This window comes from Artibeus jamaicensis, unplaced genomic scaffold (genome assembly GCF_021234435.1).
Source record: "Artibeus jamaicensis isolate MK-2021 breed Jamaican fruit bat unplaced genomic scaffold, CSHL_Jam_final scaffold_1964, whole genome shotgun sequence".
In the NCBI taxonomy this organism is placed as follows: Eukaryota; Metazoa; Chordata; class Mammalia; order Chiroptera; family Phyllostomidae; genus Artibeus; species Artibeus jamaicensis.
In genome coordinates this window covers 7,668,475-7,947,337 of record NW_026522030.1, presented here as the reverse complement: position 1 = coordinate 7,947,337, position 278,863 = coordinate 7,668,475, and the positions used below count along the sequence as shown (strand labels likewise).

Here is a 278,863-nt window from a genome sequence, read left to right as displayed (position 1 = left end):
CAGTCTATAATCCCAGGACCCTTATTAGGAAGGTTTGCTTAGCTAGGAAAATAGCAGTGAGTTTGCTGACTTGTGGTAGTCAATCTCTGAGCCATTGCCACAACACGTAGTTGAAAACTGCCTGAGCGCCACCTAGTGAGCAGAGATAATGCTCCTTTCCCCGTTCAGCCTTGTTCATTCGTTCTGTTAATCTCACTGTTTAACCCCAGGGGGCAGCATTCACATAGACTATGACTCAGCGGTGCCTGGTGCAGCTGTGTAACGCGGCACCCCTAGCCACCAAGTGTGATTGTTGGGAAGGATGTTAGATGGAGGGAAAGAAGCTATAAATGCGAGGGGAGCACAACAAAAAGAACTTGTGAAAAGGAATTGGCTGAAGAACTAGGATGCAGAGGGCAGTGATGAGTCAAGGTCTCACAGGAACAAGGAGGGGCTGGCCTCTCTGCAGACTGAGGCAGGTCACGGGGAAGAAGGCAAGATGGGCCAGATGAAGATGAGATACTATGTGGGAAGAAGGTATCCATTCTGACTGCTCTCCAATCTCGGGCGGCCCAGAAGCTGCCCTTAGGAATCTAAGAGCAAAGGAGTAGAGGGGAAAGAAAAACCACGTCCCTGAAGTCTGCAGCAGCCTTAACCCTAAGAGAAGGAAGAAGACCTATCTGTGCAACAAACATCAAAATGTTGATTAATAAATTAGAGTGGACCTTGTCGTTTCAGAATGAAGACTGCATTTGTGACTTAAAGTAAGCCCTGGCAGGGGTTACTCTACAGGTGGGTTTGACAGAATGATCCACTCTTAGTGAGGCTGCCCATATGGACAGACAGAAGAGGGAGAGATTTAGTTCTGGTTCTCATCCCCTGGCACATGTTTGACCTCATCTTCCCTGGCCTGCAGCCACGCTGGTCCCTCACATGCTTTTGAGATCCTGGACCACGGGGCTTTGCCCATCAACCAGGAGAGTCCCCCAAGCCTCGTCTGTTTTCAACTCAAACAACGTCCCAAGAGAACCCACTTTACTTGGGAGGAGTACTTCCCTAAAGTAGAAAATACACATTTACCAACATTTAAGCCCCCCCATTACAAGGCCATATAAAAATTTCTCTGCATTTCAATTTGTCGAGCTGTTGTTTACATAGTTAAAATGGCATATAATTTAGAATCTCACAATGTGTTGTGTTATGCACCATGAATTCCATTACATACAAGTGCTTATTTTCTAATCAAATGTTTGAAAAGAATGATTTCTCTATTCACACTTTAATAGGCCAATTAGTATAAAAGTTGTTTTTTTTTTTTAAATTAAAAAACATGACCTGAGTATCAACAGCAAAGTTGCTCAGGTTCAGCGTTTCTGTGCAAGAGTTCCTTATCCTTCTTACTTGGTCATATTTGACCCAGACCTTCAAGGATCCCATCGTTTGGTAAATAAAGGGCAGAGACATACTAATTACTGCATAACACGATGGCATAATGGTAGTGCTCTCAGAACAATTACTTTATAGCCTGCACTACCCATCCTACACTGTTCCCACCAGTGCACATCTACTGATGAACAGGAGGGAAAAGAGACCTGTTTGTCTTTGAGAAACACCCGGACAACTCATCTTTCTCTCACCAAGAGGGGCGGTTTGGGGAAATCTCGGCACAGATGGGCATTCCAAGTCAACGATGCTGAATCATTTCTTGTTTTGTAAAATAACAGAGCTGGCTCAGGTTGGCTGCGGTCCCTTGCGTGAAAGGTATTTGCATATTGTGGTTGATTTGAATCACAAGCTATACTGCTATATTTTCAAGACAAAAGCAAGTTTTTGCCACATGTTACACCAAAAGGTGGTCTGATGCTAGAGTCATGACCCTTTATAATGTTGCTTATAAGTGAAAGGAAGTAAATCCCCACGTTTAAACACCTGATTGGAAGACTATGATTAAGTTGTAGAATCATATAATAAATAGTTACCGCAGAGTTACCTAAAGAAGACAGAACATCCAAGTATGCCTCTGTGTTCTCGAGGCCCTGAGTTTCCTGTAACCTGGAGATTAGGGCTAAGACTTCATGAACGTGTCGCAGGTGATGCCACGCACTGCATATTGCTGCACACATGGAAGGAGACACGATCTCAGGCGGTCCCGTTAGGGATGGGGCTTAATGTAGTCGGCGGGTTAAGATGGTGACCACTAGGTGTCGCTATTGCATGTTTTTCATTCTGCAATTAATAAAGTGATCCGTGCAGCTGCTGGAAAAATATTTTCATTGCTAAATAGTCTGGCTTAGGGCTTTAAGAACCCTCGTATTTTAATGGGCTTTGGGCTGTCTTTGTCACCTTGATGTAATTCATCCATAAGTGACTCAAACATGTAGAAATTAAAAGGCACACAGCGTCGCGTTAGACACCTGACTTTCGGATGGTGATGTGTGTATGGTTAATCCGTTGCAGTCGCCGCTCCCATTTGACTTCCTCAGCAACCTCTGAGTTCTTAAGATCATGGTAGTTTGTTACAAACAAAAGCTGGTAAAGTGTCCGTGCGTGTGACTTTCTTAATGGAACGAGGCATGTCATGATGGAAAACATCATAAATCAGGCAATGGTTTTAGTGAGAGGGAAGTGATTAAAATGTTATGAAGCTAAAATTCAGGAAAAAGAACTGAAAAGGCTTAACAGACCTGTTACCTCCAGTGACTTAAAGGAGATGGGAAAAGAAAACTCTGAAATCCTTTCTACCGGTTCCCAGAGCCTTAGGAAGTATTTCAACTTTAAGTAAAAAGAACGTCCACTTGTTCATCGGTGTTTGTGATGGGTGGTGCAGGGGAAAGGCCCGAAGACCACCAGCAGCTCCTGAGACTGTCTCCCTCCAGCATCACCAGCAGAGCAGGTCGTTAGATGTGGAATTGCTGCCAATGTGATGGGGAAGAACAATTGCATCTCAGTATCGCTTTAATTTGCATTTCTCTTCTGAGTGAAATAGAGCATCTCTTTGTATTTCAGGGCCATTTGCATTTATCCTTCTGTGATCTGTTTATATTTTTCCTTTCCTTGTCATGCCATTGATTTTCTTCTCAAATTTTCAAAGCTCTTTATATTAGTGACACTAATACTCTGTGGTATGTTACTAAGACTTTTTTCTCAGTTGGCCACTAACCCCTTGATTTTTTTTTATATACAGTATCTTTAGCCGTCCAAAAGTCTTGTGGCTTTTGTGTAGTCAAGTTTATCAACACTTTTTATGGGTGTATTTCAATCATAATTAGGAAAGTTTCCCTCACTTCCAGAATGTAAAAGAATTCACTCAGGTTCCCCTACGGTTCTTCTCTGTTTTCCTTTACATATAGCTCTCTGAGCTGTTTGCAGTTTATCCTAGCATTACCTTTTTTCCATGGGCCTAATTTCTTATGATAACCCTACTTATCTTTCAAAGTCTGTCTGTTCCACAACACCTGGACATGCTGCCTTACTGTATGTGAAATTTCCATGTGCACTTGGTTATGTGTCCGGATTTTCTGTTTTTTATATTCCCATTTTGGGGGCAGGTCCACCTGGACTCCAAGACAGCAGGTGATAGTCAGGAACACAGCTGTCCTGCCCCAGGGGCACCTCAGTTCTGCAGTGGCAGCTGGGCTGCTGGAAACCAAGTAAGCGGGCCTTGCTTAGATGCAGAGTCGCTCACCCCCTTCTCATGCCCAGGCCCCTCCCTTCCCCCCTGCCTGCACACCAACCACTTTAAGGAAAAAGGCAAGTATGCTAGGGAACCTTAGGCAGGGGCAGGACAAGGGGTCTGTCAGGTATAGGCACCCAAGTCACCATTCTACTTGGTCTTGTGCAGAAAAGGGTGCCTGGGGAGGGGATCTAGTGAGACAGAGAAATGAACGTGATCTTGTAGATGACGTCCTTTGGGCTGACTCCATGCACTGCTTTTGTTGCATCTACACCTGACAGGATAGCAGGAATATGCTTGCATTTTCCCACCCCAGAAAGGACTGGTCTGATCAGGGAAGAGCTGCATACATAGAAAAGCCAGTGAGACAAACCCCACTGCCATCTGCCACCAGTAGGTGAGTCAAGAGTCAGCATGACAGCCTCCCCCTCTGATGTCTGAAGTTTTCACTATGTAGATGTCTTGTTGGTGGCCACCTCTGAAGTCTCAGCCTCCATCGCCCTGACTATGGTGTCTGCACACCTCTGCCAGCTGGTGTGGCTGATGAACCTGCAAATACTCAGGGGGGCAGATGCCAGATGGAGTCTCTTAGGTCTACATGGGCGGACTCAGGACAGTCAATCTCTCTGGCAGTCAATGAAAACACTGTCTTTGCCCCACCCCCTGCCCCCAATAGGAACCTCAACACCTTGGGTCCTGGAGACAGGATAAGTCTCTGGCTGATTTTTGCCAATTGGAGCTTCTGGAGAAGGGAGACGCACTACCTGGAGGTGCCTGTAGGGTTTTGGACGTGTGGCCCCTCTGACGTGATTCCCAGGTAACTCCTTTTGGAAAGCATCTCTGAGCTTATTGAGCCCCTCTGGAAATGGAGTGCTTGACCCGTGAAGGGCTGTGACTTTGTTTTCAAATTCCCGTTTTGGACTTCAGGACTAACACGATACATTCAGGAACGCTGCTGTCCTGGCCCCAGGGGCATTTTTGGCTTTAGTGGGAAAAGTAGCTGTAATTTCTCCACGAAAACTTTCTCCCTCCCACCCACATCCCTACCCAACCCTCCAAAAAGCCTGGAACAAAGCCGCTGGCCCTGCGATGCCCTGTACTGGGCCTTTGTGGGCCTGGCACGACCAGGGTTTGGGTAAGAAGAGGCCTGGCAGGGTCTATTGGGCTTGTAACAGCCTCAGAGTCAACCCTGCTGGAAGCAGACGTGGGTGCCCCACTCAGTGGGCAGAGCTCAGACTCGAGGTCTGTTACCAATGGCCTGCCTGCTTGGTCTTCCACTTGGAAAAGCGTAGACTGCCAGGTCAAAGGGGACACTCAAGCTGTTGAAACAAACTGAGCTTGCTGATTGGACAGTCTGGGCCATTCAGTTAGATGCCTGCGGCACCAGCTGGTTCTGAGGCTGACCAGACTCAAGCTGCCGACTGAACAGAATGTCTTTGATGTAGAGCTGCAGGTTTAGGCCACACTTGTGACTCCTCCCAAAAGTTAACCCTTTCATTTCATGGTGAGGGAGGCCACCTCACAAGGGTGCTTCCCCTCCCCCTCCCTAGCAGATGGACTCTGTTACCTCTTGGACCCCCTCTGAGGCTGTCAGGGCTGCCTCCCAGCTGATACTTCTTCAGGTGACTGATTGGCTTATACTGGATATTCTTAAGCTTCATAAAAATGCCCTGTCTCTCACCTGGTCTTTCTGGAGGAAAGGTTTGGGTGTGACTGGGATGATTGGATACAAGGTCAAGTTCTACTGAAATGGGACATGAGATTTTACGGAGGTGAAGAAAGAGCAGCAAAGCAGCACCTGGGCATGGGGAAAGAGGGACGTAAACAACCTCTCTGTCCTCCGGAACTGTCCTGGAGCCTTCCGGCAGGAGGAAACCCCGGAGTATGTTTCTCCCAAACTGCTGCAAAAAGTTTAACCAACTGTTGACTCAGCCATCCTCCGCCAGAAGACTCTGACCTGCTCTGTGAGGCACAGGGCTGGGGACTACATGGACTGACTGTCCTCAGGCGGCCCCTCCAAGTGGACAAAACCGGGCACTTGAAGTCTTCTTACCAGCAGCTGGGAGGCTGCGTCAGAGCCAGTGGCAACCTGTGCTTTTTGTCTGATGTGGACCCACTTTGGGGGCCTCCAGAATTGTAAGCTTTTTTCATGGATGTTCTCCTTTGGGACTATAGTGCTTACGGTTTAGCTTTCTTCTAAACACAGTGGCTTGCATCTTAAGAGGTGGTCATAAGAGACCTAGAAGTGCCTGAGGAAACACCACCTTGGTCTTGGGTGGTTATGGATAAAAGGATCACCCTTGACTTCCCCCTATGGGTCAAGGTAGGGCTGTACCATTGCTATTGTATCCTGCTCCACCAAGATTAAAGCTTTGAGTTAGTACAGAAACTTAGAAGAAACCCACTTGGCTTTCCAAGGTAGATACTTATGGTTTGTAGGATTTGTTCAGCTGGAGCTCTGGGGGACATAACCAAGGTCAATATTGCAGGTTGGTCTAACTCAGGTTCTTAGAGTACACACTGAGTAGTTCTAGTCTTAGCTCCTGTTGGCGATGATAATCGTAGTGGCTGACTGAAGGGTGTGTTCACAGGAAAGATTTCTAGAAGCCAAGACAGAATAGAAATGACGGGGTGGGCATTGCCTGGTGGGGGGCCCCCTTCCATACCATTCCTTCCCGTGTTGTGACGCGTTATGTCCTGGGCTGTGTCTTCACAGATGCTTGCTTGGAAACACTCTGGGACCATAGAGATGATGCCCCTGTCTGGAGAAGAGAGCATGTCTGATTCTTGACCAGGACGGCAGAGGTGGTGGCTCAGCTCTGCCACACAGATGTTTCAGCCTGCATCTGTCTATGTCTGAGCTCCTGACCTTCACTTCTAAGCCTGTAACTCCTACAGTGTTCTTTTCGACTAATGTCAACGCCACTTTTCCTCTTGCTTGGGTCAGAAACCCAAGATGTCATTCTTTCCCCTCTTCTCATGCTACATATACTCCATGCATCATGAAAGCGTGTTGGCTGTCTAGAAACTCACCACTTCTCTCTGCCTCTCCCCCTCCCACCCTGCTACTAGGCTGGACCATCTGGGCTTGCTGCAGAGGGGAGCTGAAGTGCCTTTCTGACCCATCCTTGCAGAGATTCCCTTTGCCTCCCTCCCTCCTGGGCTGGCACCTCTCCTGAGTGCTGCCTGGGGATCTGAGCTCTTCTTGCCTTTCCTTCCCCTACAGGGGCCACTTGTCCAGCTTTCTCTGGTTCACTGACTCAGCCCTAGCAGAGCATCTGCTAACTCCCCAGTGCGTGTCCATCCTCTTCTGCTATTGCTTCCTCTTTTATTCTTTTGGTCTTTGACAGATTCTGCAGACACCTCCCTCTTTTCATCCCCCAAACCTTTCCATTCATTTGAGTGGGGCTTCAGGAGGGGCACAGTTAATCATATGCCTAATATACCATGTTTACTAGGAGGCCTAGCAGTGATTTCTTAAATAGAAGCAGCCTTACAGACCATGTAGTTCACTGTCCTATTTCCTCAACACATTCTCCAGATACGTTAAAGATAGACATACTCATAAGCTATGCCTTCAAGAACTAAGGACATTGCTAGAACCTTAAGCATAAAACTAATGTGAAATACCTCTGGAGAGTGGCCTGAGGAGGTTGGAGTATTTTGAAGATGGAGGTGATGTTTCTAATGCAGGGAATGTGTAAGAATCATCTGGGTACAGAACCCTACCAGTCAGTTTGTGCTTTGTTCTGTTGGTGCATGTCCTACCCAATAACAGTGTGTACTCTGTGCCTTTATTCCACAAATTTTAACATGTGTTATGTTCTGGTGTTTGATATGACTTCCTACTATACATGCAACACTGGAGTCTCTCTCTCTTTCACACACACACACACACACACACACACACACACACACAGGATTTTTCCTCCCCTTCAGAAGTTCACTGTAATGTAGTTTTGTGTGTGTGAATGGGAAATGTATCTTTTTAATACAGTGCCTTGTGTCTCATCTTAGACTCTCCAAGTTATAGGAGGCAAGTACAGTAAAGAGAGAAACCGATTTTGCTTGAGAACAAGGCGATAACAGTAGAATTCACGACGTCTGAACTGCTAATTTAACAAGAAGGGGGACATGCGGTCCGATTGATCGCTCCTCCTCTTTCCAAACAGTCTGTTGGCGCGGATTAACGAGGCTAGCTGAGTGTCTTTACGGTGACTGAATAAAAGGCAAAGAGATTAAAGAGAAATAAAAACAAAACAAGGGGGCAATGTTATTATACAGAGAGGAAGTTAAAGAAGGTTGCTATTGTGAAAGCATTAATAGGACAAACGGGAACTTACTTACTTGAAGCTTAAATAGGAAATAGAGTAGGAAAACTTGGCCTGCATTTAGCCTAAGCCATTCTCTGGAACCCCTCTTAACCCCCTGGCCAATCTGCAGTCCTCCCCCCACCACCCCAACTACAGAGCACCGTTTGGGGCAACTCCAGGCACCCCCTCACTGCTCTCCAGTTCTGGAGACTCTACATTACAGATGAGTGGTGAAACCAATGCATCCCATCCTTACATGCATGTGTTTCAACTTTGGCTGCACTTTTGAGCCACCTGGAGAGCTTTAAAACATCCTGGTGCATGTGACATGGCCACCTTCTACTCCCATGTCACTGGTCACACAAGTCACAAGCTTTCCCTGTGTAGGTCAGGAAAGGCCTCTGATGAAGCCAAGGCACCTGGTGAGCCTGCGTTGATGGGGCTAAGCGCCGGTTCAGGTGTTGGTTATTGAGGGAACAAAATCAACTCCTTGGCTTCATTGCACTTACATTCAGGAAAGTGGGTCCAGGCTGTAACACATAAAGGTGAGAGGCCAAGGAAGGTGGGGAAACAGCACTGCCTAATTCTTGGGGTTCAGAGGAGTCCTCTGTGTGAGGTTGACAGGGGAACTCAAGAGTTAAAGGTTTTAGCCTTAGCCGATAGGCTTAAGTGATTACTGCAGGTGGAAAGCTGTTGTTCCAGGAGCTGGAATGCATGACCTATGTGACTCCAGGAGGTTCACAAGCAACTCAGCCTCCCGACCCCAGGGGTCTGCCAGCGTAGGAGACAGTATCTGAGTTGCTGACCAACAGAAAAAGAAGCACTAGAAAAACTGCAGCCAGACTTCAACTCTTACCTGATTCACTTTGTCTCCGAACCCCTTACCTGCCCTTTCTTCTCTTTATAAAAAGGTCGGCCTGAGATGAAATGTTAAGACAGATTTTGCAGGTACAGAACCTGCTCTCCTCTCAGGTCACCGGCATCTGAATAAAACACCCATGAAGATTCAATCCTTGTCTCTACTTATTGTTTCTGGTAGTAAAGGCAGCACAAACTCCAGCTTTTCTTGTTTCAAGGTGACACACAGGGACCGGAATGCTGTGAGGGTGCAGACCCCAGATACCTGGGTCTGAGTATTCCACACAGAGTCCAGAGATGGCAGTGCTCACGGGGGTCTGAGGAACACTGTGTGCATAAGGATGCGCAGACACGTGGGAAACTGAAGGTGGCTGTGGGGAACCGGGCAGCCGGTCCATCACTGTCGGTGCTGCTGACCAGGTCTTCTCCCCGGCCGGGCTCTCCTCAACTGGCTTGCATGACATCCTCCCTCTTTCTTTACCAAGGGGTCAGCCAGCAACCATCTATTCTTCCAGGAGCCAATCAGAGCCTTCATCAAGGGTTTGTGAACAGCAGAACGGTGTTTCAGAAAAGCTCAGGAAACTTGATGGGCCTGCTTCCAGGAGCAGACAGTTTCAACTCAAGTGTGTCCCGGGACCAGAGACTCAGCTGGCAGAGTGTGCGAAGCCGGGAAGGAGATCTGGAGTGTCCCTTCTTGCTCTTGAAATGCCAGATGACCTCAGGGTGTCCTGGATTGACATTTACACTGGAAATTTATTTGACATTTATCTATGTTTCCTTGGTTCAGCTTGAAGTCATTCCAGGGGAGCTATAAGCAGACAATTTAAAAACATCTCCTTAATCCCACAGTTAGAAAATTTAAAGCCCATTTTATGGAAGATGCTCTAAGGGGCTCAGTTAAAAAAATCATGTGTATTTGAGGGACAGTGCAGCACAAATCACCAGAGCAAAGAGCGGTCAGGGCAAAGGCCAAGGTACAGGGAAGGGGCCAGCAAATGCTGTCTCTAAAGAGATGGTTGGGAAATATTTTATGTCTTGCAGGACAAGAGGCAAAATCAAAAATATTACATAGGTACTCAATGGCATATTTCACAGACATAGAACAAACACTTCAAAAATTTATATGGAACCATAAACGAGCCCGAATAGCAGCTGCACTTTTGAGAAAAAAGAACAAAGTAGGAGGGATCACAATACCTGATATCAAACTGTATTACAAGGCCACTGTAATCAAAACAGCCTGGTACTGGCATAAAAACAGGCACATAGACCAATGGAACAGAACAGAGAGCCCAGAAATAAACCCAACTCTCTACAGTCAATTAATATTTGACAAAGGGGGCAGTAACATAAAATGGAGTAAAGATACCCTCTTCAATAAATGGTGTTGGGAGAACTGGACAGCTACATGCAAAAAAAAAATGAAACTTGAGCACAAACTTACACCATACACCAAAATAAATTCAAAGTGGATAAAAGACTTAAATATAAGCCGTGACACTATTAAAGTTCTAGAGGAAAACATCGGCAAGAAAATCTCAGATATTTCACGCAGCAACTTTTTTACTGATATGTCCCCTAGAGCAAGGAATATAAAGGAAAGAATAAACAAATGGGATCTCATCAAAATAAAAAGCTTCTGTGTGGCTAAAGAAAACAGTATTAAATGAAAAAGACAACCAACTGTATGGGAAAACATATTTGCCAATGATACCTCAGACAAAGGTTTAATCTCCAAAATATATAAAGAACTTACATGACTCCACTCTAAAAAGACATCTAACCCAATTAAAAAGTGGGAAAAGGACTTGAACAGACACCTCTCCAAGGAGGACATACAGAATATTCAGAGACACATGAAGAGATGCTCAATATCGTTAGCTATCAGAGAGATGCAAATTAAAACCACAGTGAGATACCACTTTACACCAGTCAGGATGGCTATCATAAACAAAGCAACAAACAACAAATGTTGGAGAGGTTGTGGGGAAAAGGGGTCCTTAGTTCACTGTTGGTGGGATTATAGACTGGTACAGCCATTATGGAAAATAATATGGATTTTTCTCAGAAAAATAAAAATCGACCTGCCTTTTGACTCAGCGATTCCACTGCTAGGATTATATCCTAAGAATCCTAAAACATCAATTTCAAAGAACCTATGCACCACAATGGTCATAGCAGCACAATTTATAATAGCCAAAAGCTGGAAGCAACCTAGGTGTCTGTCAGTAAATGAATGGATCAAAAAACTATGGTACATATACACAATGGAATTCTATGCAGCAGAGAGAAAGAAGGAACTACTACCCTTTGCAACAACATGGATGGAACTGGAAAGCATTATGCTGAGTGAAATAAGCCAGGGGTTGAAAGACAAATACCATATGATCTCACCTTTAACAGGAAGCTAAACAACAAAACGAACAAGCAAGCAGAATAAAAACAAAGACACTGAAATAGAGAACAAGTGGACAGTGACCAGAGGGGAGAGGGAAGGAAATTTAAGGGGGAAAAGGGGAGGGATTTTGGGGAACAAATGAGAGGGACACAGGTAGGAGGGCTGGAGAGGTGGGGGAGGGGGGAGGGAGGAGCGCGGGACAGGGGGGTGGGCTTGGATGGGAGAAATAGACAAAAAACTGTACTTGAAAAATAACTAAATAAAAAAAATGTGAAAAACATATTACATAGGTACTAACAAAATAATAGAGAAAATACACGTCCACATTTTTTGATGAAATTCAAAATTGAATATTCAGTACAATGTTTTGGAAATATATATCTATTAGTAAGAGGGATGGTATCTCTTTTTTGAAACTTGCATTATTGGAGATGAAAATAGTGTTCCTGATATTGCACTTGCAGCAAATGCCTTGGCTTACAGGCAATACAAAAATAGGCAGTGGGCTGGATTTGGCCAATGGTCCATAGTTCTATACCAACTGGTGTAAAAAACATGGTTTCAATATCTAAGTACCCATGGAGGTTCTGACTAAAGTTACAAGGACAGGAGGAAAAAAAAAGAGAGAGAGGCATAAGTATTGGGAGAGATACTTTGACACTGTTTGCAATCATATGACTATAGAGCTATAAAGCCAACAGAATGCACAACGTACTGAACTGATTTCATTACAATTCTAAAAATTCATCAAGGTTGTTAAAGTTTATCAACTAACAAAAATCAATAACATTTCTCTATACCAGAAAAAATGATAATAACAGTTGGTGGTTAAAAAAAAACAAATGGCCATTTCATGAAGACGGTGCCGAAAGCGAGAAAGGGAGACCCTGCAACTCTCAAATCGAAAGCAAAGCCATGAAGGCACAGAAAGAACTACTGAAAGTCGTCCATGACATGCAAAAAAACAAGGACTGTGCTTCAACCACCTTTTGATGGCCAAAGACACTGTGTCTCCCGAGGCAACCTAAGTATTCACCCTCTGGAGACACAGGCTTGGCCATTCCACCACTATCGTGTCCCCTGTCCACAGAGGGAGCCGTGAAGAAGAGGGAAGAAACGGCACACTTGTGTTCACCGTGGGTGTCAAGGCCAACGAGCACCAGGCCAAACAGGCTGTGAGGAAGCTCTAGGACACGGATGTGGCCAAGTCCCACAACCTGCTCAGGCCTCATGGAGAGAACAAGGCACATGTTCACCTGCCTTCCCCATGGGATCATTTGGATGTTGCCAACAAAATTGGGGTCCTCTCAACTGAGTCCTGCTGGCTAAATCTAAACATAAATATTCTACACCATGAAACAAACAAACTGGTAAAAGTACATAGTAATTAAAAACCAAGAATACACAAGAAAACCACCAAGGGGAAAATTGTGAAACTCTGAGAAAGGACACGGAAGATGATCTGAGTACGCAGACGGACACGGGGCTCACTGGTTTGGGTCCAGGGACTGCGAGCCAGACCTCTGACCTTCAGAACTGCAGGACAATAAACTCGCTGTTTGGCCTCTAAGTTTCTGGTGACTGGTTCCAGTGCAGTGAAGAAACTAATGCAGGACCCGTCTCTCCCATCCAGCTGAAGGCCAAGACCAGAGCTTCCTCACTGTATTTCTGATGCCCAGGCAGAGTGAACTCCTGGATGGAACTGAGCATGTGTGACCAGGTGAGGAATCCCATTCATGCTGGCCTGCCTCTGGGATTTAACCTGTGATGCTCTTTGCAACCAGTTTGTTTCTCTTTCTTTAACCAACTCAATTTATTTCCAATTCTCAGAATGTGTTGATGGACAGTGAGGTGATAGTAGGGTGATATAGAAATAAAAACAAAAGACTTAGCGTTTAAATGTCATGGTGGAAAAGGCCCAATGTGAGCTTGGCCCTCTAGTCCCTTAGCAATGTGCACCAAGAAGCAGTAGCATCACTCCCAATGAAGGCTGATTTCACCATAACTTTCATTCGATAACTGGTTTTGTTCGATATCCTAGAAAATCAAAATACAGGTTTAAAAATAAGTGTCTTTCTACATGTTTGTCTTTAGAAGAAATAATCACTGATTTGGGTTGACAGGAACAAGACAGCGAAAAAAGAGATGCCAGCCCTCATGTCTCCATGGAAACACCTATTTTAACAACCACCTGTAGGTGAGAATATCTTACAGTTTATGAGAATCCAGGACACAACAGAGAGGCCCCACCACCCAGGGGAAGCAAGACAATTCAAGGCACTGATGCACAGAAAAATGTAAGAAGGACAGTTTCCCTTCACCAAAGTCACCCCTCCCAAGGTAACACAGCACTGGCATCTCTGGCAGCCTGTTACAAAGCAGAGTCTCAGACGCCACCAAGACCTGCTAACTCAGAGCTCCCAGTTCATCAAGGTCCCAGGGGATTTCTGTGCCTGTTCTGAGAAGCACAACAGACTGCATGACAGGAACCCATAAGTGACATTTCCCGTTGTTCTCTGTGTTATTTACCATTTATGCAAATGGGTCATGCTGCATCTGTTCCTCAACAATTGTTCTGAGATCAAGCCATGCCAATATAGATCTAGGACATTCCCTTTAACTTGTTCAGGAAACTCACATTTATGTTAATGATAATGAAATCTGTCAGGAAATAAATGTATCAATGGCATTGACGTAGTGAAATCATGTACAAATGACCCTTGGGCTGAGGGTGGGGGGGAATGTTTTCACCATGGGAATCAATCACGGTTTATGACTTTAAGACTAAATGTTACATAACAGGACAAAACAATGTTTTCCAGTCCTGTGTCTCCCATGTCACTGAGAACACTCAAAGTAGCCTAGCACAGCAAGGATATTGTTACATGAACACGGAATCTGTACAGAATGGGAAGGGTCCTTCACCCCAACTTCAACTGAACTGCATATTCTTAATGCATTTAGGGACACTAGCAGCTCACCAGACATGTGCACAGTAGACACCAGCGGTAGAAAGGGAGGTTTTCCAAACCCACTCCCTCCCAGCACGGGAGTGTGGAGAAGCCACAAGAGGAGGCTGGGCCCTGACCCCTGACACACAGAGTCAGCCTCTGAGCATCTATCTCTCAGTGCCACCCCGAGAAGGCCAATTCTGGGGTGAATTCTCCCCCCGAATTGGGGAGAATTCCCCAATTGCTCTCATGGAGAAAACTGTGGGGCAGCTCACAGTAGCTTTCTTGGGTCACTAAGAAACAGGCCAGTCAAAGGGCAGGCAGTGCTCACAGGGATGGAGAACGACAGCAGAGGTGGGAGAATCCTGAAACCCAGGAAGCTTCTGAGAGGCTAGAGGACCATATGGGGAAAGGGCCAAGGAGCCCCTCATGGGCCTGCTGGCAGCTCTTACTCTCTCACATACACAAAACAGTCACACAACTAACTGTGAGACACATGATTTATTGACCAGGGAGAAGAAAGCGTTATTATTCACGGTGGACTACTCCTGGGTATGCCTTAGGGAGGTGGAAATTTTGAGACAACTGTTGATTCTTGGTGAGTTGATGAGTCTTTTCTAGACACATAGAGAAGGTGCTGAAGATTCAGAAAAAAATGCCTTCCTGGATGACAGTGCTGGAAATCAGGTCACAGAACTTGTCATACGATGTCATGGGGACCATGGAAGGAAGCACTCACTCTGCACTAAATGAGCACATGAGAGAGAGCACCCAGAAACTCATTAGCACTTCCTGGATTGAACTGGGGACAAACAGAGGTGCCAGGACAGAGAATAATGGTGAAGATGGAGCTAACAGCCTGCCCTCTAACCCAAGCTACTTGCCAGAACAGAGGGAAAGGGGGCACTGGGACACTGATTTTTCTCTTTCTATTGCTATTGCATCTTACCCTTCCCTACACTGAGTCTGTGAAACACAGAGAGGACTCAGTGGAGGACCCCAGGCTGGTTTCTGCCATCCTCAGCAGGTTTTCCAGAAGTTTTGTTGAGCAAGAAAGAACGGCAACAACCATAGTTTCCGTTATTAAATGCTGGCTATTTGCAAGCCATATGGCTGAGACTTTCCCAAATGTTAGGTGAATAAAGCCCCACAATATGGCTCAGGGAGGAAACACATGAGGAAATTCAGGGCCTATATTCCAGGTGCAGGACAAAGGGAAGGTCAGACAGCTGGCCTTCCAGGTCAGAAGTTAAGGGTGTGTAGAGATCAAAGGAAGACAATATTCCCAGATATTAGAGGGTGAGACCAAAAATTCTGGCACTGGAAGATGGACAAAATCCAGAAGTGTATTTGAGTTTCACACTCACAGCCTGCTACTCTTGCCTATTTCGCATGTTAAGTGTTAATGCTTTTAGGACACTATCAATTCCTGAGGCCTTTTTAGCAGCAGGATATGCACACAGTGGCCCTGTGAGGTGTCCATCATTGTTTCTTCCTTTCCATCCTGAGGTCATTTGCTCTAAAGTTCATAAATGTGTGGCTCCTGAACCAGAACCCCCAACTGCAAATTTCAAGCTCAGCCCACAAGCTTCCTTATCAAATGTGTCATTGTAAATATTGAGCCCCACGCCCTGCTGGGTTTGGAGGGCAGTGACATCTGGGCCACCCCCGCTCCTCAGACAGCACCCACCTGGAGCTCTGGGATCCATGGTTCCCTGGGGCCTGGGAACAGGGGTCTGCAGAGGCAGAACAGAACACAGTCAACAAGCATCCTCTTATTGCCCAGAGAGAAACCGAATGAGTTTCTAGGGTAGGACAGAGGGGACCCATTCAAGGTGTTATCTGCTTTTGCTTTTTTCCAGTCAGTAGTAACACAGAAACTTAGGAAGAGAAAACCACAGAGAGGTAAACTTACCAGCATTGCTCACATCCACTACATTTTCTGTTGGGATTCCATACTTGTTGGCAATGTTCCTCAATCCTTTTCTTGGGTTGTGGACTCACATCTGGGTTTCTGGCTGGGGGAAGAGTGACAGTAATGGGTGTGACATGTGTTGATCATGGAGACCCTTGGGACATGGGGGACAGATGATGAGGATGGATGGCACTGAGTGCTGCTTAGCCAGAAGTGAGGGAGGGGCTGTTGCCTGTCTTGACTTTGACATTTTAGGATGTCCTTCTGCAGGATGAGAGATTTCATCACCTTCCGATCACTTCTTAGCCTGGGGGATGCTCACAGTCAGCACCTCTCTTTGGGGAGGACAAATGGACCAGCAGAAGATTGGGAGAAACTTTTATCTGCATCCCACTCCAAGGTGAGTATCAGCATGAGAATACTTTACCATCGAGCTCGATAATCTTGGTTATTTTCTCATGATCAATATTCAAGGTATAAGAAATAAGATATTCATTGTAGACTGCTTCGGCTATTTGTACCCAATTGTATCCATCATCTGTGGAGGAAACAGAACACAGGTCAGAAATTCTTAGGTCCATGGAAAGCAAGTGAAACTCTCTACCTATTCTCTTTTACAAAACAAATTCAAGTGCATATCCTGGAAGAGGTAAAAGTGATATCTAAACCTTTTGTTTGCTCCCAGGGCTTTCTCTGGTGACTTCCAAGGGTGGAAATGACAATCCCTGGTACCTGGATTCTTAGTGGTAGGAAATCCAGCCACAGCTGCGACTGTCCTACTATTACTTTCTCCGAGGCTCACCAACCTCCCTCAGCCCTGTCTGCCATGTATGTGTCTCTGTTCTGTCTGGGAACCCCCCTGGTATTACATACTGGCACCCTGTCCAGCCAAGGGTGTGTAGCAATGGCCACCAGAAGCCGTCACAGTGGATGTGGAATGAGAAGCTCTCCAACAATTTAATTTTTGTGGGCCAGTTTTCTTTTGTTACAGGTGGTACACATTCCCGCAGTGTCATTTTGTTTCCATGATCTTATGTGCCAGGCCTTGGCTTTACAAACCAGGTTCCTTAAATATTAGAAAGCTTTGGCTATTACATGCCTCATGTGGAGGACCTAAACAGCATGAGCCAGAAATGGATCGATCCTAAAGACTTTGGGATTTAGTACATTTCTTGCAGTTGGAAGTAGAATTTACAAAGACGTTTTTAAATGTGTACTTACAGGGAACATCATATACACCCTCCTCTTCTGTCTCATCAGCAACAAAAGGAAGTTCAGTGCACTCTCCGTTGATCCTGTGAAACACAATGAGCTGAGTGGTGCCCGTGAGATACAGCGTGGCTGGCTCCCCTCCACTCCACCTATAACCTGAGTGTCCCATTTCAATGAACTATTGAAAATCTTTTGTAAACCTTTGAGTGACCTTCTATTTTCCTCTTTCACTTTATTTGCTACTGTAAGAATGAGTCAACCACTACTATCTCCATTCCTCTACCACCACTTCCCACTATCCCTACTCCTCCAGCTACCTGTCTAGATACTTGACTGAGGGCTCAGATGAGCCAGCATCTCAAATAAATGCTGTACAAACATTGCCTCACTCAACCCTCACACAAACAAAAAAAACCCTCAGAGGTGAGTATTATGATCATCTTTCTTTACCCAAAGATAATTGGGGTGGAAACAGATCAAATTTCTTGGTTACACAACTAATAAGAGATAGATTCACTAGAGAGCCAGGCTCTTCATCCCCATGCTACCCTCTTACCTAAACTACATTGTCCCACTGCTTCTGACTTGTACTCCTCTGCCCCTACCTCCGCTATTCCCATCTAAATCATTCCTGTCAGCATTCTTACCTCTGAATCTAGATAATCTTCAGGTTTATCAAGTGGAGGATCAGTGCCTGATAAGGGCTGCTGTTTGGGACGAAGGCCCACAATGTAAGTGGGCACAGAAATGTCCATGATTGTGTGTTTGTGTTGTGTTTGGGTTCAAAGCTCCAAGACCATATTCAGCTTCTTTCCCCAAGTAAAAAGGCCATACTTACTCCTTATGATACTTGAGTAACAGAGAAGAGTTATCCAAGGCCTGGATGTATTCCATAAACATTCTGAAGCTACCATTTTCTTCTATCTTTTCCATCGAGTCTGCAGCCAAGAGAACAGTATACCACTCCCCGGAAATCTGCAAATAATCAGTAAAATGTTTGGGAGAGAAAAGAAGAGATGGGACACTGTATGCACCCTGTTTCCTTGAGCTCTGGCCCCTGGGACAGGCCTCACAGTGGTAATGTGAGGAGGTAATTAGAACTCAGGTCAATTGGCACCCCAAGTAGGGCTCTTTCCACTGTCCCTGTGCTGAGAACAGAGGTCCCAGAGTGTTGTCATCTTTCCACATGCTATAACTGCTCTGGGTCCAAGGACAGAAATCAACCTTTTTGTCTAACATCAAAACCTCTAGCCCTGTGGCAGGGCCACCTCCCCTCAGATCTCCCCAAACTCCCCTAAATTCTAAACTTCCTATGCTACCCTGACTCTACCTTTGCCATATCGAAGTTGCTGGTCACCACGTCACGCTTCTCTTGACCATGGACACAGAGCAGGGTCAGCCCCAGGCACAGTAGCAGCAGCTTCATCTTGGGAGGGATGACACTCACTCAGTGATGGTCACTGGGAGTGAGTCTTTTCATGAATGTAGCTCTGCGATCCAGCATCTCTGCCTTTATATTCTTTCTGGGTCCAGTGTTCTGTCCATGGGGCCCCACCTTTCCCCTCCCCTCCTACTCCCCAGATGCTCTGTGTCACTGATGGAAGGCCAAGACTGTTCCTGCACATCTCATCTCTTCTGGATTTACTTAGTGACCTGAAATTACTCAAAACACACACTCAAAAAAAATGATATAGATGCCATGAAAGACTGCCATTTGGAACCAGATTTAACCTTGAAATCAGAAAGTTAATTATGTGTGGCGAGAATGGACAGCACTAGGAACTGGGGTGTGTGGACAACCCAGCTCCCACAGCTCACGTGCTGGGAGGCCGTGGGTGAGTCACTCCATCATAACCAGCGTCAGAAACAAAGAAACTGTGTGTACCAAAGATGACAGTACCTGTCAAGAATCATTCTAACAGTGCCAATTAGAATAGGCATGGGTAAAATAATGTATGGAAGGTACAGTGTTTGGTATTCAGTACATTTTAACTCCTTTTCCTCTATGTCTGAATTTAAGCACAATGAAGGAACTAATGTTTAGTCACTACTTACACCTCATCATATTCCATAGGTCTCTGGGAGAAGTGGAGAGATGGAAGAAATCGTCCATACCCCACTTCTGTCTACAAGCTGATGCCGCACCCCAACTGGGTGGGACCAAGTCAGGACCACTGTGGGTCAGAAAAGAAGGTGCTGTCTGGGAGGCAGCATCACATACCCAGTGTTTACAAACACAGGCTTTGGATTCACATAGACCTGGGCTTCATTCCTATCTCTATCCCTTGTATGCCATGACATCAATTTAACCACTCAGAGCCTTAGTGTCCTATTAATTGGGATAACCATACCTGTATATAAATGGATATAGGGACACAATGGGACAGTGTGTGTGTACAATCTTCAGACTAATTTCCGCCACTGATGGGCTGGTGGGATCTGTCCCGGGAGAAAATTACTCCTGGGGAGGTGGTACTTGGGGACAGGTGGGGTCTTCAAATACAGGCAGGGTGTGCAGATGTGGAAAACATGTGGGGAGGGGCTTCCTAGTGAGAAGAATGCTGTGATTAAGGCTCCTGTGGCCATAGCTGAGGCTTCTTAAAAGCTAGGGCTCATTTCTGCCTTGTGCTAATGGTTTTCTTTGACACCCCCAACTCACAAAGAGGCCTGTGTCACAGGAGGAGATGGGTACACAGCAGTGAACCTAGAAATTGTGCCATCCCTATCTGCAGCCGGCTTTCAAAAGTCCTCCAAACCCGTTGTGTGATCCTGCCTAGTTCATGCTCAACAGATACATGGTCACTGGTATTTTGAGGTCCATATAACCTGAGACAACATGGACAGGACAGAGGTTGTCTGACCTCTGAGATAGAGGAACTGAGCTTGAAAAATGGTGCCAAAGCATACGCACTGCACTGTGTCTTGTTGATTGTGTCCAAGAACAGATGGCACACTATGAGCAACCAGGTTCGCAAGATGAACTGGGTTGTGATGGTGAGGGGTTGGCCATGTGCCGCTGTTGCCCACATGGTCTCTGTCCCATCCCACATCCCTCCTGACTCTGCACTCATATCAGAGGGCCATATTGCAACTTTCTGCTTCCGGGCACTCCCACTGTGTGCTCAACAAAACAATGAAAAATATGCTGGTAGCGCCAGGACAGTAGGACCCAGAAAGACAAGTGCAACTACCTATTCACAGTGTTGCTCATCAGAAATGCTTGTGTGGGGAAGAGCAACCTGCTGAACCACTTCAGACAGCGAGTTCAACCTAGAGAGTGAGAGCACTATTGGCGTGGAGTTTGCCACCTGAGCATCCAGGAAAATGGCAAGACCATCAAGGCCAGACCTGGGAAAGAGCTGCCCACAAGCACAATAGCACCATCACTCCTGCATACCACTGGGGTGCAGTGGGTGTGCTGCTGGTATATGACACCCCAGCACGTGACAGGCAAGCATGAGGGGTGCTGGCTGAAGGAGCTGGGGTACCACACTGAGAACAACATTGTAATCATGCTGGTGGGCAACAAGAGTGACCTGTGTCATCTGTGGGCCATGCCCACTGACTAGGCTTGTTCCTTATTAGAGAACAACTTGTCCTTCATCCAGACCTCAGCCTTGGAGTCCTACACTGTAGAGGAAGCTTCCAAGAACATTCTCATAGACATCTACAACATCAGGTCACAGAAGATTGCACACCTCGCGGCCCATGACAAGTGCCCTGTCAAGAACGAGGTGCACATCAGCATGCCACCCTCTACCCATACACAGACATCTAACCAAATGCTGTGCTAGCAGTACCTGTTAACTCACTGGGCCTTGTCTGAATGTGTGTGCACCTCCTCACCCTTCACCCATCTCTTGCCATGATGTTTCCCCTGATCTGCCCCTCTGCCCCTCTGACTGACTGCCACCAACCCACTGAGCTCTGCAGAGTCAGCTGGGGCTTAGGAACAAGAGAAGTCAAGAAGCACCTCCTGTCCTTTTCCTCTCCTCCCAGACAAACTTGAAGCCCAGATGCTGCATCTATTTTGGGGGGACCCAGTCTGCCTCAGAGAAGGGCCAGGAGAGTGATAGGATGGACAGGGCCAGCCAGAAGAAAGAAGATGTGTGCACTGAGTACGCTTCTTCAGAATCCCACAGCAGACTCTAAGAAGTGATTACCTCCCTCCTTCCCTGGCAACTTGTTCTAAGTGGCTCTGGGCCCCACCTAGATCACCAGCCTTGGCTGAAGACTGAAAGGCAAGTGAACATGGAGGGAGGCTCAGGCAGGCAGAAACAGACTCTTGGCATCTCACTCCTTACACAGGCAGCACCAGCATATGCCTCCGACCTCGGCTAGTCCACAGCATGTGTGAATTCAGCTCAGCTTCTGCCTGTAGATTTCTGCTGGGGGAAGACCTCCTTTCCTTTATGCACATAGAACATTCCCCACCCATTGCCAGGCCCTTCCCACTGTTTGGTCTCCTTCTGTGGTCAGGAATCTGTTTGCAAGAGAAGCAATATTTCAATGTGTTTTATACACACACAAAAAGAGAGAGAGAGAAAAAATAGGAGAAATGAAGGCGTGTGCCACAGAATGTTCACCCACCCAGTTTTCATTCTTAATGCCCAAATATTCATCGAATATTTTTTTGTATCTCTCAGTGTAAGGTTTTTGGCAGTTGTTTGGAAAAACATTTATGTTGACCTTCAACAAAAGTAATGCAGCATTTCTAAACATCTGTGGGGAAAACTTGATTTATATTCCAAACACAAGTATGGGACTTTGGAATCGTCAGCCAAAGATTTGTGTCTCCAACATTCTAATTAACCATCACAGGCTGATGGAACACAAAGCAACAAGTCTGGTGATTGGTGATGAAGAAGCAAAGTGTGAAGCTTTCCATGGAAGACATTACAGTTTATTGTTTTCATGCAGGCACTCAATGTGTTCCATTTGGATTCTAGGAAAGTGTTGGGAAGTTTGGGATTTCTATAACACATTATAATTTTTCCTACTTAAATGAGTAAGCGTTGGGGAGGAAATGGAGACATGGAAGTCTCCCCCACTGTGGATGGAAATGTAAAATGGTACCATCGCTCTAGAGAAGCTGCTCAGCTTCTTACAAGAATTAAACCCAGACCTATTACATGATCCAGCCATTCCACTCCTAGCTTTAACCCTAGAGAAAGGTAAACACATACCCATGCAGAGACTTGTATGTGAGTGTTCAAAGGCACTTTATTTGGAATAGCCAAAAACCGGGACCAAGAAAATGTCCATCAACAGAAATGGGTAAATAATTGGTGGTATGCCCATCCAAGGGAACATGATGCAACAATAAGAAAGGAACACGCTGTTCATAAATACAACAGAAAAGCATCTCACGGTAATTATGCTGAATGAAAATAGCCAGACCAAGAACAAAGTACATACTGATAACTGCATTTATATAATGTCTGGAAAATGCAAGCTCTGGACACAGAAAGTGGATTGGGGTTGCCTGGGCTTTGGGTGACACAGTGGAAGGGAGGCAGTGATTAAAAAGGCACAGAGGAAACTACAGAGAATGATGGGAAAATTGACTGTGCAGACTGTGGTGATGGTTTCATGGGTATCTCCCTGTACAAAATTATCCAATTTTATACCTTACCTTTTTTTAAGATTCATTTATTTAGTTTTAGGGACAGGAAGAGATACTGAGAGTTGAACAGGCAAGCTTTTTCTTCATGGAGCAACCCCCAACCCACTGAGCCACACTGGTCAGGGTGAGTTATATACCTCAAATATGTGCAGTGGAATGTCTATTATACCTCAGAAAAGCTACGGTTAAAAATAGGAAACAACTTTGCAGTTAACATTTGTACATACAACCTCTGATTTTTATGAAGGGAATTCTTCATTTCTGACATTACTCAGGAAAATGCCTTCTTTGGGACACAGAGCTCAGGACTTCCCAGCCCTGCACTGACACACACCCCACAGAGGAGGCTGGGATAGGCCCTGGGCCATTATGGGGGGTTCTGCTTCCTAAGTTCCTATAGGCAGGGGATTCAACTGGGTCTAAATGAGGACTCCAAAAGCATCCACTCCCATCCAGCTGGATCTTAGTTGACACCAGACCCTGGTTCAGATTCCAGACTTACCCAGATGGGCCCTGAGTTGTGATAGGAAATCCTCCTTGTTCCCAGACTATTTTGGGGACTACTTCTAACAAACCATTCACTGGCTGTAGTCCTGTCAACACAGGGCCCCTCCAAGCCCTAGTCCTAACCTTTGCAACTCCAGCGACTGTCCCAAGACTCTCATGTGCTAAAAGCATCCCCTTGAGGAGGCCCATAGGAGCTTCATACTTCCCCATTTTTCCAAAGTGTCCTTGGGCTGCCTTTTCATTGCTCCACACTGACCCCACTTCTCTTGCCAGCAGTAAGTATGTAGAAGCCAACACAAGTCCCAGGTTTTCTGAAAGAGCGCTCCCAATGTGTCCCATGGTCTCTTAGTGCCAACTCAGTCTCAGCTTCAGGACACCTGGCTCTTTCTTACAGCAGGTGCTGTAAGACAGCAGAAGAAGCAGAAGAAGCAGAAGAAGGCAGTTGCCATACACATGTTGGGCCAGCAAGAGACCACAGGCCTCCCACAGATGTCCTGGAAGCATGAATTCAGTCTCCAGGTAACAACCATTCCAGGCACCTGCCCAAATACATTGAAGAGAAACCTGAGCCCAGGGCATTGGAGAGGTCACCTGTGAGGGCCCCTAAGCCATATCCTGGAGTCTTTCTGAGTACCTGGGCCAATCTGTGATCATCCACCTACAACCACCCACCTCCACAGCACTGTTTGGGGCAGCTCCAGACACCCCGACACCATGTTTCCAGTTCTTTGATTCTCTTTTAGACAGAAGTAGCGAAACCAACACATCCCATCTTTACATGGATGTGTTTCAACTTTGGCTGCACTTTTGAAGCACCTGGAGAGCTTTTAAACAACCTCGTACATGTGGCAAGGCCATCTTCCTCTCCCATGTCACTGGTCACACAAGTCACAACCTTTTCTGTGTAGGTCAGGGAAGGCCCCTGATGAAGACAACGCACGTGGTGAGCCTGTGTTGATGGGGCTAAGCACCATTTCAGGTGTTGGCTGTGAGGGAACAAAATAAACTCCTTGGCTTCATCGCACTTACATTCAGGACAGTGGTTCCAGGCTGCAAACATATAAAGGTGGGAAATCAAGAGGTGGGGAAACACCACTGTCTGATGCTTGGGGTTCAGAGGAGTCCTCTGTGTGAGGTGACAGACACACAGAAACCAGAATGTCATGAGGGGGCATGACATGCAGATATTTCAGTCTGAGTATTTCACCGAGGCCACAGGCCGCAGTGCTCACAGGGGTCTAACGAAACACCACGTGCATAACAACACAGGTGTAACACACCAGTGGGAAACCGATGGCAGCTTGGGGAGCCAGGCAGCAGGGCCATCACTGTCAGTGCTGTTGAACAGGTTTTCTCCTCAGGCAGGGCTCTCCTCAATGGCTGGCATGACATCCTCTGTCTTTCTTTACCAAGGGGTCAGCCACCAACTGTCTACTCTTTGAGGAGCCAATCAGAGCAATCATAAAGGGTTTGTTAGCAGCAGAACAATGTTTCAGGATAGCTAACTTTCAAGAACAGTAGCTGGTATATTCTGGGTGGGAGACACTCATTTAACAAGGCACAACATTTTACAGGCACATGGCAGATTTATAAAACAAATACACTCCGACTTCTGGCCAAGATGGAGGCATAGGTGGATACACTGTGCCCTCCTCACAAACAAAAGAAAAAAACAAGAAATTTAAAAACAAATCAACCACAAGTGGTTCATTTAGAACTGTATGGAAATCTAACAACCAAGGAGTTAGAGAAACATTCATACAGACAAATAGAGGGGCAGAGACAGGTAGCTAGGCAGATAGGACTCAAGGCAAAGCAGTGGCTGGCAGACCAGGTGAGGTGTCTGCTGGAGCAGTGCATGGTTCCACAGTTGGGAATGAACCGAAAAAAACAGCTGAGGAGTGAGACAGACCATGCAACCCAGGGTTCCAGTATGGGGAAACATAACCTCCAAGCCTCTCAATGAGAAAATCTGTGGGGGTTAAGCAGCAGCAGGAGAAAGTTCCAGCCTCACAGGAGAGTTTGTTGGAGAGATCCAAAGGGTTCTGAAATGTACACAAGCCCACCAACCCAGCAATGACTTCCAGAAGGACCCAATTTGCATATGGATAGAGGGGGAAGTGACAGAAAACCAGCCCAGAGCTGAGGGCTCCATATTTTTACCTCCTGAAACCCTCACCCACATACAGCTCACAGGACGGTGATGTGGTTGCCCCACCCTGGTTAACACCTAAGGCTCTGCCCCTTACTCTTAGCAGGCATGCTGCAACAAAATTATATGGCCAAATGAAAGAACATATCAAAGCTCCAGAAATAAATGCAACAAAGCAACCAAGAGTAGCCAACCTATCAGATGCACAGTTCAAAGCAATGGTAATCAGGATGCTCACAGAAATGGTTGACTTTGGTCGCAAAATACAGGTAAAAGTGAAGGCTATGCAAAGCCAAATACACGAAACCAACAGTGAATGAAGGAAACCATGTCTCAAATCAACAGTTTGGACCAGAAGGGAACAATAAACATGGAACCAGAACAGAATGAAGGAACAAGAATTCAAAAAATGAGAGGCTTAGGAACATCTAGGCCAACTATAAACATTCCAACTTCCACATCATAGCGGTGCCAGAAAGAGAACAGAAACAGCAAGAAACTGGAAACTTATTTGAGAAGATAGTGAAGGAGAATTGCCCAATCTGGCAAAGGAAATAGACTTCTAGGAAGTCCGGGATGCTAGAGAGTCCCAAAGAACTTGGCCCAAAGGAAGCACATGCAAAGGTACATCATGATTACATTACCCAAGACTAAAGAGAAGGAAAGAATCTTAAAAAGCAACAAGGGAAAAGGAGACAATTACCTACAAAGGAGTTTTCACAAGCCTAACAGCTGATTTCTCAAAAGACACCTAACAGGCAAGAAGGGGCTGGAAAGAAATATTCAATAGTCATGAAAGGCAAGGATCTACATCCAACATTGTTCAATGCAACAAAGCCACGTTTCATAATAGAAGAAGAGATAAGATGCTTCCCACATAAGCTGAACTTAAAGGAGTTCATCATTACCAAGCCTTTATTATATAAAATGTTAAAGGGACTTATTTAAGAAAAAGAACAAGTTCAAAACTATGAACATTAAAATGACAACAAGCTCACAACTATCAACAAACAAACCTAAAAAACCAACTAAGCAAACAACTAGATTAGGAACAGAATCATAGGTATACAGATCACATGGAGAATTATCAGAGAAAAAGAGGAAGAGGGAATAGGAAGGAAGTATGTGGAATAAGTGGCATAAATGCTAGGTAGAAAACAGACAGGGGGAGTTTAAGAATACTATAAAAAAATGGAGAAGCCAAACAACTTAAACGTACACCCATGGACATAAACTAAAGAGGAAGGGAATGTGGGTGGTAGGGAGTGTGGAGGGCAGAGGGGAAGAAACAAGGGTAATGGGAAACTAAATTAGCACAATCAATAAAATATGTTTCTTTTTTTTTTTTTTTTTTTAAGGAGAACAGCTGGTAACTTCTGATAGGCCTGCTTGCAGGAGCAGACACTTTCAAGTCAAAGTGTGTCCTGGGACCAGAGATTCAGCTGGCAGAGTGTGCGAAACTGGGAAGGAGATTGGCAGTGTACCTTGTTGCCCTTGAAATGCCAGATGACATCAGGGTGTCCTGGTTTGACATTTACACTGGAAGTTTATTTGACATTAATCTATGGTTCCTCCATTCACATGGAAGTCATTCAAGGAGAGCAGCAAGACGGACACTTAAGAACATTTCCTGAGCCCTGACCAGTGTGGCTCTGTTGCTTGGGTGTCACACTGCAAAGGTCACTGGTTTGATTCCCAGTCAGGGCACGTGCCTGGGTTGCAGGATCCTTTCCCAGTCAGGATGCATATGAGAGTCAACCTATCCAAGTTTTCCTCTCACATCGATGAGTCTCTCCCTCACCTTCTCCCTCTCTTCTGCTTTATCTAAATATAAATTAATACAATCTTTAAAAACAATATCTCCTGAATCTCACACTTATATACTTTCATGGTCATTATATGGAAGGCATTTGGAGGGGCTCAATTTGACAAAATAATTTATTTGGCGGACAGTGCACCCCAAATCATCAGAGCAAACATCGGTCAGGAGAGAGGCCATGGTACAGAGAAGGGGCCACTGTAGTCCTTCTCTGTAGGGCTAGGTTTGAAATAACAGCGTTGTAGGTCTCAAAGGACAAAAAGCAAAATTAAGGTATCGTGCAGGTACTAACACAGTAATAGAGACAAAAACATTTCCACGTTTTTGGATAAAGTTCCAATTGAACATTGACTACAGTTTTGGGGGGAAAAACAAATGTATTGCTAAGGGGAATGGATTCTTTTCTTGAATAAAATTCTTGTAAATTTACTTCACTGGGGTACAGAATAGTGTTCCTCAATTTGTGCTGATAGGAAATGTCTTGGCTCACAGGCAATACGAAAACAGTCGGTGGGGTGGGCCTTGGGTCTATACCAGTTTCAGATACACAAAGCATGGTTTCAATATTTAAGCATCCCTGGAGCTTCTTGCTAAAGTTGCAGAAGAGAAAACAGAGAGAGAGAAGCCTTACATTTGGAACAGGTACTTTTGCACTCTTTGCATTCTTATGACCATATATGTATAAAGCCAAGAGTCCACAAAGTATTGGAATGAATTACTGTACAATCACTGAGAAATTCCTCAATTTTGCCAAAATAATTCAACTTACAAAAACCACCAGTATTTATCTGTACCAGCAAAGACTCATGATAATAGCTACTTGTTAATAAAACCAACACCCTTTTCATGCAGATGGTGCCCACATGGAAAAGGAAGCTCCTGCCTCTTCCAAAGCCAAAGCCAAAGCCAAAGCCAAAGCAAAGGATTTGATCTCAAGATAGCAGGGTTGAAAGGCACAAAAAGCCACACACAAAAAAGGTATGCAAGACACCAACCTTTCCATGGTCAAACACTATGGCTCAGGGGCAGCCTTATGTCCACCTCAGGAGACACAAGTTTGACCACTCTGCTATCGTCCTGTCCCCCTGTCCACCAAGGGAGGCATGAAGAAGAGGGAAGAAACGGCACACTTGTGTTCACTGTGGGTGTCAAGGCCAACAAGCACCAGGCCAAACAGCCTGTGAGGAAGCTCTAGGACATGGATGTGGCCAAGTCCCACAACCTCCTCAGGCCTCATGGAGCGAACAAGGCACATGTTCACCTGCCTTCCCCATGGGATCATTTGGAAGTAGCCAACAAAATTGGAATCCTCTCAACTGAGTCTAGCTGGCCAATTCTAAACATAAATATTCTACACCGTGAAACCAACATACTGCTGAAAGTACATAGTAATTAAAAACCAAGAATACACAAGAAAACCACCAAGGGGAAAATTGTGAAACTCTGAGAAAGGAGACAGAAGATGATCTGAGTACGCAGACAGATACCGGGCTCATTGGTTTTGGTCCAGGGACTGCAAGTCAGACCTCTGACCTTGAGAATTGCAAGATAATAAACTCGCTGTTGTGGCCTCTAGGTTTCAGGTTACTGGTTCCAGTGCAATGAAGAAATTAATGCAGGGCCCATTTCTCCCATCCAGCTGAAGGCCAAGACCAGAGCTTCCTCACTGTATTTTGGATGCACAAGCAAAGTGAACACTCAGATGGAACTGAGCACATGTGACCAGGTGAGGAATCCTGTTCACAGTGGCCTGCCTTTGAGATTTATCCTGGCATGCTCTTTATAACAGGTTTGTTTCTCTTTCTTCAACCAGCTACACTTATTCCAATCTCAGAATGTTTTGATGCAAAGCTAGGAAATAGTAGGGTGATACAGAATTTAAAAAAAGAAAAGACTTAGCATTTAATTGTCATAGTGAGAAAGGCGAAATGGGACTTGACTGTGAACTTGGCCCCCCAACCCTGAGCAAGGTACACCAAAAAGTGGTAACATCACTCCCATTGAAGGTTGTTTTCACCATAACTTTCATTTGATACCTGGTTTTATTCTATATCGTACAAAATCAAAATGCAGGTTTGAAATTCCATGTCTTTCTCCATGTTTGTCTCTTTTTTATCTTTTTTTTTTTTATCGCCCACTCCCTCGCTTGTCTATCCACACACGGATGCGAGACCACAGTCAACCCGCAGCCCTGCTCCCTTGCTGTTTCCCCGCGGTCACTCGCTGAGTTGCCCACCAGGTACAACCCTGCGCCTGGATTCCGCGCACGTGGGTTCGTCTGACGGAGTTTTCCTGTGCAACCCCGCTCCTCCAGCTCCTGGTTTCGCCCCTCTTACCGGTCAGGCTGAAGAATTTGTTGTTATCAGACTTCCGAAAAGTTCAATTTTCTGTGTTCTGGCTGTGTTTTCTGTTGCTAATATTTAGTTGTCTCTAAACTTGGTTGTGTGAGGAAGCACTGCGTCACCACCTATGCTTCCATCTTGGTGGAAGTCCCCTCCATGTTTGTCTTTACATGAAATAATCACTGACATGGGTTGATTGGAAGAAGACAGGGGAATAAGGGGTGCCAGCCCTCATGTCTCCATGGAAACACCTATTTAACAACCACTCGTGGGTGAGAATACCTCACAGTGTTGGGGAGTATGGGATACAACTGAGAGGCCCCACCACCCAGGTGAAGCTAAACAGTCCAAGGCATTGATGCACTGAAGAAGGTGAGAACAAGCCCTGCTGGTGTGGCTCAATGGACTGAGTGGCAGCCTATGAACCAAAGGTCTGCCAGTTTGATACCCAGTCAGTGCACATGACTGGTTGCAAGCCAGCTCCCCAGTGGAGTACATAAGGCGCTATCACGCATTCATGTTTCTCTTCCTCTCTTTTTCCCTCCCTTACTCTCTTCCAAAATAAAAACAAAATCTTTTTTAAAAGCAAGAAGGTTAGGAAGGACAGTTTCCCTTCACCAAAGTCACCCCTCCCAAGGTAACACAGCACTGGCATCTCTGGCAGCCTGTTACAAAGCAGAGTCTCAGACACCGCTAAGACCTGCTAACTCAGAGCTCCCAGTTCATCAGGTCCCAGGGGATTTCTGTACCTGTTCTGAGAAGCACAACAGACTGCATGACAGGAATCCATAAGTGATATTTCCCATTTCTCTGTATTAATTACCATTCATGTAAATGCAGTCATACTGCATGTATCGGTTCCTCAACAATTGTTCTGAGATCAAGCCATGCCAATATAGATCTAGGACACCCCCTTTAACTTGTTCAGGGAAACTCACATTCATGTTACTGATAATAAAATCTGTCAGGAAATAAATGTATCAATGGCATTGACATAGTGAAATCATGTACAAATGACCCTTGGGCTGAGGGTGGGGGGGAATGTCTTCACCATGGGAATCAATCACCATTTCTGGCTTTAAGACTAAATGTTACATAACAGGACAAAACAATGTTTTTCAGTCCTGTGTCTCCCATGTCACTGAGAACACTCAAAGTAGCCTAGCCCAGCAAGGATACTGTTACATGAACAGGGAATCTGTACAGAATGGGAAGGGTCCTTCACCCCAACTTCAACTGAACTGCATATTCTTAATGCATTTAGGGACACTAGCAGCTCACCAGACATGTGCACAGTAGACACCAGCAGTAGAAAGGGAGGTTTTCCGACACCCACTCCCTCCCAGCACGGGAGTGTGGAGAAGCCACAAGAGGAGGCTGGGCCCTGACCCCTGACACACAGAGTCAGCCTCTGAGCATCTATCTCTCAGTGCCACCCAGAGAAGGCCAATTCTGGGGTGAATTCTCCCCTCGAATTGGGGAGAATTCCCCAAAAGCTCTCATGGAGGAAACTGTGGGGAAGCTCACAGTAGCTTTCTTGGGTCACAAAGAAACAGGCCAGTCAAAGGGCAGGCAGTGCTCACAGGGATGGAGAACGACAGCAGAGGTGGGAGAATCCTGAAACCCAGGAAGCTTCTGAGAGGCTAGAGGACCATATGGGGAAAGGGCCAAGGAGCCCCTCATGGGCCTGCTGGCAGCTCTTACTCTCTCACATACACAAACACAGTCACACAGCTAACTGCAAGATACATGATTTATTGACCAGGGAGAAGAAAGCATTATTATTCATGGTGGACTACTCCTGGGTATGCCTTAGGGGGGTGGAAATTTTGAGACAACTGTTGATTCTTGGTGAGTTGATGAGTCTTTTCTAGACACATAGAGAAGGTGCTGAAGATTGAGAGAAAACGCCTTCCTGGATGACAGTGCTGGAAATCAGGTCACAAAACTTGTCACACGATGGCATGGGGACCATGGAAGGAAGCACTCACTCTGCACTAAATGAGCACATGAGAGAAAGCACCCAGAAACTCATTAGCACTTCCTGGATTGAACTGGGGACAAACAGAGGTGCCAGGACAGAGAATAATGGTGAAGATGGAGCTAACAGCTTGCCCTCTAACCCAGGCTACTTGCCAGAACAGAGGGAAAGGGGGCACTGGGACACTGATTTTTCTCTTTCTATTGCTGTTGCATCTTACCCTTCCCTACACTGAGTATGTGAAAAACAGAGAGGACTCAGTGGAGGACCCCAGGCTGGTTTCTGCCATCCTCAGCATGAAAGGTTTTGCAGAAGTTTCCATAAGTTGAGAAAGAACAGCAACAACCATAGTTTTCATTATTAAATGCTGGCTTAATGCTGAGACTTTCCCAAATGTTAGCTGAATAAAGCCCCACAATATGGCTCAGGGAGGAAACACTTCAAGAAATTCAGAGCTATATTTCAGGTGCAGGACAAAGGGAAGGTCAGACAGCTGGACTTACAGGTCAGAGTTAAGGATGTGCAGATATCAAAGGAAGACAATAGTGCCAGAAATTGGAGGGTGAGACCAAAGATTCTGGCCTTGGAAGATGGACAAAACCCAGAAGTGTATTTGAGTTTCACACTCACAGCCTGCTACTCTTGCCCTATTTCACATGCTAAGTGTTAATGATTTTAGGACACTATCAATTCCTGAGGCCTTTTTAGCAGCAGGATATGCACACAGTGACCCTGTGAGGTGCCCATGGTTGTCTCTTCCTCTCAATCCTGAGGTCATTTGCTCTAAAGCTCATGAAGGGGTGGCTCCTGAACCAGAACCCCCAACTCCAAATTTCAAGCTCAGCCCACAAGCTTCCTCATCAAATGTGTCATTGTAAATATTGGGCACCACACCCTGCTGGTTTTGGAGGGCAGTGACATCTGGGCCACCCCTGCTCTTCAGACAGCACCCACCTGGAGCTCTGGGATCCATGGTTCCCTCGGGTCTGGATACAGGGGTCTGCAGAGGCAGAACAGGACACAGTCAACCAGCAGCCTCTTATTGCCCAGAGAGAAACCAAATAAGTTTCTAAGGTAGGACAGAGGGGATCCATTGGAGGTATTCCCTGCTTTTGCTTTTCTCCAATCAGTAACACTAGGACTTAGGTAGAGAGAACCACAGAGAGGTAAACTTACCAGCATTGCTCACATCCACTATATTTTCTGTTGGGATTCCATACTTTTCACAATTTTTCTCAAATGCTTTCCTGAGTCGTGGAGTCACATCCAGGTTTCTGGCTGTGCGAAGATTGACAATGAGTTCTGTGAATTTGTGTTGGTCATGGAGGCTCTTGGGACATGTGGGACAGATGATGGGGATGGATGGCACTGAGTCCTGCTTAGGCAGAAGTGAGGGAGGGGCTGTCAACTATCCTAATTTTGAGATTTTTAGGAAGTCCTTATGCATGGTGAGAGATTTTGTCACCTTCCCATCACTGCCAAACCTGTGGGTTACCCATGGTAAGTACTTCTCTTCCAGGGAGGACAAATGGTTGAGAAGAAGATTGGGAGAAATTTTTATCTGCATCCCACTCCAAGGTGAGTATCAGCATGAGAATACTTTACCGTTCAGCACGATAATATTGGTTGTTTTCTCATGATCAAAATTCAAGACATAAAGAATAAGATATTCATCGTAAACTGCTTCAGCTATTTGTATGCTATTCTGTCCATCATCTGTGGAGGAAACAGAACACAGGTAAGAACTTCTTAGGTCCATGGGAAGCAAGTGAAACTCTCTACCTATTCTCTTTTACAAAACAAATTCAAGTGCATATTCTGGAAGAGATAAAAGTGATATCTAAGCCTTCCATTTGCTCCCTGGGCTTTCTCTGGTGACTTCCAAGGATGGAAATAACAACCCATTGTACCCTGATTCCTAGTAGTAGGATTCAGGCAGAGCTGCAACTGTCCTACTATTACTTCTTCTGAAGCTCACCAATCTCCCTCAGCCATTTCTGCCATGTATGTGTCTCTGTTGTGTCTGGGAACCCCCCTGGAATTACATACTAGCGCCCTGTCTGGCTCAGGTGCTGTAGCAATGGCCACCAGGAGCCGTCACAGTGGATGTGGAATCAGAAGCTCTCCAGCAATTTAATTTTTGTGGGCCAGTTTTCTTTTGTTACAGGTGGTACACATGACCTCACTGTCATCTTGTTTTCATGATCTTATGTGCCAGGCCTTGGCTTTACAAACCAGGTTCCTTAAATATTAGAAAGCTTTGGCTATTACATGCCTCATGTGGAGGACCTAAACAGCATGAGCCAGAAATGGATTGATCCTAAAGACTTTGGGATTTAGTACATTTCTTGCAGTTGGAAGTAGAATTTACAAAGACGTTTTTAAATGTGTACTTACAGGGAACATCATATACACCCTTCTCTTCTTTTTCATCAGGAACAAAAAAAAGTGCAGTGCACTCTCCGTTGATCCTGTGAAACACAATGAGCTGAGTGGTGCCTGTGAGATACAGAGTGGCTGGCTCCCCTCCACTCCACCTATAACCTGAGTGTCCCATTTCAATGAACTATTGAAAATCTTTTGTAAACCTTTGAATGAACCTCTATTTTCCTCATTCACTTTACTTGCTACTGTAAGAATGAGTCAATCACTACTATCTCTATTCCTCTACCACCACTTCCCACTATCCCTACTCCTCCAGCTACCTGTCTAGATACTTGACTGAGGGCTCAGATGAGCCAGCATCTCAAATAAATGCTGTACAAACATTGCCTCACTCAGCCCTCACACAGAAAACAAACAAACAAACTCTCAGAGGTGAGTATTATGATCATCTTTCTTTACCCAAGAGATAATTGGTGTGGCAAGAGATTAAATTTCTTTGTCACACAACTAGTAAGAGGTAGTTTCACTACAGAGCCAAGCTTTTCATCCCCATGCTACCCTCTTACTGAAACTACATTGTCCCACTGCTTCTGACTCAGACCCCTCTGCCCCTACCTCCGCTACTCCCATCTAAACCATTCCTGTCAGCATTCTTACCTCTGAATCAAGACAACCTTCAGGTTCCTCAAGTGGAGGATCTGTGTCTGATAAGGGCTGCTGTTTGGGACACAGACCCACAATGTAAGTGGGCACAGAAATGTTCATGAATGTGTGTTTGTGTTGTGTTTGTGTTCAAAGCTCCAAGACCATATTCAGCTTCTTTCCCCAAGTAAAAAGGCCACACTTACTTCTTATTATACTTAAGTAACAGAGAAGAGTTATCAAAGACCCAGATGTATTCGATAAACGATCTGAAGCTACCATTTTCTTCTATCTTTTCCATCGAGTCTGCAGCCAAGAGAACAGTATACCACTCCCCGGAAATCTGCAAATAATCAGTAAAATGTTTGGGAGAGAAAAGAAGAGACGGGACACTGTATGCACCCTGTTTCCTTGAGCTCTGGCTCAGGTCAATTGGCACCCCATGTAGGGCTCTTTCCACTGTCCCTGTGCTGAGAACAGAAGTCCCAGAGTGTTGTTATCTTTCCACGTGCTACAACTGCTCTGGGTCCAAGGACAGAAATCAACCTTTTGGTCTAACATCAAAACCTCTGGCCCTGTGGCAGGGCCACCTCCCCTCAGATCCCCCAAAATGCCCCTAAATTCTAAACTCCCTATGCTACCCTGACTCTACCTTTGCCATATCAAAGTTGCTTGTCACCACATCATGCTTCTCTTGACCATGGGCACAGAGCAGGGTCAGCCCCAGGCACAGTAGCAGCAGCTTCATCTTGGGAGGGATGACACTGACTCAGTGATGGTCACTGGGAGTGAGTCTTTTCATGAATGTAGCTCTGCAATCCAGCGTCTCTGCCTTTATATTCATTCTGGGTCCAGTGTTCTGTCCATGGGGCCCCACCTTTCCCCTCCCCTCCTACTCCCCAGATGCTCTGTGTCACTGATGGAAGGCCAACACTGTTCCTGCACATCTCATCTCTTCTGGATTTACTTAGTGACCCGAAATTACTCAAAACACACACTCAAAAAAATGATATAGGTGCCATGAAAGGCTGCCATTTGGAACCAGATTTAACCTTGAAATCAGAAAGTTAATTATGTGTGGCAAGAATGGACAGTACTAGGAACTGGGGTGTGTGGACAACCCAGCTCCCACAGCTCACGTGCTGGGAGGCCGTGGGTGAGTCACTCCATCATAACCAGCGTCAGAAACAAAGAAACTGTGTGTACCAAAGATGACAGTACCTGTCAAGAATCATTCTAACAGTGCCAATTAGAATAGGCATGGGTAAAATAATATATGGAAGGTACAGTGTATTCTATTGAGCACATTTTAACTCCTTTTCCTCTTTGTCTGAATTTAAGAACAATGAAGGAACTAATGTTTAGTCACTACCTACACCTCATCATATTCCATAGGTCTCTGAAAGAAGTGGAGAGGTGGAAGATGTTGTCCATACATACACTTCTGTCTACAAGCTGATGCAGGAACCCACCTGGTTGGGACCAAATCTGGATCACTTTGGGTAAGAAAAGAAGGTGCTGTCTGGGAGGTGACATCACATAGAATGTACTTACAAACACAGGCATTGGATTCACATAGACCTGGACTTCATTTCTATCTCTGTCCCTTGTATGCCATGAGGTCAAATTTAACCTCTCAGAGCTTTAGTGTCCTATTAATTGGGACAACCATACCTGTATATAAATCAATATAAGGACACGATGGGACAGTGTGTGTACAACCTTCAAACCAATTTCTGGCACTGCTGGGCTGGTAGGGTGTATTCCAGGAGAGAATTACTCTTGGGAAGGTCAGTCTTGGGGACAGGCAGGGGTCTTGAAGTATAGGCTGTGAGTGTGGTTGTGGAGAACATGTGGGGAGGGGCTTCCTAGTGAGAAGAATGTTGTGATTGAGGCTCCTCTGCCCATAGCTGAGGCTTCTTAAAAGCTAGGGCTCATTTCTGCCTTGCGCTGATAGGTTTTTTTGACACCCCCAACTCACAAAGAGGCCTGCGTCACAGGAGGAAATGGGCACACAGCTGTGAACCTAGAAATTGTGAAATCCCATCTGTGGCCTGCTTTCAAAGTCCTCCAAACCCCTTGTGTGATCCTGCCTAGTTCATGCTCAACAGATACATGGTCACTGGTATTTTGAGGTCCATATAACCTGAGACAACATGGACAGGACAGAGGTTGTCTGACCTCTGAGATAGAGGAACTGAGCTTGAAAAATTCTGGCAAAGCATATGCACGGCACTGTGTCATGTTGATTGTGTCCAAGAACAGATGGCACACTATGAGCAACCAGGGTTGCAAGATGAACTGGGCTATGATGCTGAGGGGTTGGCCATGTGCTGTTTTTGCCCTCATGGTCTCTGTCCCATTCTATATTCCTCCTGACTCTGCACCCATATCAGAGGGCCATATTGCAACATTCTGCTTCCAGGCAGTCCCACTGTGTGCTCAATGAAACAATGAGAAATATGCTGGTAGCTCCAGGACCATGGACCCAAGAAGACAAGTAAAACTAGCAATTCAAAGTGTTGTTCATCAGGTACGCTGGTGTGGGGAAGAGTAATATGCTTGACTACTTTGCGCACAACGAGTTCAACCTAGAGAACCAGAACACTATTGGCGTGGAGTTTGCCTCCTGAGCATCCAAGTAAATGGCAAGACCATCAAGGCCCAGACCTGGGAAAGAGCTGCCCACAACCACAACAGCACCTTCACCTCTGCATACCACTGGGGGGCAGTGGGTGTGCTGCTGGTATATGACATCCCCAGCACCTGACAGACAAGAATGAGGGGTGCTGGCTGAAGGAGCTGGGGGACCACACTGAGAACAACATTGTAATCATGCTGGTGGGCAACAAGAGTGACCTGTGTCTTCTGTGGGCCGAGCCCACTGACTAGGCTTCTTCCTTAGCAGAGAACAACTTAACGTGCATCCAGACCTCAGGCTTGAAGTTCAACACTGTAGAGGAAGCTACAAACATCAAGAAAGACACAAACAAATGGAAAACTATACCGTGTTCATGGATCGGAAGAATTAACATCATCAAAATGTCCATACTACCTAAAGCAATTTACAGATTCAATGCAATACCTACTAAAGTACCAATGACATACTTCACAGACATAGAACAAACACTTCAAAAATTTATATGGAACCATAAACGACCCCAAATAGCAACTGCAAATTTGAGAAAGAAGAACAAAGTAGGAGGGATCACAATACCTGATATCAAACTGTATTACAAGGCCACTGTATTCAAAACAGCCTGGTACTAGCATAAAAACAGGCACATAGACCAATGGAAAGAAACAGAGAGCCCAGAAATCAACCCAACTCTCTATGGCCAGTTAATATTTGACAAAGAAGGCAGCAACATAAAATGGAGTAAAGATAGCCTCTTCAATAAATGGTGTTAGGAGAACTGGACAGCTACATGCAAAAAAATAAACTTGAGCACCAACTTACACCATACACCAAAATAAATTCAAGGTGGATAAAAGACTTAAATATAAGCCGTGACACCATTATAGTCCCTGAGGAGAACATTGGCAGGAAAATGTCATATATTTCACGCAGCAACTTTTTTACTGATATGGCCCCTAGAGCAAGAAACATAAAGGAAAGAATAAACAAATGGAATCGCATCAAAATTAAAAGCTTTTGCACAGCTAAAGAAAATAGTATTAAAATAAAAAGACAACCAACTGTATGGGAAAACATATTTGCCAATGATACCTTAGACAAAGGTTTAATCTCCAATATATACAAAGAACTTATATGACTTCACTCCAAGGAGACAAGTGACCTAATTAAAAAGTGGGCAAAGGACTTGAACAGACATTTCTCCAAGGAGGTCATACAGAAGATCCAGAGACACATGAAAAGATGCTCGATATCACTAGCTACCAGAGAGATGCAAATTAAAACCACAATGAGATACCACTTTACACCACTCAGAATGGCCAACATAAACAAAGCAACAAAAACAAGTGTTGGAGAACTTGAGGAGAAGAAGGGACCCTAATCCATTGTTGGTGGCATTGCACACTTGTACAACCACTGTGGAAAAGAGTATGGAATTTTCTCAAAAAACTAAAAATGGACCTGCGCTTTGACCCAGCAATTCCACTGCTGGGATTATATCCTAAGAACCCTAAAACATCAGTCCAATAGAACCTATGCACCCCAATATTCATAACAGCACAATTTACAATAGCCAAGAGCTGGAAGCAACCTAGGTGCCTGTCAGTAAATGAATAGATCAAAAAATTATGGTAAATATACACAATGAAATTCTATGCAGCAGAAAGAAAGAAGGAACTCCTACCCTTTGCAACAGCATGGATGGAACTGGAAAGCATTATGCTGAGTGAAATAAGCCAGGTGTTGAAAGACAAATACCATATGATCTCACCTTTAACAAGAAGCTAAACAACAAAACAAACACGCAAGCAAAATAAAAACAAAGATACTGAAATAGAGAACAGGGGGACAGTGAGTAGAGGGGAGAGGGGAGGAAATTTTAGGAGGAAAAAAGAAGGATTTACAGGTACTAGTATATATAGGACACATGTACAACAACTAAGAAGGGTAAAAATGGAGGGAGGTGGGGAGCACTGGGAAGGGGGTGGGCTGAGATAGGAGTAAAAAACAGAAAACTGTACTTGATCCATTAGAACAGGGGGACAGTGACCAGAGGGGAGAGAGAAGGGAATTTAAGGGTGAAAAATGGGAGGGATTTGGAGGAACAAGTATGAAGGACACAAGGATGAGGGCTGGAGGGGGGGGGAGGAAATGAAAGGGTGGTGGGGAGCACGGGGCCAGGGGGGCTGGGATGGGAGAAATAGACAAAAAACTGTACTTGAAAAATAACTAAATAAAATTTTTTAAAAAAGAAAACTGTACCTGAACAATAACTAAATAAAAAAAATAAGGAGAGGCTAAGGAACATATAGGACATCCATAAACATTCTGACCTCATAATAATACCAGTGCCACAAAAAGAAAAGGAAGAGCAAGAATCAAAAACTTATTTGAGAAAATAATCAAGGAGAAATTGCCCAATCTGGTAAAGGAAATAGACTTCCAGGAAGTCCAAGATGTGGGAGAGTCCCCAAAAACTTGGACCCAAGGAAACACACATCAAGGCAATCATAATTACATTCCCCAAGATTAAAGAGAAGGAGAGAGTCTTAAAAAGCAGCAAGGGAAAAGGAGACAGTTACCCACAAAGGAGTTCCCACAAGCCTAACAGCTGATTTCTCAAAAGACACCTAACAGGCAAGAAGGGGCTGGAAAGAAATATTCAATAGTCATGAAAGGCAAGGATCTACATCCAACATTGTGCTATCCAACAAAGCCATGCTTCATAATAGAAGAAGAGATAAGATGCTTCCCACATAAGCTGAACTTAAAGGAGTTCATCATTACCAAGCCTTTATTATATGAAATGTTAAAGGGACCTATTTAAGAAAAAGAACAAGTTCAAAACTATGAACATTAAAATGACAACAAGCTCACAACTATCAATAAACAAACCTAAAAAAAAAAACCCGAACTAAGCAAAAACCTAGATTAGCAACAGAATCATAGCTATAGAGATCACATGGAGGATTATCAGAGAAAAAGAGGAAAAGGCGATAGGAAGGAAGTACAGGGAATAAGTAGCATAAGTGGTAGGTAGAAAACAGACAAGGGGGAGTTTAAGAATACTATAAAAAATGGAGAAGCCAAACAACTTAAATGTACAACCCATGGACATAAACTAAAGAGGAAGGGAATGTGGGTGGTAGGGAGTGTGGAGGGCAGAGGGGAAGAAAGAGGGGTAATGGGAAAAATAAATTAGTACAGCAATAAAATGTATTTCTTTAAAAAAAAAAACAACAGCTGGTATTTTCATGATTGGCCTGCTTCCAGGAGCAAACATGTTCATGTCAAGTGCATCTGGGATCAGAGACTAGGCAGGCAGAGTGTGTGAAGCTGGGAAGGGAGATCTGGAGTGTCCCTTGTTGCCCTTAAAATGCCAAATGACATCAGGGTGTCCTGGTTTGACATTTACACTGGAAGTTTATTTGGCATTAATCTATGTTTCCTCCATTCACATGGAAGTCATTCAAGGAGAGCAGCAAGATGGACACTTCAAAACACTTCCTGAGCCCTGACCAGTGTGGCTCTGTTGCTTGGTTGTCACACAGCAAAGGTCACTGGATTGATTCCCAGTCAGGGCACGTGCTTGGGTTGCAGGATCCTTTCCAAGTCAGGATGCATATGAGAGTCAACTGATCCATGTTTCTCCCTCACATCGATGGGTCTCTCTCTCACCTTCTCCCTCTCTTCTGCTTTATCTAAATATAAATTAATACAGTCATTAAAAAACAGTGTCGCCTGAATCTCACACTTACATACTTTCATGGTCATTTTATGGAGGGCATTCTGAGGGGCTCAATTTGACAAAATCACATATTTGGCGGACAGTGCACCCCAAATCATCAGAGCAAACATTGGTCAGGAGAGAGGCCATGGTACAGAGAAGGGGCCACTGTAGTCCTTCTCTGTAGGGCTAGGTTTGAAATAACAGCGTTGTAGGTCTCAAAGGACAAAAAGCAAAATTAAGGTATCGTGCAGGTACTAACACAGTAATACAGACAAAAACATTTCCACGTTTTTGGATAAAGTTCCAATTTGACATTGACTACAATTTGGGGGGGAAATACAAATGTATTGCTAAGAGGAATGGATTCTGTTCTTGAATAAAATTCTTGTAAATTTACTTCACTGGGGCGCAGAATAGTGTTCCTCAATTCGTATTGATAGCAAATGTCTTGGCAAACAGGCAATACAAAAATAGTCAGTGGGGTGGACCTCGGTTCTATACCAATTTCAGGTACACAAAGCATGGTTTCAATATTTAAGCATCCCTGGAGCTTCTTGCTAAAGTTGCAGAAGAGAAAACAGAGAGAGAGAAGCCTTACATTTGGAACAGGTACTTTTGCACTCTTTGCATTCTTATGACCATATATGTATAAAGCCTAGAGTCCACAAAGTATTGGAATGAATTACTGTACTATCACTGAGAAATTCCTCAATTTTGCCAAAATAATTCAACTGACAAAAATCACTAGCATTTCTCTATACCAGCAAAGACTCATGATAATAACTACTTGTTAATAAAACCAACACCCTTTTCATGCAGATGGTGCCCACATGGAAAAGGAAGCTCCTGCCTCTTCCAAAGCCAAAGCCAAAGCCAAAACCAGAGCAAAGGCTTTGATCTCAAAGATAGCAGGGTTGAAAGGCACAAAAAGCCACACACAAAAAAGATATGCAAGACACCAACCTTTCCATGGTCAAACACTATGGCTCAGGGGCAGCCTTATGTCCACCCCAGGAGACACAAGTTTGACCACTCTGCCATCATCCTGTCCCCCTGTCCACCAAGGGAGGCATGAAGAAGAGGGAAGAAACGGCACACTTGTGTTCACCGTGGGTGTCAAGGCCAACAAGCAGCAGGCCAAACAGGCTGTGAGGAAGCTCTAGGACATGGATGTGGCCAAGTCCCAAAACCTGCTCAGGTTTCATGGAGAGAACACGGCACATGTTCACCTGCCTTCCCCATGGGATCATTTGGATGTTGCCAACAAAATTGGAATCCTCTCAACTGAGTCCAGCTGGCTAATTCTAAATATAAATATTCTATACCATGAGACAAACAAACTGCTGAAAGTACATATAGTAATTAAAAACCTAGAATACACCAGAAAACCACCAAGGGGAAATTGTGAAACTCTGAGAAAGGAGACAGAAGATGATCTGAGTACGCAGACAGACACCGGGCTCACTGGTTTTGGTCCAGGGACTGCAAGTCAGACCTCTGACCTTGAGAATTGCAAGATAATAAACTCGCTGTTGTGGCCTCTAGGTTTCAGTTTACTGGTTCCAGTGCCATGAAGAAAGTAATGCGGGACCCATTTCTCCCATCCAGCTGAAGGCCAAGACCAGAGCTTCCTCACTGTATTTTGGATGCACAAGCAAAGTGAACTCTCAGATCGAACTGAGCACATGTGAACAGGTGAGGGATCACATTCACAGTGGCCTGCCTTTGAGATTTATCCTGGCATGCTCTTTACAACAGGTTTGTTTCTCTTTCTTCAACCAGCTCCACTTATTCCAATCCTCCGAATGTTTTGATGCAAAGCTAGGAGATAGTAGCGTGATACAGAACTAAAAAAATATAGGAAAGAAAAAGACTTAGCATTTAATTGTCATAGTGGGAAAGGCCAAATGGGACTTGACTGTGAACTTGGCCCTCTAGTCCATGAGCAAAGTGCCCCAGGAAGCAGTAACATCATTCCCATTGAAGGTTGTTTTCACCATAACTTTCATTTGATACTTTGTCTTATTCTATAGCCTACAAAATTAAAATACAGGTTTGGAACTGAATGTCTTTCTCTATGTTTGTCTTTACATGAAATAATCACCGACTTGAGTTGACCAGAACAAGACAGGGGAATAAGAGGTGCCAGCCCTCATGTCTCCATGGAAACATCTATTTTAACAACCACTTGTGGGTGAGAATACCACACAGTGTGGGGGAGTATGGGATACAACTGAGAGGCCCCACCACCCAGGTGAAGCTAGACAGTCCAAGGCATTGATGCACTGAAGAAGGTGAGAACAAGCCCTGCTGGTGTGGCTCAGTGAATTGAGTGGCAGCCTATGAACCAAAGGTCTGCCAGTTTGATACCCAGTCAGCGCACATGACTGGTTGCAAGCCAGGTCCCCAGTGGGGTACATAAGAGGCTACCATGCATTCACGTTTCTCTTCCTCTCTTTCTCCCTCCCTTACCCTCTTCCTAAAAATAAATAAAATCTTTTTTAAAAGCAAGAAGGTTAGGAAGGACAGTTTCCCTTCACCAAAGTCACCCCTCCCAAGGTAACACAGCACTGGCGTCTCTGGCAGCCTGTTAGGAAGCAGAGTCTCAGACACCACAAAGACCTGCTAACTCAGAGCTCCCAGTTCATCAAGGTCCCAGGGGATTTCTGTGCCCATTCTGAGAAGCACCACAGACTGCATGAGAGGAATCCAGAAGTGACATTTCCCATTGTTCTCTGTGTTAATTTCCATTTACGTGAATGGGGTCATCTGCATGTACCTGTTCTTCAACAAGTAGTTTCTGAGATCACACCTTGCTAATATAGATACAGTACATTCTTGTTAACTTGTTGAGAGAAATTCACCTTTATGTTGCTAATAATGAAATCTGTTTGGAAATCAACCATCAGTGGCATGGACATGGTGAAATCTGGCACAAATGACGCTGAGCTGGGAGGGGGTGAATGTTCTTCCCAAGGAAAATCAGTCACCATTTATTGCTTTAAACTAACTGTCACATACCCAGGAGAAAACAATGTTTTTCAAGTCCTGTGTCTTCCATGTCACTGAGAACACTCAAAGTAGCCTAGCCCAGCAAGGGTACTGTTACATGAACAGGTCACCTGTACTAAATGGGAAGGGTCCTTCACCCAAATTTGAATTGAACTTTATATTCTTAATATATTTAGGGCCGCTTGCATCTCACAGAAGATGTGCACAGTAGATACCACTGGAGGGGAGTGAGGTTTTCCAACACCCACTCCCTCCCAGGGTGCAGGTGCACAGAAGGGACAAGAGGAGGTCGGGGTCTGACACCTGGCACACAAGGTCAGCCTCAGAGCATCTACCTGTCAGTGCCACTCTGAGGAGAAGAATTCCAGGATGGGGCAAAGTGTGGAGCAGCTCGTAGTTGCCTTTCTCGGGTCACAAAGAAACAGGCCAGTCAAAGGGCAGGCAGTGCTCACAGGGATGGAGAACGACAGCAGAGGTGGGAGAATCCTGAAACCCAGGAAGCTTCTGAGAGGCTAGAGGACCATATGGGGAAAGGGCCAAGGAGCCCCTCATGGGCCTGCTGGCAGCTCTTACTCTCTCACATACACAAAACAGTCACACAACTAACTGCAAGATACATGATTTATTGACCAGGGAGAAGAAAGCATTATTATTCATGGTGGACTACTCCTGGGTATGCCTTAGGGAGGTGGAAATTTTGAGACAACTGTTGATTCTTGGTGAGTTGATGAGTCTTTTCTAGACACATAGAGAAGGTGCTGAAGATTGAGAGAAAACGCCTTCCTGGATGACAGTGCTGGAAATCAGGTCACAGAACTTGTCACACGATGTCATGGGGACCATGGAAGGAAGCACTCACTCTGCACTAAATGAGCACATGAGAGAGAGCACCCAGAAACTCATTAGCACTTCCTGGATTGAACTGGGGACAAACAGAGGTGCCAGGACAGAGAATAATGGTGAAGATGGAGCTAACAGCCTGCCCTCTAACCCAAGCTACTTGCCAGAACAGAGGGAAAGGGGGCACTGGGACACTGATTTTTCTCTTTCTATTGCTGTTGCATCTTACCCTTCCCTACACCGAGTCTGTGAAACACAGAGAGGACTCAGTGGAGGACCCCAGGCTGGTTTCTGCCATCCTCAGCAGGTTTTCCAGAAGTTTTGTTGAGTAAGAAAGAACGGCAACAACCGTAGTTTCTGTTATTAAATGCTGGCCTCACGCAAGCCATATGGCTGAGACTTTCCCAAATGTTAGGTGAATAAAGCCCCACAATATGGCTCAGGGAGGAAACACTTCAGGAAATTCAGGGCCTATATTCCAGGTGCAGGACAAAGGGAAGGTCAGACAGCTGGCCTTCCAGGTCAGAAGTTAAGGATGTGCAGAGATCAAAGGAAGACAGTATTTTCAGAAATTGGAGGGTGAGACCAAAGATTCTGGCCTTGGAAGATGGACAAAACCCAGAAGTGTATTTGAGTTTCACACTCACAGCCTGCTACTCTTGCCCTATTTCACATGTTAAGTGTTAATGCTTTTAGGACACTATCAATTCCTGAGGCCTTTTCAGCAGCAGGATATGCACACAGTGGCCCTGTGAGGTGTCCATCATTGTTTCTTCCTTTCCATCCTCAGGTCATTTGCTCTAAAGTTCATAAATGTGTGGCTCCTGAACCAGAACCCCCAACTCCAAATTTCAAGCTCAGCCCACAAGCTTCCTCATCAAATGTGTCATTGTAAATATTGAGCACCACGCCCTACTGGGTTTGGAGGGCAGTGACATCTGGGCCACCTCCGCACCTCAGACAGCACCCACCTGGAGGCCTGGGCTCCATGGCTCCCTGGGGCCTGGGAACAGGGGTCTGCAGAGGCAGAACAGAACACAGTCAACAAGCATCCTCTTATTGCCCAGAGAGAAACCGAATGAGTTTCTAGGGTAGGACAGAGGGGACCCATTGGAGTTGTTCTCTGCTTTTGCTTTTCTCCAATCAGTAACACAAGGACTTAGGTAGAGAGAACCACAGAGAGGTAAACTTACCAGCATTGCTCACATCCATTATATTTTCTGTCGGGATTTCATACTGTTGAGAAAGTTCCTCAAACCTCTTCTTGATTTGTGGACTCACATCTCGGTTTTTGACTGTGGGAAGAGTGACAGTAAGGGCTGTGACTTTCTGTTGGACATGGAGGTCCTTGGGACACGGGGGACAGATGATGAGGATGGATGGCACTGAGTGCTGCTTAGCCAGAAGTGAGGGAGGGGCTATTGCCTGTCTTGACTCTGACATTTTTAGGATGTTCTTCTCAGGATGAGAGATTTCATCACCTTCCTATCACTGCCAAGCCTGTGGGTTACCCATGATCAGTACTTCTCTTCCGGGGAGGACAAATGGTTGAGAAGAAGATTGGGAGAAACTTTTATCTGCATCCCACTCCAAGGTGAGTATCAGCATGAGAATACTTTACCATTCAGCCCGATAACCTTGGTTGTTTTCTCATGACAAAAATTCAAGACATAAAAAATAAGATATTCATCGTAGACTGCTTCGGCTATTTGTACCCAATTGTATCCATCATCTGTGGAGGAAACAGAACACAGGTCAGAACTTCTTCGGTCCATGGGAAGCAAGTGAAACTCTTTACCTATTCTCTTTTACAAAACAAATTCAAGTGCATATTCTGGAAGAGGTAAATGTGATATCTAATCCTTTTGTTTGCTCCCAGGGCTTTCTCTGGTGACTTCCAAGGGTGGAAATGACAATCCCTGGTACCTGGATTCTTAGTGGTAGGAAATCCAGCCACAGCTGCAACTGTCCTACTATTACTTCCTCTGAGGCTCACCAACCTTCTTCAGCCATGTCTGCCATCTGTGTTTCTCTGTTCTGTCTGGAGCCCCACTGGTATTAGATACCAGCACCCTGTCCGGCCAAGTGCTGTAGTAATGGCCACCAGAAGCCATCAGGGTGGATGTGGAATCAGAAGCTCGCCAACAATTTAACTCTTTGTGGGCCAGTTTGGGGGTTTTTTGTTGCTGGTATTAAACATGACCACACTGCCATCTTATTTCATGGTCTTATGCACCTGGCTTTTACAAACAAGGTTCCCCCAAATATTACAGAATATTGGTGATTACATGCCTCATGTGGAGGACCTAAGCAGCATGAGCCATAAATGGAGCGATCCTAAAGACATTGGGATTTAGTAAATTTCTTGCAGTTGGAAGTAGAATTTACAAAGACTTTTTTAAATGTGTACTTACAGGGAGTACCATATACACCCTTCTTTTCTGTTTCCTCACAAATAAAAGTAAATTCAATGCACTCTCCGCTGATCCTGTGGACAGAGTGAGTGGTACACATGAGATACTGAGAAGTTGGCTCTCTCCCACTCCACCTATAACCTGAGTGTCCCCTTTCATGAAGTATTGAAAAACCTTTGGTAAAATGCTGAAAGAACTTATATTTTCCTCCTTTATTTGCTACTGTAAGAATGAGTCAACCACCAATATCTCTATTTCTCTACCACCACTACCCACTATCGCTACTGCTCCAGCTACCTGTCTAGATACTTGACTGAGGGCTCAGATGAGCCAGCATCTCAGATAAATGCTCTATGAATATTGCCTCACTCACCCTTCAGAAAAAAGAGCAAAAAAAAAAACTTATAGGAGAGAATTATGATAATCTTCTTTTACCCAAGAGATAACTGGGGTGGAAAAAGATCAAATTTGTAGGTCACACAACTAGTAAGAGGTAGTTTCACTACAGAGCCAGGCTCTTCATCCCCATGCTACCCTCTTACTGAGACTATATTGTCCCACTGCTTATGACTCAGACCCCTCTGCCCCTACCTCCTCTACTCCCATCTCAACCATTCCTGTCAGCATTCTTACCTCTGAATCAAGACAACCTTCAGGTATATCAAGTGGAGGATCAGTACCGGATAATGGCTGCTCTTTGGGACACAGGCCCACAAAGAAAGTGCACACCGGAATGTGCATGATTGTGTATTTCTATTGTGTGTATGTGTAAAGCTCCAAGACCATACCCAGCTTCCTTCCCCAAGTAAAAAGGCCATACTTACATTTTATGACATTTAATTAACAGAGAAGTGTTATCGAAGGCCTGAAAGCTTTCCATAAACATTCTCAAGCTACCTATTTCTTCTATCTTTTCCTTCACGTTCGAGGCCAAGAGAACAGTATACCACTCCCCGGAAATCTGCAAATAATCAGTAAAATGTTTGGGAGAGAAAAAAAGAGATGGAACACTGCATGAACCCTGTCCTCTTGAGCTCTGGCCCCTGGGCCAGGCCTCATGGTGGTGATGTGAAGATGGAATTAGAACTCAGGTTGATCGGCACCCCACACAGGGCTCTTTCCACTGTCCTGCAGTGAGAACAGAGGTCCCTAAGGGTATCAACTTTGCACATGCTACAACTGCTCTGGGTCATATGTCAGAACCACCCCTTTGTCTAACATCAAAAACCCTTGCTTTCCAAGAGGGCAGCCTGGCTTCAGTATCCCCCAAATGACCCGCAAAGTCTAAACTTCCTACGCTTCCCCAACTCTACCTTTGCCATGTCGAAGTTGCTTGTCACTACATCATGCTTCTCTTCATTGTGGGCACAGACCAGGGTCAGTCCCAGACACAGCAGCAGCAGCTTCATCTTGAGAGGGATGACACTGACTCAGGTACAGTCACTGGGAATGAGTCTTTCCCTGACGGTGTCTCTGCTGCCCACGCCTCTGCCTTTATATTCCTTCTGGGCCCAGTTTTCTGTCTGCCAGGCCCCACCTTTCCCCTCCCACTCCACTGATGTTCTGTCTGGTTGATGGGAGGTCAAGACTGTTCCTGCTCATCTCATCTTTTCCTGATCTACTTAGTGACCTGAAATTACTCAAAACACACACTCAAAACAAAAAGAGATAGTGGATGCCATGAAAGGCTGCCATTTGGAAACACATTTAACCATGAAATCAGAAAGCCAATTATGTGTGGCGAGAATCGAGTACTACTGGGAAATGGTGTGTGAGGACAACCCAGGGTCCACTGCTCACGTGGTGGGAGGCAGTGGGTGAGTCACACCATTGTAACCAGAGTCAGAAGCAAAAAAAAACTGTGTGTACCACAGAACACACTACCCGTCAAGAATTATTCTGATAGTGCCAATTAGAATAGGCCTGGGTAAATAATGTATGGAAAGTACGGTGTCTGGTATTGAGCACATTTCAACTCCTCCTCCTTATCAGAATTCAACCACAATGAAGGAATGAATGTTGAGTCACTACCTACACCTCATCATATCCCATAGGTCTCTGGGAGAAGTGGAGAGATGGAAGACGTCATCCATACACACACTTCTGTCTACAAGCTGATGCTGGACCCCAACTGGGTGGGACCAAGTCTGGACCACTGTGGGTCAGAAAAGGGGGTGCTGCCTGGGAGGTGACATCATATACCAAGTGCTTACAAACACAGGCTTTGGATTCACATAGACCTGGGCTTCATTCCTATCTCTGTCCCTTGTATGCCATGAGGTCAAATTTAACCTCTCAGAGCCTTAGTGTCCCCTTATGTGGACCATCGTACGTGTCTGTAGATGGCTGTTGGGACTCAAGGGGACAGTGTGTGTAGAAACCTCAGACTAATGTCTGGCATTGCTGGGCTGGTGGGGTCAGAGAATTACTCCTGGGAGGTGGTTCTTGGGTACAGGTGGGGTCCTTCAACTATAGGCAGGGTGTGCAGATGTGGAGAGCATGTGGGGAGAGGGTTCCTGGTGATAATGTTGTGATTGAGGCTCCTGCGCCCACATATGAGGCTTCTTCAGAGCTACGGGTCTTTTCTGCTTTGTGCTAATGGTTTTCTTTGACACCCCCAACTCACAAAGAGGCCTGCGTCACAGGAGGAGCTGGACACATGGCGGTGAACCTAGAAATCTGTGGCCTGCTTTCAAAAATCCTCCCAGCCCCTTGTGTGATCCTGCCTAGTTCATGTTCAACAGATACCTGGTCACTGGTATTTTGAGGTCTATATAACCTGAGACAACATGGATTGGCCGGAAGTTGTTCTACTTATGAGATAGAGGAACTGAGCTTGACAAGTGCTGGCAAAGCACATGCACTGCACTGTGTCTTGTTGATTGTGTCCAAGAACAGATGGCACCCTATGAGCAACCAGGTTTGCAAGATGAACTGGGCTATGCTGCTGAGGGGTGGGCCCCTCAGCTGTTGCTGCTGCTGTTGCCCACATGGTCTCTGTCCCATCCCACATCCCTCCTGACTCTGCACCCATATCAGGGCGTTATATTGCAATTTTCTCCTTCTGTCGGCAAAACCTTTCTTTTCACCTTGGTACCAACCATAGCACCTGATACATAGTCTCACTTATGGGAGGACTGTACCTTAAATTCTATATTAAAAGCTGAGGTATTCTTGTTATTAGAAGGAACCTTATAAAAATCTGTTTGTAAATAGAGATATTGCTTTTGGGAAGTGACCTCCTTATTTGTATCATTGGATCACAGAATAGAGAGAGAGCGTAGGACTGAAGTCTATGATCAGAAGCCTATGGTATAGAATTCAGGGGTGTCAACCTCATTTTCACCAGGGGCCACATCAGCGTTGTGGTTGCCTTCAAAGGACTGAATATAATTTTAGGACTGTATAAATGTAACTAGTCCTTAACAGCTAAACAAGAGCTCGGTGCTGCTGTCAGGTGGAAACAAGGTGCCGGGCTGGATAAAACAAGGTGGAGGGCTGGACTCAGCCCACTAGCCTTGTGTTTGCCACCTGTGATGTAGATGATCTTATCTACTAAGGTCTGAGTTGACTAGTCCCCACCCTGATTGTTCACTTCTATTTCAAACCTCCCAAGTTTTCGGTGCTCAGTGCAAGCATTGCCAGTAACCTGTAAATGCTGAGACAGTCAGGTCAAGGCTGCAAAAATACCCAGAGGGTATGAGCCATCTAGTCAAGGGCTTGGTGAAAGGAAACCCAGATGGAGTAATATTAGATCACTCAGAAGTGATGCTTTGCTCTACAATAGGATTCCTACAATAGAAATTAGAGAATTCCTACAATAAGATGAAATACTACTCCTGTACAGCATTTAAATATTTGGTAGAAGCTATGGATTAACAGTCTGAAAATACTCTCATAACGTATAGAGTAAATATCACAGTGAAATTAATGATCAACTTTTATATTGGGAAGGATGGGAAAAGGTTGAGATGGGGAAAGATGAAAAATATAAAAATAAAATAAGTAAGCCCTGATGTTTGCATCTCCCAAATGACAGTGTAAGTACACGGAATAAGGATTCAATTTACAAAAGTTCACTTGGCCACCCATCAATAGGGAATATATTTATTGTCTAATGCAAGGTACACAAGATACATTTAACTGTGGAGTAACTTTGTGTGTGGTGTAGCAAGTTGCTTTAAGAGATGATGCTACTACAAAATTTTTGAAAAATAATGATCCAGCTTAATTCAACTACCATTACCAAATGCCTCCTCTACACTAGGCCTGTACCAGGCATTTTGAGGGCTAAAGAGATAAATAAGATAGAGGCTGTGCTCTCTAGGAACTCCTAGTTGATGTGAGGATGATTTGAAAACAATCTAATGTTAAACAGAGGAGGCAATAGTAATGAAGGAGAAAAAATAAAACATGATTTCATTCAATTAAAGACTGATCACCTAATTCCAGGTATGAAGCCAGAAGAATTTTTTTTCATCCAGATGAGTGAGGCCTTACCTAAAGAACACAAGTGTAATAGACTCTAGTCCTCTCCTGGTCCAGTGGGGTTGGGAGAGGGCGGAGGGCATCTCTCAAAAGTAAAGGTTTTATAGAGAAATTAGTGACATCTGGGGTGTTTTGGCAGCCTACAGGCCCCCAGGAAATGAACTCTTTCCCTTCTGCCAGGGGGCAAAAAGCAGTTCTGATGAGCCAGCCTCTGTCATCACCACAGCAGCAGGTGGACTGAGTACACATCCTGTCCTCTGTCACTGCCCCGGAGAGGGGCCTCTGGGTCTTCTCTTTAAGATGGGACCCAGTGAATATTGTCTTGACTGCTGTTAAGAGTAACCAATCACTCCAGAGATGAGCTGCCTGGACCCAAAATGTCTACCAATCTTTTAAGAACAGAGAGCTAATATAAAATCATATTTCCACATTTCGGTCATAGTAGGTAAACCCAAACTGCATCAGCTACTTCTATAATTAAGGCCCATAGACTTCAGCAGACTTAGAAATCATCTGGTAATCAAAAAAAAAAACAGGTCTTGAGAACCAGAAAATCATGGTTCTATTCCCAATCAGGGCACATGCCTGGGTTGCAGACCGGTTCCCTACAGGCCAGTTCCCAGCAGGGGACGCATGAAAGGCAACCATACATTGATGTTTCTCTCCCTCTCTCCTTCCCTTCCCCTCTAAAGATAAACAAATAAAATCTTTAAAAAAAACAACAGGTCTTATTCAAAGTCATCTTTGTTCAAGGGTAAGACTATGCCCTAACCCACTCACCAAGGCAAACAGTTAGTCTTAGGTGATAAGGGTGTATTTGCAGCAAGACAAATGTCATCTGACCAGGGGCCAATTAGTTAAAATAATATTTGGATTTCAGAAACAGAGTAAGAACTCAATAAGTATTAGCAAAGGGCTTTACAAATATTATTTCATATAATCCTCATATTAGCTCTGTATAATAGGTACTATTGTCCTGTTTTATGAAAGTATGAACTAAGACTTGGGGAGGTTAAGTGAACATACCACGATCGCACATAGCTTGTAAGAGGGAAAACCCATATTTGACTGTCTAATCCAAGAGCCCCAACTCTTATTGACTTCACCACATAGGTTGAGGCTTAATGTTTCTGACTTGAAGGACGATGGAACAGGAATAAGTTAATGCTTTAGAACCTCAGCAGTGTCTGCCTGGCAGTTACTAGTAAAGAAGCCACATGTAGATTTGTGAAGAGCATGGCACCATGGGTGTAGCTGCAAGAGTCCAACCAAGTGAAAGAAAAGTAACAATTCTCTCTCGGTGGATAAATGCATAATGGGTAAATGGATGGATGGATAATTAGGTGAGTATTGCTTTTCTAATAAGAAATTAGGAAATGCTTCCAAAACAAAAAGCAAAAAACCATCCCCTTCCATTCATGGATTCAAGTTAAGTACCTGGTCACCACCAACCACATTAAGACTTCCTCACCCGACACCAAATACAGAGCATTATATAAGGGGTCTGCAGGAAGGGCAACAGTCTTCCAGGTGTTCAAGACACAACAGGCAGTCCTAAGTCACGACTCAGAGTGTGGGCAAGAGGCTTGTGGAGTCCACGTATGACCAGGTAACAGTCTGTGTATAACCAGGGGGCTTGACTGAAACTAGCTGGCTGACTGGATATGGACTTTGGGACCTTGTCTTCCATCACAACTGTGATTTATTAACACAGCACTAACCAAGAAAGCCAGTGGGAACACTCAAGCCATGTTATATAATACCAAGGCATAGTCAGTGCCAAGAAGAATAGCAAGATACAAAAAAGCCTGTTTGATTCATGTGCCAGAGTGGAAGTATGGTTTGGTCCCCAGTGTCCAGGATGGTTCTACATCCTGCTGGTACTGGCTCAAATCCAGTTCTAACATATGCCCTCCCTTCACCGATGAAAGGTTACTTGAAGCTAACATTTCATCCACATCAGCCGAGTCCGGGAACGCAGAAGCTGAGACAGATTTAGGAGTGTAAAGGGTTTATCCAGGAGTAACCCTTATGAAAGGAAAAAGGAGGAAGAAGGACTAGAGAAGGGGTGTGGCCAGACCAAAATGCAGACCCTACAAAGTCTCCATGGGCTCCATGGGGAGCTCTGGAGCTTTTTAGAAGAGTCCTGTGTTGGGCAGAAATGAATAGGACCTTGTAGCACAGTCCTGCTCAGTCACAGGCTCAGCGCACACCAAAAAGACCAGTATCTCAGCTCAAGAGTTGAGGCAAACTGAACGAGCTCACAGTGAAGGCTGTCAGCTAACCACGTTCCTCGTGGCTGGCCCCAGAGCCCTTCCTTGAAGGGAGAATGTGAGTAATGCATCTCTACGTTGGGTGCACCATCCTCACACCCAGAAATAGGGAGGCATTTCAAAGGAGGTCCAGAGTGCTCTTCCTACATGGAGTAGGGGCAGGGATGGAAGCAGAGCCCCTTTCCTTCTTTTCTAGTTTGAAATTTCTGCCACAACACAAGAGTTCCCTGGAGGTGAGAAAACCAAGAACTGCAGTGATCATTGCTTCCAGATCCACTCATTAAATTCAGCAAGTATTTATGTGAACGTGGCCCCTGGTTACCCTAAGGGCTGACTGGGGCTCGAAGCAGCACGTCTTTAGTCCGATGATGCTGACACCCCCAGGAAGAATAGCAAAGGGAAGCAGTTTGGACAGTGGGGAGAATAATCATATGTCTTGGATCTTGGACCCTTGGGGGAAAGGGTCAAAGAGCCCCAAAGATGAAAATCATCCATGCTACAATTTTGCCATAGGCTAAACCTCATTTGAAAAGGAAGAAAACCTGTTTCAGACCACCAGTGTGAGGATTTGATGCAATTACTTCCATAATTGACCATACTATGTGCTAGTGTCTGGCACATAGTATGGTCAATTAATGGAAGCCGACATATTCTTTTATTTTTGATGAACTTAGTCGTTCAACAAACAGTCACGGTTGGCTTACTGTGTCCAAGCACTGAGTACACTGCTGATCAGAATAGCTGCAATCCCTGCCCTTCCCAAGCTTCTACAGTAGTCTGTTTATTTTTATAACCTTTGCATTCTATATCCTATAAGTTCAGGAACAGGACATGAAGAAAAGACTAAATTAGGTGCCTCTTTGTAATCATAGCCCCTAGGAAAAAACATCCCTAATTTCTGTCTTCTTCTTCTCACACTGCAGTCCCTCCTAGAAAGTCCTTCTTTCTCTGCCTGCTGAGATCGACCCTTCCTCCAGGGCCCAGCTCCAGAATCCCTCTCTTTGCCTCACTGGACACTCACCTTTCCCACCCTTTGCACATCTCCAGAGCTTTGTTCTCACAGCAGTGAACACTTACTGGTTCTTGCTGTTGTTGAAGTGTAATTTTCCAAGTTAAAATTCTTTGGGTTTATACAACTCTTTGATGGTTGTATCACTCACATACAACCATAGAGCGAGCATATGTCAAAGATTTAATTAACTCATTGAAAGACCCAGGAAAATGACAGCTGTTCCAAAGGAGGATATGAGAAACTTGTTTTACATATATATAGATAGATATAGATATAGATGATATAGATATAGATATAGATATAGATATAGATATAGATATAGATATAGATATAGATATAGATATAGATATAGATAGATATTCCAGTGCAGTTAAAGAACCAGTGCTGGAATGAAATTGCTAAGTTAGACCCAAAGTGGTTAATGTCCTCCCGGGCAATAGATCCACAAACTTTTGGGGTCAGCTTCCTGATGGGATAGAAATCATTTATATAGTTACCAGACCAAAATAAACTGCATCTTTTCAGTTTTTTATTAACTAACATCAAGCTTCACAGAGTCTGGCCTTTAAACAATGGTCAATATTCAGTTGAACAATTACATTTGCCAGGAGAACCAGATGGTCCTGAAAGGGCTAATTATTAATAGATAGAGCTCTTATATGACTTCAATAGGACATGTTTTTACCTTTTTAAAGTTTTTGAATAATTTTTAAAAACCATCATTTCTATGATTGCACATATGTTGGAAAAGGAATAGTGAAAATGTAATCAGCCTTGGAGTCAGAAAAACCTGGGTTCAAATTCGGTCCACACTTAACCTCTGCGTGAGGCTGTTTCTTCAAGGGGTTGTTATAACATAAAAAGGTTTAGAAAGTGCTAGAATGCCATAGGTTCCCAGTATGGCTTTGCTTCACTCTCTTCCTATCTTCTTTAGAGGACAGAGACCATGTGTTCAGTTTCTCATATTCTCCCCCAACCTTGCCCCCTGCCCAGCCTGGTTCTAGTAGAATGCCTGAGCTCTGTGTGGTAGGTTTTCAATGAATCTTCTCTGTTTTCTGTATGTCTTGCCTGTGACTCAGGCAGGTTCCTTCCCTTCTCTGGGCCTCCATTTACCCATTTATAAAGAATGAGAAGATTCAGTGGTTCTAAATGATGGATAGCACTGGTCCCTGGGAAGCATTAGAAATGAGGAAGAGGGTATGGCATTATTTATGTAGTTGTTGCTTGCAGGAACTAGAGAGTACTGCTGACAGTTGGTGGCCAGGACCCAGGGATGATGGCCTTTCTGCAGTGCCTAGGTCAGCCCCCAACAAGAGGGAGCTGTTTCATTCAGCAGATCAACAGTGCATCCCTTTGGGAAGGAGTGAATGATCTCTACCAGGTTTCTCGTATTTCTCCTTCTGAAAACAAATTCATGCTTTTCTAGTGTCTTTTTTTTCCTCTCCAAATGATTAAAGAAAGATACACAGCTACACTACAAAGCCCTGTTTTGCTTAACTGAAAGTATATTTTGTTTCCCAACATTTTAGCCATTTCCCAGATTACACTTTGGCTGAAATGCAGCCTCATTTTGTTGACCCATTCTTACCTAAAAATAGTTCTTGCCTTATGCTGTTGTTAACCATGCTGAGCTGATCTACTTTCTGTGGAAAGTGATTGCTCCAAGGTACCACTACTGGGAACCAACTAGTCTTTGCTGAGTGCCAAGGCCCAGTGTAAGGAATAGCAGGCAAGCCCTGATGGCGTGGCTCATAAAGTCTTAAAAAAAAGAATAGCAGAGAAGTTGAAGACAAGGCCCTGCCAGAAGGAGGGAAAAAAACAAGCCTACTGGCCGGTAACTAAGGAGAAAGCTGGAGGCCTGCTAGTTGCACTCTGGGTGAGTCCTTTCCAAAAACCTCCTTTTCATTCTTGTGCTGGTGGCCTTAGGGCATCAGGAAATTGTCTTGCTCTCTCCCCCAGCAGGACAGTCCAAAAGGAAAACAGCCGGCTCCATAGCCCTCTCTTTTCCATTTCCTCCCAGGCCTCACATGCAGCAGGCACTAAGTATACACACTTCTGAAATCAAATCTAGTTTTCCTATGCATTCGCCCTTTTGCTCGGCATCCAGAAAAGAAGCAAGTCCTTTGAGCCAAGGAACTATATGATTTTTCCTCTGGAAGAGCTAAATCTGCTTAAGTCTCCTGAGATTCTGGGCGGTGGATAGGGTATGGGAGAGAAATGGGGGGGTCAGGGGGAATGGGGACAACTGTAATTGAACAACACTAAAAAAAAATCTTTTTTAAACCAAACCATCAAATAAGGAAAATGAAGTAGCCACAAGGTGGCAGAAGAGGAGAGATTTTATTTTCCTCCAGAAGATAAAGTGTCTAGCTGTACTCAGAAAGTTGTTGTGTTGTGTTGTGTTGTAATGATAAGAATCGGGTTAACACAGTTCAATAGTTGGAATCTACTCATCAGTTTAAACGCCTCTTTTTTAAAAAAGGATTTTATTTATTTATTTTTTAACAATCCAATTTTTTAAAAGATTGTATTTATTTATTTTTAGAGAGGGTGAGGCAGGAGACAGCACAGGAAGAACTCTGACACTGCAGTACTGTAACTGGCCAACCTCTGGCACCCCGGTTGCCAGGAAACGCCCTTTACTAATTAGGTAGAATAAACAATAAGCTGAGGCAGGGAGGAGACATGTCTCACATGCTAACTCAGCAGTCCTGAGCCAGGTCTGATAATATCGCCTGGTCTTCCAACATCACAAGAAACACTGCGTTAGTAAAAAAAAGAAGGGAAGTCCTTGAAATTCTATGTAACATTTCCACTGTCTGGGGAAAAAAGCCTTGAAACTGTGCTTTCATCCCAGGGCCTGGAATGCGGGAGAGGGTCCACAGTGCCCAAAGAAGAAGCCCATAAAACAACTTTGGTAAACTGTTTACCTCTGGTCACTATCTGTTGTCCGAGGGAGTCCCTGATGCTCACAGAAAGAGTCCATAAGTAACTTTGGGAAGTGCCCCGATGTTAATTAACTGCCTCCTGTCATGTATTTGTTTTACAACCAGATGAACAAATGGAGTCTGGAGCAAGATAAGGATCCGGGCTAACAGACCCCGACAAATACCTAAGTTTGGGTAGTCACAGTCCCCCAGGAAAGCTGGCACCACATTGACCTGTTAATCAATATAGAACTTTTTTCCTTCTATCCCACCAACTATATAAGTCTTCAGAACAAAGGGTGCTCTCTGTCTCTCTCTGTCTCTCTGTCTCGGGGGCTTGGGGCGCTCTTGACACTCTTGGCACCCAGTCCCCTGGGCCTCTGACCCCCGGCCTCAGACTGCCCGGGGGCTGGCCACCCTGGTCTTCAGCCGCTCTTGCTTTTGCCGCCCTGCTTTGCCCTGAAACTTTGCCTTTCACCCCCTACCCTCTACCCAGTCCCATTCTCTTCCATGGGAACGGGTCACTGATAAACTGATTATATGCCAATAGATTTGCTGATCTGTAATTCTTTACATGTGTCAGCAAGCAGAATCAGGTCTCTCCCATCAACAGGGGAAGGGGAAGAGAAAGAGAGGGAGAGAAACATCACTGCGTGGTTGGTTCTCACGTGGCCCCCACTGAGGACCTGGCCCACAACCCAGGCATGGGCCCTGACTGAACACTGAACTGGTGACCCTTTGGTTCACAGCCCCCACTTAATCCACTGAGCTATGCCAGCCAGGGCAGATTTTATTTCTTTTTTAGAGAGAGGGGAAGGGAGAAAGAGAGGGAAAGAAACATCACCGTGTGGTTGCCTGTCATGTGCCCCCTACTGGGGGGACCTGGCCTGCAACCCAGGCATGGGCCCTGACTGGGAATTCGATCAGGGACCCTTTGCTTCACAGGCCGGCACTCAATCCACTGAACCACACCAGCCAGGGCCTAAACACCTATTTTGAAGGAAACAAATTTTCAACTTTGATCAACTCAGTGTGAGGTGGAGCAATTTTGTTAGCTGTTAGCTTCCGTAGTTTTCCCCATTTAGAAATTTAATCAAACAGCCAGGACTGTATTCAGAGGATACTGCCCCAAAACACATCAGATATTAAGCTAAATCATTTCAAATTTCCATTTTACAGGTCAAAAAAGAGTTGAATTTTGGCAGTTTCATATGGTTCCATTGAACCATATGAAAGTAGAGATGCTACTGTTGGCATTAATGACTTCCTTCTCCTGACATGTAATTTTAAAGTACATTTTATTATTATATTAATGTGAGAAACTGAAAAATGCCAAAAGAAATGCTAAAACTAGACTGTTAAGTGTGCCTATGTGAACTTGGCAATTGCTAGTATTTCTTAGTTTCTGCCCTACTTAAATAGGTTTTATTTAGAATGTAAAAGAAACTGAAATAGCTTGGGTATATATGGAACAGACTTTTTAAATTTTATGTTTTAAAAATGTAAGTTTCAGCCCTGGTTGGTGTAGCTCGGTAGATCAAGTGTAGACCTGAGAACCACATGATCGTGGTTCGATTCCCAGTCAGGGCACATGCCTGGGTTGCAGGCCAGTTCCCAGCAGGGGACTCACGAGAGGCAACCATACATTGGTGTTTCTCTCCCTCTCTCCTCCCCTTCCTCTCTAAAGATAAATAAATAAAATCTTTTTTAAAAATGTAAGTTTCTTCAAATACACTATATACAAATTTACTGCCACACATTTTGTTATGTTTTTAATTTTTTTCTCAAAGAATGTGCATCTACATTTCTATATTTGTGTCTGTCTACGTAAGTATATACCTGTCACAGAAGAAAAAACAAATACTGATGAGGATATGGGAAAACAGGAACCTTCATGTGCGCTGGTGTGCTCTAGAAAGGAGTCCAGCATTTCCAGGGAAAGTTAAACACAGAGTTAACCTACAACTGAGCGATCTCGCTCCCGGGTATATACCCAAGAGAACTGAAAACATCTCCACACAAAAATTTATAGCACCGTGAATGTTTATGGTGGCACTATTCACAATAACCAAAAAAACAGGGACCACCCAAACACCCACAAGTTAATCAATGGATAACCGAATGTGGTATATCCATACGATGGAGTTCCACTTAGCCATGAAGAGAAATGAGGTGCCGATACGTGCTACAGCACAGATGAACCTTGAGAGCATTATGCTAAGTGAAGGCCAGCCACAAAAGGCCACATAGTCTGTGGTTTCATTGATGTGAAAAAGCCAGAATAAGTAAATGCACAGAAAGAAAACGTACATGCGTAGGTGCCGGGGGCTAGAGGAAGAAGATCAGTGGGTCGTTAATGCTAATGTGTGAGGGGGGTCCTTTTTGAGGGGATAAAAATGTTCTGATAGTAGATAGTGATGATGGTTGCACGACTCTAAATATACTAAAAACCACTGGATTATATACTTTAAAAGAATAAATTACAGTCCCAGCCAGGTAGCTCAGTTGGTAAGAGCATTGTCCTGATATAGCAAGGGTAGCAGTTAGGTCCCCTGTCAGAGCACATAAAAGAATCAAGCAATGAATGCATAAATAGGTAGAACAACAAATCAACAGTCCTCTGTCCCTTCCTCTTTCTCTCTCTCTAAAAAAAATAAAATCAATAAAAAATAAATTAAAAGAAATAAAAGAGATTTTTTGAAAAAGACTAAATTATATTTCTGTAAGTTATACCTCAGTGTTTGTTTTTTAATTCCATTGAGATGTTTTTCTAATCCTCACCTGAGGATATCTGATGGAGGGAAGAGAGAGAGAGAAACATTAATAGGCTGCCTCCTGTACTTGCCCTGACCAGAGATTGAACCTGTGAGCTAGGTATGTGCTCTGCCTGAGGATCGAACCCACAACTTTTTGGTGAACAGAATAACACTCCAACCAACTGAACCACCCTACAAGGGCTCCACTGCGAATTTTTAATTAAATTTACAAATCAAAGATGAATTTGAAACAAATTTTATACTTATTTTTCCAGTCATAACTCTTTATCTATTATTGTATGCTCTTTAGAAAAGGTTTATCCTATAACCATCTCTTGGAATTTTTTAAAATTTCTGGTAATTTTAGAATTTTTTGTCAATATCATGAATCACTTTTTTTCCATTTCATTTTCTTTTTCTTCTGTTAAGAAAGCTTTTTAACCAAGGCAAAGTGAGGGAGATGGGAGACATGTATAATAGTGTCAACACTAAAAATTAAGTAAGTAAATAAAGTTTCATATTTGTGCATTGTTGACATATATATGTATATAATCTCCAACTGAGTTCTACTGGATTTTCTATTTGCCAAATATATCATGTTAAATAATGTTGGGTTTTGCCCTTCTTTTCAAATATTACCTACTCATTTTTCTTCTTACTGAATTATCTGGGAACTTCTGAACAATGGTGGTCATGGTGACACCGAACATCACTCATCTCATTCCTGTCACTGGTCAGGATGCTTTTATTTATTTGCTCTATTTACTGTAGACTTATGGTAAATGTCTGTTAACCATTTAAGGAACTCTAATTCTATTCCTAACTTTAAAAAAGGCCTGCAGCATTTTACCAAACACTTTTACAGCATCTGTTGAAATATTCTGTCTTCATTAATGTACATTTGCACTTTTGAACTAGTCTAGAAGTCCTACAATAAATCTCAGTATTGGTTTTATTAAATGCTGGATTTGACATGTTAATGACTGAATTAGAAATTGGAACTTGCCTTTTATCTCTATTTATATTCTTTTTCTTACTCCTAGATGTTGTGTTTCTCCCTTTTTTACCAACATTTTCCATTTACTATGAAATGTACTTTTTGTACCTATATCATTAATGTGTGCTTTTTATTTTTAGTAATACATTTCCTTTATTTTCTTTAGATTTATATCATTATTTTGTTTCCTATATTTTTAACTGAATAATTAATTTATATTCTAGCTTTATTATTTTCTAATAATTGCATTTTCTGTTTGGATTTATCCTTTAACCCAAAATTACTTTTAAATTATTTTTTAATTTCTAAATGATTTTGTGGTGCTATTTTCAGTTGTTTACTTCTACTGTTATCTCATTGTGGTTAAAATAAATAAATAAGAATAAACATGGAGGGCTTCAATATTTCCCTCAAGGATAATTAATTATTTGGGGCTTTTTTTAAATCCTCATCCAAGGATGTTTTCATTGATTTTAGAAGGAGAGGAAAGGAGAGAGAGAAACATCAATGTAAGAGAGAAACATTAATTGGCTGCCTCTCATATGTGCCCCAAACCCGAAACCTATGTGCCCTGACTGGGAATCAAACCTGCAGTCTTTTGGTGTATGGGATGATGCTGCAACCAACTGAGCCATCCCGCCGGGGCAAGATTTTCTTTATATGCATATACATAGTCCATTTAAAAAAATATTTCATGAATTCTGGGAAATAATGCAAATTATACCTGTATATTTATGGCTATTAATTAAATCTGTCAATTTTGAAAATTCAAACACTCTGTAAAAGTTTCTTTTTCTTTCTTTTTTTAAATTATAAAACTATGCGACTTCCAGCCAAGATAAAGATATAGGTGGAAATACTGTACCTCCTTGCACAACCAAATTTAAGGACAACAAAGATTTGGAAACAAAAACACAACCAGAACAGACAGAATATTAAACTGTAATGAAGTCTGACAACAACGAACCATTCATCCAGACTGGTAAGATGGGCAGAGTTGTCGGCCAGCAGAGGGGTCCCGGAAGGAAAAGGTGGTGGTTGACAGACCTGGGGAACAGGGAGGAAGCCAGCAAACCCAGTGATATGCACAAGGTGGTTGACTGACTGCGGACACACATTTGCACAGAGATAAACCAGGCAAAAAATGAGCAGTAAGACAAACTGCACAATCCAGGGCCCCACTGATGGGAAATAAAGCTTAAAAGCATTGATTGGAAAAATTTGCTGGGGTTGAGGTATTAGGAGAGACTCCCATACTCACAGGAGAGTTTGCTGGAGAGACCCATAGGGTCCTAGAATGAACACAAGCCCACCCAGCCGGGAACCAGCACCAGAAGGGACCAATTTGCTGGTGGGAAGCAGCAGAAGGTACTTAAATTCAAGAGAGAGCAGAACATACGCCATTGCTCCTTCTCTGACCCTGCCCCCCACAGGCAGCATCAAAACCCAGCGACAGTGAAAGGACAGCAAACTCACAATTATTAACACCCACACCTAAAACAAAAGCAAACTAAAAGGACAGCTAGATCAGGAGTGGAAACATAGAAATGAGGATCTCAAGGAGGGTTAGCAACAGGGGAGTGGGAGGAGGAGAAGGTACAGAAAATAAGTAGCATAGACAGTAGATAGAAAATAGAAGGGGGGGCCAAGAATAGTATGGAAAATATAGAATCTAAAGAACTTGAGACACATGGTCATAAACTAAAGGGGGGGTAATGGTGGGGACAGGGGGTAGGGTAGTGGGGAATGAAGGGGGGAATAGAACAACTGTAATGGCATAATCAATAAAATAAATAAATTTTTTAAAAAATTTAAAAAAATAAAAAACAAAACAAAACAAAAAAGAAAAAACCCAGTGACCTGGGCTGCCCCACCCTGGTGAACACCTAAGGCTCCACCCCCCATACATAACAGCCATGACCTGACCAAAAAATTATGGCTCAAGAATAGCTCAAAGCCCCAGAGCCTATAATTTAAGTGAACAAGAGATAGCCAACTTATCAGATGCACAGTTCAAAACACTGGTGATCAGGATGCTCACAGAACTGGTTGATTTTAGTCACAAATTAGATTTAAAAATGAAGGCTACACTAAGAGAAATGAAGGAAAATACACAGGGATCCAATGGTGATGGAAAGAAAACTGGGACTCATATCAATGGAATGGAACAGAAGGAAGAAAGAAACAACCAAACAGAAAAGAATGAACAAACAAGAATTCAAAAAAATAGAGGAGAGGCTTAGGAACCTCAAGGACATCTTTAAATGCTCCAACATCCGAATTATAGGGGTACCAGAGGGGGGAAAGGAACAGCCACCAGTGGAAAACTTATTTGAACAAATAATAAAGGAGAACTTCCCCAATCTGGCAAGGGAAATAGACTTCCAGGAAATCAAGGAAGCTCAGAGGGTCCCAAAGAAGTTGGACCCAAGGAGGAACACACCAAGGCATATCATAATCATATTACCCAAGATTAAAATGAAGGAGAGAATTCTAGAAGCAGCAAGATATAATTGGATAGTTAACTCCAAAGGAGTTCCCATCAGACTGTCAACTGGTTTCTCAAAAGAGACCTTACAGGCAAAAAGGGGCTGGAAAGAAGTATTCCAAATCATGAAAGGCAAGGACCTACATCCAAGATCGCTCTATCCAGCAAAGCTTTTATTTAGAATGGAAGGACAGATAAAGTGCTTCTCAGATAAGGTCAAGTTCAAGGAGCTCATCATCACCAAGCCCTTATTATATGAAATGTTAAAGGGACTCATCTAAGAAAAAGAAGATAAAAATATGAACAGTGAAAGGACAGCAAACTCACAGTTATTAACAACCACACCTAAAACAAAAGCAAACTAAGCAGACAGCTAAAACAGGAGCAGAGCCACAGAAATGGAGATCACATGGAAGGTTAGCAACAGGGGAGGGGGAGGGGGATGGGATGGGAGAGGGTATAGAGAATAAGTAGCATAGATGGTGGGGAGAAAATAGGGGGAGGGCAAGAGTAGTGTGGGAAATGTAGAAGCTAAAGAACTTATGAAACATGGACTTGAACCTAAGGGGGGAATGTGGAGGGAAGGGGTGTGCAGGGTGGAGGGCAATGGGGAGGGAAATGGGACAACTGTAATGGCATAATCAATAAGATATATTAAAAAACTGAAAAAATTATAAAACTATGCTTTATTATAAGGAGAATTTAAATATAACAACAACACTGAAATTGTAACTGGCATTTACAGCCTCAGTCAGAGTAAAAGTTTCTTTAACAGGAGAAAATATACCATACCATGTGAATCATCCTACAAAGTTATTATGAAACTATCTTTAAAACACTGAAAAATAACACAGGCATTACTAAAAGGATAAAACATTTAGTATACAGTCAATAATTTTCATCATCCCACTAAAATTTTTGTGTACCCAAAATGGATTTTATTATAAGAAAATATATACACTTCTAATAAATTATCTCTGAAAATAATTTTTTAAATATGTGTTTTAAAAACATTTCAGCCCTGACTGGTGTAGCTCAAGGGCTGAGCATCATCCTGCAAACTGAAAAGTCATCAGATCAGTTCCTGGTCAGAGCACATACCTGGGTTGTCAGCTGGGTCCCCAGTTGGGAGTATGCAAAGAAGCAACTAATCAATGTTTCTCTTGCACATCAGTGTGTCTCTCCCTCTCTTTCTCCTTCCCTTACCCTCTCTCTGAAAATAAATAAATAAATAAAATATATTTTTTAAAAACCTTCAGTTTTGGAGATGAATAGGTCCACGGTAAGTTTTTCTTTCAATGGTAACACATTTTTCAGATTAATTGCAAGAAGTGTTTCTTCTCAGTACAAATATTATAATATTGAGTGTTTTTACAGGATACTTATTCTGTTTAAAGTTTTTCTTGCATAACACTCCTAGGGTTCCTTACCTCTGTGAGTGCTCAGGTATAAGGGAAGACCTATGGCTACAGGTTTCCACGATTTATTACTCTGATACGGTTTCATCTCTGAAATGAATTCCCTGATGTTGGATTAAAAATGCACTGTGACAAACTAACAAATGAACAAACCTATTACCACATTAATTACATTAACAAGTTTTCTCCCTAGTATGTGTTCACTTATGTTTAGTAGAGGCTGATCTTAAACTGAAAGATTTCCCACATTCATTCCATTGGTAGGGTTTCTCTCCTGTATGAGTTTTCTGATGTCAAATTAGTGATGTTTTATAGCCAAATCATTTTTGACATTCATTACATCGATAGAGTTTCTCACCAGAATGAATCTTCAGATGTGCAGTGAGGTGTGTACTTCAGCTGAAGGTTTTTCCACCATTCCTTACAGACATAAGGTTTCTCTTCAGTGTGAGTTCTCTGGTGTTGAGTAAGATGTGTGCTCCAGTTGAAGGCCTTTCCACATTCATTACACTCACAGGGTTTCTCTCCAGTATAAATTCTCTGGTGTTGAATAAAGGCTGGGGTACGGCTGAAGGCTTTTCCACGTTCTTTACGCTCATAGGGCTTGTCTCCTGTGTGAGTTCTTTGATGTCGAATTAGTGATGTGCTGTGGCAAAAAACTTTCTGACATTCCCTACACTGGTAGGAGGATTTCTCCCGAGAATGAATTCCCAGATGCTCAATAAGATAGGTGCTCTGGCTGAAGGTCTTTCCACATTCAATACCTGCATACAGTTTATTTCCAGTATGAATTCTGTGATGTTGAGTGAGGACTGAAATATGGCTAAAAGCTTCCCCACACTCATGGTAGGGATAGGGTTTTTCTCCCATATAAATTCTCTCATGATTTTTAAGGGAGGACCTGTGGCTGAAGTCTTTTTCAAATTCATTGCCCTTGTAAGGTTTCTCCCCAGTATGAATTCTGTGATGCTGGATAAGGTTACTGTTCTGGCTGGAGGCTTTACCACATAGTTTACATCCATGTCTCTCTCTCACACACAAATTTTCTCAGATTCCTTGACTACTGAACTATAGCCTCACCTTTAAGTCGTTCCTAGAATAAGTAAGATTTTAGATATAAATGCATCCTTACTTATATCGAATAAATTATTTTTCATTTATAAATTGTCTTTTAAAAAATCAATTGAAGCAGACTTATGCTCTAGGCTCCTACCATTTGTATCACCATTATGAAATCTTTATCTTTGAGAAACTCGCAGTTGTTTAAAAAGGTTTGAGCTCGGATTAAATATTTCCCCCAAATTATATTCAGGATCTTTCTCTTTTTTTAAAGAAAACGATTTTATTTGTTTATCTTTAGAGGAGAAGGGAAGGAGAGAGGGAGAAAAATATCAGTGTATGGTTGCTTCTTGTGTGTCCCCTGCCTGGGAACTGGCCTGCGACCCAGGCACGTGCCCTGACTGGGAATCGAACTGCAATCCTTTGGTTCACAGGCCCACACTCAATCCACTGAGCTACACCATCCAGGGTCATGGTCTTTCTCTTGAATTGAGTTTTCTTGTAACTTTGTTCTACTGGTGTTTCTCAAACTGGTTATCGAATTCAAGCTTTCTCATGTAAAATTTTAGAAATCATCATTTGAAATTTTTCTAGTGTCAAGCCATGGCGCTACTTGTTTTTCAGCAATGTTCTATGTTGGAGCTGATTCTCTGACTTTGGACATAGGGTCCTGAATTAAGTAGAAGACCACACCTCTTTTCTCTGAAATGCAAAGGGGGAAAACAAAACTTACTCATCCATTACGGAAAAAAATATATAATAAAAATAAACCAGTGATAGGTATAAAACAAAAGGTTATACAGGGTAAGTCCTGATTTATATGTAAGTTTAAAGAAGGATTACTGTAGATAGGCATAGAAAAAGAAACAGCAGCTACCGAGATGAAATGCACAATTTACTCAAAGGTAAAGATACAGAAAAGTACATGATGTGACAAAAAGTTAGTGACACTAACTCAAATGTAAGTATTTGTAAAGTGAAGGAAAAAAATAAAAAGGGAAAAAAGAAATGGAATTGAACAATAAAACACTCTGACAACTAAACAGCCATTCAATGCTGTACAGCGGAAAATTTTTAAAAATTGAAGTTTTCTGCTATAGTAATAACATAAATATACGATGTGTTAGGTGAAGATGTTTGTTAATTTAATCTAAAGTGGATAATGCAAGAATAAGATTATCAAATTCAGCAAGAAAGTATAACATAAATTATAAGGGCCCGGGTTGGGAAATAACTAGTAAGAATTTAGTACAGGAGTAAATTTAAAATGAGTACTATTTTTTAATAGTACTCATTTATTACTCTCCCCTCTTTATTGAATTTATTGGGGTAACTCTGGTTAATAAAATTATACAGGTTTCAGGTACACAATTCTAAAACACATCATCTGTAGGCTGTATTGTGTTGTCACCCCAAGTTTCTGTGACTTATTAATATGGTTCTTCCTACTTGTAAGATAACATCTGATTTAAAAGCTGACATCCTAATCTTGGTGCAGGATATGGACTTGAGTGTTTATAATAGATTACAGAATTGTGTCGTACGTAAGTCATCTCTAGCCAGTCTGACACATAGAAATGTTGATACTGTTAAGGTTACACAATTATCTACTTACAATGTTATAAAGAAAAGAGCTATTGCCTGTTTAGTGAAAGAATGAAAGGAAAGGGAGGAGAGGGGAGGGGAAGGAAAGGAATCTGTGCACAAACAAGATTTAAAATCTCTGGTCCCTAAACTCAAAGCTCAGTCTCAGATAAGCAACTGTAAATCCCATAACCCCACACACTGTAGCATTTGAGGAAAAAGTCACTGCAATCTGGCATTTTGTACTAATTATAAAGCTGTACTTGTGCAATGAGGAAAATCTCTGGCAGTTCTTACCATGTCTCTGTACATTGCCTGAAAATGGTCTGATTCTTTTCATTCCTACAAGGTCAAGTCCACCGGCACAATTTTCATTGATGTTTCCTAAAACATCAAATAAATACCTACTCACTAAGGGATAATTCATGCAAACATTTTTGAAAGAAACAGAAAAACTCTCAACTGAAAATGACAAAGTGGAGGGTTAGAAACTTTGAACTCAAAGTTCTAAGTTCAATAGTGTCCAAAAATGCATTATTTGGTGCTTACTGCTGAGCATATCCAGAAGCAATACTAAAGTTTCCCTACAAATCACTGAAAATAAGAAATATCTAGCTATCTATAGATATCTACAAATAGACATAGATATAGAGATGTTGGGAACCTTGTCCTAGGTCTCGTACTTCCCCGAAATGAGCACCTGGCCTTAAGCTAAGAACATTGCGGTTAGCCACAAGGCACAGTCCGTTGACTATCTGAACCTCTAATCAACAAGGACTTTCCAAATAACCTCCGGCTAGCCCCCATGTGCACGCGCTTCACAAGCCAATCGGCTACAGGTACATGAGGTGTCCATGAGTACAAGTTACACCCAAGTAACCAATAAGCGGGCTCTCCTTTGTCTTAAGCTAGCCAATAGCAAGCAGCCTAATCTTCTTCCTCTCCCTTCTTCCATATATATATATATATATATATATATATATATATATATATATATATATATATACACCCAGTACGGAAAAATAAAATTTGCAGCTTGATCAGAATTTATTGTCTTGCTGCCATTCTTTGCGCCTCTTGTCCCCCCAACCCATTTGTTCCAGGAAGGTGGTCGAGCTCCAGTTGACTGCTCTGCGGGCCAGAGCATAGAGATATAAAACATAAACTCCAGAAATAGAAACTATAAGGATATAAGTAGGTAATGCATAAATGAGCATGGTTATAACCCTATTCCCTGATGGTAGCAATACACATAAAGAAAAGTGGATCAATCAAAAAATAAAGTGATGGTGCCCTGGCCAGTGTGGCTCAGTCGTTTGGAGCATCATCCCATAAACCAAGAGTCTGAGGGTTCGATTCCCAGTCAGGGCACATGCCTAGGTTTCAAGTTCTGCCCCAGTGGGCACATGAGAGAAGTAACCAATTGATGTTTCTCTCCCTCTCTCTCTCCCTCCCTTCCCCTTTCTCTAAGGTCAATAAGCATGTCCTTCAGTGTGGAAAAAAAATTTTAAGTGATGGTATTAAGACATAGAAAAAAAGGAGTTAAGATACAAACATTGGTAAGTCTTTCCTATTTCATATATAATCTTGGAGGAAAGAGACTGGCACCAAGCACTGGCTAGACCTGCTTACCTTGATAAGCAGGGAGAGAGCTATGGCGGAGCTAGAACTCCTAACAGCATTATCTAAGAGCATTAGCATTTGCATTGTACCAATTACTCCCTCTGGTATAATTTATTCTTGCCAAGCAAGACTAGGATGGAAGTTTGCTTTCCTGTTTGTTTTTCTTCCCAGAGTACTTAAAAGGTCATAAATCCCTTAATGCCATTAAGGACTAAATCCCTTAATGCCATTTATAATGCACACCCACGTTTTTGTGCACATTATACATGAGGTTATTATGTCCGTGGCATGTAATCATTATACCCATGTATAATGTGCATCCTTATTTTTCCCTCAAACATTGGGGCAAAAAAGTATGCATTATACCTGGCAAAGTACAGGTAACTCAGGGTCAGTCAGATGGAAGGGATGCACAGGGCAAGGTATGGGGACAGGGCACAGAGCTCCCATGCGCTCGCCAGGCCTGCTACTCATCCCAAATCTCCATGTTGTCATCCACCCAGAAATTCTCCAAACCCCCTCCTTTTAAGGATTTCTGTAGAGGCTACATTACACGGGCAAAGACTAATTCAATCACTGGCCATTGCTGATTGCACGGGACCTCCAGCCCCTCGACCCTCCCTGGAGCTCAGGGGGGGTGGGACTGGAAGTTAGAGTTCCAGCCCTCTCATCACAGGGTTAGTCCTAACAACCAGTCTCCGCCCTTAGGTGAAGTCCCAAAGCCGCCTCATTAACATAACAAAAGACTCCTTGCTTGTTTTCTTCAACTAGAAAATTTCAAGGGCGTTAAGAGCTCTGTGTCATAAAAGAGAACAAAGGCAAAATATACAGTTGTTTGTGTGGAAAAAAATACAATAATCAATAACCCAGGCATAAACTGTTTCATGTACTCACACTGTAAACCTACTTTTGCCCCACCCTGTATGTTTCTCATTGGAAACCACAACACCATGATAGGGAAAACTGGCTGTGAGCTGTATGGGAACTCTCAGCACCATATCCGCAATTTTTCTGTAAATCTAGAACTATTCTATTAAAAAGCTTATCAATATAAAAACAAAAAAAGATGCCTTATTATATTTCAGTTAATCTGTTTACCTCAACTACTACCTATGTTTTCCTTTAAGCACCTTTTAGCCTAGTTTTATGTTTCACTTCCTGATGAAGCAATTTATACGGTTCCTCTCATACATTTTTTTCATAAAGAAAGATTAGAGCATAAGAGGTCTATGACACTTGCTCAGAAGGTCTAACATCTGCATAACTGGAGTCTCAAAACAGAGGGAGTGAACAGTCAGGATGCAATATTTGAAGGAATTAGGGTAGAAAATTTCCCCAACTGATGACAGACGTTCAAGAAGCCCGAAATCGTAAGAAAGCTAAATGCCGAGAAATTCCCACCTAGGATATCCCAGTCAAACTTCGGAACATCAAAGATGGAAAACAATCGGAAAGCAGTCTAAGAACTGGGCACAGTCACTGCAAAACAGCAGCACTGCCGACTCCTGGACAGCTGAAGAAACCAAGGGAAAACCCGTGTTCTGGGATGAGAAGACGTAATACTTTAAAGATGCCAGTTCTCTCCTGTTGTGAGTTCAATGCGCCCTTGCCAAAAAACTTTTAAAAAGTTGAAGTCCTATCCTGAGTACTTCCGAATGTGGCCTTACATGGAAATAGGGTCGCTGCAGATATAATTAGTTACGGTTATTAACTAATGATACTGGAGCGGCACCCTACTCCAATGTGACTGGTATCCTTATAAGATGGTCATGTGGTGACCCAGAAACACACGGGGAGAATACTGTGTGACAATGAAAGCAAAGATCAAGGTTACCAAGCCTCTGTATAACCAAGGAATGCCAAATACTGCCAGCATGGCCATGCTGACTCCTGGGTTTCAGCCTTCTGTCCTGTAGAACTGAGTGACAATAGTTGCTGGTGTGGTGAGCCCCCTAGTTTGTGGTATTGCGTTACTACAGCCCTACGAAACTAACACATCCCCAATTAGATGTATTTGTGAATAAGAAAAAAGATGAGGATGAGGAGGGATCTCTCTACATTATATACCAGAGCATTATACATGCATGTTTATTAAAGCGCGATGGTACTGACACAAGGACAGATGGAAAGTCATAAAACAATGAAGAGTCTAGAAATAGGTCCTTACTTTTATATGGATTTAATAGATGATATATGTGGCACTTTAAATATTTGGGGAAGGATGGAAATTCAATATATGATCTAGGAACAACTGGCTTAGAACAAATGTGGGTACATTTATACATATATTACTGGAGAGTTATATACATGTAACCTCTGCATATAAATTAAGAGCAATTTAAGAGATTTCTCAAGGGATATTTAACGACATGTGATTTTTCCATCTTCAGGTGATAACTAGAAGTCAAACCCAGCTTAAGATACCAATCTTTCACCCAGTTTAAGATGCTGGCTTGAAAAGCTTTGCTCACCGGCAATGCAGCCAGGGGCCAATAGTCAGCTCCTCCTCCTTAAGACCACCTTATCCAACCAAGTAGAGACCTGGGAAGGCAGAGCTGTAAGAGGAATGGAGGCTGGAGAAATCAGGACTGTCTTTATGGGAACCCTGCCTGACTATCTGAATGTAACCCACACCCTCCCTAAAAATAAAGTCTTAGGGAGTCTAGGGTTAGGTTCCTTCCCTGCAGAGCACAGCAGGAAAGGCTGCTGACTTTGCCGTCTGGAACTCTGGCCCTGTCTCGGTGGCCCCTGCAGTGTTCAGGGGCACAGCTCTGATCTGGCAATCCAGACACAGGGTTAACTCCGGAGCGCTGGCCCTCTGGAATGGCCCTCTGGTGTCCCTCGATGGGGACATAGAGGACACCAGTCTCCTCCACATTCATTAATAAAAATCACAAATAACACTTGCAAAGCATTTTAAGTTTTTCAAGGTGCATTCACAAATGCTACGTTAAAGAACACAGATCAACCGCTAATTACCCACAAAAAGTAGAGAACCAATTCCACAGTTCTTTACAGAAGAGGTTTCAGAAATTTACCTACAAAACCAAACAAAAAGCTACCTCTAGAGGGGCATTTCGAAGGAAAAAGAACTGGCTACCAAGAGACTTAAATTCTAGCACCACTAAGTTCCTAAGTTCAGTTTTTCTGCAATTTCCTACCAACGTCTGGAGGGGCAGGCCCTCCTCTTTGAGTATCTACCTATCCAACTGATCCCATCACAGCCAAAGGCCCAAAAGCCCCAAGCTCTGTATTTGTACTCTCCCCACCCCCCAGCCCAGAACCGAGCGCCCAAACCCCTGACCCTTAAGTCTGGGATGGACAACCAGGACTCTAACTCCCTCCAACACTGAGACAGCCCTAAACCTGCATAACCTGCATGTGGGCTTCACGTGACCACGCTGCACTCTCACTTAAACCAAACCCCACCCCTTAGTCTCTGCCTTTCTCCCCCCCCCCCCCGCTCCTCCCCGCGCCCCCCCCCCCCCCCCCCCGCCAACCCAGCCGGCCAAAGCACTCTCTCAAACCCCTCCCACTCAGCCCCATCTCCCGGGATGGGGGCAGTCCCGAGCACACCTACTCCCCAACTCCCACTCAAGTGCAAGGGTCAGTGGAACAACAAACTCACCAGCTCCTCAGAAAGTGGGTTGTACATTGTCTGGCAAATTAGCCCTTCCAATCGGCAGTTAGGACACATGTCTGGGTTAAAGGCCAGGTCCCCAGTTGGGGGCGTGCGTGAGGCAACCGATGGATGGTCCTCTCCCTTCCCTTCTCTCGAAAAAATTTATTAAATCCTTAAAAAAAAACCACAACACTATCAGGGTATCCAGATCCAGCAAAACAAGAGGTGCACCTGCGTGTGCGACCTCCTGGAACTACACTTCCCAGCACGCTCTCCGCAAGGCAGGGGGCCCTTGAGCGAATCTGCTGCAGGCTCCCCAGTGCCTTTCCCTGGTAGTGAGAATCGCAAACGTACCTTACTCTTGTGGTTTAAGTGAAAAGGAGAAAGGAAAAGAAAACAATCTCTTTTGCCATAAGCAAATACGGATCCAAAGGGATGCAAATTCTTCCTTAAAATTTTCCCCTTACACAAAGGTAACGCCTATTCGTTGTATCAGCGTATCAATAGACGATTTATAAGTAACCTTTTATAAATAACAGATAAGCAAGAGGACGGGGAAAAATCCAAACTAAATGGAATTCCATAACAGAGAGAATAACAATGGACGCCATGGTGTGTGTGTGTGTGTGTGTGTGTGTGTGTGTGTGTAATTCTAAAAATAAATCTGATAGTCCCATTCCTCATCATGAATACCGGTGTGTGTAAAGAGAAGGCAGGAGGTGAAATATCGAATAAGATCATAGTTTGGGAATAAATATTTTTTCTAGAGCTTTTATTTTCTGTTAGTAATTTAACTTTTCACTTTAATGCTACTAAAAGAGTGCTTTGATGAGTCCTTGTAGATTAATTTGTGCCCTCCTCCACAACTGTTCTTGAGAATAAAGCCCAACAAATGAAATTAATTAAACGGGAATGTACATATCTAACTTTTAAAAATATATTTTATTAATTATGCTATTACAGTTGTTTTATTTCCCTCACCATTCCCCCCCTTTAGTTTATGACCACGTGTCTCAAGTTCTTTAGATTCTATATTTCCCATGCTATTCTTGCCCTCCCCCCATCTATTTTCTATCTACTGTCTATGCTACTTATTTTCTGTACCTTCTCCCCCCTTCTTCTTCTCCCACTCCCCTGTTGCTAACCCTCCATGGGATCTTCATTTCTATGGTTCTGCTCCTGATCTAGCTGTCCTCTTAGTTTGCTTTTGTTTTAGGTGTGGTTCTTAATAACTGTGAATTTGCTGTCCTTTCACCCTTCATCTTTTTTATCTTGATTTTCTTAGGCAAGCCCCTTTAACATTTCATATAATAAGGGCTTGGTGATGATGAACTTCTTGAATTTGATCTTATCTGAAAAGCACTTTATCTGTCCTTCCATTCTAAATGAAAGCTTTGCTGGATAAAGTAATCTTGGTTGTAGGTCTTTGGATTTCATGACTTGGAATACCTCTTTCCAGCCCCTTCTTGCCTGTAAGGTCTCTTTTGAGAAGTCAGCTGACGGTCTGATGGGAACTCCTTTGTAGGTGACTGTCCCCTTAGCTCTTGCTGCTTCTAGGATTCTCTCCTTCATTTTAATCTTGGCTAATGTAATTATGATGTGCCTTGGTGTGTTCCTTCTTGGGTCCAACTTCTTTGGGACTCTCTGAGTTTCCTGGATTTCCTGGAAGTCTATTTCCTTTGCCAGATTGGGGAAATTCTCCTTTATTATTTGTTCAAATAAGTTTTCCACTGGTGGCTGTTCATTTCCCCCTTCTGGTACCCCTATAATTCGGATGTTGGAGCATTTAAAGATGTCCTGGAGGTTCCTAAGTCTCTTCTCATTTTTTTGAATTCTTATTTCTTCATATTTTCCTGTTTGGCCATTATTTTCTTCCTTCTGGTTCACTCCCTTGATTTGAGTCCCAGTTTCCTCTTCATCACTATTGGTTTCCTATATAATTCCCTTCATTTCAATTAGTTTAGCCTTCATATGTTCCTCTAATTTGTGACTATAATCAACCAGTTCTGTGAGCATCCTGATGACCAGTGTTTTGAACTCTGCATCTGAAAGTTTTGCTATTTCTTCATCGATTAGATTTATGGGCTCTAGGGCTTTGAGATCTTCTTGAGCCATTTTTGGTCTGTTCGCGCCCGTTAATTATGAGAAGCGGAGCCTTAGATGTTCACACGGGTGGGGCTGCCCAGGTCGCTGGGTTGTGACGCTGTATGTGGGGGCGGGGTCTGAGCAGGGAAATGGCGGCCCCCTCTGCTGCCTCTCGCCATTGGGGCCTGCTCGGGTCCCGTTGTCTCACCACCCACTCCCTCACTGGTCTATCTGCGCATGAATGTGGGACCACAGTCAACCCGCCGCCCTGCGCCCTCGCTGGGTACACTGGTCACTCACTGGGTCACTCACTGGGTCCACCCTTGCAACCCCACACCTGGGATCTGTGCGCCTGAGTCTGTCTGACCGAGTTTTCTGTGCAACCTTGCTCCGCCAGCTGTTGGCTTCTCCCCTCTTACCAGCCAGGCTGAAGAATTGGTTGTTATCAGACTTCCGAAAAGTTCAATTTTCTGTGTTCTGGCTGTGTTTTCTGTTGCTAATATTTTGTTGTCTCTCAACTTGGTTGTGTGAGAAGGCACGGCACATCCACCTATGCCTCCATCTTGGCGGAAGTCTCCACATATCTAACTTTTATCTATATGAAGAATATATATGGGCTGCAGAGAGTAGAGAATAAGGATGAGGAAAATTAAAAATGACAAAATTAAAATGAGATTCAAAGCCCACTCTAAGGTTGAAGGGCTGAGTGGAAAAAGACTGAAGAGATTAAGGGAAAAAACCCATACAGACAACTGTATGGTGATTGCTAGAGGGAAAAGTGGTGGAGGGAGGTAAAAGAGGATGAAGGCGAGATAAATGGTGATGGATTTGACTTTGAGTGGTGAATGTACCATGCAACATACAGATGATTAGGGAGTTGCACATTTGAAACCTATATAACTTATCAATGTCACCCCAATAATGCAGTAAAAATAAAAATAGGTTGTTCCTATGCATATGCATAGAAATTATATAATCATATATGCTTAAGCGTGTACTATATATACTTTAAAAATTAAAAGAGGCCCTGGCCAAGTAGCTCAGTTGCATAGAGCCTTGTCCTGATAAGCTCAGGCTGCAGGTTTGCTCTCCAGTCAGGATGCACACTAAAATCAGCCAATGAATGCAATAAATAAATGGAGCAAATAGATGATCATGTCACCGCAAAGGGACTGGGACCAGGCTGGGTCTGCTGCGGCATGGTCTGGAATGCGTGGCTTTCTGACTTCATGCAGGAAAGGTTTCAAGACATGAGTTCAGATGATTTTAAGAGTACGTTTATTTAAGGCAGGCTTGGGATGGAAGAAGCAAGAACACAGCAACAGGAGCGAGCCTGGGTGGAGGTGCTTTTTACCTCACTGAAGTTAGGCAGAAGGAGGGCCCTTGGAGACAGGATCAGCTGCCCTCTGCTCTTCCTGGTTGCAAGTCTCATTGGAAGCCTCAGCGCTTAGGAGAAAACAAAGATGCAAGCCTGAGGAAGGAAGGTGGGGAGGTGCGGGCATGCTCAAGGGAGAGAATGGGTACTAGCATCCTTTGCCTTGAGGGTTTTTATCAGTTTTTTTTTTTAAGATTTTATTTATCTTTAGAGGGGAAGGGAAGGAGAGAGGGAGAGAAATATCGATGTATGGTTGCCTTTCATGCATCCCCTGCTGGGAACTGGCCTACAACTCAGGCATGTGCCCTGACTGGGAATCAATCCTTGATCCTTTGGTTCCCAGTAACTCAATCCACTGAGTTACACCAGCCAGGGCATTTTTTTTTTTATCAATTTTTTAAAGGCAGAAATTTTAGGTAAGATTCCCTCTTTAAAAATGACTGAGTGGAACCCATGAAACCATACAGACCTAGAGTTTTCTTTTAGGGAAGATTTTAAATTATAAATTCAATTCCTTTCATTGTTATCAGGCTATTTTGAGTATTCTCTTCTTTACCCAGTTTTGGTAACTCATGTATTTCAAGGACATTTCCCATTCAATCTAATTAGCAAATTTTTGCAATAAAGTTACTAACTTTCTTTTCATTGACTGTAGGATAGTGGTGTCACCTCCTTTATTCATTAGTAATTGCTGTCCCCTCTTTATTGTGATGTGCCTATCCAAAGATTTGTCAATTGTACTGGTTATTTCAGCGAATCACCTTTTGTTGTCATTGACTTTTCTCTATTGTTTATGTTGCAGTTCCGAGATTGACAAACATTTTCTGTTAAGTATGAGAGAGAGAATATTTTAGGTTTTGTGAACCACTTCTGGTCCCTGTTGCACAGTTTGTTTTACAATCCACTTTTTAAAAATGATTCTAGTTTAGGGACCATACGGAAAAAGGCAACTAGCCAGATTTGGCCTGTAGTCTGACCCGTTCTAACTCAGTGATTTGTGCACTTACATTTATTACTTATATTCTATTATTTTGGGTTTTCTCACTCATATCTTTCTATCTTCATAAGGTGAAAGCTTAGGTAATTGACATTTCCTCTAATAAAATAAGTTAAAACTATACAATTTTCTCTAAGCACCACTCTAATAGCATCCCCAATACATTGATGTACTGTTTTCATTTCAATATTATCTAATTTCTCTCGGGATTCAACCCTATGTAGGCTACCAAATAGAAAAGGTGTTGAAATTCTATTCTCTCCAACTTATCAGAAAAAATTCACAGTTGGATTCCCTCCCATCCTGCCCCCAACGCACTGGCATGACATTTTGACCTGTTATATTCTAAGAATGTCTGAAATAGGATAGAGCTCAGCTGTGAAAAAAAACTTGAAGTTGAAACAAGCATGACACCTAATAATTTAAGTGACCATCAGTATATAAATCTTTAAATAAACATTAGCATCTCAGTGACAGACATGATTAACATTTTAACCATTTAACCTATAAAATAAAGCAACCTAAGGCATATTTTCTACATTATCAGGTAGTTCCATTTGTTTCAACTTTTAACTCTGCCTAAAGACTTTGAAATAAAGACTTCTAAGAGTTTATGTACTGTGTAATGTTTCAAAGCCTGGATAGGAGCCATGGTTTCTTGCACAATCTCTCAAATTCCAGTTGTTTAAAATGAGAACAGGCTGTGCTCGCTTCAGCAGCACAGAGTTAAATTGGAACAGAACAGAGACTACCACGGCCCCTATGCAAGGGTGACACACACATTCACGGAGTGCATTGTACTTTTTTAAAAAATAGAGAATCGTGCTTGACTCATAGTGCTCCAGAAACATCTAACAGTAACACTACTAAAGTAGAATGGAGGAAGTATGAAGTACCCTTTTTAATAGAATACAAGCAAACAGGCTAATATGTTAAACATATTAGGAGGCAGTCAAAAAAAATGTACAGGAACCCCCTGCCTCTTTAATGGTCATAGAATTACTAGCTGTGTGTAGGAAACCATGAAGTAGAAGGTAAACATTTGAAAATAAAGGTACTGAATCTTACAAGAATCTGGGACATGAAATGAAATAGAAGGGGTATAAAGCTTTCTTCTTGCTGAAACTATGCACAGAATTAATGGGATGACAGTGAAGAGGGATAAATGCTAGAAACACAATGAATTCTAATGGCTGACGTTTCTCTGAAAATATTACTTGGTTTCATAAGAGGCCTAACAGGTAAACTGAACCTCAAGGAAAGTCTAAAAAAGTTTGACAAATGATTGTTATGACTGCAAAATTTGCATTATCATATAGTTTCTGAGATGACAACACTGAAGTACAAGACACATGGATGTTTTAGTTTCTGACATGTTTGTTCAAAAAAATCCCATATGTTTACATCCCAGCCCAACATTCATCTTCAAAATGACTAGTAAAAAATGTCTGCAACTCACTTCTTTTATTTAAAATCACTATTTAAAAGTTAAATATTTTTTTAGATCCTTATCAGGCCATTTAAGGAAATTGTTCTATTTTTAATTAAATTAAATAGTCATGATTATTTACTACTTTCAATTTTAAAACATCAAAGTCTAAGAAGTATTTGATCTAAAAAATTTTTAAATCAGGTTCAAAATGATACAGCAGCTTCACCTTCATTCAGGAAAATAGTTTAGCCCTGGCTAGTGTGGCTCAACGGGTTGGGCATCATCCTAAAAAACTGGGAAGTCACCAGTTCAATTCCCTGGCAGGGCACATTCCTAGGTTACCAGCCTGGTCCCTGGTTGGGGGTGTGTGAGCAACAACCAATTGATGTCTCTCTCCCTGTTTCTCCTTCCTTTCCATGTCTCTAAAAACAAATAAATCATTTAAAAAATAGATTTAGGAATATTTTTATAGCAATCCCTACTTTCATATTATTATTTGACAATAAATATTTATAACATATAAGATTAGGTTACTGTTTTCAAAAGGAAAGCATACCTTGGATGAGGACAGAATTTGAAAATTAAAGAAGTTATTTGTGATAATAAAATGGCAGCTCAATAAAACAGGCTTAATTTTTTTCAAACAAACTAAAAAATAACAGTATAACTTCTAATACTTAGGCTGTCACAAGGAAATGTACAGGGCAGCAAAACAGATACAGTTGAACCAGTATCTCAAAAACACTGTAGCCCCAACAGATTCCACAAATAAGAAATTGGAATCCAATAACCTTTAAAACACATTTCTTGTTAAATTACTCAACATAATGTAGAGACAGAATACAGAAAACCATGTGATGTTCAAACCAATTCAATCCTATCTGGAGGTGAAGTGACATGGTGCCCAGTCCTTTTTGTCCCCAGTAGAACAGGACACTGTGGGGGCTAAGAAGTTGGTTGGAACTCCAACTCTCCACTGCCATGTGACCTTTGCTGGGTCAGGGAACACCTCCGAGCTGCACTTGCCTCGCTTATAAAATGGTGATAATGCCAGTCTCATACATTTGCTGCAACGATTAAAGAGTGCATGTCAAAATGCTTAGTAGAATGCTTATATGGTAGACACATACAATAAAGGAAGCTTTTAAAAATTTCAATTCTGAACATCACAAGGATACAAAGACCCCAAAGGGTACATAACAGTGCTTATGTAAACGCGATACTGAGTTGAAAACAGGACTGTGAACAGGAACTCCTTGCGTAGAACCACGTCTGCCGTGCGTTGAGAACAGCAACACTGGCCACAGCCATGCTGCTGTCCTCCTTCAGCCTTGTGCTGTTTGCTGTCTTTTCCCTGTATGCTTTAAATACTGTTTTAAGTCTACCACTGACTACTGAAGCCTTTAAAAGTACTTTGGTTTCATCCTCTATTCTATACACATCAAGAAAGTGAGGAAGACCTATATGGAACATTCTTCATACTCTTAAGTATCAAACCATACTGCTTTTGCAGCTACAATTTATCCTTTTACACTTTGTGTTTTAAGATGTGGGGGAAATGATGCCATGTAGTGTGAAAGCAGGCAGGTGTAAATATCCACATTCACTTCCCACTAACATAACTTGGAATTGAATGCCATTCTTACATCGCTTGCAGGATGATTACACGTGCTTGTCCCATTGTTGTCCAGACTAATCAGTTTACTTCCACATTTTAAGAAGTTGTCCTTTACAGTTAACAAGTCAATTATGTATAATTGAAATTTTTCTAGCATTCTATAAAAAACTTACTGTTAGGTCTGAACCAAAATGTCCAATATAGCAGTGTTTTGTTTTGAAACATGATTTTTCAAACTTGCTTCTTAGTATGAATTAAGCACTTCCGTGGTGCTTAAGAATTCTGGAGCTATTAATGAAGGCTTCCCATGTAAATTCATATAATTTCCAGCCATGTAAATTCTATGATGTGCAATAAAATTTTGATCACTGAATTAAAGTTTTTTCATTCAATTGAAAGGGTTTCTGTTCAATATGAATTCTTTGATGAACTGTGAGAGTAGATTTCTTGCTGAAAGCTTTTCTACATTCACTGCATTCATAGGGTTTTTCTCCAGTATGTATTCTGTAATGTACAGTGAGATGTGACTTCTTGCTAAAGGTTTTTCCACACTCACTGCATTCATATGGTTTAGTACCAGTATGGATTCTCTGATGCACAATGAGTTGTGATTTTTGGATAAAAGCTTTTCTGCATTCACTGCATTCATAGGGTTTCTCCCCAGTATGAATCCTCTGATGTTCAATGAACTGAGAACGCCGGAGGAAGGCTTTCCCACATTCATTGCATTGATATCTTTTGTCCCCGGTGTGAGTTCTCTGATGTATAATGAGATCTGACTTCTGAATGAAGGCTTTTTTACATTCATTACATTCAAAGGGTTTCTCCCCAGTATGAACTCTGTGATGTAATCTTAGTTCTGACTTCCTGTTGAAAGCTTTTCCACACTCACTACACCCATGGGGTTTCTCCCCCGTATGAATTCTCTGATGTACAATGAGCTGTGACCGCCAGATGAAGGCTTTACCACATTCATTGCATTCATAGGGTTTCTCCCCAGTATGAGCTCTTTGATGTACACTGAGTGTTGACTTTTTGATAAAAGTTTTCCCACATTCATTGCATTCATAGGGTTTCTCCCCAGTATGAGCTCTTTGATGTACACTAAGTGCCGACTTTTTGATGAAAGCTTTCCCACATTCACTGCATTCATAGGGTTTCTCCCCTGTGTGAATCCTCTGATGAATAATGAAGTTCGACTTTTGGATGAATGCTTTCCCACATTCACTACACTCATAGGGTTTCTCTCCTGTATGAGTTCTCTGATGTACAGTGAGTTGGGACTTCTGAGTAAAGGCTTTTCCACATTCGCTGCATTTGTATGGTCTCTCCCCAGTATGAATTCTTTGATGGACAATGAGTCCTGACTTTCCAGTGAAGGCTTTTCCACACTGAATACATTTATGTTTCCCACGGGTTAGAGTTTGTGGTTGTATAAAGAGGTGTGACCTGTGCACGGAGGCTCTGATGTGCTCATTAGCTGTGTTCAGATGAAACACTTTCCCCAGTGTATTATTACATTCATGGTTTAGCTCCTTAGTCAGTGACTCACTATTACCAAATGCAACTAGGTTCAAACACTTGTCTTGGTTTCCCTGGTGATTTATATCACCTCTCAGTTTCCCATCTTCAAAAATTGAGTATCTTATCATGTTATGGAGTACCACTTCTTCAGAAATGTTCTTCTGTAGAGTTAATTCTTTCACTTTGGGTCTAATTTCAAAGGCTGAAAAAAATCCAAAATGTAATCATGTTACTTCATTCGAGCTTTGAAAAATATGAAACAAAACACAAAGTTCTTCATTTTAATGAGAACAGCAAATCTGATCATGAGTATGGTCAGCTTTGAAATTTAAGAGTATGATCTTAAAACCCAAAGACAGAAGAACAAGCAGACATTAAAAAAAGGTAGGATGGGAGAAATGGAAAAAGAAGAGTTCATGAACTCAATCAAGGTTCCATATCATGGTTCCACATGGTTCCCCACACTTCTGCCCCACCCCCGCTCCACCATGAGGCTCTGTGAAGACCAAAGGCAGACCAAAAAGTAACTTCAGGAAAGACAAAGACAGGATGGTAGCAAAAAAGAACTGAGAGTAAATTAAAGTGATCAGCAGAACAATTAAACCCACACTAAATCTAAAAATATTGTATAAGTAACTGGACAGATTAGAGAACACTGCAGAAAAGGGATTTTATAGGACTGTACATGTATCTTAAAGTATCAGATGACCTAAAAAGGTTCTATATAAAGGGAGCAATCCTGAGTTAGAAGAACAGGTGACTTCAGAGGAAGAAAAGGTGAAAAAGAAAAAAGACATACCCTCTATTTTTGGGTGGTAGGAATTGGGAAGAAAAAAAAGGGAGGAAATCTAGGGCCCTGAATGTAAAAACAGAACCAGAAAACTCAAAACTCCCCCCCAATCACAAAAAGGAAGGAAGGAAGAAAGGAAATGAGGGATCTTACTAAAATACCTAGTACCTATACTTTGTTGTATTAATGGGAAAGAACTCCAGCCCTGGCTGATGTGGCGCAGTGGATTGAGCTCCAGCCTGTGAACCAAAGGGTCACTGGTTTGATTCCCAGTCAGAACATATGCCTGGGTTGCGGGCCAGGTCCCCAGTGCGGGGCACACAAGGGACAACCACACATTGATGTTGCTCTCCCTCTCTTTCTCCCTCCCTTCCCCTCTGTCTAAAAAATAAATGAAAATTTAAAAAAGAAAGAACTCCATTGAATTAGAATCTTATACCATGATATGATAAAAATTAACATAAGAAAAGTAAAGTACATAGAAAACTATAGAAAAATCAGGAAATAAATTTGTATAGAAATCAACAGAGGACACTGTCCCCTAAAAAAAAAAAAGAAAAGAAAACCTAGCCATGAAGCAGAAGAAAATTTTGTCTGACTCCAAATAGAATTAAATACACTCACACAAACATGAGGACGTGGAAATACACCATGAAACAGAACTTTATAAAAAAAATTAAGTGGGAAAAAAATGGGAGAGATGAAAATAAAATGAATAAACTCGGGGAAAAAAAGTGGAAGACTAAATCATAAGATGCAGGCAGGGAGAATACACTCAAATGAAAATTTAATAAGCAGCATTGAAAAAAGGCAGGGAAACAAAGAAGATAGTAAAAATAAAATAAAGAATCAAATAAAAATGGTCATAGAGAAAGTAACGGAAAAGAAAGACAGGCAGAGAAGGAATATTTCTATTATTAAAGTCCTGAAAAAGCCCTGACCAATGTGGCTCAGTTGGTTGGGTATCCCTCAAAGCAAAACGTCACAGGTTCAACTCCAAGTCAGAGCACATGCCTGGGCTGTGGATTTGGTCCCCAGTTGGAGTATGTGTGAGAAGCAGCCAATTGATGCTTCTCTCACATATCAGTGCTTCTCTCCCTCTTTTTCTCCCTTCCTTCTCCCATCTTTAAAAATACGTAAACAAAATCATTTTTTAAGTCCTGACAAAATTTAAAAAACAAAAGATTGTAACTCTAAGACATTTCACACTGAAATAAAGAAAAACAGAACTTAGAAAGAATATCAATATCATTCAATAACTTTGAAATATAGTATATCTCAGAATGCCTGGATGGCCTGGATGCATAAGGAAAGGAGTACACACCCATTTGGGGAGAATAGGTGCTAAAGTTGTTAGCCAAGGGAGGCTAATTGATTAGGAAATGTCCTACATGATGTGGACATAGATAAGAGCCAAACTATAGGTAGCAAAGTTCAAGCAAAAAAAAAAAGGGTCCTATAGGTGTTTAATATGTAGCAGTGTCATTTAGGTATTCAACAATCTCACGACCATGTGTGGTCCTCAGCCATTTCTAAACATCTATGGCCTTCAAAAATGATTTCCTAAAAAATATTTCAAGGCTAGACGTTGCCTTATTCAATACAAATCTTACGTCCCTGCCTCCATATGCCAGGTTCCCACTTACCTGGATAAGCCCAACTTGAGATTTCTCCCTCCACCATCCATGGCTGTCCTTGCTTCAGCAAGATTTTATCTGACTTCAGAGACTGATACCCTGTTTATGGGAAATGATATAGGAGTTGGGCATTAGTGGACACCAACCACCCTAGAACTTGGGCCCATTACATTATGTATCAGAATGGCTAAAATCAGAAAAGACTAACATCATGAAAGCTTGATGGAACTTTCATATATTGCTAGTAGGATATAAATTAGTATAACATCTTTGGAAACCATCTGGTTGTATCCACCAAAGGTAATTATGCATATGCTCTATGACCCAGAAATTCTATTCCTATATATATACCTAACAGAAGTGAAATCCTATTTCCACCAGAGAATATGTATAAAAACATTCATTAAAAAAAGGAACATTCATAACAGCTTTGTTCACGATAGCCCAAATCTGAAATAACTCACATGACCATCAATGGCAGTGTGGATCAACTGATGAATTACAGTACAGTCACTAAATGGAACGCAAAGCAGTAAGAAAAAGAATCAAACTACTGTCGCATGCCAAAACATGGCTGTATTTCACAGATATGTTCAATGAAAGACGCCAGACAACAAGAACTTATATACTGTGTGATCACACCTGCATGAAGTTCAGGCATGAACAAAACGTGTAGGGACAGAAGCCACAGTCGTTCTCTCTCCTGGAGCTAAGTGGGAGACTGCTGGGTGCTGGAAATGTTCTATGGCTTGGTTTGGGTAGTGGTTAAGTGAGTGCATGCATTTGAACAACCGTATTAAGCTGTGTACTTAGGACCTGAGTATTTACTATACATGTTATATTTCAATTTATAAAAACTGAGGACTTGGGCCCAACACACTGTCTTTAGTCTCCAAGGAATGAGCAAGATGCAATTCCCATTTCCTTTTCACCCAAATTCCCAGAAAAGTAGAAGCATAGTATGGGTACTCAAAATTAATAAATATTTTTGACATTTATTGCTTGAAATGAAGCTCATTAAGCATTCAGAGACAAAACAGTTTTTAATAAACAGGAATGGAAAGGCAGTCATTTGGGTACTACGGTGGGTTTAATAAATGTCCATGAATCCCTTGACACTTTCATTCAAGACGGACAGCCTAATCCTCCACCCCTTGAGCACAGGCTGTACTTAGTCACTCACTTCTATAAACACAATGAGGTAAAAGTGATAATGTGTGATTTTGGAGACCTGGTCATAAAGCGCACTATGACTCTGGCACTGCGACTCCCTCCTAGCTCCTCTCAGATCAGTCTCTCCGGGGCAAGTTTGCCAGGTCATGAGAGCAAGCTCACGGATAAGGAACTGAGGTCTCCTTCCACTCACTGAACAACAGGGAAAGACGGCTCCTCCCAGGACCACGTGAGTGAGACTCACTCATCCTGGAAACGGATCCTAGACTCCCAGTCCGGCTTTCAGATGGCTGCAGACTGCCAGTACCTGCCCACAACCATGTGGAAGACCACAAGCCTGAGCCACCTAGCTAAGTCTTTCTAAATTCCTGACCTACAGAAATTGTTTATTTTGACCCACCAAATCTTGGAATAGTTATTATACACCAACAGGTAGTTAATATCAACCAGTACCCTAGGAGGAAAGATGTCCTTACCCACTGCAACAAGGTTGCTATAGTTCTCCAGCATCACATCCCGGTACAGGCTCCTTTGAGCAGAGTCCAGCTGCTGCCACTCCTCCTGAGTAAAGTCCACAGTCACATCCTTGAATGACACAAACCCCTGTAACAGGACATTCCTGTTCAACCTTAAGTGAAAAGTACTGGATAATGTATGTAAAAATGTTGAGAAATTATTGCTGTTTTCATCATGCAGAGTTCAGCATGATCAATGAAAAATATTACTATGTAGCTAATTTTTTTAATCCTCAACCAGGGTATATTTCTTGATTTTAGAGAGACAGAAAGGGCCTGGATGGAGGGCAGGGGACAGATAAACACCGACTGGCTGGCTGCCTCCTGTAACACTCCCCAACCTGAGGCCAAACCAGAAACCGTTTGGTGTGTGGTATGACCCTACAACCCACTGTACAACCCAGCCAGGGCACTATGAGGCCAATTTTTTATTTTAGAAAGAAAAGGAAAGAAATATTGATGTGAGGAACATTGATCAGTTGCCTCCCATATGTACTCAACCAGGGACTGAACTTACAGCCCAGGCATGTGCCCTGACCAGGATTCAAACAGGTGACCTTTTGCTTTGTGGTACAACATCCAACCAACTGAGTCACACTGGTCAGGACTGAAGCCAATTTTGTGTTCCAATAGGTGGGAGAAGCAAAAAGTTCTATTATAAAAACTTTGCCATTGAGTCCTAGCTGGTGTGGCTTCGTGGACTGAGCACCAGCCTGTGAACCAAAGGGTTGCCAGTACGATTCCCAATCAGGGCACGTGCCTGGGTTATAGGACAGGTTCCTGGTGGCAGGCGTATGAAAGACAACCACACCTTAATGTTTCCCCCCCTCTCTTTCCCCAACCCTTCTTTTCTCTCTAAAAATAAATAAAATCTAAAAAAAAAAAAACTTTGCCATTGAGAATCATTCACTCTCTTTCCATCAGTAAATATTTATTAAGCACCTACGTGACCAGCACTATTTGGGGCTCAGGATACAAATATGAATAAAACACTGGAAGTTTACGGACTAGTAGATGGAGGCAAACAAATAAACATACAAATGCTGAGGTGTTAAGTGGGTTATGCTAGAAATGGGAAAGAGTAATTTTGAGGTGCTGAGTTGGGTTTCACAGAAGATTTTTGTAGAAGATTGATAAATTTATACAAAATGAACAGTGAATTTATGTAAAAATATACATGTGAAACTGTAAAAAAAGTAACAGCAGCTGGCCAGGACTCCAGGGTGATGGAGCACAAAGCGGACCCTGGGAACGAGGGAGCCACATGCAGGACAGCCACAGAGGGGCGTGCAGGGGCTGAGCTGAACAGAGGGCACGTGGGGGTGCAGGCTCACAGACACAAATGCATGAGTACACGGGACACTGGAGGAGAAGTGGGACAGCCACATCATTTTAGGGGACCTCACCAAAGAATATTCACTAATTACACGTGGAAAAAGTGACTTTGTGAGAGGACCAGCTGGACCTGCCAGAATCAGCGAGGGACAGATGGTCAACGCCCCCAGGAGGAGAGGCAGGGACCCCTTCGGGGGATGGAGGGCTCTAGGCTGGTCAGGGGCACATCAGACAGCTGCAGTGCCCGGTCGTGAAGCAGAAGGAGCTGAGGACCATCCGGACTAGAGGGGACAGAGCAAGGCGGTCCCTACCGGCGCAGCAGCCTGTTCTCAGGCAGGTCAGGAACCAGTTCTCTGCCCTGTCCCCCAACAATGCTACAAGTCTGTGACTGTCCCCCAAGGAAAAACTTAAAGCAGATACTTAGCATTACCTCCAGGACAAGGTTTCCAGTGTGAAAGAACTTAGTATTTATAATGTTTTAATTAAAAAATGAGATCTTATTTACTAAGGGTAAGAAGCAGAAGAGAGCCCTGACTGCTGTGGCTCAGTGGATTGAGCACCAGCCTGAGAACCAAAAGGTCACTGGTTCAATTCCCAGTCAGGGCACATGCCTGCGTTGCAGGCCAGTTCTCCAATCTGGGGTTGGGAGGAGAGGGGTAGGGGTGGAGGTGGGGCGGTGGGGGGTTGTGGGAGGCAACTGATCAACGTTTCTCTTGCACACCAATGTTCCTCTCCCTCTCCATCTCCCTCCCTTCCCCTCTCTCTAAAAATAAATCTTTTAAAAAAAGATGTAGAAGAGTAGGAAAAAAGGGGAAACTGCCAAATGCTCTATTCAGTCGGAAGTCAGAAGGAACCACATTAGTCCTGATTTTAAAATTCAGTGATGTTTCTGAAAAACTTCAAGGCAATTGCTAGTGAAATTAAAAGCAGGACATGCACTTTCAAAGGCTCTGCAGAAGACAGAAGCTAAGGAACCCTGGTTCCTAGGACTAAGCAAGAGAGCGTAAGAGAAGGAGAACACAGGGGAGCAGCACCAGGCTGAGCGTAGCACAGACCACACAGCTACCACCGACGGGCCACACCGGAGGGAAGGGAACAGCCAAACGCACACCCTAAACCCAATGTGCATGCCATCCAAAAGAAAGTGAGGCAGACAGAGATAAGGAAGCAAGGGTGGCTTTCTCTGGTTGAGAATTACAGGTGACGTTGTGCCCCTCTTTCTGGATTAAAGTAACATGAAATGTTTCAGAAGTTCCAGAGACCATCAGGAAGGCTGGTGAGAAAGAAGCATGGGGAGGCTCTACCCCATGAGCCTGTGTGTGAAGCAGACTGCGTGGTGGTTGTTCCCCACAGGAAATGCTCGTGTGAAAGACCAGGAAGCCAATGGAGTTCCCAGGGCTCAAAAATAGGCCAGTGGACATCATAGAAAGAGGCAGAAGGGGCCCAGCTAGTCAGGCAAGTGACTTATATTTAGTACAATTACCAAAAAAATATTACGAATAAAACTTCTACTAAAGTTCTACTAAAAAGTGAATAGTATATTCCCTGGTAAGATGCGGAGGGGAAGAGTGATCATCACAGATAAAGGGAGGGGTAAGTAAAAAGCATGGAGACGTAAAAAAGAACATGGTAAATTCAAGAACTATGAGTGTTTCAGGATAATGCTCTCGAACATCAATCATTCATATACTGCCTTCACAATTTTTATCATATCTGCATACCACCTGTGTTACTGATTTAATATTTAACCCAACTCAGCTTTTTTTAACTTAAATATATGTATATTGAAAGGAAACCACTAAAGAGAAATGAAAATACCAACAAAAATCTGCAAAGTAAGTATATACTGAAGAAATGTGATGTATGGGATTTGCTTTAAAATACTCTAGAAAACAAATAAAGGAAAAAAGATGTAAGCCCTGGCTGGTGGGATTCAGCGGATTGAGTGCCAGCCTGCGAACCAAAGGATTGCTAGTTCAATTCCCAATCAGGGCACATGCCTGGGTTGTGGGCCAGGTCCCCAGTGGGGGGGGGGGGGGAGACAACCACACATTGATGTTTCTCTCCCTCTCTATCTCCCTTCTCCTCTCTCTAAAAGTGAATAGAATCTTTTTTAAAAAAAGGAAGAAAGATGTGACACCAGTAAAATATTAATAATTGTTGAAAATATATGAGGAGATACAAGGAGTTTATTATACTGTTCTCTAAATTTTTATATTTGGATTTTTCCATTAAACACACTTTTAAAAATTCAATAGAAACTTTTAAAGTTTAAATTGATATGAAAACAATAAAACGTAAGCAATATATGCCCCAGCTGGTGTGGCTCAGTGGGTTGGATGCTGGCCTGTAAACCGAAAGGTTGCTGGTTCGATTCCCAGTCAGGGCACATGCCTGGATTGCTGGCCAGATCTCCCCCCAGTTGGGGGCATGTGAGAGGCAACTGATTAACATTTCTCTCCCTCTTTCTAAAAAATAAATAAAATCTTAAAAACAAAATATAGCCATATTTAATCTAATCAATTTATTTGTATAGCAGTATTCGCAGCCAAAAGACAGAAACAACTTAAGTGTCCATCAGCAGATGAACGAGTAAATGAAATGTGGTTATGTCCACATTACGGAACATTATTTAGCCACAAGAAGGAAAGGAATTCCAATAGATGGTATAACATGGATAGACCTTGAACCCTTGCCGGGGGAAATAAATTAGACAAATTTATTTTGAACAAATACTGTATGATTCCATCTAAACAAGTAAATTCATAGAGTCAGAAATCGGTTCTGAGGTTACCAGGCGCTGTGAGTGATAGAAAAGAATAGGGAGTTATTGCTCAGTGGGTACGGAGTTTCTATTTAGGGCGATAAAAAAGTTTTGGGAATAGTGGTAATGGATACACGAATTGTAAACATAATCAATACCACTTAAAAATGAGTAGAATGGCAAATTTTGTTACATATATTTTACCACACGAAAATCCTAGTTGTCCAAGTTCAGTTCAAGGTATCTATTCTAGTAAATATCCAAGTAGCTATAAGTACGCAACTGGACTTCAGTGGGAGGACAGGTGCTCAGAACAAAAACCAAGAAGCATGGAATTCAAGCAGAGAAAAGAGAGAAGGTAAGAAGTGGGGAAATCCCTGATGGGTGTGGCTCAGTCTGCTGGGCACCCTTCCAGAAAAAAAAAAAATGTTAACAGTTTGATTCCCGGTCAGGCACATGCCCGCATTGTGGGTTTGTCCCCAGTTGGGGCACGTATGAGAGGAACCAATTGATATTTCTCTCCCTCTTTCTCCCTCCCTTCCCCTCTCTCTAAAAATAAATAAATAAAACCTTAAGAAAGAAGTGGGGAGAGGGATGTAATAGACAGTGAAAAAAACGGAGGGACAATGGACCAGAGGTCTGAATGGAGGTGAAGAAATGCTAGACTCAAAGTACTAAAGTAAATAAGCTAGAATAAGAAATAATAGCCAGAGAATGAAACGCTTGGAGATGGTACAGTGACGAGGAGTTACAAATCTAGTATATGACTGTGGGAGTTGGTGGCTGCAATGAAGTAGAGGAAAATCATCTCTGGAATGAGGAGTTACACTGGTACCACTAGTACCAATAGCACTGTGATACTGTGACTTCTGATTAGAAATATATTTCGTTTTCATCCTGGTTCTTGGCATAGAGCTCCTAAAATCCAGGAATTTCCTGATAAAAGATAAAGGTGTCTTTTGTTATGCTAACAGTGACTTGGAAATCAAAAAAGGATGGAAGCTGGTTGCTAGTGAATAGAACAGGGGTGTCAAATTCATTTTCACTGGGGGCCACAGAAGCCTCACGGTTTTGCCTTCAAAGGGCCAAGTGTAATTTAGGACTGTGTCAATGTAACTGCTCCTTAACAGTTAAGCGCAAGCTCAGCACTGCCGCCCCCGGTAGAAACAAGGTGCCACACCGGATAAAACAAGGTGGAGGGTGGGATTCGGCCCACGAGCCTTGTGTTTGCCACCTGTGGAATAGAAGACAGGAACTTTCTGTCCCACTCCCTGAGTTCCAAGGAGGGGAATGGGGCTAGAAGGTGAATCAGTCACCAACAACCAATGATTTAATTAACTGTGCCTATGTAACGAAGCCTCCACAAAGACCCAGCAGTAGGGGGATTCAGAGAGCATCCAGGCTAGTGAACCGGACCAGGCCCCAAACTCCACGAGGACAGACCTTCCTTGTTCCGGACCTCACCATATGTATTCTTCACCTACCTGTTGAATTGTATCTTTTAATATCCTTTGTTTCAATGTAATAAACTGGTAATCTAGCCAGTAAACTGGTTTCCTGAGTCCTGTGAATAGCTCTAGCAAATTAATTGAAACAAAGGAGGGGGTTATCAATCAACAAATTGATAACCACTGACTTACAGCCAGTCAGTCAAAAGCACAGGTAACAACCTGGACTCACAATTGGCATCTGAAGAGTGTGTGAGGGGAGAAGGATTGAGCCCTTATCCTACAGGATCAGATGCCATCCCCAGGTACATAATGTGGAAGTTGAGTTGAATGGTGGAACATCCAGCTGGTGTTGAAGAACTGCTTGGTGGTATGGTGGGGGCGAGGGGTTGAGGAACACATTGCATCTGAGTGCAGCGTTATAGGTCCCCAAACTTTATAACCCAGAAGTCCCCAAACTTTTTAAATTGGAGAATGTAATATTATAATAAGAAATATATATTTTGGCCTTTATCCCTGGCTCATGCTCAGAGTTCCTAGAACTTTATAATGGCCAGAGCAATAAAGGGGCTAGCAGCATCTTTTTTTCTGATATTTGGTCTTTGACTCTGGTTCCTGACACACTGCTTCTAAACTGCTTGGAATTTCATGAGTGTTAGGCGTACCTTTTGTTCTAACAAGGCAACTCTTGGTGAGACATGTTTCAGTTAAAAATAAAAAAGCATGCACATCAAGAATATAAACCTTTAAAAAACATAAATTTTATTTAAGTACTTCAATACCAAGATATTATGGTCACTAAAAATATATGTAAGTAGAAGTTCTTGTCTTCCCACTCCAGCCCTCCTGCAGGCCATCCTGTACCACTAAGGGACGGATGCTCTCCTCTGTGAGGACCAGTGTACGGAAGCTATATGCCACCTGGTGGGTCCAACCAAGAGAACATTTTAGATAAAAATTAAATAATATATACCTTCCAATAAATACATTTAAAGCTGTATGACAACCACTAAGATGCTGGCCAGCAGTATTTGGCTGAGTAATAAACCAACAGATACGAACAAATTTACTTGATCTTCACTATTCACCAAGTAGACTTGGAGACTCTCGACCTATTGCATTTTATTTTTTTTATCTTTACCCACGGACATTTTTTCATTGCTTTTAGAGAGAAAGGAAGGGAGAGAAATATCAATTCAAGAAAGAAGCATCAACTGGTTGCCTCCCACAGGCACATGAACCAGGAATCGCACATGCCCAAACCAGAGACCAAACCCACAACCTGGGTATGTGCCCTGACTGGGAATCAAACATACAACCCTTCTGTTAAGGGACAACGCTCCAACCAACTGAGGCACACTAGCCAGGGCTCAACCTATTGCATCTTCAAGAAAAAAATTTCTAATTACTTTCTTTATTGGTTAAAAAGTACAAATTAAAATTGATGCTATTATTACCTTTAATGACATAAATCCCCAGGACCAATTTCACAAATCCCCAGGTTGAGAATTGCTGTTCCAAAAATTACAGATTTTATTCATGAATCAAGGCAGATTGTTTAACCGCTGTGTACTTGGACCTCATGATTTTACTGCCTAGAAATTGAATTCTGCCTTGTTATTATGCCCTATACTTATTATGAGAAATAGTTGAACAAACAGCTATGGAGAAACCTATTATGGAATTTATCATGGGTTGGTAATTATTAGGGACACTGCCTACAAGATCATATGTATGCAGACCCATTAAGAGAGTAACTTCAAACCCAAATACCAAAAAAATCTTTACCTTCCTCAAGAAATTAGCACTTATTGTATAGTTAGCACATTTAATGCAGATGATATGCTCAACTTTAATTACCTATAAGAGATTCTATAGCTTTTATGACTATGTTTCAAGTTTCCTTGGTCTAGATATTTTATTTTCTCTTGTCTCTATACACATTTTTCATTTAATTGAATTAATTTCTAAAAACTGTCTCAAATTCAGTGGAAAACAAAGTGGAGTATAAACAACATACTTACCGGGGATTTAGTCATTTTCTGCTGCTCTTCAGAAGTGGCAGCTCTCTGTAAAGACAGAGCTGGGATGAGCAGACAGCCTTAAAAGCCTGAGTATCTGGGCCTGCCCTGGGATTCCCAGAACCACCAGCCTAGAATTTCCTATGATCAACCACATAAAAGACTACCCTTTGAAGATTGCCCCTTCAAAGGGTGCTTTTAGAGAGATTACAAAGGATTATGCTATGATAACATAAACCTATTAACTTAAAATTCTGAGATCAAGACATGATATGTTTTTCCTTTGAGGATGTGAATGTATTCCATTATATATTTAAAACTTTTCTCCCCTTGCCATATTTGACAAACCCACAGCTAACACCATACTCAACAGTGAAAAACTGAAAGCTTTTCCCCTAATATCAGGAACAATACAAGGATGCCCATTCCTACCACTTTCAATTAATACAGCACTGGAAGTCCTAGCTACAGTAATTAGGCAAGAATAAAAAAGAAATGGCATCCAAGTTGGAAAGAAAAAAGCAAAACTGTCACTAAATTCAGATGACCCTAAAAAACTGCACTGAAAACTATTAAAAGTAATACATTAATTCATTAAAGATACAGGATACAAAATTAATATACACAAAATAAGTTGCATTTCTATATACCAAAAAGAAGCTATCATAAAGAAAAACTAATCCCATTTACAACTGCATCAAAAAGAATTTAACCACCGAAGTGGAAGACCTGTACTCTGAAAACTGTAAGGCATTCAAGAAAAAAATTGAAGATGACACAAATAAATGAAAAAATGTACCATACTAAGGAATTGAAAAATTAATATTGTTAAAATTAATTTTACAGCCAAAGCAATTTACAGGTTCAATGAAATCCCCATCAAAATACCAATGGCATTTTTCACAGACCTAGAACAAATAACCATAAAATGTGTATGAAACTACAAAAGACCCCAAACAGCCAAAGCAATCTTAAGAATAGCAAAGCTGGAGGTATTATGCTCCTTGATTTCAAACTATATTACGAAGGTAAACAATCAAAGCAGCAGAGCATTGTCCCAAAAACGGACACACGGATCAATGGAATAGAATAGAGCCCAGAAATAAGCTCATGCAAATATATTCAATTAATCTATAGCAAAGGAGACAAGAATATACAGTAGGTTTTAGACCATCTCCCTCAATAAAAGGTATTGAGAAAACTGGCCAGCTACTTTCAAAAGAATGTAACTGGACAACTCTCATACCATACACAAAATACACTCAAAATGGATTAAAGACTTGAATGTAAGCCCTGAAACCATAAAACTCCTAAAAGAAAACATAGGCAGTAAGCTCTTTGACATCAGTCTTAGCAATCTGTTTTTGGACCAGCTTCCTCAGTCAAAGGTGACAAACGCAGAAATAAACAAATGGAATTACATCAAACTAAAAAGGTTTTGCACAGAGAAGGAAACCATACACAAAATGAACAGGCAACCTACTGAATGGGAAAACATATTCGGAAATCGTATATCCAATACGAGGTTAATATCCAAAACATATAAAGAACATATACAACTTATTAAAAAAATTAAATGTTACAGAACCAAAGTAAGGGTTTCGCTGCCTGCCACCTCCAACAGGCAAATTCTAGAGGCAGAGACTGGTGAGAAAGAAAATATTTTTATTCAAATGACGCATGATCCGGGAGAATGGCAGACTCTTGTCTCAAAGCCTGTTCCCTCCGCCCGAGGAAGCCCAGACATCCTCAGCCAGACGAACCCAACGGCAGTGCCCCAGTTCCTTCTCCCATTCAAAGTACCGTCCTTTGGGAACCGCGGGCAACCGCTGAGCGGTCGTCCAGGAGGCTCAGCTTGCTTCTGGCCGCCACTGTCCAGGTTCAGGCTCCCTGCCGGCCAGCGCTCCCAATGGCCGTGTGGCTTCCATGAACAGAAAGGACCTCAAAAGCACCAAATAGTATGGTCCCCAGGTGAGTTAGAGAGTGTTCCTTCCTCCCCCTGGGTTTATATTAGTTTCGGGCGTGGGAGGATCAGGTGCTTTCTCAGAATGCCCAATTAACTTCTCAAACTTCCCGGTGTTCCGTGAGGGCCCGCCCCCCGACCAATCCCGTCTTTTTTTCAGGCTAGATTGACAGGCTTCTTCCCTCCAGTACCACTCCCAGGCGCCATTCTGATTTCTACGTGGGGATGCGCCTGCCTCGCCGTGGGGTCCCACCGCCAATCTGATGCCGGAAAGGGGTAGGAGGGCTTTCCCCTATCCAATAACTCGCTAACCTTGTCCTAGCTCAGTGCAATACCTCCTCCTGCTGCCATTTTTCCTGGGGGCGGGGGGAACCTGTCGCAAGGAGCAGGACTTCTCCGCCCCCAGGGCTGAGCGTGGGAAAGAAAGGTGCTTCTTTACTGGCTCCGCAGCCTGCCCTGCTACCAGCAGCACCACTAAATCCCAAACTCCGCAGGGCGGCAGCTACTATCTTGTGCATCTCCCTTCAATGACTCACCACAACAGGACCGGAAATTACGGACCGCTACAAACGCTCAATCGCTGATCATACACGAATCCCTAACTCCCAATACCGCAGCCAAAGACTGAAACCTCCTGTTCTGAAATCAGGCTCAACTTCCCGCCGCTTGCCTCCTCTCGTGAGCGCTCAGCTGACAGCTACGACCTGCCCCCACCACTTCATGGGCCGTGGAACTCTCCCAGTAACCACGGAAATTGGCGCAGCCCCTCACTCGCCCCTTTCGCGACACTTTGAGGGTTGTTAATCCACTGGAGCCGTGGATTAACATGGCCGCGCCCAATAACGGGCTATGTAGGAAATGGGAGGCTCCATGTTTCCAATATAGTTAATGCCATACAGTAAAGGAGGTGGAAACTGAAATACTGGAACTGCGGAAAAGGTGTGGGAACAAGGCGGGAGCGACGATAGAAACTAGGAAAGCCAGGTATCTGAGGATGGAGTCAGGGAACCGATTCAGCTAAAATATGTAGAAATGGGTACGCAGAGAAAGGTGCAAAGATTGGGAAGTGGAGTTGGGAAGCAGGGGAAGCCCCTCCTGTTAAACAGATGAGAATGTCTCAAATCGATTGCTCCACATCACAGTGCCTCATTTTCCCAATCTGAGGAATAATAAAAATAATAATAATAATAATTTATTGAGCACTTACTGTGTTTTTAAGGTATGTTATTTAATTTGTTTTAAGATTTAAAGGCACCTATTACAAGTAATTTACACATAGCATTTACTAATATTTTAGTAAAAGTTCTTTAAACTCTGTATAACCATCTTTTACATCTGACTCTTATAGTCATTTATAAGGTCATTTTTTTCAGGCCTAGTTGAGGTAGTGTATTTTTGAATTTTGAAAAGTGCTGTCAGTGAATTTCCACTTCAAGTCTCAGGTTTTATTTCCATAGCTTTAGTACAGTTTTCTTTTTCATTTGTCTTTTGGAATAGCTGTGATCCTAATGATTTACTTTATTCTTAAACTTATTGCAGTGACACTGATTAGTAAAATTATATAGGTTTCAAGTGTACAATTCTATAATGCATTGTCAGTATATTGAATTGTGTTCATCATCCAAAGTCAAATCTCCTTCCGTCACCATACACTTGACCCCCTTTACCTCTTCTGTGGAGAAGTCAGGATGGAACAATATTCTCCCCAGGAGATAGCCCTGGGAGAAGGTAAGTCAGAATGCCTTTCATTTGGTGAACTCCAGCCAATCATCCTGGAAAATAAAATTCAAATGTCCTACCCTGGGAACACATTCCCTGACTGCGATGAGAAGACCCTGCCCCTGCTGAAGACACATCAGATAGGAAGCAACAGAGGGTAAGTGCTGGGGTATGAACTCTGAAGGACAATTCAGAACCCCTAGATTCTCTTCTCAACCTGGTCTTGAACTTGCTCTGTGGTCTTGGGCCAGACACTTTCCCTCAGTTCTCTCATTTGTAAAGTAGAGGAAGGCTTTGAAATACTCTTAGGTATTTCAGTATTTGCTGACATAAAGAAGAAAACTTCGGCATCACTGTTGGTGAAAAGCATGTTAGAATCCACCCAGTTTTTAAAAATATAATACTATCTAGTGTTATTACTGTTAAATTAATTAAACAAGGAGGCCGTTAGACTAAGGTGGTTCCAGTGCCTTAGCAGCCTTCTTCACAAGCAAACCAAAACCTATGCCTGTAAATGCTTCAACTTTAAAAACTCAAAACCTAAGTACAACCCATCACAGACAGCCAAGGAAGGCAACTGTTCAAACTGTAGCCCATCAAGTAATTCCCTTGCTTTGCTTCTGGGTTTTCTCTGGAAAAGTCTTGCTCCCAGCTCATCAGTGGAGCGCTTCTAACCATTTTCCATTTGGCGCTGCCCAATTCAAATCAATTTTTGCTCAAATAAACTCTTAAAACTTTTCATATGCTTCAGTTTATCTTTTAACATTACTACAGAAAATCTAGCCCTAACTAATGCCTAAAAACTAATGGGTTAATTCTCAAGGTTCACTAGCTCTTTCAAACCAGATACAGTGGACTTAATACTTCTGGAATATTCTCAACCAGGAGAATGCCAGGAAAATTACTGTTCATGCCCCAAGCTGGACTCTAACATTTTCTTCTCTAGTTTTGTTGTTGTTATTTGTTTCCACAACTCCGAGGCATCTGTTCCTTTTTATGGGCACAGCTACATATGCTTCCCTGTCCCAGCCATTGCTACGTGGGACTAGGGTCTCCAGTGTTTGCATCATTCTCCCCTTTGGTCCGACAGCTACTCAGGGCAAGACTATGTCAGAATCAGCTTAGCTTTCCTGCCTTTCTTGTTAGATACATATTGGGTTGGCCAGAAAGTTCATTTGGTGTTTTCTGTAAGGTGGTTCTAATAGTGCTTCCTTGTCCTTAAGTTCATTCGAAACAATTTTGTTAGATTGTATTGTGACAGCTGTCATATCAATGAGCATTTAAAAAACTTTATGAAAATAGATGAATGTGTAGCCGTTTTAATATTGAAAATAAGCAACATTTTCAGCATGTTATGCTTTGTTCTTTCAAGAAAGGTAAAAATGCAACTGAAATGCAAAAAAAAAAAGATTTGTACAGTGTATGGAGAAGGTGCTGTGACTGATTGAACATGTCAAACGTGGTTTGCAAAGTTTTGTGCTAGAGATTTCTCACTGGACCAGTTGGAGGTGATAGTGATCAAATAGAGACATTAATTGAGAATGATCATTATATACTGTGTGGGAGATAGCTGACATTCTCAAAATATCCAAATCAATCAAGGTGTTGGTGAAAATAATGTGTCTTTTATTTTACAGAAAAAAAATATACAGACTTTTTGGCCAACCCAGTATTTATGTCTACTGACTCTTCCTCTGTAATAGAACGCTCATTCATTCCTTCAGTCATACACATGTCTTACTGCCATGTCTGGTCATGCAAGGGAGGGGCTCAGTCTGATAGTGACAATGCAGTATGACCGGTGATGTGACAGAGACATGGTTGGTGTAGAGTGGGTACAGTTAGAGGTGGCCAGCTCTGTCAGGGACTGGGTGGTAGTGGAGGGGGTATGAGAAGGGCCGCTTAGGAAGGCTTAGTGATGCTGACATTCTGGGGGTCTAGGGATCCAAAGGTCTGTGACCCACTGTGGGCTCTTGGCTTCGCACAGGAAAAAATTCAAACACAAGACAGCAGAGTTAAGAGTGAAACAGATTCATTAGTGAAGCAGTGAGACAGAGTGGCTACTCCACAGACAGAGCAGCCCCTCCTTAGTGGGATTTACTTCTTTTATTGAGGCTCATTTAATCAAGGGGTAGGGCATTCAATAAAGGGGAGGAATATCCAGGACATTTCTGGGAAAGATGTGGAGACTTTTCAGAAGAGCTCAGCTGGCCACTTTTTGCCCTTATATGGGCCTTTTGCTTCAGATTATGGCACCTCAGGGTATGTCGTTTAGCATGCTAATATACTACAACGAGCACATATAATAAGGCTAGGGGTCACCATGAGGTAGAATTAGTTACTGTGTTGGAATGAGCTGGTCTTCCACCTGTTCTAAGCCATTACTCCTTTGGGGGTTGGTCTTACTATAACCTTGGCAGTTCCTGTAACTCTTAAGGGTTATAGCTGTTTTGCCACATACCCTGTCTCATTAGGATATGATTTTAAAAACTGAGTCTTAGAAGAGGAGCAGGAGTTTATCAGGAAAACAAGGTGAAGAAGGGAAGTTTCAACAGAACAGTAGGTCGCTCCTCATGTAGAAGAGCAGACTGACCCACCTCCACTTCTTTGTTCAATTCAGATGGTTCCCTCTGTTGGGAACATACAAACACTCCTGTTTGGAGAGGGAGGGAATTCCCTACCAAAGATTAGGGGAGTCTCACTTGCTTTGTGAGGCCCTAACTTGCTAGTTCTTTTACATATGAAATATAATTCAGGGTCCACAGTCTACAGCCCTTGGGAGAATCTTGCCCACTGTTTTGATAAAAGTGCCTGCCCATTCATTTACATATTCTCTTCTTGCTTTTGTGCCACTTGGTGTGTCCATTTTCTTTCATTATTCACCTCTAGTCATTTTTAGACATCATTTCCCCCTCACTCATTGATGCTAACCCCTTAATTTATTTTTTACTGCACAAGATGGCTTTCAGCATTCATTTCTGCTGTTCAGGCATACCTATATTCCTGTTTCAGGTGTGGCATTATTGTGAGTTCTCCAAGAGGTGTGGGAAACTCAATCTAACCATGACCTGCAACTGTTTTATCCCTCTAAAAAGTGCAGATTTTCTACAGTTCTGAACAATGATGATCATCCTGTGCGTACTGCTAGACCTCCACTTGATAGGAAATTATTGATGGAAAAAGCTTTCACATTGCATTTTTCTTCCCAACTTACTTGTAATGAGGGCATAATACAGGAGGTGATCATTCAATACATGCACAGATTCATACCAATTCCATTCTCAATATCAATGCCTTTTAATTCTCTGAAATGAGGTCAGGAAGGCAGGTGCTTGGATGGGAAGTATTCATAAAGATGGCATTTAATTACATATTTGTTGAGAACCCATTGTTATGCTAGATGAGTATCTAGGTGGAGTATACATTGAGCAGTATTGACCGTGACTGGACAAAGTGTTGCTACTGACTCATATGTTTATTCTGACGAACACATGCGGTAACGTAGTGAATGTGCTATGAAAAATGTAAAAGATGATGTACACGCCAAAATCATTACCTTAAATTACAAAACCATCTTTGTTTTCATGTCACCGTTCATAGTGTAACAAGTAAGTTTTAAAACAGTACAGCTGCATTTTTTATCTATGACTCATGGGTAAAAAATTCTAAGTATGCAGTGGAAAATAGGTTTCCTGTGTGAACCCATATTGACTCATAATACCTTCTGGAAAGCATGCATAAGAATGATTCTGAGGCCAAGTCTTGATTAACTCAGAAAGCGTTCAGTGATCCTGCAACAATGGCTGCTGTCGGGCAAGGGCAGGGAATTGTGCCCTTTGCTGCAATATGTCTGCCGTCCCAGATGCAGTTGTTTGTATTTAAGTGCTTTGAATGAGATAAAATGGACTGAGTGTCTAGAAAATCACTGTCATTCACCTTCAGTAACAATTCATCTTCAGTCTTTGAAAAAAGGCAAGTAAAAGAAACAGTGCTGAGTTATCACTGTAATTTACTATTTTAATGAAAGAACATGTTTATTAGGAAAAGTCTTTGTGAATTCAATGTAATATTCTTAGACTCATCATCATTAATGAATAGGCACAGAAACTTCTACTTTATCAAACAACATCATGGAGTGGACTCAGTGAAACTTTTAATTAGTGTTGATTTATGCATATCAAAAGGGTTTTAATTTTGGGAATAATACACGTACCTGATGAAAATGTTCAAACAGTACACAATGAACAGGAGGCCTCCCTCCCAGCCCAGACTCCATTACTGTCCTCCTGTGCCCAAGGGCAGCTGCCCTTAAGTTTTATCTCTATTTTTCAAACCAGGTCTATTCACATACAAACATAGTTATATATACATACTTAGAGAGAGACAGAGAGACAAACACAGGCACCCTTTTGTGCATAAGTGGGAACATACCAGATGCGTACTTCAGCAAGCTGCTATTTTCACTTAACATATAACTTGAACATCATTTTGTCCCAGCACCTGTGTAACCTCAGCTGCTTTCTTTCATTTTCTCTTAATTTTGTGTTAATATTTTTACATAAATGAGCTTTTTATAAAGTATTCTGCTTATGCAGAAGGTAACAAAAACATTAAGAGCTGAGTGATATCAAAGATGAGGCTCATACCAATGACCACAAACACTTATACATGGCAATGAACAGATATGCAAATTCAATTCTCATATGTTGAGTATACAACACTCAAGCAGCTCAGAAATTTTCAGCACGTGAATGTTTCTCTAGGGCTCTGCTTATTTAACTTATTAACATTTTTTAAACTTTATATTTCAATGTAAACATAGGTCATTTACAATAATTTGTAAAACTTTTCTATAAAAGGTTTGGTATCAAGTTTAAACTCTCAGTTGCTTCTATGTGAAGATTTATTTTCAAATTCTTTTGTGTATAATGAGGTGTGACTTCTTGTTAAAGGCTTTCCAACATCCTTTAAATTCAGAATACTTCTCAAGTTAAATAAAACCTTCAGTTCAATTCAAAGATTTCCCACATTATTTCACTCATGAGATTTCTCTTCTGAATGAGTTTTCACATGTTTGGTAAGGGATGCATTTTGTTTGAAGGCTTTTCCACATTCTTTACATTCATAGGGTTTCTCTCCAGTGTGGGCTCTCTGATGTATAACAAGTTGTGACTTTGCATTGAAGGCTTTTCCACATTCATTACATTCATAGGGTTTCTCCCCAGTATGAGTTCTATGATGTACAATAAGGTGTGACTTTTGGCTAAAGGCTTTCCCACACTCATTACATTCATAGGGTTTCTCCCCAGTGTGAACCCTCTGATGTTGAGTAAGGCCTTCGATTTGTTTGAAGGCCTTCCCACACTGATCACATTCAAAGGGACTTTCACCAGTATGTGTTCTCATGTGGTAAGTAAGGGATGAACTGTGTCCAAAGGCTTTTCCACATTCATCACATTTATACGGTTTCTCCTTAGTATGAGTCCTTTGATGTATCATGAGGTGTGACTTCTTGCTGAAAGCCTTCCCACATTCATTACATCCAAAGGGTTTCTCACCTGTATGGATTCTCATGTGTTTAGTAAGAGATGAGCTATACTTAAAGGCTCTTCCACATTCACTGCATTCATATGGTATTTCCCCTGTATGAGTTCTCACATGTTCAGTTAGAGATGAGTTATACCTAAAGGATTTTCCACATTCCTTACATTCATAGGGCTTCTCACCTGTGTGAGATCTCACATGTTGAATAAGATTTGAGCTGTGCCTGAAGGTTTTCCCACATTCAGTACACTTATAGGGCTTTTCCCCAGTATGAACTCTCAGATGGTCAGTGAGGGCATGTTTATGACCGTGAGCTTTACCACACTGAATACATTCATACGGTTTTTCTCCAGTGTGAGTTCTCTGATGTACAACCAGGTGTGACTTTTGGCTAAAGGCTATCCCACATTCATTACATTCATACGGTTTTTCCCCAGTATGAGTTCTCTGATGGTCTACAAGTCCTTGTTTGTGGCTGAGAACTTTCCCACACTGACTACATTCATAAGGTTTCACTTTAGCTTGAGCAGTGTCACACTTCGTAGGAGGTGAACTATGGCTGGATGATTTTTCACGTTTCTCTCCAGTTTCAGCGTTGTCCCATTTAGTGCGGGATGAGCCGCGATGAACCAAGTTCTCACATTTCCTGCCACTTTGGGTTTTGTCACACCCGTCAGATAAGCTCTGGTTAGATAATTTCTGTCTCTTTCCAGTTTTATTTTTGTCTTTCTTTGCCTCAGATAAGGTGTGGCCCAGTGATTTCCTGTGCTCTTTAGCTACATCAGGTTTCTTTTTTGCATGGTTTCTTATATGACCAGGTAGGTCGAAATTCTTCTGTTTCAGACTCTTTCCCTCTAAATTAAATTTAAGAAGCTTTTTTTTGGAAGACACTTGTGTTGTACTCACATTTTTTGTCCCCAATGAACCACCTTCATGGCCTTTCTTCTTAGTCAAAGTTTTTTTCTTTAATGTAACTTCCCTAAGGAGTTTGTTTTGAGATTCCTGGTGATTCTCTAGCTGGTCATCATCTTCCTGGACTTCCTCTAAAATGGAATTCAATGAGATATTCTTATGAACCTTTGTACTCTCATATTTTAGAATACAACTTACAAAGAAATGCCCTGTTGTGACATTGAATCTTTATTCAAGCCTTGTACCCCAAAGTGAATAAAATATCAAGCACATATGTCCCCATCCTCTTGGACTTGAAGGGGGAAATGCTGTAGTAAAAACAGTAAAAGAAAACTGACAACCATAATTTAAAAAAGCTTTGACTGTTTATAAATATGACCTTGCAACCTGGGATAGAACATGAAATATACACAAGGAGCAGTGAATGTGAAATAGATGAAGTAAAAAGAGCTTGTAACTATAGTTGACACTTTTTTGAAGTCTCTCCTCAGCCCAAACTGCCCAGCTTTGATAACTGCCAATCCACCCATAGCATTCAATTCCCATAGCCTGTACTACATTAATCCTGCTTTCCATGGTCACGGGTAAAGATATGTCTGACTCAAGATGTCTAGTAAGAGTCTCTCTCCTAAAAATTTAGATTCTAGGTAGTCTCCACCAGGTTCTTAAATTTATAAATGATATAAGACAAGTAAAATAAATCCATATTTTCCCTGTGAAAACAGAAAATTCATCAGTACAAAAGATGAAGCATACATCCACAGAAAAGCAGAGATGTAGGATCACAAATCTTCGAAGAGACCATTTGCATAATCTCAATTACTAATGGCTTTCCAGCCCTGGTTCAAGTCCTTGGTAAGGCCTAGCTAAAGTAGCTGCCTTCACATTACAAGGTATCTATCCATGTCCTTACAGTACATTCCTCTCTTTACTTAGCCTAGCTTATGTAAATTTTTGTTTTAGCACCCCAAAGATCCAAAACAGCAATAATAAGGCAAGTCCAGCAAGGAGTACTGAACAGCTTAAGGTGACTGAAGGAATAATCCAGAAAGGCTGTTCCCCTGCTACCACCCATGATCAATGTAATGACTTTCCTACACTAAAAGACAAGACAAAACAAACAAAAAAACCCCTCCAGTTTCTGAGTTCCTTAGTGCTTTCAGCATACTATAAAATTCACAGAGATGAGATGGACAAACTTCACACCATTTGGATGTCAAGTGTACACACACACTTATTTTCCAGTAGTTTGCTATGGAGCACCTCTGTTTTCCTGTCAGGTCACTCTACAACCGCCAATTATAAATCCGAAGCTTATTTTCCAGCTCTAAGTGATTGCTCCTATTCTTTCCTCCAAACATTATGCAGTTGTACATTTTAAGGTATCTTCTCAACCCAGGCTCCCCTTCTCTGAGACAACCACCCACACTGACAGGTGCAGGCAGCTGTGTTTGTACATTACAACCGAACTTCCAGTGGAAGACAACTGATTGGATGGTGGTAAAGGCCAGGCCCCACTCCAGATGGTCCAATAACAATTTTTCTCTCAAAAACCTAGAATTGAAACTCAAAGACTTCTGCGGGGAGGCAGAAGAGGGTAAAGGGGGAATAAATGGTGACAGAAGGAGACTCGAATTTGGGCCATGGACACACAGTACATTATACAGATGATGTATTATAGAATTGTACACTTTAAGCCTATATAATTTTATTAACCAATGTCACCCCAATAAATAAAGAAATTTTAAACAAGAAAGAAACTCAAAGAATTCTCTTAGCAAGATATGGACATTGAACATGTGAAAACCTAAAAACTTAGGCACTGGGACTGCCACTTTGGGGTGCCTGTTTTCAGATATGTACAGGAAAAAGCTGAAAAAGTGTCGGGGGGGAATTAAACATACTCAAAGAGAGAAGCTGATGTAAGAGCCCCATGACTGCAGAAAAAAAGTGAATAGTTGTCTTGATGGTGAAGGAACATCACATGAATAAAGTGAAAACTGTGCTCAAACAGAAAAGAGTTATAATGTTTGAATACCCAGCCAAGAAATAATACTATTTTTATGGAGAATTTTAAAGACATTAGTTCCCATGGGATAGAAGGTTGGTTTTTCTAAGTGTAGCTGTGGTGGTGATATAGATATAATAGGGAAAAGTGGAATTGCTAGCTGCTTCTCCATTTAGGAAAAAAATTTAAAGATTTTATTTATTTATAGAGAGAGGGGAAGGGAGGGAGAGAAACATTGATGTGAGAGAGAAATATCAATCAGCTGCCTCTTGTACGTGCCCTGATCAGGGACTGAATCTGCAGTCCAGGCATGTGCCCTGACTTGTAATTGAACCAGCAACCTTTTGCTTTGTGGGATGACATCTAACCAACTGAGCCACACCAGTGAGGGCTCCATTTAGAAAATGTTAAGTGATGCACACATCCTGAGAGAAATTGTATAGCAAGAACTTTCATGTACCATGGCAAAGGTTGCATCTTCCAATGCCCAAGGATGCTGGGAGAATGAAAGAAAATTTTCTTCTGGGAAATTCCAGAACTTTCGGCCAAGATGGAAGCATAGGTAGACACATTGTGCCTCCTCATACAACCAAAATAAATGACAATGACATATTTAAAAACAAAAACAACCAGAACTGCCAGAAAATTGAACTGTACGGAATTCCAACAATCAAGGAGTTAAAGAAAAAACATTCATACAGACTGGTAGGAGGGGCGGAGATGGGCATCCGGGTGGAGAGGACTCGAGGCAAGGAGGCAGCTGGTGGAGTAGGCAGATAAACCTGGAGGAACAACTAGGGAGCAAGACCCAGGGTCCCAGCACAGGGAAAATGAAGCCTCAAAGCCTCTGACTGAAAAAACCTGTGAGAGTTATGGCATCAGGAGAAACTCCCAGCCTCACAGGAGAGTTCGTTGGAGAAACCTACAGGGTCCTAGAACATACACAAGCCCACCCACCTGGGAATCAGCACCAGAAGAGCCCAATTTGCTTGTGGGTAGTGGAGGAAGTGACTAAAAGCTGGCAGAGAGCGGAACAAGCACCACTGTTCCCTCTCAGACCCCTCCCCCACTGACAGCAACACAACATAGCAACTTGGGTTGCCCTGCCCTGGTGAACACCTAAGGCTCCCCCATTTACTACTTAACTGGTTCACCCAGATTTTTTAAAAAAAGAAAAGAAAAGAAAAATGGCCCAAATGAAAGAACAGGTAAAAGCTCCAGAAAAAATACAACTAAGCAATGAAGAGATAGCCAACCTATCAGATGCACAGTTCAAAACATTGGTAATCAGGATGCTCACAAAAATCACTGAGTATGGTCTCAAAATAGAGGAAAAATGAAGGCTATGCTAAGTGAAATTTAAAAAATGTACAGGCAACCAACAGTGATGGAAAGACAACTGGGACTCAATGGTTTGGAGCAGAAGGAAGAAAGAAACATTCAATTGGAACAGAATGAAGAAACAAGAATTCAAAAAAATGAGGAGAGGCCTAGGAACCTCCAGGACAATTTTAACATTCCAACATCTGAATCACAGGAGTGCCAGAAGGAAAAGAAGAGCAAGAAATTAAAAACTTATTTGAAAAAATAATGAAGGAGAAATTGCCCAATCTGTCAAAGGAAACAGACTTCTAGGAAGTCCAGGAAGCTGAGAGGGTCCCAAAGAACTCAGACCCAAGGAAGCACACACCAAGGCACATCATAATTACATTACCCAAGATTAAAGAGGAGAGAATTTTAAAAGCAGCAAGAGGAAAGGAGACAGTTACCTACAAAGGAGTCCCCATAAGACTATCAGCTGATTTCTCAAAAGAAACCTCACAGACAAGAAGGGGATAGAAAGAAGTATTCAAGAGTCATGAAAGGTGCCCTAGCTGGTGTAGCTCAGTGGATTGAGTGTGGGCCTGCGAACCAAAGGATCACAGTTCGATTCCTAGTCAGGGCACATGCCTGGGTTGCAGGCCAGTTCCCAGCAAGGGACACACGAGAGGCAACCATACATTGGTATTTCTCTCCCTCTCTCCTTCCTTTCCCCTCTAAAGATAAATAAATAAAATCTTTTAAAAAAAGTCATGAAAAGTAAGGACCTACATCCAAGATGACTCTATCCAGCAAAGCTACCATTTAGAATGGAAGGGCAGATAAAGTGCTTCCCAGATAATAAGGCCAAGTTAAAGGAGTTCATCGTCACCAAGCCATTATTATAGGAAATGTTAAAGGGACTTATCTAAGAAAAAGATGATAAAAATATGAACAGTAAAATGACAACAAACTCACAACTATTAACAACCGAACCTAAAAAAAAATAGTAACAAAAATGAACTAAGCAAAAAAACTAGAACAGAAACAGAATCAGAAATGGAGATCACATGAAGGATTATCAGTGGGGGAGTGGGAGAAGGATGGGGGGGAAGATACAGGGAATAAGTAGCAAAAAGATACAGGGAATAAGTAGCATAAAAGATACAGGGAATAGGTAGAAAACAGACAAGGAGAGGTTAAGAATAGTATAGAAAATATAGAAGCAAAGGAACTTATATGCAGGACTCATGGACATGAAGTAATGAGGGTGGAAGGGGGTATTCAGGGTGGAGGGGAATAAAGGGGGTAAAATGGGACAACTGTATTAGCATAATCAGTAAAGTATATTTTTACAAAAATTTTCTTCTGGGAAACAGGGATCAAAACTCAAACCTTTCCCCATATGGTGTAACATTATAAGAACCTCTTATAATGATGTTTAGGCTGGTCCCAACTGACATTGGCCAGTAGGGAAAGATACAAAGCACAAGGGAAATTTACCGCGAGGGAGGGGAGGAGAATCTGAACTAGTAAACCGGTATAATATAGTAACACTAAGGGGCGAGTTGGGTGTGGCGGAGCGTGTATCTGTCTATAAGCTTGTCCGGAATGTGAGACAGTGACTAAAACATGAGTTTTAAGCTAAAGTGACTACGGCTTCAGATACTGAAGTATGGAGCTCATCAGACTCAACACATCATTGGAGGGAACAGAAGAGTCCTTCCCTGAAGAACCTCCAAGTACTACATGAGAACCTGAACCAAGAAGAGAGTCCCTGTGGCAATGACCAAGGTATATCAGATGACTCAGGGATATTTGTTAGTTGGAACATTGAGTTCCATCGCTGAGAAAAGTAAAGATAGCCAAACTAGAGCCGCTAATGAATGGCTCAAAAACTTCATAAGGTCTCTCATTTGTTATTTGAAGGACTGGTCCCTCTGATCTCAGGAAACTCAAGGAGTCTTGGAAAATTCAGAGGGATCTTAAAAAGATGTTTTGGACATTCTAAAATGTCCAAAATTGGGAGACTGTAATAACATAAATAATAACTGAATGTTTTAATGTTTGGTGGCAACACTTAAGATGATTTTTTTAAATAATGGATTTATGCCCTGGCTGGCATAGCTCAGTGAATTAAGTGCAGACTGCGAACCAAAGGGTCACTGGTTCGATTCCTAATCGGGGCACATGCCTGGGTTGCGGGCCAGGTCCCCAGTGGGGGCCACATAAGAGACAACCACACACTGATGTTTCTCTCTCTCTCTCTCTCTTTCTTCCTCCCTTCCTCTCTCTAAAAAATAAATAAATCTTTTTTAAAAATAGGGTTACAAAATAAATAACGAATTTAACAAATCTACCTAAGAATTGAAGCAATTTAGTTATGCGATAATATGAATCTTGTTTGGCTGGTGTCAGTGAGAAGAAAAACTGCCAGGAACTGAGAAGAAAATAATAAGAAAAAAGGCAGAGAGCAAAGCTTCAAGGAAACTCCATGGTACACAGGCCTAAAATCAGAGTAGACCCAGATAAAAATAGGGAAGGTGAAAGGAAGCTCTAATTCAGAAAGAAAGAGAAAGCTTTGCATTCTGACTCTCTGAGAAAAAACTGTCTGGTAAGCAGGTGAAGTATGAGTAAACACCAAGGAACTGCAGACTGACCTGAAGATTGACCTCAGAGTCAGCGGGGTAGAATTAAAAGCTTGTATTTCCACAAAACACGATTCCTTGGAGGATAATACCATGGAGAAAATAGATAGTGGAAGATCCATCTCAGGGACAATTCAGCAAAGTGAGAAGGAAGAGACAATGGTGAAAAAATGGTAAAGAAGCACTCAGAATAACCCGATGCAAATGTTGCAATTCAAACTGGTAGGCAAGAATTTAGCCTGATCAAAACTATTCAAATATGCACTGAAAGGTAAGCACTGGTCACTTTAAAGTCAGGAATTTAGATGGAGACATGAAGTCTGTGGCATTTGGCTGCAAGATGTAAACGATGATGCATTAAAGGCCTCAGATCTAGAACATTTCACAGTGAAAGGAGGAAAAGGGAAAGTACTTAGGGTCAGAAGCACCAAGCCCGAGATTTGGAAAGAGGACAGATCTAAAAATGTCTGAATATATAAAAAGAAAAATTTCATATCATGGGGTATTAGGGCTAGAGTGAACCCCATAGGAGAACCTTTCACATGGGCAGATTCATAGAAAGAGGAAATATTAGAATCTCTGAGGTTAAAGAATCTTTGTGGTTTGAAATCTTTCTCCAAAAGGTTCGGATATTTTTCTGTTGCTACTTCCTGCTTAAGAAAGAAGGATCTGGGATCTTTAAGGAGAATTTAAGAATAAATGATTCTTTGAATAGTTCCAAAGTTACCACCAGGAAATTAGGAACTTACTTCTATTGGCTCCTTTCTGCTTGGGTCTTGGTGTTTCACGTGGTGTTCCGCCTTGTCTGGGTCTTTTCCCCTTTCCCACACATGGCTCTTCTCCTTTGTCCAACTTGGAGACCATGTCTGGCTTGGCAGCTTGACACCCTGCCCCTGGGGAATGGTAGACATTGAATGTTAGAACAACAAACATCCCCCAAATCAAGCCCTGACATTTGAGCTTCAGAGCCTTTACAGGATAAGAATACAGAACATATGGATTCTGAGGTTTCACAATGCCCCACCTGAGTAGACCTTCTATTTTGGAGGCAAGGGCAAAGAATTGTGCCTAGTACCCAAAAGGGATTAAAATTCCTTCACTCAAAAACCAAGGCCAAACTGAGGAGGGACTTCAGAGAGAAGGTATCACAGTGGACACATTTTGAATTATGAAGGAATTGCCTTACCCATTGAGGCGAGGTTGCTGGAGTTCTCCAGCATCAAATCCTTGTACAGGCTTTTCTGAGTTGGGTCTAGCTGCTCCCATTCCCTCTGGGTAAAAGCCATAGTCACGTCTTTGAAGGTTACTGATCCCTGTAATAGGATATTCTTGTTCAGTCTGTCATCCATACTCAAGAGTAATTTGGACAGATAAAAACTTGTTCTTACCTTGACCATTCACTGTTAATCAGGATGTTCTATAGGATACCTATTCTATACTCAATTTTGCATTTTTTCTTGAGAAACAAAAATCCTATTAGTCCCTGTTACGGACTGAATGTTTGTGCCTCCTCCAAATTCCTAGGTTGAAACCCGACCCTCCAATATCACAACATGAGGACAGAGGGCCTTTGGGAGGAGATTACGATTAGATAAGGTGGAGTCCTTGAGCCTGGAATAGGTGCCCTTATGAGAATCAGAAAAGAGCTTGCTTCCTCTCTCCACTCTTTGTGCCGGAGAGGACAGAAGTCTGTAACCTGAAAGAGGTGACATATCTCAAATGAGCATCCAGTACTGTCGGTTTCCTATTCTTCTTTCGAAGATGATTATGCCGAACATTCTCCCCTTTCTCTTTGGAATCTTCCACATCTACTCCTTTTCCACTCTCAGCTGATGGATTTCTCTACTTCAAAGACAAAATAAATGCAAATGGACAAGAACGACCTTGCCTCGTTACCATCAATTCCACTATCGCGTTTCCAAACCCACATAATCTATCTTCCCTTGTGTTAAAATGGAAGAACTGTCCCTTGTCTCACGTAAGGCCAGTCTGTCCACTTCCGCTCAGGATCCCATCCTCAACTGCCTTCTCAGAGATTTCACCCCCACAGTCAACCTCATTTCTTTTGTACCATCTACTTTTGCCTTGCTACGGGATCATTCCAACATACCAAGATACCTTCATATCGATCATTGATCTGAAGAAAATCTCTCCCAATCTCATGTCCCATCCAACATTGATTTCTTTTCTCCCTTTGCCAGCAAAACACCAAATGTCATCTAGACTTGCTGTCTCTACGTCATTACCTCCTATTCTTTGCACTCATCCCAACAGAATGTTATGGCTCCACCAAAAGACCTATAATCAATCAGAATAACTGCGGAGCCACATCTTGTCCAGGTCAACTTCTCTGAGGTCACGCGTCTCGGACTCACAAGAGCCTATGACACAACTGATTACTCCCCTTGTCTTCAAAAGATCTCCTCTGGATGCTTCTTTGACACATTTGCAGTTTTTCTCCTACCTTATCTAGGTGGCTACACTTGTTTGTTTCTTTGTTTTTGTTTCCTCCTAATCCTCAAAATGTCAGAGCAAACTCAAAGCCTGTCCTGGTCCCTCTTTTCTTCCATAGCTGCCTTCTCTCCCTAAGTCATCTTATCCACTGTTGGAGTTTTAAATGCCATCTCCATACTGATGTCTTTCAAATGCAGATTCCCTAGCCCAGACCTCTCTTGAGTTCTAGGTTCATATACCTACCTGGGCATCTAGATGCAGCTGGACAGAACCACTGCCATCTATCCTGGCCACCATTCATAGCCACCAAATCTGGTCTCCAACACAACCCGGTTCTCAGAAATGGAATCACCATCTACCCAGTTCCTCAGGCTGGATGTAAATCTTAATTATTTTCTTCCCTCATGTTCCATACCAATTCACCAGTAACTGCTATCCACTCATCTCCAAACGTATTCTGAATGTGACTTTTCATGGCAATGCTACGACCCTTTTCCAAACCATCACCATTGCTCTCTTCTAACCATTGCAATAAACTCTCCCAGCCGACCTTCCTGCACCTCTGCGCACCTGCAGGGACCATCCAGTTTCCAACCAGCAAGGCCACCATACTCGCTGGCTCCTACAGCCACCCCAAATTGCGGACCCCGACACGCCTCCCCAGTACCTGACACACCACAAAGCCCCTTTAATGAGCCCCATAGCCTTCCCAAAGGACCTGTCGGTGACTGCGCCAGACACAATCTGCCCCGCCCCCCCCCCCCCCCCACACACACACACACAGTCACCGCACAACTCCCAAAACACCGGTTCCTTAAACTGCAGCACGAGACCGCACAGAGCCCTCCATCGCTACTCCAGATTTCCCTCAAAACTCTCCCCATCCCCTCCGGCACCCACCGCAATTCCCAAAGCACCTATTTCACAGGCAACCGTAGCGCTCCAATCACTGACCCGCACTTAGACCACCTCTGCCCAGCAGAGCGCCCCCGCCCCGGCGTCGCGCTCACCGCAGTGCTGTCCGCAGGCTCGGACACAGCCATCTCCGGCGACATCCAGCCTTCTCAGTGGTCCCTGCCCTCCTCCTCGGGTCCACGGCCTCTGGCTTTGCCAGGATCTGCTCGCAATCAGAGGTGGACGAGGAGGACAACCCGACAGCGGCCTCAGCGAGTCCTGCAGCAGCGATGGCGGCGCTCCTGCGTCTCGACCATGGGCGCCGCCATCTTGGCCAGGGCTCCTCCGTACAGCGGAGACCCCGGGGCTCCTCCGGGCTCCCAGGCGGGGGCCCCGGGGTTGGTTTCTTAAGGCGCCCTGGACAGGCCACGTGCGAGCGGGCAGAAACCCGGCTAAGTTACTCAGGGCAGAGCGCCTCCCGGCGCCTGGCATCCCGCCCCCCGCTCCGGGAGTTTTCCCTCCCACACACAGATTTTGGAGCTGGGGTTCCCAATCCGCGCAGCCAGCTGCGAGGAAACGGGCCCCCGCAACGCCTAGCGCAGGTCCAGATAGCTAGGATAACAAGCGAAATTGGAGGGAGAAAAAGCCCGATCGGGCAGACGTCATTGTTTCATAGGGAGAGGACACTAACCTCTGAAATACACGACGTCTTTCAATTTATGATACAAGAACAATGGGGGGGAGGGCGGGTGGAATGAAGCTGCAGGTTAAGTGAACACACCACTCCTCACTGAGAACCGGGATTCCGTGGAGATATTTCATCCAAATTATCAAGCTATTGCAGCAGAAACAATTCCTCAATGCACTATTTCACGTATCAACGTCATTTAACAATGACTTCTTGAGCTTTTACTATGTGCAGACTAGGTTGCTGTTCTATGCTGGATAACGGAGAAAAAGTGGAGAGTCAGGTCCACACACTTGTGTTCGCCCGGCTGGAATTTACAGTGGGGCAGAAGCCTGGTGAATATATGATGTTCCTTCTCTGGCCCGCCTGGCTCAGCTGCTTGGGGCTTCGTCCTGTAACCAAGGGCTGCCAGTTCGATTCTGCTCAGGACACATTCCTAGGTTTCTGTTCCATTCCCAGCCCCCAGGAAGTGGTGGGGGATGAGCGAGTAAGCAGTACAAGTTTCTCTGTCCATAAGAAAAGGTGCTGTTCCTTCTTCCTGAAGCAAACACAGCCTGTTCTGCACCTTCCACTTGGGTTATCCCCACTGAGTTATCCCTCAGTCAGGCGCCAGGGGTTGCAGTTGCCTGCCTTCCCTCTCAGTCTTCTGTCTGAACCCCATTCACAGTGCATCTTCTGGAGTCCAGGAGAAAGGTCCCCTAGGCCACCTAATCTCAAGACACTTTCTGCCTAGTTTCTCCAACCTTTTACTGAATTCCTTTTTTCTAACAGAAACGAAAATTGTGTTCGGCCAGCAAATCACAGTGGTGTTTGCCATTTGGCCCTCAAGCAATCCCAGCAATGTTCTGCCCAGTCGTCTAGTATCAACCCTGGGCCCAGCGACATGTGTGACAGGCAATGTGATCATCGAATTCCACATGGTAACCCTGATCTCTGCCCCCTAGTGACACAGTCGTCACACATGACAATTGCTGTTCTACAAATCACTCCTATTGTTGCCATTGATGGGTAAGTCACCTTTGAGACAAACAGCAGCTACAAAGGGCCAGATGTGGAACTGAAGAGGGCCTGGCCTCAGCGCTCCTTCTCCTGTGACCTTTGGCATGTAGACAACCTCTGGGAGCCTGTTTTCTCCATTGTGTTTGGGGCAATATCTACTGAAGACGGCTGGTTAAAGCCAGAAGAAAAGACTGTGTGTTCAACACTCAGTGCAATGACAGGGGTTAAAAAGGGAGAAGTGGGTTTGCTCACAGATTCTATTCAGAAGTGTCAGTGAGACAGGTAGGAGGACTGGTGGTGTGCAAGGACAAGAGAAAACTTGAAGAGTGGGCAGAGCAAAATGAGAGTGTGAGATGTAATGCTCAATACCAGGGTAAAAAGGAATTCCTTTGAAAGGAGAAGCATCAGTTCAGTGTTTTGGCGGCAGGTGGGGGTATAGATTTGCATAAGGGTGTGGTGAAAATACCGCAGGCCAGGATTGGACTGGAAGGAGTGGGCAGTTTACCATGTAAAGGCCTTCTATTCATGTGCATGTGAACTTGCACCATGTGCCTTCCAGGTGCGTCAGTGAACTGAGAATCAAGGACCCGTTGGACAATAGAACATCCCCCAGAGCACCCAGTGTGCTCACTGGAGGTAACGGCTTGATTCTAGATGGGTTTCTACATGTTCACCTTAAAGAAATCCATTGTGTCTTTGACATACAGGCTGTGATGGAAATAAATAAATAGACAAACACTGCTCTGTTTCTTTAAAGAGTTTTATTTTTCATATAAATCAGAAAACTATCTGATGGAAAAAAGGTCCCAATCAATGACAGCCACAGTAATCTGAGCCCCTAGAAGAACTCTTTTCCTCTGTAAGCTGTCCCTACAGGTTGTCTGCTGGAACACTGGCCCCCTGGGGCTCGGGGCTGGGATCCTCTGAGAGCCAGAGGGCTGGACCAGGATGCAGGGAGTTTCCATGGAGAGGTGCATTCAGTGGCACTGTGGTGAGGAAGCTGGTCTCCTGCCGTCCTTGCAAGGGGAGTTGGGAACACGGAATCTGGATTGGCTCTCCCTCGGAAGGGACTGGGTGAGGATGCCTGGAACGAGTTGGCTGTCTAAGGCTGGCTGCTAGCAGGTGAGCCGGGATGCAAAGCCAGGAGGGTGTCCAGCTGGACCAGCGCCCAATGCAGGTTCGCCCCCGTGTGGGCCAGCTGCCAGCTGAGCCAGGCGCGCTGGGAGGCATCGATCTGCGTGCCACTGGTGGCCACTGGTAGGAAGGCTCCCCCGGGAACCCGCAGCTCATCCAGGGCCACCTCCAGAGCACCTACTCGATTGAAGAGACTGGACATCAATGATTCCAGAGGCTCGGGGGCTTCTGGAGGTAGGTGTTGGCGGCGACGCTTCGGAGAGCCTGGTGTGCACGCTGGGCTGTCCTGGCAGCATTTGGGATCAGTGGTCTTCCCTGGACTTCTGGGTGCCTTCCTCTTGAGGTTGAGTGTCGAGGGAGGGTGGGCCGAACCTGCGTGGGAAACAAAACACAAAGTGTTTCAGTGAGTGTGAGTGGCCTGGCCAAACTCACCAGGGCCCCATCCCAGGGCAGACTCCCCCACCTCCCACTCCCCACCAAGCCTGACTGGTGGCCCTGCCACAGTCTGATGGGAACCACGACCAAGTCCGGTACCTCCGTCTTCCAGCCCCTTAGAGATTTAGGGGCATCTCCCCAGGGTCAGTGTCTTCCCCCAACCCCACCCCCCATCCCCTGAGACTTGGTGTGCCCCTCAGGGCAGGTGTCCACACCCCCATCTCTGCAGAGAAACAGCCCAGGACCTACCTGGCCTGTCCCGATGGCCTGCTCTGGTGGAGTGGGGCTTGTCCTCTCTGCGCCCTTGGGGGTGGCATAGCCTTGCCCTCGCCTTCCCTTCCGGGTGTCCGTTTCCTTTGTGGCGACTGTGAGGGGAACCATCAGGGCTTCTCTGCCGACTGTGCCTGGAGATCTTAGCCACTCGGCCCTGCCTGCTGACCCCTGTGGGTGCACAGGTGGAGCGCAGTGAGTGAGTGGTCCCAGACCCATCTCTAAAAGTCTGGAGGAGAGTGGATGAATGGAAGAGCCCCACCGCAATGGCTGATTTCTCCGGATGCCCACTGCCTCCCTGCTCCCTGGGCACCTGCCCAGGACCCGGCCTTTCCCATCACTCTCCATGTACCTCAGCTGCCTGGCATGCCTGCTCCAGGAAACCCTGCCTCAAGCCCAGACCCAAAGGTCGCTCAGCTGCTGAAGCCCACAACAGAAAGGCATCCAGGTTCCCCTGACTCCTTCCACTACGAAGGGCAAACCTTCTGCTTTTTGCTGCTTTGCCCACCCCATAACCTTCACACACACAGACTCAGACGCACAAGGGAGACACACAGAGAGACTTTAGACCCCTACCTCCTTTGCTGCGGGAGCTTTCTTCAGTGTCTGCGATCTTCTCTCTCCAGCTCTCACGGTGATGCCCATTTTCTCCTTTTGCTCCATTGCATTGCTGTCCCTTGGAGGTAATCTCACATTCCCTGGGGGAGCCACCTGGTTTTTCTGGGTGCTCCTGGCCAGGTCTCCTGCCACTTGTCACCCCTTCCATCTCAGCCACGTATCCCACCTGAGCTAGGCTACACGTCTGGAGGCCTGAGGAGTCAATTAGGCAATGACCAGGCAGACAAGATGCCTGGCTTTATATATCTGTGGGTCCCCTGCTGAGCCATACCATCATTGCAGGGGTGGGGGTGGAGGGGAGACTGAGCCTAAAGCCCAGGGTGTGGCTTGATCGGATTAAGCGCTTGTGGAGTCTTTAGCCCAATCTCTGGGTCCCTCTGACTCTCCACCTGCTGATTTCTGAGCATTTCCCCTGCCTGGCAGCAAGCACAGGCAACCAGTTCTGTGCTGTGTGTTGATCTCAAAGAAAGTGCAATCTCTGTGTTTTGTGTCCCCTTGCTCTTTCAGCATGGCACACTCCACGTTCGCCCAGGGGCAGCAAAGCGCTGGTGGAAAAGCCTGAAAATCAAACTCTTGACTTTTTGGGTGTGGGTTCTCTGTGGCCATTCCTCAGTTCTGCCGTCACAGCAGGAGAGCCACGGAAGAGTCTTTGGAATAAAGAGTGAGATTAGGCTCCCAGTTAATGTTTTCTTCAAAATATTAACCCCTGGGCAACAGGGTTCTGCCCCGAGCACCAGGTCAGTGTGGAATTTGTTGTTCGAACCGTCTGCATCTTATCTGCCCTTCACTCATCCCCATCTCACCAGATTGCCATGGGCTCGTGGAGATCCTGCCAGGCTGTGCCGTCCTCAGAAGGCTTCTGCCTTCTTTGCTGACGAGGGAAACTGAGAGGACACAGGTCTAGAAGGAACAATTCCAACATTGTAAGATAAAGGGTAAGGTCAAATCCGCAGGTCCTAAGGCTGTCATCTCTCACCAGACAGGAAACAGGTGTATAAGAAGCTCCATCTTGGAGGATTTGTAATCTCTTCAGGGGAAAGGTCACAGATAAGAAACCACTTTTGGCTAAATGGAGGCACAGCCTGGACCATTTCCTCCAGGTCCCGGGCTCTTTCCAAATGGTGCTTTCACCTTCCAAATGGTGCTTTCACCATCCAAATGGTCCAGGGCTGTATTCTCTGAGACTGATGGCCCTCGGGATCCCAAGCTGGGTGCCCGAGGGTCACCTTCAAAGGCAGGGAGGGGGCTTTGTGCAGAGCACAGGTGGATTATCTCCCTCCCCTACCTCCTCATCAGGAAGAAGGCCCGTTCCAGACGCCTTCAGAATGTTGCCCTTTCACCTCCTTCTGCAAGATATCTAAGGGCCAGTTGGACCTCCTTTCCAAAGGTACCTGCGTCCTCTCCCATCCCCCCACCCAACTCCACCCCTTCAGCTTAACATCATTGGTGGCTCTGGAGGCCAGACATTGGTTGTCTGGGGAACCAGTGGCAAGTCCTCTAGGGCTTTGGGCACACCTCACCAGGGTCATTGTCTGTCTGTCCCTGGGGGCTTGGTTTGTCACTGCAGGCCTGTCTCCACATTTCTACCTCTCCAAATGCCCAGCCCTAAAAGCTGGCCCTACTCCCTTAGACTCCCTATTCAGATCCAGTGGAGTCCAGCTACTGTTTTTCTCCCTGATGCTGAGGGTGGTGGTCCCTTCACCTCCTCACCATGGTCTGCATTTCCTTTTTGCTGTGTGCAAGGGGCTCCACCGGGGCTTCGCCACCATCTGTGCCCGGAGCCCTCGACCACGGAGCTCTGCCTGCTCATTTCCGTGGGTTGTCAGAAGAGGGGTCTCGTGCTACCTCTGGAATGTGGGGTGAGTTCATTATTCCCGGCTCCACTGATACCTAATACCATGAATGACCACACCCCCAGGGGCCAGTATTCTCATGGGCACCACTGTTTTCAAGTGTCTCTCTGCAGGAAGCAGCGTTTGCCTTCTGTCTGTTTAGTTGCCAACATTCCTGGCCTGGTGCCACAAACACGTGAAGTCCAGACCTGGAGGAGGTTCCCCCGGAACCGCACTAACCACCAGCATCCCAGCCTTCACCTGGGGTTTTCCTCACCACGGATGCTGAGTGAAGGTCAAACCCTCTGGGGCCTCTTTTTAATCCTATCTCTTCTCTAATCTCTTCGTTTCCCAAACCTGTATAATGGTCCTTTATCACAATGAGTCTCAGAAAGCATTTGGAAACCTACCTTATATCCTCTGGGAGCCCCTCGGGACCTGAACTGATTTCTTCTTTCTTCATTTTTCACTGGGGAGTCAGTCTTCTCACTTTTCTTCACAGGACAGGATTTCCTTGGATGTAACACCTTCATAGTCCCTGTGAGAGGGACCAAGGGGCTCCCTAGGGGGTCGGGCAGCTTGTATTTTCTCCTTAGTAACCCAATACCTCCACTTACAAGGTTGAAAAAGTGAAGAATTAAAAGAACACATGTTCACAGCTAAACACAATGATGGTCAAAGATCAGTAGCTTTACCGCTCTGGATGCTGTGGCTCAGGGGTTGGGTGTCGTCCCTTGAACTGAAATTCAACTGTCGGATTCCCGGTCAAGGCACATGACTGGGTTGTCAGCCAGGTCCCTGGTCACTGGGCGTCGGGGGCCACTGAAGACCCCCAAGAGGCAACGGATTGAAACACCCACATTTCTCTCCCTCTCTTTCTCCCTCCCTCCCCCTGACTCTAAAAATAGATAAATAAAATATTTTAAAGAGAACAAGCAAACCAGTACTCTACCAAACCATTCTATTATTAAGGGTAAGTTAATGAAATAAGATACCAGAAGGAAGTAGAAATCTTTAGCAATGAAGGTAGAGTCAGAAAACTGAGAAAATAAGATCTACGTATCAGTATAGATATAAAAATCAAACCCTGTAAAAAGAGCGCCAAGGGCTGTGTTTTCACAGTGGGAGGAAGGTCTCGCTTGCCAAATGTCTCTTTAGGAGCCTCATGTACCTGTATATGTAATTGGGCGGTTGTTTCTTTTTTGTTTTGTTTTGTACAGAAAGGGGAAGGGAGGGAGAAAGAGTGGGACAGAATCACCAGTATGTGGTTGCCTGTCTCACGTCCCCTACTGGGGACCTGGTCCGCAATCCCTGTATATCTCTGACTGGGAATGGAATTCGTCACCCTTTGGCTTGCAGGCTGGTGCTCAATCCACTGACCCACATTATCCAGGCCATGAAATGTCCTGCATTTTGATTGGAGTAGTGATTACATGGGTGTGTATACATGTGTACCCGTTTTCATAGATGTGAGCATTAGCTCTGGGTGCATTTTGCGGACGTAAATGAAATCTATAAAATTGATACAGTGAAAACCATAGGAAAAAAACAAGAATAATTGAACCAGGGAAATAAAGGAAGAAAGAGAAGATTCGAGAGGTACCTGAACAATTGAAAGAACATTTACTTCATTCTGTGATAACAGTCTGCAATACTAAAGAAATTTGTTGGGGCACCCTTACAAGCTAACGGGCCATGAATCAAAAACATGTGACTTTCATTTCAACACTAGAATATCTATTACATCCCTCAAGTAATCAAGTTGGCTCATTTGGTTTAAAGACTTGTAGGTTTCTGTGTTAGTCCGTTAGAACTGCCCTTAGAAAGCACCACAAACTGGGTGTCTGAAACAACCGAAATGGGTTTTCTCGTAGTTCAACTCGGAGGTGCCCAGCTGGGCCAGGAGACCAGCAGGGACCTGCAGGGGGCGTGGACAAGCTGCAGAGCAGCCTTACTCCCAGAGAACCCGCAAGAGAAGGTGGATCTGAAGGAGCTGGAGGCTTGGTCTTGGTCATCTGATAACCTGACACCACCCTTGGCGAGTGCAGCCCGGCCTCTGCCCCCACCCCTGCCTGCCACACTGTCCTATTATCATCATAATAGCAGAATACGCTTATTTATTGATAACAGGGGACACAGAACTGAGGCGGGGTCAGGGATCATTGGACTCCTAATTTGTTTTATTTCAGAAGAAATGAATTTAGCCATTAAAAGGGGAAAAATAGCAAAAGGTGCTGTGTCTCCAGAATTTCCGTGATTCCGCCAGGGGCACGCGAAAGCCGCTGAACCGTAGCCTCTGAGCTGCGTTCACCGCCCCCCAGAGGCCAACACAGCTCGGAGGACTCGCGCCGGCGCCAGCAGGCGCCTCCTTGCGGGCGGGGAAACCCTCCGGCGCCTGGGTTGGGGCGATCTGGTGCGGCTTCCAGGGTGAGAAGCAGAGCCAGCTTTGCCGCTGGACCTGGTGCGCGCAGCGGGGATGCAGCCCAGGCTTCTCCACTCTGCTGGGAGCTGCGGTAACAGCGAGTGAATAGCTGCTTCTCTGGGCCCTGACCGCCCAGCCCAGCTGAGATCCGCAGGTGACAATTTCGACTCCCTGTTTACACCACTGGGAACCCGATCTCCCTGGACAGGTGACTCAGTGGGCGGTGGCAGAGAATGTACCCCAGGAATAGGGGGCGTCCACAGCAGGAAGGGAGCGCTCACCGCAGCAGGGACAGGGCGAAGGGGTGCGCGTGCCTTTCAAAGGACCCCTCGCTGGCCAACTCTGAGCATTAAAATAAATAGTGATGGCAACAGATGAAAACACATGAAAGGAAACAGCACTCAGGAGTCCACGTTGACTTATCCACCTCCTTGTAAATGGGGGATTTATAGCATGGCGCTGATGCAGCAATTGGCACTAGGACTTTTTCTGTCCTGTTAGTCTTGACTTTTTAATGCAACATGTTAGCGAGACTTATTTTTACAATTTATCCAGGCGATTGGAGACTCAAAACCATCACATCCGGCACTAATTTTTCACATTCAGGATTGTTCTGGGGAGAAATACCAACAATTTCAGAGAAATGGAAAATGTACCTACAACCTGGGAAAATATTCAAATATTGGGACCTTCCAGTTGAATGTGTTGGGGACGCTGCCCAGGAAAAACGTGTGACGTGATTGCTTTGTTGGTGGATTTTACAACCTGTGTCCACTGGCCACCATTGTTCCTTACATAGCTGGCCTCGGGCATTTTTATGTCAATATCAGCTTTTCCCAATTTATCATAATTGCATGAGCTAGATCATATCCAAGTGTTTGTTTAGTTTCAGTAAATGTTTGTTTTGTTCATGTTTCAATAAAACTTTCTTTAGTCATTTAACACATCATTTTATTGCAACCATGCTTATACATCTGAGTCTTCAGTTCAGGAGGGGCTAAAGCTGTCAGACAATCAAAAAGTAAAGAAGGTTTTCTGCTGCTTAACTCGCATGGGTACTGCAGATATAACTCGACTTCCTAGTAGCCTGACGCATTCATTTTGAATGTTATCACACAGATAAGCCACGTGGAATCATTAACTATGGGATTAGCTCTATAGACTTTATAATACCTCATATGTACAACACATTTTGAAAACATTCCAGCATTGAGGTCTTTGTGATCTTTTCTTTTCTTTTCTCTTTTACAAATTTAGTAAATTTTACTTTTACCATATAGCAAAATAATAGGAGCAGGATTATATCCTTAATGATCACAGATGAAAGCTTATCCTTTATCTTTTTCTTCACCTCATTACAATGAGAGTAAACAAAATGTTCTTTAAACCTCAATCTTCCCCAATTTCAGCCTCTCCTGGTTAAGCTAATGTCACATTCCTTTATTTTTATTTGTAGGATTGCTTTTCCCTGAGTCTTTACAATGTCTCACTGAATTGAAGAACTAGAAATGCTGTTTTGGTGTCCACAATTCTCCCAGATGTCTGGTGTCTTCGTTTTCTTTCTACTTTTCATGGATTGTCTTCTTTCTAAACTGTGTTATTTATTTGTATTTTTATTTTTTTAATTGAGTCTAAAGGGAGGGGAGGGGAGGGAGGAGGAGAGAGTGAGAGACATTGATGTGAGAGAGGAACATGGATCGCCTGCCTCTTGCACGTGCCCCAGGCAGGACAGAACCCGATTCCCAGGCTTGTGTCCTGACCTGGAATCCAACCAGGGAGCCTTTGGTTTGCAGGATGCTGACCTGGCCAGGTCTTCCTAAACTGCTTTATAAACATTGTGGCCTAATGTATTAAAAACACTTTCAGAAACAGAAATGCTTCTAGTAACAAAAACAAAACCTGGCTTATGATCTCTTTTAGGAACACAAAATTAATGATATTTGCCAAGATTTGGATTACAGTTACGGGTCAGAGTATTCCAATACCTGGCTAATTATGAACTGGATTTTCTATACTGGGCCCTGAAATGAGGGAGACATTTCTACATTGCTTAACCTTCTATTCTACACTCACTAGCCCTTTCTTCAACAGTGTCTAAGGATACAAGAAAATGAAGTTTGGCCAAAATATTCTTTAGTATTAGATTATTTAAGACTTGTAGGTATAGCCCTTGGCTGCTATAGCTCAGAGGGTTGAGTGCGGGCTACAAACTGAAGGGTCACAAGTTGGGTTCCCAGTTGGGGCACATGCCTGGGTTGTAGGCCATTAGGGGCAGCCACACCTTGATCTTTCTCTCTCTCTCTCTTTCTCCCTCCCTTCCCCCTCTCTAAAAATAAATAAATTAAGATCCTAAAAAAAGAAAAAAACCACAAAATAAAACCAGAGCCAAAATTAGTTTAAAAGAAAAAAAAAGACTTGTAAGTGTACAGTGTAAGAAAATACCTTGTCTTAGAGAAATATACTTCCTTTGATTACGCTCAAAGTCTAGCTGCCAAATTAAGAACTTAAGGACATGAATGAACAACATCTAGGGCTTACATGTACACATTTGTTTCTCAATTAAAAATGCACAGCTGGGCCCTGATCAGTGTGGCTCAGTTGTTTGGGCGATTCCCGGTCAGAGCACATGCCTGCACTGCGGGTTTGGTCCCCTGCCAGTGTGCGTACAAGAGGCAGCAGAGATAAAATCAGGCTGATTACATTTAATTTTTAGAATTGTTTTAAAAAGTAAAGGAGATATTATACTTAGGTCAGGGTTTGGTGACTAATAAAAATTCAGTTAATGGACTGGCAAAGAAATTGGCTTCATTTCTCTATTGAACAAATATGTATTGTAGCTCTACTGGGGCCAGGATCTTTCTACTTACTTGGGATAAGTTGGTAAATGAAATAACTGCTCTGATGGGAATTTCTGAATTTCATCTAGAAGTTGTACTACTAGTCATTTACCAAGGAAATGAAAACAACATCTACTCCTCTGCATATGAATGTTCATAGCAGCTTTATTCCTATCTCCAAAGTGGTTATAGTTCAGATATACATATACATATTATGGTATATTTATATCAGAGAATACAACTTCTGAATATAAAGAAACAAGTTATCAGCACATGCCACAACATGACTGGATTTCGAAAATAACATGCCAGAAAAATGAACCAGATACAAAAATTATATTCTGGCACTGTCTGGTGTAGCTCAGTGGGTCCGGTGTCGTCCCTCAAAGGGAAAGGTTGCCAGTTTCATTCCCAGTTGGCAGCTGATGGATGTGTCATTCCCCCCTTTCTCCTCTCTGTAAAAATAAACAAATAAAATCTTTTAAAAATAGTATATCCTGTGTGTTTTGATTTGCATGAGCTTGTAACCCTCTAAGAAATAAATCATGTTTGGCACAAAACACGACATCAAAAATTACTCCCGCTTAATCTGCTGTTTTTGTTTCTCTGATTTTATTGTTTTCTGCAAAGCATCATTTATTAAAATACCAGGTTGGATATTTTTAAACTCTTCTGTTGTAGAAAATCAGGATGAAACATGAATCACTAAAGGGTGGTGGCCTTTTGACCCTAGATAATGCCAGCAAGCCAGTCAATGTGCAGAGTCTCCATGGTAGACATCCCTTCTCAAGGTATCTGCTCATTCGTGATATCTCATTGTCAGAGTCAATGTTAAACTGGAGTTCTAACCGGTAAATAACTGTGTTCTATCCTGTGTCTAGGTCCCATACAGTTCAGCATAGGAAGATCTTGGAGGAGTCCTCCACCCTGAAGGCCACCTGTATGCACCGAGGACAAGATCCTGTGTCATGTGAAAAGAGCAGTGTGAGGAGGGCACAGGACACTTACCAAAGAGGCCATGCCGGCCTGAAAACCTCCCTCAGGCACCGCCTTTGTGCCCAAAGAGAGGACACGTACACACTTCGCCAGGATGCAGCCCTGCACGCCACAGTGTCCTTGTCATTCATCAGCAGGTAACTTGGCTACCCAAAACCTTTTCCTCACTGTCCGCCTCATTTCCCTGAGGTGCTCTGTGTGGCTGCGAGGGGAACACTGTCACCTGTGCATGCTGGCTGACGCTTTGACCTGCAATAACACCATGGAGGCAGCCAGTGGGAAATGTCTGTGTGATAGGGCTCCCCTTCCTCAAGGTACACACTCAGTGGGGAGACCTCATTGTCAAGTTCATTGTTAAACCACAAACATGGCAGAACCTGGCCTGATTCTAGGACCTGCCCTGTGGGTGAGGTGGGGAGGACACAGGGAGGCACCTGTGAAGCTTTTCCCCACCTGGCTCACAGACATGTGTCTCTTACTCAGTGGCCTGTTTAAGGCTCCAAGATAGTCTTCCTCACTCAGCCCGAGAGGGCTCAGACATGTGTGTGAGGGGCACAGGGTGGGACTACGTGTGGAGTAAACAGTGCCAGCTGTGTGAACTCCACGCCAACTGGGTGGGGGATGCCCAGTTGTGTCCTCCCTTGTCACCTTGTCACGCACCTCCTTCATGCAGCTATCCAGAGTTCAAGGTGGTGAGGGGGCAGGACAATGTCTGGCTTATCTGTGTTTGGGTGGAGTTACACTTCTCACAAAGACAAGCTGCTGAATGGTTTATAGTATCTCCTGGTGTTCTTTTATAAATATGCTGAGCAAAGTGAACATTTTAAAGGATGGGACCCTGGATGTAACATTTAAAGGATGTAACATTTTAAAGCTACAACGAAAAAGCGTTGAAATGGACAGGGGCAGAAGAGCCCCATCAGCCTCAGGATGACTGAAAGGGACCTTCCAGGCCCCGAGCCCCAGCTCCTGGGGTCCCCTGAGTGTGCACCTCCACCGTGAGCTGCCCCGGGTAGTCCACTGCACACAGCTGCCACGAGAAACAAACATCATTTAGGATCCTGGCCAAGGATGAGCAGGGATGTTCCTCGTTAGAGGCTGGCTGGGGAGAGGGGCCAGTTTGTTACATGTTCACAAACACTTCTTGTGGAGATGGGACCACTGAGTGGATGAGGTGAAGGATGATTTCAGGATGGTGATGAACGGCACCCTCCAAACCCAGCAGCTCACGCTGGGGTGGCCAGGACCTCCTTGGTCCATCGCCCACAGAGGCAGCTCTGGTTTCTAGTGTCCCAGGGCTCTGCACACAGCCTGACATGGCTCGGTTTTTGTCCTTTCCCCCAGACAAACAGCTCTTCCGGTTTCCACTTTCCCCTTGGCTAGACCTGTGGCAAACTGGGCCTTTGTGTCCCGTGAGTCTTTGCTGGGTCAGGGCCCTGAGCTCGGAAACTCTTTCCCCAGAAGAGGCAGGGGAATCCTAAGAGCGGGAGAGGCCTGCCTGAAGCGCAGGTGCCTGGAGCCTCAGAGTTCATGCTATGCGGGGCCCTGTCTTGACCCTCCCACTGCTGGTTGGGGCAGAGTGACCTCAGCCTGCCTGTGTCAGCAGAATGCGGAACTTGTGCCTTCCCCCTGTTTAGGGAAGGAAGGAGCCTTGTCATCACGGGTACTGTGTCCGTTCAGTCCCCACTTGGGCTGTGAGGACATCCTGGGTGGGCTTTTCTGATTGCATTAGCACCACAAACCTCCCTTCTGTATTTAGAATCTGGTTGATGACTGACTTGTTCTATAGGTTTAACACCCACCTTGTCCTAAAAACAACTCTGGTTTCTGATGGGCGGGACTCTGCCCAGAATTGAACACACCCTGGGCTCTGTGCCACGAATCTTTGGGCCCTTTCCTGATCTCCAGGGTTATTTGTTTTTATTGTTAGTATTGTTGTTTTTAATGGCTAAATCCACTTATTCTGAAATAAAACAAGACACATAGGAGTCAAAACAACCCTGTTCCCATGTCCTTCCTGTGTCCTATGTTATCAGTAAATAAGCTTAGTCTGGTATTATAATGCTGATGGGACAGGGTGGCAGGGACAGGGTGGCAGGGATGGGGTGGGGGCAGAGCCCCCGCCCCACTTCTCCAAGGTGGTGTCAGGTTATCAGATCACCAGGACCAAGCCTGGGCACTGCTGGGGGCCCTGCATCTCACCCAGCCGCTGCAGGACCCGCTGTGCAAGGGGGTGGGGAGGTGGGGTTCTCAAGTGTAGCGGGCCTGGCTCCACACAGTCAGTGGGGCTCAGATCCCCCACCAAGATCTCTCTGGCTCTGAGCTGCTCCAGTTGCCTGGGAGCCTGGCGGTCTGTCTGTAGTGGGCTCCCCAGCAGGGCCCTGGGCAGCCCCCAGGAACGTGCCATACAGGCTGACCACAGCTCAGGAGTGCCAGCAGCTTCTGCAGCTCCAGGAGCTTCACTTCCTCTCCTCCTTGTCCTTAGCCACACAGCTGGCTCATGCACTCTCCGCTCCCCCCAGTGGCGCTGCTTCAGAACTGCCATGAGTCCGGTTCAGGGTGATGCTGTGTCCTCCAGCTGTGTCTGTCTCTCCAGAGGGCTGAATGTGGCAATGCTCCAGCTCCTCAACCGGCTCCTTCAGATCCACCTCCTCTTGCAGGACCTCTGTGAGTAGGGTGGCTCTGCTCCTTGTCCATGGCCACCTGCAGGGCCTGGTGGATCTCCTCATTCAACTCGTGTTGAGATGGGGCTGCCAGGTGAACCAGGTACCCACAGTGCTCCTTTTGCTTTTGCTGCTGCTGGCACAGCATGCCTGTTCCTGCTCAGCACTGGCTAAGGCCACATTAAACATGCAACCATGGCCTCTTGGCTATCTAGGTTCTCCAGCATGCTCAGCTTTGGCTGGGGAGCCTCTTGATCCTTCTCTTCTTCTCCATCCAGTCCACCTCCTTCTGCAGGCAGAGCCACAAGGCTCAGCTGAGCCTGCAGCTACTGGTTCTCTTGGTTGACAATTTCTAGGAGGCCCTGGGTCTCCTGAAACTCCTGGCAGGCCATCTTGGCTTCCACCTTGCCCTGAACTTCCTCTCCCTGCAGCATCTCCATGAACTGGACATGCAGCCAGAACTGGTTCTGAAGCATCTCTTGTCAAAGGCCAGCTGCTGCCAGGTGACCACGTGCTGCTGCAGGTTGCTCAGGTGCAGGTCCTGCTGCTGCTGCTGCTGCAGACTCTGAGCCTCTGGGCTCTTCAGCAGCAACATCTCCTTCAGTTCCCCCAGCTTCTCCTGCAGCAGGCCCCGCTTCTTGGCCAGCTCCTTCTTGACATACCGCTCTGTCTGATGTGCGCTGGTGGTCTCCATATTCTTGTTGGGCTACCTGACGGAGCCGTCCCGCAGCTCCACCAGTTGCTCCCAGAGCTTGCAGTTCTGGGAAAAAACACAGCCGATAGTGGTGCAGTCATCTGCATGCCCTCCAGAATCTGCTGGCCGCATCTCTACCTGCTCCCCTGGTGCTCAGACTCCTGCTCCAGGTCCAGCAGTCATCACCCCTGCTCCTGATTCAGACAACCCAAACCTTCATGGCCCTGAATCTGGGCTCGCAGCTCCCCTGCCAGGATCTCCAGTTCCTGCTGTAGCTGTTCCACTTCTCTTTGTAGCCTCTGTTCCACCTCCGAGGGCCCTGCTGGGGGCTCCTGGGGTGGGGGGAGAGCTAGCTCCCTGGTTCCTCAGGTAGGCCAAGCAGGTCAGCTCTTGCACCTGACTCACAGTCAGCTCCTTCTCCTCCCTCAATGTGCACCTCTTCTCTGGCATCTGCTGCATCGTCTGTTGCTAAATGTCATTCTCTTCTTTCAGATTCTCTGCATATTGGACTCTCTCTACCTGCAGCTTTTTCAGCAAATCCTTCAGCTGCTCCACAGGTGTCCCCAGCTGTACCTGCTCTTCCAGTGCTGGCTGTCACTGCCCCTCGCTCTCAGGAGTTTTGGACCGACTGGGAAATTATTGCAGCAGGACCTCTGACCTCTCCAGCTTTTTCTTCTGCTTTTCTTCCATCCTGAGCCGCATGGCCTCCTTGTCAGTCACCAAGACCCGAAGCTTCTGCCATTCCAAGTTGTCCTGCTTCAGGCTGTCATTTGTTTTGTTGTTCTGGTAGAACTCCAGCTTTAGGGAGTCACACATTTTGGGTAGTTCTCTGTCGCACCTGTCCACCTGTGTCTGCTGCGTGGAGACGGCACACGGTGTCCACTCCAGTCCTCTGACACGCTGCTGGGAAGACCTCGAGAGACCAGCAGGCTCCTCTGCCTCTCCTGTTCTTCTCCCGGCTGCTTGTTGAGAATGGGCCAGAGCTGTCTGTAAGTCTGCTTTCTCAGACACTGGAATCCCTGTGGCCTGGGTATAAATCTGTAATTGCTTTCTCGGAACCTCTTGTCCCTTCACAAGCTTCTGTTTCTATTTCCGCTTCTCTTTTTCTAGTTAATCCACAACTTCTTGGTTCTGTTGTTTCTCCAGAGCCTTGACATTAGCAGAAGATGCTAATAAAAGGACACTGCCGGGTGACAGTGTCATGAGAAGGCAGTGCTGTGGGAGTGGCATGTTCTTCGGGTGCATCCTCAGGCAAGTGACAACCATCAGAAGTGGCTGTCTCAGGGCTCTGCCCATTTTTAATCTTTGCTTTTTCTTAGCTGCTACCAGACCATGAATGCCTCTTTACTGCAGAAATTCCCTCAATTTTTTCCTGGCCTCCATCCTTTTGTTCTGTTGGACTTCTTCCAACATCTCAGGAAGGGGAGATCTTTTGAATGCGCCCTCTAGTGGAGCAAGGGACAGGCACTGGGCCCCTCGTTCCCAGGGTTCTCTGCTACTCCCTTGAGGCAGGAGGTCCCCAATCCTGTCTCCCTTCTCTGGTCCTCTCCTGCTGAGGCTCTTTTGGGGTCTCCCTCTTTTGCAGTGGTGAGAGATTCTTGACCTGTCTGCTGTTCTTCCCCGTCGGAGGGACGCTAACCCATGGACTCCCTGAGATGGGGACATGTTGTGAGAAGCTGGATCATGAGAGAGGATGCCATATAATGAGAGGGGGGCCCCAAGATAAAGGGGCTGTGTGCATGAGGGTGGGCTCCAGAACCTGGTTATGGTCTGGGGGTAGAAGGGAAAAGGCAAGTAGGGGGGCAGGTGGCGGGTGGTCCCGAACCGGTGTGGGATCCAGTGGTAAAAATGGATGAGAGACAGAGGGCCCCCTTTGTTGGAGGTGGGGAAACAGAAAGTGAAGGGCTGGTGGGTGAGAGGAGAGTGGGTGACGACCCCTGGGTGTAAGGTGGTGAAGACTGTCCGATGCTGTGGTTACTCTGCCGCACCCCTCGAAGGAGAGAGCTTGCAGTAACTTCTCCATGATCTGACTTCCAAAAGAAGGCTTGTGCTGGTGTGTGCAGGAGACAGGGACTTCCAGGAATATCTCTCGGGGACAGGCAAACCTGGTGGGGGTCCCAGGCCCCATGTCCCTGCCTGCATGACAGCCCGTTATCCCTCACCCAAGCCTTGCTTCCACAGCCCTGACCTATGGTTCTCCCATTCACGTCAAGGCCAGGCTTCACTGGCATTCGGTGGGCTGGCTTGGAAGAGGGACCTCTGAAGTCACCGAAGAGAAAGCTCACTTCTCCCAGGAGAAAGCTGCCCCTGAGCTGCAGTGGGCTTTCCAGGGGAGCTCTCCAAGGTGGGAAGCTGTGACTCAGGTACCACGGTGCCAGCTGCAGCAGTGGGGTCTTTCAGAAGCTCTGGGGTCTGTAGCATTTGTCTGCCCTTGTCCTCACTGGTGCCTGCTGGGCTCCACCTGTTTCCCTGGAGCCATGATCCAATCTTCCCTGAGCATCCCCTCCTGACTTCTCTGTTCTCTTGTTGGTGCAAAGAGAGGGAAGAGGCAAAGGGAAGACTGGTGTCTCTAGCTTTGGGTTCACTTACCTCATTGATGTGTTCTTTTTAAAATGCTGGAACATTTCTGAGCTCAGTAACAGGAAGGTCTCACACACACACACACACACACACACACACGAACCCCAACCCCCAGAGCTCACTGAAGTGCAGAGGAGCCCAGCCACATTCTTTCTCTGAAGCATCTTGCAAAGAGAATGTGCCTTCAGAGCCCACGTCACAGAGGTATGGGACAGTCATAAAGGGTTATTAATTGCAGGGGAGGGGACACCAAGGGGCATGTGTACCTATGGTCACGTTGTCCCCAGCCAGCCCAGCAGAACCCACCACCCCTCCTGTCTTCTAGGTCCTTCCACCCTTCTCTGGGGCTTCCTATTTTTCACCTCCAGCCTTTCAGTGTGTATATGTGGATACGTGTGTGTGTGTGCACACACCTAGTACTGTTTTTCTTCTCTTAACAGGCCAATATTCCACGGTTCCCCCTTCTACCTCATACTACAGGCGTGGACACCACTCCACCAGTGAAGGTCTAAAGTATTTTCAGGACCTTTTTCAAATTTCCTGGCACTGTGAAAACAAGGAAACAAGAAAAAGAAAACCCAAATCTTTGGACACTATAATACCCTGACAGAAAGTACAAGTATCTTAAGCATGTGGACTGATGGATGTTCACACACTCAACAGTGTAAATAGTACGAAACTACATCTGTGTCAAAAATTGTTTTGTTTTCCCTGCACACCTCCTCGGTGTTCCCTGCTGTCACTATTAGGACTACCTCTCCGGTCTTGTGCCCGAGGGCCACCTTCTCGAGACCTCCAACAGTGCTGGTTACCTCCACCGGCCACGATGTGACGCCTTTCTTGTTGCTTACTCCTCACAGTGACCCTCTGAGAGAGCTCTGATGACTACTGCCGTGTTAGAAGAGGACACTAGAGAACCCGGGCTAGCTCTGCTCATTGCCACGGTCACAATGCTAGGGAAAGGCAGGGCTGCATCTAGCCCGGGACTCTAGCCCAGCATCTCCTTCTTCAACCGCTAGGCTGCGCTGTGGAACACCACGACAGTCTGGGAATAGGCCAGCTCCGTGCAAGTGAGGGTGACGGAGAGCAGGCACTGACCTCCACCTGCACGTTGGGGGGCTTCACACAGCTTGTGTACTCTCCCTTCTCTTGTGTCTCAGACACCTCCAGGGTGTGAGGCTCAGCAGAAAAGGGACTTGCTCAAGGGCCACAGCCACTAAGTGGCCGAGTCAGATGTGAGCCTCGGACAGATTAGGGACCGTTGTTTTCTTCTCCATTTCATGGAGGGCGGAAGGAAACTGAGGCCAGGTAGGGTTAGATGAGTCCTAGTCACCTCTCTCTGGAGGGGCCAGATCAGCGTCTGCAGGTGGTTGGGGTTGAACTTGAATGAAGTCCTTGAGGGGCCTACCTCTTAACTGAATGTTTAGATGCCACTCAAACCCTCAGAATCCTTCACCTTTGCTGTACCTGTTTCAGAAAAATCGAACTCATGCCTCTAATATATTTCATATTAGGTTATTATATACACATGTGCTACGATAGTAAAATATTGTGCCTATTATTAAATATATATTTATATATATTTTTAATCTGTAATAAGACACTGTCAAATTATATTTCTTTCAAATTATGAAAGGGTTATATTCTTTACCCTAACGAAATGTCGTGATTAACAAATAAGTTCCCGCCCTGACTGCTGCGGCTCAGTGGGTTGGGCATCGTCCCACAGGCTGAGGGGTTGCCGGTTCAGTTCCAGGTCAGGGTGCAGGCCTGGCTTGCAGGCCAGGTCCCTGGTCAGGGGCGTGTGAGACCCATAGTCGTTCCTCTTCCACACTGATGTGTCTCTTCCTCTCTCCCTCCCTTCCCCTTTCTCTAAAAATAAATTTAAAAAAATAATGTACAACTGAGAGTGAACCATGATGTAAACTGTGGACTCTGGGTGATGGTGACACATCGGGACACGTTCTTCAGGTGTCACAAATGTCCGGCTCTGGTGGGGATGTTGGTAATGGGGGAGGCTGTACGTGTGGTGGTGGGGGGCGTGGGAAATCTCTGTACTGTCCCCTCATTTTTGCTCTGAACTTTAAACTGCTCTTTCAAAAAATATAGGTATTAGAATAAAAACATATTGATGATAATGTTTCAGTGGCAGGGATGGTTGAGAACGCTTCAGTGCCCTTCCGTGGGCTTAGTTTCTGAATTCCGACCTTGAGTAAGGTATTCTTAGGATGCAACGTATACGAACAAGAAAATTGGCTGTTTTTTCTAAAACCAATTTTAATAGCAACTTAAAAATTATTTTACATGGAAACTTTTAAAAATAATAAAATGAGCCTCTCCAGAACTCTGTCCCGGTATGCGTATCACCTGCCGTAAATGAAGTCCCTCCCCCACCTCCACCTGAAAGTCCTTCAGTGCCTTTCAAACTTAAACCTGCCTCACAATCCCCGGGGAGGTGGGGAGGACTCTTTGATACACAGTTTACATGCCCCGCCCCCACTGCTCTGACCCAGGAGTATCTGGGCTGGTGCCCGATATTTGCATTTTTAACAAGTTCCCAGGTGATGCTAATGCTGCTGGCCCTGCGACCACACTTAGAGAACCACACTCCCAGATGGCAGGATTTAAACGACAAAGGCTTAGTCTCCTTTAAGGTTACTCATCTCACCTGGTCCTACGGTACCTAGACAGACAGTGGGCATCCTCCGAAGGAGAGACTTAGCAAGGATAGCTCTCTTTCTCTTTCCACTAGCCCAGATGGGACAGTTATGTTTCTACTTAGCAATGCTGTGTGTAGAGACTATTAAAAAACACCCCCCATGCACCCACATAACTTCCTTTTAAGGAAAGTGGTCAGACCATTTTTTTCCTGTGCTCATGCCACGTGGTTGAGGGAAAGCAACACAGCAAGAGGGACAGGACGCAATGTTGTGGCCACAAAGTAAACCAAACTCCGAAAGACATGACCCAGTCGTCTTGTGGGAAGTATAAGTTCTCGGTAGATAAAGAGATGTGGATATCACACTGAGTACAGTTTCTACTGTTCTAGTTTCTCTGGAGCCCAAGTACCTCCCTGTCTTGGCAGTTCTGGAGCCCGAGGGGTCCTACAAATGCAGGTGCCTGTGCAGGTGACTTCCATAGGAGCAGGGAAAGAGCGGTAAGATTCTAGTACCGATTCCAATGCATGGGTGTGTTTTCCGCACAGCACGGGGCAATTCTATGACAGCTGGGAGTCCTACAATTCGAGTCTGACACCATCTACCTGGGTCAGTCTTATGAGATCGCCCCCCACTCACCTGTGCTTCTGGCCGACAGGCTGCAGATTAGAGGTTCCCACGACTCCTCCTTGGGTTTGATTAATTTGCTGCAGCAGTGCACAGAACTCAGGGAAACATTTACTTACTAGATTACTGTATAGAATATAGAATATATAGAATATAGAATGTATAGAATATTCTTTGGAGCAGCCCGATGGAAGGGATGCATACGACAAGGCATGGGCAAAGGGCGCAGAGCGTCCAAGCCCTCGCCAGACGCACCACTCTCCTTGAATCTCCACGTGTTCACCAACCCAGAAGCTCTCTGACCCCGATCCTTTTGGGTTTTTATGGACTCTTCATTACGTAGATACAGTTAAATCTTTGGCTATTGGCAATTGGTTAAACCTGGCTATGAATTACTTGCCATGTGGCTGAACAGGAATGAAACTCAGGCAGAGAGAATGGGGCCCAGGAAGTGATGCCACATTCTGTTCTGCTCACTGGGGCACATGGACACTTGCTTGCAGAACTGACCTGGAATCAGCGTCCAGGGCTGCAGTTCTAGCATTTGCCCTCTAGGTGTCCTCAGAGGAAGCACTACCCTTGCTGGCGTAACGAGACAATCTCACGGCCTTATCAAATCAAAATGTCCCATGATCTCTGTTGTTTCTGTCCACTCCTGACCAAGTGAATGGGGGGGGAGCCTGTAAGGCTGTAAGGGAGCGCCTGATTTCCTGCTTATTATAGCTTCCTGCCATCTCCTAGCACCCAGGGGCTCAGGGACCTTGAGGAGGCAACAGGCTTGCAAAGCCTCTCCGCACGAATTCCCTCCTCAACAGAATGCCATCCCGGTGGCCCTGCGGGGAAGACTAGTTAGGTGGCAATGGTTTGCCCCATTTTACAGATGAGCAAACAGTTTCAGAGAGTCAGACACAGACTCGCAGGGCGTTTGTACTGAAAAGGATGTCAACTGTCGTTTTACCAATAGGGACCCTGAGGCCCAAGACCATGTGACCAGGAATAGTCATGGTAGTGGCAACAGTGAAACTTCAGATTCCAAGACTCCCAGTCCTGTGTTCTTCCTTTGAAATTGTGCCTCAGTTTCCTCACCTGTAAACTGAGGATAATGATAGTGCCCGACTCAAAAGGTGGTTGTGAGCACTAGGAGTTAATCTCTCAAGGAGTAGCTATTCTACAATGCCGCCTGCACTCACGTTTTAACTCCATTTAAAATGTGTTCAAACAGACCTTTCATAAAATACTCACCCTTTGCCTCCTGAGGTGGTGGACTGAGAGTGAGCTGGGTGCTAAAGGTCAGTGAGGGTCAAGAGAGTTGAGGACGCATTGTGTGGAGAGCAGAGAGGTGGCTGTGGTTTGGGGAATGATGCTTCTGCAGCTGTAAAGAAATAAGCAGTGCCCTGGCTGGTGTGGCTCAGTGGACTGAGCACCAGCCTGTAAACACAATGGTCTCCGGTTTGATTCCCAGTCAGGGCACATGCCTGGGTTTCAGGCCAGGTTCTCAGGTGGAGGCATGCCAGAGGCAACCTACTGATGTTTCTTTCCCTCTCTTTCTCCTCTCTAAAAAATAAATAAATAAAATTTTTTAAAGAAGAGAAGAAATAAACAGCCTGATAGTCCCCCGTTGCAGCAATGAACACACTGCGGAAGGACGCCCAGGCCCAGCCGGCAGGTCCCAGAGAGTTACTGTCACTTGGGTCTGACCTTGTCTCTGAAAGAAGAGCAGCCGAGTCCTCATGGCACCCAGTGCCAGTCACCAGAGCACAAAACAGCTCTGTGTGTGCTCCCGCCTCTCTCCACGTTGTGCTCTGCAGCGCACCTTACGGTTTTTCAAGGTGAAACTTCGGCAGATTTTGGCTCATCCTCACGGCCTCCCTGCACAGCAGGCAGAGAATGCCTGTCTTCTTTTCAAGAGGCTCACATTCCTACTTTGCAAGCTAGGAACCGAGACACAGAGAGGGTTGTGCAGCTGTATGTAGGGTCACGCGGCTAGGACAGGGCTTATCCAAGACTACGGTCTCTGAGTCCCTGTTCAGTCCTGCCCCAGCCTCTGCTCCAGAGGACCGCACTAGCCGGGTGAGGTTCAAGGCTTGTACTGCCTTGCTCAAACCACAAATGCTCAGAGACACTCCATACATTTCCGTGTGAAGATCACACTCTTCTTTGTTCTCCCTTTTTCTGTGACCACACTGAGCCCTGTCTCACTGCCTAGCGTGGGGGGATGGAACCCCTCAATGCGCTCAATACGTTTGTGCTCCGGGAAATCCCCAGGCCCTGTGATGACGACAAGCCATTTTCAGTGGTCCCATTTCTGGGGGGGAAAAGTTTTCCTGACAGTTACAAAGGACCTTTAGGCATCAAAGAAAATAGCCTGACACAGCAATGCCACTCCTAGGCGTTTACCCAAAAGAAACGATAGCACGCGTCACAGAGTCGCTTGTAGGGGAGCGTTCATTGTAGCCGGACACAACCCAAATGTGTATGGACGGGAAGCGATACAATCACACAGTGGGACACTACTCAGCAATGAAAAGAACACACGGCAGACATGAGTAAATCTCAGAGACACTGGGTTTACCAAAAGGTGCCAGACACAAAAGAGCATATACTGTAACATCCTATTTAGATGACCACTGTTCTAGAACTGACCAAATGAACGGGAGTGATAAATCAGAATTGTTGCTATAGAGGACAAGAACCATGGTGGGGAAGAACTGACTAGAAAGGGCTGCAAAGTAACAATCTAGGATAGTGCAAAGTAACAAATGTGTATCTTGTTTGGGGTGTTGTTTTTATAGGTGGAGACATTTGTCAAAACTCACCAAAGGGTGAGAATTATAACGTTATAATTTATTGAGCAAGTTAACAATGCCTTATTAAATTATACTTCATTTTTAGACCTCAAACTTGAGGGAAGGGTTAGAGTCACTTTGGAAAAATGTGTTTTTCCTGTAAGCACACTCAGTCACTCACACATTTCAATCTGCATATACGGTTCCATGGGTAAGTGCTTATGCCAAAATATGTACGTGTATTAATTATGTGGTCACTTTGGGGGGGAATTCTCAGTGATGGTCTTTGGCTTTTTGCCACTCAGCGGACTCACCTTTGACTGAGTACCCACTGTAGGTCTGGAAATGTGGAAAAGGCACGGACTGGAGATACAGATGTGAATAAGACACCAGACCAGCCTGGAGGAGCCCACGGTGGCACAGAGGAAGGAGGTCGCAAGAACAGCTTAGATAGGAAGGAGAAAAAAGTATCCAAAAGTGTTCAGAAACAATTTTGTGGGTCAGGGAGAACGAGCTCTGGAAGGGTTTGGCAGTCTGGGAAGGGAGGGTGTCAAAGGCAGACAGCGGCTTCTTTTACTCAACTGGTGTATGATCCCCGCTTACGGGGTCCCTTGATGTGCCCCCTAAGGAAGGCCATTTCGCTTGCCCCAGGAGGGGCCTCTGGAACCAGACTGCTTGGGGTCTGCTCTTGACCAGCTGTGTGTCCTAAACAAGCACTTTGGCCTCTCTAAAAAGACAGTGCTTATCGCGTCAGGTGTCATGCTGATTAGAAAACGTCATCCGTGTGAAATGATTGGCCTAGAATCAGGTGCAGACTAAGTGAGCAATAACTGCTAGGCATCATTATTGCTACGGCCATCCTTAATATATGCCAGATTTTGGCCTAGAGCACAGGCTGAGTCTGAGTGTGGCTGGAGGAGGAGACATCTACTACTGTTCCTCCCTCAGAAAGAAAAGGCTCCTTCAAATTCCCTGGAGCTCCGATAGAGTTTTCTGAACTCTCAGTTTTCTCGGTGGCTGCAGAATCAGGCCAGGTGACCTCTTTACCTGGTTCTTGTGCTCAATTCATTTTGGACAGAAGCACTTCTGAGTCACTTTCTGGAAGGTGACAGCTCCATCTCTCATCCCACAAACCAGGTAGAGGCCTGCAGAGACCGTCTATAGGGGACTCCTCCTCTATAGGGAAGGAGACTTTCAAGAGCTGGGCTAAGAGTGGGAGCCTAGACAGGCTGGGCCTGGGTCTGGAAAGGCACATTGGAATCGACCCTGGTCCCACAGGAAGCAGCGCGGGAAAGGGTGTGCCAAGTAAGGGACAGGGAATGTGAACTGGCCATTAAGTCCTGCATTTACCTCTGGGGGCTTGCTCATGGCCAGCAGTGAGCGCTCACCCATTCCTCCCTCCCCTTCATTTGAACTGTGCATTCACAGAAAGCCACATGTATACGCACGCACACACATCATTCCAACTTTTATCCACATTCTTGACTCCCACACTAGATCACACAAACTGACTCATCACTCAATCTGACTCACAAGTACAGAGTTATAACGACACCAAACACACGTGCACAGTTACACGTGCACTCAGCCACACATGCTCTAACAGGGACACACACCAAACATATACACAGCCACATCCTCATCACATACAGTGGCCCCTCATCCACGATGCTGACCTCTCCCTGCCAATCATTTCTGAGCCCTCAGAAAGGGATAATCGGACATGTTCGGGGGAAGATGCCTGGACCTCTGGGTACTCAGCCAAAAAGCCTCCCTGACAGCTAAACCTCCATGTGGTTCCTTGTTCTGCAGTATCCGGGACCCAAACAACACAGGTGTCTGTTGAGTGAACAAATAAAGTTATCAACTGCATGTTAGGGTGGTCAGTGGCGCAGACTTGGAAAGAATTCACGAAGAGAAGACAGTGCAGAGAGTAAAGGTTTTATTTTTACTTTCCCAAGGGAGGGAGAGGGCTTGGCAGAAGACATGCGCCAGCACCAGCACTGACTGGGGCGGGGGGGGGGGCTGTGAATTGTTGTGAGTAAGCAGGTAACCAGGTGGCTGTAGAGCAGGAGGTTTCAGTTGGGCTGCAGCTTGTTTCGACGTCATCTTTGGGTGCAGGGTGGGTGGTCACTGTGGTCTGGTGTGTCCTGTTTCTGTAAGTTCTGGAAGCCTCTGCCCCTTCAGGACGCTTCCAGTAAGTTTCTAGTCCTGAGGATAAAGGCTCATAAAACAATGAGGGTCAGTCATGCTGTATGGGGTCCAGCCAGCTCTGGGAAAGAGGGTCTGAGAAAGCGCCTTTAGTCCTATTACTGCTTATCATCGGATTCTCTGTGTTTGCCCAAGTCACTGTTGTGATGTGACGTAATGGGGTCACTTCAATTATTTTCTGCCCAATTTGCACACATCCTTCATTTGGCTCAATTATGTATTCTTAATATTAATCACCTAGAAGGGAACAGCTTATACGTGGGGAATATCAACTACAAAGAGGAAGAAATGCCCTGATGAGGAGCTGCAGGCTTGCGGTCTGGGCCTGCCACCTGCTAGTGGGAAGGCTGCTCGGGACAGGACATAAATGGGTCCCTCCTGGGACACCGATTCCTCCCAATCTGAAGAAAACCAAAGGGACAGGCCTGGGTCTCGAAGCTATTATCCTGATGGGTGCTTAGCACTAACCAGTTCTGCCTCCGGCTGTGGCCAGAGCTCAGACTCTTTACAGAGAGAGGCCCCCACTCCCGCCTCCAACCAGAAAAACAACTTTCTGTACCAGAGAGAGCTTAGCTGTGCTGCCAGGTGGTTTGCTCTCACCAACTCCCTTCCCCCTCAAACACAGAGGAAAGGAGGTTTGCCTACCGTTGGCTCAGCTGTTGGTTTTCCCATATGATACTGCGTTTCTCCAGGTGAAAAATCTTCCTATGTCAGCAATTCGTTTGGTTCAAATGAATACTTTATTACACTTCAAAACCTAAGGTAAACAAGTTGGATTGGTTCCCCCCTGCCCTGGAGTCCTTCCTCCAATACCAAGCGATCATTTGATTTATGACATATTAGTAGCCAAAATATATATAGTAGATAAATAAGTAGATCTTAACACGGTGACTCTTGGTTTGTTTTAAAGTTACTAAGGGCTAAAAATCAGCTTCTTTCTTTCTTACCAAAGGGAGAAGAGCTGCTGTAGAGGAAAATTTCCATACGCAAGCTGAAACCTGCTGTGCCTACTCTTCCCCTAAGATTAGGAAATAACCTACTGCCAGGATCAGACTGATATTTTTAGGGACACATTCAGGATGCAGCAGTTGCCTACACAGGGAAGGGGAGGGTGGGGTGAGCTCACATCTTCTTTCTCCAAGAACTGGCAGTGCAGGGCCCAGAGTCTTGATAAGTGCTCACCTTTCAAAGACGCTCGTTTGTATACCCCTATTCAAAGCAGCATTATTTACAATAGCACACCACTCACAAAGCAACATTATTCACAATAGGCAAAAGGTAGGAAAAAAACAGTATTCATCAACATAATTCGATAGGACAAGGATCTCAAAGTCTGGGCAGTTCTAAATGCTGTTTCTTGCTAGAGGTGAAAACATAACACAGTATTTTGCAGATGCCCTTGAGAACAGGATGAACTGACAGGAACTCAAGGCAGTGAATGTGGCCAACTGGAGAGAAGAAATCAACACGTAATTGACCAAATAGTGTATCTGAGCACCTGCTAAGCCTCCCTTCCAGGAGGCAGCAATTTAGATCTGAATCCCCAGTCTCCTTTACTTGATGCAAGTAAATAAAACTACCTTGCCACAAACACGGCTCATTTTTCGGTAGGGCACCCCAAGTGTGGAGCACCTTGAGTTCAGTAGCAAACAGATGAATGGATAAACAAAATACGGCATGCACATAAAACAGAATGTTATTCCGCCTTCAAAAGGAAGAGAATTCTGACACATGGACGAGCTGCATAAACTTTTAGAACATTAGGCTTCATGAAATAAACCAGTCACGAAGAAACAAATAGGGCAGGATTTCACTTGATACGAGGTATCTGGAGCTGTGGAAGTCAGAGAAGCAGAAAGCAGAAGTGTGGTTTCCAGGAACAGAGGGGAGAGGAAATGTGATGTTGTTTCGTGGGTAGAGTTTCTGTTTCACAAAATGAAAAAGTTCTGGAGATTGGTTGCACAACATTGGGAATGTGCTTAACCTTTAGAAATGGTTAAGATGACGAATTTTATGTTTACCACATAACGTGAAAATTATAAAGCATCTGTGAATCTGCTGTCCTCAGCAGGCTGGCAGATGGACAGCTCTGGGTCAGAACCTTTTATCCTACAAACGTGGCGTGGTCCTGGACTCGATAGCTCAATGCAGCTTCGAGGGGAGCCCTTCAGGGCTCCTCGGTCTTGCTGCAGGAGGCAGGTGTGCAGGGCCTGGGAGAGACTGGAGGCTGGAATGTGCAACCTCACGGCAGGTGTGGAAGGAGCCTGTCAAGACAGCTCAAGTCCCGTGTCCCGGTGAAGCTGGGCAGGGAACCTGTGCCTGAGACCGGTCACCCTCCCCACCCCTGGCTTCGAGAATGAACAGGTCCACACAGAGCTTCCCTTCCCAGCGGGGCCCAAACACACCATTCCTTCTCAGTTGGCTGTAGTCCTGACGCTCGCTCTGGTTTGGCTAACGGCTCTCCTAGACGGGAAAGTTGTAAATGTTGATGCTTCCCTATGACAGGCTGAATAATGGCCCTTAAAAAATATCCGCGTCCCAGTTCCTGGAACCTGTGGATGTTAACTGACACAGCCAAGGGGACTTTTGCACCTACGATTAAATGAAGGATCTTGCGACGGGGAGAGCATCCTGGGTTATCTGAATAAACCTTAAATGTCATCGCAAAGGTCCTTAAAAGGTCAGAAGGAGGCTCGGCACAGAAGAGAGAAGACTATGCGGGACTTGGAGATTTGAAAATGCTGTGCCCTTTGGCGGTGGAGGAAGCTGCCTGAAAGCTAAGGGGTGAAGCTCCAGGGGCTTCAAAGGACAAGGAAGGGAATGTCCCCTAGAATCTCTGGAAGAACTGACGCCTTGCTGTCATCCTAGTGAAAATGATTTCAGACTTTTGACCTCCAGAACTATAAGTGAATCGATATGTGGTAAGCCACCAACTGTGTGGTGATTTGTTATAGCAGCCACAGGAAAGTAATATACGCCCCCTCCATGGCGGGCTGGGTGGCCCAGTCTGTCCTTCATGCCCGCAGGCTTCGGAGCCACTGGGGAGACTGGACGCAGAGTCCAGAGGCACTTAAGTGCACCCTGCATTCCTTGGGGGCTCTCTACTGGAATGTGGGGGAGCAGAAGACTAGGGGATGGGGGTGAAGAAGCTGCTTATTGATTGACAGGTAAATGTGGTGACAGCTTTCCTGGGGGAATGTGACTACCCGAACTTAGGTATGTACGGGCGGTGGGGGGGGGGGGGGGTCTATTAGCCTGGATCCTTATCTTACTTCAGACACCATTTGTTCATCTTGATGTAAAACAGATATGTGACAGGAGGCAGCTAATTAAAGTCGGGGCAGTTACCCAGAGTTACTTATGGGCTCTTTCTGCAAGCATTAGGGACTCCTCGTAAAACAGATAATGACCAGAGGCAGGCAATTAACCAAAGTCGTTTTGTGGGCTGGTTCTTTGGACACTGTGGGCCCCCTCCTGTGCTAACATGAGGTTTCTTATGATGTCGGAACACCTGGCAATAACAGATGGGGCGCAGGCCTGCTGAGTTAGTGGGTGAGGCATGTGTCCCCTCCTCCCTGCCTTGGTGCACTATCCGTCCCACCTAAGTGCCGAAAGGCGTTTCCTGGCAACCAGGACACACTAGTCACGGGCCAGCAACAGCAGTGCAGTCTCGGAGTCCCTCCTATGCTAGCTCCTGCCTCAGAAATGCTGGACAAAGGATGATTCACGTCCCAGATGGGAAGGAATAGGGAGGAGCAGGATTTCATCACACTGCTCAGAATAGCACGGAATTTAAAACTCATCGGCTGTTTACTTTGTGAATTTTCTATTTAACATTTTCACAGCACAGTCGATCACAGGTACCTGGAAGTACAGAAAGCCAAACTGCCGATAAGGGGGGAACTACTATCATTTCAAAACATTTCCATCACTCAGAAATAAAACCCACATCCATTCCTCCCTCCAGCTCCTGGCAACCAGTGGTCTGCTTTGTGCCTCTGCAGTTTTGCCTCTTTCTGACATGTTACATACATGCAATCATATAACATGGGGCCTTGTGCGACTGGCTTCTGTCATTGAGCATCATGCTCAGGGTTCAAACATGTTATGCTGTAGCCTGCATCAGTACTTCATTCCTTTTTTCCCCGTTTCCCCCCCAACATGTTGGGGGGTGGGAGGAAGGACAGCCCTGATTTCCCCTGTGCTTCTCCATAAATCATTTTCTTACCCCTGCCGCAAATCACCCCAAACCCTCCACAACTCTCATGAAAAACAAAACGGTCCCATCTCAGAAGCCGTCTCTGTTTCCGACACTCCCTTCCTCTGAAGCAATGAAGCAGAGAGCGTCTGCCCCCTGGGACTGATTCATTCACACAACAAACGTTTATTGACGGTCTGCTTTGTGACGTGAACTATGCTGGGTGCCTTCCTCGACAAAAAAAGAGTTCTCTGTTCTCCTTGAACTTCCATTTGAGTGGCAAGAAAGGAATAATGAATAACCAGATTAAACGGTACGCTGCAAGGTGGTAAGTACTATGGAAAAACAGTAAAGCACAGCAGGCAGGGCAAAGAATACATACAAAGGGGACCACGATTTTAAACAGGGTGGTCAGGGGACGCCTCACCAACATAGTGCCTTTCGGGAAAGGAAAGGGAAAACCTAGGGAGAAAACTGTGCATTAAAAGCCCCTTGGTGGCTCTTCTTTGTCCCCAACATAAATTCCTGACTTTGAACATGACGTTAACCACTCCACCATTCTTAACCAGAATGAATGGGGTTGAACTTAAGACGCAGTGGATTTCTGTCCTCTGGGTTCGATCCCCAGCTCTGGTGGAGGCTACCCTGCACACGGCCTTTGGGTGGGTCATAGCCTGGCTCCAGCTTCTCTGGCACAAATTCTGATGCAAACATGTTCTGCTGTCTCCACTCTCCGACCAACATCAAACGAACACACACTCCCTGTGCCACATACGGCAACATAATGCTCCTCACATTTTAATACAAAATACTTGAGGTTTGTGGGAGAACCTGGGAGGTCAGCTAAATGGCACTACATGGAAAACATGCAAAAGTCAGCCAGGAAGTGTTCCACTCCAACTTCAAGCTCACTTATAACTGCGGATCAATGGCATGTAAAGGAGCGGTTAGTAGTCATTCATTCTGGAAACCCTTTCTTGCGGCCCAGAGAGAGAAAGAGTGGCACCCTTGGGGGTCACAGAGCCTGATTCGTGTATCAAGGCCATTCTGCAGCAATAAATAACATTTCATGCGTGTGGTCTTTTTGTGAGACCTCAAGTTCCTCTACTGAGCGCCTCAGAAGGAGAAATGACTGCTTGGATTTCCCCTTCACCCCGTGACCGTGGATGAGCTGAGCACCCCAGTTAAAGGGCCCTTTGCCCATCTCTGCGACACCTGAGGCAACGCCATCTTTCCTGCCTGTGGACTTGCTGGGAAGGAGGGTCTAGGTGTGTCCTGGGGGGGAAGGGGGGGGCTGATTCTCTGTTGTTCCCGCGGAGAAGGGCATCCACGGCTATCAAAGTATAAAACCCAGAAAGAATCTCTTGCCACGGACCAAGGTTAGATGGCTGTGGGGTGATTTCGGGAGCAGGAATTCTATGGTTGGCTCCAGTTCTCTGCTTGGGAGCTGGAGCAGCAGAGTCTCCAGTGGCTCAGAGAGAAAGGGGACACTTTCAAACTTGAGGGCTAAGTGTTAAAACCATAACACTCTTGAGGAAGTTAGAACTAAGTGTGAGAGTCATCAGATTGTGACAAAGCCAACAAAAACAGTCAAAGGAAGAAAGCTGTGTTACAAATCCTTTAATCAGGGTTGGGGGTTGGGGAATGCACAGGAGCGTGCTTATGTGAAGGTCAAGGCTTCTTACTCCCACTTCCCAGGTGGGGCCCAGAGAGTGAAACATTACCCCTAAATCATCAAATCCCTCTCAAGCTCTGGGGGCCTACATGCCTCAAGAAATCCAAAACCCTTCCTCCCATTACTTTCTCCACACCTCCCTCCCAGACCTCCTCACAGTGCCCAAGTCCTGGAGTCTTTCTCTGAAACTGCCTGCCCCAGTCCCTGACTTCCCTCTAACTCCCACTGGCTTTCAGGTTGAGACCCTCAGAATCCCTGTACCTTCAGCAAGTGGCTTGATATGTTGCAGTTGCTTTCCCGCACAGGACGAGAACAGTTGCCGCTAAGGAAGACAATTGCTACCATTCATTGAGCAAGCTACCACTACCCGGTTCTGTGCTGAGAATTAAAAAAAATTTTCAGCGAAGTCCTTTTTATTGATTTCACTAGAAATGACTTTATTGATTAAAGCACCAGGAATTGTCAGCACAGGATTTAATATCTTATTGACCCCGCAGGCCCCTCTGGAGTGTGCTGTACCTCCCCCAGTCCTTAAAAAATTTCGAGGGAGAGGCCTCAGGAACAGGGACCGAATCCAGTAGTTTCAGATAATCCCTTCCCAGTTATAGACAAGATGCTCAATTCTTGTCCAGAGCAGGAAAGAGACAGTATTTCAGAAAAATCTAACAAAGAATGTGACGTTGCATTATAAGATCTCTCTTAACAATTTATTTCTCAGCAGCATTGGTCCAAACTTATTTGCTTCTGGTCTAAATTATTTTTTCAACTACTTTGTTGGTATGTATGTAATTTTAATAAATAGTCCCATTCCCCGCGCAGAAATGAATTGACTCAGTGCCAAGAAAAATCCCTCAAACTGGAATAGCCTCATTTTGCTCTTGGAAAAAGGATATAGGTTTTTCTGCTCCTCTTCTATTCAAGAATTGAACAAATCTCCCCACCCCGAAGTCAAAATTGTTATTCCTGGCCTTGGAATGTGCAGTTTATGATCGGCTGATTCAAATCACCTAGGAAGGGCAGCTGCGGAACTCTTACACAGGCTGCCTTCTTTGTAACTTTGTTCTTAAAATCGACTTGAGAGTCGTCCGTGGTTGTGTACACAGCTCTGCAGTCCAAACAGTTCCTGCTATCCCATCTCGTGAGTTAGGCTCCGAGGAGGCTCTGGAATTGTCTGGAGTGAGAGCAGCAGCAGCAGTGGCCCCACGAAGTAAGACCTCAGTAACTCAAGGCTTGTCAATAATCCGGGCTGTCCAGGTTTCCTTTTCCACAATGTCCACGATCCATGCTTGGAAAAACTCCCCAGTCTTCCAAACTGGATGCAATGGACAGACAACACATAAAAATAGAAATGACAATAAGAAAAAGTTTACCGCCCTAGCAAGCAAACAATTACAAATTAAACAAATCGTGTGTTGCTTTTTGCTAATCAGGTTTTTTTAAATAGTTACATTCAAAGCTTGGGAGATCATTTCTTTACAAATAATTTGTTGTTATCGCCACAGGATAAAGTTTTCCATTTTTCAACTCAACATGAGTTACGCTTCCCATAATTTATTACAAGGAGTCATAAGTATTTTATGATAATTGCGAAGGCAAGTCAAGTGCAAAACAGTAAGGAACCAAACGGAACGCAGGAGGCAGCCCCGCAACGCAGCGCGGCCGGGGATCCGGGGCTCGGCGGTGAGTGCGGGCCAGCGGGACCACAACTCCCAGGCGCCCGTGCGCCCGCCGCGCCCCGGCCACGTGACTGTCAGGCTCAAGTCGTGCTGAGCTGCCGCGCCTGTAGAACTCGGAACAGAGAGACCAGAGCAGGCAGATCTGTCCCGGGCGCAACCCCTGGCGCGCTCACCATGGAGGTGAGTCTGGGCGCCGCGGAAAGAAGCGGGCGCCGGGTAGGCGGCCCGGGCCGAGCCCCTCCAGCTGCAGCTCCGGGCCCCGTGGGGTGCCCGGCGCCCGTGTCCGAGGGCTGATCAGGGGGGTGTGTTGGAAGCGTTGTCAACAGCAAGAACTGGATTGGGGAGAGGCGAGAGTTAGGGCTGGAGGTGGCTGTTGGGTTTTCTTTTTATTTCTCCCTCCTGCTGGGTCGAGCGGTTAAGGAGCACCTGCTGTGTAGCAGCCGAGGGTGGGGGCGCAGTGGGCGAAGGCAAGCCAGTTCGGTAACCCCCTGCCCAGGGCGCAGCGCCTGGTGAAAACGCCGGGGAGGCTTCTAGGAAGAGGAGGGAAGCTCGGTGCATTTCAGCCTGCTACGAGGCGCACACTCCCTGGGGCAATTTCCCTGTCTTGGCAAGTTCGTGGTTTGATTTGGCGCGGGAGAAGGGAGGGAGTGCGTGTCGGGGACGACAGCCAGACCAGCTGCTTTCCATCCTCCCTAAACGTGGGTCAGAAATAGCGTTACAGATTAACTGTGTTTCTCGGTGGAGTTCACCTGGGCTGCAAGGAATCACAGCTTGCAAAGCTTTTTGGTCTTTGAAAAAAATCATGTAATTTTCTTCATTAAGAATGCCGTGAATTTAAGATATGGGAAAGCAAAACAGGTGAAAAATACGGCTTTCACCTGGTCAAAGCCGCCTTCCCCCGCCCGCCACCTGCTGCGGGCCTGTAAAAGGGGAGATAGTTGAGCACAAGCACCCCAGGCAGTCCCAGCCAGACAGACACCTTAATCTCCCCTAAACTCTTTGGTTTACATATGAGGGAGATTTTCCTCAAAGTATAAGTGATGTCCCTCAAACGAGAAAACAGAGACGAAAAGTCCCCTGATTGCTCTCTCCTTCAGCACAGCCCGTCCCTACTCCGGGTGGGGCCCTGAATACAGCAGATAAAAGCTAAACTCAGCTGCTTAGGGCTGAGATTCATCCTAAACGGGAAAGATTAGAGCCCTGCCCCTTGGTATCTGACCACAGAGCCTTTTAATTGAACACTGCAGCCCCTGCTCAGAGAGGGCTGCTTTGAAACAACTTCTCCAGTGAAAAGGCCAGAGTAGGGAAGGCTTTGTGTCCCCTGCTCAGCCCCACCCAGCGCCTTTGGGTGGGCACCTTCAGCTTGGAACTTGTTAGACTGTCTTCCCTGGACTACCACCTGCTCTTTCTGCTTCAGAAGATGTTCTAGCCACCTGTCTCCGAGGCTGGCTTAGGCAGCCTCTGCCACCCCTGCTGAAGGTCTCCCATGTGCCTCCCTCTCACGGACTACATACACCGTGTTGTAATGACCTGATCACTGCCCTCTGCCCTAATACATTGGTCCCTAGCCTTTTTGCCACCAGGGACCAGTTTTGTGGAAGGCATACTTTCCGTGGACTGGGGCGGTGGCAGGATGGGGGGGGGGGCACAGGAGGAGGAGCTCAGGTGGTAATGACAGGGCATCCATAAGCCAGAGGGGGAGGTTGGGGGCCCTTGCCCTAATAGACTGTGAGCTTCATGAGGGCCAAGCCCTTGTCTCCCTCATCTCTATCTCCAGCATCTGCACCCTAGCACAACAAAAGTAAATGTTTGTTGGTCAAGTTGATTTTACTGTGTTGTGGGTATTCAGGTCGACAGGAAGTGGTATGGGACATCTGAGGTAGCTGGCCCAGCCCCAAGGATGATAGAAGGAACCCAGTTAGGGAAACTTGCTGATGAACTAGCCATTGAGGAGAACATTCCGGGCATGCCAACTGCTAGATCAGGTGAAGTCAGAGAGGAGGTGATGTGGCCACACCCTCCTCCACCCCCACCACAGAGACCGACAGTGCCAGGGGCTTTGGCCACCCCACTGCAGAGATGATCTGGGGCTTCTGCTGGGTTGAACGAATGCAGCTCCAGCAGAAATGGAGTTTCGCAGGATTATTTGTGCCTGTTTGTTTTGTATCTCTTTGTGAACACTTTTCCATGCCAACAAATACTCTTTTTAAATCTTAATAAAGGGTATCTCTGCATAGGACTCCAAATTAGTATTACTTTCTTTCTGGTACTGTTTCAGTTTCTTTACACTGAACAAGTACCACTTTCATATTAGGCAGATAAAAAGTTTTATTTTAAAATTCTTCAACCTGATTTTTAAAAGACTGCCTAGGTTTCCATTTTCTTTTTCCTGTGTTTTTTTACATCTCAGATCAAGTTTATTCATCACTTTTAGAGAAGATTTAGAATTTATAGATTTATTTTTATTGTTGTTCAAGTACAGTCGTCTCCACTTGCCCCCCACCACACACCCCTGCCCCTCCCGCCCCACCTCCCACCCTCCGTTCTTCCCCGATTTGGCTCTGCCCATAGGTCCTTTATACGTGTTTCTTGACGCCCCTTCCTCCCCATTTTCTTCTTATGAGGTCTTGAACAAATCCCTTGCCCTGTCGGTACTCCCTTTCCCCGTCTGGAAGTGAGATGTGGGCGGAGAGGGGCTGGCGTTGGACCGGGTCCGTGTTTCCCACACAGAGTGCAGACCTCCCTCCCTTCGCACCCAGAGTCCTGTGTTTTATGTAGTGGACTTACAAGGAAGATTTTATTTGCCAATGTTCCCTGGAAAAAAACGTTGTAAGCCAGGGAACTAAAAACTCTCTGAGAAAATAAATAAAATAGATCTCAAAAGTTCTTATCTCAAGGAAACACTATGGTAACTGTGGTGTGGTGATGAATGTTAACTAGACTCGTATTGTGGTGGTTATTTCGCAATATGTACATCCACCCATCAAACCATTGTGTCTACCTCAAAACAATATAATGGTATATGTCAATTATACCTCAAGGTTACAAACAACTCTCTGAAGATGCTGTCAGCTCTGACGGTGGAGGGTTCTAATATTTGGCTGTTGTCTCAGAAGGCAAAGGCCCAACCCAGCCAGGATCTCCTTAGTGGGGTGAACACAGTGTTTGCAGAGCTGCTGCTTCCGGCTGAGGTTTTATCTGGTGATGAAAGGGGGACTTCCCTTCCCTGAATTGATCCTTCCGGCTTTTCATCTTGCCAAACACAGCCAGTGAGCCTGATGTGGCCATTCAGGATCACCATGTAGTTCCCATCCCATAATGCAGGCAGCAGGTGTACTGGAGTGCACCTGCTGGGCATCCAGTGAGTCCCAGGTTTGAATCCCAGCTCTGCCAACTTAATCGCCTTGTGAACTTCAGCCAGTGACTTAACTTTTCTGACTTTAATTCCCCCATATTTCCTTTCTGTGTGATGCGCCTAATTGCCCCTGTCCCACAGAACATGGCTGTGAAATGAGATGATGTATGAAAGCCCTTGATGCCTCCTAGAGCAGCAGGCGGACCGGGCGCTCTTTGAGAAGAGCAACGGTGTGGTGCATGTTCACTGCTTCTCCCGGCACCGTTTCTGATGTGGACTGCAGACTGAGGGCAGCACCCTGGGCCTCTCCGTGATACGCACCACTGCAGCTGAGTGGCGTGGCCCTGGGAGTGAGCAGAGGCATTGGTCCTCAGCCCGGTGCTTCCCCACTGGGTCTGGAGGGCACGAAAGGCGTTTCAGCCTGGACTAAGAGCAGTGTGGCCTGGATGGACCTATGATGATGGACAACTCCCCCCACTGACCTTGACTTCCACCTGGACTGGAGCTAACTCAGTTATAGCTCTGCTGTTGACTTCCTGTGGGACCTTGGGCAAGCAAGTCCCTGCCCTGTCTGGCCACAGGGGGCCCCGATTGCCACTACTGGCCCCTCTAGCACTAAGTCCAGTGACCCCATTTTCCTGGGTCTTTTAGAAGAGGATGCTTGAGACCATTAGGGACCACAGCTTCCACTGCCCTCAGCCCGCTGTGACGCAGACTCCCTTCTCTTTCAGATGCATTTCATCTTCTCAGATAAGGTGGTGCTTCTGTTTGATTTCTGGAAAGTCCACAGTCCTGCAGGTAAGAATTGGGAGGCCTGGGTTGTTCTCTTTATTGGTATGCTCTGTGGACGTTTAAGTGAGCCTGACTCCTCTTGTATAAACGTTGAGTGGGAACTTTGCAGCCACTGCTCTTCGGATTGCAAAGGGGCCCATTGTCCCACGGATCCTCTCTACAGCCTAGAGAGAGGCCAGGGATGCAGCTCCTCCCTCTGTTACAGGGAAGGACCTGAAGCCCACAGAGGGGAAGAGACTTATCTAGGGTCACACACGGAGTAAGAGTAAACGTCAGAACCAGAACTAGTTCAAGGCCTTCTGTTGCCTCTAGCACCTCCCTCATCCAGGGTTCACTGTGCAGCATGAGCTCAGGAGCCCAGAGCAGCTGCTGCAGCCTGGGGCCTGAATGAAATGAGACACCAGTTTAAAGAAAAGGGTATTCCTTTGACTTGAAAAGGCAGAATTGTTTCAGCTTAAGTAACTTAATCTTAACAATAGACTGGAAACAGCCCAAATGCCCTTCATTATAGATGTGGATCAGATAAATTATGGTCATCCCTACAGTGAGTTACCATTCCAGTACTCTATTATGGAACAAACCAAATGGCTTAAAACACCAGCAGTTGTTTTATTATTGCTTTTCAAGGTTCTGAGTTGATTGTGCTCTGCTAAGTGGTCCTCCCTCACTCAAAGTCTCACATGCAGGTATGGTCAGGGGCTGGAAAGGGGGTCGCCTTGAAGACTTCCTCACCTAGGTCTACTCATTGATGCTGGTTGTTAGCTAGAACCTCAGTGGGGGTGTTGTCTGAACACCTACGGCCGAAGCTTCTTCCTGGCAGGGTGCCTGGGTCCCAAGAGCAAGTGAGTGTCCCAGGAGAACAAGGGGGAAGAGCACGGGATTTTTAAGACCTAGCCTTGGAAGTCACAGAGCATCGCTTCCGCCTTCGTTGACCGAGGCGGTCAGAGAAGTCTTTCCAGGTTAAGAGGGAGGGAACACAAGCCCCATTACTTCTTGGCAGGAGTGTGGGCACTGTAAGAAGAGCATATGGGGTGGGATGTAGTGAGGTGGCCATCTTTGGAAAATACAGTCTATCACAGATACTATGAAGCCACAGAAATAAGGTAGATGGGTGGGAACTAAGGGGAACCCAGGTGGATGAAGTAAGATACAGAAGAGTATGCACAAATAGAATGCTGTTATTCAGACATATAAAGTGAGTGTATGGAACACAGTTTATTCTTGTGTTATTATTAATTATTGTATTATTTTCTATAAGAACGGTAAGCCTACCTCGGCCCCATCTTGTACACTGTATATCCCTAGCAGGCTGTTCAGGGAATTGCTAACAGAGGCTGCTCTGGGGAGGGGAAGTTTGGGAGACTGGTCTAAGAAAAAGACTTACTATATTTTTGCCATGCATAATGTGCACTTTTTTTGCCCAAATTTTTGAGGGAGAAATAAGGATGCACATTGCACATGGATATAATGATTACATACCATGGGTATAATAATGGGCATAATAATCCCGTATATAATGTGCACAAAAACATGGGTGTGGATTATACATGGCAAAATACGGTACTTTTCACTGCATACCCTTTGCACGGTTTGAATAGATACCCTGTGCTCAATTACTTGCAATTTTATGTTTTAAAAACCTGCCTCTTTTGCAAATGATGTCCTCCTGGGACCCCAATAAAATACTATAGCTGGACCATTTAATATCCCTCCATTGGTACTGGGTTGGCCAAAAAGTTGGCTTAGTTTTTTTCATGCATTGGCCCTAGTAGCACTTAGTTGTCTTTAATTTCATTCGAAACAGTTTTGTTAGATTGTATTGTGACAGCTGTCATATCAGCATGCATTAAAAAAAATCCAGATTGGTGACTTTTTGTGTATCCATTTTAATATTGAAGATGGAAGGAAATATGCATCATTGCGTTTTATTATTTCAAGAAAGGTAAAAACGCAACTGAAATGCAAAAAAAGACTTGTAAGGTGTATGGAGAAGGTGCTGTGACTGATCAAATGGGGCAAAAGTGGTTTGCGATTTCTTATACTATTGACATTTTGGCTAAATAATTCTTTGCTGTGGGGCTGTCTTATGTATCAGAATATCCAAATCGATAAAGTTGTTGGTAAAAGTGAAAAATGTTTTTTATGGAAAAAACCCTACGGACCTTTTCGCCAACCCAGTACAGCAGAAGTAGCAATTAGCAGTTGATTTTACACAGCAGTTCTAGTAAACACTTAATGTTTTTGGTAAAACCATGTTTTTTCCATTATGAAAGTAATAAACATGTCAAACTTGGAAAGATGAAGTGAGAAGAAAATAAAAAATCTGTATCCGAATTTGCGGAGATAATTCCTTCCTTTCAGACTCTTCTGTGTACACACATGTAAACAGGACCCCGCTCTGCCCTCGACAAGCAGTCCCGACAGAGATCTGTGCCGCCAACTGAGGGCGCAGCCCTGTGCGGTGGTGTACGGCTCTTCACTCCTGGCCCCTGGCTTTTCCAGGCAGCTGCCCTTCCCAGTCTCAGAACCAAACTGCAGTGGGCCAGCCCTACCAAGAAAGGGCTACTGGGGGAAAGAGTGCAGAAGCTTTGAGCCCAAAACGGGCGAGAAGAAACTGAGACAGGAAGGTGGAATGGATTCAGAGGGAATGGGTGGGAAGCTGCCAGCAGGGCAGCAGTGCTTGCCTTGCTAGCTAGGTCTCTGCAACTCCACTTCCTTTGCCAGGCATGGCTGTTTCGGTGTTGGTGGTCCTGCTCCTGGCTGTGTTATACGAAAGCATCAAGTTTGCCAAGATTAAGCTGCTCTACCAGACTCTGGTGAACATGCCCACCTCCACCAGTGAGCGGCCTGAGGGGACAGACCAGGATTCTTCAAGCTCGGAGTCACCCCTAGTCAGCAGACCCCGATTCAGGTAACAGGCACGGGGTGGGGGTGGGGGGTGAAGGTGAGGAATGGGCAGAGTACTCACATTCATCTTGAGAGGGAGACCGGGCTCACAGGGCATTCACCCCATGACACAGAAAGGAAACTGAGGCCTCGGGAAGGACCAGGGTTTGCCCGAGTGCTTACAGTTAGTGAGCATCGTGGTGAACAGGAGCTCAGTCTCCCGATGCCCAGGCCAGACCTTGCTCTAGGAACAGCCCCTTGGGAGGCTCAGATCTTCAGAACTGGTGCAGGCCTCAGTCGGGCAACAGGGGTGTCTGCCCAGCCCCAAGTCACTAAGACTTCCAAACCCACGATGGGATCTGCAGCTGGCCCCACACAAATGGGGAGGATTGCTCTCAGCATTGTATCCGTATCGGTGCCCTTTCTTCCCTTCCCATTCTGGTAGGGCAACCATTTGGGGTCCCAATTCTGCCCTCTCCCCAACTCCAGCTGTGTAAATTGAGCCTGCCTGCTCCTTACATGGGTGTCTCAAATAGTCACCACCATCCTCCAAGGGAGGTATTTCTATTTGTTTTACTGATGATGACATTTTAAACCATTTGTGCTAAGACAGAACTAGGAGTTGATCTGCCCCGGAGTCCATGTTCATGCCATTTTAATACTGCTTCTTAGGATAGATTCAGGAAGGAAAGAAGTCTGCCTTTCTGATGATTTTGTATCATCTCTATCAGGCATATCTCATTTCCCCTTTTGCCTAGGGTGCCAGGAAGCTCAGAACTGAGTAGCAAAGTGATTGTCCTAGGCTTCTTGTCCAAGTTCCTTTCCCGTGTCAGTGGTTTCTGATATGTCTCTTTAAAAAGAAACCGGTTTTGTAACTCAGCTGTCCTTCCTACTTCGGACACCAACTCTTAGCTTTCACCTTATTACAAACATTAACTTGTCTCTCCTTTTTATCTAGGTGGGTTTTGTCTCACTTTGGCCAGTCTCTAATGCATGTCGCTCAGGTGGTCATCGGCTACTTCATAATGTTGGCTGTTATGTCCTACAACACCTGGATTTTCCTTGGCGTGGTCCTGGGCGCAGCCTTGGGCTACTACCTCTCCTACCCGCTTCTCAGCATAGATTAGCCCACAAGGGCCGTGCAGGCGCTGAGCACTGGAGAAAGCTGGGTGCCCCCTCCAGTCATCGCACTTTCAGGCCCAAGTCTCCTTTTTCTTCTGATGGATGGTACTCACCTCACTCCCAGCTCCTAGAAATTTTCAGCCAAAGCCAGCACTTGCTCCCTGGAGTTCAGAGGCCACTGCAGCTACCTCTCCTCAGACAGCCCGCCCAGGGCTAGTCTTGCGCCTTAGCAGGCTGCTGTGACTAGCGGGAGAACGGAGAGGACAGAAACCAGAGGCAGGATTGCGGAGCCTGTGCTGACTTATCTGTGACTCAAAACTTAAGAGTTCCCAAAGATCTCCAAGACCAGGAGGCAGGTTCTGGGTTTAAGCACCCAGAACCTGGCCACCTTTCACTCTGCTGATTTGTGCCTTACCTAGACGAGCATCTTCCCCTTGCACGTCCTGTCCTCGTCTGTCTTTGGGGGACAGGGACTAAGCTGGCTCCTTTTTCTCACCCTCTGCCTTTGGAACGTGAAGATTGTTTCTTCTGTGGATCACACTGACAAACTAAGATTTTTCACTTTTTCCCAGTGAACTCCTGGTTGGCAATTTTGCACAATAACACAAACAAAAATTTTAATTAAATTATTTCATTTCATTCATGATAGATGGCAGCATTTGCTGGGACTGGTTTCCCCTTCCTGGGGGGAGAGTAAGTGACAGGAGATTAAAGGCAGAGAAGCAGGACTGCAGCCAAGACTCCTGCGGATGGAGTGAGCTCCTCCCGTCAGGCCGCACGGCTGCCGTGGTCTGGGAGCTCTCCTTGGACACCCCTCTCTTCCTGATCCTCCTCTTATGCACAACAGAGAACTGAACTGAACAATACTTAATGCTTTTTATTTATTACTTGCTGCTCACCCATAACAAACATGATTTATTCACTTAAAACATTGAGTAAGCCATGAGGTGGGGGGTGGGGGGGGAATGACTGAAGATGCAATAAGCAGTCAAACCAAAACGTTACATTTGTAGAGAGAGATGAGACTCTCGATATCTGAACCTTTTCACTTTACAGAAAAGGCAACAGGAGACCCAGGGAGGAAAAACCACTGCTGTGTACTGTAACATTCAGGCTCCAGTACCTCACGGGCTACAGGAAAGACGGTCTTAAGCTTTTGGAATTAAAAAAAATAATTTTAATAAATATATATTTTTAAACAGTGTGTGATCTGTCTTCTGTTTCTCTTCAAACAGCAGGCACACGGAACAATGGCAGGAGCAGAGTGGGCGAAAGGAGCTGGCAGGGCTGGCCGTAGGGCGCTCTCGGGGCCCAGTCTGTCCGTCTGCTACAAAGACAACCCTGGGCTCAGGGAGGCGCCAGCCCTAAAACCCTGTGCCCACAGGCAGACACCCCAGTGCCAGGCTAGTCAGGAGTCATTCTTTGGCTCGGGTAACAAACAGTGATTGGGCACCACGAGAAAGATAACTGACAGGGACTACAAACACCTACGTTGGCGTAACTACAAGCACTGAGCTTTCCCTGAGGGCAGAGGCAAAAGTACATCAAAACCACATTTTAACTTACAATCAGAAGTAACTAACAACGTAGAGTACGTGGGGCCTTCAGCACACTCTCCACACTGGAGGGAATCAGGAAGCTGCTGAAAGGCACAACAGGTCCAAGATTTCCAGGGTCCTGTGCAGTCCTGCCTATGGAGCCTCCAGCGCGTTTTTAAGTCCTGACCTCGGTGTCCTCCCTCAGGTACCACTCCCTCCTCGGGGGCGCTGTAACCCGTCAGTTTGATACAGTCACATCTTCATGTATGTGTGATGCATTTAAGGCTTTTTATAGAACAGAGGGCTTAAAAACAAATCTGTGTGCTAGAGAGACTGATTGCATGCTTAAGATTCAACACAAATTTTGTAAATCAACGCCTGGTTAGCACTTAGCATTTCCGGGCCGTGTTCTAAGCACTGAACAATATTAACTCATCTACTTCTCACAACAAGGTAGGAACTTCCTGTCCTTGTCTTAGGTGAAGCAGCCGAGGCACAGAGAAGCTAAGCCACCCTAGTAAGGAGCAGAGCCAGGCTTCCTCTCTAAACGGGGACGACAGTGTCTTCTGCAAGGGTTGCTGGAGGTGGGGCAGTGTATGAAGTGCTCAGCGGCAGTGCCTATTTGTTAAACAACGAAGTTCTGTAAATGGTAATTCCTGCTGCCTCCCAGCCCCGCATCTGGGGACAGACTCAAAGCTGTCATTGCAGAGGATGACATCAGGCAGACAAAGTGGAGTTCAGGTTCCTATCTTATAAACTTAAAATCAGGACCATTATTACTAAAACGATTCCACATTTTGAAGACTGCATGGTCTCTGGAAGATTCTGAGGAAGTACAAACATTTCTCACTACTGTTTTCTTCGGTAGTCCTGGCCCCAAATTCAGAGGGAATGGCAGCTGCTCTGCAGGTGAAGAATCCTAGTTGCTGTGACAGATGGACCGCAGGGCCCTCCTACCTTCCCTGCGTGGCTGTCCAGGGCACAGGGCCAGGCATGCAGGAGCAAGGGGACGGCAGAAGTGGTCCTCAGAGAACCACAACGTCCTAAGCCTCACACTAATGCTGGGATGAGCTGGGGCAGCAGGCGCTGATCTGGTTCCGAAGCCTGAAGGCCCAGGGTCAGATGCCAAAGGGAATATGTCACAACGGTTTGTGTGTGTGAACTGGCCCGGGTCTGTTACCACTGCTACCTTGAGATTCCCAGAGAGGGGTGCAGACAGCCTTGGGAACCAGATTCCTTTCTCCCCAGAAGTTTGAGTCATGTTTCATTACAGATATTTATTTTGGTTTTTTTTTTTTTCTAACTTCAAAGACTTAAGGCAGAGAAGACAATGTGTCAGGACTGTAGGCAAGGCTGTTAACTGAATGGGGGTTCGGATGGTGTAGTCCGCCCTTGGGTCTACCAGGGTGGCCTCACCCCAGGTGACAGGCCCCAGTGCTGGGAGACAGAGGCAGCCTCCCCGCAGCAGTCCGGGAGTTAGGGAAGAGATTGAAGAGCTTGGAAGAGGGCAGGACTCTCATGGGTGACGACTGGGGAGGAAACCACCAGCCCTTCCTCCAGATGGGACTCGGAGGCATGACCAGGGTCAGCTGCTGCCAACTCCGGCATTCTGAAGACAGGCCCGCGCTCCTCTTCCCCCAGCCAGGCAGGGGCTCAGAAGCTGGCTAACTCGGGTACCTGGGCTACTGTCCTCAGAATGCTCCCCTTGGCCTCTCCCTGTGGCTCACCCAGACCCAGGGCTGGCTGTGCAAAACATGCTCAGGGGAGGGTCAGTAGAGAAACCTTTGCATCAGGTTCCTGGGTCTTCATCCCAGCCAGTCAATGTCATCGTCATCGTCATCTTCGAAAAGGGGTGTTGGGGGCGGGCGTCCCTTCATGCTCTGACAAAACAAAAAAGAGCAATCAGTCCTCACTTGTTCCTGCGCCAGACGGACTTCCCACCTCTGCAAGGTGCAGTGAGCTGACACCCCTTCCGGCTCCAGGATGGAAAGAAGCTGGTTGGTTAGGATTTTACTGAATGAACTGACCCTGAAGCCAGCAAACCTAGGGCTCCAGATAAAGCTGAGACAGCAGGCAGAGAAGGGAAGCACTCTTTCAACAGAGACAAGAAGACCAGCATTGGCTAATTTTGTCATTTATTTGTGAAACATACTGATTTGACAGGTTTCCTCTCACGCAATAACTTACACATTTCATGTGGAGAAAGGGGAGTTGAAGGGGAGAGAGGGAAGGAGGACAAAGAAGCAGAGCAGACTGGCCCTAAGGGAGGGCAGGATGCAGGAGGATGAAGGCAGGGTGGAAGCATACAGTAACATTTCATCGGAGAGCTGCACTGAGAGGTCTGACCACACCAGCACGTGGAGAATCCCAAGAGACGAAGTCAGCCCAGAACACAGGGCCGCAGCCTCCCACTCCCCTGCACCCACTGGCCCTACCCTCACTCTCTCCAACCAGGAAGAGGATGAGGGGGATTAACGGGCCACAGAAGAGACTCCCCCCCTTTTCATGACTTGCGCTCCTGGCCTCCATCTTCTGGACTGGCAGAGAACAGCTCCCACAGGGGTAGCAGGGATTGATGCTGGAGACAGGCATTGACTGTATATTTTCTACCAAAGTACTTTCCGCTCTAGTGAGCTACTCTGGCCCGGGATCTTTCTTCACAGGGCCAGCCAAAAGGTCAGAGATGTCTGGGCCGACCCATGCCTACTGCTAACTAACGGACCTTGTACCTGCCTCTGGGCATCAGTCAAGTTATCTCTGGACTCTGATGGTACAGTTTTTTAATTCTTACCAGAGAACATTTTTTCATTGCGTCTTTTTTTTTTTTTAGAGAGAAGGGTAGGTGGTGAGGGAGAGAGAGAGAAACATCAATATGAAAGAGAAAGATCAACTGGTTGAATCCTTGTATGCACCCTGACTGAGGATCGAGCCTGCAACCTGACTAGGAATTGAACCCGCAATCTTTTGGTCTATGACACGATGGTCCAAGCAAACAAGCCACACCGGCCGGGGCATACAGTACAGGATTTTAAAATGTGGTTCCCTCTGCTTTGGTTTTGTCCCCGCTGAAATTCTGGCTGTATTTACCAGTTACACAACCTTGGCCAGCTATGGAACCCTGGGTGTGTTACTTAATCTTCCTGCGCCTCAGTCCTCTTTTCTATAAAATGGGATAAAAGTGCCAACCTCCCTAGATTAGTAGAGGGTTAAATGAGAGTATCTGTGGAGTATTGCAGTTTACAGAATGCCCAAGAAATAGACATGAACTTGATGGTCATTTGTATCAACACCAATGATATACTGCTTGTAACTCATATTTCTGTTCCTTGGGGGTAGCTCGAGCCTGAAGCTGATTCATGTGCACATTTTGCTCTGGTGAAGTTCCCGTCACAGCAACGCGTCCTAGTGACAGCCAAGAATGCTGGGACCTGCAGATGCAGGAACCAGGGCTCTGCTCTGCAGCCTGGTGGCAACTCGCCCTGCTGGCCTTCACTCTGGAGCTTCACACCGAAGCTACGCCGTCAGCACCTACCCCATGTTCTACACAGGGACCTTGTGGGGACCGAACCAGGCAGCAGGCTGGAGAGCAGGCGGAGGCAGTGGGAAGTGCTTGGAAACAGGTGGCCACAGTTAAGAGCTGGAGGGTTTAATCCTGGCTCTGCCACCAAGTCGGCCTGTGGCTTCCGGTTCATAAATCACCCACCCAAGCCTCAGTGTCTTTGTCTACGAATAAGGATGCCAGACTAGACAATCTTCCTTGTCCTTTCCAATTCTAAAGTATAAATAATATCCTAGCCAGTCTGAGGAAACCTGAGGCTTAAGCATTCTAATGTAGGACTAATCTGGCCAACTTTCTTCCCTTACAGTAAAAATCACGGTCCCTTTTCCAGAACAAGTGGTATCTGACCGTGCCCACTGTGCTTCCAGAGCGGCCCCCTCCCAGCCCCGAGCCTGCTCCCACAGGGCCCCGCACACAGAGCCCAGGCCGCGGGCCACCAGCAGACTGCACTTCTCTTCTCCGAGCCTGTGGGGAAGGGCGCCCGGCCAGCGGCGTGAGGCCTTGGCAGTGCCCGGGGTCTCCTTACCACCTCGTCTTCGTCCTCTTCCTCAGGCTGCGCTTTGGACTTTGGAACTTTCAGAGTTGCCCCTTTAAACAGCTCATCCTCTTCATCTTCGGAGAGACTGAAAGAAAAAAATCAAGAAAATCAAGTCACAGAAAAGGCTCCTGCGCCAGACAGACCGCGGTGCCCACAGGCTCCGGGCGAGAACCCAGGGGCTGTGGCAACCTCCCTGGAGCTCCTCCCACCCCAGCAGCTCTCGACCCCTCCACAACCTACAGCTACGGGACCTTTTAAAACTAACAGATCAGACCAAGTCACTCTTGTGCTTAAATCCCTTTAATAGCTTTTCACTGTACTCGAGTCCAAACCCCTAACAGCGACAGGAAGTCTTGTAGGACTTGGCCCCTGCCTCGTTTTCCAGCATCGGCTCCACCCCCGTCCTCCCACTGTGTGCCTTCGATTGCTCCCTCGACTGTGTCCTGTGCCCTCCGACCGCAGGGTCTTGGCCTGTGCTGGTCCCGCCTTCTGAAATCTCTCCCACTCTTGGCATGGAGGTCCCCCTTTCATCCTTCAAGTCTCCGTGTAAATGTTACCTTCCCAGAGTCTGTCCCTAACCACCCTGTCTAAAGTAGAATAACCTCCTTTTATTTTCTGTTATACACTATTTCTTTTTTTAACTTATCATATATTTTTAAAAGATTTTATTTATTTATTTTTTAGAGAGGAGAAAGGAGGAAGAGAGGGAAAGAAACATGGATAGGCTGCCTCTGGCACACCCCCCCACTGGGGACCTGGCCCGCAACCCAGGCATGTGCCCTGACTGGGAATTGAACCAGTGACCTTTCAGTTCACAGGCTGGCACTCAATCCTCTGAGCCACAACAGCTAGGGCTACTTATCACATTTTTATGATAAGCCCCTTTAGTTAAGCTCCTTAACTGAAGAACCGCACCTGCTTTTCCTACCACACTGTCACAGTGCCTACAGGGCCTTTTATGGTAGGTGTTGCCGCATAAATACACGTGTGAATGCATGAATGAACAAGGGGGTCAGTCCGTCATTCGGTCTCTGAAGGATGAGTTGCCAGCCCTGGAAAGACCGATCTTGCAGCCGCCTTGTCCCTGAAACTCTGCTCTAGGGGACATACCTGGAACGCTGAGTAGAGTGGCTGGGTCCAAGTGCTTCTCCTGCAGATGCAGAACCTGCCTCTGTGCTCGACAGCTCCCTGGAGGGACCAGTGGGACCAGTGGAATCTTCCTCTTTCTGGCTCTCTGGAGGCTGACGCTCTCCTCCTGAACTTTCAGGCTCCAAGGGCAGTGGGTCCCTCTTCTTAGAGTCTGAAGTCAGGGACAGTCTTGTGGAGCTTTCTTGCTCCTCAACACAGGTATCTCCCAATGGGCCAGCAGCAAATGCCTCCTCACACTCAGAGTCCAAGGTTACGCAGCTTGGAGGCAGAGGGGGAATTGAAGTTGGGGGCCCCAGAACTTGTTGGGCGGGGACGCAGGCCAGTTGGGCAAGGAGGGAATGATCTCTTATCTCTGAGAGTGCCCCTGCTCCTGTGGGCTCTCCTTCCTGTCTCTGTGCATCCTCCTGGGGGGCGTGGAGGGGCCCAGAAGGCAATGGCTCAGCTTCCTTGACGACCTGCTCCAATGGCACCATGGGGGCCTCCTGCCCCTCCCTGCTCGGGGGCACTTGAGACGACCCAGAACTGGCCAAGACTGACTGCTCCTGGGAAGGTCTCTGAGGTTGCTCTTCTTCTTGTTCTTCTTCATCTTCTTCTTCTTCATTGCTGCTCTCTCCCTTGTCTTGCTCGTGTTGGTTTAACATCTGAAGAGTCACCATCTGTTCAAAAGCCGAGGAGGAGGTGAGCACCGAGAGGTAAAGAGCAGGCACTCCCAGTTCTTCAGACCCCCTCCACCCAACTGCTCATCGAGTTCAAACGCCTTTGCTTCTCCCTTTCTCAGGAGGCTGCCCATGCCTATCTGTCCAGGCAGATGAATTACTGGTGAACAGTTCTGAATAATTTTTCACCACCACCCCTTAGAAGGCACTTAAGAAACAAGATCCCATGTCAGTGCCACAGCTCACAGCTGGCTGTACCTTGATGGTGTTCATGACGGTCCCCAGAACAGCCCTGCCACTGTACGACTCCTCCAGCTCAAACTCGCCCCGCAAGGAGTGGAACACCTGGTTCATGATCTTCTTGACCTGGGTGGAGATGCGAGGAGACAAAAATGCGTATCAAAATGCATGCTGCCCAAGTCAAGTGAAGAAGGGATGCAGGCCAATTCCAGAAAGGGTTCTGGAAGGCTACGATGAAGCTGTCTCAGAACCCCGCAGCAGGACAGAGCTGGTCATGAGTGCAGACACTGATGGGCACTGTGGAGAGGACAATGCCAATGACAGGCTGCACTCGACAGAAGGGCCATCAAGGACAGGTAACGTGAGGCACGTGTGCCCGAGACAGCTTACGGACCACGTATTATTGCCTCCCTCCCACCGTGACCACCACGAGAGCTGCCGTGGCTGCCAGGGTTGGTGGCTCGTAGATGCTGGGCTCACTCCCCACTCCTCTCCTATGACTTAGAGGCCCTTCCCGCATTTGTCAAAACTTCGGGACAGAGCCCTTAGGGTTTACCACCACAGTGACAGGTTCTAAAGGTTAACTTGTACTTCAGTCAGACAGGTGGTGCATCACCAAGGTTGGGGCGGGGGGAAGCTATCAAGGCAACAAATGGGCCGCATTCTTTTTGAATGCCTAGTGACATAGTTAGCTGCTTCTTCAAATTACCAGCTCACCTTCTCTGATGAGTCAGGGGCAGCAACTTCCACCCCAGACATCCGGGACTTATTTTTCTCCAGGTGCTTGATGTGCTGTTCATTTTGCTCTGTCAGGGCTGCGACTTGGGCCTGGAGGGCTGAACACTGCAAAATGGACAGAGTACAGCTGGGGACTCGGGGACCTGGACTACCGGGTGAAAGCCAGGAAACACAGCAGATGAGCTGTCCTAAGCAGCCAGTGTAGGATGACCTCCTGTAGGTCCGCTGGTGCCTACACCCTCCGCCCCCACCCCAGGCCTGCTGACTCAGAGCATCCATTTCCTCATCACTCAATCTCAACTCACACCTATTCCTCCTCTTTCCCAACAAGGTCACTTGCCTCGTTCCTAATCAGGTCAAGAATGTAATGAAAAAAGAAGGTTGTAACTCTAGTCACACAGACATGTAAACGCTGGAAATTAGAAGCAGCCTATTCACTTACCAGACTGCCTTTACCATCTTTGAGTCAAAAGATTTTCAACTGGATACTTTAAGGAAAGAAACTGACCTCCAAGATAAGGAGCCTGGCATACCACAACCCGAAGCCACCTCCTCGGTCTGCCTGTCTCATTTTTATACCAAGGTGATCCCACCCCAGCCACGCTCCATCCTAATTCAGTGCCTTTTCCCAGGATGTTCTGTTGCCTCTTCACCTTCCAAAGCCACTAGTCATTTCTGGCTCTTGGGCTTTGTCATCCCTTGGGCACTTCCTTCTGGACATCACAGAACTTAATGCTCTGTGAGGCTCTAGTCATGCCTTAGGCACTTCCTTCTGGGCATCACAGAACTTAATGCTCACCTTTGTTACTCTCTTGTCTCCATTTCTTAACTGTGAGGCTCTTGCGGGCAGAGTTCTCCATAAGCCTCTTCCCTAACACAGTGTCTGGAACACAACTGGCACTCAATAAAAACTTGCTTAATAAAAGATCATCCTTGTCAGGAGGCTCAGTTGGTTGAAGCATCGTCCCATACGCCAACAGGTTCTGGGTTCAATCCCCAGTTGGGGCAAATATGGAAGGCAACTGATCGATAATTCTCTCTCTCTCCCTGACTCTCTCTCTAAAAATCAATAAACATATCCCTGGGTGAGGATTAACAAATAAATAAAATGTGTAAAAAAATTTGTTTTAAAAAAGAGGGATCATATAGTCATGGAAAACGTGTGCCAGAATACTACTGCCGCTTTCTGTTTTTATAGCTGCCACTCCAATAAACATGTAGATTACTGTGCAGAGCTGAACCAGTGTGACTTGTTTTCAAGCTATTAGCACCTTTACGTTCACAAGCACCTACAGCACTCAATCTGCTTGCTTCAAATTAACTGGGCTGCCCCAGCTGTCTGGCCCCAGGGAAACGCCTACCTTTTCCTGAAGCTGGAGCAGCTTCTGCTGGCTGGCATCTCTCTGTGCACACACCTCCTGATATTGTCGCAGGTGCTCATCCTTGGCGGAGGCCAACAGGTGTTCACATTTTGCTTCCCACTGGGTCTGCAGCTCAGCCTGTACTAAAGATAGCTGCCGAGAAAAGTGATCACCATATCCTGGGGGTCCAGTTGCATCTAGAGAAGCCTATCTTTTATAAGGAAAAAGCATAAGCTAACAGCCCAACCTCATAGGGGAACAACTGTCCGGAAGACCTTGGTTACTTTGAAAGGAAATGTACTTTTCTAAGGTACAAAGGAAGAAGTCATCAGTTGTCAGGGCTCCAAAAGACTCCAAGCACATAAAGGTGTGACTTGTCCAGACAGGCTCCCAGAGGGCAGGGCCGTAATGTGATCATTTTCAGGGCCATGCCCTTAATTTTATAGAGTCAGAAAATACTTAATTTTGTCAAAATTCCCAGAGATGATCAAACCGAGGGACTCAATTCACTCTCCTTACCTGAGCAAACAGGAATTTACAAACTTATGAGGAGCAAGGTCACTGTCAGACGGACTAGAGATCCAGCCGTGCACTGACTGCCACGGCCCCTGCTTTCTCTGCCTGGTCACATAAATCAACCCTCTCCACCTCCCTTTTTGAGGCAATAATGGCTCTGAAAGATGGTATCTGGTGGTTGAGGACTTTAGCCTTATCATGTTTGGAATTTTTTATACAGACTTTCTCTTATTTTACTTGTAGAGTTCGATTTCCACTAAACTTGAAAAATGGAAAGATTATTCACTTGAATCCTGCCTTTTCTGCATGTATTTAGATTGTGTCCTATCTTTCTCCAAAGTGAGAGCACTGACTGTAAGAAATGTCACCATAAAGGTTAAAGAAGAAACTTAGTTCTAAGCCTTTCATGCCTTTTTTTTTGCTTCCAAAGTGCTTCTCATTACCTGCTCTGAGGCTGCTTGGTCTGTGGATACTCGCGCCTTTTTCAAAAGCTGTCGAAGTTTGTCCAGTTCCTCCTGGTGTGACTTGCGAATTTCGTCTATCTCCTCCTCAGCCTGACAGCGCTCTTGAGCTGACTTCTTTTTCCTTTCTGAGAGGTTCTTAGGAACAAGAGAACCATCATCAGCTCTGGCTGTTTAACAGAGGACACACGGAGGTGGTGGTGGCAGGATCTGACCTCACTGGGTCCTGCCTTCACTTCTGGAAACAATGCATTTTTTTTAGCTTCATTTTCCCTATATATTTAACATTCTTGGCTACTAGCTGAGAAAACCTGTGACAAGGAGGAAAACAAGAGTTTTACTACAATTCTATTAAGAGGTGGGGAATATCTTAACAGTGAAGTAGATACTTTCACATTCTGCTGTTAGGAAAGTAAATGGGTACTCTTTCTTTCTCTCTCTCTCTCTTTCCTTTCTTTCCTTCCTTCCTTCCCTCCCTTCCTTCCTTCCTATAATACTCTAAAGTTTTTATTTATTTATTTATTTTTAGGCAGAGGGGAAAAGAGAGAGAGAGAGGGAGGGAAACATCAATGTGTGCTTGCCTCTTGCATGCCCCCCACTGGGGACCTGGCCTGCAGCCCAGGCATGTGCCCTGACTGGGAATCAAACCAACGACCCTTTGGTTTGCAGCCAGCACTCAATCCACTGAGCCACACCAGCCAGGGCTATAGTTGTTACTTCTAATGCATGAGATTGAACAGGGTAAAAAAAACCTATTTTATTTTACATTGGGTTGGCCACGAAGTCCATTATGTTTCTTTTGCAAAATAAAAGACACATTTTTCATTTCCACCAATAACTATTGGTTTGGATATTTTGAGTATGTCGGCCACCTCCTGTTATTGGCTTCTAATGAGTAGAGGCCAGGGCTGCTGTTGTACATCTTCCAGTGCATAAGACAGCCCCACAGCAAAGAATTATTTGGCCAAAAAGTAAAAATAGCAAAAAATTATTTGGTCAAGAAAATTCTCACACCACTTTTGACATGTTTGATCAGTCATGGCACCTTCTCCAAACACTGCACAAATCTTTTTAGTGTTTCAGTTGCGTTTTACCTTTCTTGAAATAATAAAGCATAATATGCCAAAAATGTTGGGTATTTTCTTCCATCTTCAATATTAAAATGACTGCACTAAAATTCACCAATTTTGACTAAGTTTTTTTAAATGCATGTGATATGACAGCTGTCACAACACAATCTAACAAAATTGTTTCAAATGAAGTTAAAGACAACTAAGTGCTAGAGCTCTTGTATGGAAAAAACATAATGGATCTTTTGGCCAACCCAATACTTTTCTGTCTTATTTGTGTACTATTGTAATTTTTTAAAAAGAAAATAAAAATGCATATTAAATAGGTAATTCTGGCCACTGGGGCTCCACAAAGGAACTTCAGTTGTAAAACTTACCTTTTCCAGAGACTCCTTCTCAGCTCGAAGGTCAGTCAGCTCTTCCTCCAGGGCTGTCACCTTGAGCTCCAGTTGTCTCCGGTTTTGCTTTTCACTTTTGAACTTGGACTGTGCTTGCTCAGAGGTTTCTTGGAGCTCTGGGATAAAAGAGCCTAGAGAATTAGCTGCAGAACCAGAGTGACAGCAGGCTACACAACATCCCAGAAGCCTCTTCAAAGCTGCATTCTGTGATCTCCCGATCTTACCACACGGGCATCTTCTCCTCGGTTCTTTCAGTACCACCTCCCTGCTCAGCAACAGGTTCATCAAGCCCACTGACTCCCACTAACCCATATTTATCTCTGTATGTATATGTCACTTCCCACACGGACAATGGAAAAGTTCCAGGCAGTGAGAGACCACCTTCAAAACACATCACTCCCACAATTCCATGTCAGTCACTATCACAGCACATTGGACACATCCCGTTGGTATTGGTCCAGCCCTTTCTCACTGCCTGGGTAAGATATTCTCAAGTGTCTTGGTAGCTGGGACATTCTACCAAGAGTCTGTTCTCAAAACATCCCTTCTCAAATAAAGTTACTTGGAATATCTCTTAAACATGTAATGCATCAACGGTTACTTTGTTTGGAAAACTTTTGAGACCCTATGGTACTCTTAAGGTAGTTGTCATGGGGCCCCACAAAAACAGAAGAGAGGGTAACCGTATGACATTCAAATCTACGCCTCTCTCTCATGTGCACCCAGGCTATGTTTTAAAAGAAAAGGGATTTATCCTTAAGATATCACTGCACCAACTGGCAGCAGTGCTTTCTAGCTCTCAAGCAGGCAGTGAACCTTGCTTCTTCCCAACGCTGCTGCTGCTGCTGCTCCAGCCACACCTACAGGTCCTGTGTGGCTTCCACGTTTGTTTCTATACACAGAGGTGGACAAATCAACACGCAGGTCTTCCCAAACTATTCAAGTCATCCTGGCTTGAGCACCACCTTCGTGCCAGGTCCTGAATTAACACTAATTTGGAGGAAAGAACTTTACAAAGATGAGCAAGATGCCACCCTTGCCCCCCAGGGACTTGCATTCTAGAGGGGAAAACATACATATAAATAGTGCTGATAAAAGCAACATGTGAGAATGGTCGTAATAATGTTTGAGAGAAAGAGTTTTAAAGATCAAATATAGAGAAAAAACAAAGAAAGCTTCTGAAGGAGGCAGACTTTGGAAAGAAATGGAGACAAATACTGGTGATGGTGGGCACTCCAAGTCCAGAGAACAGCATGGATGAAAAGCGACAGACGTGCTGCACAGCAGCAGCAGGCTGGCTGGTCTGACCAGAGCCAGGACAGGCTAAGTGACAGAATGGGACATAAACCAAGCTGCAGGGGCCCTGAGTGCTGGCTAAAGAGCTGCAATCCGTTCTCTCTGAAAGCAGCAACCGGTACAGGAAGCTCTTCTTTCACAAACTTCCACTGTGTCACGAGTGAGAGGAACTCTAACGCCCAGGCTGGGGAATCCAACTGTAAACCCAATGACACTGAAGGCAAACTTGCTCAGCTCTAAATGAAGAGTCAGTTCTTCTGTTGTCCTCTGTATAAACCACCATGCAGGTCTACCTGGCCCACCTTAATGTCTGGCTCAGTCTTCACAAACTTCATGAGCATTAGCCACACGTACTGAGAGGAAGGATAGAATTTAATTCCTTAAGTTTAAATGGTCAAAGGACATACCTGAGAGCGCGGCCTGCAGTTTGGCGAGCTGGCCCCTGAGGAGGTCTGTCTCCTTCACGCTCTCTGTCAGCTGCATCTGCAGCTCTGTTTCTTTCTTTTGGTGAGCACTCACTTTCAGCTGCAGGTGAGAGACCTGGGCAGTGGCTGCTGCTAACTCTTCTGTCACCTTGGCCTGAACAGTAACAAGGCACAATGTCACTTCAAACACAGGTGTTCTTTGTCTCTAACTGATGACCTGGCCTCACGTACTGTATGCTGACTGAACTGTAGAAAGAGAGCTAAAGCCCACCTTCGACCTGTATTGAACCACAGTCAAGCCTCCAAAAAGTACAAAGTCTCTGACTGAGGACCTCCCTTGCAGAAATCTTTCCTTAGGAAATACTCTCAAGTAACACCTGATGAAACCAAAATAAATACCCTGGAAAACCCTCTCGTTATATGTTATGTAATAACAGCAATTAAGGAAAATGATGGTTAAAAGAATGTCAATAAAAAGGAATGGTAAATAAATGACAAATACCACATTAATTTCACCTGAACTGATTTCTGTAAAAATCAGGAGAAGTCAGACAACAGGAAAGGTAATAAGGGGCTGCTCTTCTGGTGACCAGGCTTGATTTGGGGGCAGCAACATACTTATGGGGTTGAACCGTCTCTCCTGTACTATTATATTACTACTACCATTACTGCTCTTATACCATTGTACTTTACACGCAATTTTACAGCTGTCTACTTTCTTATTACCACTTGTCTTTCTTATGGCAGTTTTAAACTTACTTATTTACTTAAACAACACTCAGAGAGCTCTGCATCTCTCTGTGGCTTGCGAACTCCTAATACCAGACTGAGGACCACCTGCACAAGCCCCGCAGCAGTTACGACCACTGGAGGAGAGGCCGTGGGATCAGTGATCACTCTCTCACCGGACACAGAGCTGAAGGTCACGCAAAAGCTCTTTTTATCTCAGGACCATACATAGAAAGGCCTATTAGGATATAAAAAATATTCCTGGGTGAGGAGGAGGAGGGAAAAAAGGAAAAGGAGGAAGAAGAAAGGAAGGGAGGGGAGGGGAGGGGAGGGGAGGGGAGGGGAGAGGGAAAACAAAAGCAGAGGAAGGAGAAACAGGGAAGAGTGGGGAGTGGTGAAGTGACTCCAATACTGTTTAATGACACCAATGTCACAGGCTGCTAAAGGGACCTAGGTATTAGGAGTCAGCCACACAACCCAGGCATGGTGAAAAGTAGCAGCGAGAAAGAACAAGGAGTGGACAGGGCTGTGCGGGGCAAGGCATTGCTTATCTGAGGACATGGGTTCAAAGATATTATTTACCTGGAGACTATGCCTAAGAGAACACAAAGAATAAAAGCATGAGATCCACTGTATTTTGCCAGGTATAATGCTCTCCTGTATATAATGTGCACCCATGTTTTTGGCCCAAACTTTCAGGAAAAAAAATCTTTCATTTCAAATTTTTAATTCACTTATTAATTTATATTTAGAAACAAAACTGAGTATTGTATCCCAGGGTATTATTTTGCTTATGGATACTGTTATTGCTATCTAGAGTTATACTTTTAATGCATAAGCATAAAGAATTAAAAACATTTATATAGATACAGAATTAGTACTACCCATGTATAATGCACATCCTTATTTTTCCCTCAAAAACTTGGCCAAAAAATTTTACGCATTATACACGGCAAAATACGGTAAGTAAGAAATCATTATCATTACCAGAATATGAGAAAGTGAGTAAACTCCACAAGTTATAAAGTGAATGCCATTCAATTTTTCATGTTTTTAAAAAAACTCAAATACAAAATATCAACTATTTCTTAAACCTCTGAGAAAGCAGCAGAAGGGCTGAGACCTCCCAGCTGGGGACTGGTAGCCCAAACATAAGGCCTCTGTTCTGGACAAACGGTGTCACTGGAGCTAGGACAGGGAAGGGCTACAGAATCAGTGGATCCCGACCCAAGGCCCACGGGGGTCTTCACGATCGCTACTCCACCGCAGGCTGCAATTCCTCATTCTGAACTGCTGACGTCAAACAGCAGTGTTGGAAAGTGCTCTGGGAGGCTCGGATGGAGGAGCAAACGAAACAATCCTGAATCTCACTACAAACATTTGTTACAGGGCATACCAGGAATTTTCTATTATTTTTGTCAACAGAATAAATTTAGTTTGTAATACGCTGTGTAACTCTTTTTTAAAACAAGAATTTTAATGATGTCGTGTGAAGAAAGGCAGACTGCCGTGGCGGTGCCTCATTCGGGTGCGCCTGCAGTCCTGCAAGCTTGGCTACTCCACACGCTCTCACAAATGGACCTGGAGGGCTTGTCTGGAGGCTCTGGCAGGGAGCGCAGCTACTCCTGTACCTCTGACCGAAGGCCAGTCCTCTCCTCTAGTGGGGAAGGTCGCCCTCTTTGAGCGCACAGCTTCGGGAGGGACACCATGGATCGGTTTGGTGAGGGAGGACGGGGACACCTGCCTGGCCAGCCGGGTCAGCTGAGTCAACCCTGGAGACCAGTGGGGCGACAGATGTTGTAGCCAGATGGCCTTTACACCCTAAACTGTATAATTCTTTCCTTAAATTATTAAGATCAGTGATCATTTCTGAGTCCATTTATTGCAAAGTATATTACATAACAGATATCAAGATGATGGACATATTAACATCTATTCAAACTTTTCTCGTTCCCTTCCCAACGATGGCAACAGTTCTGCTGAAAAGCAGACGTGTAAGTACATACATAGGACCGCTCCTCAGCTCTACACATCCTGGGCTTTGCTTTCCCAGTTACTTTACCTTCTCTTGCTCAGCATGCAATACTCTTGCCTGTGTGTTTTCTGTGGCTGTTTGAAGTGAGTTGTTCCTCTTTTCCATCATCAGGTTACTCTGCTCAACATATCTATGAATAAATAGGGAAAAAGAAAACATCTGTCAAGCACCAAATGTATTCCAGGTGTAACCCAATGTGCATTCAATCCGCACAACATTGCTCTATACCTTCATGAAAACAATCTGAAGGCATTTTGTTTCCCTTAGAGCTGGAGTAATCAAGTTGGAGGCAGACACCTGGGCTGGAGGTGCACTGCTTTGAACTAGCATAAGGAAGGAGAGAGAAATTGGAAGGGTGTGTGGTGAGTGGGGATGAGAAGGCAAGAGACTGGAGTGAGAAGGCTGCAAGGAGGGAAGAAAAGAAAGACACCCCCTGCCCCCCTTCCATGCGAGAGACAAGACACGCTGGAGAAGAGAAACATGAAGAATGATTTTTCAAAGTGAAATACTATATGTTATGATATGTAGCCCTGATTCCTGCCCCCCAAGTCTTCAAAAGGATCTAGAAAAATTACAAAACACTTGGGTTTCACACGGAAATCAGTGAGGTTCTGGTTGATTAAATAGAGTCAGCCTACACAGAAGAGGAAGGTTGATACCGGAGTTCTGAGTGTTAACACTACTTTTACGACAAGGAAACTAGGGCCGACAGGAACGAACAAAACGCCCACAGCCAGGCAACACAGACGAAGAAGAGCACTGCTGGCATTCAGACACAGGCCGACTGAGGTCTTTCTACCGAAACGCCTCTCAGAAAATAAGCAATAGTTTACATGACAGGCAGGAAACAGAGAAAGAAGAAATACTGATAAACTGCCCTAAACATACATTTATTTAACATGGGTATTTACAAATTAAACCCTTTTGTCCATCCTAGCTAGTGTCCAGTATGTTATTACCTCTGATTTCGTTCAATTAGTTCGCTAATCTTGTCATTCTGTTCTTCTATCCGACTGCTCTTCTCAAGGATCTCTTGCTTCAATCTTTCATTCTCCTAAATTCAAAATGTGTGATATATAACTTGAGTTTTTAAGAGAAAAGTACCAGATAAAAGGGAATCAACTTGGACAGTGATGCTGTTACATATTTTGAGACAAAAAACTAGAACTTATGTCCATATAGAAATAATATTTAAAACAACATATCAATTTATACCTTACCACACTATACTCAATAGATTAAGCACATAAATGGCTGTACAATGAAGCAAAATTCTGAAATATGGTCAAAAAGAAAGGTTTCCCCCTGAACACATAGTGAAAAGTCACCCAGACTGAGTTAAGCCATAAGGGACTTTCCAGAACTTGCCCCCTCAGTGTAGCATTTATCACATGCTCTCCATTTCCGGAGTGGAGGTTAAATGGGCAGTGCATCTTGGGAGAGGGTAGGGGCAAGACCTCCAGGCTGAGTGTTCTGTTCCCGGCCACTCTCACCTGAATAATTCGCTGGATGTTGCTCATGATCATCTTCGTTTCCATTGTAACCGACATGCCAGGAATGAACAGGGAATTGCCAGCACTATGCTTCTGTAACTCTTCAACCTGCCGAAGGGGTGCCAGAAAGACTTCTGTCAGAAATTTTTAAATAGGGAAATATAATGTACCCAACAGAGAACCACTTTTTTGAGGATGCTAATGAGTTTCTGAGACAATCTCTAATGTACGCTAGAATTTTCTTCTGCTAAATGGATGCCAAAACAATAACTACCTTCTAGGGAAATAATTACTAACTATATGAATACAGGAGACCAAGGAAGAGTTTACCTACAACCCTGGTTGCTCCCTATTTGTACCCCCCTGCTTGTACCCACTTTCAACATGGCCGCTAACCTAACTCAGTCACCTTAGTCATGAGATGATCCATTTTATCAGCCACTTTGCTGACTGCCATTCGAATTTCAGTGTTATGCTGACGGGCTTCAGTCATGAGAAAGGAAGCCATGTCACCAGATCCTAAACAGAAATAAGTGAAAAAGAAAGTTACGAAACTGGAGCAGAGAATACTATATGAAGAAAAGACAACAGCTCTCTCAGCAGAGGAAAGAAGGAAGTGAACATTTCCAAATACTAGGAGTGCTGTCTGTACTTTGGCTTCGGCTACTTCTTCCTTTCCCCCCATGAAGGTCTTTCGCCAGGCCAGTGCGAGCGTTGAGGGCGCCCCCCCCCGGGAACTGGCACACCAGCCCAGGACTCCCCCGGGCCCCCCCCACCTGGCATGTCATCATGCACAGTCCACTAAATGGGTATTTTCTGGAATATCCTGTTCATGGCGCCAATTGTAATGCGAAGAGCCCCAAACAGGGTAGCTGCTTAAGTGTTCATGCTATTCTGAAAAAAGCCGCCCTGAAGCCTAGCAGATGTGGACACGCTGTTTATGACATTACAGAGGAGTGCACAGGGGGCAGCGGGTCAGTATGAGAGAGGGACCGCACCCTCTCCAGCCCGAGGTTCATTATAAGGGGTTGCTGACAAAGGAGGCACATGTCCTACATGTGACTCTAAACTACATTACCTCACTGTGTGCATGCAGAAAGAAAAGGTCAGGAAGCAATCACAGGACAAGAAGCTGCTCCCAAAAGGAGATAAGGAGAAAGTTCAACCATTCCCAAAACAATACACATTCTTTCTGGCTAAGGGCCCCCAGGCCAGCCCTTCTCATGGGTGGTAGGAGAGCCATGTCAGCATCGACCCCACAAGCAGACCGAAGCAAAAGGGCTCCAAAGCTAAACTATGCTCCTGCAAAATGCACTGGGGGATAGAGTCTGGTCCAAGGGCACAAGCATGCCCACTGTGGTCTGCCGCAGCACTAGCTGCTTAGATTGCTTCTCCATTCATCTGACTGTGTGCTAGGCACTGTACCAGGAACCAGGGATGCAGCAATGAATAAAACATGGCTCCTGCCCTTCAGTGAATTCAGTCTGGTGAGAGGAGACTCCCATGTAAACAGATCATTAGCATAGTGTTTTAAGTGCAAAAAATGGACCATGTACAAGGTACAAGAGGAGCATAAAGAAAGGCAAGATTAACTAACTCCTTGGTGACATATATACACAACTGTGTCTCTGAGAGGAGAAGAAGGAATGATGGTAGAAATCAGGGAAGGCTTTCCAGAGGAGATGACAGACTTCACCGTTTCCTAGACAGAGCAGGGGCAGGGCTTCCAGACAAAGGCTGCATCTGGGAAATCTCCCTACCACTATTCTAACAACAAAGGTGATTTTTATGTAAAAGACAAGCTGTAGGCCCTGACCAGTATGGCTCAATAGGTTGGAGCGTCATCCCATAAACCAAAAGGTCACGGTTCGATTCCTGGTCAGAGCACATGCCTAGGTTGCAGGTTCAGTCTTTGGTTGGGACATATGTGAGAGGCAACCAATCAATGTTTCTCCCTCATATCGATGTTTCTCTTCCTCCCTTCCCCCTCTCTAAAATCAACAAACACGTTGAGTGAGAATTAAGAATTTTTAAAAAGCTGTAGAACAAGAAGGGAGGACACCATTGTAGCTGTTCACGTTTCATTCTGTTTTGTTTTATATACAAGACGCTCACACATGCACATGCAAATGAGGGATCTAAGAAGTTACCCAAGTACCTGTCAGTAACAGTTCCCTGTGGTCAGGGGTTTTAATGATGGAGGACAGTGCTTTCCTCTCTACACCCTTTTGTGTTGTTTGACTTTTTAATGGGAGTATATTATTTTTATAATTTAAAAATTTTAACAAATCAGTTTTCATTTGAGATACTGAACATCCACAAACACTCATTCTGCTTTCTCCAGATTTCCTCCAATGTTTTACTATTTTCTGTAACCTTCACAGAGCCACTCAGGCAGAGAAACTGAAAACAGCTGGTGGGAGAAAATGCAAGAAACGAAAGCCAAGAAAGCGAGATGAGAGTTTTTTGGAAGGATGATGAAAATGTTTAAAAACTGGGTTGTGGTGATGATTGCACAACTCTCTACACTTACTTTAAAAAAAACTGAATTATACACTTCAAGTGAATGAACTGTAAGGCATGTAAATGACATCTGGAGAAAGCTATTTACAAAAAGATAAGGCCCCGACTGCTGTGGTTCAGTGGGTCGGGCACTGTCCCGCCAACCAGAAGGAAGGTCGTCAGTTTGATTCCCAGTAAAGGCACATGCTTGGGTTTTGGGCCAGCTCCCCAGTTGGGGGCATGTGAGAGGCAAGCATCTGAAGTTTCTCTCGCACGTCAATGTTTCTCTCCTTCTCCTTCTCCCTCCCTGCCCCTCACTCTAAAAATAATAAAATCTTCAAAAAAAAGGTAAGAAAGAAAAGGCAGAGATCTAATTGGAGTAACTACGAAACAGCGATGGGAGGAAGGCGAGCACAGCAAAAGCAGGTGAGAAACTAAAGGGATCGCTCCTCACCTTGAAAATGGGGAGACTGAGAGAGCGGTGCTGGGTACAAGGGCCGAGCGGGCTGCAGCTGGGAGGCGACGGTCGACACCTGGGGATAAGCATAGGCTGACACACCTGCGTAGGGCTGAGAAAATACCAAGTTACAGTGAGCTTATACATTTGTGTCTTTTTTGCTTAATTTATCTTTGACGAAATAAAGTAGACAAGCTGGAACGAGGCTCAAACTCATTGAAGCTGAGATGGATGAGATTAGGGTTTGGTATCAAGTAAGAACCCCAGGAGGAGTGTCAGCTTTGTAACCTGGTCACTGCAGTCCTACCCAGTAGTGGGCGTAGGGTGTCTCTGGTCACTCCCCAGTCCTCTGGAGACATAATTTAATTAAGTAGGAATTCATTCCCCAGCCATAGGGCCTACTTATGGTCTAAGAAATGTTAAAACTAAGACAACGCTGCTGACTTTCCATTGAGGTAAAAGAAGAGGTGTGCAGAGATGCCAAACCAAATCCACCACCAGGTTCCAAAGGAGACCTCTTCCTGGCTAGTTTCTAACGCTTATCTATGCGACCAAGAGCTCTCATTTTCCTCTGAGCCTCATTCGCCTCAACTATAAAATGGAAACAGTAACACCACTTCTTAGGGTTGTCGTGTGAACTAAATGAAGTGACACTTATGTAAAGTTCCTAACAGCTGGTAAGTTAGGTTAAGTGCCTGGCAGATAGTAAATGCTCAACAAACTGCAGCTGTCTCTTTAATGATGATGGTTATTCTTCCTTGAAGTAAAAAAAAATGCAGCTCATTTCCAGAGACAGATATAACTACCCATTAACAACACATTAAAAAATATCTTAGTCTACAGGATGGTAATTCTCCATCAAGGTAATTCTGTTCCTAATGGAACAGAGTCTGCCCACCATCACTCCTATTCTTCCATTAAGAATCACCAAGAAAGTGAGGCCCTGTTACCACTGGGAGTATGTCTCATGCATCAAATGCATAGAGACGGAAGAAAATGTCCACAATCCAGACAACAGTCAGCAGAGGTAGATAGGCTGCTGTCACTGCCTTTTGTAAAAACAGGGTGCTGCCTGTGAACCAAAAGGTTGCTGGTTTGATTCCCAGTCAGCGCACATGCCCGGGTTGTGGGCCAGGTCCCCAGCTGGGGGTGTGTGAGAGTCAAGTGATCTATGTATCTCTTGCACATGGATGTTTCTCCCCTTCTCCTTCTCCCTCCTTCCCCCCCCGAAAATATATAAACAAAATCTTTTTTTTAAATGAAAAAACCTACTTTAAGGGATCACTTTGGAGGACAGACATCAGAGTCCAGCTGCATTTTCTATGTAGCCTCCACCCTTACCCTACAACCACTGTGCGGAGTACAGTGCAGAACCTTAGCCTCGCAGCTGTTTGAGGGATAAGAACAAAGAAGGCGTAAATTATACCCCTGAACTAGATAATAAGTGTGGAGAAGAAAGGAAATGAACGTGGAGCGGGCCTTGACTGTGCGCCCAGACTGTGTACCACGTGCTTTGTTTGTTCCTGCATTTAATCTTTATAACAACCTATAAGGCGTGTAATCCTTTGACTGGTTTAGGGATAAAAAAGTGGTGGCCGAGGAAGGGGAAACACTATAATCTCTGGCTGTAGGGAGCTGCTACTACACAAATTGTGTAGGAAGAAGAGAATTAACTAGAGCTGTAATTAATTATAGTTTATAAATAATATGGTTTTAAAATGTTGTTACCTGAAAGGACTGGGAATTTCCGGATACAGCTGAGTGGGAATCGAGAGATGCAACTTGCATTAAGGCAGCAGAGGGTGCCTGGAGCCCGGTAGCAGGTGGCTGAGGTGCTAAGATAAAGCAGGACGTTTTCATCGTTAGCCATCCTTGCTCGTGTGAGTCCAGAGTAGCACCTTACATACCATCAGGCTTCAGACTCAACCACAATCCTCACCTAATCTCCTAAACCAACTCTACCAGAGTCTTAGCCACGGGCCAGAAGAACAAAAGTGGGTGTTCTTGGGTACATGTGACCCAGAAGGACAATCCCATCAGGTGACAGGAAGTGCAGAATTACACAGATTAGAGGGAGGTATCTCATTAGCGGAACACAGATCTGCAAAACTGATAATGCAACACAGCAGGCAGACCAAAGACATCTCCAGGTCTGAAAATGCCCTATCCAGGGACAAACTGAGGAGTTTACACCCTAGTCCAGTTTTCAGCACTAAAATGATACAGCCTAACAGTTTAAGGAATAGTGACAATTACTCTGGTGCTGACCCAATTCAAGGCCACACACCCTCGGAGAGCTTCCTTACCGTGTGTGGTCACCTGCGGTAGCGGAGGCTGGGCTGGCTGAAGAGAGGGCTGGACAGGTGGATTCGGCACCGGCTGCCCGGCTCCTCGCAGAGCGTTCACTTCCTGAAACAGGCACCAGCCTTTCGTTATTATGTTTGAGTCCCTAACTGAACACTAAGGCTGACCACCCGAAACCTGCTTACGACACAGGGCTCCTAGGCAAAGAGGGGGAAGGGAAAGCAAGCAGGATGGCAAGAGCTCAGGGCGTGGGCTGTTGGGAGGTAGCACTCTATTATGTAATAGCATAAGATCCCTTCTCCTTGTAAATCATCTCAAATAATTACATATAACTTCCTCAAATATTCTAAGTTGTTTAAGTTTTATTATCTGAAGCAGCTAAAATGACTGCTCTCCAGAACATATCATTTACCCAAAAAGCAGTGACTGTAAGTAAGACTGACCTCGTCTGTCCCTGCAGAAGTGGGGTCTCTTGCAAGGAAACCCAGGAAATAATTCAGGCTCTTCATTTCTGCCAAATAATCTCCGTACACCTCAAAGTGCTCAATGAAAATCAGACAGAGTGGGATTCACTGCACTTCGTTACCATAATGTTTTGGGATAATATATTATTAGTGTTTTTCCCCCAGTCTTTCTTTTCATAAAAATCAAAGCAATGTTGTTTGTTCCCTACTGTAACTCTAAAGAAAGTCATGTTTAAACGTCCTCCTTCTGCACAGGAGGGAAGGAAAAACCTGAGGCACGGCACACAGTGACCGCGACCGGATGTGCTGCACCTCAGGGGCTGCCGGCTCCAACGCTCTCTCACTGCGACGCCGCCTCCTGTCCCTGACATTCTCAGACGTGTACTACGCATTGCTGGAGAAGCACCCCACTTTTACATCCCCACAGCTCTACACTAACCTAAATGTTTAACACAGTGAATGGAATTATGATAAATCAATATTATAGCACACTGGGTTGCCTTTAAAGGTAATAATGCTATGCTTTATTTACTTACCTTATTTATATTATTGACATAAATGTTCATGATATGACATCAAGTTTAAACATCAGGTTACAGAGCAATATATATAGAAGAATGCCCTGTTTATTAAATATATCTCTTCTTTCAATAATTTAAATTATTCTACAAAGAATAAGTAGCACTTAAAATATTTAATAAAGAATATGCTCTCATCCAAATTTCATTCCCGGAGATCAGATAAAAATCAATCCTATGACAATAGGCCATAGAAATCTCATCTTCCTTTAAATGTTAAATCTACTTAAGAGCTTTTCTAAAACAAGATAAAAAACAAAGTTGTGAAAAGTAAAAGTATTTTGAAAAAATACTTCTTAGGAGTATGACCTTTGCTATGTTTTACATCAGAGTGAAAGAATCCAAACTCTCAATCCCTATTAAGCATTCCAATTGAAAAAGGGTGGTTCCATTGTACAAGGTACTCACCAACAGAAAAGAATTAAGTTAGAATTGTTACTTCATATTATACAACAATTTTAACATGGATTAAAATTTAGATCTAAATATGAAATAGTAAATACCTTTTAAAAACACATGTGATGTTTAGATCTGAAAGTTTCTAAGCAGTACAGAAAAAACTGACCTGGTTGCAACGAAATCCTTTAACTTCAAAAAAAAAAAATCACACCACATACGATGACTAAAGACACGACAGTGTGATCTTTAGTAACAGGTAACATCAGTGGGCAGACCAAGATTTTCCAAGAAGACCTAAACATTCAATTAACAAATACAAGTTGAACATCTTTTACGATTTGAGCACCATACTACCTCAAGAGTGATTTTTCCTGGCAAGAGAGTTTCTAGTAGAAGCCAAATTCCCTACTTCAAACTGCCCAGTTCCTGTGGTAGATGTAGGAAATTGCTTCCATTTCTCAGGAGAATTGCTACACATGTGTCAATACCAACCTGCATCATTTTGAATATAAACCCCTTAAATAGTGATTCTGGGTTAGAGGCAGAAAAAGTAGTAATTTCAATGAAAGGAACAGAAGATAGCAACTTCTGTGCTACTCATCCTAATACAGGCAGGGGAACATACTTCCATTTCCGAGTCATTGGACTCCAGCTGTGGTGGGAGGATGGGCAGCATGGCCTGGCCCATTTTAGCCATCCGAGAGATCAACTTGGCCTTGGCTGTATCAGGATTCTGTAAAGACAGGAAAGTCATAAAAACCACTGTAATCCAGGTTCATGACCTTCAGTTAACTCTATGTCTGTGGCTCTTGTATCACATTCAACTAGTCCCCCTGCCATATCTATTTGAAACCATTTCTTCTAGAAAATGAGAGCATTTTCTGACCTAGAAACATGCACGGTTCATACATAATAACAGCAACAGTAAAATTAATTCCCTGTATGTTTGGATTAGACAGAGTGAATGAAGTAATACATACGTATTACTTCATTTCACTTAAGTCTCCCTGCCATGCATAATTATTCTCATTTTACAGATGAAAACCTAAAGTACAGATTAAAAGAGTAAGTAAGGCATTTTAGATGATAATACTTTCTCAAAAGCCTGGAAGAAATTCAGGAGGTGGACATTCAGAAGAGATTTGGGGAGGGAAGGGAACAGCAGCTCTGTTCTAAATTCAGCTGCTTTTAACTCTGACCTGGCGCTGACTGCACACTGCACACGACTGCATTCACACTGACCTCACAGTAGCCCCTGTGCTAGAAGCATCTGTATCCATTAACTGGTTCAAAGTACAGCCTTCCAGGTAGAGCACATACCTATGAGGGTGCCCAAGATGATCTACTGAGCACAGAAATGACCACAACCTCTATTTTACAATTATTTTATAGCTACAGCAGCAAGACAGTAAATCTGTTTACAGGAATTGACAGTGCTTTATTATATAATTTGTAAATAGACATAGACTGGGAGTATGTACTCATTTTTTTCTTAACTGACAGATGCATAATCAGAAAAGTTGGATCCATCAAGGGAGGACTCCACACAATAAAACAGTGTGATCTAGAGACAGAATATGAATGAGGAAACTTTGTATACACTAATGTGGAAAGATCTTGTGTTATATATTGTAATATGTAAAAAGCAAGGTGAAGAGAAATTAAATATATGTTCCTATTTGCTTGCATCTGCATAAAGAAACACTGAAAGAACATATAAAAAAGCAATAAAAGCTGTTGCTAAAGGCGGTGGGGTGAGACGGAATGAGACAGATGGGGACAGGGGTGGGCATGAGTCTTCTCAACGTATATCTTGTATTGTTCTGCTAACTGTACCGTACAAATGTAATTACCTATTCAAAACAGAAAATAAAAACTTCAATATCAAAATAGAAGAAGATGGTTATTTATGTTATGTGAATTTTGCCTCAGTTTTTAAAAAAGTAAAAAAAGAAAAGAAAAAGGCCACTAGTGTTCCACAAGTCACCAAAACTTAGAAATAGGTGACAACAGTAGCCGTGTCTGGAGAGCACCATAGAATAAATACTGGACAATTTTTTGGTGCCTGTTCAAAAATCTGAAAAACGTTTTTTGATTTTTTTCTGATTTTTTGGCTTAACCTTCTAAGTTTAGGGCATCACTTTTTGCACATCTTAGTTTATTTGCTTAATAATTCTTTCTTTGGGCTGAATATAAAAGTATTCAGTCCACCCAAGTAAACTAGGGGTGGAGAGAAATTACTTGTCAATTTCATCCCACACAATTATCCTGTTCCCCAGTGTGGTGGGTGAAGGCCACGGGGCTCTGGGACTTGAAGTCCTTTAGTCGTCACCTCTTCACAGGCAGCAAACTCAGATGCCGTCACGAACCAGGCAAGACAGCAGCAAACCACAATGTACATCCTCCTAAACACATTCAAATCCAAATTTTACTACAACAGTATGCTGATCTGATCTTGTATTTGGGGAAACGAAGAGGCCCAACATCCTTTTCAAAGTCAACTAGCTGGTGCATTAGTGCAAGACTCCTTCCTCTAAGAGGATAAAAGTATGGAGATATGCAGTATAACTACAATAACATGCAGTATTACAAAAATAATAAGATAATATGATCAGCTTTTACAATATGCCTGACACTAAAACTCCACAGGCATTATTTCATTTGAACCTCATAAAAGTCTCCTGAGGGATTACTGAAAACACACCATAAGCAGGCTCTGAGCTCAGTGTTTTACAGATACATCTCTAGTCCATTCTTATAGGAACCTTATTAGGGAGAGATGAGAATCACTTCCATTTTAATAATAAAGAAGCTGAGGATCAAAGTAAGTTTCTTAAGGCCACATGACTATACGAATAGAGATTTGAATTCAGGTCTATCTATGCAGAAGCCCAGGAAAATTTATACTGATTCCCAAGTAATATGAATAAAGTAGTCATCAAATTCTAGCTAAATCTACAGTTCTTGAATGTTTTAAAAAATCTCTACCCTCCACATGAACACTGAGGCTGAGGGAGACGGACCCATATACTCACTGCACTGACGGGGAGCTGCTCACTGAGGGAGTCGGACTTGGCACGAAGAGCTGGCTCCCTGAAAGCAAGCAGAGCACATCCTGAAATGGAAACAGAATCCGTAATCACCAGTCCAGATCCTACTGGATGAACAGACTGCTCCTCACGATGTTCGCCAATTTAACAGTAAAAGAGAATTTTAATTCTTGAGTTTGCTTACTCCCTGAAAGCTGGTGAAGAAGAACAATTTTCCATCCATATGCTTATTATTTACATTTCTTCCCTTGGGTATGTATGTTGTGACTATGCCTTTTGCCCAATTTTATTCCAGGATTTGACAGGCATTCTTTAATATCTGAGTTAGTGCTTTTTAATTTTTTATTATTTTTAATAATTAAAAAAAAAGATTTTATTTATTTATCTTTAGAGGGGAAGGGAAGGAGAGAGGGAGAGAAACATCAGTGTATGGCTGCCTCTTGTGCGTCCCCTACTGAGAACTGGCCTGCAACCCAGGCATGTGCCCCAAACCAAACCACAGCTGTTTGGTTCATAGGCCCATGTTCAATCCACTAATCCAGCCAGGGCTAAGTTAGTGCTTTAACAGACTATAAATATTAGTCCTTTGTCAGAAAAATCTGATGTGTGTTTTTTCCCATCCCATTTTTAACATTTAGAAATTCTTAGTTTGCAACTATACCCCTATTTCTGAACCCCTCCCAGAATAATGTTTATGGACAATAACAGGGCTTGATAATGACTCTAGCATCTTACCCTGACTTGAAAGGCACCGATGTGGGGGGTGACACAACAGGATCAGCAGGCAGGCCATCGGCACTGGGCACAGGTGACGGAGCTGCAGAGTCCCGGGAACTCACACTGTGCCCGTCAGAGCCGGAATCTCTGGCAAACTTCACCTGGGGAAAGAACGCACAGGTGAAACAGGTCACCACCAAGGCTCTCTTCCCCCTCCATCCTCCTTGCATTTTATTTAGTCTCTATTATACAAGTCATTACCTGCTCATTGTGGCAAATCAGAAAAGGTAGATAAGTAAAAAAAAAAAAAGGTAAGAATCACCTGCAATCCAACCACTGAACAATAACAATGTAGGATTTTGGATGTAGTATTTCACCTTTATTTTATGTGTGTTTTTATAAAAATGGGGCCACAGCGTTTTGCAATCCACTTTGCTCACTCAATGACATATTAACATATTTCCACATTGCTAAGTTAATGATCTACAACATCACATTTAATTACCAAAGAGTATGCCTAACTTCAAGGGTCATGCCCTTAACTTCTATTATCTACCAAAAAAAAAAAATGTCCAAAGAATTCTGGGAATAGAAGTCATAAATATCAATGCTATTACAAAATATATTTCACCAATTCCTACTCATTGTACATACATTCAGGTTATTTCTAATTCTCTCTATCACAAACAATACTTCTACAAATAGCTTTATATCTGTATCTTTGCATAAAACCTTAAATATTTCCAAAGCAGAACTTCCCAGAAGTTAAACTGTTGGATAAAAGGCATGCTCATTTTTAAAACTTCTGATATACACCACTAAATTTCCATACCTGCAAGGGTGAACCATGTTACACTGTCCAGGTAGTGTGTAAGTCCTCCTCAACACGCTTGTCACCCTGGGCACAAGTGTTCTCCATCAGTCTTGTCAATTTAATAAGCATTTCAATTTGTAATTATTCGTTTACTGGCAAAAAAGTAATTTTTTTATGATGTTCCCAAATGCCATTCTTAATGGATACAAATTAGTCTGTTATCCATTACCAGACATGATGTCCTCAGACTCAAAGGAAAACTGAGGTTACAAGGACCACAGAGAAGGCAGTTGTGGGCGCGTCAGTTAAAGAGGCTGGCGTGACCCCGCAGAGATAACAGTGTCCAGGTGGGGAAGCATATCCTTTCTCTGTTGTAGAAGGAACAATGGCCACAATAAGGATGACCATAATATGTATTTGTTGTATTTTATGGTTTATGATCACAGACATTATAACACTTGGACCCAACAATAACAGTATAAAGCAACAAGGGTCTTTTTTTCTCCCTTGGGGGGTAGCTTCAATTTAATTAACTATAATTTGTTATAAATTTCATTGTAAAAATTAAACAAATTCATAACAAAACTTTTAAATGGTACAAAGGGATAGAATGTAAAAAAGTTTCTGAATTCTATTTCCATTCTCCAGAGAAAATCACTTTAGAAGCATTCCTTTTAAAACTTGCAGAAACTCTCTAAGGATATATGAGCATATATGTGACTATATATATATGAGTATATATATATATATATATATATATATATACACACACACACACACAAAGGTATATTTATAAACATACAGGGTAGACAAAAACAGGCCTATGGATATTCGTATGGAAAAAGACATACGGGTTATGATTATTAAAATAGCTTTATTAACTCTGTTTTGCATTCTTTTAAGTGTAAACCTTTTACCCACCCTTGTATACAAACATATATGTACATATGTATGCCTGTGTAAATATACATAGGTATATATTTAAGTGTGTGTACACACAGACCATACTATCATACTGTTTTGCAACTTTCTCCTTTCCCTTAACAATAGATTTTGAATATTCTTTAAGAGTTACACAAAAGTTCACTCTATGAAAAGACCATGACCAGTCTCTTAATAATGGGCACTTTGTTGTTTCCAGTTTTTACTATTATAAACAATGTAGCAGAAGGGAGGAAACTATGTACCTATTTTTATATATCTATCAATAAACAGATATTTTTATATACTTGTGAGAATAAACTGATAGCATAAATTTGTAGCCTTGGAATTACTAAGTCAAAAAGTGGGTAGGAATCACTATTTTAAGGACGAAATACAAAGGCTAGTGTAGAAAAATGATTTGCTCAGTCAACGATCTCTCTGAGACTCTAAATAGAAAGCCAGTAAGATTATAAACATTGGTATCAAAAAAAGTCTTCAGAATCTGGTTTTCAAACGTATTGACTCATTTTACTTAACTAGCAAAGAGGACTCATCGACAGAGCACAGCGCAATTTTACTCACCCGCCTGATCTCCACCTCGAACACCAGGATTGAGTCCATTGATGGCGTCCATCCTATCGCCCCCTCAGAGCCAGTAGCACAGGCTGGAGGGATGATAAGCAACCGCTTCCCTCCTTTTTTCATGCCCAGCATTCCATCCTCCCAGCCCTTGAGAAATCAGAGAAGGGGAAAAGCTCATCAGACACAAACCTCCTCCAAAGAAAAAATGAAGTACAGGGTCATCAGGTTTCACTCATCCACACTTTCAGGTTTGGAGCTCTGGAAAGAGCTCAAGTTTAACTAGTCTCTTGCCTCCTCATGGGTTAAAAGAATATCTAGAATGCTGCTTCTAATTTACTCATAAAAGCCAGGATATCTGGAGATGGATGAAATATAATTATTTTGGACAATGAGACAAATTGGGAGGAATGGGAGAATGGCATTAAAAAAGAAAGAAAAGCTGTCACTTATTAAACCCATTTTTCCAAGTACTCTGGCAAGTGCCTTACTTACATTATGTTGTTTACCAAAATAACCTCGTACGTTGGCGGCATTATCCCCATTTTACAGATGAGAAAAATGAGGCTTAGAGAGGTTAAATAGTACAAGATCAGATAAAGAGAGAACCTTAAAAGCAACAAGAGAAAAGTGGAGAGTTACCTACAAAGGTACCTATAAGACCACCAGCTGATGTCTCAAAAGAAAACTTTGCAGGCAAGAAGGGATTAGCAAGAAGTATTCAAAGTGATGCAAACCGAAGACCTCCAACCATGATTACTCTCTCCAACAAAGTTATCATTTAGAAGGCAGGGCAGATAAAGTGCTTCCCAGACAAGGTAAAGGTAAAGGAGTTCATCATCACCAAGCCCTTATATGAAATGTTAAAGGGACTTATTTAAGAAAAAGAAGATCACTACTATGAACATTAAAATGACAACAAACTCAAAACTATCAACAACTAAATCTAAAAAACAAAAACTAAGCAAACAACTAGAACAGGAACAGAATCATAGATATGGAGATCATATGGAGGGTTAGGTTAGCAGCAGGGAGGAGGAGAATGGGTACAGAGATTGAAGCATGGCTGGTAGGTACAAAATGGACAGGGGGAAGTTAGGGACAACTGTAATAGCATTATCAATAAAATATACTTTAAAAAGTATAAAATATAAAAAGATATAAGTTACATAAATGGCTTTGGGGACATCATTACGTAAATAAAGGTTACTTGAAGACAAGCACTGGAGTGCCTGTGACAGATTACTGAGATGGCTGCTAAGTGACTACTGTAGCATTCACGGCACAGACATGCTGGAGCCGGGACGACACACCTCCACGGCAGGACAGAGCGAGATTTCATCACACTTCTCGGAATGGCAAGCAACTTAAAGCGTATGAATTGTTTACTACGGAATTTTCCATCTAATATTTTCAGACTGCAGTTAACCATGGGCAACTGAAAGCCAGGAGAGCAAACCCACGAATAAAGGGGGACGACTGTACATTGTCTCATAGGTAAAAATCTTCCAAATGCAGACGTTTGCTTTTGATCAAGCCTTTCCAGACTCTCAGAAGACACCCAGGTTAGAAAATCACAAAATTTCATCTAAATTAAGCCCACTGTAACTGATAACACCATGGAATAACACAGTCCAGATTTACCTTGATGACTTTTCCTGACCCCAATTTCAGGCGAAGCAGCTTATCTTTGTTAGCAGTGGAATCAAAAACCTGTTTGATCAAAGTAAATGATACATGAGGTCATTTTCAAAAAAAATAATAATCATAATATGCAATTTACTACATACTAGCAGAGTATTTCTAGAATAGGGAATGTCAAATATATAGGGAAAAGAGTTTTTAAGACAGCTGAAAAGACAGGACCACATCATGGCTAAAGGGTGTTATCACACAGAATATCCATGAAGCATTTATTTTCCAGTTTTAGAAAAAAAAGTAACTTCATTTACTAAAAGCACTTTCCATCTATAAAGAACTTTCAAATAAATTACCTCATTTATTGCTGACACCAATCCTGTCACTAACCACTAACCTCCATCCACCAAAGGGGAAAAAATTTTAAGAGTTTAAATGACTTGACAAAGTTAGGATATAACTGGGACTGAATCTACTTTTTTTTGACTAACAGTCTTAAGTTTTTTTCTATCATACTACACTGCTTTGAGGGCTCAATAATATTGGAAGACAAAAAACTCAACCTATTCACAGTATCTAGTATAAGAAAAACTGAAATAACTGGAAGGTCTAAAGAAGTTTTAAGACCTACTCCCATATGAATATATTCAAGTTTAAAACTGGCAGAGGAGGACACATGAGGGAACAATTCCCAAAATAATACTTGGGAAGTTGGTTCCCATTTTCTCTAAGTAGTGTCATAGTGGCACCAAGCAGATTTCATACATTAGCATTTCATGACTATGCCCCCAAAACAACAGTAGGAATTAAAACCAGGCTCCTAAAAGATTTCTATTTGCCAGCAGCAGCAATTTACAGTAATACTACCTTACATCTGAATAACCCTCATGCTGTTTAAATGACAAAGGAATTTGCAGGGTACATTCTCTTACCTGGCCCAGTGCATGATTCTGAAAGAGCCAGCTGGTATAGGCCACTTCCAAAGAATCACCAACTTCCACAGCAGGACCCTCTGTTACAATGAGGTCCTGTGATAGCACTACATCCAGGGAAGAGGTGCTGTTGCATTTGGCAATGCACACCTGTGAGACAAAATCGAAGCAGCATAATCTTAGTTTAAGCTCAGATAATACACTCCATTTTTGCTAATGTTCTTTTCCAATCAGCAGTGTCCACTAACAAAACAGACTGCCAGTACATGTTTAGAAGTAAACCATTCCAAAGTCAGTAATCTTGCCAGGAATTAAAGTGTCTAAGAGTGTGGCTTTGAAGTCAGACTGAGTACGCATCTGGGTTTACTAACTGGCACTTATTAACATGTGGACTGGGCCACGTAACTTAAACTCTGTGACCCTTATTTCAGAGGTTTTTATGTAAAATGGAGATAAAACTTTGCAATCTCTCCTAATGTAGTTAGAAAGACTGAACTGAATCAAGTGGAGTACTAGGCATAGTACCTGGAAAATAACGGTAAGCACACCTAAATGGTAGCTATCATTACCGTACTGGTTTACTGCTGCAGAGTTTGGAAACCTAGGCAAGACAGAGAGCTTAAAAAAACATACAGAAAGCATTTTTGAGAATGTAGAAACTTCATTGCCTTCATTGTAGAAACCACGCAGAAACTTCATTTTTTAATGCGACCTTTTCTCCTTTCTTTCCTTTTGATTCACACTGGCCTCATCCAGCACCCTGCCTCACCTGCCTCGTCCCGTGCACATCCACTTCATCATTGATCCCTCAAGACAATGAGGTTCTGGTAAGCATTAAACAGTCTTAGGAACAAAGTCTTAGTCTACTGACTGCAAACAGAGTTTCAATCAAACTAAAGATAATATCTAGTCCTCAGTTTTGTTTCAGCTCCAGACCCAGAAAAGCAGTGAAGCCGGAGGAAGTGGCACCATAGCTGACAGGAGGACCAGGTGCACTGATCAACTACCTCCCACCCTGACGGTGACCAGTCAGTAGGGACCACAACCCCAAATGCCTCAGTCCCCTATGCCACCCACCTCATAGGAGTCGTGGGGAAGCCAGGTCTTTGAGCACTGGCTCACCTGTGACTCTGCGCATGGCACCTCTTCCTCAAGTAGTAAACATGGCACCTCAACATGACACCTCTTCCTTACTTTCTTTGCTGCAATCTCCTATTTGTGTGCTATTGGGCTTTGATGTGTGCAGGCAAATGAGCACCTTTAGTAGGGTAACAAGAATAAACTGGGGGGAAAAAGGCCCTTTAAAAAACCATGTTGAATTCCCATAATTTATATCTGCACTACCTACAGTTTTAGCCATATTATCTTAGCACATATCTTAGACAAAGAAATCAGCAACATCATTATGAATAATTATTCTATAGTTTTTTATGGCATAGCATTTTAGTTAATGTTTTACCACAGCATACATTAGAAAGCTGCTACTCATTTTCTTTTAAAAAGTTTCATTATTGTACTCAAACAGATGCTAACTAAACCAATGAAATGTCATTTTTTACCAAGCAAATAAGACTTAAAAAACAAAAAACAAGATAACTCCAAATGCTGGCACAGGTACAGTGAGAGAACCGACAGGACTGTAAGGTAGTACTCTCTCTCTCTGCAAAGCAGTGTGCCAAAGTGCACAGAAAATCTAAAAAATCTGAACCCTTTGACACAATCTTTACTTCTAAAAATTCAGCTTAAGAAAATAATCAGGTGGAAAAAAGACTTAAATGCTCACTATAGTATCATTTATTTAAAAGACTGAAACCAATCTAAATGCCTAAAAGCAAGGGAATGCCTAAATAAACTTAAGGAGCATTCATATTATTAAGCTTTCAAAATGTTTCCAAATAATGAGGTAGAAAAAGATATATCATACATTATTAAATAAAATAAGCAAGATATAGAACTCTTAAAGGAATGAATCAAAATATGCATTATGGGTCAAAAAAATAACATGTTAGTAGTGGTTATTTAGGGTAGTAGGATTATAAATGATTCTTTAAAAGTTTTCCCAAACTTTTTACAATGATCATGTAGTAACCCTTAAACAATTCTTTTTTTTAAAATAATTTTATTTAGTTATTTTTCAAGTACAGTTTTTTGTCTATTTCTCCCATCCCAGCCCCACCCACCCCGTGCTCCCCACCTCCCTCCCATTTCCACCCCCCTCCCAGTTCTCATCCCTGTGTCCTTCATATTTGTTCCTCCAAATCCCTCCCCCTTTTCCCCCTTAAATGCCCTTCCCTCTCCCCTCTGGCCACTGTCCCCTTGTTCTCTATTTCAGTCTTTGTTTTTATTCTGCTTCCTTTAAACAATTCTTTTAAAACACTTTTTAAAAAATAGTTATACCCATTCCTTAAGATAATTTATGAAGTGAAAATATTTTAAAGAACTAAGTTTACATTTAGCCTTTTTTTCTCTTAAAGTCTCATTTTCAAGCAATTTGAATTAAGTACTCCTATTATTTCCCTAAAATACAATAAGCTCAGGTGACGAATTTAGTGGGTTTTTTATGCTTGGCCATTAACAAAGTATAGCATATACTTTCCTCAAATCAAAAGAAATCCAGACTAGTGTTTGGTTGTTCACAGGAAGGATACCATGGTCTTACCTGTTTATTGAATTCCACAGCAGCCTTTTCTGACTCAAACATGATGGACCAGTTTTGCCTTTGGTCATCATAAAAGGTGCTATAGTTATTGGGCCGAACCTAGGGAAAGGAAAAATGTTGGTATAACTTAACTATAGGCAGCAGAGCAGATACATCTGACTGCCTAAACTGATAGAAGAGGGCCCTGACCAAGATGGACCCAAAGAAAGATGTCAGGGAACTCTCTTCTTCCCTCTCGCCTTCCATCAATCCCTCAGTCCACCTTCCCAGAAGGCAGCCAAAAGACCTTTCCAAAAGGCTCTGTTAAAGATACGCAGTCTGACATCCAGGGCTGAAGCAACCAATCTAATTCCCACCAGGTATGCACAGACCACTCCCCCCTACAACCCTATCCCAAGGGGGTTAATGATTATAATACAGGAAGTCTTACCATTAGCTCAAAGTTCAGGTGAATCCTGGCCACAGTAACTGGCTGTTGCTGACTGATGTAAAGAAGGATCTTATACTGTACTCAAGCAAAGATGGGCATAAAAAAAGAGAGAAGTTAAAAGACAATACAAAAATCAGCAGTAAGATGTCAGGGATTGTGTTTCATACATGTATAAAGCTCAAAACTCAGTTAATCCCTTACAGGCTGGATTTTAAATGATACCTTCTCACTACCCATTTTATTCTCTTTTTATTTGGCTTTACTCTTTAACTGTAATTAGCAATGTCCTTATTTTGTTCGTGTTTTCATTTATACAAGGGGTGACTAAGAGACAAATAAATGGCTAACGGGAGCATGAGAAAATGCTCAACATCATCAGTCACTGGGGAAATGCAAATTAAAACCACAATAAAGTGCCACGTCACAATTAACCAAAATGGCTATTAAAAATAACTGAAAAATAACAAAGTGTTGGAACCCATGTTTCTTATAAAAATGTAAAATGGTAGGTTGCTGTGGAAACAGTCTGGCATTTCCTCAAAAAGCTAAATATAGAATTACGTTATGACAGCAATTTCACTCCTAGTGTATACCCCAAAAAAAGAAAAGAAAAAGAAAACAGGGACTCAAACATATACTTGTATACCAATGTTTACTGCAATTATTTATAATTGCCAGTAGCTGGAAACAACCAAGTGTCTGTCAACTGATGAATAGATAAACAAAATGTGTTATATATACACAATGGAATATTACTTAGCCATGAAAAGAATGAAGTTGTGATACATACTACAACATGTATGAATCTTGAAAACATTACACTAAATATAATAAGCCAGTCATAAAAGGACAAATATTTTATGATTTCACTTATGTGAATTATCTAGAATAGGCAAATTCATAGGCCCAGGATGTAGATTAAGGTTCCCAAGGGATAAGGGAAGCAAGGTTGGGGAATTATAGATTTACAATCACAGATTTTCAGTTTCGGTTGATGAAAAAGTGGAAACAGACAGTGATGGTTGCTCGATACTATGAATGTAATTAATGCACTAAATTATACACTAAAATATGGTTTAAATGGCAAATTTTATGTTTCATTTACCATATGCACACATACAAACCAATTGCACAAATGATTAAAATTCAACCCCAGAGGGGAGGATGAAACTATGAGGGCTCATACATACACAATCCTGCGCCAGAAGGATCTTTCCTTAGCTATGTTAGACAGGTAGAGTGAGGGGCTCATCACCTCAATGCAATCCAATCACATATCAAACTGGTCAGGGAAGGATCATAGATTTATTAAGGGTCACTCCACTTTAGGGCTGTCCCTATTCTCAAGCATTATCTTCCTGGGCTTTTCATTGAGAGCCTGGAATATCTCTGACTACGCTGGCCTGCTGTTTGCCCATCAGAGATTCTGAGCTGAGTTCTTTAGCCTCCTCCCTAAGAAGTTCAAAATTTAGCAAATGTATTGAGAGGAAGGTCATTCCATACAGGTTCTCGTCTTATACTAGGACTTTATGTCCTGTGCACAAGATTGCACAAGATTGCGCAAGTTTCCCTGTGCCTTTCCGGTAGAGCCCCTGGACTTCTGAACTCAGCAATGCCCTAGGGAAAAAGAACCAATCTTGCTTTTAGAGAAACTCTAGTTTTTGCCAATGCCTCTTGCGCCCCACTGTCTCAGTGCTTGGACCATACCCGATGTTTAGTCCACACTTAAGTATCAGCAGAAGTTTCAAGGAATCACTCAACTCATTGTCTCTTTCCTCTCTGAAATTTTAGTTCATCTAGTTCTCATCATTTCCACAGCTCAACAATGAATTTTAAAGGGTAATTTTTGCAGCAATTTATCTCCTTTTCAATAATTGTTATAGCAGAAATGTTTTCTGCCACAACCTACTACACCCTACTTGGTAGTGAAGGTTGGTAAAGTCCCAACATCAGATTTTTATGATATAAATGGCAACCCCTAATGAACGGATCTAAATAATTATCATTGAAGGCTGCTAACATGAGAAACAACCAAACTTTATTTACTTCCAGATGGAAAAATGAAACAGACTTAAGGGACGGAGTGACTAACTGCAATATATGGCCCTTATTAGATCCTGTTTAAAACAAACTTCAAAAAAAATTAAGGAAATATGAACACTAGCTGGTAGTGAATGGTCTAAAAAAATTATTGTGGGTGATTTTTTTTTAGGTATGATAATGAAATAATGGTTGCATTTTTAAAAATCCTTTTCTTTTAGCCCTGGCTGGTATGGCTCAGTAGAATGAGCATGGGCCTATGAACCCAAAGGTCATTGGTTTGATTCCCAACCAGGGCACAGTCAGGGGGCATACAAGAGGCAAATGATTAATGTATCTCTCATACATTTCTCTTTCTCCCCCTTCCCTCTCTTCCCCTCTCTCTAAAAGTAAATAAATAAAATATCTTAAAAAATCATTTTCTTTAAGACATACATACCAAAATATTTATAGCTAAAATTGTATACTGGAGATTTAGTCAAAACAATCCGAGTGGGATAAGAAGGGAGACTGGCTTGGTTTAACTGCTAGAGCCTAGTAATGGGTATCTGGGATTCATTATTCCAGTCCTATTTTTATGCTTCTAAATTTCCATAAATAAGTTTTTTGTTTGTTTTTAGTACAAATGAGAATTGGGTACATTAGCTGCCCTGAACGGGTCATTTTCTATCTCTGTGTCTGAGTTGCTGAGGAGTATGGAATCCATGCTCTCTGGACCTCCGAAATTCTCTAATTTCTTATGCTCATTTCAACAATTTTCAAAATCATTTGAAGCAGAATTTGAAGCTAGATACAACCCACACAAGTAAATCAGTCTCAGGGCTTCTAGCCACATCTTCTTTCTGATCTAAACCAGTATTTTACTGTGTTGTCCATCTCATTATTAAAATTCTGAAGGATAAATACTGGTCATTAATGCAGGTACAAAGACATACTGCTCTAAGTAGTATACTAAGTGTTGCTCATTACCTTACAAAGAGAGGTCCCTAGTGAATGGTTTACTCTGAAACTCCAAATGCGTAAGCTAGGTCCATATCACATCTGTTTTAATGCACAGTAGTAGGGAAAGACTATAAATGTACCTAATATTAAAAATTAGCACTCAGAACAATCATTCTAATTCTCTGAAACACGAGACACTGGGCAAGCCCAGAGGAAAGGCAGTTCTATCAATATGACCTGGGGCACCTGAATGTACATGAGATGCGGGGCAATCTCACCTCTCTGGCTGTGTGATTTCCCAGGACTGCAGCACCAAATTTGCCCTGCTTTACATATTGACCATTTGTGCTACAGAAGGAAAAAAACAACAGGTATTAGTACTTCCTTAAACTAAGCAGAACCAGCTTTATTTTCTGCAACATAAAAACGGGAAATCTAGTCATTCAGCCTCTAGAAAGGACTGGAGATGAACAGTTTACAACTTAAAGCTTTTACACAACATCTTTACTCTTTAAGTATCTACTATTCATATCTTAGTGTAGTAGCTTTCTTTGAGCACTTGGAAAGGCAGTTGTTGAGGGTATAAGCACTCTGCAGGGGAGAGAGGGAGGGACGAAGGAGAAGAGACAATGGCTCTTTAAAGTTTTATGAGAAGTTGGAGAACTCAAAAGTTAAAATGCATGAATGGTACTTTTGCCAGGGAAAGGCTGAGTAGCTGTTTTGCAGTGCACAGAGGCTTACACTGAGAAGGCAGGAGCTTCACCCACCCCCAACTTCAGAAAGTGCTCCTTCTCGGCTACTTACTATCTGTAGGCATGGACTGCTGTTGCAACCAATACCGTGGAAGTGCCTGTTGAGGTGGGTGCTGTTTTTGGTGTCGCCTGATTTCCTGAAGATGAAAAAGGAAGCAAAGTTGTCAATCATTTCTTGATTGAAACCGTGGTTTTTTTTTTAAACTATTAAAGCTGCTTCAAAATTCTTCTTCACAGAATTCTTCTTTACACCCTACAGTTAGTGTTAAAATGCTCTCATGACCATTATCATCATTTGATCCATAAAACAGTGGTATGAGCTCATCTGGGGATGAGAAAACCCAGGCTCTAAGCACTCAAGTGCTTTATGCAATGGTAGCAGCAAGCCTAGACTAGAACCCAAGACTCTGACTTCACTCCAAACAAGAATTTGGGGCTGGGCAAGAAGTGTTACCTAGAAAATGAGGTCAAATTCTATCTACTTTCTTTTCCCCTTCCAATATTTTGACCACTTTCATAAATGAAAATGAAACTATTTCTCCTTCCCTTACTTCTGGAATACAGAACGTATAATACTCAGGTCACAGCCATTACTTACCTTTCACGGTGGTATAAGAGTCATTCCAGTGTTTTGAAATAAGGGTATATTTAGATGAGTCACATATTTACACTCACCACATGAGTAGTGAGACATAACAACCAAGAATTTATTTTCAAAAGCATCCTTGTTTTTTTTATTTTGCACTGATAAAAAAACAAGGCAACAGGCCCCAAATAAAGTCACTTATGCTAAACTCCACATAACCAAACTGAGATTTAATTCCAGTTTGGCCCTCCCAGAAATGGAAGCTTAAGCCAGTAATTGCCTGATCAGCACTAGTGAGGTAATACGCCTGAAGACCCGCTGCCACCCCCTAAGGGGAAGTAAGCTGGCAATAAGCAACCCGCCTCTTTGCCTAATACAACTTCTTTGTTCCCGCTCCCTTCTGCTTACAAGTCTTCCATTTTGCACAGCTCCTCGGAGCTCCTCTCAGTTACAGTGGATGCTGCCTGATTCAGGAACTGCTGAATGAAGCCAGTAAGATCTTTTACATTTTATCCAGTTGAATTTTGTCTTCTGAATTGTGTATTGACACTTTTTTCTGATTGTGGAGTACATATACATTGTAGGAACTTAGCAAATACAGAAATATAAAGAAAATAAAAACTTTTTTTATGTTTATGAGGTTACAGGTCTGTAACCTCACCACCCAAATAAGTGTTAATAGTTTAATGTATTTATTCCTATTCCTTTTTCTATACACATAAACCCTGCAGCTTTGTCTTTCTGAAACAAAATTAATAATATAATGACAACCTCCTTGTCTCTTTTTCTCTTAATTCTTTCTTTCTTTTAAAAGATTTTATTTATCTTTAGAGGGGAAGGGAAGGAGAGAGGGAGAGAAATAGGAATGTATGGTTGCCTCTCCTGCATCCCCTGTCGGGAACTGGCCTGCAACCCAGACATGTGCCCTGACTGGGAATCGAACTGTGATCCTTTGTTTCGCCGGCCCGTGCTCAATCCACTGAGCTATACCAGCCAGGGCCCTCCTTTTCTTACTTAGCATAGGCATTTCCTTTTATTCTTCAAAATGTCCAAAACAAAAGACAAAAGTCCTAAAAATGTTTTTAGTGGCTACATAAAATACTGCATTATCACGCTACCAAAATATATCCAATTTTCTATTGTTTGATATATCTTTGAGCCTCCTCCAACTTTTCTGTATTACAAATAATGCTATAGTAAGCACTGCTAAAATGCACATTTTTGTCTGTACCTCCTATTATTTTCTTAGAAAATTTTTCTAAAAATGGAACTGGGAGATGAAGGAGCATCATAACGTTTAAGGGTATGTCACATTCTGCCTAAATGCCCTTGACAAACGCCACGCCGCTTTACGCTCCCACCAGCTGTACGAGTCTCCCAGCTTTGCATCCCTGACGATGTGAGAAAATAATCTTTTTAAAATTTTTACTAATGGGAGGCAGGAAATAGGGAAAGGGGAAAGTCACCCCACTGTTGCTTTCATTTGCATTTATTGTTTACAGGGAAGCTGAAATTTTAACATTTTCTATAAACTTATACACTGAACATTTGCTTTGTTTTGATGAATTGTCCACTTATATCATTCACTTATTTTCTTAGCCTGGTGTTCACATTTTCCTTACTTTTTAGTAAAACCCTACAACTAGTTTTTACCTTATTCAGCACTTTCCAGCTATATGTAATACTATAATATTATCAAACTTTTCTCCTGATACACAGTGTATGACAGGAAAAAAGTAACTAAGGCCAGAATGCGCTTATCGGGGCAAGTCTGAAACATTGAGGAAAACTGTCTCCTTGAGGTCGGCCTAGCATCCGTCTAGAGGATGGTTTAACTTCTCCCAGCACACCCGCACCTCCCTATCTAATGCCATGGACCAGGAAGGTGTTTGTGGGTTTGCTAGAGGGATAAGTGAGTCAGATGCTCACAATCACATGATCTTCTCATTGGCTTAGCATTTCGTTCTCTATGAATTCAGCATTGTACAGGTTTTTGAATTCCCAACTCATGAGGACTTTCTTTTAATGGTGTGTAGTTTCCAATCTCTTTTTTTAAGCAAAGTTTCATTTGTTTTTAGTGTCTGTTCTTCTTTCCCTACTTTATAGAAATGAAAATAAGTATATATTCATTCATGCATGTGTGTTTATATGTATATATCTAGACATATAAACACATACATTATATATGTATATGTATACATGTGTGCATGTGTATATATGTATGTGTGTGTACATATATACACATGTAATTTTTTTGCACCCATATGTTGGATCTTCTTTGCTATCTTCAATGTTTTTTACTTTCTTTTTAAACCTTCTCTTGATTTTACTTTTCAAACCTTCCCCGACTACTGTGGCTCAGTGGATTGAGTGCTGGCCTGTGAACCAAAGGGCTGAGGGTTCAATTCCCTGTCAGGGCACATACCTGGGTTTCAGGACAGATCCCCAGTAGGAGGCATGTGAGAGGCAACCACACACTGATGTTTCTCTCCCTCTTTTTTTCTCTCCTTTCCCCTCTCTCTAGAGTTAAGTAAATAAAATCTTTTTTTAAAAAAATGTCCTCCTATTGCCCTGGCTGATGTGGCCCAGTGGGCTGGAGCACAGTCCTGTACCCCAAACGGCTGGGGTGTCGATTCCAGGTCAGGGCACACACCTAAGTTTTCAGTTTGATCCCTGGACAGGGTGTGTCTGGGAGGCAACCAATTGATGTTTCTTGCTCACACTGGTGTTTCTCTCTCCCTCCCTTCCTCTCTCTCTAAAATTGAGACAGATATTTAAATTTTTAAAATAATTTTCCTCCTGCTAACCTTCTATTTCTCTTGAGGCACAATCTGTTATTTATTCATTCTCTTGTTCTAGTTTAGTCTTCATTACTGAAATGATTTTTTTTTACATCTCTAATTCTTGTCTGAGTCCTGCTACTTACTCTTAGATATTCTAATTTGCATTAATCTTCTCATCTCAATGTCTTATGTTATTTTCTTAATGTTAGTAAGTGGTTATAGTTTTGATCTGCTCAGTAAGAAACATTCTCACTGAATGGAGCTTTCACTGTAGAGATACTGTTCTGTTCCTTGCTCTCTTTGTTTTTAAACTAGTTTTGCACAGAGTTTGATTCTGAGACTTTTCTATTGCTCATTTTTACTTGAAATTTGCTTTTCTTAACTCTTAGGAGGTTCATGGTAGCTTCCTAAATTCACAGAGCTCCCCCTTCTTTTTTTTTTTTTTGTGTGTGTGTATAAAGTTCAAAAATAGTGTGGATTCCTCCTGAGACTTTCTGACTCCACTTCTATCCTTATTCTCACCTGGATCTTCTCTCCTTCATTTCTAATATCTCTGTCCTCCTCGATGTTAACTCCACTCCCGGCAGGTTCTTCTCATTGTGGGGACCTGCCCTGGAGGTCACCATAGTGGGCGAGGTTCCGAAGTTCACAGGAGCAAGAGTGCTGCAGTTCTTTTAGCCCCATCGCCAACCCCTTGTACTTACCCACAACTGGAGGGGGCAAAACACTTTCCAGTTCCACCCTGGCCTATCACACTTTCCGTGAATGCCTTCTGGCTAGTGTGGGGTTCTCCCACTCTCAGACTCAAACATCCTCCCACTGCATCCCTGTCTGCTTCCATGCAAATGCTGCCACCGTGCAAGCCTTGTGGTTGTCAGTGGTCTGTCCACACCTGCTTGTATGTCGGGGTTCATGAGGATACCTCTTCAACTGATTTTGTCGGAAAAATTTCCATATGTTTGTCTTCCATATGTATGTTTATATCTAGTTGCTCTGTTTTTATATTGAAATTTTGAAGAGATTCAATAACTATGCTGCAGTCATGTTCCCCACAAAGACTTCTTATAAAAACATCCCTTGAACAGTATGGTCTACTATATTGTTACTTTACTTTTTATTTGTACATGCCTAATAAGATTGTATAGGTAATTTTTAAGTTCAAATGCCTTTACAATACTTCTTTGAAGGTATAATGAACTCACAGTTGTTGTTTCCTGATTTAAAAAAAAAAATCAAGTTACTCCCCTGGGTGGCGCCTTAGGTTTATTTTTATCTATATCCATTAACTCGGTCACTTAAAATTGAGTCAGAAGTCCACAGCTGATGAAGAGATGTGCCAGAGGAAATGTAAAGGCACAGCCTACCAGCAATCTGGTCAGGTTATGGCCTGAAGAACAGGATCAGCAATTCACTGCAAAGCTGCCAAAAGTGACAGGTAAGATTTAGAGCAGGGGTCAGCAAGCATGTTCTTTAAAAGGCCAGAGTAAAGCCCTGACTGAGGCTCAGCTCAGTGGACTGAGCACCAGCCTGTGAACCAAAGGGTCACCGGTTCAGTTCCCAGTCAGGGCACATGCCTGGGTTGCAGGCCAGGTCCCCAGTGGGGGGCACTCGAGAGTCAACCACACATTGATGTTTCTTTTTCCCTCCCTTCCCCTCTCTAAAAGTAAATCTAAAAAATATTAAAAAATAAAGGCCAGAGTAAAATATCTTAGACTTCATGGGCCATATGGTAACCATTACAACTATTCAGCTCTACTTATCCTAACACCTTCATTTGTACATGCGCCAGCATTGTGCCTAGCATGTAAAAGGCATGCAACGCTGTCATCTTCATTCAACAAATATTCCATGTCCCTCACCACCTGTTCAGTGCTGGCAGCTCAGGGCTGTTTCCATCAGTCCCTCTCTCCTCTTCAGGCTCTTACACAAAGACAGCAAAGTATAGGAGGGAAGAAAACCTTTGGAGTGAATCAGATCAGTGCTTGAACTTCAATCTGGCATTTACTGCTGCACGATGCTGATCGAGTCCCTAAACTTCTGAGACTCTAAAATGATGGTAGTCTCACCTTTATCACAGAACTGAGAATTAAATAAGGAAATAGATGTAAAGCACCCAAGACTGGACACATAGCAGGCATTATTAGTCCCCCTTCTCTCTTTTCCTTCAACGAATGTTCAATTTTCTTTTGTGTCCATCATGATGAAAGGTACAGGGATACAGCACTGAGCGTCACTGCCTAGTTAGGAAATACTTGTTGTCATCATACATCAAGGTAAAAAAAGTAATAAGCAGCTCTTCCTTCTCACCAGAACACTGGACAGTACCTACTAAGAGGGCCCTGGGCAGAGATTTTGAGAGTGGTGTCCACAATGGGCAGAATGGCTTACCTGTGACCTTTCTTCACCAGTTTCCAACAAAAGACACACTATCCAGCTGCTAGAATTGGTATCTCAGAACTCAGAGAGGCAGACTGATCTAGGAGGAACAACCTGGCATACCTCTGTGGGAAGGTTGTTACTTTCAAATAATTTGGTAGGGTCTAATCCTAACCTCTTAACTTACCTGCTGTTGCTGTTCCCTGGCCCTTCTTAGGCTGCTTTGGGGCTGTGTACTGGAAGAATTCATTTCCATGGCCAGCAGCTGTCTGATCCAGTCCAAAAAGAGAAGCCAATCTGGCACTGTCAGTAGAAAATGAAAATAACATTTCATTTGTCATATCTCAAACCTGGTATCATCTCACCTGCAATCTTGAATACCTCCTTGACTGTATATCCCACCATTCAATAATAAAAGTAGAAGACAAGTGTCTTTGAAATCAAGATTGTATTTGGATCGGGACACCATCGGCTGACCTTACCTGTCCACAAGATTTTAGTCAAGGCATTTCTTTCTGGACCTCAGTTTCTTGCATCTGTAAATTGAGGCGGTTGTTCCAGATGCTATCTATGCTAGTCCAGAGGCTAGTCTCTTTAAACTGTAAATTCTTGCCTTTAGCAAGTCATTGTTTCCTACTTCATACTAGTTTATTAAATTGAAAGAAAGCTGTACTATGAAGTTACACCATCAAACACGGTCCTGTCTACATTTCACCCAACAGGCAGAACCATTCTTTTATCACCCCTTGCAATGAAGCTTATGTCCCAAATATTCCAATGAAACTGCTTTTGCAAGGATTACCACCCACCTCTTTGTTACTAAACATAATTTATCAGTCCTTATCTGATTTGGCCTTCATGCTGCCTTTTTACACTGTCAACTAATTTGTTCTTCAAACAAAATCTTCCCCTAACTTCTGTGGGGATACCGTGAGTTAGGAAGAGGGACAAGCTCAAATAAGATATCAATAAATGTTAAAGACGCCCATTTCATGTCTTCCGATTTCTCTGGATCCTTGCAATCTTTCTCCTTTGCTCAACCCTTCAATGTCTATGCCCCTAAGATTTTATACTCCCTCACCCCTGGCAATCTCATTTATTTACCTTGGTATCAAGTGCTAGCCAAATGCTGATGATGCTCAAATCTGCATCCTCAACCCAGAATTTGCTCCTGAGTACCAGACAACACAGATATCCCACAGGCAACACAAATGCAACAGGTCCAAACCAGAACATCTCTCTTCCAGTCCCCACTGCCCCAGCAAAACCTGTTCTTACTCATCTGCTTCCTCTCTAGGTGAATGACATTTTGTGTTGGACTAACACCAGGTTCGGTGATTTATTAGAAGGGCTCCTAGACTTGGCATATAGTTGTACTCGTGGCTAAGATTTATTACAATGAAAAGATACAGAGCAACATCAGCAAAGGGAAAGGCACGTGGGACAAAGTCTAGAGGAAACCAGAGCAAGCTTCCAAGAGTCCTCTCCCAGTGGAGTGACACAGAACACATTTAATTTCTCCAGCGATGAGCTGTAACATGTGTGAAGTGTAGTCTACCAGGGAAGCTTATTAGTGACTTAATTTCCACAGGCTTTGAGTCTCTAGGGGCTGAGAAACAGAAACCCTCTAGCAGGTACCTAAATTCTAGATTCCCAGAAAAAACACAAGGTTCATGAATCATTTTGTTTGTACAAACGGTTTAGACAAGCGAGCCAATCTTGTCATTTACGGAAAGCTTTATTATCAAGGTGGGAAATGTTTACCAATGAAGTTCCCAGATGTCAGCCAAGGGCCAACCTTGTAAGCAGGGCTTTCTAAGGGTAATGGTTTCAGTTCTACTAATTTGTCTAGTTGGGCAAAATTCACTGTCACCATACACCTACCGCATCAAGGTGAAAGAAGTGAAAAGCGGCTCTTCCTTCCTGCCAAAACACCAGTTAATTTATAATTTTAAAATAAATGTCCTCCAATGCATTCATAGTTGCCAAAGTCTTTATCTAGCCTTAGTTTTTTTTTTTACTTTTAAAGATTTTATTTATTTTTAGAGGGGAAGGGAAGGAGAGAGGGAGAGGAGTATAGTTTTATACTCCTTTTCTCATCAAAAACAGTAACTGTATTTATGCTACATCAGCATATTTTAATAAACGGGGGTTCTTTCTGTTGGTAAAGTACTTCTTTTATGAACTGTGGCATCAAACATTTACTTCTAAAATAATGATAATGGCACATTGGTAGTCTGGTGGCAATCTGCTTGCCTGATTTCAAATTCAGGCTCCTTTAGTTTTTAGCTGTGTGACACTGGCAATTTACTTCTCCGATCCTTAACTTCCCATGTATAAAATGGGTATAATAGTAAAAACTACCTCACAGAGCAGCAGGGAAAAGTAAATATGATAATGTATATGTATTACTTAGAAGGATGTGCAGTGCCTGGCATTAAGTACACCAAATGTTTTAAATCATGTGCACACATCCTTAAAATATTAATTCAACTCAGATACCCTTGCAGAGAAGTAAGCTTAATGGATGCACAAACTGACCTGCAACTACGAACTGATATTAACAAGAAGACAAAACTAAAGAACTGGGAAGGGTCTCCCAGATCATCTAGAGAAAAGCCCATTATTTAACAGACTGGAATATGGAGAGCCAAGGAGAAAGAAGTGACTTACCCAAAGTCACACTCCTAACTAGAGGCAGAATCAACATTAGAACCTAGGCTTTTCTGTGTCTTTTATGGAACTTAAAAATGCTTTTTGATGATCGGTACGAGGTTTATCTTTTTCTACCTTTATACTGGTGATTTATCATTACTCTGCTAATCTGAAACACAAGCGTACACATAACTGGCCCCTTAAAAATGCTTTGTGATTTTTAATACTGGACTGATTTTACTCTACTAAATTGAAAGTTTCTTAGGAGCAGGAACTGTGCCTTATTCCCATGTGTATTAGCTAAAGCCAAGGACCATATACTTAGCAGGCATTTACATACTTGTTTATTTCAAAGTCACAATGGTGGGGAGAGGGCTAAATCCAAAAAAAAAACAAAACCCCAAAACAAAAAACCCACCAAAAATACCACACACTTCCTGATTACTACTTCAGGGTTACCCATGGACTTTAAGAGCCCTGGAAACATGGAACACAGATTATCGGTCATCTAGATAACCATCCTAGGCACTAATACTCCCTTTTCTATTAGGCTGGAATATCCTAAATGGAATGAAGGAAGTCATATAATGAAGCCAAGATACTTAAAAATTAATAAGCACAGTTATAAAGGAGGAAGTGAAAAGCAGCTACAGTGCTTACTGTCATATGTTCTACTTCCTTAGATAAAACGCTGCAGGAAAAGCTGAATCAGAGAATGTTGGTGCAGCTTTCTACACCCTCAAACTTAAATCTGATTTTTTTCTGGTTATTACTGTGAACAAAAATAAGGTATCTGAATAACTTTGTTTACTAAGACTTTCACCATTAAACTAGCTGTTGTCTATGTTTATGAGCACAGTCACACACTTAGAAATAAAGTGTTTGAAGTCCTCTGGGCCTGCTGTGGAAAGCAGCAAAGCTGAGGCACCAAGACCTATCTCGGGCCAGGAATCTGGAAAAGAGCACACGACTGTCATTTTTCACCCTGTAATTTTCCGTCAGCAGTCCACTGCTTGTTGCACGAAAGGTGAAAGCCCTAACTTTCATTGACGGACTTCCCCAAATACTTCCACCTAGTGAAGAATGTAAATTTAAAGTATATCTTGTAAACTTTCACAAGACACAGCTATATACAAACAAAACAGGTTTTATGAAAAAACATTACTTTAAAAAGTATACTACACAGTCAAAATCAGCAAGTTGGACTGTGAAAACATTTTGGTGAATGTTTTGGGTGGAATAGGGAAAATATGAATCCAAGCACAGCTTCACTCTAAACTATCTGAGGAACTGAAAGAACCTGAAGTGAAACTAAGTGGATGAAGGCCATCTAAAGTGGGGGTAGGTAGGCATGAAAAGAGGATTTAAGGATAGGAGCATAGAGCTAGTCACAGTGTAAGTTAAAAGACAGCCAGTATCATTTTATGTATGGAATCTCTACCAGGACTGGAAGCAACTTGAGGGCATGCACAGCAGCTTAAGCATCTTTGCAACTTCTTGGCACTTAGTGGAATGAGGGGAATATATTAGTGTATTCATCATTCTTCAGTACATTTCTTAAACTTGTTAAACAGAGATGTTCAACAAAAAAAAGGCTATGCAAAGGTCAGAACTTGGCAGGTCACAAGTCTGAAGGGAGTCCAGCTGTCTGCTGACACAACACAAGGGAAATGGCTGAAGTGATCCAAGTGGCTAGAAGCTGCCGCTTGAAGAACTTTAGCCCGGGCTAGTGACTGGGGGCAGAGGATAACGACAGCAGCCTCTTAGATTGGTTTTTAAGTTTTAGAGTGCACTTTTCACAACCATTATTCTTTCAGCAGGTACTCACTGTGTGTCAGACACTAGGCCGAGCGCTGGGCAGAGATGAACAACATAAGAGGTCTCTGTCATGTCAGCGCTCTTAATCTAATAGTAGGTTGGGTGTGCAAGGACAGAGATAATCACTCCTAGTTGTGGGACTAAAGAAGAGAAAGCAACTTTTTTCTGCCTGGAGCTGTGGAAGAAGAGAAAGCACAAAAAAGGCCACATCCGAGATAAGCCTTCAAGGATGCTGGACCTGACTCACCAGGGCTAATTCTTAAGTGTCCACCCAGGAGAAAAGTCTTACACAGCCCCAGGTGGCTCCTATGAAGCACTCTGAGACAGGGTATTCACACCAGCAATCACCCTCATTTAACAGAAGAAACTGCAAAAGCAAAAGGCGAACCCAGGGTCATACTGCGTGATCCGGGGAGATGCCAGGCCCAGAACGCAGGTGGACAGACGCAGCAGTTCCGAGCTCTGCCAGGATTGTATGATCTGTACCTAGAGTACCGAAATGTGCAGGGGTCTGGACCCGGAAGTTGGTCAGAGGTCTGATAAGAGAACGACCCCTCCAACCACGTGCTCGCCTTCTTCAGCCACGCCCTCTACCCCTCAGTCACTCACCCGCCGCTAGGCGAGAGGAAGTCGGTGTCATCTTCGTCCCCCGCACCGAGCATCATGCTTGCTTTCGCCCGGCAACCGGGAGGGAGTAGGAGCGTTTCGTGGGCGTTTAGCCGCCGACGTCGTGAAATGCCGCGGCGGCGTGCTGCTTTCCGGCAGGGCACACTCTGGCATGTTTTCTCAGTGGAGAGGAGACACAAGGTTTGGGGAGGGTAAAGGGGAGGGCCTCTGGAGCACGCGCGCCGCGTGACGTAAGCTTCTCCAGCTCTGAGAGGCGGTGAAATCCGCGGGAGCTCCGAAGTTCTGCTCAGGGATTGGCCAATGAAGCAGGGGGCGGAGCAGCGGCAAATCGGCGGCCTTGGTGGCAGTGTTGGACACGTCGAGCGGGTCAGAAGTGGAGGGGGCTTCTGAAGAGTCGCGAGGGGCTTACGGGTTAAGGTTCTGGAAGGGAGGCGCCAGTGGCAGAACTCGATCTGGGAAGGTAAGTCCTCCCTCGCCCTTCTCTCATCCCTGGTGCGAGCTCAGTTTTTTCTCCTCCGGGAGCAGGTCTGCCCACTCCACTCTTCTCGGTTTGGAGAAAGGAGAAAGGGCCCGGGATTGGCAGTCTGGAGACCTGAGCTGTCGGTCCGGCCCCAACAGTGACATAGCTGGAGTGACCTTGTGGCACGACGTTCCGTGCCTCAGTTTCCCCGTGCGTAAAACTGGTCTGACGCCCGGACCGCCAGTCCCCCTGTGGCCGACTTCACTAGCCAACGGGCTCTTTGTCCAGTGCTTCTGTGTGCCGGCGGCTCAAGAAGCTTTTAGGCCTCAGAGGTCATCGGATTCAATCCCCGTCTTCTCATAATCCCAGAATTTACAGGGAGGAGAAGAAGGAACCAAGTACTTGCTTGACTAGTCTGAGGTCACACAGAGCTAAGGACAGACGGGTTGTGTTCCTGGTCTCTTGCTTCAGGACTCGGTGAGCTAATGCAAGTTCTTCGTCAGCCCTCAAGCACTGTGTCCTCACGGAGTGGTTGCTAGACTGGCTACATCTTGAGAAAAGTCCTCCCTCTAGAGTCCATCCGTGCAGGTGAGGTGCAGGAGAGCTGGGATGTTCTGGCGCTGGGTGATGGAAGGAAGGAAACTTTAGAAGCCGAAAATCCCCAGCCCCAACCTTGGCTTGCTTAATCTTCCTGCCACAACCCCAGCCTTGGGTTTTGCTTAATCTTCCTGCCACATACCTAAATCAACATTATGTAAGTATTTCTTTGGTTAACCTGGTATAATTCTTAGAACAATTTCCACGTAGGCCTGGTTTAGCCAAGGTGTGGATAAGCAAATAATGTCCCACTGTTTGTGTCCATTTCCACAGATCTCTCTGGAGTTCTTTTGCTCCAGGCCTCTCTCTCAGTCTGGTGAGTACAATAGGTGCTCCTTACCCGCACGTTTTAATCTGTTAAATTCATTTCACAAAACTGAAGTGAAATGTTTGGTATCTCCCAGAGAACTTCAACCCTCTTGGCACTTCCCCTGTTATGCTTTTTATTATAATTTGTGAACTTCTAAATGGTAAACTTCTCAAGAACAGGGGATCGTTTTATTCATCTTGGTGTCTCTTGTGTCACAGAACACTATGCCTTCTTGCGCATAATGGGTTCTTATTAATTCTTTGTTAGGTTAAGTAATGGAATTCATCCTTGTTCCCTTATTCCTTAATTTACTCTCAGGATTTTCCCCTCCGTGGGACCCAGAGAGCCCAGCAATTGCTATGGCTTTTATAGGTAGCTTTCAGAAAGATAAAAATGCTGTACTAGCTGTGAACTGGCTGGGTTGCTCAGTGTCCTGTTAATTGAAGATGATTTGACTTTGTGTATCGCTCTGGGTGAAGGGAGGAAGAGGGAAATAAAATAGCTAGAAATATATGTAACTAATTTTTGTTGATGAAGTAATCCTCTGTTGAACTGAGGGGTAGGTCTGTTGTCTGCTTCCTGTGTTTATTTTATAGATTAAGATGGTTTAAGCAACAGAGGCTGATAGTGTTCAAGCAGTGATGCATCTGGAATCTAAGCACTAGAACAGGGACCCTTTACAGTAACTCTGTTTAGCATTCGAACTTGGTTCTCAGGAAATAAAAGCATGAACTGCCTAAGTAACATAGCTCTTTTTAACCCCTCTCCCCAGTTCTGGTCATTGTGATCTTAGCACCAAAGTATCTAGTGCTTTTAAAAAACACTATAAAGAATCTCTCGAGTGTTTATCTTGCATTCTTGAGTAGGGTGTTCTTATCTGTGGTGTTTAAGTAACACCCCTATCTATTGTTGAGATAGGCAGTAATCCTAAAATGTGGATCAGCCTTTTAAATGATAGGGACACCATAAATATGCCTGCCCAGATCACTATTGTGAGAACCCAGTTGCTGGTTCTGATTGGCAGTATAAGGAAATATGGAAAGTAAGGCTTCCTCAGTCTTTGAACTGCAGAATTGGGTGCTCCTAAAAAAGCCATGTCTTCCTTAATTAGAGTATTGGAGTCGGAATCAGGAAACCTGAATTCCCATCCCAAGACTTTCTAACTCACTCTGAGCTTGGGCCAGGCTCCCTAAACACTTTGTAAAAAGGAGTGGATTAGATCCAGACACTATTAAGTGCTGCTGGGGATGCAGAGGTAAGGCACAAACCTGTTCGAAATAAGCATTTTTGTTTGTACACAGCTTTTAGATGTATTTGTAAAACCCATTGGCCCTCTAAAGGTTAACCAGGAAGCGGCAGTTACAACAATTCTACTCAAAATCAGCAGTTTTGTTACAGAGATGATGATTTTCATATACAGATACACCCATACTAATCTGTACTGGAGAATTCATGTTAAAATTGATAGTTTAAAGTTATAACCAAGTTAGATCATAAGTGTGGTGGTAGGGATATGAATTGAATATAGTAGGTTGGGGGAGTTGGTATCGTGTTTTTTCTGTTCAGTCACTGAAAACAAAAATGCTAGAACACAATTCAGAAAATATTAACTGAAAACCTGCTGTGTGCTAGGTGTTGCCTAAAATAAGAAAATGAGTTAGTTATCAATAGTTGAGTAGCAGTTATCAATAGTTGGGGATAATTGTAGTATACAAACAGCCATAATAGAATATGTAGAAAAGGAAGTCCTATAAGTAGAAGTTAATTATTGTGGAATTTAAAAGGAAGAAATGATCATATCTGGTTCGGAGGAGAGTGTGGACTTAGAAAATGGGCTTTGAAAATGAGAGTGGTTCCAAGTGGAAGTGAGAAAATAAAACTTCCCAGATTGAAGGGGTGGTTTTGGCAAAAGCAAAAGGCAGGGAAGAAGGCAGAAATTTCTTAAAAGATAAGAGTTGCCCTCTTGTCTGTTGCAATTAGGATCTATAGTTAACTGAAAAAGTGAGTTAAAGTAGGGAGTCATACAGATATTAGTTACAGGCAGACCTTAAACATTTTACTTTAACTTAAAACATAAACATCTTGCCATTCTTAACATAATCCTCTCCTTGGACTGTAGGTCTCAGGGATCTGCAAAGTACAGCGTAAGGGCCAAGTCTTACCTAGTCTGCTGCCTGTTTCTGTAAATAAAGTTTTATTGGAACACAGCCAGGTTCATTTGTTTACGTACTATCTTTGATTGTTTTCAGATACAAAGTAGAATTGAGTGGTTATTTATGTCATCTTTACTAGTCTTTTCAAAGCTTTCGACTTGGTTTTCATAGAAACAACTACTACATTCCTAAGCTCTGGAGCCAAATTATTTTGCCATTTATTGGTTGTGCAGGCCTCAGACAAGTTGCCTACTTTCCTCCTTTTAAAACAAAGACAGTAATAGTATCTAGTTCCTACAGTTGCTGTGAAGATTATCTGAATTAATTCATGTAAAGCACTTAGAACAGTGCTTGGCAGGTATTAAGTTCTCAGTTAATTCTGGCTGCTGCTATTATTTTCTCTTCTCATTTATACTTCATTACTTTGTATAGTACTTTATTAAATTACATATTTACAGTAATTAGCACACTGACACAAGCTGGTTTGTGAACCCACACAGCTGATAAGATACCCTGTATTAGTGCCCCCTTCACTGGAGAGGGAGAGCAGGAGTGCTGCGTCCGTGGTATGGGATAGTGGCCTTGCTCACGTGCCATCAGTTACGCTGGTGACAAGGGTTCTGTGGGATAGCTTGCTGAGGGTATAAAACAACAGTGCACAGAGGTAAGGAGGGGATTCAAATCGAAAAGGAGACCAGGGCCATATTTGTCAATACCCCGAAGGCCAAGGTGACAAGTTCGTCCTTAGCTCTAAGTAAGATAGTGATGAAAAAAATTCAAATGATTTAGGAGTGTATGAAGTAAAAAGTAAAAGTTTCCCCATTCCATGTGAGCAGTAGCTACTTCGTTTTTCTAATAGTCCTTAGAATGTGGAGTCGTGAGGATTGAGACAAATCATGGTAAACGCTACTTGGGACGCTGGTATTAATCTTTTGAAAACCTCAGCTCTGTTGTTTTGGTGAGAGGAATCATATCAGTTTTGAATTGAGAAAAATAAAGGTTCTAGACTGAATGGGACTAAAATTAAATGACTTCTCTAAAGGTAACAGTTTGTACCATAGTCTGAAGAATCTCTGATCCTTAAGTCTGTTCATCTCCTTGTTTCAGTGTAGCTCTGCTGTTTATTCCTCTTTTACCTTCTTCACCAGAACTGCTACAAAAGAGGAAAAAGATATAATTATCATTGGAAAAACAAGTGTTTACAGTGACAAGATGGCTTCAGCTAGTAGAAGATGTCAGATAAGTCAGTGACCAAGTGGCATCAAGATAACTGCCAATCAGGCCTGGCTTGCTAGAGCCAGGCATGATTGGGGACCAGGAAGGGAGGGAAGAGGGTGGGGCGGGGTCCTGATGCCTCCATTCCCACGTGCAGCTGTTAGCATAATGTACCCGTTTTTAAAAATCAAAAGTTTTCTCTACTTTGTGACTAAGTGTGAGAAGTCATCAAGAGTCTGATACTTAATACACTAAAATGAGCAGTGTACGCCAAAAGAAATCTTATAGAAGGCATTGGGAAGGAAGTTCCGTTGCTTTGAGTTACATTTCATAATTTAGGTAACGTCCTGGAGCAGAGGAGGGCCCATTCTTAGGAATGCAAAGCCCTGCAGAGAAGGAAAGGGTTGAGGAGGGTCCACCCTACCTCTTTTCCTTTGCACAAAGACCCCAGGCTTTTGTAAACAACCTGCTTTTGTAGGCTGGGGACATTATGTAATACATCATAACAAGATGGAAAAAAAAGTGTTGCAAAAGAAATATGAGGAATGATTGGGAGGGAACTCTTAAAGAGCAAAACTCTAGCAACCAGTGAAATATTAGAGGACCTTTTTTTACCCAGGTCGAGTTCCTTCCTAAATAAATAGTAGAATTATTACAGAACTGTGCTGAGTGTTTATATAATTTTGAAGCAAATTAGAACATCTAGAATGCATTGTTCAGTTTATCAGATGAAAGGCAAAGGAATGCTGCTGTGTACCCTCAGGCCCCCATTCCTTTCTCCTGCCTTTCTGGCTTGTTATCAGCTCCCATGTAACCCTGTGCATAATGTATACCTTAGTACATCTTATATTACATTTTAATTTTTTTAAAGATTTAATGTATGTACTTTTAGAGAGAGGGGAAGGGACGGAGAAAGAGAGGGGGAGAGAGAACAGGAATGTGTGAGAGATACATCCATCAGTTCATACAACTCCAGCTGGGGACCCAGGCATGTGCCCTGACTGGGAACCAGTGATCTTTGAATTCATAGGCCAGTGCTCAATCCACTGAGCCGTACCACAGGGCATATTTTAATTATATTTATATGTATCCCTCCTCCACCAGACTGAGCTTCTTGAGGCCTGGGGTTAATTATAGTACTTTTGTTCAATAGGTACACAACAAATTTGAATGAATAATGAAGAGACTGAGTTCCTTGGGGTCACACAAATAATAAGCCCCAAGAAGTAGGTCTAGAATCCAGGTCTTCTGATTCCATCTGAAGTATTGAACAACTTTTCTCATTTTCATTTACATTCTCTATGCATTTTCATTAAATCATCCTTTATTAATTAAAGGGAAGGAGAAGTGAAAAAGGAACAGTTAAAGTGGTTTCCAGTTCCACCTCACACGCACCAAGTTAATTCCTAGTATTCATAGGCAAGCCAACAACAATGTGGTCTAGGTGATCGAGACCCTATACATCTAAAGAAAAGTTTAATCAGAGGGTACGTTGGTTATAACAAGAAGGCAGTTAAAGCAATGTTTTGCCAATACGATTGGCCCTTGAACAACATGCATTTGAACTGTGTGGGTCCACTTATACGTGGATTTTTTCAATAAATGTATAGTCAGCCCTCTGTATCCCCAGGTTTTGCATCTGTGGCTTCAACCAACCTCTGATCGAAAGTAGCGTTTTCCCAGTTAAGGAGGGCTGACTCTATGCGTTCTATGCCATTTTATATAAGGAACTTGAGCGTCCATGGAGTTTGGTATCTGCAGGGGTTTCTGGAATCAATCCTCTGCAGATACTGAGGGACAACTGTAAAGTTTTGGGGGAGTCATATGTTATTCGTGGCTTTTGACTGCTCAGGGGTTGGTGCCCCTTAACCCTTGCATGGTTCAAGAGTCAGCTGTGCATATGTATCTGACTAGCAAGTCAAACTTCTTTACATCAGACTATAAAAGGCTGTATAGGTACTTTAAGTGAAATGAAAGTGACCCCTCTTGTGAGTTGGACATCTCCTTTCAGAGATTAATTTTGTCATCCAAGAGTAAGTAAGCTATTATTGGTAATATTTCATACTTGATATACCTTAAGATTAGAAAGTATTTGGACATTTTATTTGATTCTCATAAACCTGCAAGAGTAGCAGGGTAGGTGTTTTTATATCCATTTTGCAATAAAGGAACTAGTACTTGTTGAGTTTAGGTAATTGGCTAAATATCACGTGGCTAATAACGGTAAACTTAGGTCTGTTGCTCAGAGCCTTTGATAACTAATCCAGTGCTTTTTCCACTCTTACCACACCATCTATAAAGTTCTCTGAAAACTACCTGAATCATACTAAAGCTCTCAAGGTTAACACATTGGAAATGTGTCAAGGCTACAAAAGAATCCAGTAAGAGGAGTGTTAAGAGGCTACATCTCGTGATTGCTTTATTCCAGCATGTGGCTTAGTCAACAACAAAAGGTGTCAGAAAAATAGAGTCTAGTGGCTGGGAGATACACTCCCAGTTGGACTTAGGCCCTTCCATCATTGCATAACTAAAGGGCCTTTTCAGTTTCTTTGTTTGTTTGATATAATCAAATTTGAGTTGTCCCATTTGGACAAGGCAAATAAAAGCCTTTCTAAAGCCTTTGTAAAAAAAAATGTAGTTGTATACTTGATCTTCTTTGTGCAGAAAGGTGAGAGTGGGCAAGAGAAACAGGAACTTCTGTGTCATTTGCCACTAAAACAGGATATGTAAAATTCAGAAATCCTTCCTGCTTAGCTGCTTCCTGGCATACCCTCTGGAGAAATGGGAGGGTTGGGGAAAGTGGTTAGCCTAATGTTACAGAAGTCTTCTATGAGAAGCAAATCTTAGGGTTCAGTTGACTAAAGAGTGCAATAGCATCATTATTCAATAACATGGGCCTCAGTTTCCCTATCTGTAAAATAAAGGAGTTACACTTAAAATATAATTTTTAAAAGTAGGAATTATATTCCTGTGGCTCAAAATTCAGAAGGTTCACGTTGGTACGACCAGCTCTCCTCCTAGGGATCACAGTGTTGCCACTTTCTTGCTCACCCACCTCCCAGATGTAGTATAGCTGTTTACACACAATACCTATATACTTTTTCTCATTATTATTATTATTATTATTATTATTTTGCAAATGAGAGCATACAGTGTGCCTGCCTTGTTCATCTCATAATATGCCTTGGAGATCATTCTATGTCAGTATATAAGGAGCTTCCTCATCTTGTTTATGGCAGTAAAGTATTCCATTTTATGGATACACAATAATTTATCAGTGCCCTGTTAGTGAACATTTAGGTTTTATTTTCAATATTTTGCTCTCACAGACAGTCCTGCAACAAATAACTCTGTTCTCATAACATTTCACAGATATGTCAGTAGGTATTTAGAAGTGGAATTGCTGACTCAAAGGGTATGTGCATCAGACTGATAATTACTGACTCTGCTAGTTCTGATAGTTTATGAGATTTTAATTGTAAGTGAAGAGTGAAAGAGTTGAAGGTATCATTTTCTTAAAAACATCTTATTCAGAAACTACATCTTCTTAAAAAATATTTTCAGTTATTTACTTATTTTTTCGTTTATTTTTAGAGAGAAGGTAAGGGAGGGAGGAAGAGGGAGAGAAACATTGGTTGGTTGCCTCTCACACATGTTCCATCTGGGTACTGGGCGGCATCCAAGGCACGTGCCTTGACCGGAAATTGAACCAGTGACCTTTTGCTTTGCAGGATGACACCCAACCCACTGAGCCATGCTGGCCAGTCTTAAATAAAGGTGCCATGTTATGGCTTAGAATTAAGGAGCAGAATTACTGCCCCTCGTTTCTTAAGAAACTAAAATGTAAGAAAGATAAGATGGCCAAAAACAATATATTTCTGTTTCAAGATGGCATTTTGAGCACCTCTCTTTTTCTTCCCCAAATCCCAATGAAATAACTATAGAAATATAAAAATAAGGGAAAGTGTAATTTTTTATTTATAGTAAAAATATATATTTGGTCTTCATCCCATTTCTGGCACAGAGCTCCTACAACTCTTGGAATTTCCTAAGTAAAGAAAACAACAAAGGTGTCTTTTTTTATTGCATCTTCTGTTGAGGACCTCGCCCTATATATCTCTTCCTTCATCTGGCTGTTGATTTGTATACTTTAATGTCCTTTATAATACATTGGGAATCTAGTGAGTAAGTGGGTTTCCTGAGTTCTGTGAGCCACTCTAGCAAATTAATGGAACCCAAGGAGAGAGGGGTCATGGGAACCTCTGATTTGTAACCAGTTGGTCGGAAGCAAGGGTTACAATCTGGGGTTATTATAATTGGCATCTGAAGTGAAGGGCCGTCTTGTGGGTCTGAGCCCACAGCCTCTGGAATCTGACGTTATCTCTGGGTAGACAGTGTCAGAATTGCATTCAACTGTAGACACCTAGCTGGTTTGGAGAATTGCTTCATGGTGGAGAAACAACCTACCCCCATAAAAAAGCATCTGTGATAATCAGAAAAGAGAGAGAGAGAAGGCTGAAACTTTGAGACACTGCAAAGAAAATAGATGCAGATTAGAAGCAAGTAGCTAACCACCTGATACAACATAGGTAAAGGACGTCCCTGCCTGTGAAGTTACGTGGATGGGATGCACTGGCACACCCTCAAAACTCCCCAACTGAGAACCGCAGAGATCAGAAAGAAAGGTTAGCTAGCTATGAAGTAACGGCTGAAGGACAAGTCAAAATGTACCTGTGCCAAGTTTAGAAAGAACAGCAGATTAAAAGTAACAGTAATGAATATTTATTGAGGGCTTACTGTGCTTAGGCCCAGTGCCGTTTAGATACACACTGTCATGAAGTAGTTGCTATTGTCATCCCTATTTTAGAGGAAACTACCTTCGTCCTCTTAACCACTGTGCTGTCACCTAAGCAAGCTCCACGTAATAATCCTTCAGACAGTCCTATGAGTAGGCTCCATTTATGATCATGATTTTAGAGCTGAGACAGAGAGATATTAAACAATTTGCTCAAGGGCCCACAACCAGTAGGTACAGTTTTACCAGCTAGAGAATGAGTGCAGCTCCATGTGTACTGGGCAAGTGGCCACAAAAAAGAAATGGGAAATGCCTTTTCTGCCCACAACTTCCTCCTCATGTTTTTGTTTGTTTGTTTGTTTGTCTTTGGTGTCCTATTCAGGATCTCAAAATGAAGTCAGGATCTCAAACTGAAGTCCTGATCTCAAAAAGGCAGGCGTTGATGGTTAGGGACAGACCCGTGAATGCTAAACTGGGAACAAATCTTTGTTCGAGAGAGAGAGGAAGAGAGCGAGAGAGGGAAAAAAGAAAACATCAATTGGCTGTCTCCCGTAAGGCCCAGACTGGACTGGGGGTGGAACCCACAACCTTTGTGGTGTACGGGACAACACTCCAACCAACTGAGCCACCAGGTCAGGGCACAAATCTTAACTTTATTAATCATGTTAGAAACTAACATCCAATAGTTTATTTATACAAATCACATTTCCTATGTAAGGTTTATCTTTCTGGTAGTTCAACTCCTATATTTTACAACTAATCTAAAAAAATAAAACTGCATAAAATAAATAATTTCCCATTCATCTGAAATTCAAGAGATTTTATTCACACAGTGGGTGAAAAAACCTCTTCCAGATCCCAAAGATGAACCATTGGCGATTCAGTGTTAGTCCAGGCGGTTGTTTGATTGCCAGGCCGTGGTATGTGTAAGCTGTGAGAGAGACTCTAGCTCTGTGCCCTGTTGGAATAACCAAGTGTTCTACTTTAGATTCTAGTTAAATCTTGACTTTTTTCTTCCTTACTTTTTTTAAGCTCTTACTTGTTAAACATCTAACTCTTAGATTCTTTGTACTGTATATCTATGTTGTACATATTTTTAATTCAGAACTGGGGTTCTCGAATTTGAGTGCATAAGAATCGCCTGTACAGCTTGGTAAGTGTCTAAATCCTCAGGCCCCATTCCCCGAGAGGAGATTCAGCAGTCTGGGGTGGCGTCCACAACTTCCCCTGTTAGCCAGACATCTCAGATGGTTCTGATTTCAGGCCATCCTTGGGCCACACTTTGAGAACCCCTTGAATTGGGAGGAAAGTCATTAGTATTTATTATTTACAATATATGTTATTAATGTGCCAGTCACTTTGATGTGTATTTTTTTATATATCATGTTCAAAATATTGTGAAATGTTACTACCCTAGTTTTGTGTTTATGTATTATCCCCACGAAGTCTTAGCGACTCATTCTGGGTTCCAAAGATGGCACTGCCTCTCGGCAGTCAGCAGTCTGGCTCCAAAAACCAGGAGGGCTCCTGCTGTTTCTGCTTCAGCAAAGTATCCGTCAGTTGAGGCAATTATTTAAGTTCGGTAATTTGGAATTTTTTAGAAAGTGATTTGAACAGTGCGCTCTGAAATGTGTTTGGTAAATAAGTGTTAAGCCACTGAAGTGTTAGAATGTCTAAAGCTTATCAACTAATATTTGGGGTGTGCTTAGAAAAGACAAGTATGCATTTGTTTCTCATTGAAACAATATTATACACACCTAAACTTCTCTTGTTGAAACAGGTCCCCAAGATGAATTATTCTCTCTCTTCACTAAGGAAACTGTGACCATAAAAATGAAATTACCTAAATGTTTTGGAAAACCCAGACTAGAACCAAAATCCCCTGATTTCTAGTCTTAATGTCCTTTCAAACTGTAGTAATGATAAAGGTTAAGGTGGGCTTCAACTCATGTTGCCTGAGAATGATCCAGAAGACTGTTGAATCGATGATTGGAAGTGATGACTCTTTGTGACAACCTTCAGCATTTGAAGGTTCATACAGAGACATAATAATCAGAAGTGACCTGGTATTTTAAAGGAGTAAAATAAATGGTTACCTTTTTATGAGTTGTTCTTAAGTTTTCTTTTTTTTTTTAAATATTTTATTTATTTTCAGAGAGAGGGGAAGGGAAGGAGAAAGAGAGGGAGAGAAACATCAATGTGTGTGGTTGCCTCTCCTGTGTCCCCCACTGGGAACTGGCCTGCAACCCAGGCATGTGCCCTAACTGGGAATTTAACCGCGATCACATGGTTCGCGGGCCCATGCTCAATCCACTGAGCTATACCAGCCAGGGCAAAAGTTCTGTTTCTGACACTGAAAATATATAGCAGAATGGCATTTGGGTTTTTTTGTGAATATTCACAAAATGCTGAAATGTGGCCTGGCACTTGGCTGTATGGAAGTCCATTCTCACTTGGAGCCACATTGAGGTGGAGCAGCCAAGAGCACTGCAGGTAACAGTGTTAGCACAAACTGGACGTCTTAACATGGTGTAAAGCACTGCAAGACGCAACTACTTTGGAGGTAGGTGACAAGTAGATTTAGCTCCTCCCGGACAACTGAATGGGCAAGGACTTCGTAAACTTCGTAGGGCATGCTTGGATAACTTGACATTGACTTACCTAACATGTAGGGACTGTCCACTTGTGCCTCCCAGTAGAAGTAGGTCTTCATTTCTTTCTAAGCTTCTCTCAAAACTACAACTGTTTCCTTATCTCAGTTTTTTTGGGTTGCACCCAAAAAGTAAAGTAGCTAACTTTGTGTTAAGAGACAGGGGTGCAAAATGGTCAGGTGCAACTACCAGGATACAAGTAATAGAAAGAGCAACGCACTTGAGGTCAGAATCTGGACTCTAATTGCACAATGTCGCTAGACTGACTGCCACGTGACTTCAGCTAGTCAGTTAACCTTCTGTACCTCAGTTTTCCATCTGTGAAATGAACAGTCATTCTTGTTTAATCCAGGCTTGTCCTTCAAGTACAATTAGGTTTGGAAGCATACTACATTGTTGTAACTCAGCAGAAAACCTGAGAATATGCCACAAAAGTAAATGAAGTTACTATTGGACCCAGACTTAGAATCAATCAACAAATACTTGTTGACTACCCTCCTAAAAGATCTTTTGGAGTGCACATAGCCTTAACCCCGAGCCTTGCAATGCATTCTATAAACAAGTTGTGTTTGTCTTCAGCCTCATTATTGAGTGCTCACAGAGAATAATAATAATGTTTTTATATATGTCATGTGTTTTTTTTTCTCTTAGTATTTCTTCCCATTCCTTTTATTATTTGAATGACATATAACAACCCTGAAGAAAAACAAGATAGGCACCATCTCCATGTTTTCCTGAGTTTTGGATGAGACTCAGAGGTAAAAGTGTTTCTCTGTGAGGTGGGGTGATTGTGCCCCCAGGGGAATTTTGGCAATGTCTGGAGTCATTTTTGGTGATCACAATTGGGATGGTGCTACTGGCATTTAGTGAGTAAAGGCTGGGGATACTGGTAAACATCCTGCAATGCACAGGCTAGCTCATATAACAAGGAATTACCCAGCCCCAGATGTCAATGCCAGAATCAAGAAACTCTGACATGAGTGTTTTTACCCAAAAGAATACAGAGTTATAGAGTTGAATGGACTAAAATCCAGATCTTGGAGTCGGTCTAGTCTTCTCCACTGAACCTAAAACAGGGCATTAAAAAATAGAGTCACATAAATTCTGGATTCATTGCTAATAATTGAGGAGGTATAAATGAAAATTGAGGTTTGTCAGTACTACTGTTGAAGGTTTCCATGTGTAGTACAGATTGTATAATCTAGAAAAAAATCTATTGAGCATTTAAAAAAATAATAGTTTGTGTCTTATTGTTTGCTGTCCATGTTCCACAGGGAGCTCAGTCTGCTTTCATCATATTCTATTTATTTATTGAACAACTAACTTACCAAATTTGAGTCATTTACCTAAGTGCTGTTGAAATCTGGGTAAAGGCCCTTTAGCAGCCTCTATACATAGTATCTACTGCCACTCTAAAGACCATGGAACTTTTATAGGAAATGTCACCAGGACACTTAGCTAGAGACACTCAGGACACTCAGCAGAGCCAGGAGTTAACACCATCTGACAGCCATACTTGTGCTCTTAACAATATTCTGTAAGCTGAACTCTAACCTGTCAAGGGTTGCGTGTGACTTTAGAGGCTCTTACAATCCAGGATAGTTCTTATGGAATAGTCCTCAGTTTTGCCTTTCAACTATTTTGTAACTCAGAATTAAAAGGTTCTCCCAATCCTCCTAAAGCTTTAACAGAAGTTTTTTGGATTCTGGAAATCAAAGGATTATAGCCTCTAGCTCTGTAAATTTTGTTTTTTCCCTTCTGTGAATACCTCACAGAAGAGCTTGAATAGGAAATATTAGGGAAGAAGACATAAAGGCCAATTATGCTATACAGCAGCCAAAGTACTCTACTAAGATACAAGCTAATCATATCACTTCCCTGCTTATTGCCGTAATTAGCTTCCAATTGCCCTGGGAATAAAATTTAGTCTCCTGAAGATGATCTTTAAACCCTTCTTAATTGATACCTGTTCTACTCCCTCTTCTTCCTCATTGGCCTCTCTTCCTCTAAATGTGTTCTATTCCTACTGACCTTAAATGCCCTGGATTCTTGTCTTGCCTCAGGGTTGCTGCTCCCTACCCTCCTACCCGACTCCAATGTTCATCTGCCTGTTTAAGTGTTACCTGCAAGGGCTTCTCTCTTTCTCTCTTCCCCTGCCCCCTCCATACAGATCAGCGCTTTCACTCTCATTCTCTGCCACCCAAGTACTGGGTGTACCACAATTTGTAATTACATATACCTATACATATTTACTTTTTTACATATTTAATGAGTTTCCTCCTCTAGATTAAGCTCCACAAAGGCAAGAATCCTGTCTCTTTGCACCTGGCTCCTTTTAAGTAAACATTGAAACCTTGGTGGATTTTATAAGAATTAAATACTTTAAAAAATAATAATGTATCTTCTTAGAGAGAGGGCTAGGGAGGGAGAAGGGGAGGAGGAGAAACGTCTGTCAGTTGCCTCTTACATGCTCCTCACCAGGGACCCCCCCAAGGCCTTTCAGCTCATAGGCCAGTGCTCAGCCCACTGAGCCACACCAGCCAGGGCAGAATTAAATATTTTTTGAATGAATATTTGTTGAGTGTTCTTCTAGAGATAGTAAGGAGGTAGAAATTAGTTACTTGCCTTCAAGGAACTTGCTGTATATTTATGGCACTTTTTGTCTCAGAGTTTAAGAAGTCAAAATTTCCATAAGAGAAGATTGCTAGGGAAATTCAGAAAAGAGATTTCTTCTGTCAAGAATTCAAGGTAAACTCATGAAAAAGGTAGCATTTTTAACCAAACCTTAAAGAATGAGCTAGACTGTGAACTCAGAAGAGCAAGGGCCATGTTTTAACTTTATTCTCACTCTCACACGGTCATTTAAAGTGCACAGTCAGTGTTGAATAAGTGATGGCGGGATTAGACAGAAAGTAGTGAGGGAGAGGGGAAGGAATTACAAATTACAGGGAGTTACACAAGCCAAAGAGGCATGCAAGTGTCAAAGTGCTACATTTATTCAGGAGAAGCAAGTAAGTCTGCTTCAGTGTAATATTTGTTTTCTTTTCCATTGGAATGTTTGAATGTGAAGAGGGTTAGATTAAAATATGGTTGAAAAAGTGATCTGTAATAGATAGAGACGTAAATGCAGATAGCATAAAATGAGTGTATCAGTATGAGAAGTTGGATATGAGGTGGTTAGGTTACTCATTGCAGACAGAAATTAGTTTCTGGGAGGCAGCCTGCAATGCATATTACAACGTAAGAAATACATGCAAATGGTACCTGGAGTACAAATACTAGTTTAGCTTGGAGTACTGGTTCTACTGGTAACATCAGCACCATCAAATGGCAAGATTCAGATTCCTATATGTGGTTTGGCTGGAAAGAGAAATATCCAAGAGGATAGTTTTGCAGTTGTCTGCAGTTGATGACAATGAGAAGGAATTTTGGAGAAATACCTCCATTCAACTGTTTCTCCAACCTTCCCTCAATACTGTTCTCTCAGTGTGATGACAGAAATAGGCACAGATTGAAAAGATCGCAGAAACATTTCAGGGTATTTTGTGAGACTGATTCAGTTGGAGTTATTAGGAAAGGCAAAACATGATATGACTGTTCAGAGGTCTTAGAACTAGACCTTGGAAGAGGAGGAGGATTTGTTGCATCAGAGATCGTGAGGATGGGTATTCCAGAATGAAGAAACAATGTGAGCAAAGATACCAGACAGAGAGACCTGGAGCTATGTCTAGGAACAGCAGAAACTTTGGCATTTGGACTGAGTTGGCTGGAACACAAAGTACATGTAGGCAGAAAGGGAGGTTGGGACCTTTGTTTTAGAGATTTGTGCTCTCAGAACAAGGATGTTTGTAGACATTGGGAAGTTAGTAGGCAGGGGAGGTTTTTTTTGAGCAGATAAGTAGAGCCATGCCTTAGGTAAATGAATTTGTTACTGATGAATCACAGGATGAACAGAAGGCAGGGGTACTATTAGCGAAACCTATGTTTGTAATGGAGCTACTGATGGTGAAAACCAGAGGCAGGCTGGATGAATCTTGTAATTTACTTGGGATCAGGAAAAGTGACCAAATTTGTGACATTTGTATTGGGTTAGTAGTAAGGCAGGTTTAACAAAGAACAAGTTCTGGGCCTGAAATCAGGATGCCTAGGTTCTAGGCAGGGTACTTCCGCAGCCTTCTAGTATAACGCTGAACAGGCGCTTACGCTCTCTGTGCCTTGGTTCCTTGAGATGCAGTGAGGAAAAAATAAGATAAAAGAGTGGGACTTACAGCAAGGAAATGCCATTGTTTTATACCATGCCATTTGTTGAGGTTCCATGCAATTACTCATTTGGTAGGTGTACAGAATAAAAACATTTTAGGTTAATTTTATCTTACAGTTTGCGCAAGGTTTAGTGCCCCGGAGACGTAATTTACATGAAGGATCTGGATTTGGGATTTCAGATCACTGAAAGGCCAGTAACAGGCAGTGTATTCTCTTTCTTTCTTCCACTTTTAGAAACATGTATGAGTTTTTTTTAGTTTCCTCACATTTGTGTCACAATACAAATATTTGACAAAATATTTTAAAGGCAAATTAGACCGAAACATGTAAATCTTAGATTCCCCCAAGAGCTTTGTGGTTTCATGCTCTGGGCTTCTGTGAAGTGAACAGGTAGAACTAGATGAATTTGTCATAATACTCTTTGAACTTTTTTTTTTAAGTTCAGTTTGCCTATGTTACTTATATATCAACTACACTTTGCTACTTCTCAGATACAGAGCTACTGAATAATTTCTAAGCATAGCTGTCAAATACTATAATACAGCATTTCAGACTCAACTGAAGATTGCCCAGTGTGTCACTGTCAGATTAAGGAATAATTTCTGTTTTTATGTCTAAGTTGTCAAAGGAGAAATGCAAAGAAAAGTAACTTATTTCAGAAAATACTTACTGTAATCTATTACTACGTGCAGGGTATTAGAAAATGCAGGAGAGATTCATTAATAAATAAGATGGTCCTTATAGAATTTATAATCTAATTGTAAGGGTAGGGACAGAGAAGCATTCTGTTCTAGGAGCTACTAAAAAGAAAAATGTAAAATTAAATTTTAGCTCTGGGTGGAACTTTATTAATCATTTTATACAGGTAAGGAAAGTTATACTCTAACATATGAAATGGCTCACCCATTGTAGTGTTTATTACGTGCATCTCTGTGACATTTAAACTACTTGTCTGTCCTTTATGTTTTGTTGCTTGAACGATAATAGTGTGGTCCATTCATGTTGGCCCACAAGGCCTAGGTGATCTAGAAGTTGGACAGTGCACATTTAAAAAATTAAGTTTGTTTCTTCCATGCTTCCTCTTGAAAATGACAGTCCTCCATGGTTGTATAATTCTCCTTGTAGTCAGTTCCTCCAGGACCTGTCTTGTCCCAACAGGTTTCTCATCTTCTCTGCTCAACCTCTGCTGCTCAGCTTACTAAGGGAGAGTGGAGATGGGGAAAGGTGAAATTTATGCTAGAAGGGGGTGACCTTGAACCAGTATCTGGAAACATAGTATTGATCAGAGTTAAATTACAGGCTTGCTTTCTGTCTTCCATAGTTAGAATAATATTCTCTGGGCAGCTCCTGAGTTATCATCCCTTTTACTAAAATAGATATTCTTAGCCAAGAATTTCTGAGTAAAAGAGCTACTCCCACTAATTCATAGCTGCTCTTTTATTGTTCTAAAAACTTGTCAGTCCATGCAGCATTTCTTGTTTGCCTAGGTCACTGTCCACTCATAAATGAAGGTTCTCTTAAGTTTTAAGTGCAATTGTTTGAAGTAGTTACCCTCTTTATGTCTCTGGAAGTTGGTTACTTTTGATGCAGCCCATTAGTTTGATGAATGAGTAATTCGACCACATAGCCTCTGCTGAGTATGCAGACTGTGCGTAGTTTGGTTTCTTCCATGAAAAGTACTTTCGGTGAATCCCGTGCATATCACCTAAAGTAGTAGAGCTGATTTTAGTATATGGTACAGAAAGAGAAAATAATATTGAAATATGCAAATAATCACTAAATTAATTCCCGGCTAGTTCTCTCAGTAGCTTTCCTATCTTAGCCCAACTACAGCCATGAAGAAAAGCAGTTAAGAATTTGTTGTAGATGACCCCTTGGAATTACTTTTATTATCAACAAAGGCAAAAAGTTAGAAGGGAAAATAGTAGCCTTGGTTTAGTAAAGAATTTTTAAAAGGATAAAATTTAAGCTTTTTTTTTTTTTTGGCTATTATTCTCTTGAGTTCTGTCTTTTTAACCCTACAATTGTAGCAGTATCCTAACAACTCTCATTACTTGCCATGTTTAATCTGGGGGAAGTGTGTGTGTGTGTGTGTGTGTGTGTGTGTGTGTGCAATTTTAAGGTCTTTTATATTTTTTTCTTTTGACCTGAACTACTTTCTATCTACTTCTTTTATTTCTTTTTTAAAGTATATTTTATTGATTATGCTATTACAGTTGTCCCATTTTTTTCTCCTCTTTATTCCCCCCACCCTGTACCCCTCTCCCACCAGTATCCCTCCCCACCCCTGCCCTTAGTTCATGTCCCTGGATTGTACATATAAGTTCTTATAAGTTCTTTAGCTTCTCCATTTCCTATACTGTTCTTAACCTCCCCCTGTCTATTTTGGACCTACCATTTATGCTTCTTATTCCCTGTACCTTTTTCCCCATTCTCTCCCTCCAGCCCTGCTGATAACCCTCCATGTGATTTCCATTTTTGTGAAGAATCAGAGTTGTTCCTGTTCTAGTTGTTTGCTTAGTTTGTTTTTGTTTTGGTTTTACATTCAGTTGATAGTTGTGAGTTTGTTGTCATTTCAATGTTCATACTTTTGATCTTCTTTTTCTTAGATAAGCCCCTTGCACATTTCATATAACAAGGGCTTGGCGATGATAAACTCCTTTAACTTGGCCCTATCTGGGAAGCACTTTATCTGCCCTTCCATTCTAAATGATAGCTTTGCTGGATAGAGTCATCTTGGATGTATGTCCTTGCCTTTCATGACTTCAAATACTTCTTTCCAGCCCCTTCTTGCATGCAAGGTTTCTTTTGAGAAATCAACTGATAGTCTTATGGGAACTCCTTTGTAGGTAACTGTCTCCTTTCCTCTTGCTGCTTTTAAGATTCTCTCCTCTTTAATCTTAGGTAATGTTAATTATGATGTGCCTTGGTGTGTGCTTCCTTGGGTCCAACATCTTTGGGACTCTTTGAGCTTCCTGGATTTCCTGGAAGTCTGTTTCCTTTGCCAGATTGGGGAAGTTCTCCTTCATTATTTTTTCAAGTGAGTTTTCCGTTTCTTGCTCTTCCTTTTCTCCTTCTGGCAGCCCTATGATTCAGATGTTGGAATATTTAAAGTTGTCCTGGAGGTTCCTAAGCCTCTCCTCATATTTTTGAATTCTTGTTTCTTCATTCTGTTCTGATTGAATGTTTATTTCTTCCTTCTGGTTCCAATTGTTGATTTGAGTCCCAGTTTTCCTCCCCTCACTGTTGGTTCCCTGTACATTTTCCTTTATTTCATTTTTCATAGCCTTCTCTTCTTCCTCCATTTTGTAACCATACTCAGCCATATCTGTGAGCATCCTGATTAGCAGTGTTTTGAACTGTGCATCTGATAGGTTGGCTATCTATCTCTGCATCGCTTAGTTCTATTTTTGGAGCTTTGATCTGTTCTTTTAGTTGGGCCATATTTCTTTGTCTCTGCAAAACTGGTACATTGTGAGAGGCAGAGCCTTAGGTATTTGCCAGGGCAGGGAAATGCACGTCTCTGTGTTTTGACACAGTCTGGATGAATGTTTCTTCTTTAACTCGTTGGTTGCCAGACTTCCATACAGTTCTATTTTCTGGCAGTTCTGGTTATTTTTGTTTTTAAATTTGTTGTTGTCCTTTTGGTCGTTCGAAGAGGCAAAGTATCTACCTATGCCTCCATCTTGTCCAGAAGTCCCTACTTCTGCTACATCTCTTTACTTACTGTTTTTGACATGGCAGAACTTTTGCAATTCTAAATTTTTGCCAGTTCTGGCTGAGAGCCTCTGTGAGCCTTCATTATTAATATCCTTTGTGAATGAAATTGGAAAATTAAGTATCCTCATGATAACTGCACCTGAAGAAGGACACAAGTCAAGGAAAGGAAGCTACAATATCCAAAGGGTTACATGGTTATAACCATACAGTTTCTACCAGTCACATTTCTACCAGTCGATTTGAAATAGGAAGGGGATGGGATGAGTAGAACACCACCACAGCCTTTGGGGAGAGGAATCTTCCCCCTATTTACTCATCAAATTATATTTCTTGCTTCTATTTACTTGGAGCTACTACATTCTTTCTAAACAACTCTAGTATATTAGCCTAGAATGCCAAGTTATGGAGAGATACCTAAGCCCTATTTATTGTTGCATTTATTATAAGGTCTCCCCTTTATTCCTACATCTCCTTTACCTCCTCTGTCCCCAGAAGGACAATGTAAGTGTGGAATTCATAAAGTTATCAAGAGAGTTGTAAAGTACATCCATGGAAGCACTTGAAACAAAGCCAGAGCTATTTCTCAGAATATCTACTGTCTCCATACAGGTCATCAAAAGGCAGGATTAGTCCTTTTAAACTGGTTGCTTGATCATATGAGCATAGTCCATAAACATGAATCCCTGTTTATGGTAGTGTACTATCTTTGACCTTGAATTTCCCTTATCTGCTTGCCAAAGGCTATGTCACCAGTCATAAATAATGACTGCAGAAAGCAGAAGCCCAACTAGATAGATTTCCCTATGTCTAATGTTTTTACAAATCTAAAAAGGAACATGACCCTAATCGGTTTAAGAATAAAAACTTTCTTCTTTATCCTCCTTATCATGGAAGTCAGGAAAGACTATAAGCAGTCTTTAAAGGAGTTGTCTGAAGTTCCAGATTACAACTGTCTGAGCTGGAGAAGAGGGACCATGCGGCAGGTGAATGACCAAGTCTGTGTAATCTTTCTGTGCGGTCTAACCTCCATCATCCCTGTGGATTATCGTTTCTTATCCATCATTGTGCAATACCAGGAAAATAAAAGTAAGGTCAGTGCTAAGACTCGGAAAAGGCATCAGAATTTAGCCTCTTTCCTCATTCCCTAACTCCTGCCCATAAATTTGTGTTTATTTTGCTAGAGGTGCTAGATTTTATAAAGAATCTGGCCCTCTAGTTAAGCTGTACAGGTGTCTGGGTTGTGAGGGGGAGGGTTGGCAGTAACAGGAAACTTCTTTTTGATGATCCTCAGAAGTAGACCCTTGAATACAAGGAAGTTTTGAAAACTGTATAAACACTGCACCGCACTTACTAAACCGGGAGAGGGGAAAGCACAGAGAAATGCGGAGGCTCGGATACACGGAACAGACGGGGGGAGGTGGGGGGGTTGGGACTGAGTAAAGTAGGTGAAGGAATTAGCCAAAAACTTAAGCATAACACACAGATGCAGACAACAGTGTGGTGGTAGCCAGAGGGAAAGGAGGGCTGGGGCGAGGTGAAGGCGGATAAAGGTGGGGAGGAGGGGAAGTGAGGATATAGTGTTAACAATAAAAATAAAGTTCAGCCCTGGATGATGTGTATCAGTGGGTTGAGTGCCAGCCAGTGAACTTAAAGGTTGCAGGTTCTACTCTGGGTCAGGGCACATGCCTGGGTTGTGCGTCAGGTCCCTAGTTGGGAGCGTGCAAGTGGCAACCGATGTTTCTCTCCCTCTTTTTCTCCCTCCCTTTCCCCTCTCTCCAAAATCTTTTTAAAGAAATTAAGTTCAAGAAAGAAAGAATGAACTGCAAAGATGTATGACGTTCAATGTCACATGTGCCATTTCATTTCCCATATGTAATGGTATTGGGGTGATAGAAGCAAGCTGGCATATAGCCAACTTCAGACAAGATAAATGTCCTCCGTGTATTCTGTTAGAGAAAATTAGTTTGACTGAATGGGCAAAAATGGAAATGGAAATACAGTATTCTTAATCTTTCCACCTAGTTATAAAAACTTGGTAAATAAAATATTGCAGGTAGCTCTAGCTGGTGTGGCTCAGTGGGTTGAGTGCCAGCCTGCAAACCAAAAGGTCGCTCGTTCCACTGCCAGTTAGGGCACATGCCTGGGTTGTGAGTAAGGGTCATGTGAGAGGCAACCAATCAGTATTTCTCTCACACATGTTTCTCTCCTTCTCTTCTCCCTCCCCCCTGAAAATAAATTAATTTTTTTAAAGTATGCTTTCTCTGTACCTCTTAATAATGCAGTGTTATGTTACCCTGTTTATTTCCTTCACAGCACCAATCACACTATGAACTTTTTCTGTTTACTTAATTGTTTCTCTATCAGATACCTTGTGTGTCATTGGCTTAAAATACTAGCACTTAGCTTAGAGTTTGGCACATAGTAGGAGCTTTGTAAATATTGATTGATTGGATGATAATGAGTGGCACATTCAGGCTCATGAACAGGACTGCCTCCTTGGAATTTCTAATGCACTTTTTCCTTTACCAGCTGGAGTCGAGGAACACTAAAAGGAGAACCCATCAACACCTCCCTTCTCTGCCCTCCTCAGCCTCCAACTTCCCATTCCCTGCCCCTTCCCCAGCTGCAGGAGGTTGTGCTCCTTGGTTTATGATTCCAGATGGACTTTTGCAGTAACGCAGTGACGTGGTAGGAAAGATAACAGGGCTGAATGTGCCATTGTCTAGACTTAATTTAATGTAGAATGGCCAATTTATTTATAATTTGTTTTCAGTGTTTTTAGTTCTGATGCCTGGCTAGGATTGAAATTTTATCTAAATTCTGAGCACACTGATCGCCTAGGGCAGCAGTAGACCTTTTCTTCAAATTTAAATTAGCTGAAGCCTGGTTGTCCTGTATGTGAAAATCTGTTCTTAATACCCTGAGCGAACACAGGCCATCCAATTAGGTGAATTACCTGAAGTGCTTGCTTTTTATCTACTGACATTTATGATTAGAAAGCCCAAGAGCAATTAAATTTCATTAATGGCATCGATTTGTCCATTATTACAAAAACTGCTTCCTGCAACCCAAAGAAACTACTTTTATTCTCTTTATCTTGTATTTAAATTTGAAACACATCTATTAAAGGAGTGATTCTGCCAAATAAGGGCTAGATTTCTGAAACTCAGAATGCAGGTCCTTTCTGCCCCAGTCTCCAGACATGACCCCTGTGAGCTCAGTAACTTCTGTCTCCATCTCTAGAGTATAAAAAATAATTCTAAGTAAAGACGCGAAGAGAGCATTTGTTCACTGGGTGATGTCCCACATAGACCTGAGTATTTATCAATAACCAAGATTTTAATATCTTTGAGTTATTATATATAGTCCTTTTCCTTAGACTCTTCTGCTGACTCTCAACTTCGGCTGGAAAAATGGACCATTCCCACCATACAGGGATGATGAGCCCTGTGGACAACAGCAGTGCTGGCCACCATCACCAGGTCACTTCACCCTCCCACTCCCACGGAGGGGGTGACAACCACATGATGATGATGGTGAGTGCCAAGGGAGAGGGTCCCGGACTCTCTCACACACTTGGGTAATAGAAGTAATTGAATTTCAGGACTAGAAAGTTGTTATTTAAAGGTCGATTTACCTACGAGGAAAAACTAATGTAGACCCAGATAAGTGATTTGCCCAAGATCACACGGCAGGTTAATTACAGAGCCAAGGCAGAAACAGTATTTCCAGGCTTCTTTCTTCGGTACACCTCCTTTCCTTCAAAATAGACCCTTTTCTAAATTAAGTTCTGGTCTTTGTGCTTTGTGTAGAAAAGAGAAAAAGACAGAAGTTGACAGTAGGGACGAAGGAGAGGACTTGTGGAGGGTGTCTGTGGTGGTGATGTTACAGAACCCCACCAAGAAGAGTGACTCCCAGTGCAAGGGTTTAGTGAAAAATGAAAGGGCTTGTTTATTTAAAGGTTATACAGACTTAGAATAATGGCCGATTTTCTGCCATTATGTCCCATTCCCTTTAAAACACCCAAAAAACACATAATCCTGCCTCCTTTTGCCAAACCAGCCCTGTTTCAGAACACTCCAGTCAGAGGTACCGTACGTCTTTCAGAAAAGCAGAAGTCTGCAGCTCAGCTTTCCTGGTCACAGTGCAGTCCAGCCCCAGGCACTCCTCATGAATCCGTGCTTGTCTTGGTGGGTCCCTGCACAGGTCCATCAGCTCTGCCGCCCTCTTCTCCAGGCAGGCGTCCCAGTGGGCCTCCTCTTTTACTCCAGACCTCGTGGCATTCTCTTACTTATACATCAGACCTCATGGCAAACTCCCGTGCCTCTCTTTTAGCTCACCTTCATTTAAATGCTTGGCCTGGAACTTCCTGTGACCTCATACCTAGCCCCTCCTATGATGTGTTAGCATCTGCCATTTTTGCCAGTTCCCCAGCATCTTTTACCTTCTTTCAGCTGCCATCTTTAGTCAGGGCAAAATTTACCCATGACACAGGGGCATCCGCCTCCCCTGGCTATGTCACGAGTCACTGTGCTCATAAAGTCACATGTATCTTTCAACCTGGATGGTAGTCTGCTTCTCTTCAGAAAAGATATGGCTGGTACATTGCCATTATTATGCAAAGTATCTTTTGCAATGTATAATGAGCACTTTTTTGCCCAAATTTTTGAAGGAGAAATAAAGATGCACAATATACAGGGACTTCCGCCAAGATGGAGGCATAGGTGGAAGCACTGTGCCTTCTCGCACAACTAAGTTTAAAAATAATAGAGTTTTAGCAACAAAAATGCAACCAAACCACAGAAAATTGAAGTACATGGAAGTCTGACAACAACAAACCCTTCAGCCAAACCGGTAAGAGGGGCAGAGCCAGCAGCAGAGCGGGGTCGGGCAGGAAAGATCCACCGGACCCACCCAAGCGGGTGCGCAACCCAGGTACCCCAGCAACCGTGGGCGGATCCCAGGTGTGGAGAAGCGGGTGGACCCACTGAGGGCTGATCACAGTCACACATTCGCACACAGATAAACCGGTGAAGGAGCAAGCAGTGAGACGGACTGTGCGGGCCTCAGTGGCAGGAAGCGGCAGAGGGAACCGCCATTGTCCCTCTCTGACCCCACCCCCACATACAGCGTCACAAACCAGCAACCTGGGTGGTGGGCCCCGCCCCGGTGAACACTTCAGGCTCTGCTGCTCATACGTAACAGGCATGAACAGATCAAAACATGGCTCAAGAACAACTCAGAGCCCCAGAGCCCATAAATCTCAGCAATAAAGAAATAGCCAAACTTTCAGATGCACAGTTCAAAACACTGCTGATCAGGATGCTCACAGAACTGGTTGATTTTAGTCACAAATTAGAGGAACATATGAAGGCTAAACTAATTGAAATGAAGGGAAATGCACAGGAAACCAATAGTAATGGAAAGGAAACTGGGACTCAAATCAAAAGAGTGGACCAGAAGGAGGCAAAAAATGACCAAACAGAAAAGGATGAAGAAACAAGAATTCAAAAAAATGAGGAGAGGCTTAGGAACCTTCAGGACATCTTTAAACGTTTCAACATCCGAATTATAGGGATACCAGAAGGGGAAGAGGAACAGCCATGAGTGGAAAACTTATTTGAATAATAAAGGAGAACTTCCCCAATCTGGCAAAGGAAATAGACTTCCAGAAAATCCAAGAAGCTCAGAGAGTCCCAAAGAAGTTGGACCCAAGGAAGCACACACCAAGGCACATCATAATTACATTAGCCAATATTAAAATGAAGGAGAGAATCCTAGAAGCAGCAAGAGATAAGGGGACAATCACCTACAAAGGAGTTCCCATCAGACTGTCAGCGGATTTCTTAAAAGAGAAATACCTTACAGGCAAGAAGGGGCTGGAAAGAAGTATTCCAAGTCATGAAATCCAAAGACCTACATCCAGGATTGCTCTATCCAGCAAAGCTTTCATTTAGAATGGAAGGGCAGATAAAGTGCTTCTTGATAAGATCAAATTCAAGGAGTTCATCATCACCAAGCCCTTATTACATGAAATGTTAAAGGGACTTACCTAAGAAAAAGAAGATAAAAAAGATGAACAGTGAAAGGACAGCAAACTCACAGTTATTAAGAACCACACCTAAAACAAAAGCAAACTAAGAGGACAGCTAGATCAGGAGCAGAACCATAGAAATGAAGATCACATGGAGGGTTAGCAACAGGGGAGTAGGAAAAGCGGGGAGAAGGTACAGAAAATAAGTAGCATAGATGATAGGTAGAAAATAGACAGGGGGAGGGCAAGAATAGTATGGGAAATACAGAATCTAAAGAACTTGAGACACATGGTCATAAACTAAAGGGGGGGAGTGGTGGGAGAGGGGTGTGCAGGGTGGAGGGGAATGAAGGGGGGAAATAGAAAACTGTAATGGCATAATTAATAAAATATATTTTTTTAAAAAGATGCACATTATACATGGGTAATAGTGATTCCATATCTATATGTGTTTTAAATTCTTTTATTTATGGTTATACATGAAAAGTGTAACTCTAGAAAGCAATAACAATATCCATATGCAAAATAATACCCTGAAATCCAATGATCTATTTTGTTTCTAAATATTAAAAATTGAATTAAAAAATTAAAACAAAAGTTTTTGTTCCTGAAAGTTTGGGCCAAAAACGTGAGTGTGCATTGTACACAGAAACACATTGTATAGTGGCAAGTATCATCCACTTCCCCCAATCAAGGATTGTGGGGGTTTTCTCCTGTTTTCAGGGGACCCCCTCTCTGTACCCTGTTACAGTAATGCTAAAATAGGGGGAACCTCCCATTGCAGTGAATATCTCTTATGCAAATCTGCTACTTAAAGCATTCTAAGTTTCTTCACTTGAAATTCTCATTTAGCATCTCCGCTCATCTCTAATTGACTTGTTTTGGTTTTTAACAGCAAATGACCTTCTACTTTGGCTTTAAGAATGTGGAACTATTGTTTTCTGGCTTGGTGATCAATACAGCTGGAGGTGAGTAAACTGTCAGGTGGTGGTAGAGGTGACAGTCACATAAGAAACAATGGCAAAGAATCTGGAAACCCAGCATCTCTTTCTGTTGTAATTACTTAATCATGATGGTTATTAACCACAACCATCTTGCTTCATAGGCAAGGATACACAATGCTTATTTTAGAGTTTCTTAAAGAATAATTTAGCTACCAGGCAGGAGTCTTTTGCAGTCCATTTCTTTTTGTCCTTTTTCCAGTGTTTCCTTGTTTGATAAGTTGTTGGTCAGGGACATAAGACTATAGTCAAGAGAAAATGATGTAAGCATTTTATATGTGCATACCACAAAATAACTTTAGGTTAAAAGCTACATTGCCCTGGCTGGTGAGCGCCAGCCTGTGCACCGAACAACTGCCAGCTCTATTCCAGGTCAGGGAACATGCCTGGGTTGCTGGCCAGGTCCCTACTGGGGGCGTGAGAGAGGCAGCTGATCAGTGTTTCTCTCTGTCTGTCTGTCTGTCTCTCTCTCCTTCCCCTCTCTAAAAATAAATAATTAAAACCTTTAAAAAATAAAAAATAAAAGCTATTGACCTAGTACATTGTTGTCATTTTACAGTTAAATTAAACTTCAAATAGTTAAGTGCTTAGCCCTAAATAACATAGAATTAGTGTGTCAGACCTGGGACAGGACCCCAGACCTCCTGGACCTGCCTAGCCCAGTGTATGGAACTGTGCTCTACATCATTTCCGATTCTTGGCCTGGCCCATCTTGGTATCAGTCCTAGATTTGGGGGAACTAATTAATACCTTTTTCTTTGTGTTTATAATGTTGAGTTGGTGTGCCTTAATTTCAAATTGCATAAGCTAAACTGCTTGTGCAATTTGAACTGCTTTAGGTACAGTTATATCTTTTGATCCAAAAAATCAATTTGATCTGGGAAGGGGAGTATTTCATTCAGGTGGTGTGTTAAATCAGGAGTTGTAATACATTCTGAGCATTACCAATGCTTTCTAGTGTGAAAGACTTAGAATTGAAATGCGTGTTCAAAAAATAGAGTCAGCACTTACAAATAAGTTGTTTTATTCCTTATTTGCATAATGTATTCAGAAACTGAGAGTAGCACCTTTTCTGTGTTGTATTTTTTTAATTTATTTAATTATTGTTCAAGTACAGTTTTCTGTTTTTCACTCCCATCCCAGCCCACCTCCTCCCCAGTGCTCCCCACCTCCCTCCCATTTCCACCCCCCTTAGTTGTTGTCCATGTGCCCTTTATACTAGTTCCCGTAATTGTGTTGTATTTCTAGCTTGGACAGCATACCAGCAAATGATTTTGCAATGTTTGACAGTACCACCATCTTTTCTTTCCTACTTAGAAATGGCTGGAGCTTTTGTGGGAGTGTTTTTACTAGCAATGTTCTATGAAGGACTCAAGATAGCCCGAGAGTGCCTGCTGCGCAAGTCACAAGTCAGCATTCGCTACAATTCCATGCCTGTCCCAGGACCAAATGGAACCATTCTAATGGAGACACACAAAACTGTTGGGTAAGAAGATGGAACAGATCCACATAGAAGTTCTGGAGAGCTGGGTTAGCTGAACAGCAAAGCATCTGTTTTATTTGCAACAGCCCCCTTCTTGAGTTAGTGAGTAACCCTTCTGCAAACATTAATGTTTGTTCTGAACTGTGAGTATTGGTCACTTTAGAAAGAGGTAAGGAATCCATATTGTAAAATATTTGCCAAAGTAATAAGTTAAGAAAAGAAATTCAGGTCAGGGTATAGAAGAAATCCAACTGATTTCTAAAAAGCAATACCTTCCCAGTTCTAGTCTCAGTTTGCTTACAATATAAGACTGTACAAGTGTCTATATTCCATCAAAGAAAGTATTTGAATGACTATTGGTTTTTCCCACAGACTGACAAATACATTTTGAGATTCAATCTTAATAGAAATATAGGTATGAAGTCTAATTGAGTTCAAGCAGTCCTACAGACCAGTATTTCCTGCTCTCAAGTAAACACATTATTTAGTCGTTGTACTGAAGAACTTATTGAGGCCCAAACAGGTTGTGACTTACCTAAGGTGACAGAACTAGTGAGTGATGGAGGGGATTAGTAGCCAGATCTCCTGATCCCTTGTTAAGTATTGGGTTGGCCAAAAAGTGTTTTGTTTTTTCCCATAAGATGGCTGTAATAGCACTTAGTTGTCTTTAACTTCATTTGAAACCAACTTTGTTGGATTGTATTGTGACAGCTGTCATATCAGCATGCATTTTAAAAAAACATCAAAATTGGTGAGTTTTTGTGTAACCATTTTAATATTGAAGATGAAAGAAAATAAGCAACATTTCCAGTATATTATGCTTTATTTCAAGAAAGGTAAAATGTAACTGAAACGTAAAAAAGATTTGTGCAGTGTATGGAGAGGGTGCCGTGACTATTCAAATATGTCAGAAGTGGTTTGTGAAGTTTTGTGCTGGAGATTTCTCACTGGATAATGCTCCGTGGTAGGCCGGCTGAAGTTGATAGCGATCAGACATTAATTGAGAACAATCAGCATTCTACCATGCAGGACATAGCTGACATACTCAGAATGTCCAAATCAATAAAGTTATTAGTGAAAATGAAAAATGTGTTGTATTTTACAGGAAAAAAAACATGAACTTTTTGGCCAACCCAATATTTTCTACTATACCATCCAGCCCTCAACTCTGTTTTCATTCTTTTTAGAATGTGAACTTTGCAAAGTCGGAAAGCCTGAACATGTTCAGGCAAGTAAGTGTGGAAAGGTTTAGGCTTCCTTGTCAGGATCCAGGATGGAGGCAAATCAGGGGTTTAGGCCTCCTTCCTCTCCCCAACTCCCAAAGCGGGTTCCTTCTGCTGACTTACAGCCATAACTAGCCATTGCTTATAAACCTGACCACCCTATCATGTTTCATTTCCAGGGACCAATAGACAACACACACGTACACAAATACCCATGAGCCACCAGTGTGGCTGTGAGGGAGTCCAGTTCAAGCTTTCATGGAACTGTTCTCCCTTTCTTCTGCTTTGCAGACCTGTCTGAACACTCCCAGGGCTCTTTGATTGTTATTTCCCTGTTTACTCTCCAGACAGCAGATGCTGAGCTTTCCTCACCTCCTGCAAACAGTGCTGCATATCATCCAGGTGGTCATCAGCTACTTCCTCATGCTCATCTTCATGACCTACAATGGGTACCTCTGCATTGCTGTAGCAGCAGGAGCCGGCACAGGATACTTTCTCTTCAGCTGGAAGAAGGCAGTGGTGGTAGACATCACAGAGCATTGCCATTAATGTCAAACTCCATGGTGTGGCCTTACTGATTGCAGTGGGAAGCAGTTCAAGACTGGAAGAAATAATTCCTACTCCAATCTTCCCTTCTTGCTCCTTATCTCCTCATGTACACACCTGCTCAACAGAGGTTTAACTTACAGTCTCTGAGCTAAAGTGATAACCCCCGTGATTGTTCTTTCTCCTGCCCTAAGATTCCCATTTCTTGGTGTGAAGCAACCCATGAGATGTCGTCTTCTCCGCCATTATCTTAGATCCAAGTTACAAGTTTTTGTCTAATTCAGGTAGCTTTCTATTTGATGACTTGTTTATCTGCTTTCTTTTTTAGCCTTCTGTTTTTATTTTTACAGACAATCTGTGAATTTGGTGGGTTGTTCCTGGGTCAGTGATGGGATGGATTAACTTCAGCTAGGATTCATGGCAGCTGAGAGAAATTTTTGCCCAACTAAACCCAGAAGCCAAACTTAACATTGAAACGTGAGGACTCGATGAGTGGGAAATACATTGTGCCTTTCCCTGGGTGCAGTGTGTTGCACCAAACTCTTTGTGGTGGGCAGAGGGTGGTTTGAGACTCCAGGTCTGGAGCTTGCAGAAGCGCACATTCTGGGTGGCTGACTTATCTGCTCTGTTCCCACTTAACATTTTGATTACAATGAACTTGTCAATCAAAAAAAAGATGACAGTCAATTTGAAAAAAGTGGAAATAGATGTTTTAAAGTCAAGCCATTGACATTTTACTTTGACTTGGTACCTTGATTTGTCCCAACTGAATGTAGGTAGCACCAGAGTTGGAACCGTTCTCTCTCCTCACTGTTTTTGTGCGTCTGCCTCTACACCAGTGGTTTTCAAACTGTAGCGTGCGTGAGAATCACCTCGAGCATTTATTAAAAACACTAATTGCTGGGCCTCAAACCAGAGCCCAAAACTGGCATTTCTAACAAGTTCCTAAGGTGATGCTTCTGCTGATGGTCAGGGGACCACACTTTGAGAACCTCTGCTTTAAACCTGGTGGGTTATGCATAGGAATTTGAATGACTGATTGGTAGGTGGTATATCTGGGCTTCACTCATGTACTAAATGCTGCTGGTCAATACTTAAACATTCCACAAACATTTGTTCAGCTCCGGCTATGCGTACGTGTGCCCGACTACACATGCACAAAGCGCTGTAGCCAAAGTAACTTTTATCAGCATGTATGGAATCACTGGCCCTTGGTTTTAGAGATCTGTAGTTTCTTGGAAATAGCGTAGAGATTGAGGAAGACTTTTGATCTGTAGTGTAAATTAGCCAGCCATAGGCCAGAAGGACAAAAGTCTAGCCCTGTCTTTGGAGAGGCTGATGGCCAGGTACTCCTTGGCTCCCGATACCCACACCAGCCAGATCCTCATCCTCCAGGGCCCATCTTTGTCACTCTGTGGGGCTTTACTAGATCACAGGAGGCCAAAACCTCTTTTCTCAGTGGAGAATCACGTTGGACTTTTATCTTTTCAGTTGTTAGACCACACTGCAGCTTTGTTCCCAGTCCAAACTACCTCCATAAAGTGACTCTTCTGTGCTGGTCTGTTAAATCTTGCCCTCCTTGGTGCTAGACTCCAACTGTGCCTCAGGACAGAAGGCGAAACACAGCTATCCTGTTGGCCTCTGTGGTGGTTTTGAAGTTTGTACTTTCTTTGTAGGTACAGTTAAATATTGGAGCAAGGAATGTGCACTTCCATGGCTTTGAACCAAGAGAGGATTATGAGCCTACTGGATAGAGGTTAAAACCTAATAATCAACGCTTCGAGTTTTGTGCTTTCTCCTTCCATCCCCTGTGGTGTTGTAACTTAGCATGAGAAGAGTGACAGGTACTGACAAATCCAACATTAAGGTGTAAATAGTCCGTTATTGCCTCAGAAGTCAAGGAGTAATAAAACCTTGAGAAATGAAATAAGAATGTTTAGTAATTATCCTGGTGCTCTCTAGAAATCTTGGCATGAGCTGCTACAAAGTACCCTTGTAGAACAGGACCTTATCATTGAGATGAACAAAAATCAAGGGCAGTTTAGACAAAGTGCTATGAATTTGAAATTCCCAGAGAGAAACATCAGTTTGGGATAGGTATTTATGATAGTCTTCTGAAAAACCTGAATCCCAGCAATTCTTAAGAGTAGGTTGCCAAAGCAAAAAGCTAGTGAAGGAGGGGGAAAAAATCAAAACTTAAAGCCCTTTCTTGAGCTCTTGGATTGTGTTAATGTAATGATCTTGTTGACTTTCATTTCTGTGTCTGTTCACGTGGAATTTAGTGTCTGACTTTGTTCCTTTTGGAACCCAAATTCTTTTCTTCCTTCCCTGTGCAAATCCATTTGAAGCCTGTGTCTGCACTTCTTTGGCCTCTATTTTGCTCTCCATTTCCCTTTTCTGTCTTTCGTAGATAAAAGATAGTGTCTTTTATCCCATATATCTTGTTTATCAAACCTCTCTAGCCCTCCTGATGCAGTGGACCTACTATGCAGTGGATGTAGATACCAGCCAGAAGTTGCATGTTTCAAGGAACAGTTGTCCCACTGGAATTTCTGTAAGGTTGGGTCAAGGGCCACTTGGTATCATCTGCAATTATGGGATCGTAATTGTCTCTCCAGCCTATGCTGGAGAATCATTCAGCCCCACGAGGCTCACAAGGGATCCTCCATGTCCAGCAGGGAGTTAAGAGATTAAGGTTTCTTAAATACTTCTATGGTGGGGTTGTCTGGAATTCCCTTCCAGGCTGTGGGGCACTGGTCCTGAGTTCTGGCTGCAGTTAGGAGCTTGAAGGAGATGGGGCAAGGGGTACACTTACATGCCATTTAATTTTGATCCTGCCCCCACCAGCTGCTTCTTTCAAAAGGTACATTTAAAGATACAAAGTCTGCATTTGACATAATGCCTTAATCACTGGTTCTACAATTAATGTTGACTGCTTTAGATTGTAAGCTCTGGAGAGCAGTATTGCAGTAGTGGGAATGTTTTAACAATGCCATGTACAAAAGAACAAAATAAATATTTTGATTTTGTGATTCTCTGCATGTCTTTTTACCCAGAGTTAAGATCAGAATAAGCAGTCTCTTCATTGTGCACATGGAGTCTTGGCCATTGCCATCAGTTTTTAATGTCAGTCTAAGTGGCATTGTCCCTTTATGTTTTCATTTCATTCTCCTGCTCTACTTAAAATGGTGAGCTAATACCTGACAGATCTACATGAACTTCTGCACAGGAGACAGGGTCTTCATAAAGCTGCAAATATCTCAGTATACCAGGGACTTCTGGATTTACAAGCTGACTTGTTGGCCCTGGTTGGTATGGTTCAGTGGCGTGAGCACTGGCCTATGAACTGAAAGGTCATTGGCTTGGTTCCCAATCAGGGCACATGCTTAGGTTGCAGGCCAGGTCCCCAGTTAGAGGTGTCCTTCTCCCTCTCTTCCCTCTCTCTAAAAAATAAATTAAGTCTTAAGAAAATAAATAAAGCTGACATTGTATCATGATGCCCTGGCTATATTTATGCTGCCAAGCAAGAGGCCCTGAGTTGAGCCTCTGGGAGCTTCACTAACGAGCCTTGAGGTGAGCACTGGCTCTGCCTATCCCTGTGGCAATGCCAGAATGCTGGTATTCTGGAATTCTGGCATTACCAGCTGGTGTTATTTGCCCTTCCCATTCAGCACGACTCTGGTCTCTTCCGTAGTGTAGTATGATGAGCATGGACTCTGGAATCAAGTGTTACCTGGGTTTGGATCCTGGCTCCATCACTTACTGGAAATGTGACATTCAGCAAGTTAGTTTAATAATCCCTAAGCTTTAGTTTTCTCGGTTATAAAAAGGCAATACTAGTACCTATTTGAATTAGGAGCAATATGTATAAAACCCCAACACGTAATAGGCATTCAATCCATAGTAAGTATATATATATTTTTTAATTGTTCAAGTAGTTTTTACTCCCATCCCAGCCCTCCCTCCCATTTCCACCCAGTATATGTTTTTTTTATTATCTGTTTATTTCCTGTCTCCCCCCAATACAACATAATCACCATAAAGGCAGGGGTTTTATTTTTTGTCTATTTTGTTCACTGAAATATATCACTAGCTCCTAGAAAATGCCTGGCACCTTGGAAGAACTCAGTAAGTATTTGTTATTGTTACATAAGCTTTGAATTGAACTAGATAGAAAGATTACACAGCTCAGTAAGTGCGGTACCTGATAAAAAGATGAAACAGCAATAATAGCAACAATGCTAGTTACTTACCCAGCACTTAATCAGGCCAGTCACAGTACTATGCTTATTTCACTATTTCATTCAACTTCCACAACTCCTGTTAGATACACGTTTTATCTCCATCAAATTGCTAAGGCAGGTTCACAAAATTTAAATCATTGGCTTCAGATAATAGCAAAAAAGTGACTGCTGGAATTTCACCTCAAGACTCACTCCACAGTCAATTTTTTAATCCTTTTAATTAGATAATTTTTCCAAACATACACAAAAGTAGAAAGAACCATTTTGTGTACCCTTTCTGCACCTACCACTCAGCTTCAACCAACAACGATAAATTCACAGCCAACCTGGTTCCCAGAGTACATGGTCTTAACGCCCTGCTATAGACTCAAGTAGGTGGAGTAGAATATTCATTCCTGGTGAGCAAAAAAAGCAGAACGCTACACATGGCAGTGACTGGGAAAGCCTTCGTGAGTTCTGATGTGGCTCAACTCCCACAGTCCTCACCATCAGATCACCCAGGCTCCATGCAGTCCCAGGGGATGGAGACTTCAATCCCTGCAGTTGCTGTGCTCAGGATGTATGAGGTCTGATCCAGAGAAAAACGGCCTGAGAAGAACTCACTTTGTTAAGTGTATGTGCTTAATTTGGGAATTAAGAATTTTCCACTGAGGCTCATTACTGCCAAGCGGCTTGGGGTCCAGAGAAACAAGTTCAGAATGGGAGATCAAATTTACACAAAATCACCAAAATCTAATCTCTGCAAGGGCAGGGACCTTTGTGGATTTTGTTCACCAACGTTAGTAAGTACCTAGAACAGTACCTGGCACATCATGGGCACTCAATAAATAACTTGCTGAATAAATCAGTCAAATGAAAGTCAGTGACAAGGATGAACTGGAAGTGTCCCGTGCTTAGGGTCTTTCAATAAAGAAGAGAAGAATGCTGTCACGTATGAGGCAAGTACTGTTTCAAGTCTGGGGGTTAACAGTGCTGTTATACCTCATAAAGGATGTCTCATACTTTTCCAAAAATATATTTATTTTTTAAAACAAAAATTAGACAAGTTTTATAGAGTCAAATTTTCCAGACACAAACCAGAGTTTGGATTTCAACTTTAGAGTGAAGTTAAGCATCAGTAATTTCATGCAGAAATATTTCTGCAGGAGGTAAAACATTCCGAGCATTCGATTCCCTAAATCTTGTTTGTACTTCTGCCATCCTTTCACACCATTCCAGGGCTCTGGCAAGCAAGATAATCCACCTCTAAAATTCAAAACTTCCAAATTGAGATGAACGATTGCTGGGCTTGGCTTGGGGTTTATAACCAATTCGATCATTAATCATCTGCTCCCGGTTCTTGGGGTCACTGCTGAGCCCTATGGCCCCTTCTCCATCGCTGCCTCCTACAACATCCACATCTTCCTTTTGTTTCTTACGGGTCTGAAAGTATACAAGTTTTAGGATTAAGGCAACATTCTTCCCATTAGCAAATAGTCATTTAGCACTACCATGTTCTCGGCATAGGAAAAATCATGAGTCATGAAAATGTAATCAAACTGATTTCGGTAACAAACAAAATGTGAGCTTTCTTCTGGTTTCATTTTAGTTTAGGGCAAAACTCTCCCTCCCACCTAAGTTGCTCTAAAACAGGTCAAACCCACTGGACACTGCCTTTAGGAGAAAAACTAAATAGTGAGCTGACTGCAGAGTCAAAGGTCACTGTGCTATCACTTTGTGAGACTCACAACAGAAGTTTAAACCATACTTAAAATTCATCCTTAAGAGGGCACTCTCAATATGAGCTGTTAAAAAGCAAAAAATTATGACGCTTAGAGAACAGTAAAAAATCTCTGGGATGAACAAGAGGGGAAACAAATCCAAGCTATCCGTCATAATAAGAAGCATACACAAGCTGGGAGCTGAGCCCCAGATCAGAGCAGGCAGTCAGAGGCAGTATCTGAGAACCAAGAGACTGATGACATGCCTGACTACCACACCAGCACCTTCCTCAGCACACCGACAGGAATCCCTTAGTGTGATCTAATGTTGGGAACCGCCCTGCCTGGTTTCAGGAACTGTAACCTCCCATGGCTAAGGCTGAGTGAGCGACCTTCGGACCATAAGCCACTAAGGAGACAAATCTTATCTCCCTGGCAGGAGCACTGCTTCTGCTCCTTTTTCCATAACTGGCCACTAGTACTTGGTCGGTTAGCCAATGATGGGTTAGATTCATCAAGGGAGGATTGACATAAGACAGACATGATCACCTGGAGGCCCCAGGGAAGGACTTGGGGGGCTATGGAGAAAAGGGGTGATGAATCCTTGCCCCTAGGCTTTGACAAAGCCTGACTCCCCTGCTTCCTCGAGACATCTCCGAAAATTCCTTGGCTATCTGCTTCCTCTGCCTGACTTAAGCCTGAAAACAATGAGAGGGTGGTATAGCCCTGTGCTGGAAAGGGCGCCCCCCCCACCCCAGTGATCAGGCCTGAGAAATGATATGTAAAACCCTGTGAAGCCAATTTTGCTAAGAATGGTCTTAAATGATAAAGGCCCAGCAGAAAATGAGTTTGTTTCCCAAAGTCCTGTAGCCTTTTAGCTGATAGACCCTGACTCAGAAGAAGCCCTAATAGTTCTTTGTATGCTATCTATGGTTTGATCCTTACTGCCTGACAATGATTAATAAGCTGTACCTGTATTCCTGCATAAATTAAACCCAATGAAAGCCTGTCTAGGCAAGGGTCAGCATGCTCTCCCCTTAACAGGGTGGCCAGGCCGTTCTGAGGCGCTCCCCCCTTGAGGGAGTAGCCACGCCATCCCTTTTCCTCCACAGGACTTGGTAGTCTGTGTGAATTTATCTTGATTTTCCATCCATAAACCGTGGGCACTGCAGGCCAGTGCACACATCAATCTAATAACCAGAAATACATTTTTATGTGTCAAAAAAAGCATATGTTCACAAATATGTACAAGATGTAATGTCCTCTGCCAAACAGTACAAAATATCTACAAGGACAGCAAATGAAAACAGACTCATACTGAGCCACCTCCACTGAGCCTAGTATTGCAGGGGACAGATGCAGAGAAGAATGTACTCATTCCTGCCTTCAAGGAGAATGTGGCATAGCTCGGGGGGAAATGGAAACACAAACACTGACAAGAGAGTGACAGTACCGAAGAGAGGGATCAGCACAGGAGGAAGAGGCTGAACTAACCCAGCTGGGGCAAGTACTCAAGAAAGACTTCTGGAAGGAGCTGAGTCAAAAGAGGAGTAGGAGTTAGCCGGGCAATGACAGGCAAAAGGTGTCTCGGGTGATGACAACAGAGTGTGCAGAGGCTCTGAGGGTCACATTAGAGATGACTCGGCAGTGAAAGATAAAGTGCAGAGATGAGCAAGGGCCTGATGTGCCATCCTAAGGAATTTGGACTTTATCTCGAAGGCCATTGCAGATTTTTATTTTATTTTTTTAATTTTACTTATCCTTAGAGGGGAAGGATAGGGGAGGGGAAGGAGAGAGGGAAAGAAAAAGCAATGTATGGCAGCCTCTCGTGCGTCCCCTCCTGGGAACTGGCCTGCAACCCAGGCATGTGCCCTGACTGGGAATTGATGAAGATTTTAAGTCTTATTAATGTACATCTAATAGTGTGGGGTAAGGCTACACTTAACAATGCATACTGAATTCAGGCTATGTACTACATCCTGGGAGCTCAATGGTAAAAAAGACAGACATGATTTCCACAATCAAGGTTCCTATTGTAAGTGGTTTTACAGTAAACAAATCACTGTAAATTATAATAAGCGCTACAAAATCAAAGAATAAAGTGCCGAGACCCTAATGAGCATGGATAGGAAGGACACACCTAAGTTGACAGGGTCAGAAGAGGCCTTACACCCTGAGGAAGTGACATGTAAACAGAGACATGAAGAAAAAGGGAAGTAATGTGTGCAAAGGCCATGACTAATAAACAGTTTTGCATGTTCAAGGAAACGTAAGAAAGCCAGTGTGTCTGGGGTCCAGACGGCAAGGCAACAAGTAGCAGGAAGTAAAACCTGAGAGGGGCCAGAACATACAAAATCCTGTAGGCCATAACAAACTGAGATTTTTATCTTCAATGCAGCAAACCAGTGAACAGTTTTAACCAGGGGAATGACATGATCTGAACATTTTAAAAAATCATTCTATATACCTGATGAAGAATGTATTAAAGAGACAAAAATAGAAGTAGAACGCCACTTAGAATGCTACTGAAATTGTACAGAAAGAGATGATGGTTACTTGGACTAGGGTTGTAACAGTGGAGAAAAGGCATAGGCAGGTTCTAGAAATATTCTGGAGGTAGAATCGAAGGGTTTACGGACAGAGAGTAAGTGTATTAAGGGTGAGGGAAAGGGAGAACTCAAAGTGACTCCTAGGACTGTGGCTTGAGCAAATGCATAGATACTGAAATGAGGAGCAAGGAAGTGAAACTGGTTTGAGGAAGAAATTGACTTTTTTGTTTTGTTTTAACATGTTAAATATAGTGGGCTGAATAATGAAACCCAAAGCTGTCAGGTCCTAATCCCAGGAATCTGTAAATGTTGTCTTATACAGAAAAAGGATCTCTGCAGATTCGATTAAATCAAGAATCTTGAGCTGAGGGAGTTATCCTGGATCATCTGAGGAGGCCCGAAATGCTGTCACCTGTGTCACTATAAGAGGGCAAAGGGAGACTTCACAGACAGAAAGGAGAAGGCAGTGTGATCAGAGAGGCAGAGAGATGAATGATGCAGCCACAAGCCCAGCAAGGCCAGCAACCACGTGAAGCTGCAGAGACAGGAACTGGTTCTCCCCGAGAGCCTCTGGAGGTAGCACAGTCCTGTTGACACCATGACTTTTGGTCCAGTGAGACAGACAGATCGCAGATTTCTGGCCTACAGAACTATGAAAGAATATACTTCTGTTGTCTTAAACCGTCAGGTTAATGGTAATTTGTTATAATAGTCACAGGAAATGAATACATTAAATTGGAGATGCCTGTAAAACATCCAAATAAGCTGTTATGCAAGAGTCTGGAGTTCAAAAGCGAGTTATTGTTTCAAATACACCTAAGGGTTTGAAAGTTGTACTCTTACCTCCAAGTCCTTCCGAATGCTCTCAAACTCCTCGATGTCATCAAGCTTCAGTTCCAGGCGGGTTGGTTTTCGTCGTAGCATAATGAAATCAACACTAAGGGCCAGGCCCAGTGAACAATCAGCTGTTAAAAATGGCAGAGAGGAGGGGAAATGGGAGGGTTAAATAGCTGCAAATGTGAGATCAATTTCTAAGCATGCATGCTAAACTGAATGGAAATGCAAAAGGCTCATGGATTCACACAAAGACTTCTAAGTCTTCAGATGTCTGAACTTTACATTTTTGTTACAAAATAGAGATCCACAACTCGGTTATTCCAAAAAACTCTTTCTTCATGAACTTAAAATAACAAGTTGCCTATAAAAGAGAATTCTAGGAAAGTCACTTTATTTTTTTTTACTTTTTTATTTTTTGTAAGATTTTATTTATTTTTAGACAGGGAAAGGGAGGGAGAGAGTTAGAGAAACATCAGTGTGTGGCTGCCTCCTACATGGCCCCCATTGGGGACTGGGGACCTGGCCCGAAACCCAGGCATGTGCCCTGACCAGGAATCAAACCGGCAACCATTTGCTTCAAAGCCCGAGCTCAATCCACTGAACCACACCAGCCAGGCCTAGACAAGTCATTTTAATCTCATGATCCAATCATACTCAAAGACATTTTCCAGCTAAGAGAATAACTTTAAAACATCACATCTTAATTCGGTAACACTAATTCAGTGTTGGTGGGAGAGTACACAACCGATTAAAGTTGATCAACTATACAGGAGAATTGTGAGAGATTTGTGAGTACTCCTGAATACTAAAATCAGTTTACTGAATCTCTTGAAAACTCTTAACTCACCAATTCATGGGGTTATCTGTAGGGTCTAAATAGGTCCTAAATAGATAAGTCATTCATTAAACAAACACTTCTTTGTGCTCCAGCTGCAGGGTTAAAAGGCACAGCCACAGTGTGTAGAGAAAATGAACATGTAAACAGAAAACTGCATAGTGTACCAACAGCATCGATAAGGGTAATGCAATGGCATCACACAGGCCTGATCCACTCTGAGTTGAGTGGGAGGGGGGAGGACAGGACAGGGAGGACTTCCTGGAGGAGATGATGTCTTAGTTGACTTGTGAAGAGCAGGCAGAGAAAAAGGATTAAGGGCATTCTAGGCTGAGAGAATAAGGACGCAAAGGGGCTCCAGAGAACACTCTAGTCTGAAAACCCAAGGTAATGCTTATGCTAACAAAACACATTTTTTGGAGGAAAAAAAAATAAAACTTCCCCACTGAGTTTAAAATCTACTGATGTCATTCATCTTTACATTCTCCACAGTATCCAGTAAAATGTATCTATAATAATCAGGCAGTAAATGTTTTGTTGAATAAATGAGAGATCCAAATAAAGTGAAGTGAATTTTCCTTGAGTACTGTGCTGTGCTTCTCCCTTCTCATCCTATACATTTTTTAAACACAGAATCCCCGTGATGTTGGCAAAATTATCCCTGTTTTACAAATGAAGTCAAAGCTGTTGTTTGGTTAATACATGTCAGCCTCCCATAAAAATTATACATAGGTTACACAGTGAAGATTAAATGAGAATGAATGAGCGAAAGCTCCTTTACTTACAGACATAAATTATTATTACGTTATCTAGGATGTAGCTAGGAACTGCAAAGTGGACAAAGGGAGAAACGTTTCCTTCTCCCTCCCATGAAAATTGGGACGCACACAGGTGATATTATCAACACAACATACTAGCACATCACGTTTCAAATAGTATTGTAGTAAATCAGATTCTGTGTTGATTCCAATGTAGATGACTGGTGGAGGAAGCCAAAGCTCCGGGGAGAAATGCTGAAAGGAAAAAAACACTGCTTTGCGCAGTCTTCACTTTTCTGCAAACTGCGAAAAGCTTGCCACTAGGGGGCAGTATAGGGTAGCGGGTAAACATGCCCACTCTGGAGAGAAAAGGGTAGAGAGGTTCTAATACTATCCATTGCTCATCTTAAACAATTACGTTTAAACAATCTACGTTTAGATTTATTTCTAAATCAGCACTGTTATTGTATTGGCTAACTGACGTAAGGGACACTGAGTTCCTGGAATATAACTTATTCAGTAAACGCTCAGTGAATAACAGCCATCATCATTGTAACTGTCCTTGTGGAAAGGGGCGGGAAACACCAGTATTTTGAGCATCACCCCCGACATGAGGGCAAAGACCTCATCTTTTTCACCTCTAGTGCGCCGGCATCCAGCGGGGCGCAGGACCCTGCAGAGTTGTTTGCACGTACCTGACGCTTCACATGCATCACCTCATTTTGAATTTGATACAAAGAGCAGGCTGAAACCAGCATGAGCAGGCCGTAACTCCTCTGCCGGGTCTTTATTTTACTTTGGCGCTAGAGGGCTCTTTGAGCTTAATCTCTCACTACTGCCTAAATTCACCCACCCAAAAAAGAACCCCAGGGCAAGAACTTCCGGACGGAGCGATGAACAGCTTGCTCGCAGCAGCTTCTGGGTAGCCCTCGCAGGTCCAGGGCAAGGGTTTCCATGGCAACGCGGTCCCCCGCCCCCGGACCACGGAAAGCATCTTACAAGGCCCCAGAAGCCCTCAATTCACTCAGTTCAGTCCGGGACGGCGCGACTTCACGGACCTACCTCTTCTCAAGCCTGCTCAGCCCCGGTACAGAACCTCAGCGCTCACCGCGAATCTTCTGCTAAGCACCGGACTACACTTCCCAGGCTGCTCTGAGCCTCTCTCCTCGCAGAACCCCGACGTTCGCGTACGTTTCGCGACGACCCTACGGGTCACACTTCCAGATGTTCCCACAAGCTCTCTTTCTCTCCCACTACGATTCCCATCGTCCTCCACGATGCCCGAGACATCCGTCGCTCTGAGCCAACTTCCGGCCAGTGACGCACTTCCGCTCCGCTGGGTGCGCGCGGTGGATTGTTTGAAACACAGAGCTCGACTTTCCCTGGGCTTCCGCGGCTCCCGAGCCCAGCATGGCTTCCTCACGAACTTCCTCCACGGTACAGATTTCAGGCAGTGCTTACCCTAGCAGGCAGTGCGGAGGGGTTTGGGATCCCTGTGGCATGGCCAGGGCAGTGGGAGGGCTGAGGAGGAAGGCTGCAAGACTCGGTTTTGTCTTAGCGGAGCTTCATTTTCCTGATTTCTAAGGGCTTTCTTGTGCTTAAATTTATTTGCACCTTTCATACAGCCGCGAACTGTATGAACCTTTTCCGACTAGTCCATAAACGGAGCTCTGAAAGGGAGTGGTGTCATTGGCAAAGATTTATGTTTATGTCAACCTTCTTTATTGCCATGAGGCCTCCCAACTTCGTATGTATTACCTGTTGTCTGGAAACGTTTGAAATTTATAAACCGGTACTTTCGTAACTTGTTCCCCCTTAACATCGAGTTGGTTATTTTATTTGTCCTTTATATTTTTCCTGTGATGAGCAAGAACCCTGGAAGTTTCATAAAACCCGAGGAGAGATTGCACTCCAGCCGAATGAATTAAACATGTTCCAAAGCAAAACCTTGATAGAAAAGTCACGAAAAGAAACTAAGTACTTTTATCAACCTCTTCTGTTTGAGATATTGAACACTCACACCTCACTCCCTATCAGGGAAGACGTCTTAACTGCTGTCCTCCTTGTTCTTCCCTTTGGGGAGGAAAAACAATTGAAGCTCAAGATGAACTTTATCCTAGGAAGTTGTTAAGACTAAGCCTTAGGTTAATCCAAGTCTTTGATTTAGCAGGCAACCAAAACTAAGGCACCGGATGATTTGGGGGCTGCTGTTGTGAAGAAACCACACATCTATTATGGAAGTTTGGAGGAGAAGGAGAGGGAGCGTCTGGCCAAAGGAGAGTCTGGGATTTTGGGAAAAGAAGGACTGAAAGCAGGAATTGAAGCAGGGAATATTAACATAACCTCTGGTAAGATGCAAATCGTGAGTCCATCTTTATCTTTAGTGCCCAAATTTTTCTCAGTGAATGCCTTCCTAAACTTAGATATTACTAGGGTTTACAGTGTCAAAAACTGCTGTTTTTAAACTCATATCTATATATGGTCATACTTTGCCTACACTGCTTAGCAGCAGTCAGCATTTTGCTTTAAACCTGTTAAAGTTTTTTCCCCACGAATTGTTAGTGGTTTTACCAGACTCCGTATGTATAGCTGACCCTTGAACAACATGGGTTTTAACTGCATGGGTCCACTTGTATGCAGATTTTTTCCAATAAATATTATAAATGTGTTTCCCTTATGATTTTTAATAACATTTTTTTCTCTAGTCTGTATTGTAAGAATACAGTATATAATGTATATAACATACAAAGTATGTGTTAATTGACTGTTTATGTTGTCGGTAAGGCTTACAGTCAGCAGTAGACTGTTAGTAGTTAAGTTTTGGAGGAAGTCGAAAGTTGCAGGCGGATTTTTCACTGCACCAGGTTTTGGCACCCCCTCCCTCCTTGTTCAAGGGTCAAACTGTATTTAGATTCACATTGATTCCGTTTGTCTTCTGAAGATCTAGCACCATTCTGGCATTGGTGTGGAACTACTGTGGTTTATAATAGTCTGTTTCTAATTTTCTAAACATTTTCCTCCCAAAATGAAGTACGTTTTTTAATTATAAAAATTATAGTTACTTTTATTTTGAAAAAATCATTGTAGAAATGTGTGGATTAGAAAACCTTTAATCTTTATAATTGGGTTATGTCTTTCCATGAACTTACTGAACCTCTAAGTATATCATTTTTTCCCATAAACAAAGCCATGACATACAAATTGTTTTGTAACCTGTATTTTTCACTCTATATACTGTTGAGGATATCTTTCCATGTCAGTAACTAGTGGTCCACTATATTTCTAAAATAAAATTATTCATGTTTATAATAAGAAATTCAAACAGTATGGAATGATATAAAGTGGAAAGACTTCTTGCTCTGGTTGAGTAGTTCGGTTGGTTAGAGCGTAGTCCCGATAGGCCAAGGTTGCAGGTTCAATCACTGGTCAGGGCACATACAAGAATCAACCAACAAATGCATAAATAAGTGGAACAACAAATCAGTGTTTCTTTCTCTCTCTCTTCTTCTTCTCCCCCCTTCTTTCTTCCCCCTTTCTCCCTCTCAAATCAATAAATAAGAATGTTTAAAAAGTGAAAAGACTTCTCTGCACAAGGAACTTCAATCAGGTTTCTCATTGGTCCTCCTGTGTGTTTTTTTCTTACATGCATGCACTTTGGCAATTTCCCTAACCTTTTACACTACTTTAAACATAATTGCATCAGTACTGTACTTAGCATTTTCATACAAATGCTTATATATTTGGTGTGGGTTTTTAAACTAGCTATAAGATTTCTCAAAAAGCCTTGTAGTCAAGCAGTATTATTTTCATGGAAATAATTTTTGTTATTTCCAATTTACTGTTTTCACCAATGTCCCAATACTGGGACTGTTTTAGAGAATAAATAGCTTTGGCAATGGTTAAAATAATGTTTCTATTATATCTTCTGGATAGAAGGCCTAGTTAACTCATTTACTAAGCGTGCTTCATACTCTACTTTCTTATGTAAGGTATGTATTTATATAAGGGTAAGGTTGCCAGATGAAACAAGACGGCTGGAATTATTTTGGTACCTTTTAAAGCTGTGTCCTTGTCCTGATTGGTGTGGCTCAGGCGGTTGCTAGTCATTCTGCAAACCAAAGGGTCACTGGCTCAATTCCAGGTCAGGGCACATTGCCTGGGTTGTGAGCCAGGTTCCCAGTTGGGGGCTTGTGAGAGGCAACCCATCACTTTCTCACATCAGTGTTTCTCTGCCTCTCCTTCTCTCTTCCTTCTTCTCAATAAATAAATAAATAAATAGTACATAAATAAATAAGAGAAATAAACCTGTATTATTTAGTTTTCTTTGGGATAAGTTAATAAACTGAGAAACAGCAAACTATATAAAATGTAGTAGACAGTTAACTTTTGTGAGGGCCATACACAGACTCCAGTTGTAAGAAATATATTTTTTTCTAATTGATTTCACTATCTGGTGATTATGCTGATGTTGCCTGTTCTTTTTATAGGGGAAGTGTTTGAAATTGAAGAGCACATCAGTGAGCGACAGGCTGAAGTACTAGCTGAGTTTGAGAGAAGGAAGCGAGCCCGGCAAATCAACGTTTCCACAGACGACTCAGAGGTCAAGGCTTGCCTGAGAGCCTTGGGGGAGCCCATCACACTTTTTGGAGAGGGTCCTGCTGAAAGAAGAGAAAGGTGCCCTTTCTAAATGTCTACTCTTCTTTACCCACAGGAGTCTAGTTGCAAGTTTCAGTTGGTATTTATAGCAAAAACTTTAGTAGAATGTCTCAGATATTGTTAACAGAATATCTTAAGTTGTATTTATATAACTTAATCTACCATTTGAGTCTTAGGCCAGTTTTTACTTCCACTGCTAATTTTTCTTTATGAACTGTGAAGAGGGTGTTAACATGCTCCCCCTTTTCCTCTCCTCTTTCCTCCCCTCCCCAGTGTGGAGTTTTCAGTTGGGTAAACATTTGTAGTTGAACTTGGAAAATTTAAATAACAGGGACTTCCAGCCAACACAGAGGCATAGGTAGATACACTTTGTCTCCTCACACAACCAAAAGGACAATAACAAGTTTAAAAACAAAAAATAACCAGAACATCAGAAAATCGAACTGTGTGAAAGTCTGACAACCACGCAGAAGAAACGTTAAAGAAAAAACATTCATCCAGACCAGTGGGGGGGGGGGGGCAAAGAGGACTCACAGCAAGGCGGCAGCTGGCAGACCAGGCGGTCCCACATTTGCATGCAGATAAACCAGGAAGAACAACTGAGGAGCAAGACAGACTGCATAGGAAATAGTGTGGGGACAGTGCAGGGTAATAAAGCCTCACAACCTCTGGCTTTAAAAACCTGTGGAAGTTGTGGCGGGAAAAACTCCCAGCCTCACGGGAGAATTGGTTGAAGAGACCCACAGGGTCCTAGAATGTACACAAGCCCACCCTCCCAGGAATCAGCACCAGAAGGGCCCAGTTTGCTTGTGGGTAGTAGGGGAAGTGACTGAAAGTGGGCTGAGAGCTGAGTGTTTGCCCTCGGATCCCACCCCACATACAACACCACGGTGCAGCAACATGGCAGCCCCTCCCTGGCAACTAAGGCTCCTCCCCTTACTACAGAACAGGTACAGTGAGACCAAAAAATACAGCCCAAATGAAAGAACAGATTAAAGCTCCAAAAATAGAACTAAGTGATGAAGATAGCCAACCTATTAAATGCAGAGTTCAAAACACTGGTAATCAGGATGCTCACAGAAATGGTTGAGTATAGTCACAAAGGAGGAAGAAGTGAAGGCTATGCAAAGTGAAATAAAGGAAAACGTATAGGAACCAACACTGAAGGGAAGGAAACTGGGACTCAAATCAATAATTTGGAGCAGAAGGAAAAAATAAACTTTTAACCAAAACAGAATGAAGAAACAATTCAGAAAAATGGGGAGAGGCTTAGGAACCTCCAAGACAACTTTAAATGTTCCAATATCTGAATCATAGGGGTGCCAGGAGAAAAGGAAGAGGAAGAAATTGAAAACTTATTTGAAAAAATAATGAAGGAGAACTTCCCCAATCTGGCAAAGAAAATAGACTTTTAGGAAGTCGGGAAGCTCACAGAGTCCCAAAGAAGTTGCACCCAAGGAAGCACATACCAAGGTACATTATAATTATGTTACCCAAGATTAAAGAGAAGGAGAGAATCTTAAAAGCAGCAAGAGAAAAGGAGACAGGTACCTACAAAGGAGTTCCCATAAGACTGTCAGCTGATTTCTTAAACCTTGCAAGCAAGAAGAAGCTGGAAAGAAGTATTCAAAGTCATGAAAGGCAAGGACCTACATCCAGGATGACTATCCAGCAAAGCCATCATTTAGAATGGATGGGCAGATAAAGTGCTTCCCAGATAAGGTCAAATTAAAGGAGTTCATCATCACCAAGCCCTTATATGAAATGTTCAAGGGACTTACTAAGAAAAAGAAGATCAAAAATATGAACAGTAAAATGACAACTCACAACTATCAACAGCTGAACCTAAAACTAAAACAGAAACACATCAGACAAACAACTAGATCAGGAACAGAATCACAGAAATGGAGATCACATGGAGGGTTATCAGTGAGGAGGGGGTGGGGTGTTTGAGGGAAAAGGTACAAGGAGTAAGAAGCATAAACGGTAGGTACAAAATAGATAGGGAGGTTAAGAACAGTATAGGAACCTGGGTTGTGAACCAGGTTCCCAACTGGGGTCTTGCGAGAGACAACCTATTGTTCTCGCTTTTTAACATATAAGTTAAAGAACTTACCTGTATGACCCATGGACATGAACTAGGGGGGAATTGCGGGGAGGGGGGGCATGCAGAGTGGAGGAGAATAAAAGGGAGGAAAAAATGGGACAACTATAATAGCATAATCAATAAAATATACTTAAAAAATTTAAAGGCTTTCCTTATCAATGACATAAAGCAATTCTAAGTATTTTTGGATATTACCGAAAAGGAGCACTATCCTCAGATAATGCTCCTTTTGTGATTTTAAAATTGCAGTCTCTTAGTGACAGGCGACTCACGCAGTTATGAGGCCCTTGTCTTTCTGTTCACTGTCCTATCTCTTCTCATCATGTTTTTTCTTGGTTTGCATAGTGTGTATGTTTAATTACTTTAGAACTTCTAACAATATCTCACATTCATTAAACATAACCAGCAGTGCTGGGCATGTTTGAATTACAAGGGAAGGAAACCATTTTTCTTGTCCTCCGTGCTTCAGCCATACTGAACCGTTTGTGATTCCGAGCTCAGCATGGTTTTCTCCTGTCCAGACATTGTTGAACCTGTGGCTCAGCAGTCCTCTCCTGTTCTTCACCTACTGACCAGACTGAACGGGGACCCGGGTTATGTAACACCTTCCCTGATCCTCCAAACCTAGGCTGGGTGTTCCATTTATGTTTCCCCTTAGCACCCTGTACTTACCACTGTGTTGTTACTTTATATATATATATTACACTGTATATATGTATATATATATATAATGCAATGTATAGTTCCCTGTTATTTTCTGCCCCCCTCCCCACCCCACCCTGCAGGGCTGTGCTACTTGAAATCAGAACTGTTTCTTAGTTATTGTTGCAAACTTAGCACCTGAGTGGATATCAGCACATGGGGCACTGAGTGAGGGGTGGCTGGGTGGGGCTGATAACTCCCATTTGAGTAGGATAATTACTGGTAGTTCAGCTTAGGGTATTTTAAAGAAGATAAATGAACGAAATCAGATAGAAGTTAAGGGGTGACATCTTGAATCTCAGAGAAGGTTGCTTGGAGTTTGAATGTCAGAAGGTAGGGGAAGCTTTCTCCCTTCTTAGATGTACTTTTCAAAATCTCACCTCGGTTTAAATCTCTATCTTTTTTGGTATAGGTTAAGAAACATCCTCTCAGTGGTCGGCACTGATGCCTTAAAAAAGACCAAGAAAGATGATGAGAAATCTAAGAAGTCCAAAGAAGAGGTAAAACATGTCTCACCTTCATAATATAAACATGACGGACATGAATAGTTTTTTCGATTTATGTTTCCAGTGGTTTGTTTTGCTGGGATTGCGGGTGGGGAGTTGACAACTCCACCGTTCAAGAATAGTTGTTAGCAGTAGTTTGTGGCTCCTTCGTAGGTATAAATGGAGTTAGTGGGTTTCGGGAAAGAACTGTAAAATTCCTAGTGTAACTTCGAACAAGGAAGCAGAATCCTTCTAGTAAGACCTCAGAGACAAACCCAGTGGAAGTACACATGCCTGATTTCGTCCTGTTACTGAACTAATTCACCTTTTTTTCTGGACAGTTAAAACAGAATTGACAGCTCTGAGATTGAGGGCAGGAATGCTTCACACTTAATTTTTTTGCCCTGTATTTAACTTTTAGTATCACCAGACATGGTACCATGAAGGACCAAACAGCCTGAAAGTGGCTAGACTGTGGATTGCCAATTACTCACTGCCCAGGTAAGGAGGGCCTCTAGAGGAGAAGTGCATCTTTCCTTGTTTCCTTTCAGGGACTGAGGATCTGCTCTATAATGACTGGCTGTTAAGTGAAATTGAGTGGCAGCATGCTTGTGTAGACCCCTTGTCTAAAAGCCATTGGCTTATGATGGTATTGTTGCTTGTGTGCCGTAGGGCAATGAAACGCTTGGAGGAGGCCCGTCTGCATAAAGAGATCCCTGAGACAACCAGGACCTCCCAGATGCAGGAGCTGCACAAGTCTCTCCGGGTAAGATGCCTTCAGAAATTGTCCAGTATCTTAAAGGTTCTTAAATATTCAGTAGCTTTTCTATTTTGGCCCACCTGTAGGAGGGTAAGGGTAGCTGTGGTTATTTCTGTCTGCTTACACTGTCGCCCTCTGGGAGGACCATCCGTTTAGGTGGCGGGAACCTCCTGTAGTTTGTACTCAGCAGAGGCCTGTGGCTCTGCTCCTTAATCCTTCCTTTTAGGATGTCAGAGCGGAACCGTAGATCTCTCTGCGGCTTTCTTCTTTATATTTAGCTGACACAGAGTCTAGTGATGCTAAGACTGTAGAAGACAGTGTGCTGGGTGTCAGATAAGCCTTGACTCCATTTATTCATGAATATAAGTGTCTCCTAACTGCCCTCCTCCCAAAAGTATAAAGGAATCTTGGGTTATCTTAAACCCCAAGTTGCTTTTTTATAGTGAAAAAGCCAACTCTTGGGTTAGCCTATTAATGATTACCTTTGTTTGTTTGTTTGTTTGTTTGTTTGTTTGTTTAAGTCTCTGAATAATTTCTGCAGTCAGATCGGGGATGATCGGCCTATCTCCTACTGTCACTTCAGTCCCAATTCCAAAATGCTGGCCACAGCCTGTTGGTAAGTTCCATGTTACAGTGACTCTTTTCATCCTAAATAGGCACCAGGTTTGGTGGGGCAAATCAGCATGTCTTAGATGTCTATTTCTAAATCTTCCTCGTCTGTTTCTCATGATCCTACCGCACTGGAGAATCTGCTGCTCTGCCTGTTTGTTAGACAGTGATAAAGTCTGTGAGCAGTTCTGACTGTTCACAAGGGGCTGCAGAGATCATGACCTCAAGCAGTCGGTCACGTTCTTGACACTCATATTTTGGAGCATATCGTAGAGGGAGCTGACAGACTGACTACGACCCACACCCCAGTAGAGCGTTTCTTTTTCAGTTATGTGGCCTAGCCAAGACACTTGTTCTCTGTAAACTTGTCTTTTTATCTGAATATAGGGTGAGATGATGTTATAAAACATTTGGCCTTGATAGTGCTTGGTATGTGGTAAGAACTCAGTAAACATGGATCACTATTTTTATCTTTACTTTTTACTTACCCACCATATTTGCAAAAAACTCTTAGGACATGATAACTCTTGTTCTACTTTAGTTATTTGTGTGGGACATGGCCCATGAGATAGTAAGAGGGGAAACTTTCTTATATTGTATACACAGGAACTACTTGTCTAGGCAGAGGTTGAGGCCGTGGTTCAGGAGAAAGCCAAGGACCTACACAAATGTCTCCACCACCCTAAGCCTCGGTGCCTTCACTGTAAAGCAAAAGTTTTCATTCCTATTTTATATACCTCACAGGTCTGTTAATAAGGATCATTTGAAATTATAGGTGTAAAAGTAATTGGAAATTTTCTGACATACAAAATCTTTAAAAATTTCTTTAAATAGAAAAGAAGTCTAAAAATGTTAAGTACTTTGTAAGCAGCAAAATGCTAATCATAATTAAGAAGATAGTGTCATTATTAATATTGTTATTAGATAGTTTTCTTATAGGATTTTATTTCTTTACCTTTAGAAAGAGGGGAAGGGAGGGAGAAAGAGACAGGGAAACATCAACGTGAGAGAGAAACATCAGTGGGTTGCCTCTCACACGCCCCCAGCTGGGGATGTAGTCCGCAACCCAGGCCTGTGCCCTGGCTGGGGCTCGGACCATCAGCCTTTGTGCGGGAGCAGTGTTGCAGTCTGGTGCTTAATCCACTGAGCCACACAAGTCAGGTGTGGGTAGTTTAATTTGTCCTGCCTTCCCTCACAAATTGATCCAGAAGTTAAGGGGAATAAAAACCCATGTGTATTACTTACAGTCCAGTAGAGGCCTCTGGCTGCTTGAGACTTGGATGTAGCTCTGTACTCAGCACTTCAAATGACCAGCCTTTCCTTTTTCTGTCTGCCATTGTAAAGTTTATTGAGGGTGAGGAGAGATTGTCCGTTAGTAATGTTACCAAGGTGCCTTTTCCTCCCCAGACCAACCCTGGCTGAGGTGCTTTCCTTTGTATTTGATAGGAGTGGGCTTTGCAAGCTCTGGTCCGTGCCCGATTGCAACCTCCTCCACACTCTTCGAGGTGAGTTAGAATCGCATCTACATCTGTGCCTGTGTCGCAGGGTGAGCTCTGCTGAGCCATGAAACTCTGCCTGACACTCAGACCCAGGGTGCACAAAGTTCATTCTTGATTTGTTTTGACCAAGTTTGGTTTCTCCAGCCCCGAGGCTGGAGACACTGACGTCATGCACACACCAGTTTCCTCTCAAGTTCAGCCCCACTCTGGTGTTTTACACCCTCCCTCCTCCCCCCCCTTTTTTAAAGAAAAAAAGAATACATTTATTTACGTTTAAGAGAGAAGGTAGGGGAGGGAGAAAGACAGGGAAACACCCATGTGCGAGAGAAACAGTGCAGTTACCTGTCACACACCCCTGGCTCCCCGGGGACCTGGCCCACAACACCCAACCCACGGAGCCACGCCAGTCAGGGCTGTTTTGCTTTTTGTTGGTGTGATTTAAATACTAGTTTACATTAAAATGGTTTATTTTTTTAACATAGTTGAATACTTTAATGCACTATATCATGGGTCCCTAACATTTACCTATATTATTCCTTGTACTGTGTATTTGCACAGAAGTTATAAGGGAGCAGGAACCCTTTAACTTCATCTCTTACACTCCTTCAGGCCATAACACAAACGTAGGAGCAATTGTATTCCATCCAAAATCCACTGTCTCCTTGGACCAGAAAGATGTCAATCTGGCCTCTTGTGCTGCCGATGGTTCTGTGAAACTTTGGAGCCTCGACAGGTGAGCGTTACAGCCTCCGTACTGCAGCCACTGAAGTAAATGGCGGGCTGGCTGGCCCTCGGGACCTGCAAACCTGGCATTTAACCCCAGAGATACTCTTAAGAGTCAAGGAAACTTGTTATAAAAATAGAATAGAGGGTTTTTCTTAACACGTTTCTCACCAAAGGAGTTGTGTCAGGTTTTTATTTGTTCACTTTAGACCTTGATTTTTTTAATATAGTGGCCACTTCTTTCCTGGCTCCAGTTGTTCTGGAAAGATCCATCTTACTCCCCGTGCAGTAGGTTGACATTGGAGAGATGCACTGTTTGGTAGACTGACTAAACATGATATTGAGCAGTACGTTGGTTTCAGCATACAGCACACAGCACCCGGGGAGAGGAAAGTGCAGTTCTGTCTGGCAGTATTGCCGAGGAAGTGTCTCCTCTGGGGGCATCATCCCTTACCCACACCGTACTGTCCAGTTATCGATAAAACAGTTTTTTTAATGTGTTTATGCTTATTGTTTTTCAAGAAACTTTTGGAAGCGTGTTGTTGGCTAAAAGACATCAGAATTCAATTGCTTAGTTTTATTTCTTTGGGGAAGCACAGGAGGCTTTTGTTCCAGGCTTTTGTAAAGAGCTAATTAGCGTCTCCATTCTGTAGCAGATGGGGTCTTACCTAGGAGCACAGCAGGTTGTAATTGGCTTTGGTAATATTTAGCAATATTTGTTCCCCCAGGGCTTTGATTAGTTGTGTGCGTGCACATTGACAAAGTTCCCTCTTTAATTGCCGTCTTTAGGGTTCTTGTTTATTTCCTTCCGCAGGTGTTTCAGGTCTTCTTTCCGTGGTTACTGGGGAGTAGAATTTAATGGCCACTGAAAGGAAATGAAGCCTTTGTCTACTTACGAGTTCCTTTTCCCATGGGGATCCTTGAACACGCTGAAGTTTGAGGAGGTTTATTTGTGATCCGCCTGCACCCAAACTACTTGGTTTTTGTAGCCTCACATCTCCATCAAAGTGTGTCCTCTTTCTAGAATTTCAACACCTCTTTGGTGCAGAAAAACAATTTTGCTTATCTGTATTCTCTCTGGTTCTAAGTGTTATATAGCCTTAAGAGCTCATTAGCATAGTGAGTTGAGGTAGAAAGTGTATTTTTTAAAGTTCTGGGGACACTTTTGCCCTGTGGGTGCAGGAAGTAGTCCTCAGTCTTTTAAAACCTTGGGAAATGAGTTAAATCATTGTTAGCCCTAACTTGGTTTTAACAAATGACAAATTTATTTATAATTTGGCCTCTCAAATTGTACAGAATTGGTGCATCTATGTTCAGCAGTTAATAAAGTCAACGAATATTTATCTACATGAGTATAAAAGTTTACTCACATGTATTTGCTTCCTTTTCAGTGATGAACCAGTGGCAGATATTGAGGGCCATACAGTGCGTGTGGCCCGTGTAATGTGGCATCCATCAGGACGTTTCTTGGGTACCACCTGGTAAGCCTTTCTGTTCTGTCTTGTTGACCCTTTATGGTTCACTGCCAAGTAAATTTTTAGAACAGAGATCTTCAAGAAGGATGTTCTTGGACAGCAAGGAATCAGAATAGAAAACGTATTTTGCTGTGTATAGTCCCTCCCGGGTATAATGCACACCCACGTTTTGGGCCCAGACTTTGAGGTGGGGGGGGCATCTTTTGCTTTAATTTGTTAATCCAATTATTTATCTATTTTTATTTAGAAACAAAACTGATTATTGTATTCCAAGGTATTTTTTTTGCATGTGGATATCATTATTGCTTTCTAGAGTTACACTTTTAATGCATGAGCATTGATAAAAGAATCAAAAATATTTACATATATACAGAATTAGTACTGTCTGTGTATAAGGTGCATCCTTGTTTTTCCCTCAAAAATTAGTGCAAAAATTTGCACATTATACATGGCAAAATACGATATATTATATATTTAGGGCTAAGTATATTTGCTCTTACATTGCAGTTCATCTGAAATTTTAAAGTCACTAGTCCAAAAAACTAGAATTTTCATTTTATATTCTCTTTCTTAACTAATACCAGAAGTTTGTGGGTTTTACTTTTTTCCCCTACACATTGTATTGTAATCTCTTCTTACAAATCAGTCACCCTTTCTGGTTCTGTAGTTTAATGAGGCCAGAATATGTTAAAGAACTTTTTTTTCTTTTTTTAAAGATTTCATTTATTTTTAGAGGGAGGAGAAGGGAAGAAGAAAGAGAGGGAGAGAAACATCAGTGTGTGGTTGCCTCTTGTGCACCCCCAACTGGGGACCCAACCCACAACCCAGGCCTGTGCCCTGACTAGGAATTGAATTGGCGACCCTTCGCTTCACAGTCCATGCTCAATCCACTGAGCCACACCAGCCAGGGCTGTGAAAAGAACTTTTAAATTGAATGTCATGTACATGAAGTGGGTATGGATTTGTTTCAAGTGCAGAATTTAATCAGTCTTGACCAGTGCAGTGCTCATGTGACTTATGTCCCTGTTGGAGAGTGCGTTTCCATCACCCCACAAGGTTCCTGCCTGCCCCTTCCCAGTAACTCCCCCCCCAGAGCAACCACTCATCTGACTTCTGTCACCAGAAATCCTGTTCGTTCCTGCTGCATGAACCTGTTTGTCTGGCTTCTTTCACTCAGCCGCATTTTGAAGATTCCTTCATATCGTTTCCACATGCCAGTAGTTCTTCTTATTGTTGAGGAGGGGTCAGTTGTATTCCTGTGCCACAACTTACTCAATTTCCTGTGGATGGACGGTTGGGCTGTTCCCAGGTTTTGGCTAGTCAGACTAAAGCTGCTGTGCATATTTTAGTGCAAGAGTTTTTGTGGATGTGTTTTTCTTTACTTTCTCTTGAACAAATACGTAGGAATGTAAATGCTGACCGTAGGGCAGATGTATATTTAACATATAAAAAACTCCCAGTGGTTTTCCGAAGTGGTTGTACCATTTTTCATTTCCAGAATTCTGATCACTTTACCTCCTTGCCAACATTTGGTTTTGTCAGTCCCATTGTTCTGCCCAATGTAGCAACTGTGTAGCAAAATCTCATGGTTTCTGTTTTTATTACCTAGATGACTATTGGTGTTGAGTACTTTGTCATATGCCTTTTGGTTGTTTGTATATTGTCTTCTATGTAGTCTTCAGGTGCTTTTCTTATTTTTTAAAAGTGTCTTTTTTTTCTGTCTTTATTTCCTTGCACATAGACAGCTCTATCGCCATTTATTGGAGAGACTTCCCATAACTTGATTAAATTGCTTGGCACCCTCATTGAAAATGATTTGACCATGTATGTGTGGGTGTATTTCTGTTCCCTTTGTTCTGTTCCACTGATTTGTCTATGGTTGGTTTTGTATCTCCAGCATCCAGTTTAGGGCCAGTAAACACCAGTGCTCGATGAATGAAAGACCATAATGGTGAAATTGGGGAGGAAAGAAGGCAACAGTCTTTGCTGAGCTACTCTTAGGGGATTCTCTTCTCAGAAATAGCCACTGAAGTAGGTTTACAGGAAGTCATGGTGTCCCAATTGGCACCCAAGACAGATACACTTATTTATTGAGACATTGTTTATACCAGGAAATAATTTCTTGTTAATAGGGTTATATGAATAGTTTCAGAAGCATAACTGAAGCTACAGCTACTAATAATACCTTGCACATTGTAAAACTGAGTAAATATCTGCAGGTTAATGACTGGTTTGGTGTTTCAGCTATGACCGCTCGTGGCGCCTGTGGGACTTGGAGGCTCAAGAGGAGATCCTGCACCAGGAGGGCCACAGCATGGGCGTGTACGACATCGCCTTCCATCAAGACGGCTCTTTGGCTGGCACCGGGTAAGGCTCTTTCCACATAGCCCGGGGCACCTCAGCAGTCTCACCTCTTATGTAAGCGTGCTTCCACAGAGGACTAGATTCAGAGTGTTCATTTGCAAATTATTTTATCAGGGGCCTGGATGCATTTGGTCGTGTTTGGGACCTGCGCACAGGACGCTGCATCATGTTCCTAGAAGGGCATCTGAAGGAAATCTATGGAATAAATTTCTCCCCCAATGGGTAAAATAAGATCATCGAGTAAGGGATGGAGAGGGTTTGGTCAGGAAGTACTCTCTGTTTCTGACTTCGATCCTGTATCTGATCCCCAGCTACCACATTGCAACCGGCAGTGGGGACAACACCTGCAAAGTGTGGGACCTTCGACAGCGGCGTTGCATCTACACCATCCCTGCCCATCATAACTTAGTGACCGGTGTCAAGTTTGAACGTAAGCTGTCCCCCTGTTTTTGGCCTAATCGTGACAAAGACAGCTTGCACTCTGATGGTAGGTAGGCAGGCTTTAGCTTAACTTGGAGGTGGAACAGGAGAGAATTTCCACTCTGTTAAAGAAGGAAATTATAATTTTCTTCCCTCTACCCCACTGCCAAGACAGAAGGACAGCAGAGCATGCTCCTTGTTGCTAGGAAGTGAAAAAGACTTCGTGAACGCTTTGCTGCATCTTTTTCTCCGTGGAAATTCAGAGCACTGAATCCTTGTTATTATTCTGAACAGGTTGTGAAAGAGCCAAAAGAACTTAAAAATGTTGTTTCCCTGAGTCTGCTTGTAGCTGTCCCTTTTTCCTGGAGGCCTAGCAGGAACACAGATGAGACTGTTGGGATTTTCTGTTGTAGAAATACCTTTTTTTTCTCTCTCAAAATGCTGTGTTCTAGAAGATTTTTGTGCTTTTTATTTTCTTGTGCTCTTCTGAATTCTTGAATTTCTCAAGCAACTCCTGTGTTTTTTTCTCTTGTAGCTATCCATGGGAATTTCTTGCTCACTGGTGCCTATGATAACACAGCCAAGATCTGGACCCACCCAGGCTGGTCCCCGCTGAAGACTCTGGCCGGCCATGAAGGCAAAGTGATGGGTCTCGACATCTCTTCGGACGGGCAGCTGATAGCCACTTGCTCATATGACAGGACCTTCAAGCTCTGGATGGCCGAGTAGGCACGGGCATAGAACAAGGACTGAAACCTCAGGCTCTCCCTTAAGAGCCATTTTCAAAGGAAAGAATGGGTGTGTTTTGTTTTATCATGTCTGTTGTCAATTACCATGTATAGACCCTCGGTAGACTGGATTCCCGACTCCAGGCAGGCAGCCCAGTTCCTGGGTGTCGGTGAGCCCCTTTCATGGTTGAATTGTAATTTTGTCTTCAAGCCCCGCCAGTAACTATGTAGACAATTGTTTTTATTAATCTTTTGTTTGAACGCCCTGTTGCCATCCTCACATCTCAGGATTGTGGCTGGGCTCCATTTTTAGTTCTTGAAACTTGGCTTTCCATTACATGGTACATGCTTCAGCACTGCACGTGACCCAGGGAGCCAGGTGGCTGGACTGCAGTGGGGAAGCCCTCAAGCAGAGAGGCACAGCTCACCGCACACTGGTGAAATATTGCCTGACAGAGGGAGAACCTGTCCTCTGCCCTGAGAACGGGCAGTGAAGAGGGGGACCCACAGCCATGCTCAGGTTACTCAGTGAAGAAGACTTTCCCTCTTCCCGTTGGCTTCACTTGGAATGCGTACGGGAACGTGCGTTGGGAGCACCGGGAAGCGCGGAACTGAACATTTGCCTTGTCGGAAAATGTCTTCCTTTTTTTTGAAGTTTGGCATCCTTTGTATTACCCCAAAGCTAGGCCATTGTGTCAAGATTCAATGAAATTTTCAGAAAGCTAATGTGATGTCTCTATTGTGTAACCTTCTTGCTGTTCGTTATTTAAAGGATATACCCCTTCATGTTGAGGTGACTCCAGAAAAAAATCTCTAAAGATTATTCCTAAACATGACCTTTTCCCTTTTTTTACAAAAAAAAAATTTATTACATACTTGGTACAGAGTAAAATCCTATTATAAAAACTGTCCTTCGAAGTATTATTTTTCGTAGTTAAGTCTTTTCTGAATCCCAGCCTTTGGTTCATCAAGGTCCCTTTTTTGGTTTGAGATATAATACATGATCTGAAATATGATTACCTCAATTTCTGTCTCCTTAATAAACAGTCTGTTAATAATTTTTTAAAAAATAGAGCCCTGTCTGGTGTGGCTCAGGGTGTTGAGTGCAGGCCTGTGAACCAAAGGGTCACTGGTTTGATTCCCAGCCAGGGCACATGCCTGGGTTGTGGGCCCAGTCCCCAGTGTAGGTGGGGGGTATGAGAAGCAACCACACACTGCTGTTTCTCTTTCTCCCTCCCTCCCCTCTGTAAAAAATAAAATATTTTTTTAAAAAATGAGGGATATTGCATTGTGGGCCAGACTACCAGTGAGCTATATCTGAACTTAATTTTTACTGGCCATCCAGCAATTACCTTCACCTTCCCCCCCACAAATGTTCAACCACTGAACGCTGAAAGTACACAGTAAATTCACACAAGTATACAGGAATTTGGGAGAAGAAAGAATTGTGCATAGAGAATCCAAGGAGAGCGTATATGCTGGATTCCCCTTGAGGTGTTAAACACACTTTTTACTTGCTATTCCAGGGGCTGATAGTGGCTTGTCTAGCTCAGTTCTTCAAACCGTGATTGTGTTGTGTAGCTAAATATTTTGTTTTGTTTAATTTGTTACAACCAAAGCGTTGCATGGCCTGTGTGTCTGTTAGGCTTCTGAATTCCCTGCTTTCATTTGGGGACTTCACTGAACTATCGTTTAGGTATTAATGGACACTATTCCATAGTTGGCCATGAAAAGTTATTTTCATTACTACCTTTTTAGTATGTATAAACTGATAATGAACATTAATGTTTTAGCATGCAGTTTGGATACAGTATATATAATGTGTTAAGGTTTTTAGGTTCTCAAGTTTAAATTGCACTATGCCATTAACCTTGTCCTGGAGGGTAGGGGGCGTCTACGAGATTTGGAGGTAACAACTGGGTGGATGCATTTGATCTTGGTCTTTGGCAAAACAAGTAAATGTCTTGTGGAATATCTGTTTCTTCACTGGAATGTCATTGTAAGAAAGCAGCTCGCTGAGGAGCATAAGCCCAGCCTGGCATTTTATGATGAGACAAGTCCAGCCACCTCTTAACAGGATATTCCCTCTCTGCTGGACATTGTGCCGGGCACATTCAGACATCCCATTAAATCCTCTGAGTCTTAGGGCTGACTTCCTTTTGCAGACAGAACTGGAGTTCAGAGAAGTTAAGTGACTGGCTCACAGCTCCCCAGTTGGTAAGTGGTGGATCCTGGTTGGTCTTACGAAGAGATTTCATAGGGTTTCGTTGAAGATGTTGGCTACACTGGCCAGACAGATCAGTCCAGCCAGCTTTTTAACCACTCCACCTTTTACACTGCTCTCTGACAAGTCACTGCATCTCTTCCTCGGACTTCATGCCAAAGAGAGTTAACACTTCCACCACTTCTACCTTTGAGGGGCCTACGGTGTATTCGACCGAAAATTAACTTGCATTTTGAGATATTTTGTTGTGTGGAGCTGTCTGGAGCAGGTCTGACCTCTGGAATACCGAGAGCTGGAAGTGCAGCCCACCCGCCTGACTGGTATACCGGAGACACCAGGGAAGACGTTCCCAGATGCCCAGGAGGAGGACAGCACTGCCCCAGGGTTAGGCCTACTGAATGCGAGAATAGGAGACTCTATCACGTTTCCTTATCTGAAAGTAGTGAAACCAGTGTCTTTCCTTATTTGGATGCGTATAAGCCACTTCAAGCGCATAAGTCCTATTTTGACTTTGCAAGTCTTCCTCACCTTCCTGGCTGGCTCCCCCTGAAAGAAGTGGTTGAACTTGTGGAGACTCAGTTTCACCTAGGAAGGGGGATGACGTTTACTTAACTCTGGGGCAGTTGGCCGCAGTGCAGACGCAAGTGCCTCCCCAGGTTTCCCCGTTTCTCCCGACCCTGAGCCCACATGAGCTCATCGCCTGACGGACCTACCACAAGGCTGGGCAGCAGGGATGTGTGAAGAGGTGAAGTCACTGGGGGGAGCATGAGCCCCTGCTTCGGTGTCGTTACCTTTGGTGGCACCAGGGGAGAGGCAGGTGCTGGTCCCCTGGTGGGATACGTTGGTGACTCCAATTTCGTAATGGAGAACTTTTTTTCCATTTTTCTTCACTTCTTAAGACCATTTGGTTTTTCACTACATGTGAAATATATGTCTTGGCAATTTTGGAATATCTTGTACATTAAGGCCCCTAAGAATTTACAGAAGCTAATTCTATTAAACTCACAATGTGGAGAGCAGATAAACCAACACCATTTTGGGCCTCTGAAAGCTTATTTTACAAATCCAGAAAACCAAAAATATTAACATAATTGTGGTAGTGTTTTAAACACTTTTTGAGACTGTTTTAGAGCCCTGGGCCACCAGGTAATATTAAAACCGGGGAAGCAGAAATCAGGGTTTTAGACACTGCGGAAATGGCAGCTTGTGGTCAAGCAGCAGCCCGAGCGCCCAAACCCTACCTAGTTTTCTTTGGTTCCTAGAGGCTGTCATGTAAAATGAAAGCCAGGGCCCCCTGCCTGCGGGCCTGCAATGGGAACTAAGGATTTGCATCTATCCAGGCAGGGGGGGTCCGCTTTACCTCTTGAGTGAGAACGTCAGTGCTTGGTGGAGGGGGGTCAGCTCCACCCAGCACCCAGTCTTCTCAGCAGGGCCTCTGCCTCTACCAGGAGGAATCAAAACCTTTTTCTCCAAATCCCAGATTTCCTTTGATCCACTGACCCTGCCTGCTTTCACCTTTAAACTTTCAGACTCTTAACACTCCATAAACCTCATACCCACGAGGTTGCACCAGCAGCAGCTGAGTGAGCACGCCCTCCCTGCTGGTAAGGGCTCTGCCCGCCCCTCCCCATAATCCCACCCTTCTCCTGCCCTAGTTCTGTTGAGTAGATGAATAAATGAGTACATACAGACCATTTTTTTTACTGGGACTGGTGGCAAAGTAAAGAGAAAACTGCAAGGAGGAGACATATTTGCTCACAGAATTGAAGCTCATTTTACCAATTTTTTAGCAACCCAATAAAAAGAACAACTCAAAAAAAAAAAGTGAACGAGTTCAGAGCAGCTCCAGTGAGACATGCAGCTTGCTCTCTGGGCTAGAAAGGTTTCTAGGGACAGCAGTTGTCCCCGTCCCGTGCACCCTCAGAGCTCCCACCCAGAGGTGGTCTCACACCCTCCCTCACCACGTCAGCTTTCAGAGGTTCTCATATAGCAGGACGCTGTTCCCAGAAGCAAGCACATGGTCTAACCGGCCCGTGGATTGTACAAATAAACAACACTACAGGGGAAGACAACCACACACTCGGCTCTGCAGTCCCCATAACCAGCAGCAGCTGGGAGAGGCTTGGTTCCTTGTCAGGAACAGATAGATGCTCACCCCATACTCCAAATGAACTGCTTGGTCCAAAAGATGGAGAAGATGAGCAAGACAGTGACGCTAAGGATGATAGCCATCAGGTAGGCAAACATCCGGAACTGAGGGTTGTGGAAACACTCCCTCAGAGAGTAGTGGCTGGAGATGGGAGCGGGCAGGGGCGTGGTGGCAGGGGCCATGGCCTGCGGGTCCTCAGTCCGGCTCCCGGGCCGGGGGTCCAGTTCCAGCGTGTAGATTCCGGGCTGGCGCAGGAAGTAGCAGCTCTTGGGCTGGTCCTTGAGACAGAGCTGGTGACCTTCCAGGATGATGCGGAGGGGCTCCAGGCGGAGCAGGGTGAGCATGGCCATATCTGTGGGCAAGTCAGTGACAGGCTGTCCGGAGGCCAGCACAGTGGGCTGGCGACAGAGTGGGCACAGCAACTGGCGCTGGGCTGGAGTCACCAGGCTGAGGTGGGCCAGGCATTCCACGCAGAAGGAGTGGCAGCAGTCCAGCACTTTAGGGGTGTGGAATGTGTTGTTGAAGGGGTTCCAGCAGACGGGGCACTCGGGCTCCCGGCCCTGCTGCTCGGCCATCCTCAGGCCAGATACCAGGAGGCCCGGCAAGAGACGTCCTGACAGGAAGAGAAAAGGAGCCAAGGAACACACCCATTAAGCTCGGTGCCTGTGATTGGTGCTAAGTGTCCCATGGGTTATCAAAAGGCATTACCAAGCCCTGGCTGGTGTAGCTCAGTGGATTGAGCACAGGCCTGCGAACCAGACAATAGCGGTTCGATTCCCAGTCAGGGCACATGCCTGGGTTGCAGACCAGTTCCCTGCAGGCCAGTTCCCAGCAGGGGACGAACGAAAGGCAACCATACATTGATGTTTCTCTCCCTCTCTCCTTCCAAAGATAAATAAATAAAATATTTTTTTTTAAAAAGGCATTGCCAACCACGCTTCACAGGTGAAAACGTTTCAAGTCAACAAGATGAAGTGACTTGTTCCAGATCACCCAATCCTCAGCTGTAGATTTAAGGCTGGTGCTCCTGTAGATTCCCCTCTACTGGGGCGAAGACGTGAGCCACCCCACTACTAATGAGCTGCCACCAGAAGAGACTGGACCCCAACTTTGGAAATGGTAAAAATAGTCCTTATGCTCCATGTGACCGCCCTTGGCTTCTCGGACTGCGGGAAGAGGGAGGGGAGCCACAGTCTGTGGTGTGTGCCAGAGGGCAACTCCTTCCTTCCCTGCAGCCTCCAATCCCTGACTAGCACGGAGATGGACTCTGTGAATTCCCCAGTCCGCCCCTCCTCTGGGAACAAATGCCGGGCAGGCCCTCTTTCCCTCCTCCCATTTGGCTACAGGGCCAAGCATCCAGAGCCCATGTGCCCAGTCCTTGTGCAGGGCACTGGGTTGATCTGGCAAGGGAGCTCCTGGCAAGCTTTTCCCCTTGACCCGGAAGCTTGGAGGCTCCCCTACACTGGCCCCCAGACCCCTTCCGAAGCCTCCTCCCAATACTTGGCCTCCCCTGGTTCTTCCTCCCTCCCACTGTCCCAGAAAACCTACCTGAGCTTCAGTTGGCCCTAGAGTAGTCAGCAGACTACCCTGAAGGGCCTGAGGCTCCAGTCTCTCCCTTCCCTGAATCTCTCTCTCCAAAAAGCTTTGAAAAGCTGCCTTCTCGCCACCAACCCTGGGGCCCGTCTCCATGGCAGCGCACATACAGCACCTGGAGCTGCCAGGTGGCCTGGGCTGAAGTCTCTTGAGCACACCTGCTTGCAGTGAAGGTCAGAAAGCTGCCCAGGTGGTGGTGGGGTAGGGGGGTGTGGGACCAGAGTTCCCCCAGGGCTTGGCAGACAACCAACCCTGGAAGCCAAGTATGTGGGCAGTCCCTTCGAGACCGAGGATCGTTGGCTGGAGAGGGAGGGTGGCAGTTTCCTTTTTCTAGATTGTGGAGGAGGTAAGTGAGCCTTCTCGGCTTCCTCTCTCCTGGGTCCTTATTCTTTTCTAAAGTGACTGAAACCTCCTTCTCACACAAAGGGTCTGCCTGCCCTGCACTTTAGTGGCGGTGAAATTCACCTATGTGCCCAGTCCAAAATCTCCAATATCCGATTCAGCAAGTCCTCTCCAGCCCCCCACTGATCATTTCATGTGCCCAAGAAGCTGCAGCCGGAACACAGCCGGCTTCGGAACTGAGTCCGGAGATCTTCCAGCCCAAAGGTTGCCCATCCCGACCCTTGGGGGCTTAAAAGGGGGAATCGGGAAGGAAAGAGGAAAGAGGTCTCCAGTGAAACACTTAGCTTTTCTCATATTAGTTATTTGAATAAACTAAAGAATTGAACTGCTGAGGAAAAAAAAAGTTTAAAAACCATTTCTCTGCCCCAACCATACATTCTGCAGGTGGTGGGTAAGAAGTGACTGTCACCCAAGGTCACCCAGCTGGGACTTCCAGTGATAAAGGCAGAACACTCATCCATTCGGTTACCTGCTGCATGTCTTATTAACTAACCAGACAGTGTTGGCATTTTCTCAGGAGACTCCTCATGGCCATGAGGCCCTTGGGGTAGGAATCCGGGAACTGTGTAGGGGGCACCAGGACGCAGTGACTCTCCCCACAGCCCCTGATATGACATCATCTGCCCTGACTGAGCTGATGTGTAAAGCAAAACCCGCTTGTTCTCTGTCACTCGTGGCCAGAACTCTGTCAGGGCTCCGTACAGGGGAGACAAAACAGAGAACTGCAGGAGAGTAGAACAGCTCTGACCGGAGCTGGGGTGGTTGGCGGAGGACCCGTACCCATGAATGCCCTCTGCAGGGCGTTTGTCCACATGTCACCACTGTTGACACTTCCAGGCACAGCCACTGCATCAGCTCAGGCCCACTATCGCCCAGGCACTGTGCCAGGCATCAGGTCAACAGTGGTGACAGGACAGCCATGACCTCTGACCTCATGACCTTTTGGGTCTAGCAAGGGAAAGAGACATTTAATGACTAATGGGCACATAAATAAAGAGAGAATTTTAATGAATGCTATACAGGACAAAAAGGAAAATGGGCGGAGGGGGGGAGGCGGGTTACTGCTTCAGGTGAGACCACCAAGGAAGGTTTCCCCAAAGAGGTGACATGAGAGCTGAGACTGAGGGAAGGGAAGAGTCCAGCTGTGCAGAGGGGAGGGAGGACATTCCAGGCGGAGGGAATAATGTGTACGAAAGCCCCATGATGAGAAGCGGTCTGCCAATGGAGGAAGCAGAGGGAGGCCAGGGTGACTGAGGTGCACCGGGTGGAGCTGGGGTGAGCAAATGGCTCAGGCTGAAGCTGGAGAAGGAAGAGGCAGGTCCTGAAAGCTCGTAGGGGGAGGGGGACTTGATCCTGTCTCTGGGTTTTTGTTTGTTTGTTTGTTCCTGTTTTAAAACCCCCTTCCACTGCAGGGCAGAGAACACACCGAAAGGAACAGAGAGGAAATGGAAGGCCGCTGAGGGGCTCCAGCGGTGGTCCTGGCCGGGGTGCTGGTACTTGACTCAGGCCGGGGAACGGCAAAGAAGATCAAAGGGAGGAGGCGGCAGGTGGCTCTGGAGATGGAATCAAAAGCACCTCCCAAGAAACTTTGAACAGCAAAGATTCTGGAACCTCTCAAGGCTCATGACCCCAGAGCCAGTGCTTACTGGGTCTGTGACTCCAAAGGAATAGCTTAACCTCTCTGTTCCTCATTTTCTTCTTGTGACAAAGAAGCTAAAAGTAGGGCAAAGCTCTTAGATAGAGGCAGGCACCCAGTAAAAACCATGTATGGGGTACCTGGCATTATCACGGCAAATGGATTTGAGAGAGAAAAAAGGTCAAGGCCAACTTCAAGTGTATAAAAGGTTTTATGCACTGAGCTTTGAAGAGCCTCCAAATTTCAGAACATGTCAGAAAGAGACCTTCATTGTTTATCAAAAGTCTTAAGATTGCCTGGACTGGTGTGGCTCAGTTGGTTGGGTATTGTCCTGCAAAGCCAAAAGGTCACCAGTTCGATTCCAGGTCACGGCACATGCCTGTGCTGTGGGCCAGGTCCAAGAGGCAACCAATCGATGTTTCTCTCTCACATGGATGTTTCTCTCCCTCACTTTCTCTCCTCCATTCCTCCCTGTCTATAAAATCTTTAAAAAAAATTAAAAAGCCTTAAAATGTATATAGCCTTGATTCAGCAGTTCTCCCACTGGGAATCTATCCCATGGAAATAATCCAGGAAGGACCTGTGCAAAGATTCGATTACAGAAATACCCATCAAAACTCTGCTCTGATTGTGAAGAATTGAAAACTACCTAATTATCTAATAGAGGGACATTGATTAAATAAATTCTGCTCCATCCATATAAAGAGACATTCTGTAGCTTTAAAAATGATATGATAGCCCTGGCTGGTGTGGTTCAGTGGATTGAGCGCTGGCCTGTGAACCAAAAGGTCACCAGTTTGATTCCCAGTCAGGGCACATGCCTGGGTTGCAGGCCGGGTTCCCAGCGCAAGAGGCAACCACGCATAGATGTTTCCCTCCCTGTCTTTCCCTCTCCCTCCCTCTCTCTAAAAACAAATAAAGTAAATAAAATATACTTTTTTAATTTTTAAAAAGGAAAACCTATAGAGGGAGAGAAGCATCTCTATCGGTTGCCTCTAGTACACGCCCCGACATGGGGACCAAGCCAAAAACTCGGCCACGTGCCCTGACAGGGAATCAAACCAGCAAACTTTCACTTTGTGGAATGACACCCAACCAACTGAGCCACACTGGTCAGGGCTGTGCTACGGCCCTTAAGGATCTCCCGTTCCCCCCAGCACTGACCTACGTACGTTTCTGAAGTTCCACGGCCAAACTACAAAGAGGAGAGTCGATCACTGTTACCTCAGCATGGGGCCCTCAGATGTCCACCTGTTGCAAGCCCCGTCAGAGCCCCACCCTCTCCAGGAGACTCTGCCCAAGTGTCCAGCCACCACTCACCCCCCAGCCAGTACAGCTCAACCCCAGCAAGTCCTAAACACGACCCCAAAGGCATCGCCTCTGTCCATGACCATGTCAGTTCGCCCAATACTAATTGTAGAACCACCCCAAAGTTTTCAGCCTCAAGAGAGAATATTTTTATAGCACCTCACAGTTTACAAAGAGCCCTGGTCCTTGCTAGGCTAAGTGGGGTATGAAAACCTTTTACAGTGTGTTTCCATTTGCATAAGGCCATTTGGTTCTTTAAACCTGGGAAGAAGGCAGGCCGGGGAGTAGAAAGTGCAGGTTTTGGAACCAGACAGGCTTTCTTGCTGTGAGGACTTGGACTAATGGCTTAAGCTCAGTGAGCTTCACTGTCCTCTGTGAAATAGACTACTTATCCCCACTTACAGGGTTGCTGTGAAGAAGGAATGGCATTTGTGACTTGCCCAGCAAGACATAGCAGGCGCTTGATACATAGTGTGATGTTCTGATACCCATTTTATAGAGGTGGAAGCCAAGCCTTAGAATGCTGAAGTGGCTTCCCAAGGCTTCACAGCTGAAGAATGACCAAGCTTGAAAAATGATTCCAGGAGTCCCACCTCCCTGGCCATTGTTCGCCTGGACCGTGCTGCCTCTGGGGCTCCAGAGCACTCTGACCGAGGCCTCCATGAGCCTCTCTGGCTCCTTACCTGTGCTCAGAGCCTCCTCTGCCTCCTCCTTTCCCCAGTGCAGCGTGGCCGTGTGTGCTCTGACTTTTCCCAGCCTGGTTTCCTGGCAGTGGTGGGCGGGTCTCATTTGCATGAGACCTTCAGGCTGCTCCTGGCCAGCTCTCTCTATTTCAGGTTTTCCTCTTCCTTCCGATGACTTTGGACTGACTCTCTGGTCACAGGGGACAACCTGAAAGCTTTGGTTTCATCTTCCTCCTATGAGTCACTCTTGGTTTTTCTCAAAGAGTTTTGAAGTCCACTCATCTTGCAGGCCTCTGTTCCGACTGGGTTGGTCGCCTGCCATCATCTCTGCTTGCACTTGCCCTTGGTGTGCTCAGTGTGCTGACCACCTTGACGGGAAGGGGGGGTAACTCTGACGCCAGGTCTGCCTTTCAACCCGGAGAGACACTTTCCTACTCTGAGCCCCTACAACCAAAATGAAAAGAGCTCTCGCAGAACATTAAGAAGAGGGCAAATAAACCAACACAAAAATGACCCGAGGGGAGAGAGGTATTCAAGGATAACCATGGAGAGCCAGAGTTCTCAACGTGTCTGACTTCTGAGTCAGAGTCAAGTCCTCGCTCAGCGTTGTGTGTAGTTTCAAAAGGATTCCACATACACTTGTTTACCATGTAAGTGAAGGTGTGTCAAGCCACTTGTTTATGACAAAGAAAAAAATCACTTTGTAATGAAATAAGCCTTGCCAGCATGCTGTCCTTCTGCACGGGCTGTTGATAAGCAGTCAGCAGCCGTCAGCTGACGGGCCAGGCTGGGGGCTCATTGAGAAGTACAGGTGGAGAAGCAACCTTGGCAAGGGGACTTTCGGACTAGGAACAGTGAGAGTTTGTAAGGACTAGGAGGACTTTGGTTTGGGCAAGGCGACTATTCTCTAACCTAAAAACTCGATGAAGGCCCTTGGGCATTCGCTTGAATCCTGGTGAGGCGTCCCTGAAAAACAGTGGTGATGCACACAGCGGTGATAAACCTTTCAAGGAGCAGAGGTCCTTGAAAAAGAGCAGCCTGTCCCCAACGCTGGCACCTTTTTTCTTTAGCATAGAACTCTAGCAAAAGGGGACTTCTGCCCTGGCAGCTGGAGCCGGCCCTTTGGTTAGTCACTGACTAGCCTACTTGGATCAACAGTAGTGTCTACCTGTAGCCCTGGCTAGGTGGCTCAGTTGGGTGGAGTGTAGTCCCATACACCAAAAGGCCATGGGTTCAATCCCCGGTCAGGGCACACACCTAGGTTGCAGGTTTGATCTCTGGTCGGGGCACATAAAGGAGATAACCAATCAATGTTTCTCTTTCTCTCTCTCTCAAATCAATAAACAGAGCCTCAGGTGAGGATTAAAAATTTAAAAAATGAGGTAGTGCCTACTTGCATAAAAAGGTATATACCTCATATTAAATTTGGATTTTATTCCTTCACCTCTCTTTGCCTGGAACAATAGTGTGGTTACTCTGTTATTTGTTTAGAGTATGTTATTTCTTTATTCAGCTTCTTAAGAGATATTATCCTGTATATTTTTGGTTTGTGGAATTATAATTCCCACAGTGGGCCTGTGCTAAATACATTGCTGGAAAAGGCAGATATCCATCTCTAACTTCTGCTGCTCCCCCAAAACAAGACAGAACAGCTGGCTTGTCTGTGTCATGAGGTCTCCACAAAAGCTCAGAAGGATGGGGTTCTGGATCAATAACACGTGGCATTTCCGGGAGCGTGGCGTGTCCTGCCCACACACCCACCCTGTGCATCTCTTCCATCTGGCTATTCATCTGTACCCTTTATGATGTCCTTTCTAATAAGCTGGTAAACATAAGCAAATGTTTCCTTGAGTTCCATGTGCTGCTCTAGCAAACCAATCAAACTCAGGGAGGAGGCGATGGGGACCCCTGACTTACAGCCAGTGGGTCAGAAGCACGGGTGACAACCTGGACCTTCCATTGGTGTCTGAAGTGTGCATGTGGGGAGGAGCATTCTTGTGGGACCGAACTGTCCACTGGTGCCGTCTGATGCCACCTGTAGGTGGGTAGTGACAGAGCTGAATAGAGTGGTAGGACACCCCTTGGTGCTGGAGGGTTGCTCAGTGGTGTCAAAAAACACACGCACGTTGGAATCTGTGTCAGGATTGGAAATATGCCTGTATCCTTTGTTAAGTGAGGATGTTCCTCGCAGTTTTATTTTAACCACAAATGATTACAAAATGTAAAAGCCCAACTATAGCACATCGATTGTGTGGAAAACTACATAATCATTTAAAATGAGGTTGTAGAAGACTTGTTATTGACTTGCGAAAATGATCACAACATACTAGATATGGAGGGGAAGAGCAAAGTTTGTAAAATGACATAGGTAGCCCTGGCTAGTGCGGCTCAGTGGATTGAGTGCCAGCCTGCAAACCAAAGGGTCGCCAGTTCAATCCTCAGTCAGGGCCCATGCCTGGGTGCCAGGTCCCCAGTAGGGGGCGCACAAGAGACAATCACACATTGATGTTTCCCTATCTGTCTCCCTCCTTTGCCCTCTCTCTAAAAAGAAGTAAATAAAATCTTTAAGCAAGGACCGATGTAGTGTGAGCCAGATAGTGTAAAACAGAATTTACATGTATAAAGACCGAACGGCCATCAGGCAGATATTGCAACGATTGTCTCCGGGGGACAAGCTTACTGGTGTCATTTTCTTCTGATCTATATTTTCTAAATTTCCACTAATAAAGATGTATTACTTTTGTAATAAGCAAATTCTCTTGAAAAGTAAGTAATCCTGAGTTTTCTGCAACCAGGAACTCTGGAAGTTGAAAGGAAAGCAGGTAGAGTATGTAAGAAATCCGTCAGGGCACTGCAAGCACCGATAAAATAAACCATGGTCCTTTTGATGGTCGCTAATTGTCGAGTGAGCAAATTCAATATCATCATGTCTCTGGGTCACGGGGGCCATGGAGTACTTTGCAAACAGTGGAAAACTTCTCTGGGGAGATACCCGGGAGATATGGTGAGGCATCTCAGGAATTTCCGAGTTGAATTAATTTAGTTCATGCTTGGAGGGTGAGGTCAGTCAGCCAGAAAAGCGCCTCATGTAAGCAGTACCTTGGAACGTGGTGAGTGAAGAGTCATGAGACTCGGCGGAGCCCAGCTGAGGCCTGGCGTGGACGTGCAGGGTGGTTGAGGAGGCATCTGGGGCGGAGGAGGAGGCAGAAGGCAGTGGAGGATGGAGAAACGGCCACGATGAGTCAGGTCTGGGTCAGGTGATGGTCCGTTTCACAAGCGGCCCCTCCAAGGGCAGGGCACCTCTCCCCGTGGGGCACCTCTCCCTGTGGGGCACCACGGCGCTCAGAACCTTGGTGTCAGCCTTCCCAGAGTTCAGGACTGTCCCAGCAGCCCAGCCATCACCTGGAGAGTGTTGGAAATGAAGAACCTCGGGTCCACCCCAGACCTACTGAGAGTGAATTTATTTATGATTTTACAAGATTCCTAGGAGATTCAGAAACACATTAAAATGTGAAAAGCACTGATTTAGGAGAAATACCCCCAACACATGCTCCTTGACTCATCCTGATTACGTTTGTCTTCAGATTCATAAAGACTTCCAAGGACCCGCCACCAGGAAGAAGAGGTGCCAGGCCGGGCTGAGTAAGTTCCCACCTGGGAGTGGGCACCTCCTGCATCTGCTTTAAAGGGCATCTGCTTTTGTTCTATTTACAAGGCCACATCCCTTATGCAAAACCCTTAAGGCCAGATGGGTTTCAGAACTTTTCACATTTTAGGAAGGTAGTTTGTATTTGCC

The 278,863-nt window shown here is 43.8% G+C and overlaps 11 protein-coding genes, 1 non-coding gene and 2 pseudogenes across 21 annotated transcripts; 5 read left to right on the top strand and 9 right to left on the bottom strand.

The window, feature by feature from the left end:
* Window positions 1-14,907: 14,907 nt before the first annotated feature.
* On the bottom strand, window positions 14,908-18,725 carry LOC119054739 (major allergen Equ c 1-like). Its single transcript, XM_053656194.1, is given in 8 exon segments — window positions 14,908-14,917; window positions 15,863-15,977; window positions 16,088-16,133; window positions 16,135-16,190; window positions 16,515-16,625; window positions 17,309-17,382; window positions 18,138-18,274; window positions 18,630-18,725. Coding segments are annotated over 8 exon segments (645 nt in total).
* Window positions 18,726-20,254: 1,529 nt separating this feature from the next.
* LOC119054740 (ras-related protein Rab-11B-like) lies at window positions 20,255-21,093 on the top strand (annotated as a pseudogene).
* A 2,684-nt stretch (window positions 21,094-23,777) lies between these two features.
* On the bottom strand, window positions 23,778-35,501 carry LOC119054782 (allergen Fel d 4-like). The gene is made up of 7 exons (XM_053656186.1): window positions 35,406-35,501; window positions 34,960-35,096; window positions 34,124-34,197; window positions 33,332-33,442; window positions 32,903-33,004; window positions 32,681-32,726; window positions 23,778-23,832 (listed from the first exon to the last, which is right to left on the bottom strand). Exons 1-7 carry the CDS (start codon window positions 35,499-35,501, stop codon window positions 23,778-23,780), a joined length of 621 nt encoding a protein of 206 aa, XP_053512161.1.
* A 9,363-nt stretch (window positions 35,502-44,864) lies between these two features.
* LOC128626033 (lipocalin Can f 6.0101-like) lies at window positions 44,865-48,796 on the bottom strand. Its single transcript, XM_053656333.1, has 7 exons — window positions 48,701-48,796; window positions 48,212-48,348; window positions 47,388-47,461; window positions 46,595-46,705; window positions 46,167-46,268; window positions 45,945-46,059; window positions 44,865-44,998 (listed from the first exon to the last, which is right to left on the bottom strand). The coding sequence occupies exons 1-7, from the start codon at window positions 48,794-48,796 to the stop codon at window positions 44,989-44,991; spliced, it is 645 nt and encodes a 214-aa protein (XP_053512308.1). The 3' UTR covers window positions 44,865-44,988.
* Window positions 48,797-66,100: 17,304 nt separating this feature from the next.
* LOC119054741 (zinc finger protein 883-like) lies at window positions 66,101-97,139 on the bottom strand. The gene is made up of 5 exons (XM_053656185.1): window positions 97,083-97,139; window positions 94,352-94,396; window positions 86,742-86,868; window positions 81,569-82,621; window positions 66,101-66,291 (listed from the first exon to the last, which is right to left on the bottom strand). Exons 1-5 carry the CDS (start codon window positions 97,137-97,139, stop codon window positions 66,101-66,103), a joined length of 1,473 nt encoding a protein of 490 aa, XP_053512160.1.
* On the top strand, window positions 78,792-78,896 carry LOC119054797 (U6 spliceosomal RNA). Its single transcript, XR_005083573.2, has one exon. It is a non-coding gene; the product is annotated as a U6 spliceosomal RNA (small nuclear RNA).
* A 4,950-nt stretch (window positions 97,140-102,089) lies between the features above and the next one.
* ZFP37 (ZFP37 zinc finger protein) lies at window positions 102,090-114,037 on the bottom strand. The gene is made up of 4 exons (XM_053656332.1): window positions 113,906-114,037; window positions 111,628-111,754; window positions 111,191-111,334; window positions 102,090-104,617 (listed from the first exon to the last, which is right to left on the bottom strand). Exons 1-4 carry the CDS (start codon window positions 113,948-113,950, stop codon window positions 103,065-103,067), a joined length of 1,869 nt encoding a protein of 622 aa, XP_053512307.1. The 5' UTR covers window positions 113,951-114,037; the 3' UTR covers window positions 102,090-103,064.
* A 14,135-nt stretch (window positions 114,038-128,172) lies between these two features.
* Window positions 128,173-131,798, bottom strand: LOC119062492 (golgin subfamily A member 2-like; annotated as a pseudogene).
* A 16,068-nt stretch (window positions 131,799-147,866) lies between these two features.
* SLC31A2 (solute carrier family 31 member 2) lies at window positions 147,867-156,707 on the top strand. Its single transcript, XM_037163486.2, has 4 exons — window positions 147,867-147,967; window positions 151,874-151,940; window positions 154,659-154,845; window positions 155,779-156,707. Exons 1-4 carry the CDS (start codon window positions 147,962-147,964, stop codon window positions 155,945-155,947), a joined length of 429 nt encoding a protein of 142 aa, XP_037019381.2. The 5' UTR covers window positions 147,867-147,961; the 3' UTR covers window positions 155,948-156,707.
* A 92-nt stretch (window positions 156,708-156,799) lies between these two features.
* On the bottom strand, window positions 156,800-207,464 carry FKBP15 (FKBP prolyl isomerase family member 15). Of its 3 annotated transcripts, XR_008389917.1 has the most exons (29): window positions 207,153-207,464; window positions 202,258-202,373; window positions 196,378-196,462; window positions 195,852-195,921; window positions 192,592-192,666; window positions 192,162-192,260; window positions 189,503-189,652; window positions 188,577-188,645; window positions 186,936-187,082; window positions 184,634-184,776; window positions 183,884-183,941; window positions 181,474-181,581; window positions 179,410-179,512; window positions 178,832-178,938; window positions 177,101-177,215; window positions 174,554-174,663; window positions 174,145-174,252; window positions 173,611-173,705; window positions 172,679-172,781; window positions 169,870-170,041; window positions 168,146-168,282; window positions 166,681-166,836; window positions 165,722-165,874; window positions 164,340-164,465; window positions 163,641-163,748; window positions 162,688-163,382; window positions 161,566-161,662; window positions 157,509-159,360; window positions 156,800-157,269 (listed from the first exon to the last, which is right to left on the bottom strand). XR_008389917.1 is itself a non-coding variant. In XM_037163479.2 (28 exons), exons 1-28 carry the CDS (start codon window positions 207,206-207,208, stop codon window positions 159,286-159,288), a joined length of 3,636 nt encoding a protein of 1,211 aa, XP_037019374.2. In that variant the 5' UTR covers window positions 207,209-207,464; the 3' UTR covers window positions 156,800-159,285. The 3 variants fall into 3 exon arrangements, 2 of the variants coding, with proteins under 2 accessions (XP_037019374.2, XP_037019376.2); XM_037163479.2 differs by having other exon boundaries at window positions 156,800-159,360; XM_037163481.2 differs by having other exon boundaries at window positions 156,800-159,360; window positions 177,101-177,179.
* On the top strand, window positions 197,299-240,653 carry SLC31A1 (solute carrier family 31 member 1). 5 transcript variants are annotated; one of them, XM_053656334.1, is made up of 6 exons: window positions 207,520-207,630; window positions 208,102-208,218; window positions 230,714-230,870; window positions 234,264-234,336; window positions 235,687-235,855; window positions 237,423-240,653. In XM_053656334.1, exons 3-6 carry the CDS (start codon window positions 230,748-230,750, stop codon window positions 237,622-237,624), a joined length of 567 nt encoding a protein of 188 aa, XP_053512309.1. In that variant the 5' UTR covers window positions 207,520-207,630; window positions 208,102-208,218; window positions 230,714-230,747; the 3' UTR covers window positions 237,625-240,653. The 5 variants fall into 5 exon arrangements, with proteins under 5 accessions (XP_037019378.1, XP_053512309.1, XP_037019379.1 ...); XM_037163483.2 differs by lacking the exons at window positions 207,520-207,630; window positions 208,102-208,218 and adding an exon at window positions 197,299-197,403; XM_037163484.2 differs by lacking the exon at window positions 208,102-208,218 and having other exon boundaries at window positions 230,701-230,870.
* Window positions 240,654-242,864: 2,211 nt separating this feature from the next.
* On the bottom strand, window positions 242,865-249,798 carry CDC26 (cell division cycle 26). 2 transcript variants are annotated; one of them, XM_037139513.2, is made up of 3 exons: window positions 249,607-249,798; window positions 246,958-247,079; window positions 242,865-243,287 (listed from the first exon to the last, which is right to left on the bottom strand). In XM_037139513.2, the coding sequence occupies exons 2-3, from the start codon at window positions 247,036-247,038 to the stop codon at window positions 243,111-243,113; spliced, it is 258 nt and encodes an 85-aa protein (XP_036995408.1). In that variant the 5' UTR covers window positions 247,039-247,079; window positions 249,607-249,798; the 3' UTR covers window positions 242,865-243,110. The 2 variants fall into 2 exon arrangements, with proteins under 2 accessions (XP_036995408.1, XP_036995409.1); XM_037139514.2 differs by lacking the exon at window positions 249,607-249,798 and adding an exon at window positions 249,240-249,347.
* Window positions 249,799-249,840: 42 nt separating this feature from the next.
* PRPF4 (pre-mRNA processing factor 4) lies at window positions 249,841-265,971 on the top strand. Of its 2 annotated transcripts, none has more exons than XM_037139546.2 (14): window positions 249,841-249,981; window positions 250,715-250,892; window positions 253,032-253,218; window positions 256,422-256,509; window positions 256,916-256,995; window positions 257,167-257,260; window positions 257,776-257,870; window positions 259,310-259,368; window positions 259,972-260,095; window positions 261,477-261,566; window positions 263,805-263,927; window positions 264,039-264,146; window positions 264,236-264,354; window positions 264,880-265,971. In XM_037139546.2, the coding sequence occupies exons 1-14, from the start codon at window positions 249,955-249,957 to the stop codon at window positions 265,071-265,073; spliced, it is 1,566 nt and encodes a 521-aa protein (XP_036995441.1). In that variant the 5' UTR covers window positions 249,841-249,954; the 3' UTR covers window positions 265,074-265,971. The 2 variants fall into 2 exon arrangements, with proteins under 2 accessions (XP_036995441.1, XP_053512377.1); XM_053656402.1 differs by having other exon boundaries at window positions 250,712-250,892.
* Window positions 265,972-268,995: 3,024 nt separating this feature from the next.
* RNF183 (ring finger protein 183) lies at window positions 268,996-275,232 on the bottom strand. Of its 2 annotated transcripts, none has more exons than XM_053656426.1 (2): window positions 275,068-275,232; window positions 268,996-270,058 (listed from the first exon to the last, which is right to left on the bottom strand). In XM_053656426.1, the coding sequence occupies exons 1-2, from the start codon at window positions 275,177-275,179 to the stop codon at window positions 269,448-269,450; spliced, it is 723 nt and encodes a 240-aa protein (XP_053512401.1). In that variant the 5' UTR covers window positions 275,180-275,232; the 3' UTR covers window positions 268,996-269,447. The 2 variants fall into 2 exon arrangements, with proteins under 2 accessions (XP_053512401.1, XP_036995348.2); XM_037139453.2 differs by lacking the exon at window positions 275,068-275,232 and adding an exon at window positions 270,994-271,205.
* Between the last annotated feature and the right edge of the window lie 3,631 nt (window positions 275,233-278,863).

What these genes read in the sequence shown, in the direction of transcription:
- LOC119054782 (XM_053656186.1), bottom strand. Translation starts at nt 35,501, where the DNA reads ATGAAGCTGCTGCTACTGTGCCTGGGGCTGACCCTGCTCTGTGCCCAT. An exon ending in GGGTGTATATGATGTTCCCT is followed by an intron (nt 33,443 to 34,123) that starts GTAAGTACACAT and finishes TTTCCTCCACAG; the next exon opens with ATGATGGACAGAATAGCATA. An exon ending in CATGGATCCCAGAGCTCCAG is followed by an intron (nt 23,833 to 32,680) that starts GTGGGTGCTGTC and finishes GCTGTCTTACAG; the next exon opens with CACCTGCTGTAAGAAAGAGC.
- LOC128626033 (XM_053656333.1), bottom strand. Translation starts at nt 48,796, where the DNA reads ATGAAGCTGCTGCTGCTGTGTCTGGGACTGACCCTGGTCTGTGCCCAC. An exon ending in TTAATTAAATGTCATAAAAT is followed by an intron (nt 47,462 to 48,211) that starts GTAAGTATGGCC and finishes CTCTGTCCACAG; the next exon opens with GATCAGCGGAGAGTGCATTG. An exon ending in CAAGGTTATCGGGCTGAATG is followed by an intron (nt 46,269 to 46,594) that starts GTAAAGTATTCT and finishes CTCTTCCCACAG; the next exon opens with TCAAAAACCGAGATGTGAGT.
- LOC119054741 (XM_053656185.1), bottom strand. Translation starts at nt 97,139, where the DNA reads ATGTTAATCCACGGCTCCAGTGGATTAACAACCCTCAAAGTGTCGCGA. An exon ending in AAGTGTCGCGAAAGGGGCGA is followed by an intron (nt 94,397 to 97,082) that starts GTGAGGGGCTGC and finishes CTGTCTTTACAG; the next exon opens with AGAGCTGCCACTTCTGAAGA. An exon ending in TAGCAACCTTGTTGCAGTGG is followed by an intron (nt 82,622 to 86,741) that starts GTAAGGACATCT and finishes ATCTGAACACAG; the next exon opens with CTAATGAGCACATCAGAGCC.
- ZFP37 (XM_053656332.1), bottom strand. Translation starts at nt 113,950, where the DNA reads ATGTCGCCGGAGATGGCTGTGTCCGAGCCTGCGGACAGCACTGCG. An exon ending in CAGCAACCTCGCCTCAATGG is followed by an intron (nt 111,335 to 111,627) that starts GTAAGGCAATTC and finishes ACCATTCCCCAG; the next exon opens with GGGCAGGGTGTCAAGCTGCC. An exon ending in GCAGAAAGGAGCCAATAGAA is followed by an intron (nt 104,618 to 111,190) that starts GTAAGTTCCTAA and finishes ATTCCATTTTAG; the next exon opens with AGGAAGTCCAGGAAGATGAT.
- SLC31A2 (XM_037163486.2), top strand. An exon ending in GAAAGTCCACAGTCCTGCAG is followed by an intron (nt 151,941 to 154,658) that starts GTAAGAATTGGG and finishes TTCCTTTGCCAG; the next exon opens with GCATGGCTGTTTCGGTGTTG. An exon ending in GTCAGCAGACCCCGATTCAG is followed by an intron (nt 154,846 to 155,778) that starts GTAACAGGCACG and finishes CTTTTTATCTAG; the next exon opens with GTGGGTTTTGTCTCACTTTG.
- FKBP15 (XM_037163479.2), bottom strand. Translation starts at nt 207,208, where the DNA reads ATGATGCTCGGTGCGGGGGACGAAGATGACACCGACTTCCTCTCGCCT. An exon ending in ACCGCAGGTGACCACACACG is followed by an intron (nt 178,939 to 179,409) that starts GTAAGGAAGCTC and finishes GCTTTATCTTAG; the next exon opens with CACCTCAGCCACCTGCTACC. An exon ending in ACTGCAGGCCGCGCTCTCAG is followed by an intron (nt 168,283 to 169,869) that starts GTATGTCCTTTG and finishes CTTTTATCCCAG; the next exon opens with AGCTCCAAGAAACCTCTGAG.
- SLC31A1 (XM_037163483.2), top strand. Translation starts at nt 230,748, where the DNA reads ATGGACCATTCCCACCATACAGGGATGATGAGCCCTGTGGACAACAGC. An exon ending in ACAACCACATGATGATGATG is followed by an intron (nt 230,871 to 234,263) that starts GTGAGTGCCAAG and finishes GGTTTTTAACAG; the next exon opens with CAAATGACCTTCTACTTTGG. An exon ending in GAGACACACAAAACTGTTGG is followed by an intron (nt 235,856 to 237,422) that starts GTAAGAAGATGG and finishes TTTACTCTCCAG; the next exon opens with ACAGCAGATGCTGAGCTTTC.
- CDC26 (XM_037139513.2), bottom strand. Translation starts at nt 247,038, where the DNA reads ATGCTACGACGAAAACCAACCCGCCTGGAACTGAAGCTTGATGACATC. An exon ending in GCATTCGGAAGGACTTGGAG is followed by an intron (nt 243,288 to 246,957) that starts GTAAGAGTACAA and finishes GTATACTTTCAG; the next exon opens with ACCCGTAAGAAACAAAAGGA.
- PRPF4 (XM_053656402.1), top strand. Translation starts at nt 249,955, where the DNA reads ATGGCTTCCTCACGAACTTCCTCCACG. An exon ending in ATGCTGGCCACAGCCTGTTG is followed by an intron (nt 257,871 to 259,309) that starts GTAAGTTCCATG and finishes TGTATTTGATAG; the next exon opens with GAGTGGGCTTTGCAAGCTCT. An exon ending in GGCTCTTTGGCTGGCACCGG is followed by an intron (nt 263,928 to 264,038) that starts GTAAGGCTCTTT and finishes TTATTTTATCAG; the next exon opens with GGGCCTGGATGCATTTGGTC.
- RNF183 (XM_053656426.1), bottom strand. Translation starts at nt 275,179, where the DNA reads ATGCAAATGAGACCCGCCCACCACTGCCAGGAAACCAGGCTGGGAAAA. An exon ending in AGAGGAGGCTCTGAGCACAG is followed by an intron (nt 270,059 to 275,067) that starts GTAAGGAGCCAG and finishes TCTTCCTGTCAG; the next exon opens with GACGTCTCTTGCCGGGCCTC.